This window comes from Miniopterus natalensis, chromosome 18 (assembly GCF_054644295.1).
Source record: "Miniopterus natalensis isolate mMinNat1 chromosome 18, mMinNat1.hap1, whole genome shotgun sequence".
Classification (NCBI taxonomy): domain Eukaryota; kingdom Metazoa; phylum Chordata; class Mammalia; order Chiroptera; family Miniopteridae; genus Miniopterus; species Miniopterus natalensis.
This window is the reverse complement of record NC_142098.1, coordinates 24,563,090-24,849,775: the sequence shown is the minus strand read 5'-3', so window position 1 is coordinate 24,849,775 and position 286,686 is coordinate 24,563,090. Positions and strand designations below refer to the sequence as shown.

Genomic DNA, 286,686 nt, shown 5'->3' with positions numbered 1-286,686 from the left:
CCCAGAAGGCAGTGTTTGAACAAGGGGGACTGGATGTCTTCCTCCTCGGTACTCGGTCCTCTCTGGGGGAACTGCACAGCCTCCGGCTCTGGCATGACAATTCAGGTGTCAGCCCAGCCTGGTAAGCACCTGTATCATGCTGGCTTGTGGTTTCTTCTCTGTGGGTTCAGCATTCTGGGGCTGGTTCAGCATTCTGGGGCAAGTCCAGCATGTCATCACAGTAAACAACAGCAATGCCTTGAACCAAATAGTAACAAGTTAGATTTAAATTTAAGCCGTCTATAAAGAAGAGACCCTGGAGATCAATGTGGAAAATTAACAATAGGATTTTTTTTGTGGATGGAAGAATGATAGATGTTTTTTCTTTTACTTTCATTAAATGTCATACTGTGAACAACAAATAATTACAAGGAAATATTGCCCCAAAGTACCATGAATTAAAAGTATCTCTAAATATGAAAAATATATGTAAAGAGTAAATTCAGTAAACAACTATGTCCTGAATACTGGGCATTGGGTCAAAATTAAGAGCTTAAGGAGAGATGAAAAGTGGAATCATGGTATGGAATGTGCCTAGGGAGTCAGAGAGAGGAACATTCAGTGATGAGCATATGATTCTGACAAGTGCTGGGTCCAGCTGGTTCTGCATCTCTCCTCAGCAGCACCTTGGGAATTAGGAGAGGCAGGTGGAGAAAGCAGATGATGAAATTAATTAAGGGTAGAGATTATTGGTTGGTTGGGGTTAGGAAAAAAGGGAGTGAAGTCAAAGATCCAAGGCTCAGGTACTCAGAGGCATCAGTTGCTGAATCCTGTCCACTCTGGAAAGAGTATGCTGCTGCCTAAATTAAGTCTTGCCCTACTAGGCTACGTGCACCAGCCACTAAGCCAGTAAAGCCTAATAATTTGCTTGCTGCTTCCATTCTGATCAGGTGTGTCCAAAACAGTTTGTACACCATCATCCCAGTTTTGTTTATAAAGGTGAGTAATATATAACAAGGACTTGAGAAGATGCTCAACTGCATTAGTCATCAGGAAATGCAAATTGAAACCAGTGAGATGCAAATTAAAACCACCCACCAGCATGACTAAGATTTAAAAGTCTGACAAAACCAAGTCTGGGTGAGGGTGGGGATGGCTCACAAACACTGGCAGGAGTATAAAGTGGTGCAGCCACACCGAAGAACAATTTGTCAGTTTCTTGTTCAGGTAAACATACATCTACCATATGACCCAGACATTCTGCTCCTATGCATTTACCCACAATAAGTGGGAAAAAAGTCCATTCAAGGCTTATACACATATGTGCATAGCAGTTTTATTGTTAGTCAAAAACCGGAAACAACACAAATGTCTATTAGGTGAATAAACAAATGTTAGCATATTCGTTCGATGGAGAACTACTAACTGACGAAAAGAACAGTCTGCTGATACACACAACATGGATGCATTCCCAAAAATATGCTAAGGGAAAGAAGCCAGGCACAAAAGAATACATGCTGTGTGAATCCACATACACGAAATTCCTAAAAAAGGCTAACTACTCAACAGAGACAGAATGCAGGTCAGTGGTCACCTGGGGCCAGGGGTGAGCCTCTTATTTTATAAGATAGAGGCAGATGCGATGCTTTTAGAGGTGGCAGGGCACCGTCACATGTGGAACCAGGAAGCTTGAAGAGTACATACACATGGGACTATTCATAGGTTACGGAATCTGCATTCTGGTGTTCGGTACATGAACTCCCTTAGACACTGGGAAGGGAAAATGGGATCAGCTCTTGTTTCTTTCTTTAGCTCTTGCCTTGCAATGAAACAGAATCCACTGACAGTGCAAGATTACTTTTTTTTAATTGTGTGTTTTTTTTAAGTATAATTGACATACAACATATTAGTTTCAGGTGTACAACATAACAATTCAAGACTTGTATGTTTTGCAAAATGATCACCACAATAAGTCTGGTTAACATCTGCCACCATGCATAGTTACAGATTTTATTTTCTTGTGCTGAGAAATTTTAAGATCTACCCTCTTAGCAACTTTTAAATATGCAATACAGTATTATTAACTATAGTCGCCATGCTGTACAGTATGTCCCCATGACTGACTTGTTTTATAACTAAAAGTTTGTACCTTTTGACCCCCTTTACCCATTCCCCCCCAACCCCCTATCTCTGGCAACCACAAATCTGTTCCCTGTATCTCTGAACTTGTTTTTTGGGGAAGTTGTTTTTTGTGTGTTTTTTTAAGGTTCCACATATAAGTGAAATCATATGGTCTTTGTCTTTCTGTCTGACTTATTTCACTTAGCATAATAATGCCTTCAAGGTCCATCCATGTTACAAATGGCAGTTTCATTCTTTTTTATGCTTCTGTGTGTGTGTGTGTGTACACACCACATGTTAATCCATTTATCCATCAATGGACATTTAGGTTGTTTCCATAAGATTGCTGTTTATTACAACCAAATTGTGCCCACCTCGCTAACATGATTATCTTCATTTTACTATAGGTATGTAAGCCAGGTCATTGTCAGTGATGTGGCAAGTAACAGGAAATGGCATTTCCTATGCAATTGTTGGCTGGCGGTGGACCTTGGAGACTGTGAGCGTGACCGGGTCTTCTTACCAGTCTCAAAGAAAGAGCTCTTTTCCTTTGGGTATTGTTGGAAAATGATGGTGTTTTACAGATCTCTGAAGCTCTATTCATTTTTCTTCATTCTTTATTCTTTCTGTTTTTCAGACTGTATAATTTAGATTGACCTATCTTAAAGTTTGCTGATTCTTTCTCCTGCCTCCACACTCATCTCTGATGAGTAGTTTTGCTGCTGTTTCCACCCAACCCTTCACATTTCTAGAACTAGGCCTTATTACACTACAGCATTTTGGAGCTCCTGTTCCTCAATGAAGTCAGTGTAGCTAGGGCTATTGCAGATCTTGTCATGAACCCCTGGGTCTCTCTGCTCAATTCCTAGTCTTGGGGCTGTCTTTCGCCCACCTCTCTGCCTATAAATGTGTAGCTCTATGGCAGTTTTTTGTTCTGTAGTATCCTTTCATAAATTCCAGCCTCAGCCCTGGCTTCAAGCAGTGAAGATGGCATTACTCTCCCTTTTCCCAGTCTTTGAAACGCTTTTAATTCCAGTTACCCTACAAGAGTCAACCTCCCACCCATGTCCTGCCTTCTTCTAGACCTGGAGCCCAGTAATCCTGCGGTTTCTTCCCCCCTTGTTTTCTCATTCCATTTCTCTTCCTCTGAGATATTTATTTTGTTTTTAAGCCCAGCCAATATTTTGGTTCTTCCTTTTTATATCTTATTTATAGTTGCTCCACATTTGCAGTAGAGAATGTGCTACTCAGCGGAATCACCATGTGCCTTTGTTTTTCTTTTGCTGCCCTAACTTTAGAATAACAGACTTTCTCACTGTTCTCAGTCATTAGTAAATGAAGGAGCTGTGCAAAATATGAATTTACCAAACTATCTTGAGTGGAAGCCTAATGCAGACTTCTGAGAAGTGAAAACATTTGTCAAAACCCTTAAAAGAAATAAATATATTTTGAAGAATAAAATAAAAAATGAATTTTTAGATGAAGCAAAAACAAAAAACAACTCTTAAAAAGCTAAAACAACAGTTTTTAAAATCTCACATAACGTAAATTAACTTTATCCTCAAGCACTTTTTATCCTAAAACAACAAAAGAATCATAGTATCACTCACGTGAAAGCATCTTCACAGAGGTGTGGGGTAGTGGCGGAGTTGTTGCTATGTAGCTGGTTGCCAGGGAAACCACATCTTGGTCCAGGGCACTTTCAGAACCAAACCTCATGTCTCTCCTGTTCTCATTTATCTTTTTTAGACACCTGTTCTCCTCCATGGTTGTGGAAAAGTTCACCCAGGATTATCTGTGGCTTTCAATTGCTACTCGCCATCCCTGGAACCAGTTTACGAGAGCCCAGAGGCTCTCGAGCTGCATGACCCTTCTGCTCTGCAACATGGTCATCAACCTGATGTTCTGGAAGATAAACAGCCCCACCACCCAGAGAGACGAGCAAGGTCTGGATGAGCCCTGTTGGGTTTGCTCATGGCATGTAATCCTTTTACTCTGCCCCACTCTCCTTCCTCTCAGGTTAGAAGCAGAATCAGCGGAATCACCATGTGCCTTTGTTTTTCTTTTGCTGCCCTAACTTTAGAATAACAGACTTTCTCACTGTTCTCAGTCATTAGTAAATGAAGCAGCTGTAGGAACCCATCAGGATCTCCACTGCCATGATCTTTCTTTACAGCAGTTTAAAAAATATATATATATACATATATATATACATATATATATATGTTTTTATTGATTTCATAGAGAGGAAGGGAGAGGGAGAGAGAGAGAGAAACATCAATGATGAGAGAGAGTCATTGATCGACTGCCTCCTGCACGCCCCTGCTGGAGATCGAGCCCACAACCCGGGCACGTGCCCTGACCCGGAATGGAATTGTGACCTCCTGGATCCTAGGTTGACCCTCGACCACTAAGCCACTCCGTCGGGGCTGCCACGATATTTTCTATCCTTAGATAATCATAGTTAAATTGCTAAGTAAGTACTTAAACCCGGGAGAGGAATGACTGTCAGATGGTGTCAGTGTGAGCAGGAAGGTTGATCAAGGCTTTTCTCTCAGTGGGCCCGTTTGCTGTGACCTGGTCCGAACTGCTCATCAGCATCCAGACTGCCGCCATCCTCCTCCCGGTCAGCCTCGCTGTTGGGCGGCTCTTCCCGCTGACTCAGCCCCCGGAGCCTCCGCCCCTCCTTCCACCCCGCCAGGCCCCCTGCCTCTCAGACGCTTCTTCCGAGCCTCTCTCTGCCTCAGAGGTAGTTGAGGTAAGCCTGGTGTGAAATTTTACAGGTAAACTCTCTGCTTCCGTTCCCTGTGTGGTAGAAAAAAGGTGAAAAGGATCACCTAGAAGGCTCTCGGGTCTTACTACCTTCCTAGTGTTTCCCTAATTCCTGCCCCCTGAGTTGTGATCGCCTTGCCTCCAGTCTTTCTCCTGATTATGAGATATGCTGAGGATTCGATGTGAGTGCAGAGTGTGCTGCTCTGGAGTTGGTTTAGCTTCTGATGTTTGATCAAACCATCCCTTCTTCTTTCATTCTATATTCTCTCATGAAACTAGTTTTGAAGCTACTGGGAAGTGACTTCTTTTTAAAAAGAAATGAAGGCTGAGGTTCTAAATGAAAAATTGAGGTTCTTTACACTAAGAATATGCTTCTCTGAGTAAAGACGGCTGTATTGCCACCTATTCTTGCTACCATTCCCAGGTTAATGTAAAGTGGACTGACTTTTCTTACCTTGGTTCTACATTCAGGAACTGAAGGAAACTGTGGGGTTTCTGCTCAGGAGAAAAACGTGCCTCCTCTCAGAGCATGAACAATCTTCGTGGAGTTCCTACAACGTGAACCAGCTGGTGACGCTTTTATCTAGCCTCATTCGTTCACACTTAGGGGATCCAGGCTCTCATCAACAGGCAGGACCCTGCTGGGCAAATGGTACGTTCAGTAGGTTTTCGTAACTAATCTTTCTTCTGCCTCCAGCTCCCTTGCACGTATTTTTCTTATTCATCCTTACCTGTCAGCATCACCAACAAGCACAGTGCAATCTTCTGCATATTTTAATTTCCTTAAGCTTTTAATAGACAGCTGATACTTTGATCCCTCTGATGGCTTTTGAGACAACATATCCGGTGATACAAAGTAAAGGATTAAGAGAAAACCCACAAAAGTGTTCTCTGTGTGAGATGCCCATATGTCATCTTCTTTGTTAGACTATTGAAACTTGTCATTCTTTTTCTTCTGTGAGTGGTGAGACTGCAAGCTATGGATTCTTGAATGTAGTCTGGGCCTCCTGGGCACTTACCTAGTAGAGGTCACATGTACTGCAGTTCTGGTGAAAAAGCTCAATCAGTCAGGTTCTAAAAGCCTCTAGATCAAAGCATAAAATTACACAAGTTGTTAGAAATCTACCAGCTTGCTCAGAGGACACAGTAATATTGTGGGTATTGGGTCCAGTCTCCATTGACTGGGATGTTTATTTAACCTCATCATCGATTAATGAATTGCTTTTCTCTACCGGTTATTGCTGGTTATTGAACTCCTCCACTTACTAATAAGAGTCAACCTGGAATATATTTCCAGTGGCTCCTGAAAACCACCATTTCTGCTGCTACTTGCTCAGAGTTCTGCGGAGGCTGCGATCTCACTTAAGCACGTTGGATCCCACCCAGGTGGACCAGCCTTGCGACTTCCTCGATGCAGCCAGCCAACTGCAGAAACTCCAGGGACTCTTGGAAACACATACTCTTCCCGCACAGCAAGGGCCATCCAGGTAATGCACTGCACCTGGCTTTCCTTAGCCCCTGCAACCTTCCCACACCTCTCTCTCAGCTTTTGGTTATGAGATTATTACTTTGACTTCTCTTCTTAAGGGAGGCAACCAGTTTCCCCATTCTGAGCCCAGAAGAAGGAAGGAAGTCCACCGCTAATGGTCTCTCCAGGTGGTTGACTCATATCTGCTGGCTCCTTCTGGGTGTCACTAGCCTGGCTGCAGCCTTTTTTACAGCACTTTATAGTCTGGAACTGAGCAAAGACCAAGCCATCAGCTGGGTCATTTCAATGATTTTATCGGTGCTTCAGAATGTCTTCATCATCCAGCCAGTGAAGGTATGCGAGAAACCAGCCACTCCACATGGGAGGAAGAGTTGCAGTTAGAGGGAGCTTGGGAAACAGGTCCATGGCTATTGAGCTAAGGGTACCTGAAGGCCTGACAATTTGACTGAAAACAGAAGGCCATCCTCCACAAAAAGAGAAATGGGAATTGTGAAATTTGTAAGGAATGTGTGTGAAGTAGTCCCAGAAAAACTACCAAGAACTGATAGACTAGTAGAAGTATAGCAGAAAAGACTGGGGAGTTAAGGGAGATGAGTAAAAAAATCAATTGAGAGCAAACTCCTTTAGGGGAAAAGCAACATAACACTTACTTTTTAAAAATGTCTAGTTAAAGAAAATGTCAAACCCACACAAAAGTATGTAGAGAATAATATAGTGAATGCTAAAGTTGAATTACCAAGCTTCAGCAGCTACCAGTTTACAGCCAGTCTTGTTTCCTCTATTTTTTGGGGGGGGGGGGGGGGGGGACCACCAGACCTCACATTTTATCCGTAAATATTTGTCTTTATATTTCTGAAAAATAAGGACTCTTTTTAAAACATAAATATAAAACCATTATCACACCGAAATAAATTAGCAATAATTTAATATCTGCACAACAATATGAATGTACTTAACACTACTAACCTATACACTTTGAAGAGGTTAGGATGGCAAGTTTTTTGTTACATGTATTTTACCACAATTTTTAAAGAACACAGTGTCATATTTTTCCAGTTGTCTCATAAATGTTTATTTTACTGTTTTGTTCAAATCAAGATCCAAATCTTGCTGTTAGTTGCTGTGTCTCCTAAGTGTCTCCTTTTAATACTTAATCTACAGGTTCCCCCTCCCTTTCTCTCTCTCCCTCTCTCCTTGCTGTTTTTCTCACATTGAAACCAAGTTGTTTGTCCTGTATAGTTTCCAGGATTTGGGATCTCGGTGGCAGGATTGCCTCCGCATTAAGATGGCCTGAGCTTCCCAAGCAGACCTGGGAGCTTTAAAACTCTTGATGCCTAGGCCTCACTCCAGACCAATTAAGTCGTAATTTCTAGAGCTGCGCTTCAAGACCCAATAGGGTTACAGCTTCCCAGGTGACTCTAATGTACAGCCGCGTTTGAGACCCACTGACCCTAGAAGACGGACAGAGTTCAAGGAGTAGGTAGATGTTAATTTTTAAAAAACTGCAAGTGGAGACAGGCCAAAAACTAACAGGAACTCTGAAAGGGATTCAATTACAGCAGATCCTCCAACAGTGTTGTTTCGGTCAATGTCCTTTTGTCATAACGTTGATGAGGGGGAAAATTGATTCATATCTGGGCTGCTGTCTGTAGGAGTTTGCACGATCTCCCCACGTCTGCATGGGGTTTTTCCAGGGACTCCAGTTTCCCTCACATCCCAAAGATGTGCACATGAGGTGAATTGTTGTGTCTGTACTGTCCCGGTCTGAGTGTGGTGTGGGTATGGGTGCACCCTGCGGTGGAAGGGCCTTCTGGCTGGCTGGGTCCCACCTGCCAGGTGAGGCCTCGGCCATCTGACCCTGAACTGGGTTAAGCAGGTTGGAAAATAATTATCTTACTTGTTTTAATTAATCTTTCTTGAATGTATGTAAAGCTCACATTTATTTCAATGTTTAATTTTAGAAGTACTTTGGATCTTTATTTAGAAGTTTGGTGGTGTTTTTGTGGCCAGAAATGTTTTGTGCCATAGGAACTTAAGTCGTTTCTGTAAATTAGCCTGTGGTGAAATTGGTTTTGTTATGTCTGCCTTGCTTAAAGTTAGTTTCCAAGAACCTAACGACGATGTTAAGTGAGGACTTACTATACATGTCTGACACACAGACAAGGCTTTCAGGAAATGAGAAATGTGATTTAGAAATTCTAAAGTTCAGAAGTTGAATTGAAGATGTCACTATTGAGACCCAAATTAATGACCAGGAAGATCAAATAAACCAAAAGAACACAAACGCATAAACCATATGTAAAACGTATTGAAATCATAAAGAAATAGAGACATAGGGAGTGGATCCAGGGTAACTAGCATGCAGTCAATAGTAGTGGTAATAATTAAACAGTTGAAAATTTTTTCACTGTTGCCAACCACTACTGAATTTACCTATGGAAAGACTTTAGCTAGTTTCAGGCATAATTCCTTTAAAAAGACACGCACTGAAATGGAGGGTAGCAGTTCTGGGATGGGACCCAAGACCCTGCATTCCTGATGGGTTCCCAGGCGATGCTGAGGCTGCTGGTCCATGGCTCACACTTTGAGTAGCATCGTTCTGGATGACAAATCTAGTTTCTTTGAAAAGTCAATATCATGAAAAGTATTAATGGGAGAACTATTCTAGATCTTTTGAGTAAATGAGACATTTTTAATATGGCTAAGCTATTATACTAGGAAATTATTGATAATTTCCTGAGGTGTGATGATGGTGTAAGAATGGCCTGGTTTTTAGGTGATAGCTAGAATACAGGCAGTCCTGGCTGTGCGCTGTTTCAATATGCATGAATTTCAGTTACCACGGTTTAGTTAAATAACAGTTCCCAGCAATACAGTTCAAACTTCAGTGGCGATGGTATGTTAACTGAGTGATTGCATAAAGTGCAGACTGCTTGCCAGTAGCTCTTTAGTAGGGAATTCGGTGGGACCCATGGTTGATGTACTTTCTACTACTTCCCCCAGTCTAGTCCACTCGGGGGCAACTTTAAGCCTGCAGAGCAGACACACCCAGAATTGGTGCCTCAAACCCATTCAACTCCAGAATAGAAGCAGAAAGGACCTCCAACCCTCCTCTGGACCTCAGCCTGGCTCACCTTGCCTGCCCCTGGGAACAACTCACCTGCAGGCAGGCCAGCCCAGGAAGATGGAGGGAATCACCTGCCCAGAGCCTTCCCAGCGACTGGGGGTGGTGGTGGTGGTGGTGGGTGGGTGTGTGTGTGTGTGTGTGTGTGTGTGTGCGTGCGTGCGTGGGCGCAGTGTTTTGACCTTGGTCTTCATTTTCCTGAGGCTGGAGCACTCCCCCTCCATGGGAACTTAAGGCTGTGCGAAATTCTAAGATCCTGCGACTTCTTTAGCAAAACTGGGACTTAATCCTTGGAACTTCTATTTTTTTAAATATATCTTTATTGATTTCAGAGAGAGGAAAGGAGAGGGAGAGATAGAAACATCAATGATGAGATAGTCATTGATCAGCTGCCTCCTGCAGGCCCCCGACTGGGGATTGAGCCCGCAACCCGGGCATGTGCCCTGACCAGGAATCGAACCCCAATCACCTGGATCCTAGGTCAACACTCAACCACTGAGCCACGCCCGGCCGGGCTCTTTGGAGCTTTTAAAACTGGCTTCTCCAGTCCAACTCATCACAGGCCTTCTGAAGACAGGTGTGTCTGAACGGCTTGTGCAGATCATCACAAATCAGTGGTCTAAGCTTTCCTAGCCAGTCAGGTGAAGGACTACAGGCAGAAATAGACATATTAGCTTTATTCGGACACTTGAGACACTTCAGGTCCCATGGTTATGCAAAAATAATATGGAATAATTTAATTCTCAGTTTTCTATAGATGTGTCCAAATAGTTTAATTAAAATTTATTGATAATACTCACCTTCACCTTTACACTACGATGGCACCTTCTTGGACCCTATAATGCCTGCTCATTCGTTTCCCCTGTGGTTTTCCTGTCTAGGTGATCTTCCTCTCATTGTTCTTGTCGCTGATTCTGAACAGGATGCCCTGCCTTAACAGAGAGAAGGTACAGCACACAAAGAGGATCTTGGCACTCTCGGGTAATTCAAGTAGTTCTAACTACTAATACCTAATGTGGCGACGAGCAGGTTATATCAGAACAGTGGAATTCTAGCCATCTCACTGACCCGGACAAGTTTTTCCTTTGGAGGATCTTGTCCAATCAGCTAATTGCTCCTCCTGCTCTGCCCAGGGCCATGATGAATTCCTCCCTAGACTGTCACCCTCTTCCTCAGGGCTTCACTCTCACCTATACTGTAGGCTCCTCAAAAATCTCCTTCACTCCCGAGCCCCACAGGCTATTTCCAGCTGCTCTCCATCGGCCCTGACTGCCTGCACGTGTTTCAAATTAAACATCCCCAAACAAATATTTGCCTGCTCCACAAATCCACTTTGCACTATATTTTCTCATCTCAGTTAAGAGCATTACCATTCTCTAAAAATGTCTGAGTGATCCTGAATTCCTCTCTCAGTCCTCACATTCAGTCACCAGGCCTTAGGGAGTCCTATAACTGACACGAGCTGCTCATGTCACATGGATGAACCTCAAACACAATGGGGGCAGGAAAGCAACATGCAGGAAAAATGACACATTATTTTAATCATGCAGAACAATGCATGTCTTGTTTAGAGGGTTTTCTGTCATGAAGAAATGCATGGGAATGATAACCTCCAAAATTCAGGAGAGGACTTGCCTGTCTGCAGGAAGGAAGCGATGCCACCACAGAGATGCACAATAAACTTTATGCTGGCAGTCACTGATTCCTTAGGGTGAGCAGTGGACATGCTGCTAAGGAGCAGGCACCCCCATTCCTTATGGAATTTAAGAAATGAGTGAGCTAACTACAGACTGCCTTTACAGTCCTCAGTTCATCTCTCCATGCTCCTGAACTGCTGCTCCGTCTGAAATGACTCACTCTTTTCTTGCCCTCGCCCATCTGAACAGCTCCAGCTAATACTGCAGAACAGGTATCGAATGTCACTTCCCCTGACTCCCACCCGGAGATGTTTTATCATTCTTCAGTGATCCTCCCGGCATGTGGCACATACTTGCTGCCAAGTTCCATGTCATATTCTAATTCATTCGCCCTCCCCCACTCACCCTCTCCCCCTCCTCTCCCTGGATCCTAAAATACTCAAAATTTAAAAAACACCAAAGGCATGACACCACAGTTTTTGTTGGTGGCATGGGCTGATTAGCCACTAACCCATGAGATGTCTTATTTAAGGGAAAAAAGTGAGCGATTTCAGGTGAGATGGTCCTGAAGTAAAAACCAGATGCCATTTGCAGCTCATACACAGAAATCCCCAGGATTGAGGGCCTGGGGCGAGAAGAGAGGTAGGTTTGTGGAAGGGCTACTGGTTTCTCTGGGCTTTGTGGTTAAGAACTAGTTCTAGGTTGCAGTATACATGGTGACTGGAAATGATTTGACTTAGTATGCATGATCAGTAATAACATGGACTGTGCAATATCAAGCATGTTATTGTGATATGGATATTCTGCGATAAAGTTAAATGTGTGTCCGAGAACCAGTTATATATTATGCAATATATATATTAATGTACATGCTTATATGTGTGGGGTAAATAATTAATGTACAATTATACATAATGTGTATTATATACTATATATCACTCATGTATAATATGTGTGGCATGTAGTTTAATGGGTGAATTTGTAAAATATTTCAATATTGACATAATACAAAAAGTTAATTTCACTTCACTCATATAGGTGCTTCAAGGAGTTTAAGCAGAATTTCAGCTTTGGGCGCTGATGTTGGAGCTTGAGCTTCCTCCTGAAGTCTTTGGGAGATTTGTTCCCTGTTGCTGGTCTACAAGACCAGGGTCGTAAATATACTACAAAGACTTCATTTTAAGAGGTTGTTTTCTATAATACTTGCAAGAGGCATTAATACAAAGGAGTGATAGATATATTAGACCATGAGATTGTTGATAGAACTATGAGGAATTCTTCAATTAAAATAATTGTTGGGGGTGAAACTAGATTAGTAAGACTTGCTAATGGCATCTTGCTGCTATCAGTGGAAGAATTGTTTGTAGGCCATGAGCTATAGTTTGGCTATGAATTCATTCATAATTTGAGTTTGCCAGGTGTAGCAGTACTGAGGCTGTAAGGCCATGTGTGACTAGCAGGGCAGTGGCTCCTGTATCGCTTCGCGGTGTTTGAATGAGGATGGCTACAACTACTAGTGCCATGTGGCTGATGGAAGAGTATGCGACGAGTGATTTATGTCTGTCTGGCGTAGACAGACAGAACTGGTTATAATTATGTCTCATAAGGACAGTATTAGGAAGGGTATGCTGTGAAGTTCGTTAGGAGGGTTAGCATTACTGTGACTCGTAGCATACCATAGCCGCCTAGCATAAGTATAATACAGCTGCGAGACCTATAGAGCAGAAATGGGCATGTCTCCGTGTGCTGTTGGTCACGAATGGAGGCCATACAGAGGCATTGTCACTGTAAGTGCTGTGACTATGCATGCTGGTCATGGAACATTAGATCAAGAAGTAGGCAGAGGTTGAATTCAGTATTGGATTAGTAGGAATTTAAAGAGCTTATAAGGTTTTGAGTATAGATTAGTGCAATGAGGAGAGGAAGTGACCCCACTAGTGGGTAAAACAGGAAGTCAAGTCCTGCCTTTACTTCTGTTTGACTTCTTCAGCCAGTGATAATGAGAGCTGGCACTATTATTGTTTCAAATAGAATATAAAATGGTGTTAGTTCTTTAGGAGTAACTTAAGATTGGTAACATTGGAGTGTCCTGAAATTGTCGGAAATGCAGAATATTAGGCTTCACCCAAGAATCTGCATTTAACAAAACTGCCAGGTGATTCCTATACACTTTAAAATTTGAGAAACACCCTTAGAACATGCTCCCAACATGTGCTCCACTGACTAGAACTGTTGGTTTCTAGTCTAAGATAAGTACAGGAATGGAAAAGAAGCAGCTTAGAAACTTGTGTAGCAACTGAGCAGACTTAACTTTAGGCCTGAAACTAATTTTATAGGCTGGTTATTTTATAGGCCTCTGTTCTATTTCACTTTTCTACTAATTCATTTTTATTGTACTTTACAAAAGTCTCGGTTCCTGATGGCTCAGGACTGTTTTTAAGAAGTCCTTCGTGACAGCTGGAGAATCTCTGCTCAGTGATCTTTTTTCTTTGTTTCTTCAACATTTAGCAGGAGGTACTCATAGTAGATTCTCAGAAAATGTTGATGAATAACTGCTTAATGAAATATACCAATTTTTGGCCTATATTTGAATTTTTGACAGCAAAATGTTCTCCATCATTGCCTGGTTCAAGAGATAAGAAGAACCCCATCTATGTAGCACCATCTATGAACAGTTCAGTTAAGCTCCCAGAAACAGCCTTGAAAGAGAAGCAACTCTTCAAACTGACAGGAGAGATTTTGGGTATGGAGAGGAAACGGTGGCATGTTGGTGCTGTGGCACAGTGCCCAGTGAGAACAGGGGGGACGGTTGGGAGCAGGGGATAAAATGGGAAATACGGAGGGGTAAAGGCATTTTAAGGCATTCATCTCGAAAATTTTTGGTTTCCAGTAAACAAGGTGGTGTAAGTAGGAAGACTCCTGGAGTCTTGAGATCTAATGGTGAGCTTGAGGAAGTCATTTCTCTACCTGTGGATGTAATAGCAAAACTTGATCTACATACTCACAGGGTGGAGGGAAAACGCATAGGCTTTGAAAAATGGCTGTCCTGTAAGTGCACAGTAACTTCAGCACAGCTAGTGTTGGGACTATTGGATTCCCTGACCCAAAGGCAGATTGTTTTACCAGGCCTTCCCTTCTTGTGAGCACAGATGGAGGGGAAGGAGGGAGGAGAGTTTTGGGGGTGGGGAGAGATATTAAGTTCTAAGAACTAAAATACAAAAATTGTGTGTGGAATTTTATGTATCTTAAGTAAAATTTCTAATGGCAGAGTAATTCTGGGAAGGAATATATAGATATATATTATCAGTAACAGCCAAATGCTTGGGCTTATGTTTACAATTGCCAATTTTTGCCTGTTTTTGGCCTGTAGAGTCTATTGTAGACTTAGGAAAAATGAAAAGGGTTGTAGAGACTTTCTAAGCTAAAGTCTCAATCATGATTTTTCTGTTCCACAATAGTACAAATCCTCTTCCTTGTCCTACTGATGACTGCAGTCATCTCTGCACAGAACTCCAGTAGATTTCACCTCCATCAAGCTCTACGGAAGAGCTTTTCTCAAGGCTTCTCAGAGATCAAACTTCTCAAGCATTTCTACCCCTGGGCCAGTCGCACCCTCCTTCCTAACCTGTACGGGGATTACAGAGGTAAGAACACAGTCCTGGGCCCAGCCACGCAAAGGTGGGGTGCAGTTAGTTTCCCAAACACCCCATCATGACATGTTAGAACACTGGAGAAAGGCCTGCTGGATTTCCCACATGGCTGCACCCCAGGGGGCACCCCAAGTATTCCACTCCCTGGGCCTAATCTAAGCAGGTTCAGGTTCACGTCTCTCTAGTCAAGGATGATCGGGCCCATGGAGCTGATTCTGGCTGATGAATCTCACAAGAGGCTGGTAAATAAGAGTACAAACTTATTCACTTACACATGAAAACTAACAGGAGTGATCCCTGGGACTGGCTGCCTCCTTGTGAAGGAGGGAACCACATGTAGCTGAGAAGGTTGTTCAGTGAGCACAGAACCAGGAAAACAGTGCAACCAGAAAGATCTGTTTGATACATTGCCTCATGTGCAATCTTTCCAAGTCTACAACATGTCTGTGTAACTTCCCTTGTGTGGTTATCCAGTTCAGAACACCTAGTATGCTGGGTATAATATGGTCTTTATCTTCAGAGAACCTCACCATCAAGAGGAGTTGGTATGCTTTGCCCTGGACAGTGTTGGAGAAATGCTAAAAAATTGCTTTCCTAAGGAACGCTTCTTGTTCAATATTTTTCATCAGTTACAAACACTTTGTCATATTACTACTTTATATCTTGTTCAGTAAGCTGTATTCTGGAAATTGTTGCATTCATTTATCTTAGGATTGGTGGCTTCCTATTAGAATTTGGAGCATCTCCTAGGTTCCTGAAAAAATTTAAAAGACATGCTCATCCCAGCAAACACTTATAGTCTTTTCTTAAAACTGTACTAGGCACATTTAGGAGAGTTTTTACAGATGGCAACTTCTATTCATTGCATGTTAATTCTTTCTAGTTCAGTTTTAGGTGGCGACAGTTCTAGGTTCAGGGCACATTCTATCTGTAGTCAGTAACCCTGTGCTGAATAAAATATTAACTAAAAAGTAAACTGAACCATGGGTGACTAAGGCTAATGCCATCATGATAAGCGTGGCTCTCTTCTTCACTGCTTGGTTCTGCAGTACAGGGTCATGGTCCAAAAGCACATCCTTGCTCTCCACATACTAGCAGTGTGTTCTTGGGTAAATTACTCAACCTTCTATGCCTTAGTTTTCCCTCTCTACAACGGGGAAAATCTTAGGATCTACCCTATAAGACTGATATGAAGATTAAAAGCTTGTCCTTGGTGTGACTCAGTGGTTATAGCATCAGCCCGCACACCAAGGGGTCTCGGGTTTGATTCCCGGTCAAGGACTGGGCTGCAGGTTCGATCCCAGGCCCTGGTCTGGGCATGTGCGGGAGGCAACCAATTGATGTCTGTCTCTCACATCGATGTTTTTCTTTCTCTGTCTCTCCCCCACTCCTCTCCTACTCTAAGAAATCAATGGAAAAAATATCCTCAGGTGAGCATTTAAAAAAAGCTTAGTATATCTAAGTGTTTAGAACAGTGTATTAGCACATAGTATTCACTGGATAAGTGCTAGTTATTATTATTAATTGGCATAATTGAAGCTCTCGCTAATCTAGAACCAAAATACAGGACAGCCTATTTACATGAGTTACCTGAACATACTAAGTAAGAGCAATAGCAGTCTGTAGACGTAGATAAAGAGAGAGAACTAGGTAGACATGGGTGAAGCACAGTAAAAATGGCAGTAACATTGGTTATCTCTTCAACTCCTAAAACTATTTACTTTCAGAATTGCTGTAATTCAGTCCTTAATCCAGTTGTTTTCAAGAACATTGAAGCCCAAGCCCTTCACAGCAGATAACCCATATCCTATAAACACAAACCTTTCCTAAATAGCACAGTCCAGTGTTTAATCACATATAGGGAAGGATCTTTCTCTTTGTAGGATTTAATTAAAATTTCTCTTGCTGTAATTTAAGCTTGCTTTTCTCTCTTTCTTCTGAGATAGAAAACTGGTCAAAAATTTACCATAATTGTATATATTTTTCATTTAGGAAATACAAAATGAGACCATATTTGAAGGCTCTCAACTCTTCCCTTTGTCTTCTGCAGAACTCTCAGTCCTTTAACTCTCCAGCTGTTCCCGGTAAACCTGTCCCTGCAAAATTCTCTAACATCATCTTTTTCTTTCATGTTAAAATACTTAATAATTAAAACATGAACATGGAGAAAATTCAGTGTACAACAGCGTATATCATGCCACTCTCCTTTGTTCCATAATCCCCCTTTCCTGTTTCCAAGAGGCAACTACTTTCCCAGTTTATTATATATTCTTTCAGAGGTGATCTAGGCATTTGCAAATAGATTTGATGATAAATGGTAACATACTATAAACATTGTCATGTGTTTTGCTTTTTTCCCGTAATAGTTTACCTGGAAATTGTTCCATTGATATGTATAGTATCCCATTGCACAGATGTACCATAATTTATATAACCAGCTCCCTATTGATAGACATTTAGATAGTTTCCAACCTTTTATTGTTAGCATTACCATTAATGTCATTTTACATATGTAATTTTACACGTCCAAATATATCTGTAAGATAAATACCCTGAAAAGATTTGCTAAAAACGTATATACATTTCTAATTTAGAAAGATATTGCCAAATTGTTCTCCTTAGTTATTGTACCAGTTAACACTCCCATGAGCAATGTATGAGTCTGCCCCCATCTCCAACAGCCCAGCAAAACTGGTGTTTTCAAACACCTGTAGCTCTGAGATATGAGACTTTGGGATTGCACTCATGAGAAAATACAAATTGAAACTAAAGAAAGAAACCATTTTTCACCTCATATGGGCAAACCTTGCCTCTGCCCTTACCCTTTTTCATTCCATCATCTCCATGTTTTAAAAAAACATAAACCTGTGTCACTTCATCTCCTATCCCTCCAACCCTCACTCACTCTGCTACAGCCACTAAGCTTCCAGTGAGCCACCTCCTCAGAGCAGCTTTCTCTAATCACCCTTCCTAAGCGAACAGCACTGCTTCCTCCCCACGAAACATTCTCTGTCCCTCCATCCTATGTAATTTGTCTGCACAGCACTGTCATCACCTGAATATTGTTTGGTTACTGCCTGTCTCTCCCCCTCAAGTGTGCACTCTCTGTGGACAGGGGCTCATCCACTGCTGTGCTCAGGCGCCTAGAGCAGGACCTGGAATATGTGAGCGCTCAGTGCATGCTGACTGAAAGACGAGAGTGAGCGGACGGCGCTCCGTCACCTCTGTGTGTCTTCCACTAGGCTGCTTGGTTTTGTTTGCTTTTTTTCAATCCTCACCCGAGGATGTTTTTTCCATTGCTTTTCAGAGAGTGAAGGGGGGGGGAGAGAGAGAGAGAGAGAGAGAGAGAGAGACATTGATTGGCTGCCTCCCGCACACCGGCTATCGAGCTTGCCACCGAGGTACATGTCCTTGACAGAAATCGAACCCAAGACCCTTCAGTCCAAGGGCTGACGCTCTAACCACTACGCCGAACTGGCTAGGGCCATTTGCTTGTTTTAATAGGAGCCTTTATGTATTAAGAGCTTGTTTAGTTGTAGATACAGATTTAGATATTTATATGGATACAAACTAAGAACTTAAAAAAATTAATTCCGGGCCCTAGCCGGTTTGGTTCAGTGGTTAGAGCGCCGGCCCGCGGACTGAAGGTCCTGGGTTCATTTCCAGCCAAGGGCATGTACCTCGGTTGCAGGCTAGATCCTCAGCCCCTGTAGGGGCCCATACAGGAGGCAACCAATCGATGTGTCTCTCTCACATGGATGTTGCTCTCTCTCTCTCTTCCATTCTCTCTGAAAAGCAATGGAAGAAATATCATCGGGTGAAGATTAAAAACAAACAAAAAATTAATTTCGGGAATCAGTATCTTTATAATGTTCTCTTCCTGTCTGGGAATATGATTTGCTTTTCTATTCTCATCTCATCCTCAGGAACACTCAGAATTGCTCCATATAATTCTTGCACATTTCTTTTGTGTTGCCATTGTAAATGATATCTTTTATTTCTCTATAGCGTCTAAGTAAATATTGTTTGGGTATAGAAGGACATTGAGTCTGACTGGGTGTGGCTCAGCGGTTGAGCGTAAACCTAGGATCCAGGCGATCGGGATTCGATGCCCAGTTCAGGGCACATGCCCGGGTTGCGGGCTCAATCCCCGGTCAGGGGCGTGTATGAGGCAGCTGATCAATGACTCTCTCATCATTGATGTTTCTATTTCTCTCTCTCCCTCTCCTTTCCTCTCTCTGAAATCAATAAAAATATATATATACTTTTTTTAAAAAAAGGACATTGATTTCTTTATAGTTAGTACCCAGCCACCTTGCTGAATTTTTTCTAAGTAATAGTTTTTAGGTTCTCTTTTTCCTCCCAGCTTTATTGAGGTATAATTGACAAAAATTGCACGTACTTAAGGGTACAACATGATGTTTTGATATACGACTACATTGTGAAATGATTACCACAATCAAGCTAATTAACACATTTATCTCACAAAATTCTGTTTTGTTTTTGGTGTGGTAAGTTATAGGGCTGTTTCAAGATCTTCAGTCACACTGTTTGGTGAGCTCACCTCCAGGGACTTCTGGACCATGGCTGGGAAGGGCTGGAGCTGGGTCACAGCCACTTTATGGTCCAGTCAGGACTGACATCTGCAGGACTATTATCTAAAGCACAGGCTGGGGTGACCCCTCCTGCGTCCCTTGGCATATGGTGCTGGTGGCAAGGCCAAGGTCAAATGGCACTGCAGCTAAGTCCACAGGAGGACAGCTGTTTCTAGATGTGCAGCCAGGCCCACAATTGGTGAGTCAGCCACGTGGGGAACCTGCCTTCTCAAAATGGACCTTGTTGGTCTTGGACTCCACCAGGGTTTCACGGTTGCCTACCTGAATCCCAACACTCCCACAAAGGCACTTTTGTCTGTGGATTATTGTTGAGAGATACAATCAAGGGACCTCATATCCCATCACCTTCATCTTTCTGACATCTTTCGGTTGATTCTCATGATCTATCTAGACCATTACCTACATATCATATATAGGTCATTATCTACAAATTATAATTTCACTTCCTCCATTTTTTTTAATACCTCTTGTTTCTTTTTTTTTAATCTGGTTGCATTAGCTGGAAACTCTAAAAATGTTTTTAAAAATAGTGGTAAAGCTTCATTTTTTGTTATGAAATTAATGAGGCAGTTTTTACAATGGCTTCTTGTACTCTCTCATTAGGGTTCATTACTGATGGGAACTCCTTTCTTTTGGGCAATGTTCTGCTTCATCAGATTCGCATTCTGAAGCCATCTTGCCACGATCTGGAGGATACAGAGAACTACGGGGCTAACTGGAGGCCACCTGAAACAAACGACACAGAGCCAGACAGCATTTGGCACTATCAGAATCAGGAGACACTGGGTGGCCACCCCATCCAAGGGGAATTTGCCACTTACTCAGGAGGATACGTGGTCAGACTTGGAAGAAACTCCAGTAATGCAGCCAGGTGAGTGAGCCTGAGCCCTCAACAAGAGGACCAAGATGTTCGCTTCTGTCCATTCTCAGGACAAGTAGGAGTTAGAACCCATTGAACATTTTCAAGAGCTACTGTAATGACACTTGTAGACACTTTTATTTTAGACTTTTAAGGAAATGTATCTTTTAGTTTAAAAATTCCTTGTTCAACCTCAAACGACAGGTTGGTTTTAGTGTGCCAGTTTGCCAAATCTCAGTCCTTTTCTCATCTGGGAAACACGTATCAGTTTCAATCTTAGATGCAGTTGAACTCAGTAATTCTAGCTTGGGCAAACTACTCTTCCAATATAAGAGGAAACACTGCCCTTCACCGAGGACTACGATCAATCCAAAATTCAAATGCTAAAAATAAACTGCCAGAGTTAGAATGGTTTTGTATATGAATCCTGGGAGTCTCTGTCATTATGTATGAAAAAGTCTAAATTAAAATGATTATCTCTTTAAATTTATAGCAAGAAACTAATCAAAAACAATGCCAGCCAAATGACCTTTCCACCCCTTACGCCTCTCAAAACTGAATAGTAGCTATTAGTAGAGAGTAGCATTTAACACTTCAAATAGTAGTTGACACAGCATATAAACTTCTACCTCATGCCTTAAGTGCCAAATATATTATCTTGAACATTTAACCTTGGTGTGACTACCATTTTGACAACTTGCAATTTTATAGTCTTCTAGATTTATGTTCATGTTATCAGTAGTGAAAGTTCGGGCATTAGTAATTAGAAAATACTGCCCAGATAAACTAGATTGGGAAATGTAGCCTCTCATGTGGTATGAGTAATATTGGAAATGCCAGGGCGTTTTCCTTTGCAGAGCTGAATGGAGAAAGCAGCAGCCCTGTCCTTCTCTGTCTTTCCAGAGTTCTGCAGCATCTTGAACAGAGCCACTGGCTAGACCGTCGCACCAAAAGCCTCTTTGTGGAATTTGTGGTCTTCAATGCTAATGTGAACCTGTTCTGTGTAGTCACCCTGATTTTGGAATCCAACAATGTGGGTACGAAGGCCTCTCCTCTCCTCCCTCTGACCTGGGTATTTCAGAAGTCCCAATTTCTTATACCATTAAAAGACATTATCTTAATTCAAGTTATTACACGTAATTTTAAAAGTCAAATAGTTCAAGGCAAAAACTAGTCCTCATTCCCCACCTCATTCCTAAGCCATAGAAACTGCTTTCAGCCTTTTTAAACCCATTCTTTTGCAACTTAAAAATTAACATGCTTATTAGCTATTTCATGAATCTTCAGTTTAATGACAGAGGATTTAACTTTCTTACACCCACACATGTCCCTAACATACACCCCTTTTCTTTCCTCATTTTCCCACCAAAGAGGTATATTTTATGGTTAATATTATTTCCATAATTGTGATAATATATTTTTCAAAGATGAGCCCTGTAATGTATTACAATTTCTTTTCTTTCACAACTGTTTGTTTTCCCTAGTTTATAATTCTTTTTTGATTGGTTGGTTTTGCATGCATCTGTCATTGGAGATGAATCAAACTCTTCCTAGAAGTAAAACCTTTATTCTGTTCAAAAGTATCCCATAATCTATCATTTTGTCTTTTTCTTAAGAGAGACCCTCCCTAGGGCCTCCATCCTTTCAGTGCAGTGCAGTTTGGTTATTCTCTAGGCCTGCTCTAGAGCTCTTATCCTGGACTCCCTCTTCACTGCCACCCTAGGGATTATCTTTACCTATTTCCTCCACTGGGTCCCTTCTCCTAGATCCCATGTCTTCCTTTCTTGGTTTACTTCCTCATTTTGCTGGAGCACATCCTACAGTAACTTCCTGGAAGGTGCAAAGGAAGTAAATTTTTTGAAGCCTTACATGCCCAAAAATTTTGTCATCACATTTGGTTGCTTATTTCATTGGATACAGTTGTTTTTCACAGAATTTTGGAAAGTACAGTCCATTGCCTCCTAACTTCTCAGTATGATGATGCTCCCATTCCCAAGTTTTTAGAATTGTCTCTTTGTCAACGTTATGAAAGGACCTGACTGTCCTCATAGTCCTTTAATCTGAAAATGTATGCCTAGATTTTGAGAAATTTTCTTTGCAAATTTCTCCTATTTTTTCTTTTTCTGATATTCCTAGTATTTTGAGGTAGAGGTAGGAACTCTTGGACTGATCCTCTGATTTTGTTAGGTTTTTGCTTTTATTTTCCACCTAATTTCTGAGATCACTTCAATTTCTAAACGATTTGAAATTTTCATTTTTATATTTTAATTTCCAAGACTTGTGTTTGTTCTCATATTTCTTTTGCATAGTCTCCTGTTGTTCTTTTATGGAATCAATATCCTATCGACTCTCTGAGGATACTATAGGTTCATTTTGTTTTTCTCAGCTCCTTCACTTTCTCTAATTCCTCTGAGCTTTTTATTTTTTTATTTTTTTTGTTATCTCCAATTATCAATGTTAGAGGTTTAATAATCTGGCTGTTTTTTTCATATTTGAGAGGCCATTAAAAAAAAAAGCAAATGCTAATTAGAAGCTCTGTATGCCTGGATAGAGCTTGTCAACTAGTATCTGTCTTTTCTCTTGGGCAGTCAGTTTTCAGAGAGGGACCCTCCAAACTCCTGCCTCGAGGATATAAGCCTGTTAGAGAGAAGTGAGGGAAGGAGAGTAAGGGTCTCACCCAGCAGTATGTAGACTTTCTTTTAATTCCCTTTTCTAGTTGACTCGCAATGTACCCGGTGTCTCTGAGCTCAGATTCTCTCTAGTTCAACATCACTAGCAAATAAACCTTTAGTCTTAGGCAGTGGAAGGCAGGATGGGGGGCAAATATCTGGTTGTGACAGGAAGAGAAAATCTGGGGTCTAACTGCTTATGCTCAGACTTGCAATCAGTTCCATTTTCAGTTCCACTTGACCCTCTACCTTCAGAGGTACCTGATGCCTCTAATATCCCAGCCTTTCCAGGGTTTTGTGGTAAGAATTGGCTTCCTTCTGGGTTTCCTGCACTGCTTAGGTTTCAGCTTCCTTGAATCTACTGGGTCAGCGTCATCTTATTTTCCAGCTTCCAAGTTTGTCCCTCTCGTTTGCCCTCCTCTTCTCTGTCATTTTCATACCCCTTCACTGTCATTGGAGAGGTGTTTTGTAAGGGCCTGGAGGGAAGCTGGCACACTGAACTCCCCTGCCTTTAACAGGAAATCTGTCCTAATCCTACTTCTTCTCACCTTTCTTCTCTCCCCCAGAACTTGCCCACGAGTGTCCTTCCCTTTACCACCAGGTTTTACTTCTAATCAGGAATTCCTTCTTCCCAGATCCACACAGAGTACACCACTTCTCTTATACTTCTAAGTGAAGCGTGACGGCTTCCTGAGGGTCTTCATAGGGACTTTTCATGCAGTCAGCACTTTTCTCCAATAGCTTTGCACATGTGACGTCATTTAATATTCATGACACCTCTAGAGGAAGCACAGCTTAGAAACTCAGAACATCTGAAATTGATGGTACAGGAACAGTTGAGGTTATTTCAAAGACGGAGTTTGAAGGGAAGAGAGCAAAAGTTCTAAAGACTCTTGACTAGAAATGTTATTCTCAGGTGCTTTCTTCGCTTCTGTAAGACTGGACACTTTAACTTCCCTTCAGACTTCAAAGAAGGACTCTGTCTGGTCTATCGTCTCACAAGTCATCTATTATCTGCTAGTCTGTTACTATGGCTTCGTACAGGTGAGTTGAAAATGTTAAATCTAAGAGACTCCCAAGCTTGCCGATTATTTGAGAAGCTCCACAATGAGCTATTGCTTGAATTACAGCTATGATTTTGGTCCTTTCCAGAAATCTGACTTCAGTTAAAGGCTGGCTGATTTTCCACAAAGTAGGTCTTTCAGTTTTCAAGAGTTAAAGAATTAAGTCTGTAGAAAGAAAATTACTTTTTGTACAGTTGTACTAACCCTGTGTAAAGCACTAGCAAGAGACTGAAAGTACAAACGGATTAAGCACTCAAAAATACAGGTGACGGCACCCCAAAGATAACGTACCTTAAGCCAAACACAATGTTTTCTTTATTTTCAGGCTTGATAACTAATTTAGAAACTTTTTAAATTAAGTTTAAGCAAAGAAAAATGACTGTACCCAGTGGAAGTTGTACTAGAAAAGGCCAACTATTCAGTAAGCAGCCCCTCTGAGCAACCACAGGGCAGAACAGAGACCATAACCCATTGTGTCCAGGTCAGATGATGGCAATGTTCGTAACACTTCATTAGGGGGAGACGTAGCTAATCTTTCAGGCAAGCAGCAGTGACTGTGGTGTCTGTTTAGGGTCGCCGGCTGAAACAGCAGAGATGGAGGTTCTTAACGAGGAAAAAAAACATTCTGGACATAAGCATAATCCTTACTAGCTTTGTCATCTTGGTGCTTGACATCAAGCTTATTTCTCTACATAAGAAGAACATGGCACAGTACCACTACGACCGTGACAGGTAAGAGGGAGCCGGAGCAGCCCAGGATGGATATTCCTCCTCCATGTCCAAAGTTTCCTGTTTACACACACGTATTCTTGCAAACTCCCCTTCCTCCTCCACTGCTCTACCAAATCTCTCTTTGTAGAATACCAAAGATAAACACAGAACTCAGACTAATGTCACAGCAGAGACGATGAACCAGAAGCCTATACTGCTCATCACGTTGAAAAGGTCTTCTGCCTTTCACATCAAAGGGCCTGGATTAGTCATTATTTTGCACCCTGGCCAAGGAATAAAACCTAAGACATGACAAGTGATCATCCTTCAAATAAAACCACAACACATGGTACATACTTTTAGTCCAAAGCAGTTGCTTTCTGGGTAGGGATGTTCATCCACACCAAGACATTCTGGTGCCCCTTTGGACTCTTTCTCTGGCCATTCTCATGGGGAAGAGCATCTCTGGCCCAGATCAAGTATTGCCATGCACTTTTCTAACCTTTCAGTGGTGAGCAGCCTGCACCACTGGTCTAAGACTAAGGCACTGTCCCAGGAAGGCCTTATAGTGGGTTGTTTATGCAGGGACACTGGGTCTGTGCAGTTTGAATTATGCTGGCAGCTGAGATCCAGCCTGCTGTGTGGCACCGTCTAGGTCTTAGACAATAAAAGAATTGTGATCAAGGGTCAACATGCTCATACCTATGGGGGTCTTTCCCAGTATAATTATGAATGCCTCTCTCAAATAACAAAACCTAAAAAAATAAAAAACCAACACCAAATTGGTAATTAACACCCCTTACCTCTAATCATCTTTCTACTCAGCACTGTTAAACCTATTAGAGGGTCAGGTATCTACTGCCAGAGGACAATACAGTATTAGTGTGTTACAGAAAACAGACCAGCCTAATGGCACGTGTCATTATGTTAACTCATCTTTTAAGAGGAGAGATTTAACTCAAATCAGAGCAGTAGAAGGCTGGCCTTGATTTCCAGGATGAACCTGGAGTAAAGAAATCAGAGGTCACATTTCAAGTTTTCTTCAGCACAACTCCCAACCAAACATGTGTTTCTTTTGCCAGTGCTCTCATATCCACAGGCCACACTGGAAAGCAGAGTTCTTACATCAAGCATTTCACCTAGTAGGACTCACAACTGCTGCACTTCGGCAGTGGGAACACTGGAGAAACTGACGTCACAGGAATTGGTGATGGCATATACTTCATGCTGAGTAACTGTCGGCCTTCCTTGATAAAGGTTCATCAACTTCTATGAGGCAGTAAAAGTGAACTCGGCTGTCATTCACCTCATGGGCTTCCTGGTTCTGTTGGCAACTGTTCAGCTATGGACCCTGCTGCACCATAACCCCAGGCTCCAGGTCATCGGAAGAACACTCACCAAAGCCTGGGATGAGGTGGTGGGCTTCCTGTTGGTCATCTTGATCCTGCTGACAGGCTATGCCATTGCTGTGAGCGCCCATTCAGTGTCTGTCTTTCCTAAGTGCTATAGTCTTGAATCACTTTGCTTCTCTTAGAAAAGATCACTATGTGGAAAATCAGTTCAAGTTGGCATTGAGTTTTGGAGAAAAAGTAGTGCAGTAAGAAAGCTGGTTTTAGTTACAGTGCCATAATTAGCAGGAGGACTTCAATTCATATATTTGTATCTTTAAAATTGGGATAAAATTTAGCTCACGGGAATGTGAAGGTCAAATTTATATGAAAATACTATGTAACTACAAAGGAATTTTATATATTTTTTAGGCATGGTAATCAAAATGGCCACTAAGGATTTTAATTTTCATTATGTTCGTTCTGTTGACCTCATCACTGAGTACCTCAAGACAGAAATAACTGCAATAGCCTCCACTTCTCTCCACTCCCTGACTGGTCTTTCTCCCTCTTTTCAGTTTAACCTGCTATTTGGGTGGAGCATCTCCGACTACCGAACTTTTTTCAGCTCTGCAGTGACTTTTGTTGGTCTCTTGATGGGAGTCTCTCATTACAAGGAGGTGAAAAACCCCATCCTGTTTTCCCTACAGAACTCTTTTGGTTTAATAATACAGGGTGGGGCAAAAGTAGGTTTACAGTTGTGAGTACACGAAACAATTTATTTATTAATTGTATTTCCATACAAACAACTGTAACTCTACTTTTGCCCTACCCTGTGTCTAATAAAGGGAGCAATGTTTATAAAAGCAGCCCCTACTATACGATGGCACCATTAGAAAAGGGAGATTTAGATGCTTTGTCGTTCTGGTTTCTGGTACCACCTATGTCTACAAGCTTTGGGGTGGCTATTACTTTCAGAAGCCTGTCCTTTTCTAAACACATAGTCCCACCTCTCACTTCCTGTGTCCTTAATCTTACTGCCAAGGACACAGCCTGAACCTTTGCTCTTGTACCTGGCCAGATTACATGGGGTTGCTGCTGCCTTTTCAGTGGCCCTTTGAAGTAGACAATGGAAATGACTTTTAAAAATTAGGCCCGTACAATTCCAGAAGAGCTGTGATGTTTCTGTTTATAGTTAACAATTTCAGAGAGCCTGTTATTTTCCCCCAGGAACTACCAACACAAACCCGTTTCTATTCAACCTATGAAAAATAAAGCAGGAAACCCAGGTGAGGATTTGGGTCCAAAGCACAAGCATATATAGATTTGATCAGGGAAGAAAAAAACTGCAATTCAGATCAGTGCAGGTGGCAAGATTTTCATCAAGGCTTATCATTCTGATAACCTACGTTTCAAAGGTTACTAATTAAAATGGGTAAGTTATCATGGTTTCTGATGTGGAAAACTGCTACCTCCCTAAGATAACCACTGTTTTGGGGGTACTATTTTATTGTGGTTCTAGCCCCAATCACTAGAGAGTGAAGTCCTCAGCCATGGAACACTTTAAATACTAAAGTTCTTAAAGGAAGTAATCAGAATACTACACTTTTACTAACACTTATTTTTGGACTTTTTAAAAAAACACACACTTTTCTACTCTAATCATAAATATACAATGTGAAGGGCCAATGGAGTTATACTTATTGGGAAAAGTCTTACATCATAAACTCAGAGTGTCCAAACTTGACCTAATTATGCTATTAAGTGGATGATAGGCTGCTACTAGGAAATGTTTTGACAGAGATTTCCATCCCAGTGGCATTTAGTTTAAGTATACATCCTCTAAGTTGCTTGTCTTTTTTTAAAAATGCCAGTGATGAATGAGCCAATACCAAGGGAAAATAAACCATTAGTATTGGAAAATCAACATGACTTTTTAAATATCTAAAATAAGATTGGGAAAAAGTAGGTTTACAGTTGTGAGTACGTGGAAGTTTACTCTTGTATTATTTATCATTGTATTTTTTGCATGCAAACTGTAAACCTACTTTTGCCCACCCCTGTATTTTCTGGAATTGCCAAAACTCACATGGGCTTTGAATCCTTTTAATTTTGCAACTCACCTGTTCTTATGAAAACCCCAAAGGCACAATTATTTTTACACCCTTAGGGCCATTCTTGCTCTTCTCTCCCCTCAAAAGTATTCTTTTAATAGTTTTGCTTTTCTCTCTCATTTCCACCAGACAAGTGTTTTCTTATATATCCCAAATGTTAGCACGTAACTTACATTTTTAAAGTAGAAATGAAACTGTGAGTGTTTAAACTCAGTGTTTTATTGTCTTCCCAGATTATTGCATTAGACCCAGTCCTGGGCTCCTTTCTGATCCTCACCAGTGTCATCTTGATGGTGCTTGTGATCATTAACCTTTTTGTTTCTGCCATTCTAATGTCCTTTGGTAAAGAAAGAAAGTCCCTTAAGGTAGGTAACTCTATGGCTTGGGAATTTATATACTGGTTTCCCCCACTACCCAAAAGTAGAGCGCATTCCTATGAAAACTTTTAAAAGCCAAAATGGCATAACACAAAGAAGCAATTACCATTAATTTAAATGGGAAACATTTTTAATCTTTCCCAGTCCCCCAAAATAACCTACCAAATAATACATCAAACCTAAAACAGCACTAACGTATAGTAAAAGCAGGAATATCATATACAGCTATGTAAAGCAGAAATAATGTAGTGTTATTTCAGTGTGTGCTGCCTCTGTAACAGCTTACTGCAAACACTGAACGTAGGCTACCTTCGCTTTTCATCTTTTTCATAAAAGCAAAAGTCCTCTTCGGATTTCTTTTGGTTAGTGAAAACAGGTACTAACACACATCTCCTAGCCCTAAAAGTGAAGTGGCGTAAAGTGGGGGATACCTATATAAACCGTTCCATTTTATACCACTGCAAAAGTTCAACTGTAGCTGCTCTTAAGATTACAAAAGGATGTAATGCACAATATCAGCATATTCCCTTTATTAGTATCCACAGCTCTGCCAACTATTTTCCTAGGAAACCCAATTTACCAAGACTGCATTGTGTTCTAGCCACTGTCCTATAAATAGCTGACCCTCAACTACTAAGCAGAAACACTCCAATGCCTAACAGCAAATCATTAAAGGAAGCAGTATCTTTACTATATGTTTACTTTTTTTACCTTTGATACTTTTCCCCTTCAACATTAGGAACAATTTCAATTTATTTTTCTCCTTTTCTCCTCCAACAGACTTGGAAAGAAGCTGCACTGATAGATACGCTGCTGCAGAAGCTCTCAAGTTTATTAGGAATCCAGTGCACCAGAGCACAGGTGAGTGAACAGCTGTGACAGCAACGGACACTGACACTAAGTGTTAAAAAATGAACTGTCTTAACCCTGTTATCGCCTAGCAAATACTTATTTTTGCATGGCGTAAGCTTAGAAAATTATAGCTGTTTACAGTACACTTTGTTAATTTTGTCAGTGAGGAATCAAAATCCCCTTCGCTGAAAGTCCTTATGTTTATGATCTTGGCACTGTCAGGAAAGTCTTAACACTGCAAGAGTGACATATTTAACTGGTTCTGCTGCCAGAAATGCCAGTAACACAACCCGTGTTCTAGGATGGCTGTAGGAAATACCAGTGAGTCAGATGTGAGCCCACTGCAGCTTATTAGAAATAAAGATACAAGCATGTGATCTGGCTGATGGGGAGCATTTCTAACACTGTGTTCCTTGCCCTAATTTAATTAGGTCCTGAAAGCCTCCACAAAGCCCCAGAGGAGTAACCAAGCCAACTCACAGATGCTATCTGGGCTTAAACAGAAAGACTGGAATGGGCTCCTTACTGCCGCAGACATCCACGTTACCCAGGGAGCCAAAGGTAAGGTCTGGCTTGTGCCCAGCATAGGTCACTTGCTTAAAATATTCTCCACTAAAATCCAAATTTGCAGCTCATCATCTAACCAAACCAGTGGAGAAAGCAGGGCACAGAATTTTTAACTTTATTATCAGCTACCAAGCTATGAGATACAAACCAGTCAAAAACATTAAAGAAAGGTTGCTTGAAACAGGTATGTACAGATACACAGAAGCGAGTCTTATCTTCCGATCCCAAAGCCATCCCTGTGGAAAAGAATGGCCTTAGCTAGGGGGCAAAGGAGCATGTTAGTTATAACAGTAATTAGAGTCTCATCCATCAAGGAAAGCAGCGAACAATTACAGCCACAGGGGCACTAAAATTTGAGATCAGTTTTTAAAGGTTCTCTTAATCTTCAAGTTTTCAAATGAAAACAGGGACCCCTCTTCTCCTGTAGGCTTTCCAGCTCACTATTCAAGAGACTTGAATACTTCTATTAAGGCAACTGGAAGCCCACCTTAGCCTTGAATGGTGACCAATATGCGTCCTGTCCTTCGTTAGTAATGCAACAGGCCACAGAGGGCTCCCTGTGAATCCAGTAAAAGTATGAGAGGCCATCAACTCTCCAAATAAACTTTGCAACTGGATCCAGGTGAAACACTGCCCTGCAGCAAGGAGTAGAGTATATGCCAATGAGAGGACCCAGCTTCCAAGAACTGTTACAGTGGCTTCCTGAGTCATTTTCTCTCTCCCATTCATATTAGAGCGAGAAAATACACATTTTAGCCTTGATTCTCACGCACCATAAATCCCTCTGTAGAGTGGGGTGTGTTTCTAAGTCTAGAACCTCAGCACAGAGCTGAGACACTTCATGAAGTACTCTCTTCCATAACCCAGCCATCTGTCAGCTCTCCCCACAATGCTTTTACGTTCTCACTCCCCTGTAGAGGGAAGGTGGGACAGGCGAGGAGAGAACCTGGGCTCATACTGACAGGAAACAGACAAGCACGGCTTACAGGAGTCAGCTGCTCTGGCCTCAGTGTCTCTAGTCATTCATCTCTTAGGAGCAATAAAGAACTGGATGGAAAGCACCACAATTTGGTAGAGCAGGAAGAGAGCCCAGAGGAAGAATGTGCTCGGTGATGGTTAAGAGATGAAACAGAATTTCATGGAGATTCTTTGTTAGAAGGAGAAACTGCTCAGTTTCAACTTGCAGAACTTGGATGTTGCCTGGTTTGAGATGCCTATGTTTTCTTTTTCAACTCTTCAAATCTCCGGGAAAGATCATCAAAGTCAATGTCCTCAGATGCTGAGGTGCTGGCACCGGCAGATGCAGTTGGTAGTGTATCTGGCACAGATGGCAACTCTGGTAGTACAAAGTTGTCATAGGTATCCACAGGTCTTGAAGGGGGCTTTGTAGAGGCTTCTGGCTTGGGTCCAGGACCTAATTAAATTAGGGCAAGGAGCACAGTGTTACAAATGCCAAAGAAGTGGGTCAGAGCCCAGTCCCCTTGGCAGAAACAAGTCAATCAAAATGCAGTAGAAAAACTAGTTTCCTTTTTAAATTACAATTTTTTAATTCTAAAGGTAAGTACACAGAGCACTGATTTAAAGAAACTGTCCCCTTTCATAAAGGCCTGCTCACAAACGCCTGCACCCATAAAAACAAAGTCCAAAGTCTGGAGTGGTACCAGAATTCTGTTGAGAAGAAGCTACTCTTTAAGGCTTGGGGGGGAATTTTTTTACAAGAAATGTTAATGTCAATCTTATTTGATATAAAATACAAAATGGAAGACTATAAATACAGATCAGATCCTATTACAAGTTAAAACTCACCGCCCCTCTCTATCTACTGTATGTTTCTATTTATATCTAAGTTCTAGAACAAGCAGACCTAAACTATAGCATTACAACATAAGAACAGCACTTGCCTATGGGGTGGAGCTGACTGAAAAGGAACAAAAGGGAACTTTTCTGGGATGATAGAAATATTCTGATAGAAATGTTCTATAACTTGACTGAGGTGGTGGTTACATATCCTATGTGTGTATAGACACCCCATGTAATATCAAAACTCATCAAAATATATACGTCCTCTGGGTTTCTAGGCTGCTATTTTTTAAATAGACGGCTACATGAGCATGCCTGCTTTGCAAAAAGTCACTGAGCTATTCACTTATAATTTGTGTCTATTTACCCCTCCTTTTTTAAATTTCTAGACACAATGGAAGATGAATCAGCAGGAACATAAAGAACTTGAAAAAATAAAAATGTGTGAAAAGGAAACAGGGAACTTGGGAGATTTGGGGCCAGGGAAGATATTTTTCTTTTGGAATAGAAGAGGGAAATCCTGAGTTCTGTTTTTGCCATACTGAATTTGGAGGGAGGATAGGACATGCAGGTTGAATGCTGTGGACAGGAAAACCATCTCTGAGGGAGGAACAGTAATGAGAAAATAGCAAAGGGCTCAGCACTGAGCCTTGAGGGTTTCTAACTCACCAATAATCTGTGCAGAAGAGACATTCTTATTAGCATTACTGTCATCAACCTGAAACACAAAAATTGTTACCAAAGAAAGCAATGGCATCACTGGAGAAAGTACAGATATGGTATAGGAGCCCCTGTGCTTTCCAAAAGCTAAGCTGCTCAGCAAAAGCAACAGAACCTGCCCCCCACTCCTGTCCTGATCTTCCAAACAGATAGATACCATGTTGAACTCTTAACCACGGAGCAGGGAAAGAGATTCTAACCACACAGCAACACCTCTTTAATCTGGTATCTTCAACTTCCAGGCAGAGAGAAAGCACTAAACCACTAACTTCATCTCCAAGAACCAAGTCCTCAAATACCGATGAGGATCATCTGCCTCATTCCTAGAAACAGTTGTGGGCAATGCTTCAATGCAGCAAGACCAAACATAAGAAAAACTCAGGCCCAAGATAACATCCAAAGGAAAGAACAGGAAGCAAGCTCAGGAACAGGAGAACCTCCCTAGATGAGTAATTTCCACAGCAAATGCCACACCAATTTTTTTCCTCAGTAATGCATCAGATGGAAACAGCTCTCAAAAGGCTGTGTATGCCAGCTGGGCAAATGAGGCTGGCAGAAAACAAGTAATTTAATTCTAAACCAAAGCTGCTACAACCACCTACACAGTTCAAAGCATTGTTTCCATTATAGCAAGTTTTAACTACAAGACTAAAATGTAAAATTAATGCTATAGGCTGAAATTTACTAAATGGACACTTCTGTTACGTCAAAAATCTGGTCACTATTCCTTATACAGTACTGAGAATTTATAAAACTGGTAGTATAATTATTATGATATTCTAGCTCCAAGTAATTATCTACATAGTTTAAAAAAAACAAACTGGTTAAGTGCCCTACTAGAACTTTCTAAGATCTGCAGCTCCCTCCTGATTCCTGGCTGAATTGCAGACAAAGCATTGCCACCAATGATGCTGCTGCCACCACACCCCACTTCCAGGGTTATGTTAAAGCAACACAAAAATCCAAAGCAAGAACAATGCTGGTACTAGGAGTTGATAAAAACTTTGCCTTCCCTTTGGCCATTATTTTGCTCTCTCTTCGTGGGATTCACTCTCCTGCTGCTTATAAAGAGGCTCAGGCACTTACAGATTCATATGATGGGGGAACTGCTGGTATCTGAGGTGGATGAATATTGGGAAAGGCCTGATAAGGCCCCATTGGCAATCCATTGAAATCCGACTGCAAGAAGAAAAAGGCAACATTAGAGACACTGCGCCCAAATAGCAATTTTCTCAGGTTTGTGTATGGGAAGGAAGAACTTTATATACACAGTAGGTCCTCAAATAATGTCGTTTCATTATAATGTTGAATGCCACAGGAAAGTAACTCTTGTTTCTATCAATTAGCCTATGGTAAAATTGGGTTTCATAATACATCATTTCACTTCAAGTCACAGAACTATCGACAACATTAAATGAGAACTTACTATACATGTCAATATATACAAGAGCCCCAAAAGGAAAAAAATTCAAAATAACCACGTCATCAGAAGGATTCCAGATTTTTAAAGATCTGTAGCGAAAGGCTATTCAAATTACTATATCAATTGCTTGGGGACGATTATTAGACTTTACAACAATGATCATCATCTTGTACAAAAAAGGTTTCTGTACTTGGTAATAAGTGAGTGTATTCATTTTTTGGAAAAAGCTACTAATATGCCTGGAACAGGCCCCAAATATGTTCAGTGGGAAAAAAGTTTTCCTAGCACCCTCTCCAGATTTTCCCACTGCATTACCTATAGCTGAACCAGAAGACATTCTCTAAATCCCAATATTTTTTACACAATATAATTAAGCTAACACCAAATGTTACTGCTAAATCCTCTTGACAACCTATAACTCCTGAGTATATTTACAGAGCCAACTTGTCATCTTCTGTTACACTTTCAAGAAGTTACATCACATTTATATGTATACTTACTGGTCCCTTTGGAAGTGGGTATGAGAAAGGAGTACTTGGAGTGGGCATGGGCATGGGCATAGGCATAGGCATAGGCACTGTTCCATCAGGTCCACTAACGGGTGCTGTGAACCCGCCCCCACCTCCTCCTCTTCCAGGTCCCCCCTTCTTCACGTCATCTGTGAATCCAACATCAATAAGATCTGTCTCTACTCCAGGGGGAGCTTCTGCCTGAGAAAGAGAAATCCATATCATCACCCCATATCACAGGGGAGGTTCCTAGGAAGCAGACTGAGATGGACATTAGCATGAAGGAAGTTTACTGAGGTCTCGGGATAACGACCTGTGTGAAAGTGAAGGAAACAGGGATGGGAAAAGGAAGAAGTTGGGCTGTCATGCAATCAAAGGCTTCAGCCAATTCCCCAGGGAGCTCTGGAGCTAGGTAGGATAAGTCTACAGCAGATGTCCCCAACTGTGTCAGAACGGAAGTGTCTTTAAATCCCTGCATTGACCAGTTACTGAATACAAGCTGCCCTTAGGAAAGACTTTGAGTAAGGAAACTCTCTCTTCTGAGGGCCATTGCTAAAGGGACACTCAACTTTGTGTGAGATCCCAGTGACCAATACTCTCGAGCTTCTGTTCTGAAAATGTGGGATGGGGGCTGTCTAAGCAGCATACCAAAGCATCTACTAAACCCAACTGACCTTAAATGCTGAATAATTATTACTGTATTGGCATATTTACCCTCTTTACACTGTAAGCCTCTTTAGGACAGGGATCCTGTTTTTATATATCTCTATTCTCAGCTTCCTGTGAATTTTCTGGCACATCACAGGTGCCCTATAAGCATCAGGGTTGGTACCTTTTCAAAGTGCTTTCAGGCATTCATTTCATCTGATCCTTAAATACACTGAGATATGTAGGCACAATTATTTTTACCCAAAGGGCACTAACTGGGCAAAGGTTTAAACTTTCACACACAAACTGCAGTGCAGAGAATATGGTCAAAGACAGTGGTGTCTAGAGACTCTTCCGTGTGCTCTCAAAGACACTACACTTACCATGACCACAGAGTCAGGCTCATAGGGCACATTGTAGTTCTTGGCAATTTCAATCAGGTATCTCTCCACCAGGATTTTGGGCGGAGCTTCCACACTCAATTTGTGCATTAGCTGTAATTAGAAGACCCAGGTTTAAGATGCATCTACACCAACCAGCCTAGGTCTAACCTGTCTCACTTTTACATTTTGTTCCTCTCATTTTATAGGTAAACTGAGACCAAAAAAAGGGGGTTCAGACCAGTTAAATTATTTTTTTCTAGTCACAATGTACATTACAAGCCCCATGTCTCTCACATCATTTTCTGGTTCCATATGACCCAGGTGACCCAGGTGTTGGTAAAAGACTGCACTGCCTACCAGAGGGCCTTCCTTTCACCCTCACTATGAAATGTGCAACCCTAGATTAACCCTACCATATAGTGGTAACTATTAGATCACTGCAGGCAATAAATTAACCTGTCCCACCCTGCCCACTGCTTCACAGTAAACAAGTATATTCCTCACCCTGTCATTGACAGTTCCAATCTGGTTGGTCCTACATAACTTGCCATATTCCTTGCTATACTTGGCACAGAGCTGATCAGCAACCTACAGAGAAAAAAGAACAGTAAATAAAAGTGGAAACCGTTCCTATAGTCTGCTTCAAACTTACTCCTATTAACAGTAAACAGGCTTCTAATACAGGATATCCAAAGAACTGGGGTCTATAAAACCTTAAGGGGTACAACTAATTCACTTAGTTATTAGTTCATATATCCATTCACTGAGCTGCAACTATATGCAAAACATTAGAATAAGCATTATGATATACACTATAAATAATGATGAACAAAACCAGATACTGTTCCTATTCTTAGCCTTATAGTCCCTGGGGAAAACAGTCATTATTCAATCACACAGGTAAAAGTAAAAGTGCAGCTGTGATAAGTACTACCAAGGGATAGTGCACCATACTATCAACAGCTTATGACAGTAGAATCGGATCTGATAAAAAAATTTAAGTCAGGTAACTGGGTGGTGGGCACACAATACAATATACAGATATGTATTCTTGAACTGTACACTTGAAACTCATGTTATTAACAAATGTCACTCCAATAAATTTGATCTAAAAAAATATAAGGTTCCCAGAAGAAAGTGATGCTTCATTAAGATATAAAGGATGATTAGGAGTTAACTAAAGGAGGAAAGTAAGGGCATTCCAGGAAAAGAAAACATGTGCAAAGGCCTCTGATGGAAAAGCAGGGCCATCAATCTTCAAGCCAAAATAGGATAGTGAGCCCCTAATGCAGATCCTGAGGGAGGAATGTGGTAGGAAATGAAGAAGGCAAGAGGGGGGCCAGACAATGCAGGGCCATGGAGGCCATATTAGTTTTGTTTCTACAACAAGCACAAGAGGAAGATACTAAAGGGCTTTAAAACAAGGCATAGTAACAGGATCAGATCAGCGTTTTGAACAGAACCCTCAGTTCTGATGGAATGGGGAACAAACTAAAGAAAACCAAAGCAAGTATAGGAAGAACATTCAGGAAGTTACTACAGTAGTCCAGGCAGGAGAGAGGACAGTGGCACTGGACCAGAGTGGTCCCAACACCTGGGAGCCCAGTGAAGGGGCACTCACTGTCCAATGTGTAGACTTTCAGGGATACCTGGTACTTATCAGCTTGTCATTTATCTTTTGATAATGTTCTGCTTTATATTAATGTAGCATTTTTAAATACTCGCTTATATTATTTTATCATTCTTTGTATATGGCGTTTGGGGTCTGTGGCATATTTAGGTATGAGATTATTTTCTTAATTAGCCTAGTTTTCTTCAAGTTTCTATGGTTTCATTTTTAAAAAACATGTAAATCTTTGTTTCATTTGGAATTAATCTTGATATAAAGGAGGAGTATAGGAGAAGCTAAAAATGAGGCTGAGATTAAAACTACAAGAAGCAGTTGCCGCTGACAGCTGTCAGGGGAGAGGGTTGGGCTGGGTGAGAAGGGTTTAAGCAAAGAAAAAATAAGGAAGACTCACTGACACAGACAGCAGTATGGTGACGGGGGTAGAAGAGGGTAAAGGAGAGAGAAATGGTGGTGGGAGAAGACTTGACTTGGGGTGGTAAACACAATTATAATAGATCAGAAGATGTATTATGGAATTGTATACCTGAAACCTGTATAATTTCAATAACCAATGTCACCCAATAAATTCAATTTAAATTTTAAAAGTATTTCCATTAAAAAGCAGCAGCAGCAGTTGCCTTACTCTCCCATTTCTCTACCCACAAAACTATGTTTCTTCTCCCTACTGTATCAGAATACAGGTTTACTCTCTGGGGAGGTTAAACTAAAGGGGCTCTGGACTCCAACCACAGCAGAGAGCAGAGAAACTGAATTAAGTGTAGGTCTTCTACGAGAAAAGAATGAGACCCTGGGCTTCCTTCTCTCGTGGGCTCTCAGAAATGCTGACAGCCAGCTTATACCTCCCAGGTGTAGGATTCCTCTCTGAGGAAAATGGCCAACCCCAGGAAAGAAAACTAGTTCCTGACAGTCTGGAGTTCCCTTGAGAAAGGGCTTAGTCAGATCATTCAACAATGAAGGCATCTGGCAATAAGCCCCACCCAGGCATACAAGAGGTTCCAATTTGTCTCACTCATAAATATAAACCAACAGCCCAGTCAGGCGTGGCTCAGTGGTTGAGCATTAACCTAGGATCCAGGAGATCGGGGTTTGATTCCCGGTCAGGGTACATGCGCAGGTTGTGGGCTCGGTCCCCAGTTGGGGGCGTGCAGGAGGCAGCCGATCAATGACTCTCTCATCATTGATGTTTCTCTCTCTCTCCCTCTCCCTTCCTCTCTGAAATCAATAAAGATATACTTAAAAAAATAAAATAAAATAAACCAACAGCCAAGAATCACCAAAACTTTGAGAAAAGCCCCTACTATAAAAGTCTAAATCTAAGAATTAGAAAACAAACATTAAGAAAACAAAAATTAAAAAGATACTGTAATATTCTCAGAAGACGCTGTAGCCATGAAACAGAAACAACAGACTATAAAAAAAATATTAAGAGAATTAAAAAGAGCTCTTAAAAACAGAAGAAAATCTCAAAAGATGGTAGATAAGACTAAGACAATTTTAGAGAAGACAAAGCAAATATACAAAAATGTAGAAAGAAAATGAGAGAAAATAACTCAACTGAATTGTTTTCAATTGAGTCAGTACTATACCCATGTGTGGCAGGCAGTTTTTTAGCTAATGTCTGTCTCTTCTGCTAGACTTTAAGCTACAAGTATAGGGCTGGTATCCTATTTTGCTCACCACAGTACCCTCAGTGCCCACCTAGCTTATAATATCTGTTCAATAAATATTTGTGGACTGCATGAAGCATAACATCTAAAATGCTATTTTAACTTTACTGGTTTACAGTTGTATAAGGACTTTTCTATTTGTACATACATAAACAACATTTGTCAAAAAATAAAAAAAATGGCACCACTTTAAAATGGAACCAGAGCTCCCATGCCAAGGGAACTGCTTTACATAACTTATGCCTCAAATCTTTGGAATATTAACAGGGCAAAATAACCTTTGGGCTGGGCTTAGGGCAATAATGTGTCCCAAAGAACTGTTTGCCAAGATAACAAGAAAGCAGTTATTATGACTACTGAACCGATGACTACCGAAACATTATTTAGAATTAACATCGTTATCTCCACCAATAGAAATGCCTTCCTTCTAGCGTTTCCCCCTTCCCCTTCTCATAAATACCCATTGCCTTTGTCTCCTAATCGAAACACTATTTGGACTTCTGCCTGAATCAGTGAGTCCCCAATAGCTATTCTTATTGATCTCAAATAAATGCTTATTGTCTCTTATTCTGAAAGGCCTTTTTTAAGTTAATATATTGCAATAAAAATAATTTTAGACAAAACTGAGGGTACACAAAACTTTGCTCCTTAGAAAAATTATTCAAGTTTCCAAAACACTCTTCTATTCTATGATATAAGGCCTGAAAAGGAGGAAGAAACAAATTTACAAAGCCCATGTCAAAGGCAGTATGGGAAGGGTACAAAATACCTGATCAAATAAGTAGAAATGACTTATGTTAACGAACCTTTCTAACAATATGAAAAACTACAGACATCATGAAATTGGTTGTACTCACTATTTTCAACTCGGCCACTTCTGACTGGAGTCGAGGAGCAGCCCAGATAAGTGTAGACACAGATTCAGCCAGACCAGAATCTAGCTCCCTAATTAAAGAAAAATTAATAAAATTTAACATTCTTTAAAGCAAACCAATAACCCTAACATTTGTACAATATATCCAGATAGACTCTAGAGCTATTCACAAATCTCATTAAATTTTCAATAACTAAACTTCTAGCCATTTCCATCATCCTATTTTACTTCTGGGAAAACTCAAACTAAATGACATGCCCAAGGTCACAAAGTCAGGAAATAGTCAGCCAAGACTCAAACTTAGGCCTCTTCGAATTCAGATTCTGTATTTTCAACAGTTGTCTACAATGAGATCAAACCTTCAAGTGAATAGTAAAGAAAAGGTACTTGGGTATGTCAAATAGTCCCTTAGTGCTCACCCCTGCACGTAGAAAGACCAGTATCACTCCTTTCTCAAATTCCACAGGTGATTTTATTTAGGTCTTGGATCAAAATATCTTACTTCATTAAGGTTATACAAGATAAATAAGTTCTAGAGCTCTGCTGAACAAACTGTACCTATAATTGACAATACTGTATTGTGTGCCTAAAAATTTTGTTAAGAGGGTACTTCCCATGTTGTGTTCTTACCAAAAAAGAAAGGGGTGCAGGGAATACAAGGAAACTTTTGAAGGTGATGTTATGGCCTTGATTGTGGTATTTGTGTACAGATGTGTGTATGTTTCCAAATTCATTAAACTGTATAAATTAAGTATGTGTAGTTTTTCTATATCAATTATACATCAGTCAAGAAAAAAAAAGAGACTAAAAAAACTTACTTCAGCCCAGTTGGCCATGGCTCAGCGATTGAGCATCGACCTAGGATCCAGGCGATCGGGGTTCAATTCCCGGTCAGGGCACATGCCTGGGTTGCAGGCTCGATCCCCAGTAGGGGGCGTGCAGGAGGCAGCCGATCAATGACTCTCTCAACATTGATGTTTCTATCTCTCTCTCCCTCTCCCTCTCTCTGAAATCAATAAAGATATATTTTTTAAAAAACTTACTTCATAGACTGAATGAGGCCAAACCTGGCCAGCAGCAGGTCACAATACAGCTCCAGGATCTCCATGGCCTCCACGAGGTAGTCTTCTCGTATAATGTGCTCCACTCGGATCCGAGCTCGTTCATCTTTCCCAGCAGCCAGGTAGTCAGCAATCTCTTTCCTCGCTTTTTGGGCCAGTTCGGCTAAGGCATAAATCCCACTCTAGTCACACAGCAGTAGTATACTGGGCCCAGGCCTGCAGGCAGACATCCACCCCAACAGAGACAAGTGGATGTTTGTTTCTACTATGTCCTCACTCACTCCCTTAGCAAATCTACTCTAGAATTTGCTACTCTGTCTAGGTGAGAATATTGTTTGTGTACCCAGAAATTTCAGGAGTCATGTTACCTATTCCATAGTAACAGTATGTCTCTTTCCCTGCAACAAAGTGATTCAATCTACCCAGATATATCCAAAGTTTAAAGGATATAGGATCCCTAACTTCATAGTACTTAGCCTGAAAGAGCTAATACCGAGATGCTAAGACTTAGTGATGTATTTTGGGAGAGAAAATATGGGCAATCATGCATTACTCACTTTTTTTTTTCTCCAATAGTTTAAGACGGTTTATGACTAATCTCAAATTGACTCGTAAACGCTCAGCTTTAAATCCAGAGCCCAGCATGCTGTGGTATTCTTCCTGTTAAAAGATTAAGAAGCACAATGGCCATTTTTAAGTTAAAATTAGTTCAGAAACTAACACCAGTTAGAGGATGGATTATTTGACAAACCAGAATGGTTTTCTAATACAGGCAAGTGACATGACCTGATTCACATTTTTTAAAGGTCTTTTTGGCTGTTGTGTGGAGAACTGATTGGGGAGGATAATGACGGAAGCAAGAGGACAAAGGAGAAGGCTATTACTATATTCCAGACAACAGACGGAAGAGTTTAGACGGAGGTAGTAAGCAGGTGGTGGTGGGAAAGTGATTCGACTTGAGATCTATTTTGAAGGAAGAGCTGAAAGATTTTGCTGATAGGTATCTATGTATTGGTGTAGGAGTGGAGTGATAATAAAACAAAGAAGCAGGAAGGCTGCCTATTTCTCCCAAAAACCTCACCTTAAAACTGACAGCTTTGCCTCTAAGATCAGGACAAAAAAAGAATACCCACTCTTACCACTGTTACTCAGTACTACTGGATGTCCTAGAAAGAGCAATCAGGCAAGAGAAAGAAATAAAAGGCATCCATACTGGAATAAAGAAGTAAAATTGTCACTTTTTGCAGATGACATACTATATGGAGAACATCAAAAGACTATCAGAAACAAACAAACAAAGCAAAGTTGCAGAATACAAAAATCAACGGACAAAAAAAATCCCTTGCGTTCCTATATACTAACAATGAAATACCAGAAAAAGAAATAAAAATAACTCCATTTGCAGTTGTAACAAAAAAGGATAAAATAACTCGAAATGAACCTAACAAAGCGAAGGGTTGGCACACTGAAAACTACAGACATTGCTGAAGGAAGCTGATGACACAAATAAATGGGAAGATATTCCGTGTTCATGGATTGGAAGAATCAACATAGTTAAAATGGCCACATTACCTAATGCAACACACAGATTTAATGCCACCCATCAAAATCTCAAAAGAATTTTTCAAAGAAATACAGGGTGTCCCAAAAATACGTATACACACACTTTGAATAATTATAAAGGCAGTGTTTATTAAAATACATTTCATTTTCAAACTTGAGCTATCAGCTGTTAAAGTGTGTATATATTTTGGGGGGATACCCAGTAGAACAACAACAAAAATCATCAGATTTGCACGGAACCACAAGAGAGCCCAAATAGCCAAAGCAATCCTGAGAAAAAATAACAAAGCAAGAGTTACCACATTCCCTGACGTGAAATTATAGTACAAAGCTACACTAATCAAAACAGTATGGTATTGGCAGAAAAACAGACACACAGACCAAGAGAAAAGAACTGGGAGCCCAGAAATAAACCCACACATATACGGGCAACCAATTTTCAACAAAGGAGCCAAAAACATATGCTGGAGAAAGGAAAGCCTCTTCAATGAATGGTGCTGGGAAAACTGGAAAGCCACATGCAAAAGAATGAAAGTAGACTGCTATTTGACACCATCCTCAAAAGGGATTAAAGACATATATAAGACCTAAAACAATAAAATCTCTAGAAGAAAACATAGGTACTAAATTTACAGACCCTGGTCCCAGAGAGGCTTTTGTGAACATGACCCCAAAGGCAAGGAAAGTAAAAGCAAAAATAGGGACTACATCAAACTAAAAAGCTCTGTACAGCAAAAGAAGCCATGAACAAAAACAAAAGGCAACCAACCAAATGGCAGAAGATATTTGCAAACAATACCTCCAAAAAGGGGCTAATATCCAAAATACATACAGAACTCCTACAATTCAACAAAAAGAAAAAAAAAAATCCTATTTTTTAAAATGGGCAGAGATGCCCTTGCCAGTTTGGCTCAGTGGTTACAGCATTGGCCCACAGACTGAAGCGTCCCAGGTTCGATTCGAGCCAAGGACACGTATCTCAATTGTAGGCTCAATCCCCAGCCCTGGTCAGGGTGAATGCAGAAGACAACCAGTCGATGTGTCTCTGACATCATTTCTCTCTCTCCCCTCCCCCCCTTCCACTCCCTCTGAAATGAAATGGAAAAAATATCCTCGGGTGAGGATTAAAGAAAAAAAAAAAAGCAGAGAATCTGATCAGACACTTTTCCCAAAACATACCAACAAATATACGAAAAAATGTTCAACTACACTAGCTCTAAGGGAAATGCAAATGGAAACCACAATGAGAAACTACCTCACACCTGTTAGGATGGCCATAATCAATAAGACATGAAATAACAAGTGTTGGAGAGATGTTGATAAAAGGAACCCTCATACACTGCTGGTGGGAATGTAAATTAGTGCAGCCAACTACGGAAAACAGTATAAAGGTTCCTCAAAAATTAAGAATCTTAATTTGACCCATATGACCCAGCAATTCCTCTTCTGTTAATCTACTAAAAAAAGTTAAAACATTTACTCATAAATACATATGTATCCCTATGTTCACTGCAGGATTATTCACAGTGGCCAAGACATGGAAAAAACCTTAGTGTCCTTCGATGGATGACTGGATAAAGAAAATGTGGTGCTACATATATACTATGGAATATTACTCAGCCATAAGGATAAAATACTGCCATGGATGGAGCTTGAGAGTATCATGCTCAGTGAAATAAGTCAGACGGAAAAGAACAAAAACATGTATTTCACTCATATGTGGGATATAAAACAGAAAGGAACAAACAAACATACAAAACAAACTCACAGACAACAGTATGGTGGTTACCAGAGAAGGGGGCGGGGGCAGGTTGAAGAGGGTAAAGGTGACAGGAGGAGACTACACTTTGGGTGGTGAGAGAAAAAGGCAATATATAAATGACATAATTTAGAACTGTGCATTTGACACATATAATGCTATTAACCAATGTCACCCCAATAAATTTAATTAAAATTTGAAAAATATATATTCTCATCTTATTATTCAAATCTTTCCTCTAAGTCTCAGCCTTTTAGAACAAAACTAGTGCCTACGGTCACAGAAACAGCATTAACACCTACTCTCATGCAAAGAAATAAAGGGGTAAAAAACCCAAGGAGGAAAAAAGCTGTTCTATAATATTTGACCACAGAAGGCTATTTACCATGACTTTCATTAAACAGTAGAGTTGCAATCAACGGAACCACTCCCCCCTCCACCCATGAGACTTCAGGGTGTATACTACCGTGCATTCTGTATCTAAGCAGCACAACTCCTATTTCTCTCAGTTAATTCTGAACTTGAACTTCAAAACATGTAATATCCAAACAAAAGTAAATGAACAGTAGACAAACCAAAAAGATGTCCAATATAAGGAAGAACACCAGGAACAGTATTTGTCTGCTTGTGCATACCACTGATAGAAAACATCAGATGTATTTTCCTTTTGTGAAACTGCCTCCAGAAGCTTTTAAACTACATTAATAATTTACCGAGTCCCAGGACACAATGGGACTTACATATTACAGAGTATCTGGGTATCGTTATACTGAATTATGTACAATCCAGCCACCAGTGGGCGCGAGCAGCAGCTTTGCCCGAGTATGTAAGTTTCTCCTATTGAAGCTCCGACGAACCTGAACGCGGCGAACAGAAGGCCAGCGTCAGTTTAGGCGTTTGGGGCTTTCCCCCCACCGCCCAAAATTGGTTGTTGCTGAAGCTGGATGAGGGAATTCGTTATACTCTTTACTTCTGTCTGTCTGAAAATTTCGCAATACAAAGTTTAAAATAAATACGTAAGCATAACAGAAAAATTACAACCCCCAAGAATTAAGACCAGCTCATTTTAATTTTACTACCAGAGAAAGTGAAAATGGCTCTCCCATGCCTTTCCTAGTATTTCATTATCCAACAGACGCTCTTGCCTCCCGTTCCCCGGGAAAGTCTATGCTGGTCGAGCTCAAGGACCTCACCTCCGGCCGCCGCAGCACCCCGGAAGTGGAGCGCTGACAACACAAAGAGAGGGGCAAGGACAGGACCATGGGCTCCTCACAAGGTCTGTCTCATCGGACAGGCAGGGGGCTGCGAAAAGAGGCTGCAGCCGCTGTTTGATTCAGCTACAGAAAAGGGCAATTTCCTCCAGCCAAAGAGGCCCCAACTCTGGGCCGCCCAGGACACAGTTCAGGGACCCGCCGGACTCGGAGAACAGGCCCTCGCGGACGATGGCGACAACCACGAAATCCTTCTGGGCCACAGGAAATGGGGCAGGGGTGTCGCTTCTCGGTGCGGAAAGTGCTGACCGAGCCCCTTCACCGACGGGCACCGGAGCCCAGGCAGCGGAGTTCCCACCCCAGGGAAGAGATGCCTCCGGACAGGGAGGACAACAGGAAAGTTTGGCGGCTTCAAGTATCCCGGCCCAGCGGTCCTCAAGCTGCTGGAGACCCTGTGACGCCCCCGGCCCCGAGCGGCCCGGCGCCGTAGCCTCTCCCGCCTGACCTCCGGCCTGACCCCCACACCCACTACCTTTCCCTTTCTCTTCACTTGCCACGTTAGGGTCGTTTGAACCCCGGGCTGGGGACTTCTCGATTCCAGGCGCAGCGCCAGGAGGAAAACAAAGACCCTTGACGCAGAGGATGCCACACTCACCGGACCGAAACCAGGCGTGAAAACGGCGGAGACAGACCGACTCCAGAACCCAGATTCAGCATCCAAGATGGCGGCTCCCTCGGACTGAGCACAGCGAGCTCGGGCGGAGGGATCCGCGGGCCGAGCTAACCGCTCGCTCCTTCCCAGGGATTGGCTGAGCGCCCGCCGCTCCCGGGACTCACGGCCCGGGACCTCGGCGCTCCCTCGCCCTGCTCCCTTCGGCGCCCGCGCGGCCAGGGACTACTTCCCGCGGCGGAGGCACGGGTGCGGCGCGTCCCGTCAGTCACCCGGGATCGCTACCTGAGTCACCTGCTGGGCGTGCGGAGGCTCTCGCAGGCCTCGCCCTGGGCACGGGGAAACTGGCGACGGAATTCGCGGCCGGTGCCTGGTTCCGGATTGTTCCAGTCCCTGGAAAAACCGGCTCCGGTACTGCCTTTCACCCTCCCGCAGTTCCTCCTTGAGATTTGCTCCCTTCTCTCTCTCCACTCCGCTCGCCCTGGGGGCTTTACCCCTGAGTCTCGGGTTCTTTCCCGGCGTGCAGCGGCCGAGCACGTTTCGGCTTCTCTTGACTTTTTCATCACCGCCGTGTAACCGACCCTTCCCCCTCCTCCCTAAGTCGCCCCCCGTCTCTCCATCCACGCACTGGTACCCCTGCCCCGCTTCTCAACCAAGTCTGATGGCTCTTTCAAGCAGAACCTCTACAGTCTGTATTACTTAATTCCGTAGGATGTTTCCTTAGCACCGCATTCTCTAGGAATTTACCGTATCTACGGATTGAGAGGAAAGTTCTTCGTTTATCTTTGTTTGCAACTTGAAAACCATCCTCTCGGCTTAGCCTTGGGAGGGGCTCCCGGGGCTCTCGGCTTCACCCGGAGGCAGTGCCGCCCCCTGCTGCAGAGGGTGCATCTACCCGGGACAAAATTGTGGTTGGCTGACTTGCGATGCGGTCATGTGACAGGCATGAAACTGTGTTGCCATAGTTTCATAGTGAGGTTTACATGAATTTAGAAATCAGGTGCCTTTATAACACTAGCAGTATTTCTAAATAAAACCGGGTTCCAGAACCTGAAAGTTCACGGTGTTTGGTGCCTTTTAAATGTGTTGGGGGCGGCCGGGGGGGGGGGGGGGGGATACAGTAAATGCGTGCATATATAAATTAAGCCGTAATGCAGTAAGAAAGAAAAGTGAGGGCGAACTGCTCGAGTTTAGAGATGTAGAGGCACAGCGACCAAATGTAATCTGTATGGATCTTGTTAGATATGGATTCAAACAAATTTAAAAGGCATTTTTGAGACAATTACGAAAATTAGACTGTGGACCAGATATTACATACCAACCAAAGAATTGTTTTTACATTGTTAAAGGGTTGTAAAAAGGGGAGGGGCAGGATATATGACAAAACCCTATGTTGCCCACAAAGTCTGAAATATTAACTCTCTGGCACTTTACTGAAAATGTTTGCTGACTCCTTAAATAGAAGAAAGTATTACAAATTGTGTAAGAGAGAAGGCAAAGATGATGGACAGAGAGTAATTTGCCTTGTTCTTTTTTTTTTAAATACTAAGATTTAGAAAGGGGAAAGTCTCAGAAAGCTTTTAGGCTAAAGGATATAAAATGTAATAGGAACTACTCTGGACATCTATCTTCCTAAGACCTAAGAAAAAATCAAGAGCATTTTTTACAGTATCTATGGAATGATTCTTAAGATTACTTATTAACTACGGCTATATACAAATATTAACTATCTCGCATTTTACAGTTTACGGGGTACTTAGAAGCACATTACCTCAATTTGAGGCTCATACATTCCAATGAAGCAGCTGTAAATCAGAAATGATTTTTAGTTATTATAGGAGGAAAGTGGAGCTAAGAGCTGTAAAGTGACCAATCCAGTAGTTTAAGTGCCAGCACCAAAACTTGAACCCAGATCTTGAGACTTGATTGACATCATATACGTTCCATATATCCATATTTCCATAATAATTTGCCTCCTGGTTTTCCTTTCAATTTATGCACATTGAGTTTATCAACAAATGAAAATATTTGGGTTCACATATAAGATTAAAAGAGGGTTCTCAAATCGGATTGTTTTCATGAGATTTCATCGTAATCATCTTAGAAAACTTTATTTTTTCTTAAATGAATTCAAATGAAAACTTATAACTCTAGATTTAAAATATAAGCCTGAAAGTTTAAACTATCTCCTTAAAATATGAGGTTTTTATCATCCGGTGCATGGAAAGGTCGCCAGTTCGATTCCTGGTGAAGGCACATGCCCAGGGTGTGGGTTCAGTCCTGGGTGCTTATGGAAGGCAACTGATCAGGTTTCTCTCTTGCACCGATGTTCCTTTCTCCCTCTCTAAAAAAATCAAAAGAAAAAAGGACTTAAAAACAAAAGGTTGTATGACACAAAAAACAAAACAAAACAATGCCACCCAATTAAAGGTAGCTTTTTCTGTCCAAAATCAAACAAAAATAAAATAGTCTGGCCCTGCCCAGCCAGTGTTGCTCAATGGTTGAGCATCAACCTGTGATCCAAGAAATAGAGGTTCAATTCCCAGACAGGGCCAATGCCCAGGTTACAGGCTCCATCCACAGCAGGGGGGGTGGGGGGGCAGCCAATCAATGACTCTCATCATGGATGTTTCTATCTCCTTCCTTCCTCCAAACCCAGACCCTTCAGTCCACCGGCGGACGCTCTATCCACTGAGCCAAACCGGCTAGGGCTCTCATCAGCGTTTTTCTTCCTCCCTCTCTCTCTTCCCCCCCTCCTTCCCTCCCTCTCTCTCCCCCCCTCGTTCCCTTTCTCTCTCTCTCCTCCTCCTCCCTCCCTCTCCCTTCCTCTCTAAAATCAATTTTAAAAAAAAGAGCCTACAGAATGGAAGAAAATTTTTGCAAACATCCTATAAGGATCTAGTATCCCGAATATTTAAAAAAACAACTCTTACCAGACAACGATAAAAAGACAACTCAGTTTTAAAATGGGCATAGACTTTGTATAGACATTCTCCAAAAGGTCAATAAAAAGCACGTGAGATGTTCAACATCATTAGGTACCTGGGAAATGCAAACCAAAACTAAGTGAGGTATAACTTCACACCCGCTATGATGGCTATAGTGAAAAAGACAAACAATAACAAGTGTAGCCCAGGATATGGAGAAATTGGATTCCTCATATATTGCCGGTAGGTATATAAAATGATGCAGGCACTTTGGGAAACAGTTTAGTAATTCCTTAAGTTAAACATGGACTTGCCATATGATCCAAAAATTCCACTCCTGAGAGAATTGAAAACATAGGTTCACGTGAAAATTATACACAAATGTTCATAGCAACATTATTCAGAATAGCCAGAAAGTGGAAACAACACAAATATCCATCAATTGATGGATGGAAGTAAAATGTGGTACAAGGTCATTGTAGGAGCCAATAAATATAAAACAGATTAGGAAGATATGTAAAGGGAAAGTTAATATAGTTAAATTGGCAAAATAATAGCGTAACTACAGGAGTAGGTTGGGAAAGTAGAAATAAAAAATGAAGGTGATAAAATTTCATGGTTAATGAAAAAGTCTTTTAGATACAGAACAAGTTTGGATGGAGAGCAGAGGAAAAATAAACTAATTCCTTAGTTTATAATTTTCCCTTATTTCATTATAATCCTGAATCACAACACCTGAGGCATTTCTAAAGCACAGAAAGTTTATAAAAATTGCATTATTATGATCCCATTTTATTTGCAGCTCAAGGAGATGGAACAAGTTGCCCAGCTTTACACAGTAACTTTATGAAGCCAAGAAATTTCATTGGGGGCTCTCTCCTAATGCTTTACCTGTTAGCTATTTTCATGTTGAAAATATCAACCATGCCAACTTTATAAAGTGATGTAATAAAGCCATATTTTAATTCCTTGGTCTAAACTCACCAAGAATTACTGTTAAATATAAAAGCCAATGTTTTATTCCAGCTTGCATTCTTAATGAAACTATCTAAAAACTTTCTGGTTGGATGCGAATATTCTTTTTTTGGCTTCCTAGGAATTAAAATTTAAATTAAATTAAAATGTTTCCTTAACGAAAGTTAAAGAATAATAATTCCTACCTAAATATCTCAGCCACAATGAATGAATGAATGAATGAAGCTTTTTACCCCAGAATTGTGAAGGACCTAGGTCCTTTAACATTCTCTCACATTAAACACAAGATACAGACGATATCTCATTGGAGATTTACGAGGACATTTTGCAGGAGCGCTTTATGCAAATACCAGGACTTGTTGCTTACAAGCAAGGTTCAGCATCCTCATTAGCTCTGTCTTTGTGGGATCAGTAATCATAAGGCTTATTTGCAGAATACTTTTCATATGTTCCTATTACTCAACACAACAACCTATGAGAGTAGAGACCAGGGATTATTACGTTATTATCCATTTTACATTTCAGGAAGCAGACATTCAGAATAGGGAAGTGACTTGACCAAAGTCACCAGGTTCGTGAGTGACAGAGGTGGGTGGGACTCACAGCTGGATCTTCTGATACCAGATCCACCTTCTTCCCACCGCATTCCCAGCCTCTCCAAGTGAGCTATGTTAGAGGCAGCCTCGGGAATTCTACGAGAAAAAAGAATGAGAAGGAAGGGAAGGTAGTGAGGAACCAGAGGGGGACGGTGACAGGTGTTTTATTAGGTGAGTCTAACCACTCAATTGTCCCAAATGTCCCCTTAAGTGGCAACAGTGCCAAAAGTTACCCTGCTCTAAATTAATCCTACGCCCCTAGTCTACAAGCTACTATTATTTGAGAATCACATTGGAGACTTTAATGTCAAAAAAAAAAAGACTTTTCTCCTTGGAGGTTCTTAGCCCCTTCCACAAAGGCCCTTGGGAGCTGAAGAAACCGTGAAATTGGGGGAAATGAAGGGAAGAGGGTTTCGGTCGGGGGTGGCTAAGGCTGGGCTGCGGAGAGGGGGAGCCTGCGGCGGAGCTGTGGTTGGGGGATGTGGGTTCTGTGGCTGAACTTGAAAGTAGGGTAGGAAACCAGGATGAGGGCTGACAGTCAGGGGGAGTTGACACGTCCAGGAGGGGTTAGCGGCGCTGAGGCGCCGAAGAGCCCACAGAAGGCCCGAGGGGGTGCGAGGCCGGGGGTCTCCGCGGCGGAGGATGGACGCGAGGCCCCTCTCGAACGTCCGGGATTGGACGCTCCCTTAGGCCCTGCCTCCCGGGACCCCCGGCTCCTCAAGCCCCGCCCACGGCACCGGGCGCGCGCCGGGCGGCGGGGAGAGGGGCACCCGGCGGGAGGAGGAGGGAGGGGGAGAGGAGAGGCTCGTGCACGCGCCTCACTGGCTGCGGGTGCGCGAGCAGCGCGCTCCCGCCGCCCGCGTCGCCATCTTTTCCCCCTCCGTCTGTCTGTCTGCCGTTGGCTTTGTCCATCTGCAGCGCCGCCCCTCGGCTCACCGCCATCGGCTCGGCCCTCAGCTGCCCTCCGCCTGCCGGGGCCCAGTCCCGGAGAGCCCGGGCCTGGCCGGCCCGAGCTGCAGCCCGGGGCCCATTGTCCGGCGGTCCGTCTGTCCGGAGGCGGGGCCCAGGGACCCGGAGCGCCGCGGAGCGCCGAGGCGCCGGGTAAAAAAGACCCCCGACTACTTCCCTCCGGGGCCAGGCTGAGGATGCAGGGGCTCCTCACCGCCTCCCCTCCCCGGGCCACCGGCTGTTGGTCTTTTGTCCGCATCTGGGGAGGGGACTAGGGGCTCGCAGTGGCCAGGGGCGGGGGCCGCCCAGGCTCCGACCCACCCCCTGCCCCGGTTTCCCGAGACGAGGCGGGACCCTGGTAGCTCCCCCGGGTCGTTCCTCTTAGCGCCCCTTTGGCGCGGGAGGGACGTCGGTGCAGCCGCCCGCCCCGCGCGGGCCCAGGTCGGGTTGGCCGGAGCGGCCGGGACGGCCCCGGCGTCTGACAGGCGGGAGGAGCTGGGGGAGGATGGGCGTGGGAGGGCAGACCCGGGTATCGGCGCCGCGTCGCGGTCTCGCAGAAAGGTTTCTAAATTTAGATCTCGGAGAAGACTGTGTTGTCTGAGCCGCCTCGGGAGACCACTGGCGCTCGTCCGATAACTCCTGGGACTCTACCTGGCTCGTGCTCGAAGAAGCCGAAGGCACCGTCTGGACTGAATATACATACACATGCTCCAGACCAAACAGGAGTGAGAGCGGGGTGACCAGCGAGGCGACTGCGTGACCAGCTTTCCTGTCCTCTCCTTTCTGGCAGATAAAAATCACTGGGATTCAGACGACTTTACTTTCCTCTGTGGGAACCGCACCAGAGCTGGAGGTGGGAGTGCCCCCTTTTCTTAAAGCTTGGATTTCAACCGTTTTTTTCCTTGCGAAAATCTGTGGTGTGCCCTGGAAGCTGCAACCTAACACTTGTGGGAGAGCAGGAACAGTGTTCGAGGGAGACGTTGCCGCCCCCCCCCCCCGCCCCCCAGGACTCTCCGCCTCGTTCTAAAGAGAAACAAAGCTGCCTTCCTTTTCAGATAGAACCCCATGTAGATCTGAATGTCGTCACTTTACCCTTCTTCCCATCCCGGTTTTCTTCGAGAGGTGGTGATGTTCAGGCAGCTATCCGTTTACATGTTTATGTTGGTTTCAGATTCGGGCTTGGGAACTGAGACAGTGTTAAAAGTAAAACTGAATGAGGGACCTTTAGGGCAATGTGTCCATGGGTTTTATTAGCTTTTAATGCCTACAAAACAGTTATCTAACCCCTGAGATCTTGTGTGTGGTCAAGAATGTATTTTCAGCGCGATTGATTGATTGATTGATGTATTTATGTATTTTCAAGAGTCCTCTACCCTACAGGCTTTCTTTTTTGAGAGAGGGAGAGTATTTGCTTAATTTCCCCTTAATCCCTCAGGTGTGAAGTTCCATTGGGTACCATCTGGTCAGTTTCCTACTCGGCCACTAGGAGGATTGTGAGATACAGTGGACACTGCCAATTTAAATATGAAGATGATCACCTGTTTCCGACTTGTAGCTTTAGTATTGAACTGTTGCCTCACCAAGATGATCTGAATAGAGCCTGTCTCGAATTATTTGGCCTTCCTTCAGAAGGATCTTTATTATCTTTATCTGACAGTTTCAATTTCTGATCTTGATGGAGAGAAAATTTAAAGATTCGTTAAGATTTCATATTTTCTTTATACAACAGAGGTGTGAAGCTCTGCAAATTTTAGGAAAAAAATGAAAGGCAACCTGCATTTCACTCAGCTTTCTATCTTGCCACAGACTTACAGGAAAAGCATATATATTACCCAAAGTGTAATTTACTGCTTTCATTAATAAAATAACTACTTGATTAGAAAAAAATGATCTACACAAAACTTAGAATAGAGAACACATGCCAATTAGCATCAGCACTTAGCATACTGCCCTCTACATAGGTGTACCTCGGTTTTCGAATGTAATCCATCCTGGAAGAGCGTTCAAGTTCTGAAACGTTCGAAAAACTGAGGCACCACTGTAGTTAAAACTGATTTTTATGTGTATTTGGAGGTTTTTGGGGTTTTTAAATTAAATGTCTGAAAAAGAACTGTGTTTGATGTGCAGATATGCTAGAAGACTGCCCGGAAGCTGCTTCCTTTGCCACTTCCTGTGGAGGCCTGTCTTTGCCATTTGCGGTTTCTTTCTTCTTTTGGTAAGGGGGAGGCAGGATCTGATCGCAGGTCTGAGGTCCTTTCTAGCTACATACAGGAGTTAGTTGACATAACAGGAGGTGAGTCTTCACTAACTGGAGTGCAGAGTATAGCTAGTCATAGCCTCTCATAACGCCTGTTAAGGCAGTAAACTACAATTTTATACGTGCTCATTCATTGTGAATACACTTTGAGAAGGCAGGAACTGAAAGAAAACGTAAAGGGTGACCACATCCATATTCTTGTCTTTGGTAGGGAAAATAATCTTACCTCCTTTTTTAATCTGTGTCTGTTTGTTCACTTTATCTTTCAAAGAAAATTTCACAGCTTCCAATACTAATTCATTTCAGACTCTCTAACCACACTTACTGCTGGAAAAGTCTTATAACTAACCAGGAACCTTCAGGCTTAAGTATCTGTTCCCTCCTGTTTCAGGGAAGCAGGTGCATGCCTCTGCAGCGCTTCTTGTTTGAGGAGCTTTTCTCTTTGTTTCTCCCACTGATCTCTCTGCTACATAGAGGCTGGATTGAGAAGAGGCATTACAGTTATTAATTGTGACCACTACAAAAGAGCATGCAAGCAGGGCCAGGGTGATGTTTCACATTGGAGTGCTGAATTAGTAGTACTCAACAATGTGGATGGCGTCTTGCTCTTCTGGTGAGAGCCCATCTTCAATATTGGAAGTCTGATTTGCTCTAGTGCCCTGTCATCCACAGTGCCCAGCACTGTGCGTACATTACTAGAAAGAGGCTCTGTTTCCTGTGTCATTTTGAGATGCTTCCTGTCTCAGGGATGTGGTGCCTTGTCACCTCAAGGCGAGTTAACTTCGTGAAAAACACCTGGAAGTTCCCACTGGTGTAAACTGCAGGGCTTGACTTCCAGTGGGCATGTGAGCTGCCACCTCTTTAGCTTCTTTTGCTTCCTTTTACAATTCACGGGGGGCTAATCCTTTGAGCCCACTGTACTACTAACACAGTTGCCTGAGTTATTTGCTTCCTTTTCTATCCTGTGATCTTGATCATGATCGCTTAATAGCATTCTGGATTCCACAGATAGATTTAGAGTGGAATTCTCTAAATCCTCTAAAGGAGTGAGCCCCCTCTTAAACTTCTTGGGACCATGATGTTGTGCTAGAGATTTATTCATTTCTTTCTTTACTTAGTTCAATTATTTATAACTGGTGAGTTTTATATACTTAAGAACTATTTTTAAAAATCTTTTTACCTGTTAATTTTGTATGATATCTGGGCAAAATGACATGTGCTAACAATATCCTTTTTATTGTAGGTCAGCACCCTGCAAGGAGGTAGTAACATATTCAGTCGTGAAACTGGGAAAGGCCAGAGCTCTTGGGTCAGGGAAACATGTCCCGTCGGAAACAGACAAATCCAAATAAAGTTCACTGTGAGTATTGGGCTCTGTCTTCTGGAATCTGAGAACATTGGGGGTTGGAATGGAAGAGTAATCTGAATTTAGGTTGGAGGCTCCCACTAATTTGTGAAGAAAAAAAGGGTTAAATGTGTTGAACATGATGGATTTAAAGTGTGTCTGATTGCTGGAGAAAGTGTTAGAAAACTGTCTTTGGAGTAGGTGCATTTGATTCATCCTTAGTATTCATATTAAAAACATTTATAGGATATCTACTCTATGAAAAGTCTTGTGCTAGATGCCCGGGCTGTAAAACAATATAAGGATATATAAGGCTATAATGTAGCTGTTATGTGGTAGTATATGCTAAGTACCAAATAGGAATGCTACAGACTCTGTGTAAGAGGAGGGAGAGAGCTTCGTAGACTGAGGTAGCAAAGGAACGCTTGATGGAAGAAGCCCTAGACCATGAATTTGAACTGGGCCTTAGAAGGTAGAAAGTGGATTTTTAAGAAAGAGGAAGGGAGATAAGGAAAACAATGTGAGCAAAGATGCAAGAGGGAGTACATGTGATATGTTCAGAAACAAGGAGATTTTGGATGAAGCAGAAGTTTCATTCATCCGGAAGTCACGGGACATGAGGTTGGAGATGTTTAACTCTATGTTGTAGAGGCCTAAAGGCCAGGCCAGGTTCAAACTTCATTCTGTAGACTGTAAGTTGCTACTGAAGGTTTTTAAGCAGAGAGAGTGGAGTGACATTTAGAATGCAGTGTTTTGGGATGGGTCACATGAGGGAGAGACTGGTAACAGGAAGATGAGGTATTGGCAGTATTGCCTTGCATTATTTCTCAACAGTTTTGGATATATTTTTTTGTTATGTTTTGTTTTAAATTTATCTTTATTGTTGAAAGTATTACAGGTATCCCATTTTTTCCCCCATTGACCCCCTACACCTCGCTCCCACCCCCTCCCCAGGCCATCACCCCATTATTGTCTGTTTCCATGGGTTATGCATATATGCATATAACTTCTTTGGTTAATCTCTTCCCATCCTCCACTCCCATTCCCTCTTCCCTCTGAAGTATGATCGTCTGTTGCATGCGTCAATGTCTCTGGATCAATTTAGTTTATCAGATTCTTTTGTTCATTAGCTTCTTCTTAAACAAGACCCCTCAACATTCCATGTAATACTGGTCTGGTAGTGATGAACTCCTTTAGCTTTTTCTTATCTGTGAAGCTATTTATCTGACCTTCAGTTCTAAATGATAACTTTGCTCGGTAGAGTAATCTTGGTTGTAGGTTCTTGTTTTTCATCACTTTGAATATTTCTTGCCACTCCCTTCTGGCCTGCAAAGTTTCTGTTGAGAAATCAGCTGACAGTTGTATGGGTGCTCCCTTGTAGGTAACTGATTGCTTTTCTCTTGCTGCTTTTAAGAGTCTCTCTTTGTCTTTAACTTCTGGCATTTTAATTATGATGTGTCTTGGTGTGGGCCTCTTTAGGTTCCTCTTGTTTGGGACGCTCTGTGCTTCCTGGACTTGTAAGTCTATTTCTTTCCCCAGGTAGGGGACGTTTTCTGTCATTATTTTTTCAAATAGGTTTTCGATTTTTTTTGCTCTCTTTCTTCTCCTTCGGGTTTCCCCCATAATGCAAATGTTGGGCGCTTGAAGTTGTCCCAGAGACTCCTTACACTATCTTCATATTTCTGGGTTCTTTTTTCTTTTTGCTCTTCTGGTTGGTGTTTTTTGTTTCCTCATGGTCCAAATTGCTGATTTGATGCTCAGCGTCCTTTACTTTACTGTTGATTCCCTGTAAATTATTCTTCATTTCAGTTCCTGTAGCCTTCATTTCTGATTGGTACTTTATTATGTCATTGATGATTTCACTAGTTTCCTTAATAGTCTTCCTAAGATCCCTGAGCATCCTTATAACCATTATTCTGAACTCTGTATCTAGTAGCTTTCTTGGCTCTATTTCATTTAGTTCCTTTTCTGGAGATTTCTTCTGTTCTTTCCTTTGTGACATGTTTCTTTGCTTCCACATTTTGGCTGCTTCCAGGTGTTTGTTTCTATGTATTAGGTAGAGGTGCTGTGTCTCCTGGAATTTGTAGAGTGGCTTTGTATAGTAGGTGTCCTGTAGGGCCCAGTGGCTCAGCCTCCCCAGTCACCTGAGCTGGACTCTAGATGCTCTCATGTGTAGGCTGTGTGTTCTGTGAGCCTAGGTTGCTGTTGGCATCACCTGGAGGAACTAACCCCCAGGCCAGTCAGCTGTGAGGACCAGCTGCAACTACAGCCAAAGAGGTGCTGTGCTGGAGACACTCCTATGGAGCAGGATTTACTTTAGTGGCGCGTTGGTGTTCACCAAGTGCACCCATTGATTATGTCACTTATGGATGTGGTAGTGTTGTAATCCTCCAGCATGGTCGAGTCTGACCACCAGGTGCACTGTCTCTGGGGCCTCCTGGAAGGTGCAGAGTCAACCTCTGCCTGTGCGTTGTCCAAGGCCACCCAGGATGAGCTACGCAGCAAACCGTAGTTGGCTGCCTTGTGCTGGGCTTGGCGTTGTCCAGGAGAGGCCAAGCTATGAACCAATGCAGGCTGCCACTAGTGCCAGGCCTAGCGCCACTTATCAAGACGTATGGGGCACACTGAGGCCAGCTTCTGCTTGTTTGATTTTAGGAAAGTACCAAGCATGAGGCTAGAGAGGCCACTTGCATAGAAAAGCCCCTGGAAATGGCCTGGATGAACTTGCAAGTAGGAAAGGGGTGGGGTCTCTGGGAATCACCAGCATGGAGCCAAAGGTGTGAGTCAGGTGCTGGAGATTCACATATGGCGCCTGTCTGCCGGCTCTGGGGGGGGAAAGCTCGCCAAAGGAGCAATGGCCTCTGCCAGCTCTTCTGTCTGGGAGAAAGCTGCCCCTCCAGCTGTCGTCTTGATTCCAGGCAAGTTAGTTCCTCGCTGAATGTCCCAGGTTCCTTTCAAGCTGCTGCCCAGCACTGGAGCTCAGAGGGAGCACATCTGAGTGAGTCTGCGTGCGGGCCCTTTAAGAGTTGCTGCCTGGGACTCCCGCAGCCTCCGAGACCCTCAGCCTCAATCCCCGCTGGTTTCACAGCCTGAAGTTGTGAGGACTTTTCTTCCTGGCCCTGGAGCCCTGGGCTGGGGGCCTGATGTGGGGCTGGGACCCCTCACTCCTCTGGGAAACCTCCATCCCAAGATACCCTCCCAGGTTTAACCCGGGGCACCTGGGTGTGGGCCATCAGCCTCGTCTCTGAGATTCAGCCCCGATCCACCCGCGTCTCTGCCCCTCCTACCAGTCTCGATGATTCTTCAGTTCCCTCGTTGTAGGTCTTCTGTTCAGCTAGATTTCAAGAGGTTCTGAGTGATGGCTGCTCTGTATTTTAGTTGTAATTTTGATGTGGTTGTGGGAGGCGGTGGGTACTGCAGTTACCTACACCACCATATTGTTGTCTTTCTGGATGTGTGTTTTATTTCAGTAATGTAATTGGATTGTAAACTTCTAAGAGGGCAGAGACCATGTCTCTCATATATTTTTTGCTATCCCTCTCAACTTCTAGCACTGCTCATAGAGGGTATTCAAGTACCTTAAAGTACCTTATTAAATAAACATTAATTTATCTATGTAGATCTGAGATAATTAATCAGTTTCCTATGATCTGGAGAAATAAGCATCCTCACCTAAATGTTTATAAAAGAGACAAATAGCTCCCTATTATGGAGGATTGACTAAATAAAGTACAGCAACATTTGAAGATAATTCAGTGGTATAACCTATGAAAGATTCTTTTAAAGGAGAAAAAAAAACCCCACATTTGAGAAGATAGATTAGACAAGGAGTTAAGAGGACCAAAATTTATTTTAAAACATACTGTATGCCAGACACTGTGTACCTTATCTTGTCTTATTGGGTAATTTCAAGAGTAGGAGAGAAAACAGTAGGAGCAGAGGAATTCAGAGGACTTCAGCATCTTATAGATAATGAGATTAGGGTAGCAAACCTCCATATACAATTAATTCTTTAAGTCCTGGAAAAATTTTATAAGACAGAGCAAGTTGGATTCTTCTAGGAGTGTATTCTAGGTGGATGTGGAAGTCTGCTTAATACAAAGGTGAGTGGTTTAGGAAGGATTTAGAAATTGCTAAACAGTAAAATTTAGTGGGCCTGAATGGGAAGATTGTTAAGAGAGAAAATGAAGTATCTCTAGCATAGGTAATCCAACACAGCTGTTTAGGAGGATTGCCTTCTCCTCTCTGGTTGAAGGTGAGTATTGATTGATAAAAGACACAGATTGACCCAAAGAAGACAGGGCAGGAAAGGTACTCTTAATAGAGATGATGAGTTTGCAAATAAGGCAATCACAGGAGCTGGGCATTTACCTGTACAAACATCCTGTCCAAAGAGACTGGTTAGATTTGAGGAAAGATGATAGGTAGATGATGGCATGATTGTGGCAGGGCCAGGGGGGCCAGTAAAGGCTTGTGTGGCCTATGCCTGGGTCCACGTGGCATGCATCCGTCAGCTGCATCTCCTCCCAACATAGTCAAACCAGAATGAGCTGGTATTAGAGTCGGAAGACAGATGGACAAACAGGCCATGGAGAAGGAGAGAATATCACATATCCACAGCTGCAGAAATGCACTTTCCAGAGCGAGGGAACATTATATTGTGGTGGAGTGGGGGGACTTTGCAACCTCTGTGGTGGTGACATGAAGAGGTCTGTGAACAGAAATGTTCAGCTGCCTCTAAAAAGCAGATCTAAGGGAGGGGCTATTTTCAGTGATGCATTTGAACAGGGAACTATGAGGGCTTCTCAAATAATGGACTAAGCTTGACCAGAGAAGAAAAAACAGTGAAATTTGCTGGTCTTTAAGAGACCTTCTGTTTATTTACTATTTGGGGACTGAAGCTGATTCTACATTTTTTGAAAGGTCATCTTCTCATTGCCCATGACAATAAGGGAAAGTTGAAATTGGTAATTTCAGACTTCTGACCACTCTAATCTCCTATCCCCTTGCAATAAAATGGAACCAATCAAATGTATTGAATTTAGTGCTGCTCGACTATTTAAAGTATAAAGGAATGGACTCAAGGTCTAGGAGGTAGTCAGAAGCTCTGCTTCAATATCAAAGCCAGTCGGCACTCGGGCAGAGTAATGGCTGAGCTCCATTAGATCGGCCTTCTGGGAAAAAGAAGACTGTGTGGCATGAAGCTCAAAGCCTGCCTAAAAGAATATATTAAGAATCCCACTGCTGTAGCCTGGCAGCATCCATCCGATCCACTTTAGAGGCAATGGGAAGGCTGCTTTGACATTTACTTGGCTTTCCTCAGGACTTTCTCTGTATCTCAGAAATATCCAGGCAGACTCTTGGGTTTTGCCCAATTCATTAATAGACTTTATGAGAGCTTTTGAAATAAAAGCCCAGAATTGCTAGTCAGAGAAACTGCTGATGGGCTGAAATCTGTTAGCCCTTCCCTCCCCCCTTCCTCATCTCACCTCTTCTTAGTATAGGTTTTGTCAGCTGTTTCTAGAGAGGTTGAAAATAGAGTGCCATGCACACTCTTGTTTGGCGTGTTTATACCAAGCAAACCACTAAGAGCAGGAAAACTTTTTAAGAGCTTTGTTTTCAGATTGCAAAGTACATACTAAAAACTTTCAACTTTAATTAAAAGTTTTTTAGCTTTTACAGAGAAGTAGGGGGGGAAAGCATTTATAGTCCCTTCTCCTCTAAAAAGTGCAACTTGTTTTATCTTTGTTTAGTCCATCAGTGTTCCTGTGGGGTAAATGGTTATGTTCCCAACATGCAGTAGAACCTTGAGACTGTCAGCAAGAAATGGAATCCTAAATTTCTCACTCCAAATACTAGCTGTTTTTTCTGAATTTGATATCTGCTCTGTTAGAATATGTTTCAGCTGCTATACTTAATTTTGGTCAGCCAGAAACGACATTTATGGGGTGGGCAAAAGGAGGTTCACAGTGTGAGCATGCAAAACAGTTTATTTAAAAAAAATTTTTTTAAATTTATTTTAGAGAGAGGAAAGGAGAAAAAGAGAGAAGAATATTGATTTGTTGTTCCACTTATTTATGCACTCGTTGGTTGATTCTTGTATGTGCCCTGACCAAGGATCGATCCTGCAACCCTGGTGTATTGGGATGATGCTCTAATCAACTGAGCTACTGGGCCAGGAGCAGTTTATTCTTGAATTATTATTAATTATTATATTATTTTCCATACAGACAACTGTAAATCTACTTTTGCCCACCCCTGTATTTAACTGCACCAAGGACTCAAAAAAGCGAATTGTAAAATCTTTGCCTTTTTAATAACTTTCACCTCAGGCTTCTCCTCTATTCTACAAACTTGCTTGCATGGCCTTATTTTTATCTGGCTTGAAAAATCTTAGCCAAATCAAACAGTATCTTGATTTTATACTAAAAAAAGGAGAGGTGGCACCTTGCTTTTCACTGTGGGAGCTTAGATGACTCGTTCTCAACTATTAATAGACAAATAAATACCCATGTTAAATAAGATCATTGCCCACATTAATATCTAGAGATCAGGATTTTTTTTAACCTACTCTAACAGTCTCAAGATAGAAGGAAATAATTGTGCATTAGACAAGCAGGCAATTGTATAACACTTCTTAATCACTAGTATCTCTATAAATCACATTATACTTAATTATGACATACTTCTGGCAAGTATCACTGCCTTCTTGTGAAAGGATAATTCTGGACAGCCAGATTTTAGGGATTAGGTAAATAATGACTACTGGAAGATCATTCACATATCTCTTCCTATGAGGTCTGCCAAAATCATGCCCTTTTTTATGGTTTTTATATAGTTTGCTTTGGTTGATGTTTAAAATAGGAATGGCCCTGAGGAATAAAGTTTACCCTTAGCCTTTTTTTTCAAGTCAGGAGCAGAATAAAATATAAGAGCATAGCTTTTCTCTCCAAACTGCCAAAAAGGAATGAAAAATTAATTTATTCCAACTGTCCTAGGTAAGATTGCCTAGGTGAGCAGAAAATCTTGGATAGGGAAGTTATAAGGAGCAGACTTTTCTCTGTTCTATGAAGGCCTAACTATTTAAACATCAATAAACAAAAATGAATTTTAAGCTCTAGTTGATGGAGACCAAATTGAATTACTAACTGCTATGGAAAGGTACATATACTTTTAGATGCTCTTTTACTAATCCAGTAGTGATTTCCTAATAAGAAAGGGGGGGAGGAGGGAGTATATGTTCTTAATATGCTATAAAGCTAGCTGGTTTCTGGCTAGGTTTCTTTAGAGATGAGCAGTATAACTGATGGGAATGACCTGCCCCTCGATAATTAATTATATGCTGATACGTAACTTGTTCCTAAGTGCCATATCTGCCCATCTGGGTAAATATGCATCTACCCAGAAGAATTCAGTAACTATTCCATTGGCCATGATCTTGTGGTTACAGTGGAACCAACATGGAGAAATTAAATATTTTATTTCTGCAAAGAGAGGAGAGAAGACATTATAACACAGAATTCAGTTTTTGCTTTCCCTACCAGTAATTTATATCCAGTGTGTCATCTTGGATATTATAAAAATGGACTTAAAGCAGCTGATTTTTTCTTTACTTGAGGGCTGTGTGGTTGTAGTACATTTGAACTCTAATCACTTCTACTGCCACTCACAGTATCAGTCAGAGTAGTTGTAATATTAGTTACTCTAAATGAGGCATGGTAATTACACCACATGCTATCAGAATCATCAAAATGATGGCTCCTTTTGTCATATGCTGGCCCTGAGGTTCATTATAGTGTGATTCATAGAGATACTAGCAATTATTTTGATATTTAAGTTGTGTTTATCAGTTTCTCATGATATGAAGATAACAGTAACACTAGGATCAGAGCTATTCTTCTCACAGAGACAGCATTTGTTTTTAGCAAAACCACTATGATAAAGAGCCTAACCTCCTGCTTACATCTCTACTAGAAAGCAGCTTAAAAATATGGGTATTAGAGTTGAGCAGACCTAGGTTTGAATACTTAGTTCCACCATAGACCTTAGTTTTCTCCTAAGTAAAATATGGGTAATAATACCTACCACATAGGATTTAGCAGAGAATTAAGGTAAGGTAACAACTATAAAGCACTTAACATAGAATCTGGAGCTAGGAAATGCCAAATACTAGCTATTATTAGTGTTCAGCACTTAGCATATACACTCAATGAGTATCTGCTGAATGAATGCCTAAGTAATCACATGAAGCCTACTTCACATCAATTCTTTCATTGCCTAAGGACTAGTAGTGCAGATCAACTAACCTGTTCATTTTTCCTACATTATTGTCTCCTGCCTTGGAACCTGAGCCTGTTTACTTCCCTTTCTCTCCTCAGTAAGAAAGCGCTATTGGTCTATTGTCAGACATTTCACTAGGGCTTTTTATTATTCTCTCTTGGTGGCTGGAGAATGGGGACTGTAGTTTCCATTCTGACTGAGATAATGGAAACCTTGAGAAACCCAATTCTCTTTTCTCCTTACGCCTGGCCTCTTGGAAATGAAAGAACACTTAAATGTTAACTCTTCAGTAACCACACAGATCCCAAGCAGAGTTCATCAGAAGTAAATGCATAATCAAGGATGGGTCTAGGGCTTTTGGATACTCCATACCAAAAAAAAAAAAAAGGAAAAAACCCCCAGCTGGTGTGGCTCAGTGGTTGACCATCGACCCATGCACCAAGAGGTCAGGGGTTCAATTCCTGGTCAGGGCACATGCCTGGGTTGTGGGCTCGAAACCTGTAGGGGGCATGCAGGAGGCAGCGGATGGATGTTGATGTTTCTTTCCCATGGATGTTTCTATCTCTCTCTCCTTCTCCCTTCCTCTCTCTCGAATGTAAATAAAAACATGTTAAAAAAAGACCAAACACACTGGATCATTGGACCAAGGACACCAGATGAAAATATTTGTTGCAAATTACATGGCATGTTTCAAGAAGTGTTTCCTCAGTAGAAATGAGTTCATATATTACCTGTTCTCCTTTTAATTCAACTCGTTGTTGATTTGCTTATGGCTAATTCTGATAGAAATTAGAAAGGGAGTCAAGAAAGAACTTGCAGAAAATGTCTTAGAAGGAGAGTGAATGAAAGACAGGATTATATACTGTTATCTAGATGGATTATTTGAAGCACTGCCTTCTAGTCAGAGATAGACACTGACTCAGGGCATAATGCTAGTACCTTAAGGTTCACAGATTGTGCCCATATTTGTTGCCATATCTTTATCCTACCCCTTTGCCTCTTCTTGCCTCTGTCTCCCCAATCCTGATGGAAGGTTGCAAATGGAATTGAGATTTTGAAGCCAAATTTGTGAAGTAGCAATTGATCACCTTTGAAAAGGAGTCAAGATTAGGAGGATTTAAGGGAAGCAGATGATGCTGTCTAGAGCATCTGGCTTACTGCCCAGGAAGAGTAGCTGTGCCCAGAAACAGTTGTAGGTAACAAGCTGACTTGGAGATGAATGACTCCACCATAGGGTACCTCCTTGTTCCTACCTTTGAATGGTCTGACTTTCCAACCAGCTTGCCTGGGGAATGTGCTGCCCAGCTGGTGGCCTGACTATTTTTCCTTGTGACCACCAGGGGATCAAGTATTTGCTGGGCTAGAAGAGCAAGCCCGCCAGGCGATGATGAAAACTGATTTTCCTGGAGACCTTGACAGTCAGCGACAAGCTATCCAACAACTAAGAGATCAGGACTCCAGTAGCAGTGAGTTCTGCACCTTCTGGTAATGACTCAGGGCAATGGGAGAAGAATTATCAGACTGTGTGTGCTCTGGGGCTGTGCATGGGGTTGGGAGGAAGACATGAAGGAGGAGATCTGTGGATCCTCAGTGTTCCCAAAGGTGTTCTAAAGTCTATGGGCATATGCTTATACAGAGAGAACAGGTTTGGCATTATGGTGTGTGTGTTTTTTTTAACCCAGAGACTGCAGTACTTCGCACAGTGCCATACACAGATAGGTTTGTGATGACTCTGATAGACTGGGGCATAGGAATAATTAGTGCCCAAGCAATTCCTTGGTTAGGTCAAGTGAAAAGAAAAAAATCCCTGTCTCCTTGGGTCTATTTAGTCATAATGAATAAAATTTAAGAGTGGCATTAATGGAACTTTTGCTTGAGGGCCTAGTTTTGTATCGTATAAAATGCTAACATCAAGGTCTTCCCTTCCCATACCAAGTCCTAGGTAGGTCCCTGTGGTTAAGAGATGGAAGAGAAGTGGCTGGCTGGTAGCCAGTGGAACCTTGTGGATCGCCTGTTCCATGACCTGCCTGAACAAATACAATTTGAGATGTGTTATTTTCTATTTGAGATGTGTGTGATTTCCACACTTTACTAATTTCATCTGATACTGGTTATTATTAGTGTCAATTCAGAGAGGCATTTTCAAATTTTTCTCCACATTTGGGGTTGAGGAAGAACAAAGAGGGAGAAAGTTCTCCAACCTAGGAACTACAATTTCCACTCAAAGTAATAATTTAGCAACAACAATAAAAAATATAGGAATTAATTGCTCAGGTAGAGAAAAATGAACCCAAATATTTCTAGAAAACCTGTGGGAGCCATCAGTTTGACTAAAAGGTAGGAATGGCAACATCTATAAAAATCTAAGAGGTTTCTATTCTGGAAAAATGCATCATCCCTCTGGACAGCATACTTTTTCTTTTTTTTTATCTTTCTAGTAGAGACATATTTGAATTTTCGATAAATTACAAAAATGTGTTTGATGCAATATCATCTTAGACTAAGCTTACAAGTATTCCAGATAAACTGGTGAGAAAATATGCTATGATTTAATCTGTGTCAATCCTTCATTACTGAGATGAATTCAAACTAAAGCTTTGGGCTGGGGAAGAAGGCCAAATCCAGTACACCAAGCAAGGGGAGTATCTAACAGAGACGCAAGTAATTCCTAACAGATGATTTGCTTAGGTTTTCATGGGAAGAAAGAGAATAAACTAGTTTTGCCCAGATACTGGTGGATTTAGAAATTATGCAAGGGATAGAAGAGAGAAGACAAGCACCGTTAGCTGGGAAAGCTGAGTCTCACTGCTGATGCACAGGACTGGTGAAACTCTACCCTGCATTTCTTTCTTGCTTACAGTTAGACCCAGGATCTAGGTGGGGTGGGATAGGGCTGGAGTCTGACAGCTTCCATAGGCTTGGCTTCCTCTTGTGATCTTCAAGGTACTAGCACCATTTTTTTTTTCCTTTCAGAAAGAACTCATTTTAAAGAAACATACGTTTCTTTAAAAAAAAAAAAAAGATCATGGTAGAAAATCAGCTCCCACAAACCATGAAGATCCCCTAGCCACGGGCAGACCTCCCCACAGCTACATCCTGCCCCCTAAACTAAAACACTCAATTCTTCTTTTAGTCACAATAAATGATATTTCATTCTAAAGTAAAGAATAACCTGTTCCGTCTACTTAATACATTCAGTCAGCTATCAGATAATCCAGAGAACCAACAGAAACAATGGATTTATTTAGCCTAGAATGCTGTTACTAGCAGAGTAATAAGAACACAGTGAGTCAAATACCTGAGTTTGGTTGCTGTGCTAATTTTCCCACTGTACTGAACAGCCCTTTCCCTAAAAAGTGACATCATTTTAACCTAATTTACTACTGCCTCCTTTATTGATTAGAGGAAAGAAAAACTTGTTGGTGTTTATTTGAATGTGCCTTGGGGTTTGTTGGCAGAGGACAGATTAGTGGGACTCAGAATAGAACAGTATATGTGACATCATGGAGAAATTTTGCAGTGGGAGATGGAGAAAAGTAAATTAATAGAATCAGTGAGAAGTGGTGGTAAATCAGAGGTGGTGTGTTATGGGAATGATCATGCTGTGAGGTATGTGGGAGGTGTGATTTCAAGTGTGAGATTTTTGGGAGCCATGTATATGAAGTTATTGTTTTTATGATAATGTACAGGGCCCAATAACCATTTTCCAATACACTTTTGCCTCAGATTTTCTCTTTAGTGTGTATATGGCATTATAAACAACAGCTATATCTAGTTCCACTTGACATGATTTGTACCCAACTAAGCACTGATACAAACTATATTGTGGAAGACCTGAAAATGTTTTCCATTATAGCTACAAACTCTAGGGTGGAAAGCAGCTCAAAATGTATTCATAAAAAATCAGAGCTAGTGACCAGTTTGTGTGTTCCAGGTGACAGTGAGGGTGATGAAGAGGAGACCACACAAGATGAAGTCTCTTCCCACACATCAGAGGAAGATGGAGGGGTGGTCAAGGTGGAAAAGGAGTTAGACAGCGTGGAACAGCCTGCTGGTGGGCCTGAAGTGGTAGAGCATGAGGCAAGTGATAAGTGGCTCGAGTCCGGGAACCCCCTTACCCTGTGCTCAGCCCTGAGCCTTTCATCCGCATGTAACAGTCTTGCCTCTGACAGTCTCCTGGGCCTTCACATGAAGCCTCTCTTCCGCCACAGCGCCTGTTAGCCAAACCTCAGACACACTTCCCATGGCAGCCAGCTTTCCTTTTCCACCTACGTATCTCTACGCCCACGTCCAGCTCTTCTTCCCGAAGCCCCCCACTACTTTCCAGACAGAATAGCCACCTTTGCAAAACTGTTAGCTGACTTCCTGAGGTGTTCTCTTGAATATGTTTGCAAATTTTAAGTCGAAGTGTTATCTCACTAAATTGTTCACTGACGGTTCCTGCAAGAAGCATGGCAGGAGGGAAGCTAATCCTCTTTCTACAGTTTACCTTGGGGGAAAAAAGTATCTAAGCTCACTCTGGGGTAGTCCTCTGCCCTCGTGGCAGGAAACCTTGGAGAAAATAAAGATAAGTGCAAATTAAATTCCCTTCCCTCATTAGTTTTTCCTTTGGTCCCTATGGAAACCTAAGAATAATATGTGATATCAGGTAGTGTTTTTTGTAACAGGATACCCTGTAAAAAGAAGTAGGGGCAGGGAAGAGACCGGTCAATAGTCTTAATGAACCACCTACTTGTTGAATTGCAGGTCACAGAGAATGTGAATTCTGACCCCTTACTTGGACTCTGTCAGTGTCCCCTTTGCCAACTAGACTGTGGGAGTCGGGAGCAGCTGATTGCTCACGTGTACCAGGTATGGTGTGGGGAGCTATGTGCTCTGGAACTCGAGCGCTAGCAGCTTGTTTAGCCTTTGCCTCCAGCACCCAAAGGAACCTTGGGTCCTCAGAACATTTTGGAGAATAAGTGGAATATGTTGGGTAAATATGTTTTGGGGTTCCCAGGCAGATATACTATGAAAATTAAGTACCATTTTTAAAAAAATTACTAAATGCATATTTGAAATAGTGAAATAGAAACTAACATCTGTTAATAATGAGAGCTCTGTTTTAAAAAAGAAAAAAATGAGTTAACATAAATGTTTCTGAAATCCTGGAGAAAGTTAGTGTAAATGAGGGGATGAGAATAAGACAGACTTTCTTTTAATCCTCCCCTGAGGACATGCTTGGGGTGGGGGGAGAGAGAGAGAGAGAGAGAGAGAAACATGGATCTGTTGCCTTCCGTACGCTCTCTTTACTGGGGATCAAACCCACAACCCAGGCATGTGCCCTGGCCAGGAATTGAGCTGGCAGCCCTTCAGTACACGGGACGATGCTCAGCCTACTGAGCCTCTGTGGCCGGGCAAGACAGATTTTTTTATTCTTTTTCCCCTGATCCAATCGCAGAGCACCTGTGCCTTGTGAGCTGTATTGAAAAGACATCTGCACACAAGACCGCCTGGGTTAAAGATAGATAGTTTATAAGGAGGTGCATTTCTTCAAAAGACTGTTTTTAAAAGATTGAAGGAAAGGCAGGACACTTAAATACCTTTTGGATACCAGTCTTCCAAGTTAGCTTCTAGACTGGCCTTCGTCACTCCCTTCATATGGACTTGTTACCTGTACAATGTGAGGGAAGCAGTCAGAGAGAAATCCTGAGCATGAATTCCTCTCAGGCTTTGAAGGTAGCTCTGGAGCCCCATTGTTCCTCAGTTCAGCCACATGTCCCAGACTGTAGTCAGACCTCAAACTAGTGGTCTGAATGGCCTGGCCCTTCTGAAAGCCCATTAACTCAAGAGACTTACTTTTCTGGGTGCTAAACAGAGAAAATAGCTGCAAGTCCCTTGTTCTGAGGCTAGGGAAAGGGGATGTTGCCTGCAAAGTAATTCCTAAGTAGTGGATGTAGATTGTTCTGGAGGTGGCGTGAGTTGACAGATTAAGGCTCTGTTTTACAGCACACTGCAGCAGTGGTGAGCGCCAAGAGCTATATGTGTCCTGTCTGTGGCCGGGCCCTTAGCTCCCCAGGGTCATTGGGTCGCCACCTCCTAATCCACTCGGAGGACCAGCGGTCTAACTGTGCTGTGTGTGGAGCCCGTTTCACCAGCCATGCCACGTTTAACAGGTTTGCCGTGCACCTAACCCTCTTGTGTTGGGAACAAATTACTGGGTATGGGTTCTGCTTTCCCAAGTCAAAGTAAGGGCTAGAGATAGGTAAAGCAGAGACAACTGATTCTTTGACTCTTTGGAAATACAAATAATGAGGCCAGTAAATATACCATTCCATTAGCTATCCGCAGAGGGAAATGAATTCCCATTTCTTTCCTGTCAGAATAATAATTTTCATCCAGAAAGAGGAGGTCCAAGGATATTCATGATAAAGCATGGAGAAAGAAGTTACAGGGTGCTGAGAGGACCCTAACGTGAGGATGTAATCTCTACTGTGTCCCAGGAGGACTGGAATGGTGTGCATTGTGTCCTAGTCCTATTTGCTAGTGTGCAGTGCAGAGTTGGCTAGGGCAGGAGGAGCTCGAGCCAGTGGACTGTACCTGCCCTGAAGGCAGCCTGTACCTCAAGGAGGACTGCCTCCTTCCACAGCAGGACTGCCCTGCACAGCTCCTACCAAACACCACCATTCTAGCTTGAATAAAAGGGCTCATTGTAAGAGCTCATCTGATTTCTAGTGGCTGCAGGTGGGCCTTAAAACTTGGTACACACCCTAGCCCAAAGAAGAGCAGGTGTGGAGTGGAAGAACAGGTCTCCCAAGCACTCAGACTGACCTCTAGTGGTGCGATTGGAGCAACTGGCCTAGTAGGACAACAGTACATCAGAATTGAATACCTGAGACTTGCTAGAAGGTAATACTAACATCCAAAATGTTTGCTTGCCAGTGAGAAACTTCCTGAAGTTCTTAATATGGAATCCCTACCCCCAGCCCACAGTGAGGGCCCCTCCAGTGCCGAGGGGAAGGACATTGCCTTTAGTCCTCCAGTTTACCCTGCTGGAATTCTGCTTGTGTGCAACAACTGTGCTGCCTACCGCAAGCTACTGGAAGCCCAGACCCCAAGCGTACGCAAGTGGGCCCTCCGTCGACAGAACGAGCCTTTGGAAGTACGGCTGCAGCGCCTGGAACGAGAGCGCACGGCCAAGAAGAGCCGGCGGGACAATGAGACCCCCGAGGAGCGGGAGGTAAGGCGCATGAGGGACCGTGAGGCCAAGCGCCTGCAGCGCATGCAGGAGACAGACGAGCAGCGGGCACGCCGGCTGCAGCGGGATCGGGAGGCCATGAGGCTCAAGCGGGCCAATGAAACCCCGGAGAAGCGGCAGGCTCGGCTCATCCGGGAGCGGGAGGCCAAGCGGCTCAAGAGGAGGTTGGAGAAAATGGACATGATGTTGCGAGCTCAGTTTGGCCAGGACCCTTCTGCCATGGCAGCATTAGCAGCTGAAATGAACTTCTTTCAGCTACCTGTGAGTGGGGTGGAGTTGGACAGTCAGCTCCTGGGCAAGATGGCCTTTGAGGAGCAGAATAGCAGCGCTCTGCACTGAACCACAAACACCCTCCTGCCTGCCCTCCCGCTCACTTGCCCACCCAAGCCCAAAGGGATCAGTGCTGCAGCCACCCACAGGGCCCTGTCCTTACTGCCAGAGGCAGGCCCAGTTTGTTGCAGGTGGATCTGTGCACCCCTTGCATGTCAGAGCAGGATGATGGGGTCAGGAGGAACCCAGCTCTAGGCTGGACAAGGGAGCAGGCACTCCAGAGAATTGGACTCCCCAGCCCACTGCTGCAGGGCATGCTGTAGGACTGTGGGGCCCCAGGGTGGCCCATGGAGTTGTAAGGGCAAATAAATTAATTTTATCTTATTCGCCCTTTCCTGCTTTTCTCTCAATTTCATTCTAGCAAATGAAGTGATCTGGAAGAGACTTGGGTGGAAATGGCAGTGACTTCTGATCGTTGTCCTTTTCTGAGGGAGGGTACTCCTAAACTTAGGCTCTCCAAGCAGAGATCCCTGAATATTTGGGCCTTTACAAGTTGATGAGACATTATGACATTAAAGAACCGAGGCTGACTTTGTGAGGGTCTATTCCCACAATCCTAATGAAGGTAATTCAGTCCAAAGGGCTACTAAAACCTAGCTTACCTTTTCCAGACTCAGCAGTAGATGCCTTTCTTTATAACTGGCATTTTCTTTTTTGTTTAATCCTACTGTATTTAGGGGGTTCCCCTTTCACTCCTCAATAGATTGTATGTACTTCTGATATGCTTCTTCACTCATTAGTTCATCTAGTTCTGAGGTTACTCAGTGTCATCTTGATCTGCCAACCATCTTCATAACAAGATTTGTTGACAGGTCCTGGATTTTCTGCAAGAGCTTCATTCATTTCAGTTATTTCTCCTGATAGAGAACAGAATTCACTAGCAGCTTTCACACTTTCCAAAGCAACTTGTTTGTTCAATTTTATCCCAATTTCAGGCAGACTACAGTAGACATCTCCCAAAACTTCCTGTGCAAAATTTCTGATTCCACTGTTCCAATATCATTTTCTGTTGTTATCCATTCATGTTTCTCTTGTGAATTTTTGCACAGAGAGCAGATTGGGTCTGGTGTGCAGCATTGGCCTCAGGCACCAGGCCCATGGTGGGCAGGGTGCAGAGTGTGTGTGTGTGTGTCGGGGGGGAGTTGTGGCAAAACTCTGTGGCCACCCACTAGTGGGGGGCATAACTGGCATTTTCTAAAGAGGATATGGTACTTAGACTAGGTGCTGGCTACTTTTCCCAGCAGAATTGTCAAACTTTTTTTTTAAATGTTTTTATTAATTTTTAGAGAGAGAGGAAGGGAGAGAGAGGGAAAAAAAACATCAATCCGCTGCCTCCTGCATGCCCACTATTGAGTATTGAGCCCACAACTCTGTCTTGTGTCCTGACCGGGAATCGAATTGGTGACCTCTCAGTACACAGGACAAAACGCAACCAATTGAGCCATACCAGCCACAGCCAGTTTGTCAAACTTTTAAAATTCTATCCCAGAGAGCAGACAGCTACACTTAGGAATATGTTCATAGAAACAGCTACAATATTAAGGTAGACAGCACCAAGGTACTCATGTTTGAGAGAAGAGGTAATTCATCTTTTTATTTCCACAGCCAAGGTAGGAAAATCCAGAATTAAGGTAATATGAGAGCTCAAGTCAAGGCTAGAGCAAAATGACCACTCTGGCAGTTTGTATGGTTGCCAAACCATGGAGGAGACAAGAGCTGAGGTCATTTCTAAAAAGCTTCTGTGATGGTACAGAACAAGCACAGAACTTTCCTTAGCCTGCACCAAAGGTTGTGTACAGTTTAGATAATTATAGATTTTGAAGTCCAGAAGGAAGTGCCCTAGTTAAGTTGTAGCCAGAAAAATAACTATGCCAGGAATGTGGACCTCTTCCAATATCATAACAAGGAATCTTGGACTCTTCTCTGACCTCCATAGGTTCAAGGCTATTTAATTATGTTAACTGACCTCCCACACCCAACCACCAAACTAGGGTTAATTCCTTAGGCAGGCTGAAATATTTCTGTTCTGAAAAATACAAAAATTCCAATAAACTGCTTATGAAGTACTAGACACTTAAAAGAAAGTACGTAATCGGACCAAATGCCTTTTTCTCACAGAGCTCCTTATTGAAGGCCTACTTGGGATCCCTCAAAATAGTTGTGCATTCAGTATCATCAAAGATTATTCTGAGCACTTTACGTGGATTACCTCATTTAGTTTTCAGAACTGTAAGTTAACAGACTCAGGAGTTAGATGCCTGGATTTAAAATTCTTCATTGCTATTTAAGAGCTGTGTAACTTTGGGCGAATTATTTGACTTCCGTCTTGGTTTCCCCACCCATAAAATGGAAATAATAGTACTAGCAACAAATGATTGTTAATATATAATGCACTTAGGGTAGTTTGTGGCACATAGTAAATGCTCAATAAGTGTGTCTGAGTCACTATCTTGTATCTGAGTGTTTCACCTCTATCAGTGGCAAGCTTTCTGAGTTATAAGCAGTAGGTATCATTGCAACTGACTTATTCCAGCAATTTCTGGCAGTATTCCTGAGGAAAGAAAAATGGAGACAAGGCCACCAGTGAAGACGTCTACAGGTCCTTTTGATTGACTGTGCTAGTATCTAAGTCTACAAGTAGACTTCTGGGTCTCTGAAATACACAGCAACAAAATGTACAGACCATGCTTCAGGACTAGCTCACATAATCTGCCTGGCGTCCACCACACAATCATGGGCACCACTGCCCTCTATTACAAGCTCTCCCACGAAAGGCTTCAACCCCCCACCCAATGGCCATCATCTAATGCTGGGATAGGAAAAAGGCGCAAACACCAAAAGGAAAAGCTAGTAGTTTATATAGATAGATATATAGATATATAGATATTGATATATATTGTGTTTACATAGTCCACAAGTTAAATGCAGGTATCCATAAGAAGAGCATTAACAATAAAAATACAATCTGTGTGTAGCCAAGTACAGAGACTTAAAATGGTAAAACAGCAAAAAGGATCTCACAAAAGTACAAATATACAGTACAAATTGATTTATTTAAAACAGTTACAAAAAAGCACAACAAAATAGAGATTATCCTTAGAATTATTAATGCTTTGTTAAAGATCAGGTAGGATTAGAGGGTAAGAAATGGTATGGGTGGGGGGAGCACCTGACTAGTTCTAAGGCTTTAGATACAATGCAGTTGATTACATATTAATTCAGCCATTACATACTGGGGATGGTAGTTGGGGGTCAGTAATTTATCTACAGGGAACTCCTACACCAATCAGATCCATCCAGACCTCCCCAGTGCCGACCTTCTCTATTCCTTGGGACCCTAAAGCCAATTGGGTGACATTCCCATCCTCCTTTCTCTACCCCCATTCCATATCCACATAATCTTCCCTCCCCTAAGGTGCTGTGCAAGCTGAGAGCAGTTTGCTCTCTGCAGCTGGAACATATACTGTTTTGGCTACAGGGATCCTGTATGTGACTAGGAAGGTTGTAGGGGACAGTTTTATTTTTAATACTTCAAGTTTGCCTCGAGAACAGTCAGTTTCTCCCCCAACACAAGACTCTCTCCAATGCGAGTATCAAGCAAATGAGGGGTGTACTCTGCCTTCAGCAATACCAGCAATGCACTAACCACTCACAACTACGTGCAAACTCCCCGTCCAAGGGAGTGGGTGTAAAACCACTGTGTTATCAGCTCACGCAATCTCTCTCTCTCTGATGAACCTCAGTCCCTGTGACAGTCATAAAGACAGAAATAAATGCAAGTTTGACAATAGGTAAAGGCACATGGGCTGCTGCCACACACACTGTAGACAGGAACCCAGTTTGAGGCCACCTTCACTGCTGGGCATTTGCAGTTAGAATGGCTTTGGGACCACACAGACTTTTGAGTTTGCAATCTACTGAAGGAGAATCTAGGCTTAACAGAACTAATAAAGAAACCTTAGTGTGAAAAGTGCATTTATTACTACTGTTCCTGCTGGGGAGGGTCAGCAGGACAAACCACACCACCTCTCCGCCTTCCGCCCCAGGCACTGTGCATAGTCTGCAGGTAAGGAGAGAGTGCAGTCAACACTAGCATCTTGAGGGCCAGTGCCATCCTAGGCCCAGACCAGGCTTCTGGTCCAAAGAATGATCCTAGAGTTGAAAGAACAACTGACAGCTGCAAAGACCCAGATGCTTATTTTATTATTGCATAATGTGGAAGGCCTTCCCTACTCCAGGGAAGCTTGGAGGGTGAAGGCTTCCCAGCAAAGGGCTAATAGGTTCCTGGTCAACATCCAACTTAGCACAGTTCAGCTCTTCAACTGTAGTGTACACTTTTTCCCATCTGGAAAATATTGTAGCTTCAGTGTGGTTTAGTAAACAGCCCTATGAGGACAAGAAGTCTCCCTAAAACCTGGCCTCTGCCCTATTCACTTTGCTTTTAAGACTGACTTAATTTCCCATGGCCAATTAATCAGGTTATCTTTACTCCAACGGACCAGGCCCTTTCCCAGTTAACCCATGTCCACCCTTTATCTCCAGTGTGATCACTCAACATCTCAATATGCCTGCCTGTTCTAAGTTTAAATCATACCACCAACCTGTGCATCTCCTATGATGCCCACTGGTAAAAATAAAACTAACCCCCACTGAGTGGCTATTTCAAACTTCAAACCCTTTCTCAACCTCAGACAGAATCCACATAACTAGAGCCAGATGAACCCCCTGGAATACTGGCACAGGCCCTAACCTGGTTCCCCATCATTTATTTTTAAAAACAGGATACAAGATACCACAAAGGAAAGACGTTAATACACAGAAAACATCCACTAGGAGGACCTGCTTGTTTCTCCCTCAAGACACTCAGACATTTAGAGCCACAGGGCTCCCGATAAGCACTAAAGCCACATCCCTTTGGATTCACCAGCCCACCAGCAGCAAGTCGTACTATTCCTAGTCACCTTGACTTTGCTATAAAGTAACACTTGCACAGGTGAGAATAAAAAGGGTGCCTTGATTTCACGTATACGGCCAGAGACATGGAAGGATGGGGAGCTATAAAGGGCAGCAGGCAGGACAGTGAGCAGACAGCAGCAGTGGCAAAGCAGCACAGACCAAAGCCCTTGGCGTTATGACCAACTGGGACCAAGAGTGTAGAAGGGTCAATCCAGATCTGCGGGGGCCCCTCCCCAAGGGTAATAAGTGCTCAGCTCTGAACTCCCAGGCTCTGCTTCCCCACACCACCCCCTTCCCACCCCCATGTATACTAACCTTGATAGGAATGACGACCCAAGACTTGGATGTATTATATATCCTTTACCTGGTTCTCCTACTTTCAAAGTGGAATAGTTATTTCTATTTAGTGCCAAAGTTAGCAGTCCTCCTTCCTATCCCTAAGCTCTGGAAATGGCTCTGGCCTCCTTCAATTGCCCATTCCCCCAAAAGCTGACAGCTTTCCACTAAAATGTTCACCCTCTCAAAACCACTCTTAGGTGTCTTGCAACTTATGAAATTCCTATAAGGAAGAATGGACACACCATAGGTTACTCTTACTCCTCATGCCTGGAAGAAAGGCTGAACTGGAGGGAAAAGGCCAAGGGAATGCCACAGCTCTCACCAAATTTAGAGCACAGAGCTGCATTTTCTGGGAGACTACACTTCACAAAAGACACCTCTGCATCTCAGGAAAATCAAGTATTAATACATTACATATTAATGGCACAGTGTCAGGGGAGCTGCTGGTATTGCTTTCCCAGCAAGAGACAGAAGAGGAACAGCAGCAGAAAGGTCCGGGCCCAACTTGCCAAGGTGTACAAGATTTTCTCTTTCCAGGATTCAGTGGAAGTTACCAGGCTGGGTAGTGGAGGGTTATTTGACTTAAAACTGCTTGGTGTGCATCTGGTAAGACATAGATTTGCTCCAATAAGGAGGAAGCTCAGTTGGTGTCCCTGGTGGATATTTCTTGAGTGTCTACTGTATGCACGTCACTATATTCAGTTGATGAGACTTCCTATGAGGATGTTTCTGAGAAACCCGTGCAAACACTAATCGCTAGGAATGAGTTGCTCATGGAACAGCCAGAGAGAAGACCTTCTCCAAGGGCCATCATCTGAGAAGATTCAAGACTCAGCCCCACAGGCCCCCACGGTAGGAAAGAAACCAAAGAAAGCAGCATTCAGAGAGAATGGGGGAACAGAGAAGGGAAATGGCATGATTCCAAATGAGTACAAGGTTGAGTGTTCACTGGACAGGATTGGCGTTTGGTTCTGATGTGAACCAGAGACTTAAGTACTTGCGGGCAGGCCAGCAGCTTCCTTTGGATGAGCCTCCAAAAGCTGAATGACCAGGTAACTGCTCTCAAGGAATAAAATAGTGGAGTGTAGGGCTTGTAACAAACAAGCCAGTTTCAGCCACTTTGTTCCCCCAGGAGAACAACCTTTAGCACCTGAGCACTAAGAATGACTCCATTCTCAGAACTCCCCCTCCCCCCAGGAGGTAGGTAAGATTATTTATCCCCATTTGGCAGCTGGGGAGGAAGTGAAAGAGTGAGAGGTCACAAGACTTACCTAAAGTCTTTGACAGAGCAGAGATCAGACCTCAGAGGCTTGAGACTCCTGCCTTGGCCAGTCCAAGTACATTTCTAAAGGAAATGCCAGGATCATACCCTGGGAGAAGCCTCACCAGAGAGCTAGGTGGACAATACCCTGAGTTGCTTCAGGAGTCTAAAGACCCCTGAAAAACAAACAAAAAACCCACCCACCCACCTGAAAGCTGGTGGGGGAGCCCAATTCTCAATACTCAGTAGAATCCCACAGTCTGAGCTGCTGCTAAAAGTTGTAAAACAAAAAATGTGGGCTTAAGACACAGAGGGGCAAATGCAACTAAGATCGAAAATACTCTTTGTAGAGGAATACTCCACAAAATGAAACCTAGGCGACCTCAGGTACTAAAATGTTATCAAGACTACCCCAGAACCTTAGAGCTGGCTGAGAAAGGGGACAGCTAGGAAAGGAAGTGGAATTAAGATGGGAGGAGCTGTGTAAAAACGCCAGGATGGGCACTGCCCAGCCAGGTGTATTTGTCCTGACCCAGGGCACAGTTCCCTTGTTTCTCCACCAAGCTGTTCAGCGGCAGAGGGGACATGATTCTTTCTGAGTTTTTAAAAACAGAGAATATAACTGAAGGGGAAACCAGACAGACCTCTACACACCAAAAACTAGAGGTCTTGGTCAGAGTGGACAAAACCAATTTTGCAGAAGGGAAAAGGCAGTGCAGCTACAAATTAGGCCCAGGTCAAGAAACCATGCAGAGGTTAGGGCAGCAGAAGGGTGGGAGCCACACAGGCACTTAGGCACAACACACACAGAGGAGGGGTGCAAGGCCTAGGGAGAAGGGTCCACTGGTTCTTTCAAAAGTCACCATTACCAACTAGAGATTCAGTACAATTTCATAGCAGGTCTGGCATGCTGGGTAGGAGGAGCTTTGTTAGGTCAGCTACCTTTCCAGAAGCCTTGCCTAGAGCCCGGTCAGCCTGGCCATAAGGTCTTTCCCCCATAGTCCCCTGACTGGGTCCCCGCCAAAGCAGCACTTCACTCTGAACCCTGGAGGGGCTTCTCTCTCTCCTGGTGCTAGAAGCTTATGGGAGGAACGGAAGGAGAAATGGGGAAAAGGGCTGAAGTAGGACCAACCAGTCTTGTAGATGAGTGCTCCTCCCCCACAAACCAGCCACAGACATCTGTGTAACAAAATTACCCTTTAAAGTGCACAGCTCTCAAAAGAAGAGTTCTGGGTGGGAATCCTCTTATTCCAGCCATGGGGCCTCCTACTCTCCCACCACAAAAAAGGAAAAAAAAGAAACTTTAGACAGTTGAACTGCTACTATAAGCTGTGGATCATCATTTTTGGCTCTTTCTTTGCTCCCTCCTGCCACCTGCTCCCAAAGCCTGACTTTCCTCTTACAGGAGCTAGGGATGGGGAGGAAAGAACAGGGAGGCCCTGATATTTGGAATGTTTCTTATCCTGCACGCACCCCCTTACTTCCTTGGCCCAGGCCTACTGCTCCCCATCACAGCATCCTCTGGGTTGTCCTAAAAGGATGCCACAGGGTAATGAGCAACAGACCCTGCCTTGGGAGGCTGCCTCCTCTCCCTTCCCCACCCCCGCCCCCAATCTCACTGCCAAGAGAGCCATTCCCTGCTCGACATGTGCAAATCCTCTGCCTGCTCACGGTGAGGCCCAGCTCTGGGGTAAAGGCCCAGTCTGGTCTGGGAGAGAGGTTCATTTTCCCGCATTGGAACGGCCTTCGATAGACAGTTTTACCTCCTGTGGAATGAAAGAGGGACGGAGCATTGCAGCCCGTGCCTCCTCCCCTTGCATGCTGTATCTTTGGAAGCTCGGAGCTGGCCAGCAGGCCTGAGCACCAGGCTCTGGCTGCAGGGGCTCTACCATTCGGGAGCCCTCGCCTGACGGCTGGCTCTTCCCCTCACTGTCACATTGCTCTCTGGGTCCCAAGACTGTCCTCTCAGGCCTTTCTCTGGGGGTACCCAGCTGGCCTGGGGGAGCACAGCTGGCCTGAGAAACTGAGTTACTGTTCAAGCTCTGTAAACTGATAGAGATGCAGACATCTCCCACCTGTAGCCGATGGCAGGGCAGAGAGAAGAGCTGTGCAGTCCGCCCAGGGCTGCAAGAGGACCAACCCTGACCATATACAAAAAAGGGGTGCTCGGGGGGCACTTCGATGCTCACTTTGCTCTGCTGCTCACCAACCACGAAATGCAGCATGACAAATCCAGGCCACTGGCTCTCCTGAATGTCCACGACTGTGCTAGAGTCAATCTTCAGCCCCCCGCTCACTTCGGCACTGCGCACAAAATCCTGGGTCTGGAGGTCCTCCACCCGCTTCAGCTCCCCTGTAGCCAGCTGGATGATGGCGCCTTTCATGAAATGGGAGGGCAAGTGGGAGGAGGTAATGGGGGGTGGCGTTGGCTCCTTGTCTGGGAAGATGGCTCTGGCCTGCGCGTCCAAACTTGATGCCACCAGGATCTCCGAGCCCATGGGCAGCAGGCCTGTGTCAGTTCCAGTGGGCACCAGGTTGCCATTGGCTACAACCATTGCTTTGGGTAAAGGTCTGTGTTTCACCGGTTCCTGATGGGGTTGAGGGTAGAGGCCCCGGGCCTGGCTTTTCTCGGCCATCTCTGCTGGGTTCCTGGCTGACCCTCGCCCCTCACCCTGATGGTCAGGGGTATGATGGGATAGGTTGAGAGGGCTGGGCTCATCCTTCCTCTGAGCTGCCACCACACGATAGTCCTGAGAAGCTAAAGCGCCAACCACCCGCTGGACCTCGAGGTCGGTGTCTGGGGTCCCACGGTGTGCTGGCACTGCCACCTCCACCCGTGCAGTCTGAGAACCTGAAAACAATTGTCCATCCACCACACATTCTACCACTGGTACCAGTCCCTGGCCGTTGCCCTTGCTGTTGGGGGAGTCGAGGGCTTCACTTTCCTGTCTTACTAAATTTCTCTCTCGCTGTCTCTGTCCATTGGCAGGGGCTGCTTCCAGAGCAGACTGGCCCTCCTGAGGGGTAAGAACTGGGCTGGCACCAGCTGGAGGGGTTTCATGCAAGGTGTACCCAGCAGGTAGCCTGGACATCTGATAATAAATGGGCATTCGGCCTGAAGCGAGGTCCAGTGGCTGAGTACTGGAGTGATGTGGCAACTGTCCAGGTGGGGAGGTGGCAGAGGGGGTTTTGTTGAATGAGTGAGCTGGGGATGAAGCCTGGGGGGGAGGAGTAGTTCCTTCTGCCAGGAGTGAGGCATATGGCACAAAGTGTGGAAGGTGGGAAGTGGCAAGGTTGGCAGAAGGAGAAAGGAGGGGACTCGGTAGGAAGTTAGGTGGCACAGCATAGGGAAGGCTATAAGGAGACCCAATAAACTGCAGAGAGGTGGATGGGAGCTGAGCATAGTGGATTGAGGGATAGTGGATTCCTGGATGTTGAATCAGTGAAGACGCTACATTAAATGTGGGGGGCAAAGGGCTCATGTTCACCACGGATGGGAGGCCAGTTGGGGAGAAAGTAGCAGGTGGCACAGCCACCTTATACAGCATGCCATACTGGTCCACCGTCAGACCAGTGATGGCCTCAGTTCCATCACCCCCCAGGCTGACTCTGGCTCCTGCCTGGCTCTGCCCTGCCACCACAACCCCTCGGGACCACTCAGAGGCATCACTGGAGGGTGTGTGGTTAGTTGAGCAGCTGGTAGTTCTCCCCATATCCTCGCTGGTCACGGGGAGGTCTCGTTTCTTTGGTGGAAGGCATTCCTGACTCCTCTCATGAACGGGTTTCATATTGCTTTGTGGTGTTCCTGGAGCCTGGAAGGGGTCGGCTTGCTCCTTGGGGCATCAGAAGGGGCTTCTCTGTGGCTCCCCTGAACCCTCTCTGCTGCTGGCTGGGGCGCCCACATCTGCTAGGGAACAAATCAGAGGCAAAGAAAAGTAACCTACGGGTGAACCAAGTCAAAGGAATTAGCAGGAACTGTGCCCATGCAGGAAGATGTAACAAAGAGGACTGTTGGGAAAAAAAGAGGTATGAGACAGGGGCAGATAAGAATGCTACCCTCCTTAATCATTCGGCCTAGGGTGTGAAAGAAACAGTCAAAAAACCACAGAGCTACAAGGAAAAGCATTCAACAATGAATAAATAAACCCAGAGAGACCATCAGCTTCATGATTAGTGCCTCTGGTGGGGACCTTGGTGCCTGTTCACAGCCTTCCCCCCTAAGAGGGAACTGAACGTGTGATCTTTGCTGCTGGCTCTTTCTTCCCAAGTTTCTCCTTTTGCCACCAAAGACTACGGTGCTATCTTCTTTCCTGAACATATGACCTCATCCTCGCTTCCTTTCCCCAGCCTAATTTGGGTTATGATCTCACCTACACCCAGGCCCCGCCCCATGCCTGGTTGAACTCTCCTCCTCTCTGCCTCTTATCGCCACCACCTCAAGGACCCAGGTGGCAGTGCGTCCTCAGGTCTGCTTATGGCTTGTTCTTTTCAACCTTGCTCCCTAAACCTGTTACGAACTTTAGTCTCTTCTTTGCCCCATGAAATACTACATTCAAACTTGGGCTGTGCGGGGAGAGTGGCTGTACTAGTGTTCTGCAATTTATTCGTTTCCCCTCCTCCCCAAAGAGCAACAAAACTCTTCTGATCTCACAGAGACTTCTCGCTCCCTAGCCTGGCAAGGCTTCTTTTCTTCTCATTGACCACCTTCAGTTTGCTTTCTTCATCCATTCCCTCGCCTTTTTCTTTGTCAATGGCTCCTTTTCCACTGGAGGTCTGCTCTAGGCACCACCTCCTAAAATTCTGATTCCACTCCTCCGAACATGCCTGTTTGTTACTATCTTAGGGCTGTATGATTGGTAAGAAAGTGCTTTTCTCCCCTTTCTCTTGTTGTCACCTTTCATACATGCTTTTGTCCATTGTCATAAAGTATCTTTTTGGTCTGAACACTTCAATGCATATGAACTTTGTCACCTATTTCTTCCAATCAGGCTCCCGTTCTTTGGATCTGAAAAGAGATTTCTACATTACACTCTGTTCTGTTTTCCACTGTTGAATCCCAGATTTTTTTTTTTTTAACAAGGTATCCAAAGCTCCTGTAATACCTGAGCTTCCAGTGGTGTTTCTGCGCAGCTGTAATAAGAAGCAGTGTTCTCGCCGCTGGTGTGGGAGCCTAGAAGACAGACATAGGGGAAAAGTAAGCAGGAGTCTCGCCTGACCCCTATACAGGGTCATCAAGAACAGTAATTCCAAAGCCACAAAGAACTTAAACTCCATGAATCCCTGCCTCATGCTCTTCTCTAGAGGTAACAGCACATTCATCCAGAGTGCCCAGGCAGTTAAATAGAGAAAAAGCCACCTCTTAAGCTCTAATTTGTAGGAAGGTATCGAATTTGTAAAATTTCCACGTCACATCTCATTGTTTTCCTTAAAGTTGTATTCTTCATCTTCTACCTGTACCCATTCCCCAAAGGTTAACTTTACTTCCAATCCCCATTTCAGGCAGATGCACAAATAAACGTGGAAGACTTGACGCTGCTCCCACGTGAACAATGGGAAATGGGAAAAATCAACTTCACAGATTTCGCTTTTATTCGGAGCTGATGAAAACACGGTTGTGGAGGTTATTGAAATGAGAAAAGTGGCACTAGAGAAAAAAAGAACAATTATTTATGTTTCTGGGGCAGAAAAAGAGGTCAAGGGGGAGTTACTCAAGGGGAAGCCTTATTAACAGATTTTCAGGGTTAAAAAAAAAAATCTGTGTGTGTGTGTGTGCGTAAAATTTTCTGAGTGACAACTTTGTACCAAGTGCTGAATCAGGTAGGATGGAAATGAAAAACACCTCCTTGGTCCTCATGTAGCTAACAACGGGCAAACAAACTGGCGCGAAACTGTCAGTATCTGAATCTACCCATGCCAGGAACATCAAGCACTGGAGAACGGAGCCTTCATCTCTGAAAACAGAGAAAGTGGCACTGACCAGTACTCTGAGAAACTACCCATTGTCGGGTCGGGGTCCTACAGAGCACCGCAGGCCTCCAACCAAACTGCAGGCAACGTTTGTCTCTTAAGAATGGGCGCAAGTCGTGGATCCCTTCTTTCCAGTAACTGAAAAGCAACTGTAGCTCTCTCTCCTTCGTTCCCAACAAAAACTGGGGTCACCTCCTCAACCTCAGAATGATCCTTGCTCCCTGCAAACTAAAACAGGGAAGAAAACCTGCCTCTAGGTCACTGCGGGGTCAGCCACACAGAAGCTCAGAGAAGGGCTGAAAGAGGCAAAAGGTCCGTGGGAATGACAACAAAGAGCCAAGCCTGCGTACCAGGTTCCCACAGCGCAAAACGCATTTCGGAATCGGAAACCTCGGCCTCCGGAGCGGCTCGGTGAAGGTTTCAAAAGGGGGAGACGTAGCTGCTCCCCGAACCGAGCTCACGGGGAAGGAGGGGGGGGCTGTTCCAGAGAGTTGCCAACGCTGCCAGCAGAGCCGAGGAACCGAGAGGCTGAGCCCTGCCAGAGACCAGCGTCCGCTGAGGGCGAGAGGTGCGCCCGCCAGAAAGAGAGGCGCTGGGAAGACACCAGGGGCGATGGCTTCCTGTGATCCCTGCAGTCCTTCCTCCAGAAAGGGTAGGGCCCGAAATGGGAAATTCAACGTCTAGAGAGGGGGTGGGGTGGGCTGGGGTGGGGGGTCGACCCCTCGAACCGAGGGGCAGGGGGCTGGGGCCCGCAGGTGATGCTTCCTTGTTTGGGGGCCCCTTCCCGCCCCCAAGGACTCGGACACCCCGGCCAGTGGGGACACAGCCGCGGGGTCGCTGGAGCCCGAGCCCGTCTTCTGGGCTGGGTCGGAGGGGAGCGCGCGGGGGTCGACGCGCGGCCTCTCTCGCTCCCCGGGTCCGCGCGGTTCGACCGGGCAACAGGCTCCGGGGGCCACTTCCTCCGGGGCGCCGAGCCCAGGCCCGCTCGGCCTCCGCGAGGCCGGCGCGGCGGCCCCCGCTCCCGGCCACACTCACCGGCCCATCTCACGGCGCTCTGCGGGCTCCTCCCGCTCGTCCCGGAGCCGCCGCCGCCGCGGCCGCCGCCATCCCCGGCCCCGGAGCCGCCCCACACCCAGCGCCCCCCCCCCAAAGCGGGCGCCCGGAGATGGCGTAAGGCTCGTCCCGCCCCCGGCGCGGGGAGATGGCGCCACTCCCGGGCTCGAGAGGGACGCCCAGGAGTCCCCCCCTGCGCCCCGCCCCGCCGCCCCGAGGCCAGGGGCGGGCCCCTCGCCCGGCGCCCCCCGCCCCCCGCCCCCCGGCGCCCGCTCCGGTGGGAAAAGGAAACGGTCCCCCGGGGGCTGCGTCACGCGGAGGGGGCTGGGCCGGGCCCCCTCGCCTTGACCCCGCAATGACCCCTCCGTCTCCGGGCGCTCAGGGAAGCCTCGGGGTTTCTAAGCAGAGCCCCGGGGCGCGGCCAGCAGCGCCCCTCATTGCCAGGACTTTCTGGGACTGATTCCTGAAGCCTCCTCGTGGGAACCTCGGGGAACCCCGAGGCCACCCGGGCGCGGGAGAAGAAGGAGAGCCCCGGGAGGCCCGGGGTGGCGCCGGGAGCTCTGAAGGGCAGAGAAATGTCGCCGCGGGGGGGGCGAGAGGCCCGCCGGGGTCTCGGGGGGAAGGGAAACCGCCGCGGGAGACGTGGGAGCCCCTGAGAAATGAGAGGAAGGGGCGTCGCGCGGGGGAAGCAGCCGAGCTTGAGTGGGACGCGGGCTTGGCTGCGTGGCGAGGCGTCCGGTCGCCGGTCCAGGCCCACTCGCTGCGAGTCAGCTTCGCAGTAACATCAACTTGTGATGGACTTAACCCCAAAGTGGACAGCGTTTGAATTCGTGCTTCGATTACAGTATATCTGTGTAAAAAAAAAATTTTTTTTTTAAAGTAGTTGTGCATACAGACAAAACCCAACGAAACTGAGGAAAAAATAAGTTTCCCTGTTGGAGAGATTGGATTCTGAGTGGTTTTTTTCCCCCGCTTTCAGTTTCTGCAAACTTTGTTCAGTAACTAATAATTGCTTTCCGTGTGATTTTAAAAGTACTGACTGTGCTCGGGTCCCTTACTCTGTCGCTATCCGGCCTTAGGAAAGTCATTTGACTATTTTAGACTTGGGTTTGCACTTCTGCAAAGTGAGAAGTTTAAACTAAACGAAGGGGTGGGAGTAAAATGTAGATAGAAGGGCTCTCTAAACATTTTAAATGAAAAAATAAGCAAACATGTACAGTGCGATATGTATTTAAGGTTAAAAGACATAGTATTCTAGTTGCATATATTTATGTATCTAACAGAAAAGGAATGAAAGGATGTGTAACAACTAGTTAACATTGTTTATCTTGGGAGAAAAAAGTGGAATTGGGTAGTGGCCAAAAGGAGCAAAAGGGACTTACGTTACTGTTTGGATATTTTTTATGAGAATATTACCTTAGAAATATTAAAATAAGTTAAAATACAAATAAAGTATATGACCTCTAAGATCCTTTCAAGAGAATCCTTAGATCTCAATTTTGATATTTTCTCACCTTGATGGGCACAAAGAATCGTCAAAATTATTAAACTACACACACACACACACACACACACACACACACACACGCATCTTTCACCAGTGGGTAAAACATAGTGAAGCTACTGATCCATAGCCATCTAAATGAGAGGGCTTTGCTTTATGAATATATTATCCATGATAGTGATCTCTCTGGCCAAGAAGGAAGTCCTGCGGTCACTCGGTGATTCCATTTTAGCATTGGCTGGCATCCTGGGTTCTAGGTTCATTGCTTGGCTCACTAAACTGGCATTAAAACTAAAACAAATAGACACCCTTGAACCATCCAGGTGTATTCAAGGGTAGCTCATTTCTCCCAGGTCAAGATATACACTCAGAGATCTGTTTTTCAAAGTTGAAAGAGCAGACACAGGTAGATGCAAGCAAAAAAAAAAAAAGTGTTTTGACTACCAGCCATTAACACAATTACTTGGTGCAAAGGCGTGTCTGGTTAAAAAAACAGGATGTTCCCATTGGTGGAACACAGGTGATTTCCTGGTTTGGCGCTGCAGTCCGAAAAGGGTGGGTCAGATCTCTGCTGTATCCTGTTTTAGAAATCTTTACTCTAAGCAATCCTGATTTCTTTGGTCGTACATATTGATGGTAGGAAGCTCTGTAGTGTGTTTGACAGGAATATTAGTGATAACTAACATAGTTTTTAGATTTAAGGCACTAAAATAACCAAAAGTTACTTTATTTCTCTAAAAATCTGTATTATTCTCTGGTATCTGGATAATTCTTTAAGTTATTTATATATTAAGTACACCCGGGGTCTTAAACACTGTAACTGGCTCAATAAACAGTCGTTGAATGAAATTTCACATAGCTGTGCCACTCTGGATAACTTACTTGCTAATTCCTTTGCCCCGTTTCCTCATTTGTCCTCTTAACGAGTTAACCTGTTTGCTATCTGTTTTCAAGTCCTCCGTTTTATTTCCCTGAGGTTTATTCCCCCCAACAGAGTTTTAAGAACTGATGAACTGAAAGGAGATTTTTAAAGGTATTTGGGGTATTTGGGGACTAAGGAGTTACACTTCAATGTTTTTTCCACTTCTTCTCTTTCCCTGAATTCCTGCTGGATTCCTGCGATGTGCATAGATTGAATTTGTGTGATGGGAGAGCTTGGGCTACCCTGCTGGCAGGAAAACAACAGCACAAGCCTGCCGTGCTGTTATTCCCTTCCCTAAGCAGACAGGAGTTTCACACCAGCTCTCGGCGTGTCACCTGGGTCCTCCCTGTGGTTTTTCTAAACCTGTACTACAGGCAGGGAAAGCTCAGACAACTATCCCAGCTTTTTTTTTTTTTTTTTTTTTTTTTTTGACGTTAAGGGATCAAACCAGAGAGAAGTACTTGTAACTTGGGAAACCACATGTGCCGTGACAAGGGGAGGGGGTGGCATTTTTCATACTGTCCTGTCATATCTTCCCGCTTCTATGCTTCAGCGTGTAAGGGTGTCATTTTAGGAAAGGAACTTTGTTTTTGAAAGCCAGTGGCAGAAAACAACTAACCTTGAGCCTACATTGAAATTATTGAAAAACTTAGTAGATTGAGCTTTTCCTAGGAACATGTTGGGGCCTCGCACTAGATCATTTTTTCGACAGCTTTTCTAGATGTCCAAATGTAGAAGTGTGCAATTTTTAAGCTTGTGTTTTAGCTACTTCTCTGAATTCTATGTCCTCATTTTCACATGCTTTTAATTTTATGTGATCTCTTCCAATGGGGATTTCCCTTTCAAATTCATTAATATTTTATTTAGAAGGCTGTCTTATAACTTCTCCATAAGTGACTAATCTGTCCTTTGGGGAGGGGAATCTCCCTCTGTTGTCTACTTCCTCAGACACTTGCCAAAGACTTTCACGTTTGTCAGAAACTTCCTGCAGAACTCTCAAAAGTTTCAGTCAAAACACTGACTGTTGGAATAAACTGGAGGAAACCTAACCCCTGTTTGAGTTGCAAGAGTCATATCTGGGGTATTGGTCCACAGAGAAGCAAGTTTAGCCAGGCCATTACTGAGCAGTCAGGAATTCATTACATGGGGCTTGTTGAATGAATCAAGTGGATGTTGAAAAACTGGAGTCCATGACGCTGATCGCTCTCTCTTTCTCTGGGAAACTTGCTCAGAGTTGCTGTGCCTGGTGGTGAAATCATGTTCAGCCCTGTCTTCAAAGCCGATCGCCTTCGGGTCAACTTGCAACTGGCTGTCAATCGCCTAAAACTCCTGGAAAGAAAGAAAGGTGGGTAATACTCCAGGCAGCCCAGCCAACTGTGTCTCAGATCCCCTCAACTCCCCCCTGCCCACTGCTACATCTCCTAAGGTCTTATTTACCAACTTTGGAATTTATTTATTTAGTTTCAAACTATCAGAGAAAGTTTGTTTAGAAAGTCACAGAGGTAGAAGTGAGCTGTATAGAAGAAATGGGCTCAGGAAACAAGTTACAGAGGCAAAAGAAGGACCCTTGGAGCTTAGGAGAGAGGCTAGGAAAGCGGGCCTGGGGGGAAGGTGGTGGGGAAAGGCAAGGGCGTGCTCCCTAGAGAGAGCCGCCACCAACTTTGAAACTCAAAATAACATTTATGACTGGTGGGAATGACTATTACAGTGATCAAATCATTTAAAAATTTCCAAAGACGGTTCTGTATCTTGACTATATCAATATTGATACCTTGGTTTTGCAAGATGCTGTCACTGGGGAAAACTCAGTAAAGTGTACCTTGGATCTCTCTGTATTACTTCTTATAAACTTCAAGTGACTCTACAATGATCGCAAAATAAAAAATTTAATTTTTAAAAATTTATTGTTGACAGTATTACAGAGGTTCCCTGTCCCCCCCCTTTACCCCCCTTCCCCCAGTTCCCACCTCTTCCCAGGCCTCCACCACACTATTGCGTGTGTCCATGGGTTATGCATGTATGTTCTTTGGTTAATCTCTCCCCTCCCCCTCTTCCCTTCTGAGGTCTGTCAGTCTGTTCCATGCATCCATGCCTCTGGGGAAAAGTGTAATTTTTAAAACATGTTTCCAAAGGTTTAAAATGTAAAACAATGTCCCAATTACTGGACTTCTCTCCATCAAGGCAGAGAAATTTATCTAGTCAGACCCTTTTACATGTGCAGTAGCTGTTAAGTTTGAGCTTCCAGGCACATTTTTCTTTAAAGGCTTCCTTACCCTTTTTCAGACATTAACCCCTCCTTGCCCCCAGTGCTATTTCTTCTATCAGGTGACAGCTCAAGCAGTATTTACACTCACACATAGAGGTAATATGTGTTATCTTCTTTCGTTAAGTCCAACTCATTTTCTGTTGCCTTTGCTCTCTCCTCATCCCAGTGGGTCACATGAGTGATTAACCCCTCAATAAACTGAAAAACTGATGATCTGTGATTATGAGGAGGGTTCAGGTGAAATAAGTATTGCATGTAAATGCAGTTTTCTGAGTGCTCTGTAAATAGTACTACTTACTATTGAATTACTATAATCTGTTATTGGTAGAGAGGCAGTGATTACTCAAAATTCCAAATTGATATTTGGGCATTACTTAGCCAAATCTTGGCAGAGGGTGTTTGGGCATTATTGAGATAATAGGAGCCTAGGGAAAGTACCCAAAATAAATGAAATTTGGGCAAACCCAGTGGTTCCCATTTTGTTACCATGAACAGTGAGGATGACATTGATGATGTACATAGAACTTGTGAATTTTAAAATGCATGCCCACATGTTCTTTTATTTGATCCCGATAATCCAGTGATACATATTATTATCCAGATAAATTTTATACTCTTCTTACAAATGAAGAAATTTAAACATGAAGTGCCTGAGTGATTTGAGATGCATAAAACAAATTAGCCCTGTATCAATGATTTCAGAGAGAGAAAGGGAGAGGGAGACAGAGAGAGAGAAACATCAATGATGAGAGAGTCAATGATGGGCTGCCTCCTGCATACCTCCTACTGGGAATCGAGTCTGCAAACCCGGATGTGCCCTGACCGGGAATCAAACCTTGGTTGATGCTCAACCCCTGAGCCATGGCTGGCCAGGCTTGATTCCTGTTTAAAAGGAGATAATCTTGACCTTCCAGGGTTCTATTTGTAACATAGACTATAACTTGGACACACAATAAATGTTTGTTGATATCAATGTTGGTGTAACAGCAGTTTAGCATTTATCTGAAACACATTCGTTTTTCTATATGTGCCCTTTGTGCTGCAGCCGAGCAGGCCCAGAAAGCAAGGAAGGAGGTTGCTGACCATCTGGCTGCTGGGAAGGATGAACGAGCTCGGATCCGAGTGGAGCACATTATACGAGAAGACTACCTGGTGGAGGCCATGGAGATCCTGGAGCTGTATTGTAACCTGCTCCTGGCTCGGTTTAGCTTGATCCAGACCACAAAGTGAGACCTACTGAACTTGCATTGTTGCTTAGGCTCCCTGCCACCTAGTGAGGGAGCTGGTGGGCTCTAACTTATTGGGACTGTGTCAGAGAACTTGGCCTCTGCTTGAAGGGTATGTGCCAATCCAAAGAGCCATTTTTAAAAACCAAATAGGTGTCGTCCCCCCCCCGAACTGTAAAAATATAGTATAAACTTGTAGTAGAAAAGTTGGAAAATACAGACAAAAAGAATCCATAATCACCAAATCTGGAGATAAGGATTTTGGTATATTTCCTTTCAGTTTACATACATATATTTATATGTGTCTATGCGTTTATAAACATATATATGTGTGTATATACTTTGGCACACATATATGTACATGAAAGTTTATATTCTAATTTCAGTTTATAACTTTTTATTTTAACATTATATTTTGAATATTGTCCATGGGCTACCTTTGAAGTAGGGAGAAGAGGGAAACAAAGCCCTGAGTTTCATAATTTTTGTGCTTTCCTTAGGGAACTGGATTCTGGTTTGGCTGAATGTGTGTCTACACTAATATGGGCAGCAACTCGACTCCAGTCAGAGGTGCCTGAGTTGAAAATAGTAAGTTTGATGAGTTTTAACTGCCCATGCCATGATTGTAAGTGAGGTTATCAATAATGTTGTTCGTTTAGACTTGCAGGATTACTTGAAGAACCTTTTCTTCCCTTAAAGGATAGCCAAAAAAAGTATTTTCCTCTGTTAGTCTTTAAATGAAAAGTAAATAATGTTTTTAATGACAATGGTAGGAGGAAAACCTTTCATAAAAAATTAAACTGAGTTTCTTTTGTGAGGAAGGGGTATCATGATTTATAAGGTGTTTAGAATTAGAGGGTTTAAGTTTCACATTTATTAGATGCTTAAAAATAAAGCAAAGTGCTTATTTTGTTGTTATTGCTATTTGATGCTAAAAGAACATAATTCCAATGAGGTAACATGAAACTGATTTTTGCTTTTTCGGTGGTTCTTTATCTAAAACAAATCTGCCATAACTTGATGACTTTTGCCTTTCTTTCTTTCTTGGTGATGGTTTGCTGCAGGTATCTAATCAGCTGTGTGCAAAGTACAGCCAAGAATATGGTCAACTGTGTCGAACCAATGAGACTGCAACTGTCAGCTCTCGGGTAGTACCATTTCCAGAGACACATGTTTTTCTAAACCAAGAAGTCTGGGAAAAGCTGAGCAAACTCCTAACATATAATTCTGTGCAGAATGAAAGTTGTGTAGAAGTACTTTTTTCATTGGAGGCAGAGGAACTTGGATAAAGATCTTGGATTAGGGAACTCAGATCTTTTTTAAAAAACATATTTTTATTGATTTTTAGAGAGGAAAGGAGAGGGAGAGAGAGAGAAACATCGATGAAAGAGCGAAACATGGATCAGCTGCCTTCTGCAGGCCCACCACTGGGGATTGAGCCTGGAACCTGGGCATGTGCACCAGGAATCAAACTGACAACCTTCCAGTGCATGGGAGCCAGGACAGAAACTCAGATATTTTAAAGGGGGTCAAATATATGGTGACAGATGTAAACTAGACTTTTGGTGGTCAGCAATCTAGAGTATATACAGATATCAAATGATAATATTCTACACCTGAAACTTATATATGTTATTAAACAATGTCACCTCAATTAAAAAACAAACAAAAACTAAAGTCAAGAAATCTGAGCTGATTCTTTATTAAGAAAACATACATTTTCATAGTTACATTTTCCTAAATGTAACTGGCCTAGTAATACAAACGAAGTTAATGAAACTTTGAAGTTTCAACTGGAACATCTTACCTAATTCAGGACTGACATTCAGCTGGACATAGGAATCTGGCCAAAGTAGTTGTTTCAGGCCATTGCACATTCTTATCATTCAGGGCATCTGTTCTGATTGGTTAGTGCCTTGCTGTGTTGGTTGTTGTGTATGTTGACTATCACCTCTGACATAATTCAAATACTTGTCATAAAATCAGAATTCTTGATTCAAAATATTTTTATGTTTATTTTTTCCTCTTATTCTACTTGGTTTGAGATTCCTTCACCCCAGGAAAGGGCTCTCTTATATTATAAGTGGGGCCCCTCCTTGTTGTTGCTAAGTTATATATCTTTCTTTTTTTTAAATCCTCACCCAAGGATATGTTTTTCATTGATTCTATAGAGAGAGGAAGGGAGAGAAAGAGAGAGAGACACACATCGATGTGAAAGAGAAATATCGATTGGTTGTCTCCCATATGTGTCCAACTGGGGATTAAACCCACAACCTGGGTATGTGCCCTGACTGGGAATCAAACCCAAGACCCTTTGGCGCACATGATGACGCTTTAACCAACTGAGCCACACTGGCCAGGGTGCTAAGTTATATATCTTTTTAAAATCCTACATCTTAAATAACAGTGACTAGAAAGATGAAGAGCAATGATGCAAAGGTGAAAGACCTCTTAAACTCTTTTTGTTTCTTTTTTTGTAGGGGTGTGTGTGACCAACTCTGTTATGTTCTTTATTTTGCAGCTAACGTGTAAATTAAATGTGAACACTCTACCCCAGGTTCTAGTGGAACAGTATCTGATCGAAATTGCTAAGAACTATAATGTGCCATATAAACCCAAGGCACCCATTATGGTGAGTACTTTAAAGAACAGAGAATTGATTTAAAGCTGAGATTTTTGTGCACTTGAATATTTTTTCCTACTTACAAATGTGGCTCTCATGGTAGCTCTGTCAGGACTGTAAATCAGGTGAAATTTGTACCTTTTCTCTGCCCACATACTTTTCCCAACAGATGATGGCTTCTGATAACTGTTAGATGACCCTTCTAAGTTTTTAACAATAGAATGGAAAACAAAGATGAAGGTACCTAATGTTTTATACCTAGAAGTGTGCAAAACATTTTTAGTTTTTAAGACCTCAATTTTGTCCCTGGGATATGTTGCATTTTAATAAAGAGGTGTTTATTAAAGATCTGGAATAAAGGCTACAAGATCCAAAGGCACAGGGCACTATCATTTAGTCTTGGTTAAGAGTATGAGTTCAGTAGTGAAATGACCCATATTCAGATCCTAGCTCCACCATTTATTAATCATGAAACCTCAGGCAAGTGACTTACCTTCTCAAAGACTCAGTTCTCTGGATTGTAAGAAGGGGGACAATAATAGTTAGTGGTTATTAACAAATCTCATAAGTTTGTTGATATGATTAAATGAGCTAATACATATAAGGATTTAAATGCATTGCGTGGTCCATTACAAATGTAATCACATTTTGCTTTTTATCATCATCATTATTATCATGGAAGGTGAATTAAGCTTCCAAAAGCTGGTCATAGACTGTTTTAGGGATTTCTCCCTAATGCCTCTCAAATCATCTCATATGGGGAGCGACTTATTTTAGCAACTGATAAAGTTGTCCCTGGTAACTTCTTTATAAAAGATGGCCTTGTACTCAGGTGTCAAACTTGTTTTTAGTGCAGGCATGAGGCCACCAGGGACGTCTGTTCCATCCTCTGTGTTCCCACTGTGCTGCCTTCCAGTTGATGGGCAGCATGTACCATGCTGGGTTGTAGGTAAAGGGCACACTTGTCTTTTCTGATGCTTTGCTCCTGATGGTTTCCTGATAGGGACTCTTTTCCCCATTTTTTCTCTTTCAAAAAATTATATGGTTTGTTGAAAAATGACACAACGTAAAAATTTAGATAATACCAAAAGGGACTGTGAAGAAGTTAAAGCCACATGAAATGCTACCAGAGATGTGCCCAAGGGCTCAGCCTTGGATCTCTTCTCTTTCTTCTCTACTCTCTAGGTGATTTTATCCAATGTCATGGTTTTCAATACCATTTCTATGCTGAGGACTTCTACACATATATCACTAGCCAAGGCCTCTAGGCTGATAGGAACTCCATCCTGATGTATCCACCTACCTTCTTGAAATCTTTAGTTGGATATTTCAGAGACATCTCAAACTTAACATGTCTAAAAGAGTGCTCTTACCCCTCTCAAGAACCCATTCATTCTACAGTTAATGGTAATTCTGTGCTAGGGCAGAAACCTTGATATCTTTCTTGACTCCTCCCTTGCTGTCAATCGCTAACCCCCAATCAATCTTCAGCAAGTCCTGGTTTTTCTACCTTCTAAATATACCCAGAATTCTGCTACTTCTCACCATCTCCGCGGACAGTAACCTGGTCTGACCTGCAATAATCTCTTCCCTGGATGACTGCAAGAGCCTCTTAACTGGTTTTCTTGCTTCTCTACTCTTCTTCCTCATTAATTGATGTTCAATGTAGCCTTCAGAGATCTGGTCAGCACCTAAGTCAGATCCTGTCACACCTCTGCTTTTAAGTCTCCCCCAATGGCTTTTTATTTCACTTAGAATAACAGACAACAGCTTTCCTATGACTGAAGAGACTGTCCACACCCACTCTCAGTGTGAGGCCCTAATTGGCCACCTTCTCTAAAATGTCAACATCTTCCCTCTTCTCTGCTCTATATTTTTTCTCTATCACTCCTGTCTTTATCTAACACACTGTATAGCTCATTTAGTGATCTTGTTTATTATCTGTCTCTCCCGCTGGAATATCATCAGCTCTAAGAGGACAGGGATGTTTGTCTGTTTTGTTCACTGTGGCATCCCCAGCACTGTCCCTGGTTTATATTAAGTAGTCAATGGAATTTGTCAAATGAATGAATAAATCCAGAGTTTACCACTGTTAGGATTTGCTGAACTTTCTTGTAGACATCTATATGCATATTTATGCCTCCCTCTAAATCACTGGTGTACCACAGTGTCTGACCTCATAGGTACTCAAAACATAGTCATTGAAAGAGAGAGAAAGAATTGTGTGGGCCAGAAAGCCTGGAGGTTGCTTTTAACTGTCATTGACTTACACTAGACTCTTAAGCTTCAGGGGGCAGGCACCATGTCTTTTCGCTCACTGTTTCTTCCCCAGCATTTTCCAAGAGAGTTTGGCATGTAGTAGATATGCAATAAACAAATGTGTAATAAATTAAGAACCCAATATTATTCTCACCCTCTTGCTTCAGGCTGAAGCCCCGGGAGACCTGGTTAGTGTTGGATTTACCGAGGATGTCAAGAAAGGTGCCATTGGCAGTGGAGGTGGAACTGCAGCCGGACCTGATGACCCACTTCTGGCATCGACAGTATCTACATCAGGGCCCTTACCTGTGCCATCCCCAGGCCCTGGTTTCTCATCCCTTCCTCCTGAAAGACAGGTCAGTATGGATAAGGCAATTGAATCTGAAAGGAGACTGTAAGTACCGCAAGAATATATGTCAAAATGAGCCTTTTGAATGATAAAATAATTTTTGTGAAGTCTTTAAGGCCAGGGAGTATATTTGCAATAATTTAGCTTATATTTGATGTGTTTTTATGCTGAACTCATGAGAAAATATGGCTACATACAGCCTTTCATCGACCTCTTGATAAATACCATCGGATAGACTGCAAAGAACATTTGTATGAGCTGGATAAATTTGAAAGTCTTTAATGTACAGTGATTTAGACTCAAGTTTCATATTAGATATATTCAATTTGTATGTAGTGAAAACAGTTTACTCTGATGCTGAAAACAGGGTAAAAGTCTCATAACTGTGTACATTTACAAATCTAGAGAAGTCAAATAAGTAAAAACTAAAGAGCCATGGGCATTAATTTTCTTTACTCTTTGTTCCTTCATTATAAAGTAAAAAGAAATTGTTTTATTCTTTCATTTCTGACCCCATGAAGCTCTTTTTTTGAAATTCTATATTTTAGGCATAATTTAATTCTGATTTTCCATGTTGAAATTATTTGTCTGAATTACACCTTGTTTATTGCTCAGCTTCTACTTTTGGAATGTAAGTCCTCTGATTTAAAAATTAAACAAAGACTACCTTATGGAAAATGTAAACATATTTAAAATTAGAATAATATGATGACCTTTTGTGTATCCATTCCTCATTTTTGACAGTTATCAACATTATGCTGCTCTTACTTCTTCTATTTATTTCTTCCTAACTTTTTTTTTGAGAGAAGAAATTAAAGCAAATCTCAGACATTACATAACTTCGTCCATGAGTACTTCAATATATATTTCTAACACATACCCTTTGTTTTATAATATAAAACAATGTCATTATAATACTCAACATAATGAAAAACAATTCCTTAATATCATATAATACTCAATTCTCATTAAATTTCTGATTGTCTCAAAAATGCGTTTTTTAGTTATTTCATTGAAATCAGGATCCAAAAAGATCCACTCGTTGTAATGAGTTGATAAGTCTCTTAAATCTTTTAATCTCTGACACTTCTTCCCACCTCTTCTTTTTTCTTGCCACTTATTTGTTGGAGAAAGAGTCCTCTGATTTTATTAAACTGAATCATTTTTCACAAGTAGCATCTCTAGGCTCAGAGATCAAAGATTTCCCGATTCTTGTTTGAGGCCACAGGTGACAGAAGGAGCAAAATCCAGTCATTCCTAAGGCTGACGTCCAGAAGGCATTAAAACACTTCACCTCAGGCAGGAAGGAAGATTGACTGTGATCAAGTTCACTTAAGTTAATTTTAAGAAATATTTATTGAAGGTTTACTATGAACAAAATATGTGTTTGGAACTCAAACCAGTTTCTTCCCAGTGATCTTTTTTTCTTTCAGAATGACTCCTACAAAAATGATTTGCTTCCTGTACTGGTTCCTGGTAAGTACAGAGAATGTTGGTAGTAGTTGGAATTGCTTAATATTCATTGAAGATATTCCAGTTGTTATAAGACTATTCATTCCTCCATTGGTGAGAGAAGTTTATTAGTGATTTCCTGGGAGTACAGTGTGTTCCCTTATAGTAGCTAACAGTTTTCAAAGTGGATATGGATCTCAAACAGATCTTTAACGCAGAACAAGTTTTAAAACCACTACTGTACTAAATCATCCTGTCACATGTTTTGAAAAATTGTCCCTTTTAAAAACAAATCCAGATTGCCCTTGAAGAAGATTGCCAACACAATCTAACCACTATCACCATTTCCATGTTGGGGGAATTGTCCAGTTTTCCAGCCATATTATATACTGTTCTCTCAAGAGCAATAATAGCCTACTGTCTTTGAGGCTGGGATTTCATTCTGGAGGACATATTGTTGTGACTTTTAATTACATTTATTGAAATAAACAGGTTCGGAATTCAACCCCCAAACTTCTCCAAAGCCAGCATCAAGAGCCAAGATTGGTTTTGATAACTTTATGCTGCCTGATTTGCCTGATGTAAAACCTCAAGCAAGCCTTTCCATTGACCCTTATGATTGTGAGGAGGTTGATTTTGAAGACCTTGACCGGAGACTTGAAATGCTGAAGAAAGCCACATAATTCCTTAGTCCTGGATTGAGTATTTGCCTGGGACTTGGAATCCCTGGGCACAAATTTTAATATGGCCACCGATGTGTGGGTGTGAAGTTTTCTCATTTACAATTCCTTCCATCCCTTAAATTCTATGGTTCTCTGTCTGTAATAATGTTTGTGTATGTTTCTGTTTGTGTGCATATACATGTAATCATATAATTATTCCTGTTTCTTAAAATTCTATAATTCTATAGAATTCTAAAATTCTAAACTTGTATAATTCTTTTCCTTAAAATAATGTAATTCTTAGGTGAAGATTCCTGACCTACAGAATTGTATTAATTAGCGTCAATAAACTTTTATTTTCTCCAAGATTCTTATTTCTCTCATAATTATCATTTTTTTCCAGGGAAACAGAATGGTGTGTATTTAAATCTCATCCCTGTACTTACTAGCTATAAATAAGACATTTGGCAAATGGTGCCTCCCATTAGATGTGCATGAGAGAGCTAAGGAACTAGAGGAATGTGTGTCTTTTTAAAAAGAGTATCTTAAGGAATGCGCAAACAAAAGGGTGAACATGAGAAATCAGTGGAATCCTGTATGCCTGGGCTCAAATTTAGACTCTGTCACGAACCAGAAGTAAACTTCCTTTTTCTCACCTGTAAAATGGGGAACATAATGAGGATTAAAAGAAATAATGTATGTAAAGCTTTTTAGCACTTAGTAGGTGCTCAATAAATATTTATTTTCTTTCTGGTTTCTATTACTTGCTAAGTTCTATTGGACTAAATATTAGTGATTCTATGAAACTGGATAAAGGAGAGGCTAAGAAAACAAGATGGCCAAATTAATTATATTTTTGTTTGTGTCTTGTGTAAGTAGCATTTTTTATTTGTTTTTCCTTTTTTCTTTTTTTCTTTCACTTATTGTTGACACTTAGGCTGCCCTCTCTGAGAGTTTCTACCTCTAAGTCTGATTCCAGTAAAAAAATGAGATTTTCTAAGAGGAACAAATAAATAGGAACAAACATTGAACCTCAAAAAAATTTAAAAAGCCCAGCCGGCGTGGCTTAGCTGTTGAGCATTGACCTAGAATCCAGGAGATCGAGTTTCGATTCCCACATGCCCGGGTTGCGGGCTCGATCCCCAGTCGGGGGTGTGCAGGAGGCAGCCAATCAATGACTCTCATCATTGATGTTTCTGTCTCTCTCTCCCCCTTCCTCTCTCTGAAGTCAGTAAAGATATATTTTTTAAAAGAAAAGAAAAATGCAAAATTAATTAATTTTTATTTTTTGTTAATCCTCACTTGATATTTTTTTCATTGCTTTTCAGAGAGAATGGGGGAGGGTGGGTGGGGAAAAGAAAGAGAGAAACATTGATGTGAAAGAGACACATTGACTGGTTGCCTCCCCCACATGCCCCAACCTGGAACAGAGGAGTGAACCCACAACCCAGGTACATGCCCTTGATCAGGAATCGAACTACTCCACAAAAAAGATACTAGAACATAAATATGACACAAGACATCTCAGGCGGCACTTTGGGATACCTCTTTAAAAATATCTCTAAAGCAAATCAAGCACTTGGATGAGCCTGATATCCTCTGGGTTTTGGTCTTTACTTTGAAGGAACATGTAATACATTTCCTAATGTTCTTGGTAGGAGGTCAAAGAGTGTATGGAGTGTATGGAATTTTAATTTTTACTTCACTACTGGCTTTTGTCATACCTGAAGGATTAATTCCTAAACCCTTTTCTCAGGCCAGGATAAACTGCGATTAGGCACCACGCTTAAAAGAATTGTAAAAATCCTTTTTGCAAGAGCATTACATAAACAACAGAGGGACTAATATCTTTCTGACTTTCAGGCTTATTTAGAGATTCGGGTGACTCATACCATAACAAAACAGGCCCAAGGAACTGCCTCTTTGACTCCTGTTCCCATATTTCCTACAGGGTTGTGTCCCCTCTTCACTTTCCTTTCTTGGCTGAGGTCTCTGGCACATAGAGACGTTGACCACATTTCTGCAGAGAGGTCATCTGCTGTAAAGGTCATATGGCTTCCACTGATGATACTGAGCCACTTAAGAAGCCCACTGAAGCTCTGTCAGTGTGGTTCCGCTGGTTGAGTGTTGTCCATGCACCATGAGGTCATGGGTTCCATCCCTGATCAGGGCACATGCTGGGGTTGCAGGCTTGATCCCCAGTGGGGACTGCAGGCAGCAGCAAACTGATGTTTCTGTCTCTCTCTCCCTCTCCCTTCCTTTCTCTGAAATCAATGAAAACCTTTCTTTAAAAATTCATCTTTATTGTTGAAAGTATTACAGATGTCCAATAAAAACAAATATATATAATTTTTTTTTTAAAGAACCCCACTGAAGAGAGAGGGTCTTCCTCCCACTCCCAGTACTATAAATTCCAACTGTATGTCATGTCTTCCAAGAGCCCTCTTTCATTGCTCTGGCTCCTAGCGATCTTTCACTGTTGTTTTTTTGTTTGTTTTTTTTTTGTAATTAGGATTTATCTACTAATAATAACATCACTGGTTTTTCTTTTGTATTTGAGGTTTTTAAAAAAATCTGGCTTTCCTCAATGAGATTGTTATTATCTAGAGAGTAAGGACAGTGTCTTTTAAAATGCCGATTACAGATTCTGTACACCTAGAACAGTGTGGTGTAGTGGAAAGAGTCGGGCAGCACGTTGGCTGAATGATTACTATGTGGGCCAAAAGATGTATTCAATGTTAAAAGGCCTAGATTGGAGCCTGGTCTCTGCTCTGTGTAGGTGTGACATATCATTTAATTTCTCTGAGCTTCTATTTCCTCGTGTCTAAAGTGGGGGTGATAATTTTTATCCTAAAGAGAACTAATATTTATTGAGCCCTTATGTACCAACTGCTGTCCTAAGTACTTTTAAGTGTATCAGCTTATTTAATTATCACACTAGCCTTAAGATGTCAATGCTATTATTAACTCCATTTTACAGATGGGTACACTGAGGTTCAGAAGTGCTCAGAGATTAAATAACTTGCTGTAGGTCACACAATAAAGAGAGGAAGAGCAAGAGTTTTAAACCCAGAAAACTGAGCACCAGAAACCAGCATTTTTAACTTCTATGCTATAGCGTCTGTATGTTTTACAAGCTCATGGTGTGTGGGAAGCAAATGAATCAATGTATATGAAAACACTTTTGTAAATTGTAAGACATAATGCACTACTGCTAGTTGTTGTGGGCAATCAATAAATGCTTTAGTTGAATTGTGAGGTGGCACAAAAATTTTTATACTTTAGTTTTATTCTTCCTATGTATATACAGTAGTATACACTTTTTACAAGCTCGTTTTATCATTCCATTTTATAATCGGTTTAAAAAATATGTCAGACCATGATAAAGATAGAGCTCTAGCTTCATTTTTATTGGCCGCATAGTATTCCATTCCATTGGTGTGCTGTAATTTATTTGAAGTTTATCTGAAATTAGGGATTATGTTTGAGTAGATGAGTAAGTCTTCACATACTTCAACTGCTAGCCACAGAAACCAAAGACCCCAGCATAATGATGGCCAGGCTATGTATTGGGTTAATTGCTTTTAGTTTTAATTGCATTAAAGGAGGGGCTTTGTAATTATAAAGATAAATATAAGTTAAAAAATACATGAAGAGGGTTTACAGTGTATAATGCCTGCCATTTTCTCTTCAATGATCTGCCATTTGGCATGGCAGAAAAAAGCTCCTTCCTCTTTCTTAATAAGATGGTTGAACTTTTCTTTGGTGGTTCTCAATGGTAAACATTTAAATTCTACTTCTAAGCAAATTTTTGTGACCTTGCAGATGGAATACTTTAGCTAATTGCTTTGAAACCTGCAAACTTCTTACTTTTATGGGAGCCCCAAGCTGTAGTACTTTAGCATGTGCTCATGCATAGCTATACCTCACAGGAACCCATGCCAAGACATAATTATGGTCTTCTAGTTTTACACTATTACAGTCAGCCCTTGGTATCTGTGGGGGATTGGTTCCAGGACCCCCATGGATGCCAAAATCAAAGGATGCTAAAATCCCTTATATAAAATAGCATAGTAATTGCCTATAACCTATGCATATCCTCCCATATGCTGTAAATCATCTCTAGAGTACTTATAATACCCAATACAATGTAAATGCTGTATAACTAGTTGTCATGCTGTATTGTTTAGGGAATAATCACAAAAAAAGTCTGCACGTATTTAGTACAGACTCAACCACCGTAGGCCTGACTACATAGCTCATATCAGCAACAACATGACATTTTTATTCCCTACTTTTTTCCAGTTGTGGTTGGCTGAATCTTCCTGTGAGGAACTGGGGGATCCTGAGGGCCAGCTGTACAACTGTACATATTTACTAGCCTTGTGACCCAGGGCTGCACTGTATAGTGGTGCATGGAGGGGGGTATGAGGTGACTGAATTCCATAAGCATTCTGCTCCCCCATCCACTGCCCTGGGCTGATTCCACCCTGCCTGTGGGTGTGGGTGTGGGTGGAAGTGACAAGGTATAGCAGAACCCCATGGGGGAGGGGAGAGGGAGAGTCTTCCCCTATGTCAGTTTCTCTGAGCCTTAGTCTTATTTGTAAAACTAAGTTATATATGCTTATCTAGTCTGATTCAGATTGTTGGAAGGTCAAACTAGCTTATACATATGAAAATGCTTTTATAAACAGTGTGTGACATCAATATTCAATAATAATAAATAATTACTATTATTATGCCCTTGGCCTTTTTTTTTTTTTTTTTTTGGTCTTCTTTTTTCCAGTCACTTGGCATGCCCCAGTAAGTTCAAGGACAAAATTGTACAGGTGGGCCCACTCAGTTCGCTTTTTGTAAAACCTTTTGACATTCCTGCATTGTGTGGCTGAGAAAGGTGCAACCTCCTACGACAGGTCCTAAACTCTAGGTCGGTGGTCAGTTCAGCTCACCTTGGCATCGAACAAGGTCCAGGGCTTTCTGCACTTCGGCGGACACCTGATTGCCAATATACCCGAAGGGTTTTAGTTTAGGTAGGTCACCTTTCCTTTAAATGGGCCAAGAGAGCATGGGCGTCTTCACGCTCACATGGAAAACATTCGTTATCAGGCGCTAGTAATTATTTATCAAGCCAGTAACTGTCCGGTTGGACTGTCTTTGGCTCAGGTCATTAGTTCATGGAGCCAGAAAGCCCACTCTGGAAGGATTTTAGCTGTCACTAGTCCAAGTCCCCTCTTTTTACGCCTGAGGAAACTGAGGCCTTAAGAGTTTAAATGACTTGTCCCATGCAGGTAGTTGAACTGGGCTTGGAATCCATTCTTCCGTGTCATACTCTAATTTTTTAAATAAAATATGTTGTAACGATACCATAAAACCACAGAATCCAAGACCGCCTGGAGCACGTTCCGGACTTTAACCCACAGGGAAAGCTAAGGTGTCCAAGGTGACAGGAGAGAGTTTGGGATCCTCCGGGGTCAGGACCGGCTCGGCCCGGCTCAGCCCGGCGTCCCCGCGCCGCACCTGCCGCGCCTCCAGCACGTCCTTCGCTACCTTGGAGCACCGCCCTCTCCAGGTGGCCCCGGCGCTTCCTGGTAGCCCGGCCCCTCCCCACTCAAGCGGAACCAATGTCCGTCGGCTCCAGGGTCAGCCGGATCTTTCTTGCTCAGACTCTTCGCAGCGGTGACTCGGCAGCAGCGTCTCGCGTCATCAGTGACAGCCCCGATCTTTGCTACGCTTTTGCGTCGCTCGGGCAGGAGCAGTCACCTCCTCCTTGGCAAATAGTCCTCGGCAGGGTCCGAGTTTTCTTGGATAATAGGAGAGGGGAGGCCCGAGAAGTTGCAGTCAGAGGACGCGGAATCGACAAGGAGGGGAGGATAGGGAGCGAGGTTTTTGCGATAGTGTGTGAACTTTGTTAAAAACTCCCTTCCTCCTGAGGATCCCTCCGCCTGCAGTGGCAGTGGTGTGGCCGAGGGAGCCGCCATTTTGGATGTTCGGTTCCTGCTGCCACTGCTGCCGCCGCCCCCGGAGCTGCTGGTTTCATTCGAGGTTTCGGGCCGGTGAGTGTCACTCACAGCGCTAAGAGCTTATCGCTTCTTTTGCCCCACGCCCGCCGGGAGCGCTCGGCCGGAAGCTTTTCAGGGGTCCGGTCCCAGGCTGTGGGGGGTGAGAAGAGAGGGCAGAGGCTGGTTCAGGAGGGGCCCGGAGCGCCTGGGGCTGCTCTGACTTCTTGCTGGCCGACCCTGAGGCCTCGGACCCGGAGGCTCCGCGCACGACTGCGTTCCGTGCTGTGGAGTTGCCAGGCCGGTGCCGGCCTCCTTGGACCCATTGACTTTATCAGGCAGCGACCGGTCTTTGAGGGCTCATTCAGGGAGCCACGTATCAACATTCTTGCACCCTGTACTCGGGTCAGGTCTTTCGTAGTACTCTTCAGCATTTCCAAATGCTAAGTTAATTGCTGTCTGCACCTGCAGTGCCATCCTCTCAGAAGCGGACATCGGCCTCGCCTCCTTCTAACCTTCCGACCAACTTCTTTCCCAATTTACCGCTTTTTGCTTTTTATGAAAACTCACCTTCCAGTACACTACTTACCCTTCTCTCCAACTCCTGACCCCGCGGACGTCAGTTTCTAATAATTCTCCCGGTCTTCCCGACTGCCTGAAAGGGTCGGGACCGTTGGTTATGTTCCCCTGTTAGGGTTTGGTGTAGGAGATCAGTCGAAACACTCGCTCAGAGTATACTTCAGCAGTAAATGTTTATAAAGACGATTAAATGGCTTTTGGGGGGAGGGTAGGGAGGAGGCTGTCAAGTGTTTTCTCATTTGTGGATTCCCTTCCTGTGAACACTTGGCTTTTTGGTACTTACTGACACTTATGTGTTTTTCTTGGTGTTACATATCCCTGGGCATGGAAATCTGCCTGTGAAGAAGAATCTTAATCTGATTAAGGTAGGAAGGGAAGTAACTTTTTTGGCTGATGTAGGGATTAGTTGACAGAAGAGAGGAGTGAATGAAGATTTCTTAGTAATCTTAACTTTCAGGTGTTTTGTACGGAAATGATCTTTGCTGAGTGATTCTAAAAAATACCTGGATCGACTTCGAGTGTTGGGTTTTTCTGGAGATAGCTGGATTTTAAATATTCACTCCCTCTGTACCGGTAATATTTGTCAGACTATAAACACCTTAACTTTTGGTTTAAAAATACAGACTCTCTAGGTACCCATAATCTCACCGCTTTTATTCTACTCTTAACGTATGTTTGCAGTGTAGCATACTTGAATAAAAAGCATTTCACAGGAATTCACTGATGATTTCCTACATTTCAAGTTAGGTAAGTGTGATTGAATCACCTCTATTTCATCATAGCCTGGGTTTTTACATTTTCAAAACAGAAATAACTTATTTGAGATTACAGCCTAGTGACTGCTGAAGCTAAAATTTATCACTTGAACTGGATAAAATCTTTTAATACTTCCTGTTCATGTACAAATGTATTTTTCTTATCGTCAAGTTATCTGGTAGGTAAGGTACATTCCTGTACTGGTCATATGATGTCTCAGTAGAAGACTGAATGTTTTCATTGTAAATAGCCAGTGTTCTTGTCATTTGTTTTAAGGAGACTTTTCAAAAATATATTAGTTACTATTTGTAGATTTACTCTGAAGCTATGGAGTTGTGTTTTTTTTCCCTTTTGGTTTAAAGTAACTGTCAAATACCAAACATCTGGGGAATGCTCACTCATTTACTAAATATCCCCTTATAGTTGCTACTGAAATGTTCCATCTTTGACTTACACGTGTAAAACTAGGTATTGAAAGAGCTATTAGATAAATGTTATTTAACTCAGTTCATTTGTTGACTCACCGTACTGGTATTTAAATGTCATTCAAAACTATTTACTAATGGTTTGCATTCAATTGGAGAAAGTGTCTTTTTGTCTTACAAATTTTAAGCGAAGTGCTCTTTAGTGCACTGTTGATTGATCAGAACAGACAGATTTGAATGTCTCATCTGTCTTAAATTGTTGGGATTATACTTGAAACCTTAATTCATTTTCTTTTGGGAGCAGTTCCTTGTTCTTTGGTGTTTCATTGACAGCAAGTAGTTCTAGATTCGAGCGTGAATTTTAGAGTGAAACTATAAAGTACAAAAATTGTTAGCAAAGCTTCGGTGATACTTCATTCCACTATTTATTTTTTAAAGTAGTCTTTAAATCAGTGGTGTACAGAAACAATAACCCAGGTTTTTGTGATTTATAAAAACGTATACAAATTGAAAAAGCTGAACAAGTATTTTCTAAAAGGTTATTTTTAATTTAAAAAGCTGAATTGGGAAACTGCTTACCAAAACAGGTTTTTGAAATGCTTAATTTACATTTGATGAGGATTTAAATGCTTTGTGTACACAGAGAGACTTAGTTGATATAAAAAATTTAAATTATTATTTGGATTTAGCTTCAGAAAATCTACAACAATAACTTTTCTTCAAACTCCAGCAACTTGTTTAGCTGTTTTTGGTGTTTGTGATTCAATCTTTATTTTCTTTATGAATTGTTTTCAGTTCTTGATTTTGGCTTTCATCCCTTTGTTACTTTTACTCAGTTTCTTCATGCAGGATAATATTCAAAGTAGTAAGCAATTTTAAAATTAGGAGAACATAAAGATTTATCTAAGCTCTTATATTTCTTGGCTTATAGGACTTGAAAATCATCTTTGTCAAACACTTTTAGGATATTTTCATTTGCCTTTTTGCGTAGAAAATTTTATTTTAGTAAAGACAGTCATTTCTACCTTGAAAATATGTGTAAAGTCTTTCTCTTCACTGAAGGAGTAGCACAAAACACTTAATTTGGCATGAATTCTGGTTATTTAGAAGAATTTCATCAATTTAAAAAAAATATATCTATTGATTTCAGAGAGAGGAAGAAGTGGGGGAGGGGAGAGAGAGAGAGAAACATCAATGATGAGAGAGTCATTGATAGGCTGCCTCCTGCATGAAACCAGGACATGTACCCTGACTGGGAGTTGAACCTCAATCTCCTGGATCATAGATTGATGCTCAACTGCTGAACCACACTGGCCGGGCCAATTTCATCAATGTTCGAAGGGCCCAGATTAAGTAAGTAAGTAAATAAATAAAAAATATACTTGCCAAACTTGTTGAGTCAGCATCAACTAACACTTGTGTAAAAGGGCAAGAAGGTTTAGGATAATATGATTGAAATGAGAAATGTTTTTTTTCACCTCGAGATACTTAGAAGTTTTGCTTCCCCTCCCCCCAAGCTACTGGAGAGAGAAAATTATGGTGTTATAAATGTCAGTGGAAAATAGGATTAGAAGAAAAAAATTCTTTTTTTAAAAGATAGAGAAAATATATGTGAGTTTTGTACCTTATGAATATTTAAAGACATCTTAAAGGCAAGTAGTTTTTGCCCCCTTTATCTGTTGTTATGGAGTGACAGTCACTGTGTAACCTGATAGGCAGTTTCTCTGCTCACTCCAGCTTGCTTGTAGCTGACTGTATTTGTGTTGTACCAGCATCCGAGGCTTTTCAGCTTGTCTGGCTTTGTGGTTAATGTTATGTATTCTTGGGAAGAGTAGATATGAGAAAGATATGAGCTTAAATCTTTGGAACTGTAAAATATTGGCACACCCCTTTTTACAAGTCTTTGGGTTAAAATTTAAGACTAGATGATGTACAGTATTTGGTTATAAGATCTAACTTTTGTAAATGATCACACAGTTGTACAACTCATAGTAAAAGGAATTTCATTAGTGTTTTTACAGCTCAATTTAGTGAAACTATTAAACCTCAGTATTGGAAATTGTGCAGTTTCAAGCTGAAGAAAAGGAAGGGAAGATAATTTTTCTTACTCCTTTTTAGAAGCCTGTACAACAGATTTGGTTCCCTTCCCATTTTATGAAAAATTTGAAAACATGATACTTTAAAAATGTGGCCAAAATACTGGTTTGAAGTGAATGGGGAAACTGAAAATAATTAGGCACACTGTGTAGAGTAATTGAATCTTTGTTGGTATTAGTTTTTTTGTATGATCATTGAAGGAAAACTACTGTAAGAAGAAAGAACCTTTTTTATAATGGTAGTACCTACTATATGTGGTGGTTTATAAATGTATATTTACCTCTACCAGTGAATACTTGGTCTCTGTATTTTCTTTAGAAACTTTCCAAGATGAAAGCTTAATAAATGGTGTTGATTATTTTAGACAGTGGAATGAGGAAGTAGCTTACAATTTGATTTTATTAGCATTTGGTTGTATTATTTTTATTTATACATACTGAAGTTTTTGCTGTTCCTTGAATACCCGATGTTCTTTCATTCTCCTTATATCTGTTTCCTATACCTGGAATCCTTCCTTTCTCCCTCCACCAGTGAACCTATTCTTCCTTCTCTCTCTAGCCCCAAGCAAAGAGGTGTAGTTCTTTTTTACTGCTTGTTGAATTGTCTACTTTCCCAGCTCTTCCAGAGGATAAGAACTATCTTATTTGTGGCATTTCTAGTACATAGCACAGTGCCTGACAGTAGCTACTCTGCGGAATAGATTATATGAATGAACATAATTGAAAAAAATTGTTCAGGTACTTAGTTATGTGGTAATTGGTCGATGATAAAGCCAAAAGTAGTCAGGGTCCTGAGTGAATTCTGCCATTCTACTGCTGGTCATTTACCTGTGACTGATAGAGTTGATGTCAATGAAGTTTATTTTCAGATGTAGAAACATATACAAAACCTTCTCTTCAGGTCTTTGCAAAATTATTTAGGTGTTTAATTCTGAAATTGATATTATTCTTTATTCTTTGTGATTTGCTTAGATTTTTTTCTTATGCAAAAGCTTCAAGCGCGCAACAAAGAAATCTCTTCCTGGCACTTTTTTTTTTCTTTTGAATACTTATTATATAATTTATTATGCTTAGGAAACTAATAGTAAATTGAGAACTTTAGTCTTTTCCCCCTGGATGGAACTATGATGATGGTTCAGTGATTTGTTACTGACTCTCCCCTTGTGTTTGAATAATCTACTTTTATAGTGCTGAGAGTTTTGGTTTTGTTTTTTCATCTGTCTTTTTCATTTATAAAAAAATAGGTATCTGTTGTAATAAGTGAAAAAAATTTAAAGACATAGTTTTAAGAAAGCTATTCATTTCCCTCAACCCCTTTATTATTGCTTCCTAGCCATTTTACCAGTTTATAGATATACTTCATTATTTCTCTCCATGCTTGGGTCAAGTACTGTATATACTTACATAAGTGTACATATGTAGTGCTTCTTTTTTGTTATATTCCTCTGTAACAGGCCTTCTTAACACATCATGGTCAGTAAATATAATTCCACCTTGTTCTTTTAAACATCCTTATTATGTCTCATAGTATAGATGTACCATGTATAATTTATTCAGCTATTTTTATGTGGACATTTGGGTTGTTTCTAGATTAGCTACCACAAACAGTGTTACAGTGAACATCCTTGTACCCATCACCTTATTTCCTGATGCTTTTATTTCTACAGACTAGAGCCTCCAAGGTGGGATTTGTGGGTTAAAGGAAGTATATTTAAAGTAAGTTGTTGCCAGATTACTCTCTAAGTAGGTTGTCATAATTTCCACCTCCATGAGCAGTAGGTTTTCCATATTGTCACATCATTAGATGTAATTATTTAATTTTTACTGGTCTGCTGTGATAAATGGTTTCTCAGTTTTGTTTTAATTTTGATTTCCCTGACTGTTACTGGAGCTAGCTTTTTTTTTGATATGTTTTGGCCATTTGGATTTCCTTTATTGAGAATTGTCTGTTCATGTCCTTGGTTTGTTTTTAAGTTTTTCTTCTCATCTTGTAGAAACACCTTAAGGTATGTTAATTCTTTGTCATATGACACATGTATTTATTCATCTGGAATTAACTATGTGGTGTGAAGTGATTTTCTGTCTTTTTTAAATTTTTTTGTTTTTGTTTAAAATATTACTGATTTTCGTTTGTATGGAGAACTACCTATGCCAGGACTAAATAAACCATTCTTTTTTTTTTTAAATATATCTTTATTGATTTCAGAAAGAGGAAGGGAGAGGGGGGGAGGGAGATAGAAACATCAATGATGAGAGAGTCATTGATCAGCTGCAGCCCACAACCCGGGCATGTGCCCTGACCGGGAATCGAACCCCGATCGCCTGGATCCTAGGTCGACGCTCAACCGCTGAGCCATGCCCGACTGGGCTAAATAAGCCATTCTTTCCTCAATGAATTAAATTCCACCATATCACATGTTAAATTCCCATATATATTTATTCTATTTCTGGATGTTCTGTTTTTCTCTTCCTGTAGTATTATTTTACTATTTTGAATATAACAACTTTATAGAAAGTTGCATTCCATTAAGAAAATCTCCTATCACTATACTTTTTAAATTTCTCGGCTATTCTTTCCCCCCCCCAATTAATGATTTTATTGCTTGAGTACATAGACATTTTATGCAACCAGGATGACTGTGGATGACTATTCTTAAATGTTTATTCTTATATCTATGTTGATTGAAAATAATTCCGTTGAGTTCAGAAAACCTCAAAAGGCCCACTGTTTGGAATTGCATTATATTCTTACATTCATTTTGGGAGGTCTGACATTTTTAATAATAATTTCTCTTTATGATGATGAGTTTCCATTTGTTCAGGTCCTGTTTTAGTTTTAGAACCTTCAATAAAGGTTTCATCAATTTAATAGTTTTCTTCATGTAGTTCCTATACCTTTCTTGCGAAATTCCTAGATATTTTATAGTTTCTGACACTATTGTCAATGGAACTTTTTCCCTTCATTTCTAACTAATGTCAGAAACAAGGGTTAAAAATGGTTCTTTAATTTCCCATGACCTCCTTCCCCCAACCCTTTCTTGGTATCCAGAATTAACGTGAAGAATATGCTAGGGAAAATTTATCTTAGTATTAAATCACTTATTAATAAACTTTCTAATGTCATCCTGTAGAAAAATACCCTTAGATAAGTGTGACACTGTTCTTTTAGGATGAATGCCATCTTATTATTTTGAAAGTTGACAGCTTCACTTTATCCATTCTTGTGGTTTTGTTAAAGTTTTTTGAATTTTTAAAGCAAGATTTATTGCTCATTATACATGTTAATTATTTGAAAGATATCAGAAAATATACAGAAATTAAAACGGTATCTATATTCACACTAGGTACTGATAATCTCCCTTAACATTTATTATTATTCCCTTTCAGGAATATCTTTAAAAAAAACTAAGATTTTGTTTTGAGAATTTCGTGACAGTTCTTGACAGCTGAGGTTGGGAAAGTGAAAATTTTTATTTTATTTTATTAGTGTCAAGTTAGATGTTGATCTTATTTATATATCATTGTTTTTTTGGCCTTTACTGCTTTTCATGCATCTTAATGCAGTTGAATTGTTCAGCAGGCATATTTGCATTTACGTACATCTATTTTTAAAATCTCAGGCTTGTGAATTTTGGTTATAGATAATTAAGCATATTAATTACTGTGGTATTTTAGGGTGAATTGCGCTTAAGACCTTTTAGGCAGGGGTGGAGAACCTTTTTTCTGCCAAGGACCATTTGGATATTTATAACAGCATTCGAGGGCCATACAAAATGATCAACTTAAAAATTAACTATGAAAAAAGCTCCTAGATTTGTTGAATTTTGAGTCCCGCCTACAGTTGCCTTGGCAGGACCAGACCAAATGATTTCCCCACCCCTGTTTTAGAAGGATGGCAGCTGGCTGCCTAGATAGAGTATGGTGGTATCTGAATGTGGTGGAACATTTCACAGCCTATTCCTTGGCCTTGAAGATCCAGAAATTCCATATCAGTAGTTCACCTAGGGATGATTCAGCCTAAGACTCACTGATGTGTAAAATTAGAATAACAGTGTTGTGATTCACAAGGGGCTATGCATTTCTACAGAATTACCTGTATCAACTTTCCAGGGCACCTTTTTCCTTGTGTAGAGGTACTTGGGAGGCAAGGTACTTGAGAAGCCTGTTAATAATCAGAAAGTTACATTGTGAGCCTGAAACCAGAGCATAAAAGTTGGATGGTCTTCTGTGTTTCATCATTCTAGGCCATAGTGAAACCTGATGAAAGAACTATCCCTGTCCCGCTATGGTGTTTGCCTCTTCAGTGACCAAAATACTTATCTCCAGATTTAATCTCTCTTATTCAAACAGTGATACACTAACACTGGTCTTCCCTTTTCTTTACTCTGTAGAACATTCCCCTTCTATGAACACGTTTCTTCATACACAGGAAATAGATGTGCACTACTGCTAAGTCAGATTAATGACAGCTGGTATCTATAAGATAATATTAGAAAATAAAAGTCTGATTGAAGCATAATACTATTGATTAATTTGGTTTAAGCTTTCTAACTATTAAGTGTTCTTATTATTTTGGTCATAGTATTTTGCAAGTTGTAAAGGATTAAAGGAACTCTATATATGGAATAAAAAACTCAGATATATATATGTTTGTGTATATATATACACATATATATTATGGAAGAAAAATCTGAAGTAGATATTCTATGTGGAGCATAACATGAAAATACAGTCTGTATGGAGAATGTGAGAAAGCATGGAACCTCTTTTTGAGGGTTTTGCTTAGTGTTAACTTAGGGCCCTTCAGCATTCTCAGCCATACTTAAAAAATCTGTGACTAGATGTTATACAGTAACAGTGGCAAAATTAATTGAAGTCTAATTTCTTTTCTTGAGTCTTATTGTTTAGCAAGAAAGACTTCAAGTACAGTCTTTGTGATGGATAGAAAAGGAGGTAATTTTAATATTGAAAAATTGCTTTTAATTTAGGATTCTATTTAGATTTAGAGCTCAAAATAGCTTTAGGTCTGGGGGAAGAAGGGCCACATAGCAACAGGAGCCCCAGTTTTTTGGTTATATGTCCTTGACTTATGGCTGAGTCTCTCAGCTCACAGTCAGGTCATGTGAACTCAGAAGTAGAAAGAACATTAGCTGAGCAGGGTTGAGTCCTGATACCTTTCTCATAGCTCTTGGTAAGCAGCTGATGCACCTTTATTTTGTGGGCTTTGCTCCTTCGGTGCTACGCCCTTTCTTGTTTTACTGTCCGCAGCTTTAATAGTCACCTGAACTCGTGTTGTGAAATTTTTCCTGCACAAAGCCAAGAACCCACACTCTACTTTCCAGCCCTAGGCAGCCCCTTCAAGGTGTCCTATGGGGTCCAGGGTGCAGTCTCCCTAGTCACTTGAGCTGGATGCTCCAGGTGTGTGCCTTGTGTAGGTTGTATGTGCCCTCCTGTTGTAATTGAGCCTTGATGGCTGTATGGAGGGATTGAGTCTCAGGCTGATTGGTTGTGAGGACTGGCAGTGACTACAGTGGAGGAGCTGTTGTGCAGGGCCTGACCCTATGTAACAGCATTTGCTTTAGCAGTTCTCTGGTGCCTGCTGAGTCTGCCTTTGAGTGTGTCATTTGTGGAGGTGGTCGGGTGGTACTCTGGTATGGCCTGAAGCTGGCCACCAGGGATGTTGGTTCTGGGGCCTCTCGGGAGGTGCAGACCAAGGTCAGCTGCTGCCTGTGCCTTGCCCAGGGCTACCTGGTATGATCTACAAAGTGATCTGTGAATGGTTGCCACTTATCCTTGGCTTAGAGGTGCCTGGGAGAGGCTAAGCTTCAAACTGAGGCCAGATGCTGCTTGTTTGGGGTTTGTGAACCTTTGGGAGATCTTAGGAAAGCCCACAGCATGAGCTAAGACAGGCTGTTTGTATGGAAAAGCCACTGGAAATGGCCAGGGTGGGCCTTCAAGTTGGGTGGGGTCTCAGGGAATCACCAGGGCAGGGGAAGAGTGATAGCCAGGTTGAAGGAAACTAGGATATGGTGCCAGGCTGTTCTTGCAGGGGGAGGGCTCATCAAAGGAACAATGGCTTCTGCCAGCATTTCTGTCTGGGAGAAAGTGGCCCCTCCAGCACTTGCCCTGAAGCCAGGCTATTCAGTTCCTCCCTGTTTGTCCTTGGTGCCTTTCAAGTTGCTGTCTTGGAGCTGGAGCTTAAAGCCACTGAGTGAGTCTGTCAGCACATAAGTGTGTGTATGGGCTCTTAACGGGAATGCCTGGGATTCCAGCAGCCCTCTGTTTCACCATAATATCTGCTAGTTTTCACAGCCAGAAGTTATGGGGACTTCTCTTCCCAGCCTGATGTGAGGTTGTGACACCTCGCTCCTCAGGGGGGATCTCTGAAGCCAAGAGATACCCCTCCCAATTTTTAACCACCACACATGGGTGTGGGACCAACCCAATCTGCACCTTTGCCCCTCCTACCAGTTTTATTAACACTTCATTAAATTTATTGGAGCGACAATGGTTAATATGAACATACAGGTTTCAGGTTCCTACCACTCTTTATGCAGCTTCTGTATATCTTTAGTGATAAGACTTCTTCTGTTCATGGAAACTTTGGGTGGTTCTCAGTGATGGTGGTTTTGTAGTTTCGTTGTGATTTTGAAGTGATCATGGGAAGTGTAGAGGACAGCGTTTATCTACACCTATCTTGACTGGAAGCCCCAAATTAATTTTTGTGTGTTGTGTGTATTAGGGTCCAGGGTTAATTTCCCCCCCCAAATATATAACCATCTGTGCTAGCACCATTTGTTGAAAGACTACCTTTCTCCTAATAAATAACCTTGGCCCTTTTGTTGAAAACCATCTAACATACCTATGTGGGTCTATTCTCAGACTTCCTATTTTGCTCCATTAGTCTCTAAGTCTGTCTTTATTTAAATTTAGTTCCACAGTGTCCAGATTGCTGTAGCTTTGTAGTATATCTTGGAATTAGGTAGCTCAAGTTTTCCAACTTTTTTTTTTTTGATTGTTTTGGCTATTATAGGTCCTTTTTAAAAATTATTTATTTATTTCGTATATGTTTTTATTGATTCAGAGAGAGGGAAGGGGGAGGGAGAGAGAGATAGAAACATTAATGAGAGAATCATTGATCTGCTGCCTCCTGCATGCATCCTACTGGGGATCGAGCCCACAACCAGGGCATGTGCCCTGACAGGGAATCAAACTCTGACCTCCTGGTTCATGGGCCAACATTCAGCCACTGAGCCATACTGGCTGGGCTAGGTCCTTTTTATAAAAAATCAACTCATGGCCCTGGCTGGTGTGGCTCAGTGGTTAGACTGTCGGCTTGCACACCGAAGAGTCACCGGTTTCATTCCCGGTCAAGGGCATTACCTGGGTTGTGGGTTCCCTCCTGGTGCCCTGGTCCGGATGTGTGCGGGAGGCAACCAATCGATGTGTCCCTCTCACATTGATGTTTCTCTCCTTCTCCCTTCCTCTCTATGAAAAACAGTGAAAAAATAATATCCTCTGATGAGGATTAATAAAAACAAAATACTCATGAGAATATAATACTAATAGTCTTATCTTCTGAGATTGGTTTGTTATTTTTCTCATCACATTTTCAGAGTATCCAGTGTTCTGAGAGGATTACTGTTTCTTGGAAAGGTGATTTAACCTGACAATTGGTCTTTTCTCCTAATATCTCACTTTGTTGAGTTGAGGTTTGATTATGATTATATTCAGTACTCATCTGATACTTTGTTGAACTATGTTGAGTTTAACAACAGCTGAGCAGCCTGGCCAGGCGTGGCTCAGCAGTTGAGCATCGACCTAGGATCTAGGAGATTGGGGTTCAATTCCAGGTCAGGGCACATGCCCAGGTTGTGGGGTCGGACCCCAGTGGGGGGCATGCGGGAGGCAGCTGATCCATGACTCTCTCATCATTGATGTTTCTATCCCTCTCTCCCCTCCCTTCCTCTCTCTGAAATCAATAAAGATATATTAAAAACAACAACAGCTGAGCAGAAAATATCTCTCTTCTGTAAGGTTAAGTCATAAACCTTTATTACTTTAATGATTGAGTAAAAATTTGGGTTGAGTTAGTTCCTAAGATATTTTGATATTAGTAATGGGCTTTGCATATTAGTGTATCCTATGTCTTATTTTGCTTAATTTAATACTTAACATTTTTGATTTGTATTTTTCCCATAAATTAACTGAGTTGAGGGATTTGTGTACAAAGCTTTGCTAAAGCTTTGTATCACTGGACTTAGCGAGGCTTGAATTCTTAAAAATCAGAAATTTATTTGGAAAGTTGTGTGAATATTTTTGGTAGTAAAAATATGTAAACATCTTTATTTAATGTCTTTCCATATCCAGAGGATGCCAGCCCCCATCAGATTGCGGGAGCTGATCCGGACCATCCGGACAGCTCGAACCCAAGCCGAAGAACGAGAAATGATCCAGAAAGAATGTGCTGCAATCCGGTCATCTTTTAGAGAAGAAGACAATACATACCGGTGTCGGAATGTGGCAAAATTACTATATATGCACATGCTGGGCTATCCTGCTCACTTTGGACAGGTAGGCTGGGCTGAGACCAAATCTAGCAAGGGTACTCTTGTTTGAATGACAGTAGCTCAGAGACTTTCAGTCTTTTCCTGTCAGGCAGGACAGGATACTTTTGATAGTCTTGAATTGTCATCATTGTGGAAGTAGGGTAGAATTGAGAGAGAAAATCTGCAGACCTAGAAAGGTGTGACATTGCCATCAATTGTTCTTTCCATTGGGAATCTCTCATTATGTGGATTAGAGAATATGTTTTGATGGTGGCAGCAGCTAGCTTCTTAAAAATTTACTAGGATTAACAAGTAGATTGTGATTGTTCTGTGAGAGGGCCTGGACTATAGTGAGTATTTAAGAAAAGTTTGCTAAATGTTTCCTTAGTTATTTTCTCTGTGAACCATATGATAAGGAGGAACACTCATGGCAAATGTTTTTAAGTAAAAGAAATTAGGTGGTTGCCAAATAATGGCATTAAAGATTTTGTCCTAATTATCTCATGCTTTGATTGCTGCAACCACTGTGCCTCCTGATCCTCTCTCACACACAAATACGTATTAACATAGCCAGTCTCAGCTTTAAGCATGATATTCTTGTTATAACTGCTTTCTTCTTTTCATGTTTATACATAATAAGGGGGATTGAGTCACAGAGAAGGATACAGTGGGTTGTTTTGTAATTCTTATTAATGCTATTAAATTTTAGTTCACCTAATTTAAGAATTGTATTTTATGCTAAGTAGTCTTTTTAAGGAAAAGAGTGCAAAATTAAAAGAATGTGCAGTACTAGATAGGAGAAAAATACCATCCATATTTCCATTATTCAAAGATAACTCTTGTTAATGTGTGATATATTTAATGTATTAGGAAAGATGGCCACCTGTTTATCTTCTGTTCAGCTTCATAACTTCAGTAGAAGCAGATTCCCCCACCCCTGAGTTAAAGAAGTAATGGGATTGAATTTTATTAGACTGACTTGGGTTAGTTTTATGCTCATCTTGGGGCTGGGAATGAGATCAACCTCTCTAGAAATACATGCTTGAGAGTGGAAGAGCATTAATTCAAAGGAAAATTGAGGTGTTAATAGTAGAGGAAAGGAGGACCAGATATTAGACAGGTAAAAACAACAGTAATCTATGAACAAAAATGTAATATGCTTTTAGCACATCAAAAATTGATATTCTTTCCAGTTGATTTTAAGTAGACACATTAGTTTAGATTTACAGAAATCTGATATGCTGTACTATAAAAGTCAGGTCAGGGTAAAACTCTTTTTTTTTTTTTTTTATATGTCTTTATTGACTTCAGAGGGAGGGAATGGGAGAGAGAGAGAAATATCAATGATGAGAGAGTCATTGAATGCCTGCCTCCTTGCATGTCCCCCACTGGGGATTGAGCATGCAACTCTGGGCATGTGCCCTGACTGGGAATTGAACCACGATCTCCTGGATCATAGATTGATGCTCAACCGCTGGGCCATGCCAGCTAGGCAGGGTAAAACTCTTAAGCCCTCCACTCAGAGATTACCACTGTTAACACCATGGACACAGTAGATTTACATACTTCCAAGTGAGTTCTTTGAAGGTAAACTCTTAAAATCATAAGATAGATTTAAGACTTAGGTGATATTTTACTTTGTAAAAGTATATATATTTCTAGGATTTACTTCTATAACATGCTTAAATAAAATACGCTATCCAGGTGGCATTTGGGGGTGTTTTGGAACTTAATTGTTTGATAAAGCATTTGATTCTTAGGTGGAAAGAGTTCATAATGCTCTAGGATAATTGTACTAAATTTTGGTACAAAAAATAAAGATTTTTCTGAGTGGGAATAGGAGTCATAATTTTAAATCCCTTATTCTGTTTCTTTTATTTTGAATAAATCATGGCTCTATGCATATCAGTAATTTGGTACCCCACCCATAGAAATTTCCTTTATAAAGTACCCATAAGAAGATTCCTATCTGGAGTCTCTGACTTGCATGTATGAATCACAGTGCCATTTTCATTTAATTATGTGTAAAAACAGCCACCCTTTAATTGCATTTTATTTTTTACACCTGCACTGTTTATTATACTAGCCCCTAGCTGTGTAGCCATTGGTCTTTTGAGATGTGGCTTGTTCAGTTGAGGCAAATATTAAAGGAGAATAAAATATTTTGGGGGGGTTCTTGATGCAGTTTTTGGGAAGCTTTAAAATATGTTTTAGATAACTTGAGTATGTGAACCTTCTTTATTAATTGTAAATTTTATGAAATCTAAATACAGTTCAAATATTTCTGATGGATATGTAGTGTATAAATTGAGATGTGCTATAAGTGTAAAATGCATATTGTATTTAGAAGCCTTAGTACAAAAGAAAGATGTAAAATATCTAATAATTTTTATTTTGATTATATATTGAAATAATATTTTAGAAATATTAGGTTAAATAAAATATATTATTAAAGCAAATTTAATTGTTTCTTTTTACTTTCTACTGCAGTATTTAGCATGATGCTGTCCAACAGAAATAAAATATGAGCCAATGTGTAATTAAAAGATTCCTAGTAGTCACATTTTAAAAAGTCTTATTTAAAATTTACAACAAAACCCATGAGGTAGGTAATATCCTCATATTACAGATGGGGAAACTGAAATTCAGAGTTTACATGACTTTTAAAATTTCACACAGCTAGTAAATATTAGGGAGAGGATTAGAACTTAACTTTGTATAACCCTAAACCTATTCACTCTTTGGTTTAGTTTAAATCTATAAATAGCTATTTGCATCAAGTTTATTGAGTTATTTAATTATTTTAGTCCTGCTTTGCTATAAAAGGATTTGAGACAGCATATGTTACCAGCATCTATTTAAAATAGAAAAAGAATGGTAGAAAGTAAGACTTGGGAGAAGGGAGAATGCAGAGCATAAGGCCAGTGTAGTTGCTGTTGGCAAGGCCGCTAAGGCAAGGAAGAAAACCATTCAGTTACGTGGTTGTTATTACCAGAATTTAAGAGCACAGCTGCAGGAACCAGGCTTCCTGGATGTGAGTTCTGGCTTTGTTACTTTACTGTTGGTGTTATTTTTTAGCAAGATCCTTAACTTTTCCTGTCTCAGTTGCCTCATCTGTAAAATGGGAACAATCCTAAAACTACTTTGTAGGGTTATTATGAAGATTAAGTAAATTAATGTTAAGCATTTATATTTTGCACATAAATAAAATATTACTCATTTTACCATTTCCTCAATGACAGCAAAATTTTTTGAAAAAGCACTGAATTCCAGCAGAGATTTTCTTAATGTGTGTCTTTTGTCCAAGAGTCTCTTAGAAATTGAGAGACCGTATTCTCAGCATTTTTCCAATAAAAGCAGTGATAGATTTCCTTTAGGGTTTGTAACTTTTCACGTATGGCTTAAACACAACCCAGAGATAAAGTTGAATATCTAAAGAAGTTGGTAGAAAATGACTCAGGGGCCATATTCTTTCACAAATGTATTTTGTTTGTCTTGCACAGTATTTAAGTTGTTTGAATTTGCTGCCAACATATAAAAATCAAGGAACTTCTCTTAGAAATCTGGATTTCCAGTTTCTCTTAGAAAATCAGAGGGTTTGACAATGCTGGATCCACATTTTCACATGGCAATAGTAGACTAGTGACCACCTTTTCCACACTGGGCATGCATTCTCTGTTTCTTCCCAGTTCCAACTTGGCCTGTCTACAGCAGTCTTCTATCAGTATAATATAGCACTACACTGCCTTAGGTTCTCTAAAGTTTTACATGTTCTCCGTACACATAGTTGGTGAAATTTATTCATAGGTTCCTTAGAGCTCTTGTTCCTATTGCAAATAGCATCCTTAAACATTAATTATGTTGTAGATATGTAGAAATCTAATTGATTTTTATCTACTTCACAACATTACTGAACTTGGTTGTAAGAGTCCATTGTTTCCATATAGTCAATACTTTTGTCTACAAATAATGACAATTCCCTTTTCCATCCTTAAACAGTTTCTTTTTTCTTATGTTCTTAGTGTACATACATGTAGTACACTATGGAAAAGAAGCAGTGATAATAGGCATCCTTTTCTTGAGCACCCTTAAGCCCAAAATTGTAGTCTCTAAATACCATTTTACTCTAAAAAGACTAGGGCCAATTGGAGAGATGGCTGATCCCAAATCTGGGACAGGAAATGTACAAAATAAGCTTGAACTATATTATTATGCCATAAAGCAAGAAAGACTACAGAAGTTATGTTAAAAATATTCAGTGTCCACCAGGAGAGGCTGTCATGCCTCAAAATGAGAAAATTTGAGCATTAATAAGAATAATTATTGTAAGTGAAACCAAGTAATTTTATATCAGTGAGTTCATAATAATTAATAACAACAACAACAAAACTCCACTGGTTATCTTTGGAGGATCCTAGGAAACCAACTCATTATTTTTGAAAACTGGTAAATAAAGGAAAGAAACAAACATTGATCCTGCTCTTCCTCACCAGTAGTTACTCTGAAGGAACTATTGGTAAACCAATGAATGATATATATAGAGAAGTTGCTCCTGAGAGGACTAATCCGGCAAGTAAATGAAGAAGGAATGTAAGAATCATGTTGCCATTTTGTAACCCCTGATGATCACTGCTGCTACTGTCACAAAAGAGACAACCACCAGAAATAACTAAATGCCTCCTGATGAAAGTTCATACCATCACCTATGAAGTATATTTGCTAAATCAAAACAAAAACTGAAAAACCTGAATGTGATCAAGCCTCCTTGTCAGTTTTAAGAAGAGACACTTATAAGAGTATTCGTTGTAGCATTGTTTCTAATAGAGATACATTGTGAACAATCTATATATATCCACAAAAAGAATAAGTAAGCTGTGTATTCATAAGTGGGACACTATATAGCAACGCATATGAGTGAATCAGAGCTTGTTGTCTGGATGTAATACTCAAAAATGTTGAGTGAAAAGAGCAGGAATATGATATACTTATATAAAGTTTAAAATATTCAGAAACAATTGTCTTTACATGTCTAGTAAGGACATGCAGCATGGCAAAGATGAACAGAAATTTCGGGTTTTGGTTACTCCTGAGGGTAGAGAAAAGGAAAATGGGATTGAGGCAGAGTGTACAGAGGGCTTCAGTTGAATTTGTAATACTAAAAGTTTTAAATTAAGTAAGTAGGGTAGAAAGTTTTGATAAAGCTTGTTGGTGGGTCAGTGAGTGTGATGTGATTTTTGGGTATTTTTGAGTGAAATATTTCATAATAAATTTTTTCAAGAGAAAAAAATGGTATGTGATAGTAGTATTAGTGTTTTGTCTTGTTTTGTTTTCTTTCTCCTTCTGGCACCACAGTGAAAAAACAGGCTCTGGTCTTTAAAGATTTATGTTGCCAGGCTATAGCTTGTTCTTCAGGTGTGTGTGTGTGCATATTTGTGTAAACTAGAAAATTATTTATGAGTATTCAAATGAAGTAAAGGTAACTTAACAATACCTAACCGATCAGTTGCAGATCCATTAATGTTTATAATATTTTAATTGCATCCCTTCATCAAGATGATTGTTCATGTCATAAAACCCAAATGTTACATTGGAAAGCAAATGTATATGTGCATTTTGACCTTGTGGGGAATTGTTCTAAAAGCTAACAAAATGGGTGCAGCTTTTTTCTAAAGGGTAATCAGATTAAATGTTTGATAAAAGGCAATGGTTTGTACTTTATTCAGAAAAATGGAACAAGGCCAGAAACCTGGTTAAATTCTCTTTTTAAAAAATTGCTTTGAAATTCAAAGAAAATTAGAACATTGAGTCATCTAGAATAACTTGGTAAACATTAAATTGTCAGGCTCTACCTCAGATCTGCACCTGATTATCTTTGGGGTGACTTATATTTCAAAACTCTCCCAGGTGATTTTGATCAGTTAGGTTTGGGAACCACTTCTTAAGGCACTATTTGTTCCAAAGTGGGGCGGGCTGATAACTTCAATCTCTTAGGCTTGTTGCTAATGGCTGCCTGGAATGCTTCTGAGAAAAAATCTGAGGCCACTTCAGGGATCAGCTGGCAAGAATTAGGTAGGGAGTGGAGAACTCTTCGGGCTGTGTCTTCCACAACGTGGCTTTGTTACCTTAGTGATGAAGAAACCTCAGGTTCAGGTTGTTGAAATAATTTAGCTAGAAATAGGATTAGGGAGGCACAGCCCCTAACTCAGATTGTTTTTTTCCTATTCCACTGCATGTTATGTAAAGAGAAAACCTTTCTCTGATGTTTTCTTACTGTTTCTCACCTGAATTGGGTGCCCTTCTTGACTCATTTTCACAGTAGTTTGTGCATAACTGTAACAGAATACATATCATACTTTATGATGCATATCCAACTGTTGGTCTTTTATGTGTCCTGTGTATCAGTGACAATGTCTAGTGCATTGGTTTGTGTACAACAGGAGTTTACTAAATTAAAGCAAAACCACAATGTTTCAAAACAATTGGAAAGTAAATATTAAAAAATCAGTGAACAGCAAAGAATTATTACAGTCAGACCTTTGGGATGAAAGAGGGGCTGGAGGGAGAAGGTTGCTGTGGAAAAGCAAGTATATTAAGAGTGTTGTTGAAAAGGGAGAAATTGATAGTAGGTGAAGAATACAAAATAAACTTCAGCAGGAAAAGCACAGCCATCCTGGGGATTAGGGATAAGGAATGAACATACTTCTTAAGCTCCTGTAGCATCACAGGTATAATAGAATAGGACAGTAATTGTTCATTGTGAATTTAAGTTATCTAAAAAAACCAGATTTTTTCCCTTTACTGAGTTGTATTTTTATAAGATACTGGTGTTAAATTTTCAAAGTCCTTTTCAAAAAAATTCCAAGACTCAAATGCTTTTTTGTTATTTTTGAAATATATGTTGTTCAAGTTTGGAAGGGGTACAAATGATTTCCTAAGTTTTTTTTGGTTTTTAATTATATTAATTTTTCTAACCACAAGTTAGGTATAAGTTCCCTTTATCCTGCAGTTTTGTTTTTTTTTTCCACCTAGGCCAGTTTTATTGATTTCTTTGGAATAGACAATGACAGTTCATTGATGCAAAATTTAAAAGCTACAAAAGGGTATATGATGAAAACTGCTTTCTAATCACTTAGTTTCCCTCTTTGTAGGCAACTGGTGGCATCCATTTCTTGGCTATCCTTTCAGAGATATTTTATACATCTTCAGGCAATGGATATATATGTTCCCCCGCCCTCTCCTTTAAAACACATATTGTCACATACTGTTTGCACTGTTAGTCTTGAGGATTAGCCCATGTCAATATATAAAAAGCTTTCTCATTCTTTTTCCCCAGCTTTTTTGACTTGCTTGTGTAATACAGCATAGTATTCCATTATGTATGAATCATAATTTATTAAACTGATACTTTATTAATGGACATTTATTTCTAATCTTACAGTTTAATGCCACAGTTGAATAAGCTCCATTATTTTGCACATGTGTGAATGTAAATATAGTATAAGTTCCTAAGAGTGCAATTGTTGAGTCAGAGGGTGTATGTATTTATAATTTAGGTAAGCCAGGTCTTTCTTACTACAGTTTGGGCTAGTTTATACTTCTATCATTAACATCCTTGCACTGATGTGACAGTAGGTTAAAAGTATGTCAGTATGGTTTTGATGTGCATTTCTTTTTTTGTAATAACCTCAAGGCATATTTTGTATATCATATAATTCACCTTTTTCAAGTGTACAATTCAGTGATTTTTTTCCTTTAGTAAGTTTACCTAGTTGGGTTTGCTTTTGTTTTGTGAGGAGATTGAAGTCCATTTCATATGTTTGAATTATTTTTATTTTCTTTGAATTGTCCATATTTTGTTCCATTTTTATATTGAGTTGTTGGTCCTTAAAAAAACAAACAATTTGTAGGATCCTGCTACATAGGATTTCATGACTATGAAAAGATTACAAATATTCTTTCTGAGATTGTCATTTGTCTTTTGACTTTGCTCACAGAGTTTGGGGTAAAAGCAAAACTTTTCTGGTGTGGATATAAAAGCTGGCCTGTTTACTGGGGTCTTAAAGTATTTGCTGGATTTGTGGGTTGGCAGTGTTTCAGGTGGGATTTCAAGTAGCTTTAAGTGAGGAGTAATAGTACTGGATGCATTTGAGGTTGTTAACTAGGGCGGATACATTTAATTCATTAGTACATTTCTTTTTTAACTCACACAAAATGTTGAGTTGTGTTTTAGTGATTGCTGCTCAAAAATGGATATCCTCCCTCCACATTTACCATACTCCACTGTACTGCCCTCCAACCTTTTTCTTTTTCAGCAGTTGAAAACTTTGGTAACATTCTTCAAGATGAAACATGGTACCTTCTCAGCACTATTGCTGGCTACTCCACCTAAGTGTAAAGTGTGGTCAGAGTGAATCCCTCACTGGAGGGTGTATTTCAGATGCCACTTCCAGCTATATAATCTTATGTTTCCCCTCAGATTTGTCACCTTAAAAAAATAAATGCTTATTATTAAAGCAAAGCCATGGTACTGGTGGGAATATTAAAAAGAATTAATTTAGTATTCTTTTAAATTTTAGTTTATCTTTTTGCTGTTTAGTTTTTAGGTAAGTTTTAAATGAGTATTACAAAAGCAACAAATTCTACTCCCCAGTCACTGATGACTTTTAGTGTGACTATTTTAAAATTTGGCCTGAAAAGTACAAAGTAATGTTAACGCCGAAGAGTATGTCCTCCTCATCAGTTCATCTTAGTAAAATATTTTTGGACAATTTATTTGTGTAATGCCTGGAGTTCGCTGGAAGCATGATTCAATGAGGATGATAAAAATTTCAGTGATACCTGATTCTAAAAACATTTCCTTTCACTTCTAAAATGTTTATTCATAGACTAAATGGAAAGATTTAAAAACCTTCAGTTTAAAGGGTAAGATTTTTCTAATAACATTTTAGCTTCTGATTTTTCTCATTCACTTCAGTAATTTTTCTGCTGACGTTGTAAAAATGACTTTCATCATCTTCTATTTCAGAAATTTAAAAAAATTTAACTTGAATGTATAGAAGAAATGAAAGGGTTGTTACCTAATTTTTGTCAATCTCAGAAGACGTTGTAGTTTTTGTTTTGGATCCTGGTGGTTCCTTTGGAGGCTTCTTTGACTTGCTCATGATAGTTTCTGCTACCTTTCGGTGTTTTTAATACAGGTACATTTAGAGAACAATTTTTAAACAGCTCGGGACAATTTTATTTGTAAACTCTTTCCTTAATTTTACTTCTGAACTTATGGGCAAATTCAGGTGGGAAGTAGTCTCACATGATCTTAGATTCCTTTGTACATGGATCTGCATTTGAGCCCCTTCCTTTGGGAATGTGGTGATTCTAAATGGGGGAGCATAGTTTGAAAAACTCTTCTAACTTGTGTACACCCTTTGAAAATGACTCCTGTGGAGAGTGTGTTTGACCTTTTCCATGTTAGTCAAGAGGAAATGATAGAGTACAGCATAGTGGTTGTGGCATTCAAGAAAAGCTAAGTAGAGAAACAAACTATTTAACTACAAAAAGACTCTTAAGCTCTGAAGATTTCTAATAATTATATAAAGAAAAAAGTTGTGTAAAATACTTTAGGTTAATTCCACTACTGAGTTCTCCTCTGGCTTTTTTTCTTTCTTCTGTATTTGATTTCTAAACCCTCATTTCTCCCATGGTACTTGGTTTAAGCCCTAAATGTAGCACTTCCCACATTATATTAAAGTTAGTTATTGTCTGTCTCTTCTTCAGTTGTACATTCCTGATGTTTAGGACAGTGTTTGGCACTTTGATGTATTTCCAGTTGTTGAGTTTTTTGATATTCAGAACAGGAACCAGACCTTAAATACACAAATGAGTTAAGTGCTCATTTAATGTAACCTGGGGATTAAATTAGGAGTTGGGTTTATTAATGTTTTATAATACTTTTCTACTTTGTATTTGTATGAATCTGTAGTACTAAGATACATGTCACAGATTATTTGGATGGCACATATCATAGGAGCTTGACAGAGATGATCTATTTCAGAACTTTATTGCTATCAAGATACCCAAAGATCTTAAATCTTTGTCTTTGAGGTGGCTTGATGATACAGGTTATATCCATTTACTTTAATCATTCATTGGCTCTGGGATAAAAACATTGCTTTCCTGATTGTGGCAGCAATTTCTTAATTTCATTCTTTTTTTAAATTTGCAGTTGGAGTGCCTCAAGCTTATTGCCTCTCAAAAATTCACAGACAAACGCATTGGCTATTTAGGGGCAATGCTGTTGTTAGACGAAAGACAAGATGTCCATCTTCTCATGACCAACTGTATCAAGAAGTAAGTCTTTTTTTTTAAGTTATATAATTGATTAATTTATTTGGTATTAAATATCACTTGTTTTTTTCATAGTTTATTGTCTCTTTATATATATATTTTTCTTTATTTTATTTTTTCTCCATCACCATTTATCCACACTCTACCGTCTTCTACCCACCCCCTTCCCCTACAGCCACCACACTGTTGTCCATGTCTGTGAGTAAGAAGTAAGTCTTAACCTTTCCTTCTAAGAACTACTTTGTAATTTTAGGTCTTTCCTATAATATGACATCAGTAAATCTTGACATCTTCTATTTACTGATTTTATATTTGCTGTCTAGAATATATCTGAATTGCTTTTTCATTCTGTAGCTTATATGTAAAGAGACTTAGCAAAGGATTAAAACTTCTAATTTTCTGTGGTTAATTAAATAAAAGTATTGCTATGCATCTTTAGGCATAAGACCACAATTTAGCAATGCCTTCATAGAATAGAAAAGGCATTGGTAAATCTGAGCTTTCTTATCTTATATTTCCAGGACTTTGAATACCATAAATAATGAAATGTTACATTTACTAAAGAATTACCAGTGTGTATTCTGAATAAATACCATTTAAAAGTAAAAAAAGAAATCTAGTCTGTAGTCTAATCCAAGATATCATTACGTAGAATTATACTTAGCCCTGTGAATATTTGTGTGTCTTTTTTTCCCTTTCTAATGGGTTCTTTACTGATTTACTAGTCCAGTCATGTTATGGAGAAATTAGAGGACCCAAGCAGGGAATTTAACAGTTCTTCCCAGCGTCCCTTTTATAACAAGTTTCTGTTAGAAAGGCATGGAAGTCCTGACAGCCTATTGGTTAAAGGGACTTTCTGGTTGGTTTTCATTTGGTTTTGGTTTGTCTGTTTAATCTCCTTTTTTAGATTTCTATTTCATTTGCAGTATTTGTATATTTGACAGAAAATAGAATCGGGGATATAGGTGATCAAATTTGTAGATACTGAACTCTTTTTTTTTTTAAGGTTTTTTTTGTTAATCCTCACCTGAGGATATTGGGGGAGGGAGAGAAACATCGATGTGAGAGAGACACATCAATTGGTTGACTCCCTTCCACACCTTGACCGGGGGCGGGGAGCAAACCCAAACCCCAGGTACGTGCCCTTGACTGGAATTGAACGCACCACGTGGGCTGATGCTCTGGCCACTGAGCCACACCGGCCAGGGCTAGATATTGAACTCTTATACTTCTCTGTGATAAATAATGTTCTATTTTAAAATTTCCCAATGGACAATGGAAAATTCCAAAATAAGAATTATGATTTGGTTGTAAATATTGAGTGTATCATGTAAATACATCGAGTCTGTGAACTTAATTTTGGGAGAATCTTGTTTTTTGGTCTTGAAATACATATTAATAATGAAAATACTAAGTTGATTCATTTATTCAACCAGTATTTATTATATACCTGTTGCATGCCGGGAGCTGTTATAAGCTGTGGGGATGGAGAGTGAAAAAAATGGGACAAATTCTTGGTATCATGGAGGTTACATTTTAGATGTTCAGCATGACTCTTTTATACATTTACTCTGGACTGGCCTCTGAGAATTTCTTTAATTTTTGTTCTTTCATGCTCTGTTGCCCTTATTACCCAAGCCTTCAATCACATGCTGATAATTTGGCAGTTCTGCCTAGCAGCAGGTTCATATTAGAGAGTTAATACCAAACTCCAGTATAGGTTTGTAGCTTGATAAAAGTGGAAGAATTAGGCACATAGGCAAAGAAGAAATCTTTGTGTTTAATTTTAATGAGACCCAGCCAAGCCCCAAGCGCATTTAGGAGAGAGCTACTAATAGTTGGAAATGGATCTGGCACTTTCAATCTAAGCTCTCTTAAAGGACTTTGCATCATTAGTTTGTTTTTTTTTAACCTGTTAATGAGTGGTTTTGTGTTTTTAAAAAAATATATATCTTTATTGATTTCAGAGAGGAAGGGAGAGGTAGAGAGAGAGAGAAGCATCAATGATGAGAGAGTCATTGATCGGCTGCCTCCTGCACGCCCCCTACTGGGGATCGAGCCCACAACCTGGGCATGTGCCCTGACCTGGAATTGAACCTCGATTTCCTGGATCCTAGTCAGGGCTCAACTGCTGAGCCACGCCCGGCTGGGCTGAGTGGGGTTTTTTTGTTTGCCTTTTTGTGTGTATGTGCTTTTGTTTCTTTTCTTTTTCTTTCTTTTTTTTTTTTTTTTACTTTTTGTTTGTATTATAGGACATCATAGTGTACCAGCAGTTTTTGTTTATTAATGGATGTTTACCTCATTGTTCACTGGCCTAGAAAAACTCTAAGACATTAAATCTTTAAAAATTGGATATAATTTTTAAGAGCTTGCATTATGCAAATTAATTGTTGAAAAAGGAATGAAATGTCAAGTAAATATTCTTGGGAACTGGGAGCCTAAATAGTAAAGTCATAGTTAGTACTTTCTCTTATACTATACCAAAACTCCACAAGTGGTAATTTCTTAAGGGTTAGTTACAATGTGGAATCTGAAACCATATCAATAAAGTTTGATACTTTTTATCATGCCTCAGGCATTTGGAAAAAAGTTGGTTCACCCAGTTCAAGTATTGGTAGACAGTCAAGTCAAGTTCATGGTCGCAGTACAAGTTTTCCAAAGTTGTATTGCCACCATGAACTGGACTGTCTTCCAATACCTTAACTCTGTTATTGGCAACAAATATCAATTGTTGCTCTTAAGTGATAGGCTTACTTGGCTCCTTTTTCTAGAAAAAGTCTACCAAATGTCCAAATCTTAATAATTGTAGTTGTCTGTCAGTTATTTTTCAAGTGAAAATAATGTCCATTTTAAAAGCAGCTAGTTCATAGTTTAGCTTGCAAATGAAATAAGGGCACAGGTGCTTTTATCTGAGATTGCCACAGTATGTAGCAGGAGTACTTTATGCTACTTCCCATTTTGTCACACAGAATATTAAAAAATGTGTGCTCAGGCACTGGCTGGGTTGCTCAGTTGGTTAGAGTGTCGTCCTGATGCGCCAGGGTTGCGAATTTGATCTCTGGTCAGGCAATCAATGAATGCATAAATAAGTGGAACAACAAATCAATGTTCCTCCCTCCCTCCCTCTCCCTCCCTTCCTCTCTCTCTAAAATTAAAAAAAATTTTTTTTTAATGTGTACTCAGAAGTCAAGATTTAATAAAATTAATTATTTTTAGTGCTTTGTCATAAGCAGTCTTAAGTGAAATGTAAGTAACTTCTTTCCTTCCTCCCTCCCTTCCTTCTTTCCTTCCACCACGAGTGTGTGCCAGTGAATACAGTGACCACTAGTACAGTTTGGTGCTGCTGCTCTCAGTTGTGTTAATGTCTCAGTAGTTTTTCCCACCACTGCTTTTGCACCATCAGTGCAAATGCCAATACAGTCGACAAATGAGTTAATATTGTGGAAATAGTTTGGATCTCATGGACTCCCTAAAACAGTCTTGGGGACTCCCAGAGATCTGTTAACCACACTTTGAGAACCACTGGATTAAAGGATACTAAAATGCTTTTAAAGCAGGTAGAAGTAGCATAACTCATATAATAATTCAGCTTCTGAATAGTTGAGTTGATTATAATACACGGATGAGTTTACTGGCACAGGCTTATAAATATTTCAGCTTTCTGTACGTAAAAACTGGCTGGTTTGAAAATAATTTTGCCTGTTAGAAATAGGATTTTGTGTGTCTGTATCCTCAGATACTGGGCCGCTATAAATATCTAGCTCAGTTTGTTAAAGGTGGTTTAATTAGCCAATTTTTTCAGTTACTATTTTTTCTTCTTTTGAATAAATAAAAGTGGATAGAATAATGTCACATTAAGGTTTATACCATACAAGATCAGAGGGTTTCAGTGTTTCTGTATGTTTAGATCATCTTAAATGCTTTAGCAGTAGAGATTGTGTTTTCTAATTTTTTTTTTGAAAAAGCTTTTGGTTAATGTATATTGAACTATTTTTGTTAGTAGTAGAGCATATTAAAAATCTTTTAAAGATACAGTTGTCCTTCATATGTCTACCATTACCAGTTTTTACTTCCAGTGGTTTGCTGAGTTTTCTAAAGTGGGTTGCCTTTAAAATCCAACAGATAACATCCAATTTCTGTTGCTGTGATATTTGGAAATGTCAAATTGTTAGCCTGTAGGAGGGACACTCAGTCAGGTTGTTGTATTGATAATATTTAATAAAGTTAGAATAATTAGTTTTTGCAACATACAATCCTATTATTTTCCTTATTAGAGAAATTATGAATTATTTAGAGCTACCTCATTAGATTGTGAAGCTTCTTCATGGGCACAACACATTCATTTCTCCCTCTTTCCTTTCTTTTGCAGTGATCTTAATCATAGCACGCAGTATGTACAGGGGCTAGCACTTTGTACCCTCGGCTGTATGGGCTCCTCAGAGATGTGCAGAGATCTTGCAGGAGAGGTAGAGAAACTCCTGAAAACCTCCAACTCTTACTTAAGAAAAAAGGTAACTGTTAATAAAAACAAATTTCTGCTTTTGGATTAGGGAGTATTATGGAGGTGAGAAGGCAAATTATTCATTTAAAAAAAAAAAAGTTTTTATTGATTTCAGATAGGGGAAGGGAGAGGGAGAGAGATAGTGATAGAAACACCAATGATGAGAGAGACTCATTGATCAGCTGTCTTCTGCACGCCCCCTACTGGGAATAGAGCCTTAAACCTGGGCGTGGGCCCTGACCGGAAATCGGAACTATGACCTCCTGGTTCATGGGTCAACGCTCAATTACTGAGTCACACTGGCCTGGCAAATTATTTAGTTTTGAAAGCTCTGATGTTAATATATAACATACTTTTCTCTGTGCATTAGGTGTATTTTAAAATGATTACATATGAATCAGGTGTTTATAAATCAAAATATTTTTTATACTAATTTTTGGAGGTGATTTTTTTTTGTTACTAATTAACTCTCCACTTGATAAGTGATGGTAAATACTTTGATTCTTTTAATTCCCCTTTTTCAGGGAAATGATTTATAAACAAACATTACTAGATATCCTAGATGGCATGTTTAATTACTTCCTAAATTACCTGATTCTAAACAGTATTAAAGTGATAACGAACAAATACTTACAAATTTACTTTTATCCTAATAATTAGTGCCCATGTCTTTGTATTAGTGCATTTGAGTCTCTGGAAGTGCAGTTCCATTGGGACCTAGATAATTATCAGGGAATGATAAAGAACACACTTTCTAAAATTGGTACATCTGAATGGAATAGTAATGGAAGACAATGATCTTATTCTCTTACTTGCTTTTATTTGTTGATGTAAACATTTTGTTACTTTATTGTGCTTGAACCCTAAAATGTTCGTAAACAAAGGTTATACAATGTAGAACTCTAATAAATGAACACTTGCTATTGTGTGGTTGGCATTTACTGTGCCTCTCGATATTAATGGCGTGAGGCAGAGGTATTGAAAGGGCCAAGCTGTTTTCCAGGATCATATGCTGTTAACGATGGCTGCAAACCATTGAGAAAGCCAGTCCTTTCTCTTAGAGTGTGTGAGCTGACCTTGTTCAGAAAGAACATTAAATAGAACATTCCTGCAAATGAGAAAAAAAATCTTTTTTCTCCTAGATATAACATGGGAAGAATTAGCTAAAATATTTTCTTGTTAGTGTATTTAAACTTTTATAGTATTCAACTCCCACAAATACGGTTGCTTTGGGGGGTAACCAAAATCAGTCTTTGTATGTACCTTTCTTTCCAGTGAGCACACTATGACCACCTTCTCTTCAGTAGAAACTGTCTTTCAAGTGATTTTCTTGATATCAGCAGAGTGAATTGAGGAAGGTATAGGTATTATTAAAGTAATAGCAGGCCCTAGCTGGTTTTGCTCAGTGGTTAGAGCGTTGGCCTGCGGACTAAAGGGTCCCAGGTTTGATTGCGGCCAAGGGCACACATGTACCTCGTTTGCAGGCTCGATCCCTGCTTGCAGGAGGCAAGCAGTCGATGTGTCTCTCTCACATCGATGTTTCTCTCTCTCTCTCTCTTCCCCCCCTCTCCCCCCCCCTTACTCTCTCTGAAAAGCAATGGAAAAAATATCCTTGGGTAAGGATTAAAAAACAAAGTAACAGCAGATTTCAAGCACCTGCAGCATATATCTTTCAATTGCATGGTGTTTTTATAAAATCCTTGTTTGGTCATCTTATTCAGAGGAATGATGATCACAGATGTAAGTCTTTATTTTTTACTTTGCAACTCCACATAAATTATGTTTTACTTGATAAATTCATGTTAACAGTGGTCTAGTTTAGAAACTTTTTATACACTTATTTTGTAATATATGAACAAAGGGACAGGTGAGCTAGAAGTTCTCACTGATGAAACAGTATAAATTAGAAAGCCCTAATCTGTTAATAATAAATCTGATATCTTTTTTCTTCTTCATTTTTCTAGTAGATGAACTAGTGGATAAGGTTTTTTTGATGTTGTTTATAAGATTGGTTGCCCTGACTAATTGAAATAAATTTTTTGTTTTTTTTTTAATTTTTTTTATAGGCAGCACTGTGTGCTGTTCATGTCATCAGGAAGGTTCCTGAACTTATGGAGATGTTTTTACCAGCAACAAAAAACTTATTGAATGAAAAGAACCATGGTAATGTGATTTGAGTGCACTTGGTAAAGTACTGAGGGGGAAGGGGAAAGAGGAAAAGCTTCAGGCAGTGTTGGCCTTCTGTCTCAGCGCAGTGGAGTTAGTTGCCTTTCTACTGGGCTGGACACTCTTCCAGGAAGGGCTGATCAGTCTAATCTCTCTTCCACTCTCATATTCCACTTTTATAATTGGAGATTGATTCCTTCATAGTAAATTTGTTTTTCATTTCTGGTCCTCTTTTACCATACTAAAAGTACTGTGTTAAATACTAATATTCAGTGTAATATACAAATGATCCTAGCCTCAATTTTCATGTGTAAAAATCCTTGGATTTCCTGGCTATCTTTGGTTAGAAGAAAAAATTATTTTTTTATTGCTTGTGGTAGGAGTGTAAGATTTGTGAAAATCCTTTTAGGTTACCTGTAACAGGAGTTTGTAATGAGTACTCAGCTATGTTTATATAAAAGTTGAGAGGAATTAATAAATAGAATGTGACTATACTTTTCCAAACATTTTGCTTTTATTTTGAAGTCAGTGAAACAAGTTCTGAGTAAAGAAATTGTATGTGTCCTAAAGACAAAGAGAAAAAAAATGGTAGGGTGTATTTAATTTGATTAATTCAATTCCACAACTAGAAGGCTCAACAAATACTTGTTGAACAAATGAATGTTTAGGGCACTTATTATTTAGTGGAAAATACTGTGAGCTGCTTTTCACTCATTCTGGAACAAGCAAATTCACTTCGTCATCCACATTACTGTACCTGGAAGTTTTGATACATTTTATCTGGAAATTTAACCTCTTACTGATATTTTTACATCTTGAATTGTCTATCAGAACTCAGCTGAGAGCTCAAGTATGGAGCAGATGATACGTAGCTTATATTGACTATGAGCCTGCCTTTACGGGTATTCTCAGATGAAGAGACACGTGCACTGGTTGTCATTTTTAGCAGTTATTTTGGTCATATAGTTGTTTAAAACACTCTAATTTGACTGACTTCACCAGTGTTAAAGCAGTTAAGCATCTGTTAAATACTTCCTTTGTATTCACCTCAATGCTTAGATTTTTTGGGAGATTAAACAGCAAAAGTAGCAACTATCCTTTTGGAAGTGACCTTCAGAACTCAAAAGTCCTGTTCTGCGAAGTTGACTAATACAGCCTCGTTTTTAGTTTTCATTTGCTCTTTTCTTTCAGGTGTCCTTCACACATCTGTAGTCCTCCTCACAGAAATGTGTGAGCGAAGCCCAGACATGCTTGCACATTTCAGAAAGGTAGGTGCCATTTTATATGCCTAAGCCTTTCTTGATTGAAAATGATTTTCCTGAAAAGTACGTGATTTTTCTCACTTTTAAATTTTCTTTTGAAAGGAAGCTTTGTACAGCCCTGCTGTATTGTAGGGCTGGAAGCCAGATTTAGGCACATAAGAACTGGCAATGGTACATTTTCTTCCCTTTCATAATAGAAGTCTTTTCTCATTGTTGGCAGACACACCAATTTCTCATGTGCTTTATCTGCTGTTTTCACATTAAAGTCAGGAAATGTAATCTGAGGTTAAATTATAGATTGTGTGGGGTTTTTTTAAGCAGGTAATTTTATTTTTTTTAATGTGAAAACTGCAGACTGAACTTTGACATTAACTTTTACCTACTACAGGGTCCCCCAAGTTCATTTTGGGCTGTTGACTCTGGTGATGGAAGTCTCTAGTTTTGTTAATTTGCTCCTTCCCTCCCTTTCTTACAGCATCCTGAAGTGGACATTTTTGTTTTCTCCACTTACTTTTAGAAGGCAGTAGCAAGAAGTACTCAGAAAGATAGTTCTTTGAGTTACAGGCATTTACCTTTTTTAAAAATAGGGCACTGATCACTCCATAAATGGGGCTTACTTTGTACTTTAGATCTAATGAGATTCTAATAGCAGTTCTTTTTTTGGCTTTTTCCCCCCTTAGATGTTCATGTCTTGATTAAATTATTGTAAAATAGTATGAGACCCGTATCTGTCCCTAATGCTTGCTTTGTATGTTTTGTTCCTGTTGTCTGTTTGGAATCCTGCTGTATGTTAGAATGAAAAGGTAAGAATTAACCCTCTTTTAGATGGTGCATGCTGGCATTAAACTAGGTCCTTAGTAGCTTTTGTGTATCCATCCACAAATGTGGCTTTTTAAAATATACTAATGCTGAAGTTGTGCTTAATACTGTGTTATTTGTTCTAGCATTTTTGGCTAACTCCCTAGTCCAATTTTTGTCTTGTCATTTAAACTCTTGACTCCAAAGTCAGCCTTGGATTTCAGTTGCAGCCTTTCCTGAATTGTAAGCCTCCTTCTCTACCTTTCCTTTATCTTCGCTTGAGAAACTTGGAGCAGTTTCCCAATGGTTTTGGTGATGGCAGTTCCAGATCAGTTTGGAGCCTTGACACAAACACTGCTTCTTTTTGAAGTAGATATTTTAGAACCATAAGTGGGTAACCTCGTACTTTAAAAACCTCTGTGTGTACTTCTGAGCTTTCAATTTAGACTTAGAGCTTTTATTTCCCCCTTTCCTGCACTTATCTTGCCCAGAAGTTTTGGAATATGAAAAGGATTTTGAGGGGGAGCAGGTGGGCATCAACTGATTTTCATGGCTGCAGCCTTTCCCTCTGTCATCTTATTTTGTTTGTCTTGTCATCAGTTTTAGCAACTTGTATTTTTGTCTGAATAATAAAGCTGGGCTTCAAGAATTAGTACGCTGAGCACTCAGACACTTGTGCTTTTTGTCCGAGGGTGATCTTATGTGGTGTGCTGGTCTTTTGGCAGCGAGTAAAACAAGGAAAAGGACTTCTCTAAGACATAAACCACATTAAAAAATAACCAGAGATACGTGTAATACAAAAAGCAGACCATTGGAAAGTATGCAAGGAGAGACTCTTTTTGTATAGAGTTGTTAACTAGAGAGTCCTGGTTTTATGTTAATTTAAAAATTATATTGTTTTACCTCGAATATAAATCTGCCCACAGTTGATAGATTTAATGTGGCTTCTCTCTGTGGCTTAAGATTTGTTTTAATCTTGGAGTCATCCAAATCAGATTTTTGTTTGAGTGACTTATGAATCACTTAATTCTGAAGTGTTGTGTCCAAACTTATTTAAATTTACACAGATTCTGTTCTCTTGTATTTAGAAGTGACCGTACTTAGCCTTGTGAAATGTTCTGAGTGTATACCTTGGGCATAGCTTGGCTTTTGTTTCGATCTTGTTCCCCTTTTAGAGCTGGAGTGTAGGGAGGGGACAGAGTCCAAATACAATGAGAAGAAAAAATTGAGTTGCAGCAAAGTTAGGGCTGTTCTGATTGCCTCAAAAAGAGAGGTGATTCTGTGGACACTTCTTAATTTTAGATGCTTAGAGTTGTTTATATAGCTAAATTGTGTTTTAATTGGAGACTGGAAAAGTTCCTATTGTGGCAAACATTTTGGATTAGGATTTTAACATTAAGGGATTGATCAGCAGAATGAAATGAATAGTAACATCTGAAGCATCTTTAAGTTCAGCTTGGCAGTATAATTGCTTCTACTATGTGTTATGACTAAATGAACAAAGTAATGGAAGGACAAGAAGAGAATTCTGACCATGAGGAATTAGTTTCATTACTAAGGTAAGACAAGAAAACAGGTGACAGATCAGTCTGTATAATTAGGTGCTGAAATTAAATTTTACTGAAAATTGTGTCATATGAGTTAAGAATAGGGAAAGGAAATTATTCATGGCCTTGGTATCTTCTTAAGGTGAAAGATACAGTTTTTTGTTTGTCTTTTTTCACTTGGTCAGTGTTGGAGGCTTTTGTATTCCCTGTTGTTTGTTGGAAAAAGATGTAACTAGCCCTATCTCAAGAGGAGAAAATTTTTTTTCCTCTATTTGAGATAGTATGTTTTAAAACTATAATTTTAATGCTTGTATATGTGCCGTCCAAGCGAGCACTATATCCAAGTGTTTGAACGGATAAAAACTGAATATGTTTGTGCCACCTAAGTATGCCAAGTTCTGTAGATGTAGAAATGCAATATGCTTCATAGGCATCTGTTTTACTTGGTTCCCATAGGCTTTCTGACATACTGTTATTGTATTATCTTTGCATATATAACTCTGGAGTAAAAAAGTTTATTTTTAATTCAGATAAAATACTTATTCCTTCTTGTGTTCTTGGTAACAGTACTCCTAAGTTATATTTATCAAACATCAACAATTACTAGTATATTGTATCAATAAAATTTGCTTAGACTCAGACCCTTGTACCCTTTTTCTAAGCCAAATTACCTGCCTATTCATGAGAAAGTCTTTGATGTTCACTGTTTTTTTATGTATCTTTCTTCCCTGCAGCTTGTGCCCCAATTAGTTCGTATTCTAAAGAACCTCATCATGTCCGGATATTCACCAGAACATGATGTTTCTGGTATCAGTGACCCCTTTTTGCAGGTGAGCTTGAAAGGAAACTTCGGATATGTGATATGAGTTTAATGGCCTTGAATAGACCATTTCATTCCTCTTAAGTTTGTGTTGGGTAGAAATTTGGTAGTTAACTGGTTAAACTAATTGCATTAATAAATGAATAGTGACACAAATCTGCATTTCATTAGATTAACAGAATGAAGCTATAGTTGTAATAGTCAAAATTCTGTACTACATAGAGACGTATCAGTATATTGGCATACCTTGTTTTATTGTGCAGATGTTGCTTTTCCCCCCAACAAATGGAAGGTAAGACTCTTCACAGCACAAAGGTTACCACTCGCTTTATTGCAGTGGCCTGGAACCGAACCCTCAGTGTCTCCAAGGTGTGCCTATAATATAGCTCTACAGGTGGTGATATCTTAGCAGTGGGGTGGCACAGCGTGGTTGTCTAATAACTTCATTAAGACACAGAAACACATGTAATTTCTCTAAAGATAATGCTTAAAATTCTTCTGTTTCAATTTTAACCATTTCTAATGGGATCTAAGACTTCCTTTAAGATATTTGAATATCATACAAAGCTCCTTTGTGTCAGACATAATTTGTTGACATTTCTCGTATTTTGTGCATTAGGTACGAATTTTACGGTTATTAAGAATTTTAGGACGAAATGATGATGACTCAAGTGAAGCTATGAATGATATATTAGCACAGGTGAGTAGACCAAACTTGCATTATATTAAATACTCATCTTTGGTGGCTATAGAATCAATCTCAAAATTTCTTTGTTACTTCCAGACAGTTTTTGGAAGCATTGTTTTATTGTTGTGTACTGCCCTCTGTGTCTTTTCAGGTTGCCACTAATACAGAGACTAGTAAAAATGTAGGAAATGCTATTCTTTATGAAACAGTTTTGACTATCATGGATATTAAGTCGGAGAGTGGACTGCGAGTAAGTCTTTTTAAATCTTTTCTTCTCCCTAAACATTTCATTTAGAATAATTGACTTGGACCTTTGCACTTTGGAAATGAATTCTATTTGAAAATTAACTTTAGGAAGAAAAATATCTTAAATATTTGTTTTTATTTAAGAAATAAACACATAAACTAAAACAACTCAAACAGTAAAGAAGATGTGTAGGGAAAAAAATGTCTGCCGTTAGCTTTCACCTGTAGACTCTGAATTCTTCCTGTGCAAAGTACTATTACCATGTTCTAATGTATTTCTTCAGAGATGCTTTATCCATATTTAAATGTGTATCTCTTCTCTTGCCCACTTTTTAAACCTTTTTACTTGAAATAATTTTAGACTTATAGAAAAGTTGCAAAAACAGTTAAACTTCTGTATTCTCTTCACTTATCTTCCTATACTGTTAACATCTTGCATAACTATTGTGTAATTATCAAAACTATGAAAATATTGGTATCATTCCATTAACTAAATTATAGACTTTTTTTAGATTTCCCCAATTTTCCTACTAACGTCCTTTTCCTTGGGTTCCAGGAGCCAATCCATCATTCCACCTTGCATTTCATTGTCATGTCTCCTTAGTCTCCTCCAGTCTGTGACAGTTCCTCTATCTTTCCTTGTCTTTTGTGACTTTTACACTTTTGAAGAGCACTGATCAGTTGCTTTTTAGAATGTCCCCAGTTTGGCTCTGTCTAATACTTTATCACAGTTAGATCGAGTTTATGCTTTTTTGGCCAGACTATCTTAGAAGCACGGTGCCTTTCTCAGTACCATATCAGGAGGTACATGCTATAAATATTTGTCTCACTACTGGTGATCTTAACTTTGATCATTTGGTTAGGGTGGTGTCTGCTGTGTCTCTCCACTGTAAAGTTGTTTTTCCCTTTGTAATTAAAAAGATTTTGGGGGGAGATACTTTAAGATGATGCAGATACTTTGTTCTCAGACCTTTGCCCATCAATTTCAGTATTCATGAGAAGATCTTGTCTCAACAGTTGTTAGGGTGGTGTTCTAATGATACTTTTGTGTTTCCCTCATTTTGTCCTCATTAAATGATCGGAATTCTTCTGTAAGGAAGATTTCTCCCTCATGAATTTATTCATTCTTTAAATCATTTATTAATATAAGAATAACCAGTCCATAGCCTTATAAGAAACAAATTTACTAATCGCAGTACAGTATTTGTGTATCGTTCTTTTTATCTTCAAGGTTACAGTATCCAAATAACCAAAGTAACTTGGGTTCTTTTTCTTTCCCCCCTTTCAAACAGAATGGTAACATACCATGTATATTGTTCTGCACCTTTTTTTATCTAACATTATGTTGGCGCTAGTCCTTATTCATGTATAGAGACCATACTTACTTAAAAAAAATTGTGGTAGAATACACGTAGCATAAAATTTACCATTTTAACAATTTTTAAGTTTGTAGTTAAGTGACATTAAGTACATTCACATTGTTGTAAACTAACACCATCATTTGTCTTCAGAACTTTTTTGTCTATCCAGGCCATAAAATACCAATTACCGCCTTTATATAGTTTGTACCCAACAGAGTTCAGGAAGTTTAAACAATATAAATATTTAACTTTCCTAGATTTTTAACCTATGCTATTTTTCTTTAGGTCCTAGCCATAAATATCCTGGGTCGTTTCTTATTGAACAATGACAAGAATATTAGGTAAAGCAATTGAAAAATGTCTTATATTTTGTTATTATAAACTCAGTGTTTTCATGAGTGACTTTGCTCAAGATCACACATGTATTGAGTGATGTATCTAGAATTTCAACTGAGGAAACTCAGGATTTCTATTTTTAGTCTGGTCTTAAAAGTATTTTATAAAGAATTTGAGGATTTGCCTCATGGCTTAATTTTCACGCCTCTTTATACTATAAATCAGGAGTCAGCAAACTTTTTCTCTAAAGGACCAGATGGTCAATATATTAGGCTTCTATGGACCTTTGGTCTCCGTGGCAATACTCATCTGTGCCTCTTGGCAAAAAAATAGTCATAGGCTGTATAAATGATGAATGTGGCTGTTCTGATAAAAATGTATTTACAAAACCAGACAGTAGAGGACCAGATTTTTGCAGGTAGCCTGTAGTTTGCTGACCCCTGCTCTAAATTAAGAAATAAAATACAACATTTCAGGTCGAAAATGTGAAACATGTTTTACAAATTCAGTTTGTTTTTTTAAAGATTTTTTTATTGATTTTTTGAGAGAGAAGAAGGGAGCGGGGGAGAGAGAGAGAGAAAGATCGATCAGCTGCCTCCTGCATGATCCCCTACATGGGATTAAGCCTGAAACCTGGGCATATGCCCTGATCAGGAATCAACTGGCAGTCTTTTGGTAAATGGGATGATGCCCAACCTCCTGAGCCACACTGGCCAGGGCAACAATTTAATGAAAGTAGATGAATTTATTAGTATTATCTTTCATTTTGTAGTTTATCCTGTTTGCCTTTTTTTCTCTTTTAACCAGGAGAAAAATTTTTTTATCATGTTAAGTTTGAAAAAAATGGAAATAATTATTATGGTACCCTGAATTATCTACTCCTTCCACAAGAATTTTTAAATACTTGGATATTACACTCACATTTTTGTACAAGTCTCAAAAGCAGAGAAAACACAAATGGTAAATTTGAAATAATTTCCTTTTGCATTTTGGGACTAAGACCTGAAAAGGTATATTAAATGTTTATCTTGCTGTACTGTTTAGAAGAACTTGAAATAATTGAGTCAGTCACTTTTAGAAGTTTCAGTGGACTTGACCACAAGTGCAAATAGTCTAAATGCAAGGCTTCTCCTGGTTGTCATTACTTTATAGTGTCTCCTGTGCCTTTAAAATGTTACCATTATAGTTGTCTTTCTTTTAAATGTTTAAAAATATATGCTCTCCCTTAGTTTTTAGACATTTTTTGTCATTATTTAGGCAGAAGGAAACTACCCTGAATTTTACATTTTAATTCTGTTCTTCTGCAACTTTGTTTCATCCAGATATGTAGCTCTGACATCTTTGTTGAAGACTGTGCAGACAGATCATAATGCAGTGCAGAGGCACAGGAGTACAATTGTGGACTGTCTAAAAGATTTGGATGTCTCAATAAAACGGTAACAGATTATTGATAGTTCTTTGCCTCCAGCCCACCTGATAGCTTTGTAATAGTTTTCAAAGTGAGAATGTTGACATTTATGTATTGTCATCATTTTCACATATGAATTCTCTGCAGAGTAAATCCTTTTTTAGAAAGGATTGGCAGAGAGAAGTTTAGGTCAATAAGGAATACTTACGTGCACACTGAAGTGGGCAAAACATTCCTTACCAGAGGTACTGTGCTTTGTGTGTTGGGGGATGAAAATACGGAGTGATCCATCGGCTGAGTGTTTTACCACGATGCTGAAACTCAAATTGCTGACAGCACACGCTTTATCACAGTACTTATGCCCCAAGATACCAGAGGCAGCTGTGTTTTTTAGAACAGTGTATCTAGGAATAATGTTAGGAAGCAGATAGCACTCTCAGAAGGCTTAAATTTTTTCCTCCATGGAGTAAACTATACTAGTTCTCCTCTTAGAAGAATTGTAGATGTTTGTGAAACCTAGCTATAGTTGGCCCCAGTGAACTTTTGGTTGTGGTTGTATGTTCAAATCCAGAACAAATTAGATTTGAAATGACCTCTGAAACCATTCACTTAAACGTTTATTTATATTGAGTTCCTTTTGTTTGCGGAGAATGAGTGCTAAGTGCTTGGGCAATCTAAAGATAAGACCTTGACTCAGTAATAACTTTTACATAGTGCTTTGCAAAGGATCTGTAAACACCCTCTCGGTTCTCTGAGTAAGCCAGTAAATTTCTATTCTCAATTAACAGATTAGTTAAAATACAGTCCCAAAGGAATCAAATCACTTACTCTAAACCTTACTCCTTGTACAGGGGCAGACCTGGGAATAGAAAATAGGCCTTCTGACTCCTATTTCATTTTTTTCCTATAGCTTATTAGGTCTTGCATTTCAAAAGTAAAATGTGTGCCTCCTTCTTTACAGGCTCTGTAGCAGTAAAAGCTCAAACTCTGGCGCCAGACTGCCTTATTTCAAATTCTTCTGCCCTTAATAGACGTGGTCTAAGTACTTAACCTGTTAGTGCCTCAGTTGTCCCATATGTAAAATGCAGATACAAGAGCACCCACTTTATAGGATTGTGCAGGATTAACTGGATTAATATAAATAAAGTGCTTAAGCACTATATAAGAATTTTCTATTATTGTATTTTTATAAGGATTGATTTTTATTGCTTGTAAATTCGCTAAAATGACAGTATGTACTTTCTACCTATTAAATTGATATTTTGAAAGTCAGATTATATACAGTGTTTGAAATTACTGACCAAATATGAAAAGATTCATATAGTAACCTTGTAACTTTTATATGTTAAGGGTTTCCATTTTGCTTTGGTTACCAAATTTGATAGACAGTTATAGAAACTTTTATTTGCCCTCATAGCACATGCCCTTTTTGTTCTTTTTGTGGCCCTCATTTTCTCTTCCAGTGTTTTTTCCAGCTTTATTGAGATATAATTGACATATAACATTGTGTAAGTTTAAGGTGTACAATATATGAGGTGTACAATATAAGGTGTGTATACATTGCAAAACAATTACCACCATAGCCTTAGTTAACACTTGCATCATATTACATAATTACTATATTTTTTGTGTGTGGTAAGAGCATTTAAGATCTACTTTCTTAGCAAATTTCAAGCATATAATATAGTATTATTAACTTTAATCACTAGGCTGTGCGTTAGATTGCTAGAACTTAATCATCTTATAACAGGAACTTTGAACCCTCTGACCAACATCACCCCTTCTCCCCCACCCCTCAGCCCTGGTAACCTCTATTCTAGTCTCTGTTTCTGGGTGTTTGGCTTTTTTGCTTCCACATTTAAGTGATATCCTATGGTATTTGTCTTTATCTGTCTGACTTACTGCACTTAGCATAATGCCCTCCAGGTTTGTTTGTATTCTAATTTTCCACATACCTTTTGATGTAAACTGTGTTACATTATGTTTGAATGTAATAAAAAGAGTATGATGACTTTATATATTACATTTTTAAGGAATAATGCAGAGAAATACTATCTTTGGGTAATAATTTTGTTGACTCTCTTTTTGAACCTTTTAAGTATTCTAAATTTCAGCTTTATAAAATAGATTATTGAACCCAAACTATATTTTGGTCAGTTGTGTCCCTCTTAGGGATATTTGAAGAAAGTGTTGAATGAAATTTCAAAAATAGAAAAACTAATAACTTTTGTTATCTTGTGTACAAAGATTGGGATGACAGAATTATGCAAGGACATGAACGTATCTGCCAGTGCTTGGTGTTCAGAGGAACACACCTAGGTCTTTATTTCATTCCCACAGTAAATATAACCGTTTTATTTTTCCCCTGCAAGGCGTGCAATGGAATTGAGTTTTGCCCTGGTAAATGGGAATAATATCCGAGGGATGATGAAGGAATTACTTTATTTTCTGGATTCCTGTGAACCAGAATTTAAAGCAGACTGTGCATCTGGAATCTTTCTTGCTGCAGAAAAGTAAGATTTAATTTTTACCTTTATTGATAAAAAATGCTTGGAACTTTTAAAAGCATCTTCAAAAGATGTGGAAAATGTAAACATGTTTAAAATGTGTAACGTTTATTTCAAGCTCCCAATGAGAAGTTAGCTTTGAGAAGGCCATTATAGCCAACATTTAAGTATACTAAGACCCCCCCCCAAAAAAAAATCCCACCTGGGATTTATAATCCTCCTATAATCTGTTCTTTAACCTCTCACCTATTATGCCCTTTTTATGAGGATATAAAAGAGTTTCAGCATCTGAATTGTGGTTCTGTTGAAAACTTTTAGGACAGAGTACTTCGAGATTTTGATAGTACTGCTATTTCTCCACTTTCCTCTGAATTTAAGGGAACAAGTTCCTAGTCCTAGTGTTGCCTGGGTCTGGGAACAGTCCCTTTTCTTCTTTCTTCTCTGTCCTTTCCTGCCCTGACTTTATGATTTGTGTTCTGAGACAGAGTCCCATTTCTTAGCTCAACAGCTCCTATTGCATTATGTGAACCTGAATTTGACAATGTGCCATTTTATCTCCCTGTAAAATGGGTATTGCTGCTAGATTTGAAGGTGAAATGTCTCCAAATATAATCACTTAATGACTAGGCAGGATTTTTGAAAGTCACTGAGCATAATATAATTTTCAGGTTCCAATTTTTTCACCTGGTACCATTATTTCTTAGGTATGCACCTTCCAAACGGTGGCATATAGACACAATTATGCGTGTTCTGACAACGGTAAGTAGCTTTTTTAAGTCAACATATACTAAGTGCTTGTTGTGCTGATTAAGGCAGCCCTTATTCTCATGAAGCTTATGTTCTGGTGGGGGAGATGGGAAATTCACGGGGAAATATGTACTATATACTGTTAGGGAAAATACTATGAGAAACACCAAAACAGCATGAGGGACTGTGATGATGGCAGGGGAGGATGGGATATGGGGCAGTGGGCCAAGTATTTTAGGTGGAACAGTCAGGGCAGGTCACTCAGAAGGGCTAACATCTGAATAGAGAACTTAGTGAAATTAGCCGTGCAAAGATTTGGAAAGAGTATACTAATCTGAGAGAACAGCAGATGTCGCAAAGACATTAGGTAGCAGTAAGCTTGACCTGTTTGGAGAGCAAGAAGGTAAGTGTAGGCAGAGCTTGGTGGCATTGATGCAGGGGCTAGATTATATGGGGCCTCACAGGAGTTTGGATTTTATTTTGAATATGTTAGGAAGCCATCGGAAGGTTTTGAATGGCTGTATTGTTCTGGATTTTAAATTACCATTTTATAAGTTATTTTTTCTTTGGTAGTCTTCCACAGTTTTGGAGATTTTCTACTTTTCATTCAATTAATATACAGGGATTAGAGATTTAAGAGTAAAAATGAAAGTGTAGTAGCATATAAAGAAAATATATGTGTCTAATTATGTTATCAGAAGTAGATACCATAAAGAACAGTGTTCCCATATTTGACCACATTAAAATTTAAAACTTGTATAGCAAAAGGAAAAAATCTACAGTTAAAAGGCAGCTGACAACTAGGGGAAAATCATTGTAACATATAACAGCATATTAATATTTAAATTTATAAATTATAATTAATAGGAAAAATCAAACACACTAATAGAAAAATTGGCATTTGAACAGGCAGGTCACAAAAGAAGAAGGAAATGGCTAGTTAACACTGAAAAATACCCATACTAGTAAAGAAGTAGTAAGTAAAAGAAAAGTGAGGTGTCACTTTTTACTTCTACTTTTTAATCTGATTCCTGGTATTAGTTAGAAAATAGAGAAACAGGCAGTTCTCTTCACTGTAAGTGGGTATAAAATGTTGCCATTTTCCAGAATACAGGTTGGGAGCATGTAGCAAAAGTCTTAGTTTAACCTTTCAGTACATATAATTCAATTTTTAGGACCTTATCTTGAAAAAATAAAAGGACAAGTGTACAAAAATGTATATACAAAGATGTTCATCCCAATTTTGTTTATGTAATAGGGGAAAATGAAACAGTTGGAAGTCTCCAAATGAGCATTAAGTAAATAATGGAATATCTGTAGGAAGAAATGATACCATTAAAATTATGAGATGTATATGTGTATATTTGTTGCTGTGGAATTGTATCTGTGACATACTAGTTTACCTACAATGAATTAATTTTGTTAAAGGTTAAAAAAAGTTAAACCAGCTGAAGTGGCTGAGTTGGTTGAGCATTGTCCCGTGCACCAAAGTGTTGCCAGTTCAAGTCCCAGTCAGGGCACATACCTGGGTTGCAGGTTTGATCCCCGGTTGGGAAGCATACAGAAGGCAGTGGGTCAGTGTTTCTTGCTTCGATGTTTCCCTCCTTCCCTCCCTCTCTCTCCCTCCCTCTCTCCCTCTTTCCTTCTCCCCCTTTCTTTCTCTAAGCATGTCCTTGGGTGAGGAATTTTTAAAAAAGGTTAAAAGTTAATGTACTTACTAAATGGAGAAATAGTATTCTAACAAAAGGTATGAATCGGGACACATTTTTTTAGTTTTTTAAGACTTAAAAGAAGGGACAGATTAGAGTTCCTGAAGAAAAACGTTTATCAAAATTCAAAACCTATATTCTCTTTTGATCGTATGATTTTTCTTTAGCTTGTTGATGTGCGGGATTACAATAATCAGTTTTTTTAAATAAATCCTTCCATACCTGGGATAAATCTCACAAGATTATGGTGCATAATTCTTTTTATACATTGTTGTATTTGATTTGCTAATATCTTTAAAGGATTTTTTCATCTATGTTCATGAGAGATAGTGATGTTTTTAATAATTGTTCCAATGTTTTCTTGGACTCGTGTTATTTAGTAGCTTTTCGTTTAATCTCCAACTATTTTGGGGTTTCTCAGCTATCTTTGTGTTACTGCTTTCTATTTGAATTCTGTATGATTTCTATTCTTTTAAATTTAAGGTATTTTTAATGTTAGGGTGTGGTCTGTCATGGTGAATGTTGCATGTGAGCTTGAGAAGGTGTATTCCGCTGTTGTTGTATAATCTATAAATGTCAGTTATATTTTGATGCTTTCTCTTATTTCAAACACTCTGCTTTCTCCCACAAGCATGTAAATATCTAAGGTACACCACAAATTACCTGCTTTTTAGCGTCTCACCTTTTCCTTTTCACTATTTTTCTAATCTTCACCCTCTGTCTTTGGGTTTTGTTTTTTTTTTTTTTTGGTTAATCCTCATCTGAGGATATTTTTTTCCATCGCTTTTTTAGAGAAAGCAGAAGGAGGGGAGGGTGAGAAGCATTGATGTGAGAGAGAGAGACATCAATTGTCTCCGTTGGGGTCAGGGATCGAACCTGTGACCTTTTTGTGTGTAGGACGACGCCCTAACCCCTGAGCAGTATCTGCCAGGTCTTCTTTATATTTCTTCACAGGAGTGGAGTATCTCAGTCACCTGTGACTTTTTTTCCTTTTTCCTTTCTAAAGCATACATGGTCTCAGTCTTGTAAATCATACCTGCTTTTCTGTTCAGTAGTGGGAGATTGACCAAAATGGGTTGTTGATATTAGGCACAGGTTTCACTGTGTGTATGTCCCGTGCAGCCTGGCTGTCATAATGCCCTGACAAGGCCAAGATTTAGTTCCTCATAGGTTAAATAGCTTTACTTTGTTCCATAGTTGCAAATAGTATCTCAGACTTCACTAGTCCAGAGGACATTAAAAAGTCCAAGTAATTAAAAAGGGTGGATAATAAAATACAGAATATTTCCTACTCCTGGGACTAATGGTTGGTTCTATAATATTTATAAACTCTAGTCTTTAAAGGACAGTGTGATGTTTTAAGTAAACTAAATTTTTAAAAAGTTACTCTTTATTTCTTATTTAATATGCCCTTTTGGAGCTGTTCATGTACACTTCTCTCACCATCCCCCAGAATAACATGACTACTATAGCCAGTCCATATAATTTTAACATTGGTGTTAGGGAGTTGTGGGAAGGGAGAGCTTGTTGTAACTTAGTTCCCAGTGAATGTACCTTTAAAATTTTTGAAATCTCATACAGGAGTGGGCAAAAGTAGGTTTACAGTTGTGAGTACACAAAACAGTTTATTCTTGATTATTTACTTATTAATTATTGTATTATATATTTGTATTATTTTTCTTCTTATTATTGTTATTATTTTGTATCCTTGCTTATGATTTATCTTTTAGATAATGACGCCTAATAATTTGCCCTCTTTTGCCCACCCCTGTACCTTATCTGTTTTGTGTAGAAAAGGTCTTCTTGACATTTTTTTAAGTCTTTATATTTTCATTTTACTTTGGACAAAGAGGAGATTTTATTTTTTTATAAAATTTAAAAACTTAGAATATTAAATAAGTAAGACTTTGAAGTTTGAGCTACTTACGAACCTGAGAATTGGAATCAACTTTATCTTTGAGGGTGTTTTTTAGTAGTCTCCTTTCAACAGCAACAATATTAACTAACACCATTACTGTGTGTTTCTAGGGGTAACTATCTGCATTTCCTTTTAGGCAGGAAGCTATGTTCGTGATGACGCTGTCCCCAACTTGATCCAGTTAATAACCAATAGTGTGGAGATGCATGCCTATACTGTCCAGCGCTTATACAAAGCAATTCTTGGTGATTATTCTCAAGTAAGTACTTCATTTGCCTTTTTTTCTGCTTTGGGGGAAATTACACTTTATTTTCCTTGTATGTTCTTATTATTAACAGTCTAGATGTCCCTCAGTTTTGACCTTTATGATTAGATGACCTGTGATTTGCATTAATCTTTGTAAGAGTTGAAATCCTTGACAAACAGTGACTTTCTTTTGACAGCAACCTTTGGTGCAGGTAGCTGCATGGTGTATAGGTGAATATGGAGATCTTCTCATATCTGGCCAATGTGAAGAGGAAGAGCCTATTCAGGTACCCCTTGTTACCCTTGGTCAAAGATGGGCAAAAGTAGTGTTTTTGATAGTAAGAGGGTAGTGCTTAATGAGCAGTTGAGGTTGATTACTTGAAAACCTTTTAAAGAAATAATACCAGAATTATATTGAGAAACCTGCCAGTTTTTGAGGTGGAACTTATTGAGCCATTTTGAGCCTTTAAAAACCACGGTAGGACCACTCCCCACTCTGTGAGGAGGAATTAATGGTTTCTCTTACTCTCTGGCTGATTTATACAAGAAGAAATAAGACATATAGCCATGTTTCCATTTGCTCATTAAAGGACTGGCTTTAGGAGAAATTGTGGCAATAATACTTGAACTCTGTATAACTCCTTTTCTTTTTCTACTTCTACCTCTTGAAGCTAAGTAGGGCTCTCAGCCCCCAATGGGTATTTTCTACCTTTTTTTTTAAAAAAAAACATACCTCCTACCTCCTTCTGGTTGATGGATCAGCTTGGACAGTTATCCTGGAAAAGCATAGATTGTGTTAAAGCTTTGGTAGTGACGGTAGGATTTTCTTTCTGGTGGCATCCTGTGACAATATCAGATTTAGAGAATTACTTTTATAATTCATTGTACATTGTCTTTTTTCTCTCCTTAGGTAACAGAAGATGAAGTGTTGGATATTTTAGAAAGTGTCCTAATCTCTAATATGTCCACCTCTGTGACACGAGGTTATGCCCTCACTGCCATTATGAAGCTTTCTACTCGATTCACCTGTACTGTAAAGTGAGTATAGAGAAAAAGTAGGGGGAACAGATTGTTTTGTAATTTTTAAAAACATTTTATTATGGAAAATTTCAAGCAAAGGCAAAGGTAGAGGGAATAGTAAAATGAATTGTACATACCTATTACTCCACAATAACAGTCATCATTTCATGGTTAATCCTTATTTCATCTATACTTTGCTCCCTGTCATCCCCATCATAGAATTATTTTGAGTGTAAAAAGTTGTTTTTAAAATCAGATTTCTAATGCCCATTTTCTTTTTTAAAGTTGAGAAGTTATTTCCCCATATAAGGGTTCTGGTTTATTATAATATTTTGAGATGTCTGGATTGGAAGAAAATCATGAGGGTTGTGGCTTTCAAGTGTTTAAATTCTGCTGTTTACTATTTTGAATAAAAGTCAATTTTTGGATCAATTTCCCAGCCAAACATATATAAAGCAAACTTAGACTTTCTGCTTTACTTTTTAGGTAAAGTCATGAAAAATTATATTTTTGACTTACTCTTTAAATTGTGAACTAGAATAATTTGGTGTCAGGTAATGCCCCTTTGTTGATAAAACTGATGCTATGCCCCTTTTGTTGAAAAAAAAAAAAAAAGGCTTATTTTAAAGTTACTAAAGAAGAGCATGAACACTGTACGTTTCTTTTTTTTTATAGCAAATTAATAATTGATACCTTTTCCTAGCAATTTCATTTTATTTTTTATATATTTTTATTGACTTCAGAGAGAGAAAAGAAGAGGGAGAGAGAGATAGAAACATCAATGATGAGAATCATTGATCGGCTGCCTCGTGCACACCCCTGCTGGGGATCGAGTCGGCAACCCTGGCATGTGCCCTGATCAGGAATCTAACTGCAGTCCCCTGGATCATAGGTTGCTGCTCAACTGCTGAGCCATGCCAGCTGGGCTACTAGCATGGGATATTTAACAGACAAAAATCTAGCATTGCAATTAGAATAAGTATAATGGTGAATGATGGTGTTGAGGTATATGTGTATGTGTTGGATGACTGAAGATAAAGGAAGGATGTTTTGTCGTTGAAAGATTATGTAAATTAAGAAAAGGTATTTCAAAATTTTAACCAGAAAACTGTGGTTTAAACATTATTCTGTCTGCTTGTTTATGAACTTTCTTTTGGGTATTTGAATTTGTCATTTTATCCCAAAGCCGAATAAAGAAAGTGGTTTCCATCTATGGAAGCAGCATTGATGTGGAGCTCCAGCAGAGGGCAGTAGAATATAATGCACTTTTTAAGAAATATGACCACATGAGGTAAGTGAAAGAAACTAAGCAATGCATGTGCCTCTTAGCATCCCAAACAAATTGTCATCATAATCCATAAAGGAGACTAATTCCTCATGCTTTATTAACTGGACTTCACAACCCTCTTTAGTTCTAATTGCTCGACTGCTTCTGTTTTGTTCATCTTTATTCTTCCTAGCCTCTAAAGAAAGAAGTTAACTGTTCTTTCATTTCCCTTCTCCCCTTTCTTTTGGCATAGAAAGTTAGCTTCATTTGCCATTTTATGTGGTTTAAGAAGTGAGAATTGTATTTTTTTGTAGAGAATCCCATTCAGATATCATTACTATTAACATTTTGGTGTCATCTTCCCCCCCCCCTTCTGTTATGCAGTATCTTCTTAATTGGAAACTGTTAATGTCTACTGACTTACCTTTCTTTCATTCCAATTCCTCTACCACTGAGAAATCTCAATTTCTTGGAATTAGTGTGGACAATTTGTCCATTCAAGGTTGTTTCTTGCCTGTCCTTAATCCAGCCAGGAATTTAGGTCATGTATTCTATAAACCACCTTCTATTTTAGAGTATGTGTTGGGTGGGAGGGGAAATGGCTCTTCATGTGTGGCTCCAATATAGTTACAGTGGTTGTTTTGGGTAGGGAATCTAGGTTAACTGCCTGGAATTTAACCACTTCAGATTTTTTTCAGGTCTGCCCTGCTTGAGAGAATGCCTGTCATGGAAAAAGTGACCACAAATGGTCCTACTGAGATTGTGCAGACAAATGGAGAAACAGAACCAGCTCCACTAGAGACCAAACCACCACCCTCTGGGCCACAGCCTACCAGCCAGGTAGCTTTTCATTAGCTTGTCTGGGACATTGATGCTCTTAAAGTTCCCTATAGCCCATCTCTTAGCTGATTCCCTTCGATGTTCCTAGATTGATTGATGATTCTCTCCCTTATTTTTAAGTGTTGAAAGAGCTTTTCATTAGATGTAGATTAGACAAATGATTAATAAATTGAGATATTATTTTCTTGTTTAGGCCAATGATTTATTGGATTTGTTGGGAGGAAGTGACATCACACCTGTTATTCCAACTGTACCTACCAGCAAACCAGCTTCTGCTGGTGGAGAACTTCTTGATTTGCTGGGAGACATCAACCTTACAGGTGAGGCCAGAGTGGAATTATTTAATGCCAAGATAAGGGATAAGGGCCTTGGGGAAAAACTACATTGAACATAGACTTTCTAGCACATAAATCAGTTGAAGATGGGCGAGGCTAAGTCAGAAGCAAGACTAGAATCTTCACAACATCTGGGATGTAAGCTGCCATGCTAATGCTCTAGAGAATAGGGATTCTTTAAAGTCCAGTTTTTAATTTGGGGAGAACTACTTGTAGTATTGGAAGACTTTCAGGCTGGAAAAAGAAACCATCCCAAGTCACCTTTGCTTTTAGTTAGTGTCCAAAGACATCACTTCTTCTAGGTTTCTTTCTTCTCACTGTTAGTTTTTAAGAGCTATGGTCATTTGTGGAGAGTGGAGAGATGTTAAAACACTTTGTTGATCGGTCATGAGATAACTCGTATGTGTACTTACATTAAGTAATTTTAAACACATTCCTGACTGGTCATGATGGAAAAGTAGCTGGCTGCATGGACAGGTTCTGGCTCAAAATAGCCAGTCAAAAAGGTGTTTGATTAACCTACTACCTCCCTCCCTCCCTCCTACTCTCCCTTCCACTCTCTTTCCCTTCCCTGTTATTAAAGGAGTGGAAAGAGAAAATCATCTGTAATTATAATATTCAAATACAACTTTCATTTGGGAGTATTTTTCTTATCTTTGTTTTAGTAGTAGATATTTATAGTCGGTGCACTCAGTGATGCTGTGAACCCCTAAATCTAAGAGTGTCCCTGTAGTGTATAGTTTTTGGCTTGCATGGCCTCAAGTGGAAACAGCCCTAGGATAAGGATGTTGGCTAGTCCTCTAGATTGGCTGTCTTATCTATCACAGGCTGCATGACTGTTTCTAACATAGCCTCCCAGAGCTTACAGCTTATATGTGTCTTGACAGAATTTCAGGCTGTTACTTTTCATGCACTTTTGAGTCCTTCACAAGTAGTCAGTTTCAAACCCTTAGATGCCAGATCTATTCTAGAGTCTGGAAAAGTGAAACAGTCTCATAGTCTAAACATAGTGTATAGTTGATATGGTTTATTTTTTAGTGTACTAGCATTTACTTATTAGTACATAGTCTTTACAGTTACAATTTTACATGATTGTCTAATAGTTCATCAAGGAGTTTGTACCTTTATTCCTTACTATTGTTTGCTTCTAGATTTTCCTTATAACTAATGCTTCAACAAGCAGCGTTACATCCGTTGGTCCTTATTTTGGGTTACTTTCCTTGACTAAGCTACTTAGTCTTTCCAAATCTGTTTAAAATAAGGATGATAAATACTTAACCTCAGAGGGTATTTGTGAGGAATGATGACTTATTCAGTGTATACATTACTCACAGTAGGCGCTTGGTAAATGTTATTTCCCATACCCTGCATGTATATGGCCACCAGTTTCACTGTACAGTCAAGTATTGTATATGATCATTTTTTACAAGCTCTAGCAGATGAAAGATTGGCCCTATCATTTTGTTAATTTTAATTTTTTTAATCATGGCATGTATCATGGCATGTCTGCATTATACACGAATTTCATTTTTCCACATTCCTTTTAAATCCTTAACTCATTTATCATGGGGTCTTAGTGTTTTGTACCATTTGTTTTTGTTCTTACTTTCTTGTTTTCTCAGTGTTACATGAAAAAGCAAAATGAAAAAGTGTTAAGCCTAGTTTTTCCTTTATTTACTCATAATGTGTTTTAAACACATTTTCCCATTTTTGAGTTCTAGATTCTTTAAGCCATCATTATAGTTACATCCTATTGCACAGTAATGTAAATCAGTGGGAAGTAGTAGGTAAATTTAGTATGTGTTTTTAGAGGAATTGGCAGAGTAAGTTTCTGTTGTTTCCCAAAACTTTTGTACCTTTAGAGGAGAATAAAGCTAAAATTTAAGGAACTTAGGGACCCACATGTTACCTATATATCTTGGGTAGCCTCTGATTTTCCATGGAAACATGTTTCTAAAATTGTTTTGAAAATGGTAACTGTGGGGAAATTACTAGATTAGATTTATATAAACTAAGAGAACTATATGAATATTTCTTTGTATACTTCATTGGCAGTCTGCTTGACACTATGTTCTGCAGTGTCATATTTGTTTTTCACTTCTTGTGCGTGCTTAGTCGTCTGTATTTCTACCTTCCTTGCTAATTTTTAGAATGTTGTTTTTTCCCCCCTTAGTGTACTTGGGTATTTTTTGAAAAGATATTTCACCCTTTATTTTATTCTATTTATTTTAAAAAATATATTTTTCTTGATTTCAGAGAGAGGAAAGGAGAGGGAGAGAGAGAGATAGAAACATCAATGATGAGAGAGTCATTGATCAGCTGCCTCCTGCATGCCCCCAACTGGGGATCGAGCCCGCAACCTGGGTATGTGCCCTGACTGGGACTCGAACTGTGAACTCCTAGATCCTAGGTTGATGCTTAACCACTGAGCCATGCCCGGCTGGGCTTCTTTTATTTTTTAATTTTGTTAATGCTTTTTAAAATAGTATATTTTCAGTTAATTTCATAAATAATTTGAAATTTGTTTAAATATAAAATGCATTTTCTTTATTTTGCTGAATTTTCTTATGCCTCTTCTTAGAATTCTGAGTTCTCTCAGTTCATGGTCATGTTCTATCACTTGCCCTTAATTGTATGATCCTTATTGTTCTTATTTGGAAGGATCAAATAAAAATGGTCATCTGGTAATTTCTTCTCCCCACTTCATACTACCCCTTCCCAAGGGGGGTGTGTATTAAATTTTTACTATGTAATATTTAACATCTATAAAATTCAACAAATGCCATGAGCTACTTAGTTTGTATACAGTAAAATGTTATTATGAGAGTTGACATTCCCTTTGTACTTCCCCCTCAACTCCTTCCTTCTTGGCCCCAGAGATAACTACTATCTATCCTAAAGCAGTGTTTAGCTTTGGTATTTACCATTTCTTTGTATTTCTTGATAATAGTGTGTAGTATTGTTTTGCCAACTTTTACCTTTCTAGAAATGATATCCAACTGAACATGTTCCATTGCACTTTGCTTTTTTGCTAAACATTGTATTTGTGAGAATAATCTATGAATAATTCATGTTAAGTGTACAGTTGACCCTTGAACAACATGGGTTTGAACTGCATTGGTCGGCTTATAAGGGGATTTATTTCAGTTGACCAGTGCAGCTCAGTTGACCCTTGTGTTCAAACCCGAGTTGTTCAAAGGTCAACTGCTTCGTTGGGAATCCTCATGTGTGGAGGCTTGACTGTAGTTATACAAAGATTTTCGACTGCATGGAACGGCAATGCTCCTAACCCCCACATTAATCAAGGGTCAACTCTCTTTCTAGTGCATTCACAGTTTCACTATTGTGTATGTATAATGTTTAATTTTATCAGTGTGCCACAATTTACTTACCCATTTTCTTGATGATGGACATTTGGTTGTTTCTAGTATTTCACTGTTAGAAACTATCTTGCTTTGCACACGTTTTGTACATGTTTCCCAGTGTACATATGTAAGAATTTGTCAGAAAGGCATTGGTTCTTAACTGGGGGAGATTTTGCCCACCAAGGCTTGGCAGATATTTTTGGTTGTCACAGTTGGAAGCCGCTACTATCACTTAATGTGTAGAAGCCAGGGATACTGATAAACACCCTACAATGTACAAGACAGCTTCCTGCAACAAATAATCATCTAGCTTAAAATTTCATTAGTTTTGAGGTTGAGGAACTTTAGGGGTATACTCATGTTCAACTCTACTGTTGATAAATTGTCTCTAGTTTGGTTGTGCCAGTTTATATCCCTACAATAGAGGTTAGAAGTCCCCATTCCTATATGTTCTTATTAGTATCTGGTATTATCACATGTTGAAATTTTTACCACTGTACTGGATGTGAAGTATCTCAGTGGCTTCAAATTCCATTTCCCTCATTACTGGTAGAGATTGAGCATGTTTTTTCATAAGATGCCCTTTTCATTTAGGTTCCCTCTTCTGGGAATGGCTTGTTCATATCTCTTACCACTTGTAAATTGGGCTGTTTTTTCTTATTGGTTTGTAGGACAATATTTATAGTTCTGAATACTCATACATTTGTTATTTTGTAGCAAGCATTTTCTCCTGCCTCTGGTCTCCCTTTCTATTTTTTAATAGTATTTTTAAATGAACAGACATTACTTATTTTAAAGTGTTTGAATTTAAATTCTTTCCCTTTATGCTTATGCTTTATGCATCTTATTTAAGGAATCCTTCCCTTAACCTGAGATCATAATGTTTTTCTCCTATATTTTCTAGGTGGGTTTTGTCATGCTGGGTAATACTGACTTAACATTGGACTGTTTCCTTTAGGTGCTCCAACAGCTGCTCCTGCCCCTGCCTCAGCCCCACAGATATCCCAGTCCCCCTTCTTGTTGGATGGGCTTTCATCACAACCTCTCTTCAATGACATCACTACAGGTATAATTACTGATATTTTAAAAGTTATTGAAGAAAGCAAACAGTAATTTTGTAAGTATTATGCTGACTACAATTAGACTAAGCTTCCTGTACTTTCCCAGGCATCCCCTCCATCACAGCATACAGTAAGAATGGCTTGAAGATAGAATTCACCTTTGAGCGGTCAAACACCAACCCCAGTGTCACGGTGATAACGATACAGGCCTCCAACAGCACAGAGCTGGACATGACAGACTTTGTTTTCCAGGCTGCAGTACCAAAGGTACTACATACAATGTCTTCTTTGCCTTTTTCTTTTGAATACAGATTGACTGACTTATTTTTAAAAAAACGCATTTGGTAAGGGATATATTTTAATGTTCAGAGATTAAACTACATTGGCAGATTTAGCCCAAACTAACAATAATGTGACTATTATGGTTCATTGAAGCATGTCATTTTAATACTTTTTACTTGGTCACAAATATTCTTACAGTTAGTACTGTAAGATAAAGAAAGGACATTCTAATAGTAGTGAGAACAGAATTCTTTAAAGAGGTCTGTTAATGATCGGGGCATTGAGGATAGGTTGGGGTAATAGAATGGTAAAGACCTAAAAAACACAAATTATAACAGAATTAAAGTTAATTAAGATGAGAGACTATCTATTTGGTATTCTCTTGTAGAGAATTGAAAGTTCTCATCTCTTGATATATAGGTGAGAGAAACATCCTTCCTTCATTAATATCTAATTTACTATTGATACAGTGATTGCTTGTTTTGTAAATTGAAGTTTTGTTTATACCCAATCTAAGTTTAAGGAGTATTTGTTTATCTATGAATAGTAACGCTTTTCCCTTTAATTATTATTTTTTTCAATTACAGTTGACATTCAATAATATATTAGTTTCAGATGTATAGCATAATGGTTAGACATATAATTTATGATCTCTTGGATTAAGTCTGGCATCATTCATATTTATTACAGTATTATTGACTATATTCCCTATGCTGTACTTTACACCTCCATGACTGTTTTGTAACTGCTAAGTTGTACTTAGAAAAGTTTTGAATGAAGAAAAGTTTAGAATGAGGAATGGGCAGAATTTTTCTGTAAAAGACAAGATAGTATTTTAGACTGTATGGTCTCTGTTGCAGATTCTACTCAGTTCTGCTGTTATAGTGCAAAAACAGCAACAGATAGTATGTAAATGAAGGAGTATGGCTATGCTCCAATAAAACATTATTTACAAAAATAGGTATCAGTTCATTCTTGGCCATGGGCCATAGTTTGCCAACCCCTGGTTTTAGACTAAGCTAATCTAATTTTTTCAGTGACATGTGACGTATGACATTCAGACCACAAATTTTTGGAAATTTTTTTATTTGTAGTTATTGTTGACTTTGCAGCCTTCTTTACTTGCATTTTTTAGGAGCCAGAATAGTGTAGATGTTTTAGAAGCAGTAGAGTGGTTTCAATATTAGTTGTGTGATACTAAGGTAGTTACTTAACCTCTATGTCGCAGTTTCTTCATTTGCAAAGAGGGGTGGTGGTAAGGATATCTACTTCAGGAGGAATAATTAAGTTTCATTTCCCAGACACCGTTTTAAGCACTTTTCATGTGTTCGGTGCTCAGTAAATGTTAGCTACTGCAACTTTAGGCTTTATATGAATTTGCTACTTTAGGCTGATGTTCTAGCAACACTTGATCTCTGCTCTTAAAACATTGCCATATTTTTGGTGCTGTACTGTACAATGCATGTTCGCATAACATGATGAGTCTTGAACTTCAAAAAAATGTCATATTACATAGATTCTATGATTAATCACTAGTTTTACTTTTTATTATCTCTGAGGTTGAGGTAATTTTTAAATTGATACCTTGTCATAGTTTAATTGGCAGCCTGTTTTTTCCTCTCTCAGTGGTATATAAAATAATGGTGTGAATTACAATTGATGGCATCTTACATTCAATTAAATGTATAAGTGAATAATGTTTTAGCTTACATAATTTATCTTGACAATACAATTATGAATAAGACCCAAAATAATAAACCTGTGTATTGAGATTAAATCTCTGCTCTTACAATTTTTGGCTTCAGAGAAGACTGGGTAGACTTCTTTCTCTCCTTGCCCCCTTTTTTTCTCTCTCCCCACCCCTTCTCTCTCTCTCTTCACCCCTTCTCTGTCTCTCTTTACTCCTTCTCTCTCTCTCTTTCCCTCCTTTCTCTATTTCTATCCTCTTTCCCCCTCTCTACCCTCTTCTTAATATTTTAGAAGACTGAACTTTCAGGAAAATTTTTTTAAAATCCTAATATGTAGAATAGCTACATACATACTAGATTGTGCTAGCAATGTGGTTTACCTGTGTTGCTCATAGCACTTCCACCTCTGTTTCCTGTAAACAAACAAAACTCACCAGCATGCAACAGATTATGGCTTTTGGTTTTTCCAGGCCTTTTGTTGTATAGGCTAGTTCTGCACGTAATTTTTTGGTTAGGACCTTGTGTCCCCATTGGAGAGATCCATTAGTGAGCTGGCTTTTCCAGCCTTTCCTTCACGTCTCTCATGTAGGAGTAGGCCTTGACACATTCCAATTATGCAGGCTTTAGAAAGTAAACATTCAAGTCTCCGGATCCCAGCCTGTAGTTAGTAAGTGGTATGCTGGTTTGTTATTTTTAGAAAGCTTTTCTTTTCATTTCTTTTTAGTTTTTTTTAGCCACAGGCACCTGTTTTTAACCTTTATAGTTGATCAGTTACTGTTAAGTGAGGTTGCCAGAATAAGAATTGGCCACCTTTTGAAAACTGGTAGGATAAAGTCCTTTTTGCCAGAAAGGGAAGAGTGGCTCATAGCTAGTTTTCATGATCAAAGACCTAACAGTGGGGCTTTTATAAATACCATGAAGTGATAGTCCATCCACATGCCATGAATTGCTGATTTCTGGAAAACAAATAGAAAGTAGTAGTAGGTAAATCTGGTACTTGAACCATCATCATCTGGGTGTCTTTTTTATTTGTTGCCTTCTCTGACATTGTATGAAGTGTATTATTTTTTCTGAAGATTGCCCTTTGTTCCCCCAGACATTCCAGCTGCAGCTTCTGTCTCCTAGCAGCAGCATTGTCCCAGCATTTAATACGGGGACCATCACACAAGTCATTAAAGTTCTGAACCCACAGAAGGTGAGTAGCACATTTGAAGACAATATATGAGGAAGATGTGAGCCTATTTCTTAAAATAAGATTCTGCTTTGTTCCTCTGGAATTTCTGACTCACAGTTCTAAGAAATCTGAAAATGTTTGGTTTAACCTTGTTCTCTCATAGATAATAAACAGAGCTCAGACAAATCGAATGATCTAGCGGCATCTTATTAAAATGTAGCTTTAAAAAAGTTCTCTATTTAGAGGCTTAAAGGTCTAGTTTTTGCACACGTTGCAGTCTGGGGTAAGAGCATTTGTTGTACCAAAAATTCACATTTTGTGTAATTGTTAAGGATGCATAGCAAAAGTGGAGACATTTTAATTAAGCAGCCAAATGGACAAATAGCTGTAGAAACTAAAATTAAGCAATACTTTTATTATATCTTTTCAAAGAATTAAATTGACTCCACTTAATACTAATCAATTGACTAGTTTTCTGTTTTTGGAAGTGATTCAGAGAATTTCTTCACCTTGAAAGATTTCTAGTAGTAAGTGCCAGTATGATTTCTTCCTCTGGTAACACTCGTCTTTTCTCTGCTATTCACTGTGTTCTAAGTATCTACCTGTAGCACAATTACAAATTCCTTTGACAGTCTGATACACAGAATAAAAATTTTTTTAGTGCACTAATATTTGAAATCTGCCACATAAAGTAAAAAGTACTTATAATTGAGTTCTCTTAAAACTACTGCTGTTAGCTGTAAGGTAACTCTTTTCCCCCCTTCTTTATGCCTTGGGAATGAAGCAAGTTCATGTTCACATTTACTGTAGGTTTTACAGACAAAGCATCAGTATGTCTAAATGTAGAGCCCAAAAATGAGTATATGTTTACCTCATTTTTCTAGAAACTTAGACACCAAGGTTGAATCTTTTTGGAAAGCACTCAGCAAATGTTCCCATGCAAATGTTCCCATGTGGTTCTGTGCTGTTACTGCAGTTCTAGGATTGAAGCCAGCGACGCATTCTGGAGACGCATATCCTCTGCCTGACTGCATGGTGTTGCCTCCGTGTTTGATAGCTAGAGTGCTGGGTGATTTTTGCTGTTGTTTGCCTGAGTGTCATTTTTTTAAGAGACAGCTTTGCTTTAAAATAATTTGTTTCTCTAAGATTAAAAGTGTATTTATGGACCAGAAAGATTCTAGAGATTTTATTCAGTGTGTAATTCGTGATTCTCTCTTGTCCTTACAGCAACAGCTGCGAATGCGGATTAAGCTCACCTATAATCACAAGGGCTCGGCAATGCAAGATCTAGCAGAGGTGAACAACTTCCCCCCGCAGTCCTGGCAGTGAGGGCCCGGCACCGTTTCTCATTCTTACCCCACTCAATCAAAGGAACTCTGGGAAGGAGGTTGTGATCGCTGGCAAGTCCCCCCAACTGTACCATGGGCACGAGGAGCTGAAGAGAACTGTTGAGGAGGATTTTCCTAAAGTAATTGCTGACCTTGAAGCATTGTTAAAGACTCACCTCTCCTCCACTGCCGAGGCCGGCTGCTTCTGGAGGCTAGTTTGCACTCTTCCTCCTCTTCCCTTTTTCTGCACTTCTCTACCCTCCCACATTAACAGCCAGAATCAACATTCCCTGGGCCCCTGAAGAAAAAAGCAGCTGGTCTGGAGGAGAGTACTGGAATTCATGGCAAGAAAACACTCACTCTGTCTCTGCAGCAAAGAGTTCCCCCTTCTTTCTACTGTGTTTCTCTGTGGACTGGGCAAGGTGGGGTATTTATTCCTCACTAGCTGGGTCACCATCTTCAGGCGCTTCTTACATCTGGCATTCAGAATGGAAATGTAAAAATGGACATTAGGGAGACCTGCCTTTTTCTACTGGTTCCCCAATGTTGGAAAGGTATTAGGTTCCTGGTAGCCTTTTCTGTGCATTGCTGTATACACACAGACACACACATGTATGTATGCTTGTTACCAAGAACTGGTCAGACCTTGAGAGGTTATTTGTAAACACTGGACAGATGCAGTTAAGAGCTTTTGTTGAGATTTGGCATGAAGGATATGGTGCTCTATTTGTAATAGAAACTTCCAAGGCTCCTCCAGCTCCCCTTTCTCTTCATTCTTGAGCTGTAGTGATGAATAGTCTCCATGATTTTCAAAATTGATTCTTCTTAAAGTGCAAGGTGGACAACTTCTAAAAGCTATTATTTATAAATAGTTATTAATGCCCCTATTCCCACCACAAATTTTAAAGTTTCTCTTAAGCCCGTAACTTGCCTGATAAACTGTGGTAAATGGGTGGAAAGAGGAGTTCACCACTTTTAAAGATTAGACTCCTTAACAAAAGCACCTTTGCCCATAGGAAGAGTGAGTATGAGACTCATCCTAGAGCATATTGGAGTCATCTTCCATTACTTCAAACCTCCCTTTTTATTTCCTGAGCCTGGCTTGGACCTTGGCATTCCGTTTGAATTCCTTCTTCTAACTGGAACATTTGTGTTGTATCTGTAACACTGGCACTGAAATAAAGACCACACGGTTAAAGAAATCTTTCCTATATTGTACTTTATGGTGTTGGATTGAAGCCTTGCAGCTTCCTGGTCCCCTATGTCAAAGGAATGGACACCATAGGGTAGGAATATCCTGAGTCTGAGAAATTGGTCTCTTGAGAAAGGCCAGTCTCATGAACATCTGCATCAAAGACTTGAGGTCTGGAGCTTTTTTAAAACTAGTAAGAGTGCCGAGTGCTTTTTAGAAAGGACCCTTGTGTTTTCAAACCTTAACATTGAGTTGTTGGAATAAGGTAGGGTGGCTTACCCGTGGCCCATGTTGAATGTACTGTGTATGTTCAGGTGCACAGGTGCCATGTTTGATATACTAAAGAAGAAAGGAAAAGTCAGGCCCACTTGCTCTTAAAATGTTGGTAATCATTACTGTATTGAGTACAGTATAATGACTGCCTTGGCTTCGGTCTCAAACCTGGGTACAAATATCCATTTCCCCCTCCATTTCATCAAGCCTTTACTTGAGATCTTCAGTGTCTTGTCAAATCTAGCTCTGTATCAGATGCTAGACTATTCCTAACATTTGACAAACTGGAGTTGAACTAAAGGCTCCCAAGGGGAAACTTTCTGGTCTTAACCTAATATATAAGAGCAAGATTTGCTAAAACTTAACTCCACTGGGTAAATGGTTGACTGAGTCAAGAACAGGATATTATCTTGTGCATAGTTTTCAGTAAAGTAAGTGTGGACTAGTATATATTTTACACAACTGCTCTGCTTGTGCAATGAAAAATAGCCTTTAAAGGTTTCTTTGCAGACTGATTTCATTGGATGGACACTTAATGCTGTGAAACATGATAGGATTAACACAATGTTGTTGGATTTCTTAACTAGAATTTGTCTAACATTCCTCTTTGTGGTAGAGGCTTTATTTTCTCTCTCATGTTTTTACTTAACCAGTTCAAGTTTCTTTAGTTGAACTGAGTTGAATTTCAGAAACCTGCTGAAGACTGTGCTCTAAGGCAGTGCTAGCTAATGGAGCTGGAAAGGGTCTGCTCTAGTAACAGCATCTCCTTGGTGATCATAGTTTTAAGGTACAGCGTTATATGATCAACCATAGTTTTGTTTAGGAGGAATAAAAATCATGGCCTTAACGCAAAGGGTGCTGTGTAGAATACGAAGCGATTTCAGAGAGTGAACCCAGGGCACCGCACTGAAGGACTAGAAGTCAGATTACTGCCTAGGATACTGATGGTTATGGAGACTGTTTCAAATGATCGATCTTTGAAAGCTTCAGCGTGCCTTAGATTCTAGGATCAGAATTAGTTCTCCTCTCACTTGGCCTTGCTGCTAAAAAGGAGAAATCTCTTAATTTCTATGAATACTTACACATTTCAGTAATTTCTTTCCCTAATATTACCATTCAAGGGGGGAGCAAATTTGGATAGACTTACGACTTCAGAGCCATTGTGAGGAAAGAGTGATCTCCATGGCTGTTTTAATAACTTCAGGGTGATACCAGTGAGCCTGCACACACTTACTTGGACAATTTCACATGCACTTTTACCTCATTTTTCCTTCTTCCAGAGTAGTTCGTATCCTCTCCCCTGCTCTCCCCACTTCCAACCCCACCGTACCCAGTAATCCTAAGGAAGAATTCATTTAAGTTATCTTAAAAAACTGTAAGGAGGGTGCTCTACCTGAGAAGCTTCTCCCACAACGCTCCGGTGCTGTTACCTTGAGGTGGTTTGGATAGTCATGGAATGTTTTATGCTGTGTATGGTGATCATCTGTTCATTTTAAGGTCTTTCTCATTTAAAGAAACATTCCCCAATGTAACACTTGGGAGGGATCTTTCCTCTTGCTAGGTTAAAGATGTGATTCGTACCCCTTGTTTGTCCAATTCATAGAAGAAAACAGACTTTTAAAACTGTCCAGCACTAACGGTTTGAATATTTCTATCTATATAACATGCTTTCCATTTTTACATTCTTCTAGAAGAAGTTGGCAGTTAAGGGATACTGTTTTTGAGCTCCGCATTGGAAAATATGTGGGCTGTGAGAACTAAAGAGTTTGAATGTGTATATTTTTTTCCCTAGTGAATGTATTTTATCCACATTGTCCTAAACTGAGAGAGCTAGAGAGCAAAAAGTGGAGATTCACAAACTTTGTGGTTGGTGGAGAGGTGGTACACGTCTGTGTTCTCATGAGTTTGGGAGTGGGAAGGATCACTGAAGAGAAAACTGCTCAGAATGTGCTGAGGTTTAAAACACTCTGACCAGCTTTGGCTCAGGAGGGTGGGGCTGCTTGTAGAACTGGAAGTGAATAACTCTTTTTCAAGCAATAGCAGTGAGTGGGTTCCATCTACGGGGTTCCGGGACCTGGAACACTTAAATGGAAGAAAATGCTGAAGCAGCTTGTACAGTTGCTTCACGAACTTCCGCGAGGCTGATTCTGGCTTCAAGATGGAGCATTAGCGTTTATTTGTTTTTGTTTTTGGAACCTGCTGTTGCGCTTTGTGTGTTTTGTTTTTGTTTTCTATTTGGGGGGCCTCATGGGAAAGAGCTTCTGAACTCTTTCCTCTGTTAACTCCCACTGTGTCTCCCTGTAAAGTCCCTTTTCTTTCAGAATATTGTGTTACATTTTCATTAAGCCCCATCACATCTTCTTTACTGTAAAAATATTAAAAGGCTGTTTCCAAGTGGGACAGCTAATGAAGTTCTAATTATTGCAGACATATTTTTGAGATGTAAAAGAAAATTTAAAACTAAATGATAAGCCTTAGAGGCAAGTGAGGAATAAAATGGATGTAAACATTTACATGGGATGCATTAGAATTCTGCTGTGTGTATTGTCTTTTGGTTGAAACAAATTATGAACAGTGACTAATAATAAAAAGTCAATACTCAATGATTTAAAATTTGCTTCCTCGCTTCTTGCAAGTGGATTAGAGAAGCCTTGGATGGATTCCTATTCCAGAGTTTTGAGCTAAACTAGTTGACCTGTTGATGTTCCTTTTATACAGAAATCTCACCAACAGAGGAATTTGAACAACTTTGAAAAACTTGGAGGCAGTGAAAAGTGCAAAGGCTGGGTTGTGAATTGTTCAAGTATATCTGTGACTGGGAAGAGGAAGGCTTGACTAGCTAAAATGAATTATACTTTCTGATCTATTTTATACCAACTCTTCCATAAAAGTGAGACTGGTTGGAAGTTAAAAACTTGAGCTTTTCTATTACTCAGATGATTCCTAACAGTCTGCTGATTGATAAGACAGTCCCCAAATTGAGAAGGAGAAAGATGTAGCTCTTGGCAATTATCTAGTTTATGCAGAAGGGCCCTTTGGCACTGTTTGATAAGTGACATTCCTATAATCTTTACTTCTATGTGACTTAAAATTCATCTTTATTTCTAATATTAAATTTTGTTAGCACCTTCATCTGCATGTAATTAAATGAAAATATAAAAGCCACAATAGAAAGGTTTAGCAAGTAATAGACTCCATATACTTACTTAACAATACAATGAGTAGTTTTCTGGTTTGAGCTTCAATCTAGAAGGACCAAATTAATTTTTATCACTTTTAAGGGTTTTCCGTGCTATCTCCTCCCTTAGTTCAATTGTCCCCATATTAAAAAAATATAAAAATGTCCAAGGAAGAAGAAATTCCTTCAAACGTTGAAGCCAGATAAATGCTGCCTGTTTATTTGGAACTAAAATAAGGAATATATAGCCCTGGCTGGATAGCTCAGTTGGTTAGAGAATCATCTTGATACATCATGGCTGTAGGGTCAATCCCCGGTCAGGGCACATACAAGAATCAATCAATGAGTGCATAAATAAGTGGAACAACAAATCAATATTTCTCTCAAAAAAAAATTAAAAAAAAAAAAAAAAAAAGGAATATCTAAATCTGCTTAACCTGTGATAGAATAACAAGGGAGTTAGGCCTAAAGATGACTTTGTAATCATTGAAAGAGTGGGGATGACCTATAAATAAGCCAATGTAGTAAGCTCTTATGGTTCCTCTACAAAAATCTGATAGATATGAACTTTAGATAGATATGAACTTTACTTCTTTAGACATTCTTTCCATTTTGTAGTGAGGATTAGGAAAAGCTCCTGAGATTAAAGTGTGTGTGTATGTCCAGGTGGAGAGAGGTATGCACAGCTGTTTTTATGAAGGATACAGAGAGGAAAGAGTCTAATGACTTCTGTCTCCTGGCTTGATCCAGACACTGAGTTTTGTAGAGATGAACTTGCAGTGAGGGCAGATGGATTTTTGCACCCCAAAATCCCAGAGGAATTTATTTTTAGGGTTAGTCTTGGCTGTTCACCATTTCCAGAAATTGTAGTTACATAATCCTTGGCATACATAATGCACACTGCCTTGAACTTGGAGAACATGAATATGTGACCTTTGAAACAGTATAAAACATTAATGGCCATACATGACTTGAAAACTGAGTTAACTGGTTGTCACTACTTACTGAACTGGATTTAAATCATGGAGACCATTAAAGGGAGCTGCATCATAAATTATCCCCTGCAATATCTGGGCTGGTAGCTTTTTAAATTTTTTTCCTTTGGAAAGAGGTACTACTGTTGTTAAAAAAAAGTACTAAGTACTTAACTTTAGCAATATGCTTGTATTTTGAATTGATGTTTTAGCCCACTATCCATCAATTTAAGAAAACCATATACCACTGATCTTGCCCAGCCATAACTCAAATGCTGGTCCTGAGACATCCTTCCCCTTCAGGTGGTCGGTCAATAAAGAGCTGCTGCTCATGAGATCTGGAAAAGGTAACATGTAATACATCAAGAAACAGGCTTTCGGAAACACTAATTCTGAACCACATTTTTCTTTCCACTGGTGGCCTTTGGCCAGATCCATTTGTCTCCATATTGGTACCTGGCCTTTACAAACTAGTGTTCTTGCTAGAGAAAGTTACCCACTAAACACTGAAATGGGAATCCAACTACTTTGAGTTGCTTTCTTGAAAGTAATTTCTAAGTAGAGGGAAAACTCAGGAAGTAGACAACCTAAGAGCTTTTTTCACCTTACACCAAGACACAGAAGCAAACAACTTTTCATTAAAATGAGACAAAGAAATGAAGATTACCAGAAAGTGATCTTTTGTATAAAAAAGGTAATTCATGTAAAGGGAGAAAGTAGTGACCAAACTTACAGAAGAAACAATTTGTACAGGGTCAGAATCTTTGCAAGAGTCAAATTTTGTCTTGGAATTTAAAGTATCTCCAAATGCATACCTATCATTGTAGAGAGGGGCACAGACTGCAATATTTTAGATCGCAAACTCTCTTGTTCTAAGCCTGCAGTTAAAACATAGCTGGTCTGGACTAGGCAAGCTGAAGCAATGGATAATAGGTGATACCATCTTTACCAATTATTTGAAGCTCAAATTTTTTTTGCAAGTTGCTTGAAGATTGATAACCTGTGTAAGGGGAATACCTAAAAATCCAGAAGTCTAGGTTTCCTAGGAAAATTTGGAACAATTAACAAGAATACTGTGAGGAACTGAGTGAATCTTAAATTTGGAAATTCACATTTATAATGGCTACTCTGAATCCTTACTATGTGCTAAGCACGTTGCATCATTCACAAAGTCTTCCTAATAACTGCTAGGCAGATATGACTTTCTTTTTCACAGCTTAAGAACCAAAGTCTTAGATCAAATAACTTGCACAAGGGTATAGACCTAATAAGAGGTAGAGCTGAGGCTTTGAATCAGGCTTTCTGATTCCAACATTGGCCCCCTGGCCAGCCACAAAACTACCACCAATGCAGGAACTAAAAGAAAATAAACTTTTAAAGATTTTCTAAATTATCCTAGCAAATAATTAAATGGCTCAAAGATCATACTACTGCTTGAGACACAGAACCGAATTCTGATTTTACTACATAAGGAGGAAGGGAATTAAATTGTGTCTGGGAGGTGAGTTTACGTTTTGTGCACAGGGTTGGGTCCAATTTGCTGAAGGTCGTGGGCATCTTCAACAAGGAAAAGAAAGGTCCTTGCTAGGGTGAATATTCTGAACAATTTGTTCAATTGGAAAGAGAGGAAACGCCTTGGAGAGTAAAGTTACAAGAGCCACCCTCTGCGGGGAGCAGCATTCTGTCACCATTGACACCTGCCCTTTGTCCAGCCGGTACTTCGGAGGCGGGGATAGCAGTAAATAACCCTCCTGGCGCCTCCGTCCAAACCGAGGGCCGCGGGCAGCGGCGGCCCAGCCCTGCGGCGGTGTCCGGCTCCGCCCGCGGGAACCGCGCATCCAGCTCGCCCGCTTGCCGCTCGCAGCGCCCAGGATGCATTTTGCCCGCAGCTACGCAGGTCGAACCGGGCTGCGGGAGGGCGGGGCCCGGGGCGGGGCCGGGGGCGCGGGGGGCGGGGCCGCGGGCCGCTCGGGCGCGCCGCCGAGGCTCCGCGCGCCGTCGCGCCGGCCGGGCGTCCCTGTGCTGCCTCTGCCGCCGATGGGGGAGGTGGAGCCGGGGCCCGCGGGCCCGCTCGAGCCCCCGGAGCCGGCCGAAGCGCCCGCGAGCCGCCGGCCGGGCGGGATTCGGGTCCTGAAGGTGAGGCGGGCGGGCGGCAGGGGGGACGAACGGGCTGGGGAGGGAGCGAAGGCGGGGAGCGGCCGCCCTTGCCCGGCGCGCTGCTGAGGCAGCCGGCGACCCCCGCCCCGCGTCACTCAGTCCGCTCGGCTGCTCCGCCGCCCCGGAACCCCGCTGGGGGCGCCGCGGCCCCGGCCTCCGCGCCTGGGCCCCGCTGAGGCCTCGTCCGCCTGCGTCCCCTCCGCTGCCCATCCCTGGCCGCGAGCCACGCTCCTCGCAGGCCCACGCCTCGGGTCCGGCGTCCGCCCAGCCGCCGCCGCCGCCGCCGCCGCCGCCGCCAGCCGGTTCCTTCGCGACCCGGGGGCCCGCCACTGCCTCCCTCGGGCGCTCGCGGGGCCCGGGGTCCGGTCACTGCTGGCCCGAGAGCCGGGCTGGAAGTACGCAGGGCTCTCTCCCCGGACACCTGAAGACATCACCCCAGCGGGAGGACGGCGGCGGTGATTGGCCGAGCGCTGCGCTGTGCCTGGGGCCGCGCCGGGTGGAGCGGGCCGCTCGGCCCTGGGGCTTCACCGCCCAAGTTAAGACCCGCTTCCCGCTCCGAGGCGCCAGCCTGGGGGCACGTCCTGCCCCGCCTGGAGGGAGCATCCTCCGAGGAGCCTCTTCTCTGGGAACCGCTGGGCGTGTTGCAGAAGGGTGGTGGTGGGGGGGGGGGGGGTGGACAGAAATGGGCATTCCTGCCTGCGGGAGCGGGCCTGACAACCCGGGGAGACGGTAATGGGGGAGCCGTTATGCAACAGGCAGCTTGCGGGGCTTTTTGGCAGGAATTGGGGGGAGTAGGAGGAAATGAAAGCAGATGCAGGCATGGGGGGGGGGGGAGTGGAGCCTTGAAGGTGAGGACAAGAAGTTCAAGTGCACAAGGAATGTAGGGTGGGGAGGGGACCGTGAAGATGGTTCAGAGGAGTGGTTGTGGGAGACTAAACTGGATGGAGTCCTCTTGTAGCCTTTGAAATATTTGGAAAGAATTTTTTTTTCTGTAGGTCAAATATGTAAACTAGGTGTCTCCTGGAGATGGAATGGAATTCCTTCTAGAGTTCTAGAAGAGGAGTCAGCAGGATTTAAAACTTGCCAGGGAGAAGGAAGAGAGAGAAGAAAATTTACGAGATTGTCTGTTTTAAAATAAAAAATACTTTGTAAAACAATGAAAATACATGATAAAAAATACATGAATAGCTGTACATTGGGAATGAAGCTGAGCACAATATACTTGTCATGAAGATGATTAGTAGGACATCACAAAGATGGGAAGGCTGAAAGTAATAATAGATTTGAAGTACCTGGTGAATTCATGTAACAATATAAAGTAGAGCTCTGTGAAATATTCAGGTTTTCCTGCTACCTTCCAATTTTTTTTTTAATTAAATATATCTTTATTGATTTCAGAGAGAGGAAGGGAGAGGGAGAGAGAGAGGTAGAAACATCAATGATGAGAGAGTCATTGATAGGCTGCAGCCCGAAACCCCGATCTCCTGGATCTTAGGTCAATGCTCAACTGCTGAGCCACGCCCGACTGGGCTGCTACCTTCCAATCTTGCTGCTACCTTCCAGTCTTAATCCAGTGATTTAAAGGAATAATTTTCCATAGTTTACCTCCACATCTCCATAATCCTTGTACATATTTGTTACAACTTAACCATAAGTTGCGAATATAATTACCCAAAGGCATTTGGATATTTATTTAAAACCATAAGGTCACAAAAATGTAACTTGTGAATGAACCAAAAAAAAAGTTCAGTCAGCTGGATTTATCAGCAAATGGCAGGTCTGAGAGATAGATAATGCCCTCTGGCCTAGAAGGTAAACAATTTTAGGGTGTTTTTTTTTTTTTTAATTTGTTTTGGTGAGAGAGTAATGAGAGGGAAGGAATTGAGAAATGATCCTTTTTATTGAAGGGTCCTACCTTCCTATACTTCCAGAAAGTGGTGCAACCCACCACCACTGGTTCCCTGGGGTTCCAGTCTGGGTGGCATTAGAAAGATTCTAGAAATTGGTCTTGATTATGGTGCTCAGCTGGTGGTCTGGGAGGCTGTCTAAGGCCCTTGAATCTCTTGCTTTATTGCATATGGTTAATGCTTTAAATAATCCTTGCAAGTAAATGGGATTGACTATGGAGAATTGGTGCTGTGTGTTCTACATACAGAAGTTCCCTTAAATAGCTGAGTGGTTGAATTTTGTGCCAAGTGAAACTGGAAAAGAATATATAAGTAGAAGATTCTGAATTGAGAGGAAAGTCGTAATCTCCAATATGTTATTCTCTGAAGAAGACCCTTTGGGAAAGACTTATTCTTTTTCGTAACTCTTTTATACTTAATACCAAATTATGAACATAATTATTGTCAGAAAATATAGGTCTTCATTCCCCTGGCCAGTGTGGCTCAGCCCACCCACCGAAGGGTCAGGAGTTCGTTTCCCCCATCAAGGGCACGTACCTGGGCTGCAGGTTTGATCCCCGGCCCTGGTCCAGGTTGGGGTGAATGAGGGAGGCAACCAATCGGTGTTTCTCTATCCCTCCCTCCTTCCCTGCCTGCCTCCCTGCCTGCCTCCCTGCCCCCCTCCCTCTCTCCCTCCCTCCCTCCCAGTCTCTCAAAGTCAATGGGGAAGAAAATATTCTGGGGTGAGGATTAACAACAACATCAAAAATAGATCTTCATAAAAATACTAATAGAACTAAGCCAGTGTAGTTTAGCCACGGTCTGTATGTAATATTGGAAAATTTGATTCAAATTCTGCCCCCAGATCAAATTGTTATTTAGAATGTACCCCTTTATACTTGTAGTTGGAATAGAGTGTGATATTTTAATTATTATTTTAAATTTTATCTATTGATTTTTATATTATTTTTTTTTTAGAGAGAGGGAGAGAGAAACATCTGTAGAAGATATGAAGTTACAACTAATCTAGTCAGTGAATGTGATGAGATTAGTTTTTTTTAAATAATAGTTTCAAGTTTTGGTCAAAATGGTGTGTATATGGTTTTAAAAATTCAATTAATGTAAACAAGATTTTAATGAACTGAAATATTTTTCGTCTCCCTATCTCATCTCACCCCTTCCAAAATATTTAACATGTATAGTCACAGACATGAGCCCATATATATATTTAAATATATTTTTATTGATTTCAGGGAGAGGAAGGGAGAGGGAGAGAGTGATAGAAACATCAATGATGAGAGTCATTGATCAGCTGTCTTCTGCATGTGCCCTGACCTGGAATTGAAACGTAATCTCCTGGGTCATAGGTGCTCAACTGCTGAGCCACACCGGCTGAGCAAGCCCATATTGTTTTAAAGTTTGAATGCAGGAACAAACTTATTTTCCCCTTAGGATATTTTACATTCAAATAGTGCTCACTGAATATGGAGACTTACTTTTTATGAGACCCTGCTTTTACCATTTACCTTAAGAGTTAATTGTAGATGGGCCTTTACTAGTTTATCACCTTTGAACTGATCACAGCCCTCATATATTATCTTCATGTTTAGGGAGTCAAAAGCATAAAGCTGAAGTGGGTACTTAATTCATGGCTAAATCTAAAGACTTTTGCTTTCTAGAAATAGCTTTAAATCTTAAATGTGCTCTTTATACGTTCATTTGATGTGAGAGGTGATTATAGTTGTGTTCTCTTATAGATAAGTTTGTCAACAGTTCTTACATAAGAGTAATGGAGGGAGGAAATAAAATGCTCTTAATCTGGCAATTCCTGTGGAGTAGTGATTCTAAAAATTGAACGCGTCTCAGAGGATAGTGCTAGCCTTTCCAGCAGTTATCTGATGCTTCAGGCATTAGAGAAGAAAGCACCAGGTAATTCAGCAGTGGCTAATAATAGCTAAACGTCCATCTAGGTTGTTGCTAGAAAACCTGTACTTTCTTAGTATCTAGGCCTTTTAAATGCCCATTGATATCTAAAGTTCCAACTCAGCATTTATCCAGGAGGTACATTCTTTGACCAACAACACATATGTTTCAATAATGTAAAGTTCCTTAAGGAGTTTATAATCTTAAAGGAAATATATCACATTAGAAGTGACTTAAAAATCCTCAGAGAAGAAAAATCATGGATGAACTAATACAGTACCTCCTGGGGTCTTTTTTGACTTAGAATTCTAAGACTGAGGTCTGTGGGCTATTATTGGGCCTTAAAAAGGTGGGTTTTTTAAAATATGTTTTATTGATTTCAGAGAGAGGAAGGGAGAGGGAGAGTGATAGAAACATCAGTGATGAGAGAGAATCATTGATCAGCTGCCTGCTGCACAACCCCCCATTGGGGATTGAGCCCGAAACCCAGGCATATGCCCTGACTGGGAATTGAACCATGACCTCCTGGTTTATAGGTTAACTTTCAACCACTACCCATGCTGGCTGGGCTTAAAAAAGTCTTTTTAAAGAAGCTTTTGATGCTTGTGTGGAATAGTGTCTTATTTGCTCTCTCAATAGCAGTGAGCAAAGTTTCTCTCCACTGAATGCAGAACTTCTTTGTATAAATGTGCCATATAGAATACTGTTTTCAGATTGAGCAGTAGATCTTTCCCAAAGATTAAAAAAATAAAGTAAAAAATAATATTTCAAATTAACCTGTGAATTATTCAATGGTTAAAATTATTTAGTGGTACAAATATGATGGCCCCTGTGTTTATAAAATAAGTACTTGAAAGCCCTTCATTAATTCTGAGATGTTCGGCTTTAAAAAAATCTTGATGAGAAGAAAGACCTAGTTTCCACTTGTTGCAAGGGTTTTTCCTACTTATCTAAAGTTACAATCAGTAATAATCTTCATGGTTTTGAATAGCTATACTCACATCCCTGAGATTTGCAAAATGACCTATTTGCCTGTTTTCCTAAACTTAAACAATGAAGCCATTCTCACTCATGTTTTATTTTCTTCCCACATGGCAATACCTTTTAACTTTACATTCCCCTTTCTTCATCATCTTTAGAAATTAAATTTTATGTGCTACAGTTATCCTAAAATATTAATCTCAGTAATTACAAAAATAATATTTGCTTTGCCCTGGCTGGTGTGGCTCAGTTGGTTGGAGCATTGTCCTGTACACCAAAAGGTGGTGGGTTCGATTCCTGGTCAGGGCAGATACCTAGGCTTTGGGTTCCATCCCCAATGTGCCTATGGGAGGCAACTGATTGATGTTTCTCTCTGACATCTTTCTCTCTCCCTCCATCTCCCTCCCTCTCTGTCTCCCTGCCTTTCCTTTCTCTAAAATCAATAATAATAATAAAATTGCTTTATAGGTATTTCTGTTTTCCAATGAGGAATAGTAGTAAAAGTAGTTTATTTACTTTTTGGCTGATACAGAGAAAAGATTGTAGGGTTCTCTGTAAAAATGGAGATACTTCCCTCCAAGTTTGTTTAACTTCTTGCCAGAGCTAATTGGGCTGACATGCATCACATTTCTGTGATGTCACCTGAGTTCTGCATGCATTTCTGTGCCACCCAGGTGTTATAGCACTATAATAGATTCTCAGTTGTAGAAGAAAGGAAGAAATATCAAATAAATAATTAAAACCCATTGTGATCTGCATAGTAATAGAAGTATGTTCAAGGTGAACTTCTGCTGAGTAGAGAGTAGTCATTAATTCATTCTACCAGGAAATTGATTCTACCTAGCAGGAGAGAAATGGAGATGGGAGACGGAAGGTTTCATAGAGAGTGTAGAGAGAGTGACATCTGCACAGAGTTTTGAAGAATGACTAGTCAGGTGACAGAGTGGGAGAGGACATTTCAGACAAGTCACAGAATTGTGGTTAGTTGGTGTGTTTGGGGAGCTACAAGTAGTTGGATATTACTGAAACAGTGAAAGGCTTGACACTGGAGAGGTATGCCAGTGTAGTTAGTGGAAATTTCTTTTAAAGGGAACAGAAATGACTTGTAAAAATAGAGCAGGTAAATGTTGATCTTTCGAATCTTGTTATATTGCTGTAGCAGTTGTTTTTGCCTTGAGATAACAGTGACTCCACAATGTGTATGAATTTCACATGCCTAAATTATCAAGTGCAACAGTAATTTTTTTGTAACATGATGAGAATGGAAAGAATATTTGTGCAGTATTGGGTTGATTCTGTACTTGCTTATTTGGGATATAAGGCAGAGGGTCAGTACCCTAGAGAAACTTTCAATTTTCAAAATTGTTTGTTGAAGCATTGTTTCCAACAGTGAAAAATTAGAAACAAATGCCATCAGCAGGGGAATGGATAAATTGCAGTGTATTCAAAAATGGAATATTATTCAAATGAATGAGCTGGGTGTATTAGAATGGATATATCTAAACCAACATAGAACCAAATAAAAGTATTGCAGGGCGAAACATAAGTATGCTAGGATTTAAAGTTTTAAATCATGCAGAACATTACTATATATAGTTTATAGGTATGTACATATATGGCAGACATGAAAATGCATGGAATGACAAATACCAAATCCAGTAGAGAGTTTTGGGAGAGAGGGAGGGTCATAGGATTGTGTTGGGGTACCAGGTGGCTTCAGCTGTATATGTAAGAATATATTGTATATATGTCCTTTAGAATAATGATTGGAACTAAATATGACAAAATATTAAAATTTGTGAAAGTTGGGTAGATGTTTTATTATTCTTGACACTTTTCTGAAAACACAAGAAAAAGGAAAGGTCAGAAAAGATGATGGACAGAGACATAAGCACCTATAATAATAATGAAAACTAAATTTGGCTCTGAGTGGTGTGGCTCGGTTGGAGTGTCGTCCTGTACAGCAGAAGGTGGTGGGTTCAAGTTCTGGTCAGGGTACATACCCAGGTTGTGGATTTGATACCCCAGTTGGGGCATGTGTGGGAGGCAACCAATTGATGTTTCTCTCTCAAAAAAAAAAAAAAAAACTTTTAAAAAAAGCACTTAGAAAAAGAAAACTAAGTTTACCAGGTTAAGAATGGGCATGGCCAATGCAGAAGGTTCTCTGAGAGGAGGTAATACTCAGTTGAGCAGAGTATTGGTGACTATAGAGTGGAAAGGTGGAATGGGTACTGAACATGTTTAACTCATTCTAGTGGATGATTTTTCTCTTGATTTTTTTTTTTTTTTTTTTTAGAGAAATATGAAACGCAATGGGAGCAGAAACTGTTTGAATAGGAGAAGTAGATTTGGCTCTCGAGAAAGAGACTGGCTGAGAGAAGATGTGAAGAGAGGCTGTGTTTACCTTTATGGAGCAGACACGACCACTGCCACTACAACCACCACCTCCTCTGCCTCCTCCTCCTCCGACTTACATCTTGTCCTGTGCACAGTAGAGACACCAGCATCGGAAATATGTTCTGGAGAGGGAAAGGAAAGTCTTTATTTACAGCTTCATGGAGACCTGGTCAGGTAAGATCTGAGTCTTACCACTCGAATTCTGCAGTGTACGTAATACATGTTTCTGTTGGAAGTGTGCTTTAGGATTTTAATTGTGTTGGAACTGATGTTGATTATGCAGTCACTAGGCTTGAAAACAGGTTTATCCTTAGAATGCTGATGTTATGATTCTTAAACTTAAAAACTACCAGTGAAGGAAAACGTAAAGTTATTTCATTTGGATTGCATAATAGGTTGGATATCTAAATTGAAAATAAACATTTTTTTTAATGTGTTTTTATTGATTTCAAAGAGAGGAAGGGAGAGAGAGATAGAAACATCAATGATGAGAGAGAGTCATTGATCAGCTACCTCCTGCACCCCCCCTCAACCCAGGCATATATCCTGACCGGGAATCCAACTATGACCTCCTAGTTCATGGGTCGATGCTCAACCATGAGCCACGCTGGCCAGGGTGAAAATAAACATTTAAAAAGGTTTTTTTAGCCCTGACCGAGTAGCTCAGTTGGTTAGAACACCATCCCAATAAGCCAAGGTTGCAGGTTCCATCCTGGGTCAGGGCACATACAATAAGAATCAACCAGTGAATGAATAAATAAGTGGAACAATAAAATGGATGTCTTTCTGTCTTTCTCCAAATCAACAAACAAAAATTTTTTAAAAAGTTTAAAAAGTAATACATGTAAATAGACACATACTCATGTATGAGTGTGTACTGGCTTGTGAATACAAATGACTGTCAGCAATTTTTAAATTAGAGAATCATAGTCAACATTCCAAAGACAAACCTTTTTTCAACCATGATGACTTAGATTCTTGAAAATCTGATAGAAATTTTGTTATTTTTGTCATTTTAATTTTTATTCATCTTAATGAGTGAAGTTGAGCATATTTTCATAGGTTTATAAGCCATTTATGTTTTTAAAAAATTTTTATATGAAAAAAAGTAGTCTTATAGTGGTCTTATACTGTGCATATGAACACGTTCTTTGATTCATTTTTTTAAACAAATTACTGTTCTTTGAATTAAGTGTCAAATAAGAGCTTATGCCTTATTACCAGAAAGGGGACCTGGCCCTTGATGGGTCTCCCTAGGGCTGGCCAGTAGTGTGTGGGTTCTTGACTTCATGCAAGAAAGATTTCACAACTCAAGTCCAGGTGACTATGAGGGAACGTTTATTAAAGCTGGGGCCTGTGAAACAAGGAAGAGCTTAGCATAGAAGGAGCAACAGGAGAGCCTAGGCTGGGCTGCCTAAACTCTCTGGGAAGTCAGAGAAAAGGGGGCCTTGGGGACAGGTTTAGGGGATTAGCTTGGGACAAGCTACCACTACCCATTGCTCCCCTGATTGCAAGCCTCATGGAATTCAGGAGATACGAGATACATGTCTTTGGGGGAAGAAGAGGAGGAAGAGGAAGGCGTGGGAGTGCTCTCCAGAGAGAGAGAGCTCATGGGTCCTTGGTCTTGAGGCTTTCTCTCTCTTGCCAGGTGGGAATCTTAGGGAAGGTCTCAGGAGGGTTTCAGCAGAATATTTATCAGTTTTCTAGGTGTGCTCCTTTAGGGTTGTGGTCTCCACTGATTGGTCAGCGTCAGGGCAGGGGGTGTTAGTCATTGCAGCTGGTCCTGGTGTCACTCACCTGGTTTTGCTGCTTTTCTGCATCTGGAGCTGAAATACAGCTGAGGCCTAGATGTTATCTCTAGGGAGTGACCTTCTGTATCTGCTGTAAATTGCTCAGCCAGTTCGTTCAGCTATTTGTCTCAGTTTCCCTGTTGTACTTGTCCTGGCTTACTGGCCCGTCTCAGCCTGACTGGTGATTTTCTTTCCTCCCTCTTCTCTGTAATGAATAAATATCTTGAAACAGTTCAAAGCTGTGGATTCAGTGCTATTGAAAGTGAGAAAGGAAGCTCCCACTTACCCCTAAAATGTAATAATAGTAACACCTTTAGCTGAGCTAAAAATTGATGTCATTTTAAAAGTCTAAACTAAGGTTTATTATGTGTTCCTTTTAGGACCTGGATTAATTCCTGAAAAAGTAGATTAGCATTTGAATGTTTTCCTTGTTCATCAGTTAACTACATTTCCTAAATCTGTTTGTAAAACTAAAGGATCAGACAGGGTGATCCTTAGGCTTTTCTAAATCTTAATACTGATTCCAATCTAATTTTATCGGTGGAAAGCCTTGACCTACATATGTAATCACTATAGCTGGTAGTGATTGGTGGAGCTAATGTAATTAAACATAAGACTTACTCATTTGTATACTAGTGTATATGAAGATATTAGCTAATTCAGGAAACCCCTCCTGAATTAGCTTGCTACTACTAGTTGTGTTGTTAATTAAGAATCCAAATGTGATGTAATTTACTTTTGTGAATCTAAACTACTTAAAGTGGAGAGTGTATCTCTTTTTAGCCCTGTGGCCTTGATAATTTTATAATGAAGTAGCTCTTTGAAGATATAATTGATTAGACAATAATGAAAACACTATTAAAAACTATGGTTTGAAAAAATGAATATATTTTCATTTCTGGAATAGGCGCTCTAGAAGTCATCCAGCCAAAAAATGATGATGATGGTAGGTTTTAGCTAACATTCAGTGCTTTCTTTTACTATCAGTGTGTGTGTAGTACTTTATTCACATTTTTTCATTAAATTCTCACAACTCCAAGGGAGGTCATGACATTCCTTTCAAACGAGGAAAATTGAGCTTTCTGAGAGGTCTAGCAACCTGTTCAGGGTCAGGGAGGTACTGCCAGGCAGTTGGAATGCCTAAATCATTCAAGATAGATGAGATAGATGGTGGACTTTGTTCCGAGTAAAGGCCCTCCTGGGGAGAAACTGGTAGTGTCCCTTACTCAGTTTCACTATTTAATCATACTTATTTAAAGATAATTTTCAGCTGTCTTATTCAATGGTTAATTGCTTGAGTTCAGTCTTCTGTTATCTCATCAGAGGATAGGTACTTTCTTCATAATAGCCCTTTATAGGGTAGTTGACAATTTAAGACATCTTTTTAAATAACTTTTTTTGCTGCGCACTGAAGTGTAATATGTATTCACTGCAGAAATTTTGGAAAAATGAAAAAGTACAAATAGAAGTAATTTTTAATCATTAAGCTTTTTGTAGATTACTTCATTTAATCCTCACAACAGTCTCGTGAGGTAAATATAGTTCTCATTTTATGGATGAGGAAAATGAGTCTTAAAAAGGTTATACATCTCTCTCACCTAAGGTTGCTGAGCTGTAAGCGGTAGAGCTGGAATTCGAACTGTGGCATTCTGACACCAGATCCCATATGTTGCTTCCCCATGGTAACATTTTTTTCCAGATCTTTTTCAAAGTGAGTGTGTATGTAATTTAAAAACAATTATGTATTTGGGGCGATACCATATATTCATTTTATTTACTGCTTGTTTTAATTATTTTCTTGTATTATTAAAAATTCCTTAGATACCAGGTTTTTGTTGTTTTTAAAATTTTTTAATTTATTCATTTTAGAGAGGAAGGTACGGGGAGAGAGAGACAGAGAGAAGCATTGATTTGTTGTTCCACTTTTATGCATTCATTGGTTGATTCTTGGATGAGCCCTGACTTGGGATCAAACCCACCACCTTGGCATATCGGGACAGTGCTCTAACCAACTGAGCTACCTGGCCAAGGCCTAGACACCAGTTTTAATTGCTACATAATATTCCATTTTATGGAGATATTGTATAAAAATTGAAAAATAATATGCAATAATGGTTTAGAGCTTGGATTTTGGAGAGTGTGTGGATTTAGATTCTAGTTCTGACAGTTACTATGCAAGTTACATAATGCTCTTTGCCTTAGTTAACTAATCTGTAAATTGAAGGATGATAATATTTACATTATAGAGTTTTCTTGAGGATTAATTATACATGTTATGAAGATTAAATGAATTAATACTTATAAAATAGTGTTTCTTAAACTCCTGTGTCACCTGGGGAGCTTGCTAAAATACAGATTCTGATTCAGTAGGTCTGGGATGGGGCCTGAAATTTTGAATTAAGCTCTTAAGTGATGTGCTATACTTTGAGTAGCAAGGAAGTAAAGTACTTAGAATGATGCCTGGCGTCAAATAAGTGCTCAATAAATGTTACTTGTTTGGGTTGTTTCAAATTGTTCAACTCTTAGAACTAGTGTTGTGATGACTAATCCTTTGCCCATAAATCTTTACATTATTGATTTTCCTGGGCTAGGTCCTAGAAATGGGATTACTGGGACTAAAATTTCACCATGTATTTTCCAAATCATCCACGACTTCCTTCTTTTCGTACTCTTTTTCAGTCATGAACTTGTGACTTAAATAAAACTGAAGGATTACTAATTTATAGAATTTTAGCACTTGAAGAGAGAACCCTGAGAGAGATTATAGTCTAGGGGAGTGAAGTGTACCCTATCTAACAGCCCTTCTACCCCCTATCCTTTCTATTTTGAAATAGGTTTGGGGGCAAGGTTTTCTGATTGTCACAACTACTGGGGAGAGTTACCAGCATTTAGGGGACAAGGGCCAGAGAGGCTTTACGTCATGTGGGACAATCTTACACAACAAAGACTTGTCTTGCTCAGAAGGCTGGTGATTTTCCCAAGGGGTAATCACTGAGACCATGTCCCTTCATTTTATAGACATGAAACAGAGCCCCGGAGAGGGCAGGTTGCAAACACATTCCTGCAGCCGCCTGTTGCTAGAGCTGTGGTTGGAACAGTGTCTTGTCTATCAGTCCATTGCTTTTTACATGATAATAGTTGATCAGTCTTTTTTATTGAACTGTTTAAGTGATAAATGACTCACTAGTGGAGCTTAGTGTAATCATTGCCTTCTGTCTGAAAAGTTGTAACAGGATCATATGTGATAAAACGCAGTGCCCTTTGGCTCATGGTCATATATTTGCTTTAATTCTTAGTCATCAAAATTACTAAGATTTCTGTGTTTGATAGACTATCTTTTAAGATAAGCTAAGGAGCAATAATATGTGTATCAGAAAATAATACCCTAGGGATTTGGGATCCTGAGTTCTAATTCCTTTTATGTCACTGACTTGCTGTTTCACCTCTTACAAGTTACTAAAATTTAGTTTACCATATTTTGATGTTATAAAAGTTAATGAAAAATCCTGTTCTAGGATGTTAATGTTGAACGTTAGACCTCAGTTTGGCTAAGAATTCAGAGCCAAGAACTCAACACAAGAGAAAGTTTATTTAGAAAGTCAGAGGTAGAAGAAGTGAGCCAGCTGGGCTTCGTGGACTCAGGGAACAAGTTACAGAGGCAGAAGCCCCTGGAGCTTAGGAGAAAGAGAGGAAAGCTACATGCCTGAGGGAAGAAAGGGGAAAGGTGCTGGGTGTTAGAGAGAGGGAAGAAGAGAGAGGGAGGAAAGAGGAGAGAGCACAAGAGCGCTCGGCACTGGGTTCTTCGATTTAAGGGATTTTAAAGGTATTTTTAGGGGAGTTCTCAGCGGAGTATCTCAATAGATTATTCATCAGCTTTCCAGGTGTGTCCTTTCAGGATCATGGTTTCTACTGATTGGTCAATGCCAGGGCAAAGGGTCATTAGTCAATGCACCTGGTCCTGATGTCAGCCATGGCATCACTTGTCTGGTTTTGGTGCTTTTCTGGGTCTGGAGCTGAAACACAACTGAGGCCTACATGTATTTAATGTGGATCAGAACCTTATTGTCCTGGGGGCTTAATGCTTAATGCTGTTCTGCAGCCTCCTTGTTTATTCCCCCTCTAAGGGGACTAACCCATATGACTAGCGACATGCAAGGGGAGGAAAGGATAGGGGAGGGTCAGAACTGCATGACCGGGTATATGAAAGATCAGAGGTTTAAACCACATGACCAGCGATGTGCTAGGGGAGGAAAGGTCACCCTGTGGGTGAGGGTCCCCCCTTACATTACTTGTTTTCCCAGTTGCTAGGCGTGTGGGGCTTTCCCCCTGGTGACCTTCTGTACCTAGCCTATCTTTCCTACTCTGCTCATGTCTGCCTAACTGCCTGCTATATCAAGGATACATACTGAACGGATTATCACTGAAGAAAGAAAAAGAAGATTATTTTTGTTTTGTGCTTTATATTTTTGTAGTATTTTAATATATTTTTAATTGATTTTTCAGAGAGGAAGGGAGAAGGAGAGAGATAGAAACATCAATGATTAGAGTCATTGATTGGCTGCCTCCTGCACACCCTCAACTGGGGATTGAGCCTGCAACCCGGGTATGTGCCCTAACTGGGAATCCAACCACAATCTCCTGGATCATAGGTCAATGCTTAGCCACTGAGCCAAGCCGGCCGGGCTTTTTGTACTATTTTAAAATTTAAAAGAATATGATATGCATTAATTTGTTTTATTTAAATTCTTTTTGTTTTTACATTTTAATAATGAAATCAGCTTGTGTCTTAGAGTTGTTGGTGGGTCATAATTTAATTGGCAGTGTTTTGTTTTGTTTTTAATGGTTGTTGCAATACCATCTGGTTTACTGTAATACAATTCTTTCAAGAGTGCTGCTGTGCTTGTTAGGGTCTTTGATATAATGTATTATCCCTTTGTTGGATTTCAATAATGTAAACTTTTGCCTTCCGCTATTAATTAAAATGTTTATGAAGTGATATTTGGAATGAAATTTACTCTTAACTGTGAGCACTATTTAGAATAACTGTGGGCTGCTGTTGGCTAAGAGCTTTAAACTAGTGTTGATAGCATTAGTGTATTGGCTGGTTTGGAGAGAAATAACCGTATGCATATGTATTCAGATTCACAAGGACATATTAGCTTGTAGAAGCCTTAGAAGCAAACTAAAACTATTACAGTAGTCTTACCGCCTCTCTGTAAAGCACTTACAAGTATTTCAAATGCTGAGCGTTCTGATCCTTTGCCAACCTTACTCTCTTCTACACCTGTTTTACAGTATATAATTTTCCTTTTATATGTGAGAGTTTTAACAAATAGCTAATTACCAGCCTGTTAAACATTTGTAACTTTGAAACACAAAATTGATCTGTAAGCATATTATAGCATTCCCCTCCCCCTTACTCTCTACTCTTTTAAGCAGATGAGTTTAATAAGTAAATGGAATCAGTCTCTCATTTTACTTGTTTTTGCAGTTCTTAAAATATTTCTTGTTTACCCATTTATGCTAAATTAATAAGAGCAGATATGGAAATTCTATTGATTTTTTTTTTTCTCCCACCAGGGAAAATACTTTCTTTAGGTGGAAATTGTAATATAGAGAGGTTTCAAAATCTACAGAGCCTTTTTTAAAATATATTTTTTATTGAACTTATTGGGTGACATTGGTTAATAAAATTATAGGTTTCAGGTGTACAATGCTATAATACATCAATCTACAGAGCCTTTTTAGGAAAGGAAATTTCATCATGTAAAGTATGTCAGAATTAGGATGTTTCCATTTTTCTTGGTATTCTAGAGAGAAATTGAAAAATTGAGCTAGCAAGATTTAACCTGAAAGTATTATTTCTTGGTCCTGAATATGTGATCATTATATGGAATTTTGATATTTAAATACAGTAAGCTCTGTATCCAAAAATAATAGCAGGGTTTAGGTAGAATTTGTGTTACATTAGGAAGGTATCTTGGATATGGAATAGACTCTTGAGTTCTAAAGACTCTAAAGATCATCTGGCCCAGTGTGATTCTTAAGGTGTCTCTTCTAAAATATTGGTGACAGATGGCTCTCTAGCTCTGTGAGCTATTTTGAGAGGCAGACTGTTTCATTATTGGGCAGCTCAGATATTCTTCCTCAGTTTTAACCCCCTTACCTGTGCAACAACTTCTCATTGTTCCTAGTCCTGTTCTTTAGAGCAATCCAGAGTTAGTCTAACCCTTTTTGACACTGGAAGATACAGATAGCTCTTTCTACCCTTGGTCTCCTTGTCTTCAAGTTACTCCGTCAGTCAGTCTTCATGTTACATGGCTAATTGACTTCCCCGGGAAACGGTGTATTAGAAGTCCCTCATAAAATGCATCTTTTTTCGAAGAATTCTACCATTGTATGGGGAAAATGCCTATTATTGTCATAGTCCTTTGTAAATTTTTATTTTATTTGACTAGAGATTAATTGTAACTGATGTTTTTATTCTGAAAAGATTATTTTTTGTATCTATTAAAATCAACATTTATTGGCCTTTGTAGACTTTCGGTTCTTTGGTCATTCCCCATGTAGTAGTTCTAAGTTTATAGAAGCTAAAAGTCTGAACTGAGCAGTTAGAAAGGGCCAGGTGGTGTATTTTATTTTACTTTTTGCTCATCAGTATGATTTCCACTCCTAAATTTTCATTTTGATGCCTTTGTTTACAATTACTTTTGTAGCATTCATGTTATTTTTTACTTAAATCTTATTGGCAACAGTATTTTCTAGTTCTTTAACTACAAATGTCCTTCATATGTTTTTGCCATGATGGGAGGTGCATCGTGTTGCTTCTAATTAATACAGTTCTTAAGTTTTCTAAACAGAATCCTTTCAAGACAAAGACTAATGTTCTTCAAAACCTTTTGAACGTGCATAGACTTTCCTATACTTGTGTTTTATTTTTTTCAGGTGGGGAAATATTCTATTTTTATTCTAAGTAAAATTTGGTTCCAGTCCTAAGATATTTTGCTAAGCACTTTACATACTATGTAATATCTTGTAAGTAAATAAATTTAATAACTACTGTTCTTATTCCCATCAGACTGATGAGGAATTTAAAGACAATGAGGTTAAACAACTTGTCAAGGGCATGTCGTTGATAAATAGCAGAGCTGGGAGACAATCCAAGGCAGTCTGACATTTGGAGCCTATACTCTTAGCCCTGTATTTATAAAGGTTTGCTTTCTGATAAAAGAATTGCAAAAGAGGTACCTTGCTGTTATTACTGATGTAACCCCATCTATCAAAATACATATTGCATCGTTTTGTTTTTTAAATATTTTTAAGTATTTTAAATCCGTGTGATTTAAAATATGCAGTGTCACCAGGAGCCACAAATGATTACTTAGACATTCTGATTTACTTTAGTTTTCAGTCAGGACCAGCTGGTGTAATGATTTCTGGGGAATTACTGCGCCATTTTATTCCTGATTTTTATGGAAGAATCATCTACGAAGCTAGTGGAAATCTGTAGCACCTGGGACATAGTGGGCAACCCAAATTCTGCATCTCTAATTCTGTGCGCAGCTTATGTGAGATCAGATATGACCACGTATAATCTTTATATCTCATAATTTTGCTGCTTTTAAATGTGGACCAGGCATTCTTAAAGGACCCTTTCAGGGGTCCCTGAGATTCTTTGAAGAGGTCCATGAGGTGAAAACTATTTTATATTAAAGCACTGATTTTCTTTTTTACTCCCAGTCTCTCATGCATGTACAGAGGAGTTTTCTAGAGGCTAAATAGCATGTTATCACAGCAGATTGACTTTAGAAGCAGATCTGAGAATCTAGCTGTTTTCTGTTCAACTAGCAGTTTACAAAAATGTAAGACAGTGCTATTCTTTTCTCTAAAGTTGTTTCATTTTGGAAAATATATTTTTCAAAGATTATTTATGTTAGCATCATTGGTTTATTATTGTTGCTTAAAAATGAATAAACGAATGTTTGGAAATTCTTAATTTTAGTTTCTAATTCATTAGATAACAATAAATATACCCCATGCAAACAAAAGCTCTTTGGGATCCTCAAAGACTTTAGAAGGGATCTTGAGGAAAAAACTTCGAGCACCATTTATTTAGATTAGTTGTATCATATGATATTAGAGAAAATCTTGGTATAGAAGTAAACATCTAGAGCATATTTAAAAAATTAAGTGAAGCATTTTTATCACTTACTAAATATTTTTCTTTTGAATTGTGCAAGCAGGAGACTGGAACCTACTGAACGACCTCTTCAGATTGTTTATGATTACTTATCCAGGCTGGGATATGACGATCCTGCGCGCATACAGGAGGAGGCGACAAATCCTGATCTCGGCTGTATGCTTCGATTTTATGGTGGTAAGATTTTATCAGTGGCTTTGTGAATATGTTAACTGCTTTTCAGTTGATCATATATGCCTCTGTCTGTCTGTAGCTTTTTTTTTTTCCCAAATGGGTGAATGAGCTAATTTCAAAACCATCTTACATTTAAAAAAAATATATATATATCTTTATTGATTTCAGAGAAAAGAGGGGAGAGAGAAAGAGAGATAGAAACATCAATGATGAGAGAGTTGTCATTGATCAGCTGTCTCCTGCACACCCCTGACTGGGGATTGAGCTCACAGCCCGGGCATGTGCCCTGACTGGGAATCGAACCGCGATCTCCTGAATCCTAGGTCGATGCTCAACCACTGAGCCACGCCCGGCCGGGCTGTCTGTAGCTTTTTAAAAGTATTTAATTCAAGTCTGTTTTTAAGCCAGTGAACTAATGAAGTTAAACAACAAAAACAAGGGGTGGTGGTTAATGGAAGACTTAGAGCTGTTAGCCAAAAAAAATCTTCCCTTTTTATTTCTACTCTTTTTGTCTTAGTGTTTTGATGACTTACTAGAATTATTTTAATTTTTAAATATGTCTTTATTGATTTCAGAGAGAGGAAGGGAGAGGGAGAGAGAGAGAAACATCAATGATGAGAAGGTCATTGATAGGCTGCCTCCTGCGCGCCCCTGACTGGGGATCAAGCCCGCAACCCGGCCATGTGCCCTCACTGGGAATCAAACCTCTGTCTCATGGATCCTAGGTCAATGCTCAACTGCTGAGCCACGCGGGTTGGGTTAGAATTATTTTTTACCTTTGCCAGAATCTTGATGAAAGATGCTTTAATATAATTTGAATGAGTAAATTATGTTTGGGAAAGAGGTTTTTAAAACATTTTCAAAAATAGGCAATATATGTATTTATAAAAGGTAAAAATATATCTGTAGATAAAGTGTAATTGGTTATGTAACAAATTGCCTCAAAGCTTAGTGACTTAAAATGATAATACATATTTATTATGTCACAGTTTCTGTGGATCAGAAATTTAGCTGGATGGTTCTTCTAATTGCCTCCCAAACCCATTCACTACTTAATAGATAACCACTACTATCAGTTTGGCGTATACCTGTTCAGAATTTTCTAACTTTAATTCCTATGAATATGTATTCATAGAAATATATTTTGTTTACATAAGTGGTATCATTTGGTGTTGGTCTTCGTGCTTTTTTCACCCAACAGTATGTTCTGGGGAGACTTTTCCTTAGCTGAGTTCTATATTCATTTCTTTAAGTTGCACAGTATTGAATGTTGTATGTATTATAGAAGGTTAGGTAACCATTTCCCTAGTGATGGACATTTACATTAGTTTTTGACTTATTACAACGTTGTAGTAAAATTGCCTTTTTGTGCACCTGTGTTTCTTCAAGATACATGAAGTTATTGGGTCATAAGATATTTGCAGTTAAAATATTGTTAGTACCAAAGAACAAATGTATGTGCCATCAGTATGTCAAATTGCACCTTTGCCCACAATATCTCCTTTTAATATTATTAGTATTTAATATTTTTGCTAATCCATTGGGGAAAAATGATGGTCTCAGTGTTTTAATATTTGTTTTCCCTGATTACTGGTATGGTTGGATATTGTTTCATATTTTCACTGGGTCTTAAGATTTCTCACCCTTTGACCTATTGATACTTCTGTGCACATTTCTTTTGTCTGTTTTTATATTGATCTACAGGACTTCTGTATATATTCTGACTATACATCCTTTGGATACTAGTCTGTGGCAGACTTTTTTCCCAGCCTATAACTTGTCTTTTTTTGTTTATTGTTTTTTATTATGTGAAAATTTTAGTCAGATTTAGTCAGTCTTTCCGTTATGCATTTATATTTCTTCCCCATCCTAGGTCATAAACATACTGTATTTTTCCAGTACTTTTATAGTTTTAAATATGAGGTAAAGTTCTAACTTTACTTTTTTCTCTGTGAATAGATCGCCAGCTGTCTTAACAACATTTATGGAATAGCTCACCCTTTTTCCACTGATCTGAAACATCACTTTATTATTATTCAATTCCCATACAGGCAGGGATCTATATTTGGACTCTGTCCTGTTAACGTTGATCTATTTGTCTTGTGTTAATACCAAAACTATTTTAATTAATGTACCTTTATGATATATTTTGATAGCTGATATGCAAGTTCCCTATCAGCATTCTTCTCTAAAAAATGAGAAAGATCTTTAGAATCAGAGAAGTCTTTGTGAAAGTAGTATTTAGGCTGGTTCTTTAAAAATGGACAGGATTTCAATAGGCAGAAAGGAAAAGGAAGACATGGGATGAGAGACTAAACTAAGGTATGTTCTGTGAGTCACAGATCATTTGAGTCTAGTTTTTTTTTGGCCTATGTGCAGCATCAGAGTGTAGCCTTCATTTGGCAGATGGTAGCAGGAAGTGATGGGATCCAACTGAGCCAGAGAGGGATGAATCTGGCAGTGGTGTGATGATAATTCAGGTGTGGATTAGTAGAGGCCTGAACTGGGGAATGGGAAGAAATTGTCCACATGAGAGACTTTTAAAAGGAATAATCAGTAAGAGTTGATGGTTGATTGAAAAAGGGAGTTGAAAAAAACATAAGACTTGAAGCTACCTCTTGAGGTTTTAAGCCTAGGTGACTTCAAGAGGATGACAGGACTTGGATTGGGAAAAGGAACCGGTTTGCAGGAATGGTGATGACTTGGTTTTAGCATGTTTACTTTTAAGGGGCAATAAGTATCCAGTTGGAGATGTCTGCAGGTAGTTGGAGATGTGAAACTAAAGCTGAGGAAGTATAGATCGGGCAGTTAGATATATGGGGATGTGAAAGCCGTGGAAGTTCCGATACCTTGAAAAAAACATTTATATTAGGAAAAGGAGGCGTAAGCAGAACTTTTATTATAATAACCACTGTTTGTTTTATACCCTTCTATGTGCTGAGTACTCTGTGTACTTCCTTTCATGTAATCCTTACACCCCTACAAGTAGATGTTGTTATTCCAGAGAGGTTGTAACTTGCCCCAGTCAAATAGTATAGTTAGGAAGTAAGTAAATCTGTCCGGTTCCAAATTTCATTTTTTTAACTTCTAAGATACTCCACCATTAGTTGTTGGAGAAAGAGTTTAGAGAAGTATAAGGAATCCATAAAGTGTGAGAACTCGGAAGGACTAGGGACCATCTAATCCAACTCCTTGGTCTTAAACCTGGTACACTAAGGCCTAAAGAGCTATGAAGAAGACTGGTTTGGGATTATGAGACTAGATGGTAGAATTGCTTAGGCATCAGTGCTTCTCAAAGTTTTTTGCTGAAATGCTTCAAATAGAAGTTTTTTGTGTTATATGGGGAGCCTATTGCAAATTTCAAATTGTTTTGCGGTTTCCTGTTTTATTCTTTAAATGTAAGTAAATATTTCATTTTTATCCCCAACATATCAGCCAATATATAATTATTTATCTGTTTACCTTTTTTTAAAATCCTTACCCTAAGATATTTTTTCTATTGCTTTTTTTCAGAGAGAGTGGAAAGTGGGGAAGAGAGAGAGAGAAACATCCATGTGAGAGAGACACATCAAGTGGTTGCCTCCGGCATGCTCCCCAACTGGGGCGGAGCCTGCAACCAAGGTACTTGCCATTGGCTGGAATCGAACCTGGGACCCTTCAGTCCAAGGACCAATGCTCTAACCACTGAGCCAAACTGGCTAGGGCTGTCTGTTTACCTTTTTATTTTGAGCTAGCTTTAGATTTTCAGAGCAGCTGGAAAGAGTACAGGGAGCTCCTGCACACTCTACCTTCTTGCATCCTCTTAAATTGTTCAGGTGTAAATAGTGCTTCAGTTTTTTTCTAGCTTCTTTCTAAATTTTTTCTGTCTTTAATTTTCCATGGTTTGATTATGAAATATCTGGGCTTGAATTCCTTTGGTTTTTTCCTATTTGGGGTTTACTGAACTTGAATCTGTAAGTTTATGTCTTTCACTTGGGAAGTTTCACCTATTATTTCTTCATATAATTTTTAAGCACTGTACTTTCTTCTCCCCCTCTGGCTCTGTCCCTTAGTTCAGTTTGCAGAGTTTTTGGGATGCTGGTTAGTATTACATAGACACTTGTGTATCTTAAGGGTGAGCCCAGTTCATTGACAACAAGATGGAATCTGTTTTCCAGAGCTCCTTTCTGTTCCAGTTGTCCTGGGGCTTTACCTACCATGTTGGGTACTTCCCACAAGTTCATCCACATTCCAGGGCTTAGCTACAAGAGACAGAAAATGCAACAGGTTTCAGCCCCTCAGAGTTTTAGGTACCTCTGTCCCCCACCGTTGCAGCCATTCAAGGTAATGGGACTTGAGAAAATGAACAAAAGGGGGAATAAAAAGAAAAAATGAGGAATTTCCCCCACTTTCTCTGACTGTAAGGAGACCTCTTTCCTACTCCTTAAGGCAGAACTTGAGGGTTTCTCCTAGAGCTTTCTGTCCACACCGATGCCCACTCCTGGGTTTTGGGCTTTTCTTGAGTCCTGGCTGGAGGATGCCAGAGAAAGAAAAAATGGTAAACTCACCACTGGTTAGGTGGTGTTTCAAATCCTGGCCTTCCCTAATCTGCCCACTACTGTTTAATTTTCGGGGTCCTCAGATAGCTGCTCCATGTATTTTCTGTCCATGTTTTATAGGTGTGTTCAGTGGGAGAGACAGGGTGGAGTGTGCTTTCTCTGGGTTTCTCAGAACCAAGAAGTACTTCATTTTAATATAGTATACTTTAACACTTTTTCTGTATTATTTTCTAGAAGGTATATTGTTTTACCTTTCAATTTATACTCACAGTCTATCTGTATGACTTCATTTTTTATTCTTTGTTTGTTTTGAGCATCATTATGATCTCATGGGCTTGTATATATTTTTTTCAACTCGGTACAGCCATTCTTCTTCATGCTTAGTTTGTCCCATCTCGGCTAGTGGGAGTTCTTTTCAGTTGGCTTCTATGTCCTTCCAACATGACTCCGATAGTCTTTGATAGCATTCTGGATTTTCCATTAAGTTCTTGCACAACAAAATGTCCTAAGCTGTTCTTTTTATTGTCTGACTCAGAGTAGGAATGGAACATTTTTTAAGGACTTATAGTTCATTTTAATAAAAAATAATTAGATATTATGCTGTGGGCAGTGGATATACTCATTGCTTCAGGGTTGCCCTTGATTGTCTTTTTAGAAACTTTTTTAAATTGTAAAAGCAATCCATTTTCTATTTGGAAGTATAGATATATAAGGATATTAAAATTATCCCTTATTTTCCACTTAGAATTTTGACTTTGAGACTGGAAAACTAGTTTTTAATTAGAACTATAGACATTACAAATTCTTCTTTGAACTTCCTCACTCATTTTTTTATGACTTCCAGAAGATCAGAGACTCGAGGCGTTCTGGGTATTTACAAAGCCTCCAAAATTAATAATAAAACAGTATGCTTATCAGCGATATCACTTTGTAAATTATATTAATGTCTAAGCACTATGCTGTACCCCCGACGCTAATATAAAATAATGTTGAAATCAACTGTAATTGAAAATAAAAAGGTATTAAACACCTTATTTCTAAAATATTCAAATTGATTGAATTTCATGAATTCAAACATATTGAATTTAATTAAAATAAAGCAGAATTGAATGTTCCCTTTTGAGAGTGGTGGTGGATAGATTTAGGAGTTTTCTCTGTAATAAAACATACAAAGAAATAAAGCCAAGAGAAAAAGAGACTCATAGAATTATACATCACTTGATTTAACATCTGTTTCATGTGAACTTTAAGAGACTGTTAAGCAATTTGGAAGCATGATAAACTAATGAAGTCCCATTTTTATATAATTTACAGAACTTTGTAGTAAATGATGCTGTTAACCAGGTTGGGGAATATAAAAGCAATGTCAGGTTTGGGGAAAAGAAGGAGATTAAAAAACAAGCTTTATTGAGATATAACTCACATATCATAAAATTCGTCCTTTAAAAATATACAATTCAGTGCTTTTTTATTTTAAAAAAAAATTCTTACCTGAGGATATGTTCTCATTGATTTTTAGATAGAGAGAAAGAGAGAGAGAAACACTGATTTGTTGCCCCACTTATTCCTGCATTCAGTGGTTGCTTCTTATATGTGCCCTGACCAGAGATTGAACCCGCAACCTTGGTGCATCTGGATGATACTCTAACCAACTGAGTTACCCAGCCAGGGCAGTTACTCATTTCTTTCTTCTAGAATAGACTAATCATAACCATAGCGGCTGTCATTTATTACATAGTTCTTTATACCTAAAACTATGCTTAGTACTTTATATTCATTATCTTATTTTTCATAAGAACTCCCTGATGGTAGGTAGTACTATTAAAACCCAAACTGTATAATGAGGAAAGTCAAGCTCAGTGAGATTAAGCAGTTTAAGGAACAAAGTAAATGGCAGAATCAGGATTCAACTCAGGTTTGAATGTCTGGCTCTCAAGTCCATGGTCTTAACCACTGTGCCATACTGCCTTTTATGTGTACATGGAGGTATGACTGTTGGAAGAAGAATTAACTGGTATCCAAAATAAAACCTTACTCTCTAACCCAAAATTTATAGTACTCCCATTATGTAACTTCAGTGGTGGATAAAGTTTTAGTACTGAGATTTTATTTTGTAATACTTATATTGCTTGGTTGCTTACATCTCTAAACAAGTTTGCTGAATGTTGACACATAATACTTTCTTTTTCCTTGTGAGTGTTCTTACCCTACTTAAATTGTGGCTTCTGAAGTACTGTTTTCTTTTCAGAAAAACCATGCCAGATGGATCATCTGGATCGAATCCTTCTCTCTGGCATCTATAATGTACGCAAGGGGAAGACCCAGCTGCATAAGTGGGCTGAACGCCTAGTTGTTCTCTGTGGCACCTGCCTCATCGTTTCCTCAGTGAAGGATTGTCAAACTGGAAAGATGCACATTTTGCCTCTGGTTGGAGGAAAGGTAAGACTCACAAAGATGCATTATTCTTAATTTGATCATCTTAATTTTTAAAAATCACACGCTTTTTATGCCTTTCTCCTTTTAAAAGAAGATAATAGCATTATTAATGATTACATCACAAAATTTGTCTTTTAGAGTTCTTAGGTTTAAATGAAAGAAGCTGACTCAGGCTAATTTAAGCATAAAACAGGTTTATTTACATCACAGACTTTCTGGGAGGTCTAAAGGGTATCCATGCCCCAAATTCTGCTGCAGAATCCTTTTGAAGATACTCTTGTCTCCACTGATAGGCACTGGTAACACCAAGAGTAGACAGAAGATGCTAACACTAGAAGCTGCTTTTGGAAACTGGAAGTAACTGCCATTATCCATTACCAATATAGATTCTTTCCAGTTTCTCCTTTTCCCTCCATTACACTAAAATTCAGACTCTGGGGTGATCATAAGCCCTCATCTAGCAGCCATGGAGACATGTTATTTCTTGTATCTGTAGTAGGGAATTTCCCTTTGTAGGAAATCTGAATTTAAGAGAACCTCCAGACAAAATGACTATGAATTCATGCTTTGAAACATCCAGTCTGATCCACATACACAGCAATGTAGATAAAATACATATAATGAAAAAATATATAAAAAGATACAGTTGGGCTTAAGAATATGGATTAGAAATGTAAGTGGTGAGTAGATCTGAATCTGAGGACCTACTGGGCTCTGGATCTGAAAGGTTGTGGCCACCCTGGAGTTCAGCTCCTGTAAGTATTTGGGTCTAAAAGTACTCTGCTCATGATGAGAGACCTGGCACTGTCTTATTGCTTGAAGCCAGGAGACAAGTGGTACTCTTTGCTCCTGAAAGAAAGCTGGAAAGAAAACACAACAACCAAAAAAAAACAACAAAGCCAAAAACTGCTGTGAACCACTCATTGGAACCAAGGCTGATTTCTAGCTATGGTCCCAAAGAAGTGAGAGGACCCAGTTAGTTATATGGCTTGTGATCAGGAAATGAACAACTGCCAACTGGCTTAGTGAATGAATGTGTGTAATTCCAGTATCAACCATGGGGCAGGAACTCAACACTACCAATAGGAGACCTGGTTCTGGTCTTGGAGGGGAGGGGGGGGGGCTGAAGGAATAAATGAGGAAAGTAAGTAAAATTTCTCCAAAGTGAGACAGTGAGTGAGGGGAAGGATGGGGGTTGGTGGGGAGGAAACATGAGACAGAGCAAGAAAGAGAAAAAGATGAACCTCAGTTCAAGTAATTTTTGTCTATTCTCTCTTTCCCTAATAGAAAATTTTATTTAGGGTGGCAGTAGGAGCAACATCAAAAGCTGTACCTCCCCAACCTCCCTTGCAGCTAGTGGTGGCCAGTAGATAGAAACAAAAGTTTCCAGGTGGGACTTTTGGAAAAGCCCTTTAGAATGGGGCAGACGTGTATGGCTTGACCCTTTTGCCCTACTGTGTCCTCAGCACAGTCCCTGAGTGTTGGAGGGGGAGCAGTCGTGGTGATTGGGAATGGCAAGCATACGCTGAGTGTGATCATTTGGAAAGTAGAAGGCATTTGAGTCACTGGTAGCATTATGGAGCTGCTGTACCAGTTATGGACCGACTGTTTTTTTAAGCCACTGTTTTACAGCTTAATATAATTAATTGAGGTGCTGAAGCATTTCACAGATAAAAATATAAAAGAGCCCTTAAGGGAGGTGCTGGTATACATTAATAGGAGTTCCAGAGAAGAAAGTAGAGGAGAATGGAAAAGCAATATCCGAAGAAATAATGGTTGAAATTTCTAGAAGTAAAGACAACCTTGAGTGTTTAGATAGAAAGTACACATGGTACTAAGTAGGATAAATAAAAATAAATCAACACTCAGACACATTGTAGAACATGAGGGACAAAGAGCAAATGATAAAAGCTTGCAGAGAGAAAAAGATTACCTATAAAGAATTGACAGGCTGATAACAGTCTTCTTTTCGTCCGCAGTATGTGTTAGAAGACTACAAAGTTGCCAAAAGAAAATAAATGTCAACCTATGTTTTATAGCCAGCTGAGTTATCTTATAAGAGTCAAGACAAAATAGGACATTTTCAGACAAAGACTAATGAGCTGACATTCTCCCTGAAAGAACTGAAGGATGTACTTCGGTAAAAACAACCCCCTACTGGGAAAAAAAAAAGTTAAAGAAAAAGTAGAACAACAAAGGAAAGTAAATTCAAAGGGAAGGTCTGAGATATAAGAAACAATAAATACAGACAGGAAAGGAGTTGGAAAAAAGGAGCAAAATAATTAGCATGGTTGTCACAAATTATAGTAATAGAAATCTAAATATATCAGTAATCACAGTAATTGAGATTGTTATTAAATCTTACTACTTGCTGTTTAAAAGAGACACCTAAAACTTAGAAGGCTGAACATAAAATGATGTAAAAATTACACTAGGCAAATAACAACCAGAATAAAATTGGTATGGTCATAGTAACATCATACAAAACATTTGCATGAAAGTTTATATGCAACAAAAAACTTTTATCCAAAATATATAAAGAACTTTTGCAACACAGTGATACACAAATAACGTAAAAAATAGAGCTAAAGAATAGATAGCGGTAAACACATGAAAAGATTCTCAACATCATTAGTCATTAGAGAAATGCAAATTAAAATCACAGAGACTACACTAGAATGACAGAAATCAAAAGACTGATGAATACCATTTAGCAAAGATGGGAAACAACTGGAACACTAATACATCATTGGTAGGAATGCACTAATACATCATTGGTAATTTTTTTTTTTGTAATATATCTTTATTGATTTCAGAGAGAGGAAGGGAATGGGGGAGAGAGAAATAGAAACATCAGTGATGGAAGAGTCATTGATCGGCTGCCTCCTGCACGCCCCTCTCTGAGGATCGAGCCCACAACCCGGGCATGTGCCCTGACTGGGAATCGAACCGCGATCTCCTGGATCCCAGGTCGACACTCAACCGCTGAGCCACACCTGGCCGGGCAATATCTCATGGTTTCGATTTGTATTTATCTAAAAACTAATGACATGGAACATCATTTCATGTGTTTATTGGCTGTTTCTATATCTTTGGAGAACTGTCTGTTCAGATCTTTTGTCTATTTTAAAAAATTGAATTATCATGTTGTTATTCTTCTTTGCTTTTTGACTAGGGCTATTTTTTTAATTGGTTCTGGTTTTCTTTCCTACTCTTCTTCAGGTAGAAGAAGTAAAGCGAAGGCAGTACTCCCTTGCATTCAGCTCAGCTGGAGCCCAGGCTCAGACCTACCATGTCAGTTTTGAGACTTTGGCTGAGTACCAGAGATGGCAACGGCAAGCATCCAAGGTGATAAACTGTCAAACACCATGATGTGGAGATAAGAATGTAGAAGCCTAACAGAAATGTATTTTGAAACTAAACTTATTCCCAAGAGAGTGAATTATAATTCTCACACATTTTATTGTAGGCCTTTCTGAGTATATAATGAATGAAATCAAGGAATATAACTTCTTTATATTTGCATAGTACAGATGTGCTTTCAGATGTGTCTTCAGGCTCTACCTGTATCCCATTTCTGTGTGGAGGGTAAGGCCTTGGAGTGACATTCAAATGGCTTTCCCTTAACCGCAGTAGTTGACGGTAGATGGGATCATTCCCTAACTGGGAGCCTAATTTTCTTGGTCTGTGTGTTTTAGCACAGCTTTGATGAACCACTTCAGATTTGAACTTAGAACGGAACATGAGCTGTGATCCTGTCACAAACCTTATTCCTGTATGCTGAGGATAATTAGCCTTTTGGCATAATTTCTCTTTTTCAGCCTGTAACGATCAAGTGCTCTAAAGTTATATTGCAGTTTTCAAATTCTCTTGTTCTCTTAGCTATCTTCGCAGAATTTTAACGCATTTTTCTTTGTGGACCTAAGTAGTTGCGTATAAAGGATTGTTTCAGCATAATGACCTAAAACGTGAATGACTTCTCCAGTGATATTTTGTATGCATTTTTTTGGGAGGGGCCTGTTTTTCAGAACCCATGTTTTGTTAGCATACTGTTGCAGAAATATAAGCCTCACTTTGGTTTCATTGGATTTTCTGTGCTTATATTGTGTAATAAAATCTGCTTGGAATACATCTAGTTTCAATTTTTAGAAGCTATTGCCTTCTTCTTTCCTGAGAAGTTCATCTTTTTGAGCACCTTTGAATAGTAAGCAGTGTGCTGTGTGCTTGGTTATTTAATTTTATCCTCAGTAGTGCAGATGAGGAAACTGCGCTAGTAAGTAGCATAGCCCGTGTGGCTGCAAAAGGCCCTGCCTTTCAATATCGTACTGCCCCCCAAAGTTTCACAGTTATTTTATTATTTTTTAAAATTAATTAATTAATTTTTAAAATATATCTTTATTGATTTGAGAGAGAGAGAGAAACATCAATGATGAGAGAGTCACTGATCGGATGCCTCCTGCACGCCCCTGACTGGGGATCGGGTCCGCAACCCGGGCATGTGCCCTGACCAGGAATAGAGCCACCATCTCCTGGATCCGAGGTCGACTCAACCGCTGAGCCATACCCGGCCGGGCTTCACAGTTATTTTTAATCATCTTAACTTTACTTCTTGCGTGAAATGTTACTTCTCCATCTTTATGATTTATTTTTTATCTTTTGCTTATAGACACTTTACAGCATGCTTTTGGATTTTCCTAGCAGCTTATGGTTGGGGGAAAGTAAAAATTAACTGGTTTTTATAAGTGAATAATTGGATCTCATTACCTTCTTTCTTCTCACCTTTTTAATCTGTCTTTTCTGTGTAAATGCCATTCCTTACTATGCTGGTGAGAGCGTTCAGTTACTAGCTCAGATGGCTCTTCTCTCTGACCTTATTCAGGTGGTGTCCCAGCGAATCAGTACTGTTGACCTCTCATGTTACAGCCTTGAGGAGGTTCCTGAGCATCTCTTCTACAGTCAAGATATCACCTACCTCAACTTGCGACACAACTTCATGCAATTAGAAAGACCAGGGGGCCTTGACACTCTTTACAAGTATGTGGAGAATAGGTTTTTGGACTAACTTACTAAAAATGAATCATGCCCTAGCCTGTTTTGCTCAGTGGTTAGAGCTTCAGCCCATGGACTGAGGGTCCCAGGTTCAGTTTCATCCAAGGGCACGTACTTCGGTTGCAGGCTTGATCCCCAGTCCTGGTCGGGGTGTGTGCAGGAGGCAACCCATCAATGTCTCTCTCACATCAATGTTTCTCTCTCTCTCCCCCACTCTCCCGCCCTCCTACTCTCTCTCTAAAGCAATGGAAAAAATATCCTCTGATGAGGATTTAAAAAAAAAAAAATCATAGCCAATATCTTAGTGGTTTATACTTAGGAGTGAGCATGCTTACCATTATATATATATATTCGAAAATTTCTCGTCCATTTTGAAGAAATAAAATCTTTTATTTATACAGTTTTTCCATTTACCTTTCTCCCTCTATAAAACAGAAAATAGACGCAAAATTTCTGTTATGGAGGCAACATTGAGCTGCCATTGACCTGGCTTATCTTTTTATATAAGTTGCTAACAGTGATGCATGATCTGTATTTAGGGTAAATTGAGAGATTCAGTTTATGGAAGATTTTAAATCAAAACTATCAAGCATAAGTGACTTAAAGGGAGTAGGCCTAATTTAAAGAATTCCACTCCCAGGTTAGGGCTTTTATCTTTTCTTTTGTACATGTTACTGCGAACTCTAGCCTTTTATTAGCTGTGAAATGTCTCTCTTCTGAGAAAGGAACCATTTCACTCCTAAGGAACTATACTATGACCCATATATTTTCTTTTTTTTTTTTTAAGTATTTTTCAATACTTTTGAATAATTTTTTTTTTTTAAATATGTTTTTATTGATTTCAGGGAGAGCAAGGAAGGGAGAAGGAGATGGAAACATTAATAATGAGAGAGAGTCATTGATTGGCTGTCTCCTGCACACCCCCTACTGGGGATTGAGCCCACAACTTGGTTATGTGTCCTGACCCAGGATCAAACTGTGGCCTCCTGGTTCCTAGGTTGACATTCATCCACTGAGCCACACTGACGGGGCAAGATTTTTATGGAAAAGGGAGACCTCCCATTGCACTAGACCTGCTTCCCTTGATAGCCTGGACTGAGCATTGTCATCTTAGCGTCTATGTTGTGCACAAAGTTTGGCACGTAGCAAGTGCTCAGTAAATTTGTGGAACAAATTCTGTGATGAACATTTAAAATAGATTGCTTTCTCATTCAATAATATATATATAATTTGTGCCTTTCCTTTTTAGATTTTCTCAGCTGAAAGGCCTGAACTTGTCCCATAATAAACTTGGGTTGTTTCCTGTATTGTTATGTGAGATTTCTACCCTGACTGAGCTCAATCTTTCCTGTAATGGATTTTGCGACCTGCCAAGTCAGATAGGCAATCTCCTAAAGTAAGTACCTTGACTTTTACTAGATTCTTTATTTCCCTGGTGTAGAATAAGTTACTTGTCTAACATTTGGAATGGAGGTAGTATCATGTGCTTTCACAGTGAAATACATCCTATAATTATGAACATTTAGTCAGCAACAGTTACTTGCCTACAGCAGTGACTAGTGCCTCAATTTCAACAGTAGAGGCTTTGACTAATTTTTATGCTGGAGGGACTGGGGCCATCAGTGTCAGTTACGTATAAGCCATCTTACTAATAAGTTTCTCTAGATACTTAGGACATTTTATCATTTATGGGATTCATAAAAATTAGTGACATAAGCTAGAATCCATAATTCTAGTTCTATCCATTCCAATTAAAACTTTTCATAAAGTAGACCTGTTTTGTTTTCTTCCACAGTCTTCAAACTCTCTGCCTTGATGGCAACTTTCTGAATACTTTGCCTGAAGAATTGGGAAATCTGCAACAGCTTTCCTCCCTTGGAATTTCTTTCAACAACTTTAGTCAAATTCCTGAGGTGTATGAGAAACTCACTATGTTAGATAAAGTGGTTATGGCAGGAAATCGACTGGAGGTCCTAAACCTAGGGGTGCTGAACAGGATGAGCCATATCAAACACGTAGATTTAAGGTAAGGTCACTCGTTACCATGTCTTCTTTAGATGGACCTCTGGTGGACCTTTAGTTTTCTCTTTATAAAGCCTTCTTTAAAACATTAGTCTTTTAAAGTTGTATTTTCAAAGAGGTAATTAAGCTTCATCTTTCAGTCAGTAGCAGAGAGATTATTAATGAGGTATTGGTGTTCCACGTGATAAGGACTTCAAATGGCCTGTGACAAAGCTGGTTCTAACTTACCCTCCCAGCAGCATTTTATGAGAATCCCCATTTCCTCACAGATTTACCAGTGCTGGATTTTAGCAGTCTTTTTCCTTATTGTCAGTGCAGTAGGTAGAAATAGTATTTCTTTGTTTTAATCAGTTTATATGAGTGAGGTTGATCATCTTATATGATTGGTAGTTTGTGTTTTTCTATTAACTTGACCATTTTTCTGTTGAATCATTTGATTTCTTCTTGATATTCATTTTATTATTAAAATGTTAAAGGTTTTACTAATAATTTTATAAGAGTTTTTTTTAGTTATCTTTTCATAAAGGAAGCTGGTAAAAGACGCATACTAGATGTTCTGTCATTTACACTAAGCCGTTGATATCCTTATAAAGACATAGTAACAGAAACATGTATTGAAATACAACAAAATGAGAACAGGCCTATGTGCCTTAAATCATATACTTGTATAGAAGAGAACCAAGAAGCCATTTTCTATGATTTGCCCTTGAATTGTTCCATATAGATACTGATTAATTAATTAATTGATTAATGTAATGTGAATGTTAACACTAGAGAGAGCAGCAGAGCAGCGAGAGGGAGTCTGGATGCTTCCTTTTGCTTTTGTGGTGGTCATCCAGGCCTGCTTTGCTACTCACTGACTCAGAAGGTTATGTTCATTTTCTCGTTCCTTTGTCCTACTTCTTCATCCCTGCCTAACTTTATTAGGTATTTGGATGGAAGTGTTTTAACTAACTTTGTGGGATAATGGTCCCTTTTTCCTTTCTCTTTATTTAATTTGTTATGTATTTGCCAGTCTGGATTGTCTAACTTAGTTTATAAACAAAGAACTTAAGGTACAGCTATCTGCAAGATACTTTGAGCTTCACTAAGTTTTTACTAAATAAAATATTTAGCCCTTTGCCAGTTTCTAATCTGAAACCTTGTGCCGCCTCAGTTCTAGAATCAGAAGAACTTCTCTTTTGACTGCCTTCAATCATGGTACAGAAACTTAACTTAGTACCTTGCAAAATGAGGCAATGGTGAAATTCTTAAGTTGTTTAGGAAAGAGAGAAAGAGATCATACCTCTCCTGCTTTTCTTTTGATTAGCACATTTAGTAGATTTTATTTCTAATGATTTCCTTATTTTTGAATATTAAGGATGAACCATTTGAAAACCATGGTTATTGAAAATCTGGAGGGAAATAAATATATCACCCACATGGATCTGCGGGACAATCAACTGACTGACTTAGATCTTAGCTCCTTATGTAGCTTGGAGCAGCTGCATTGTGAACGGAACCAGCTGAGGGAGCTGACACTCAGTGGCTTCTCCCTTCGAACTCTCTACGCCAATTCCAACAGTGAGTTCTCTATCCCGTCTCCTGTTTTTTCTCTGATAGCTCTCATCAGAGCTTTCTAAGAGCAATCTGTGGTGTTCCTTAGCTTCTCTGCAAAGTAGAGTTTGAGTTTCATTGAGATCATCTTTTAAGTTTGCTGTCAACACTTAAGTGATTGAGATATGCATAAAAAAGATAAAAGATACTCTGAGCTTCACTAAGTGACAGTATTTACTATATATTTAGCCTTTTGCCTTGTGCTGCCTTAGTTCTAGAATGAGAAGTCCCTCATTTTGATAGTTAGTGATTTGATCCAGGAATATTTTTAAGGCCTCTTATTTGTTGAGGCTATTCTTTTTATGCAGAGTTCTTCTTTACCAAAGAGGTTATAATTTTTCTGTGTTTAAAGAAGGAAAGGAAAAGATGTTTCACTAAGTGTCAGAGAAATGCAAATTTAGATAATACCATTTTATACTCATCAAATGAAAAAAAAGAGTGCAAAGTGCTATTGAAGCTTATACACTGCCAGTGAGAGGGGCTGTTGGTACAACCACCTGGAGAGCAGTATGATGGTGTTAGAGAAGTTGAAGGTTCACATAGCCCATGTTCTAGCAGTTCCTTTGCTTGGAGTATCTGCCAAGGACACTCACATGTGCAGAAGGAGATGTGTACTAGAATGTTTATCACAGCATTATTTGTTACAGTGAAAAATATAAAAAATATGACTGTTAATAGGAGAACTAAGCTGTGTTATATTTGTATAATGGAATATTGCACAGCAGTGGAAATCAATGTACTAAAGCTTTGTGTATTAATATGGATAAATCTCAGAAACACTTTTGAGTAATAAAAGAAAGTATATAATTATATGTATCCTATGATAGTTATTATCAAATTTTAAAACACACAAAAATGTTTTCTCAGCTATAAGTATGCTGTAACCCCTGAAAGAATCCGTGAGAATGATAAAAATCATATTCAGGATGATGTTTACCTCTTGGTATGTGCAGTGTTTTCTTATTAAAAAAGTCTGAAGCATGTAAGGCAGAATGTGAAAATTTGTTAAAAGTTAGATGATGGGTGACAGAGTGTTCATTGTTTTATTGTCTTAACTTTTCTGTATCTCTAAAATACGTTATTAGGATAAAAGATAGTTAAGGACTCCTTTTAATGCCTTGAATCATGTTACAGAAGCTTCAGATCGTGGCTTAGATTAATTGCTTACATCAGAATAGTGTCACAGCTGATGAGTGTTGTGCTGTCTATAGATATTGCGAGATGGTAGTAGGTCTTTTGCCATGGAAATATTTATTGTCATGCCCATTTTCTATTAATTATCTAAAGAATCTGAATGTCTGGTTCTACTGGAAAAAACCTTATTGGCATAGATGCAGTCCTTCTTAGTAACCAAGATTCTATCACAGTACTGTCGTAAGTGGGCCTCGTTCGAAGTTAGCTATTCTGTTTACAGAATCCTTAAATACAACAAGCTGGAAGAATTCACACTTTCAGTTTTATGCCTCAAGAGTAAAGAACATGATCAGTTACTATAAGAAAAGGCACTCAACTTCACTAGCCATCAGGGATGTACAAATTGAAATCCCAGTGTGACACCCACCAGTGCACACCTACCTGAGGAATTAGAATGAAAAAGACTGAAAATACCAGTGTCGGCTGTTGGGAGTGTAAATTGGTACAACCACTCTGGAAGGAAAACTGTTCAGTATATCTTCCAAAGCTGAACATATGCACCCCCCGTACTCAGCAGTTCTCTCCTAAGCTTATACTCAACATAATACCTTATATTAGTCCACAAAAGACGGAAAAATGTTCATAGAAGCACTATTTGTAGTAACCCCAACTGGAAAAGACATAAGTGCCCCAACTCTAAAATGGATAAATAAATTGCGGCACATTCACATAAAAAGTCTTACACCATTAGGAGAATGAATGAACTACAACCACATGCAGTAATATGAACAGATCTCACAAGGGCAATGTGGAGTGAACAAAGCCAGATAAAAAACTTTATATACTGTATGTGTATATTTATGTAAATGGGCAAAAGTAGTCTGTGGTATAGGGAGTCAGGACTGTGGGGCAGTGACTGGAAGGGCAGATGAGAGGAAGCTTCTGGAGAGCCAGTAATGTTTCTTGATCTGGGCACTGGTTACACTAGTGTATTCTGTTTGTAAAAAAATTATTGATCTGTACACTTAAGATTGTCCTTTTCTATATTTATGTTGTGCTTTAGTTAAAAGTTAAAAGATTGCCATTTAACAGCTGTCTGATCTGATGTGAATCCAGTGCAATACACAAGATCCTTCATTAGTTGTATTTGGTCTTCAGATTGGGACCAAGCAGTTAATGTGAATTACCCAGTGGTTTTTTGTCTTTAGTTCATGTCAGTAGGCGGCATCAATTTTCTTTCAGATGATTTCACTAAGCCACTTTTCCCTTGTTTACTCTCAGTTATCTTTTTCTCTAGACAGTGTTACTAACACCTATTTGTTTTTTATTAGGGCTGACAGCAGTGAATGTCTATCCAGTACCTAGTCTTCTCACTTCTCTAGAACTTTCCAGGTGAGTGTGTCTCATGAGGGTGGTGCTTGTTGGATTCCTAATATTTAAGACATGTATGTGAATAATTTGGTAGTTTTGAGGTACAAGGAATCTAAATATATTGAAATGTTTGGATAACCTGGAGAAGAACAGAAGGATGAGTGGAGAAGGAAGTTTAATGGTCATACTAAAGGAAGGGTCCTCTCTCTGTCGTCTATCTATCCATACATCCTCTATCTGTCTATCTATATATATGCTTACTTATTTTATTGATCTTAGCAAGAGGAAGGGGGGTAGAGAGAGAAACATTAATGTGAGAGGCAAACATTAGTTGCCTCCCACATGTGCCCCAACTGGGGATTGAACCAGCAATGTCGGTATTGAACCCACCACATTTTGGTGTATGGAACGACGCTTCAATCAACTGAGCCACACCAAAACAGAAATGTGCCTATGAATTTCTTGTTCTTAAAGTCTGTGGATTTATAATGAGGTGAATCAGTGAATTCCTTTTTGTCAATTGGAATGAGATAATTCTTAGTTTTTAGATAATAGTTTATTTTGAAATTTTTCTTACTTTTTTGATACTCTTGTGACCCATGTTGGTCTGATTTTCAGAGAGATATTAATTATATTTAGGATTTTATTAACTTCTCGTGGTGCTCAAGAGTAAATGTATATGAAGTTTGTTTTCTTTTCTTCATTCATTTTTAACATGTTAGGCATTCAGCATCTAGTGGTTGAATTTTACAGTCTGTTGGAACAAGCAGTTATATTGCAGCATCGTAAGTGCTGTGAGTAGAGTGCTAGAAGCAGGGACACAGGGCAGTGGACAGAGTCCTATATGGGCAGGCTTATTGCAAAGATTAAATGAGATAATAAATGCAAAATATGTAGCATAGTGCCTGGCATAAAATAGTCTCTCAAGAAGTATTAGTTTTTATAGCTAGTTTTCTTTTTGTTGTTACTTTATTATCATTATTATTAAGCTATTGCTCTAGATTCCCTTCCATGCATTTCTTTCTGCCGTATCTTCCTGGCAAAACCCCAATATGGATCAGAATTAAAGTTTACCTTCTCCACTGAGCTTGACCCTTGCTGAAGAACATCATGTGGACACCGCTATAAACTCACGATTTCTGCCCTCATCTGGAGCTCACCGGTCTTTTCTCTGATTAGCTCTTCCTGGTGTCCTGAGCATCTGTTCCACATTGCTCAGCTTCCCTACCTGTACCCCCCTCCCCTCCTCCACTCCACAGCTTAGCTTCCTACCTGACTGAGAACATAGAGGCTGTCTTGGGTGCTGTTCCTCAGCTTCCTCCACCTCGCTTACATTCACATAGATGCATATCTATTCTCAGCTTCTTTCCTCTCTGTTCAGTCCAACCCAACCCTCTATGCCTTTGATCCTGTCCACTCCCCTCCCACTGCTGTTAGTCAGCTGCCTTCTCCCCTCTCAGTGTCTTCCTGATGCACAATCTTATTTCCTCTGCCTTAACAAAGTTCTCTTTTTCTCACACCTCCTCTAGTTACCATCTAATCTTTTTCATCACCTTTTTGCCTAAATTTCTCAATTATTTGCATTTGTTGGCTCAATTTCCTCATTCACTTTTGTTTTTCCCACTGCAACTTGCCGTAGACTTTCTCTTATTCTATACTGACACTGTTAATCTTGCTCTCTTTTCTTTAAAAGTGCTGTTTCCTCATCTGGCTAATACAGTCTGATTTGTTTCAGGTCACCTTGACCATTCCCTACACCTCTTCCTCAGCTAGCCCTTTAAAGGTTGCTTAGTCCAGGGTCTGTCCTTGGCCCACCATACTTCTTATTTTCATTTACTCTGATGATTTCAGCTACACTTCAGTGTCGGCATCACCCAGATCACCAGCCTAGACCCTCTTCTTTCAGCCTCAGACCCATGTGCCCAATTTCATACTAAGACATTTCTACCTGCACATCTCTAAGTACCTTAAATATGTACAAAACTAAATTCGTCCACCCCCACACCCTTATTTTAATTTGTCTTCTATTTCAGCTTTTGGAGTTATCATAAGACAGTCATATTCAGATGGACACCACGACCAAATTTGCAGCTCTTTTGTTCTTTCTCTGTGTATGGTGTTCTCCCTGATCATCTAGGCCAGAAACCTGAGTCATTTTTGATTTTCTCTGCTCTACTCCCATGTCTAATCTGTCTCCAAGTAGTTTTGCTTTTGCCTCCTAAATACTTCTGGAATCCCTCCCCTCCCTTGCATGTGTATCACCACTCATTTAGGCCTGTATCATCTCTCGTCTGGAATTCTCTAACAGCTTTCTTTTTTTTTGTTAATTCTCACCCAAGGATATTTTTTTCCATTGATTTTTTTAGAGAGAGTAAAAGGGAGGGAGTGGGAGGAGGGGAGAGAGAAACATCGATTCGTTCCTGTTGCACATGCCCCAACTGGGACCAGGGACCAACCTGCAACCCAGGTACATGCCCTTGACCAGAAATCGAACCCACAATGCTCTACCTCCAAGCCACACTGGCCAGGGCTATCAGCTTTCTGATTATTCTTTCTTTTCTTTTTTTTTAAGAGTGCTCATTCTTTTTTTTCTTTTTTTAAATATATCTTTATTGATTTCAGAGAGAGGAAGGGAGAGGGAGAGAGAGAGATAGAAACATCAATGAAGACTCATTATCGGCTGCAGCCTGCAACCCGGGCATGTGCCCTGACCGGGGATCGAACCCTGATGGCCTGGATCCTAGGTCGATGCTCAACTGCTGAGCCACGCCTGGCCGGGCTGATTATTCTTTCTTTTACTAATATCACCTCAACCAGACCTTCATGTAGCCACAGAGTGACCTATTTAAAGTACAAACTGACATTGTCTCCCCGCTACTTACCAACCCTTCCGTGGTCCCCCTATACCTGCAGGATAAAGCCACAACCTTCTAGACATGATTTAGGTCTCTCCAGCCTGTTTCTTATCACTCTCTGCTCCATATCCCCAAACTGCTTATTATTATTCCCACATATGCATGCCATTTATTTTCTTGCCTTTTTTTTCTCATGTTGTCACCTCTTCCCTGGAATGTCTTCCTCTTCGGGTCATTGTAAAGTATTCTTCAAATTCTAACCCAGATGTCCTGTTTCTTAGGGACCTTGCCTTGATCCATTCCAGACAAAGGGCTTTCTTCACTAAGCCACTGTAGCAACATCTGCATTTCTCTTACAGCCCTTATTTCATTCTCCCTTATCATCTCAAATCAATCGATGAATAGATACTTTGAGGCCTAGAGAGGCTAAGTAACATCTGAAAACAATTTTTTTTACTAGGTGTCTGCCCTGTGCTCTCCTAATTATTTGAATTCATACTCTAAATGACTTGATGCTCCCCCCACCACTAGTTATCTTGTGGCCCTACTTTCCCACTTTTACTCATTTTCCCCAGAACTTGCTTTTCTTCTTCCCCAGTTATTACCTCTGGAAACCCTACTCATCTTCAAAGGTTTGTTTAAAATGCCACTTCTTCTGTTAAGTTTTTCCTCATCTCTCCCTCAACCATCCCACCGCATGTATGCTTTCCTACTGCTGAAAGCCTTTGTATTTTCTTTGAGCATGAAGCATAATTGATCAGTTTTACACATGTTTGTGTACTTGTCTCTGTCCAGCTTTCTGTCAGTGACATTTATTGAGCACCTAGTGTATCCTGGGTGGTGGACCAAGAATGTCTTGGGGATAGTGCTCCTGCCCTCAAGGGGCTCACGGGCCAGTTAACAGATGTATTACAGACTAAGGAAGTGAGTTCCACTCATCATCGTAAATGATGACGTGTTGATTTATTTTCTATAGAAACCTGCTGGAGTGTGTCCCTGACTGGGCCTGTGAAGCAAAGAAGATAGAAATACTAGATGTGAGCTATAATCTTCTAACAGAGGTTCCTGTGAGGTAAGCATGTGTTAATGTATGTATTATGTATGTATATATTGACATATATGTTAGTATGCATGTATTTAATTTTCCTATATTTGGGTTACCCTGCATACGAACTTTTCATTCATTTGTTCAATAACTGTAAGTACCTGCTGAGTGCAGGGCAGTGTGAAGTGCTGTGAGGGTACAGTAACAGCTAATGCATGGTCTTGGCCTGCAAGAAACTTAGTAAGCAGGCTGTTGAGGGAACTTGTGCACAGATAACTAATAAAATGTAATAAGGGTTGCTGGCATAGGTCGGTGATATGATTCTAATAATAGATAATTTTTATTGGGTGAGTTATTGTGAGCTGAGCAATGTTCGAAGAACTTATCTTTTATCTTATTTAATCCTTTGACAGCCTTATTATATAGGTGCTGCTATCAAACTAAGGCTTGGAATGGCTAGGTAACTTGCCCAAGGTCACACTTAACTAGGAAGTGATGAGAGCTGACATTTGAATGTTGTCATTCTTGCCTTCACTTTTCATCAGTGCACTGTATAAGTAAAATGTTTTAGAAATTCAGAACTTTGAATAATCAGAGAATGCTTCATGGAGAATGCATATATTTGAGTTGATCTTTACAAGATGGTGATATTTCTGTATGTGGAGGGGGAAAGAGAGGTGCTTGGGGAAGGTGGTAAATGATATATTCAGAAGCATTGAATATGCCATTTATATAAGGTGTAAAATATGTGGTTATCACCTAGTGGAGTCTTTAAAATTAAGGTAGAGGCTTTTGCAGCATAGTAGGTTAAACGCAACCTTTGGAGTTGGACTTTAGTTCATATCCTGACTGTGCCATTTATTACATTCAATGTGAGATCTTTGGCAAATTAGTCACTATTTTTTCTGAACTTCATAGTTAAGTGGCCTAGTACATTTTAAACACATAATAGAGGCTCTATAAATTTTGTTAGTTATTATAGTTGACTATATTAATATTAATAGATTTACTGAATTTTTGGTGCTGTCTAGACTTAAATCTCAGTTGATTTATTGTAGAAACTGGTTGTTTAGAACTCTTCTGTGTGGTTTGCTTTCATTAACTCACCTTTTCTCAGAATGACCTTAATGACTTCCTGGTGGGCGGTAGATAAACATATGGCCATAGCTGCTTTCTTGGCTCAGGCACTTGTCAGGGATTATACTGTCTAGAAGAGTATGTTTCTATTCATTTACTGATGTCACTTAAATAGTAAAGAGCAGACTCAGAAAGAAAGATTTAAATAAGTTTTTTGTTTCTTTGTACTCTCCCCTCCCTCCAGAATTCTGAGTAGCTTGAGTCTTAGAAAACTGATGGTGGGACACAATCATGTGCAAAACCTCCCAGTGTTAGTGGAGCACATCCCTCTCGAGGTGTTGGATATTCAACATAATCTACTCACCAGGCTTCCGGATACCCTCTTCTCCAAGGCCTTAAAGTAAGTACCGTAGATTTTCTTTAGAAGAGCAGAATCCTTGGCTAAACAAACTGCACTGACTTGTCATTGTGGTGACCTTTGGAACTAGATTTATAGTTTACCTCATAGTCCAGCTGAGGGTGGAGACATTTGCATTTTCTATGAAATAAAATATGACACTGTTTTATGAGATGGTAATCTTCAACTCTAAAGTTGAAATAACCATCAAATACTTAAGAAGTTTTGGTGGTGTAAACAGTTTCAAACAGGTGGGGAAGTTTCAGGCTTTCATTTCAGAAAATGAATACAGTTATGACCTTTAAAAGAAATTACAGCTTCCTCGGCAGTTTTCAGCGTTTTCATTAGGAGAAAAGGACATACCACAGGTTCATTCAGCTTTTGCTTCTAGCTTTACCAAGCTATTATGAAGTTTCATTCTCTATTTGCAGCACTTTTTTACTTTGAAAACTGTGCATTTAAAGGTAACGTTTCAGAAGGTGTTATTTGCTTTCTCATTGTAAATTAACAATAAATAATATGCCTTCTTATTTTAACACCCATAATCAGATTTATCTAATGTGTATGTCACCCATCAGTGAAAATTAGCTTTTAATTATAGCTTTCTGCAATATGGAGAGGTAATACTGTCTTCAACTTAAAAATGGAGAAAACAGAGATAAGCAGTAGTTATTTAACATAAGGCTGCAGCAACAGTTTTCAACTGGTGTGCTATAAGAATTTTTAAAACATGCTATACCTGACTATTTAGTCAGGGACACTGACCTTTTTTAGACCCTTAGATTGTCAAATAAAAAAATGACAACAGCCAACACAACAAGCCATCCAGTGTGAATAAATCAAAATTATACCTTTTTTTTTTTGGTCAGATTGGCAAAAAATATATTTTTTGGTGTGCACAGAATTTTGGAAATTAGTTTATGTGTGCCATGAGATAGAAAGATTGAAAACTGCTGGGCTACAGGAAACATACAAAAAGTATTTAGGCCTGGCCGGCGTGACTCAGCCATTGAGCATCGACCTATGATCCAGGAGGTCGCAGTTTGATTCCAGGTCAGGGCACATGCCCGGGTTGCAAGCTTGGTCTCCAGCAGGGGGTATGCAGGAAGCAGCCGATCAGTGACTCTCATTACTGATGTTTGTATCTCTCTCTCCCTTTCTAGGGCTTCCTCTCTCTGAAATCAATAAAAATATATAATAAAAAAAAAAAAGACATTTAGCCCGCAGGTGTCTGGCCTGTTCTTTGTGTGACAGCTTATACATCTCAGTACACTTGGTTGGACTTTCCAAAAAATAGTCTTTGGAAATTCTAAAAAATGTTTGTATATATAATACATATTATAAGTATAATTTGATATTATCCTTTTTGGAGCTCAGTTTGGCGATATATATGAAAATTGTAAAGAACCTTGTATCCCTTGATCCCAACAAATTTTGCTTCTGGGAATGCAGCCTGAAGAAGTAATTGGATAAGGGTACAGAGGTGCTCATTACAATGTCTGTGATAGCAAACAGCTGGAAACAGCCTGTGTGCCCCTTATTTGGGGATTACAGGACATTTGGCTAGATAAATATGATGATGTTGAAATCAGACAAATTTTTCTGAAGGCTGTCTTCACAGTTCAGATATCTATGACCTTGATACTCAACAGCACTCTTTTGGGGGACATGCAGACAGTAAAAGATGAAGTTAGGATAGATTTCAAGCCACTACAGAAGCTTGGGACCACAACCAAGCCTGTGTTATTTCCTTCCTATTTGGTTTGCATGAGTTCAGTAGAAGGAACTTTGGTTGTTTAAAACCAATTAGAGAAAACTACCTGGAGGAATTACTTTAAAAAAAAATCTTTATTGATTTCAGAGAGAGAGATAGAAACATCAATGATGAGAGAGTCATTGATCAGCTGCCTCTTGCACGCCCCCGACTGGGGATCAAGCCGTCAACCCAGGCATGTGCCCTGACCAGGAATCGAACCGCAATCTCCTGGATCCTAGGTCAATGCTCAACTGCTGAGCCACTCCCAGCTGGCATGGAGGAATTACTTTTGCCATGAGTTTTGGAGCATGTAATGGCAGTGTTCCCTACCCAAGCTGCCATGATGTTTTCTACATAAGGCAACAAATAAGCATGCAGAAAATGATGACTGGGTGTGTTCTGTCAGCCTCAGATACTTGAATGCATCCGCAAATAGTCTGGAGTCTTTGCCCTCTGCTTGTGCTGGGGAGGAGAGTCTGAGTGCTCTGCAGCTGCTCTATCTGACCAACAACCTCCTGACAGATCAGTGTGTGCCCGCCCTGGTGGGGCACCCGCACCTGCGAATCTTGCATCTTGCAAACAACCAGCTACAAACTTTTCCTGCAAGGTAAATGAATGCAAACTTTGGTCATTTCAGACAAATAACATGAATTCTGCATTTGTCAGAGTACATTGCTGCTATTTTACTAGGTGCTCTGGCTTTATGTTGAGTGACTTACTGATGCTGTGATTCCACTAGTTGAATGGGAAAGTGTTTGTACCCAGTTGTTAAGTTTGCAACCAGAGAAGTTGTGTTTAAAGTGTGTTTAATTCTTAGCTGTAGTTACCTAATAATGAATGGCCTGAGAATTTTCAACCTAGAAAAGTACAGGTTTATGAAATAAATTAAAAAATTCTGGAGACAGTTCTTCTTTTCTTGTAAAACAGCACTGTTTTATAAAAGTACTGTTGAGTCCATTAATTTATTCATTATATACAGTCGATCCTTGAACAATGTGAGGGTTAGAGGGAGCTGACCCCCATGCAATCGATAATGCTCATATAACTTTTGACTCTACAGTTGGTCCTTTGCATATGTGGATTCAACCAATTATGGATGGAAAACAGAGTGTTTGATCTGCAGTTGGGAAACTGTGGTTGGGAATGTGAAAATGCTGTTTGCTATCCACAGTTGGTTGAATCCATGGATGGGAAACCTGTGGACATGCATGGTCAGCTGTATTTATTGAAAAAATATCAGTGTTTAAGTGGATGAACACAATTCAAACCCATTTTGTTCAAGGGTCAGCTGTATATATTGAATGCCTACTGTATGTCAGGTACTGTATAAGTACTTGGGAAGTAGTGGTGATTAACTTACAGTCTCTGTCCTCAAGTTACTTACAGTCATATTGGGGAAATAGACAAGTATATAGGCAGTTGCAATGCAATGTAATAAATGCAGGATGTTAAAGATGTATGCAGGTAGCTAGGTGCACTACACAGAGCCTGGGATGGGACTGGCCTTCCTGGAGGAAGAGATGAATAGTACTTGTGCTCCACCTATAAGAAGACATAAGAAAGACAAGTTTTAAACAGTGTCAGTAGAAAAATAAGTATCTTCCAAAATACATTTGATAAAATTTGATACCAGAAAAGTCCATCTATACCATGAAAGTAATATTAAAACTCATGTTTTGAAAAACTAAAAAAATAGGGAAATGATGTTTGATATAATTTGAATGAAATTATATATATCATAAAATTATCATGCTTGATATAATTTGGATGAAAACAATAAAACTATATATTTTGATTCTAGTTTTATTTTATACATTTTCTTAGAAATGTAATAAACCTAGAAAAACTGACAGGGATTGTAACTTTTGTGGATATTTATGAAATAAGATATTTAGAGCTCATAAAAGACAAGCAGGATAAACTTGATTGCTTCCTTGAAAGAATTCGAACAGTGGCTTTTAAAGTGAATGCAGAATCTTAATTTCAGGATGTGATAGATCTCTTGAAATCCTATGAGATGAATTCAGTTGCCCCACATACAGTCATATAAAGTGAAAATGACAGACCACTGACAAGTTCTATTAGTTCATGAAGCTGTTGGTGGATACCAGGTGAATACTCTGAAACTCATGAATTCCACCTAATTTGATGACACTCATATTGTTGGAGGGGTCAAAAGCAGGCCGATATAGAACGTAAAACACATTAAAAATACTAAAATAAGAAGTTAGAAGTAAAAACAGGAATAAGCAGGAGATCATACAAAATTAGAGTACTCTGAATACAGATAATAAAACTAAATGGGATTTAGAAGCAGTACATTAAAGAAAATTTATGTTCTATGCTGGGTAGTAAATCCACTGTCAGGTCATCTCTGAAACAGTGTTATAATTGCACAGGCATAATCCAAATCTTTTATTTCTTTTGCACTATTTTCAGAATCTAGCTCAGTCCTGGGCACTCGTAAGGGACTGATTGAGATAGAGACACTGTGTCTATTTGCAAGTCAGAAAGATCCAAGCAGGGAGTTGTATGGGAAAATAGCATGAGATTTGGACATGGAACACTTTAAAAATATATTATTAAGTAAAAAACCACCAAGTGATAAAACACATAATGTAGCATCATTTTTTAATTTAAAAAATATAGTCTCATGCAGTATAAAGGACATGAATACTCTCCACTGGAGTATCATCAGAGATCTCTGGTAGTGTGATTAAAAGGTTCTTTTTTCCCGTTTGTCCCTTTTTTCAGTGAATATATATATATTACTGTTGTAATAAAAAAAAGTTTTAATTTACTGAGCTTAGTTATTAAAAAGTATGGCTTTTCTAGCAATAGAAATGATTTATGATATGTTATATGAAAAGGGCAGGATATAAATTTTATGTAAAACAAGTATGCATATGAAAAGTTTGGTAGGAAATTCAGCAAAATAAGAATAATAATTCATTCTCATTGGTGGTATTGTTGATTTATTTTCTTTATTTTCTAAATGTTCTCTCCATGTTACAGCAGTTTTATTCTATAATTTAAAATATATATATATCTTTATTGATTTCAGAGAGAGGAAGGAAGAGGGGGAGAGAGAGAGAGACATCAATGATGAGTCATTGGTTGGCTGCCTCCTGCACGCCCCCTACTGAGCTGAGGATCGAGCCCGTAACCCTGGCCTGTGCCTTGACTGGGAATCAAACCCTGATCTCCTGGATCATAGGTAGATGCTCAACTCTTGAGTTGTGCTGGCCAGGCTCTACAATTTTTTAAATCACTAAATAAAAAGAAATCAGAGCAACTTGTAATAATCTAGGTAAAGGTGGTGTTGGGCCATCTTAAGATATTTTGCTTATTGTGGAGAAAGCTTTGCTCAATCCAGTGGAGCAGTATGAATCACTTGCGTTAAAGTCCTAGCACAGTGCTGTATGTATAATGAACACTCAATAAAATGTTTAGTGGAGATGGATTATGTTATGAATAGATGATGGTAGAAATGTAAAACCACAAGGACTCTTAGTGATTTAGTACAGCTTCTTTTATAGCTGAGGATATTGATAGAAACTGACGTTAACTTATGCAGTATTTTGCAACTAGTTAGTGGCAAAGCAAGTATCACAACTAATCTACCAACCCTAGGCTGATGCTGATTCAGCCACTTCCTGTAAGTCACATAATAAGAAGCTGTTTATATCCAAAAAATCCAACAGCTATAAGAGAAGCAAGGGAAGCTTCAGCCCCTGAAAAATGCACAGAGAGGCAGATCAGGCTGAGGTTTAGCAGGAGCAGTCACCTTGGGGAGCCCTTCACTTTCTGGTATCTCTGATCATTTCATTGTGACCAGTCATCTGGAAGTGGACCAGGTCGTCTCTGTACTCTGGCTGCTATAAAACTTGCTTGGCAGCTCATTTTGGGTGCATTGTGGTATATTGTTGTTTCTTTTTCAGCAAACTAAATAAATTGGAACAATTGGAGGAACTGAACCTAAGTGGCAACAAGCTTAAAACCATTCCCACGACCATAGCGAACTGCAAAAGGCTGCACACCCTTGTTGCACACTCCAACAACATCAGCATTTTCCCAGAAATACTGCAGTTGCCTCAAATCCAGGTACTTTCATGTGCTGGAATGCTGTCCCTCTGGGGGAAATGGCAGGAGCGTGAATGAGGTTGATCTCATAAGGAAAAAGGAAGGGCAGTTAGGGATCACAGTAAATTTAGTGGATTCCTGGGAAGAAATTAAGTTCCTTTGGATGATACAGTAGTACACTGAGTGTTAGGGAGTTAAGAATTAACTATGATGTATTTTCTTTTGATTTCTCCATTTTCCCCCTCAGTTTGTAGACCTAAGTTGCAATGACTTGACAGAAATTCTGATTCCGGAGGCTCTGCCTGCTACCTTACAAGACCTTGACCTGACTGGAAATACAAATCTGGTTCTGGAACACAAGACGCTGGACACATTTAGGTAAGAAAAATTTTGAAAACAAATCCCTGGTCCTTGAGAAGATCCAGCCATGTGTGGATTTCTCAAGGACTGTGGCGATTTTGATTATTTAAAGGAATAGAATGGGTGAAGCCATAAAGCCCTTCGGTTCTCTACTTTGGTTCAGTTTTGGACAGCTGTTCTATCCATCTGAGTAAATGTTCTAGCCCATTTATATTAGAACTCGGCATCATGGCTACTGCTCAGCCACACACTGACTATCTCTGCATGGCAGGCATAGACATTTTAGGTCACACTACATTACAACATGTAAAAGACAATGCAAGCTCATTTGTTGTACCATTCTTTTTTTTCTTTTTTTTTTAAACAAAATTCACATTTTATTTACGTTGAAATAAACTATACAAAATTCACTTTCTTCAAAAATAACAGCAATTATTTTCTGTATTATTCCTAGATAACGACAAAACACATTTTTGTAGGTTTTCCAGGTTTTGCTTATAAGTCAAGACGAGGCAGTAGATATAGTCATGGAAAAAGACAGTAAAACAGATAAATCAGTTGTCAGTATCCATGGCCTCTGATCCTGTCTTGACCATGAAACAAAAGTGTTCAACATATACCTGCTAAAAAGCTTATGAAGACATAGGCTCAACAAAGGAATGTAAACAGCAACGTCCAGATGTGGAACAACAATGGCAGGTTCTTCTATTCGATCTTTAACTGTAACTTGCCTGTTTCAGAGCACTGAGTAAAGACAGAATCTACACTGGAATCCTTGTTTGGCAAGCTCACATTTCTTTCACTGCCTACTAATTCCATTAACTGTCCATTACAGATTTTTAACAGCATACTTAAAACTCCTGCTCTTCAAAGGTGTACCATTCTTAATTGTGTCAAAATACTTAAAATAAGTAGACAGTTGGCTGAAATTTTGAAATCTTTGTTGTGCTTAGTTTTCATAGAAGTGAACATCATGAGTTGTAACAGTGTTTGGCCCCCGTTTCTTCCTCCTCTCCTTTTCCTTTCTCCTCCCTTGCCAGTGGGTCAGCACACTACTTTTAGTCAGTGTCTCTGGAGATGAATCTTAGTCCGTCAACAGACAATTTTATAAAAATATGTATTATTGTTGGGGTAGTTTTTGTAAAATACAGAAGCGTATGTGGTTTAATCTTCCCCTCCTCCACTTCCCACAGCCATATCACAACCCTGAAAATTGATCAGAAACCTTTGCCAACCACTGATTCTACAGTTACGTCAACTTTCTGGAGCCATGGACTGGCTGAGATGGCAGGGCAGAGAAATAAGTGAGTATCTTGACCATAGACACTGAGAAGGAAAAAAGGCAGCCCCTGACATCTGGGAACTGATCTGATGCTAAAAGTCAGGCCATGTTCTTATGTTGGATGTAAACAAATCACAGAATGTCAACATCAGATAAGATCGTTTGAGACCATGGTCCAGTGAGACAAAAACAAGATGAATGCGCCCGCTACAAAATACCAGAGGCCCTCTCTCATCACTAGAATGATGACTGCTACTTTCTGTACCAGTTACAGCTTTGTCCTTGTGCTAATCTTTTCCTGTAGATAAGATTTATTGAGATAACCAAACACAGAATGGCCCCACTTTCCTTCACCCAGTCTAGTATCATTACCCCTTCATTAGACCTTCTCCAAAGTGGCCCAACCAAAGCCCAAATCCTGTACTAGGTTTTGCAGCACCCTCTTACCCCTACACCCCATGGTGTGCATTCTTCCTTGCTGAAGGCATAATAAACTCAACTTGTTCAACCATAGGTGTGCTCCTGGGAGTCTCTGGCTGAAGGGCATTGACAATACTAGTCCTTAATCACTACTAAGAGAAACATTTAATCTTTCTAGCCTTTGGCAGCATTACAAAACTGATATGTACTGCCTATGAATGTGGCTGAATTCCCCCATTTCTTATGACATCAACTCTTTTAAATGCTGCTTAAGTATGTAACACTTTTTCCTATTTCTCTCCACCCTCAGTTAATACTTAATTTTTTAAAGAAGGCTCCCCGCAGAGTAATCCTTTTACCAACAACTCTCTTGGATGTTTGTCTTTCTTATATTCCTGTGATAGGCTGTGTGTATCTTCACTAGCTGTGGATAACTTTGCGGAGGGGGTGGGAGCTGTGTATGGCATGTTTGATGGGGACCGAAATGAGGAGCTCCCTCGCCTACTGCAGTGTACCATGGCAGATGTGCTTTTGGAAGAGGTGCAGCAGTCAACCAATGACACAGTTTTCATGGCTAACACCTTCTTGGTATCTCACAGGTAAGCAGGTGGGTTGAATAATCCCTAACTCAGTTCTACTTTTGGAAAATAAAATCTCACTAAGCCAGAAGGTCAGGGTCTAAATTATAGGTACAGGATCAAGATGAGATCTGGCTCCTTCTGCCCTGACTGTTCTTTCTATATCGGTGTGGAATGTGAGGATTTTGGTTCTTTAAAGAGCCAGTGGAACCATCTGTGTTTTCCCTGTTGAATCCAAAGGCTGCTGAGGATCTGGAAAGCCCAGAAATCGTTTATAAAAGGTTGTGTGTGTATATATGCATTTGTACATTTGGGGGGAAAGAGGATGGTAAGCTTTTTAAAGATTTTCCAGAGAGCCAGTGACCTACAGAAGATTAAGCACTGATCAGATTCCTGTGTTTAGAATATTTTTGGGCATTTGCCAACTAATCTAAGCCACTTAAGGGTAAAAACCCTAATATAACCAAACTGTTGAAAATTTCTTAGTAGCTAATGGAGCATCTTACCCATCAGGTGGGCTGCATAAAGGACATGCACAACTGAGAGGTTATCTTGTATAATCAATGTTGAAATGGAGCGGCTTGGACCTCAAGCTGATGTTATCTCTCATTATAACACAAAGCAATGAGGTTAGGAAAGGAGTCTGTTTTTCAATAATAGAATTGAGGTAGGAACTTGGCAAAATAAAGGGTTTGGGAAAGAACTCTGTTTATGAAGTACTTCCCAAGAGCTGGGCACTATACCAAGTATTTCTCATGTCATATCTTTAATTTTCAAAATAAGCCAAAGAGGTGGGTATTTTATTGAAAATTTTCTCAGAGAAATAACTGGCTGAGGATCTACAGCCAGTAACTGGCAAAGCTGGAGTTTGAAGCCAGATCTTTTTGATAGTACCTGCTCTGTGCTTAGCATTGTGTACCAGGTGCTGGGAGATGGATGCCATGTGTATGGGGGAAATACAAGGAGAGTTATGGTCCTTCCTTCAAGGAACTTACAACGTAAATGAGTGGTTCTCAATGTGTTGCTCTAAGACAACAGCCTCAGCAGCTTCAACATCACTGGAAACTTATTAGAAATGCAGATTATTGGGCTAGCCTCTTATCTACTGAATCAGAAATTCTGGGGGTGGGCCCAGCAATCTATGTTTTTACAAACCTTCTAGGTGATTTAGATGCTGTAAAGTTGAAACCACTGAATTAGGCCATTGTGTTCTATGATCAGCACAAGTAAAAGGAGCAGAGAAAGATGTACCTTCACTGTTTCCTCTAATCTTAACCTTTGTGTAAAATTCCTTTTCTCAGTGAGCTAAGAATGAAAGGCAGAACTCTTCACCATCATCACCTCTAGCAAGAGACTGCCTTCAGGTGGATAAGGGTGAGGCTGGTTCAGCCATATGGCAGGAAAACAGGGAAATCGTGGACATGAAGGATTGCCACTTTCTTCTAAAACTAGCAACCATGTCTTCATTTTCTCTCTGAACAGGAAATTAGGGATGGCTGGTCAGAAGCTGGGCTCCTCTGCTCTTCTTTGTTACATCCGCCCTGATACTGCTGATCCAACAAGTAGTTTTAGCTTGACAGTGGCCAACGTTGGCACGTGCCAAGCAGTGCTGTGCCGAGGTGGGAAACCAGTGCCCCTCTCCAAAATCTTCAGCCTGGAACAGGATGCGGAGGAAGCCCAAAGGGTGAAGGACCAAAAAGCCATCATCACAGAGGTGAGTCTCGCTCTCCACCAGTCACTTCTGTTCCCCAAACCTAGTGAATGCTGGTTTGCATGATGGCAGTAGAGGACCACTTTCCAAGTCAGATCATAGTGCTAGAAGAAAATCTAATGAACAGCTAATGACTAGCAAAAAGGAAAAGCAAATTAATTAGGAGGAAAATCTGGATTTGATCCTTTAGATCAGCCATTTTCAACCTCTTCCATCTCATGGCACACATAAACCAACTACTAAAATTCTGCAGCACACCAAAAAATGTATTTTTTGCCAACCTGACAAAAAAATAGGTATAATTTTGATTCATTCACACCAGGTGGTTATTGTTGTGTTAGCTGTTGTCATTTTTTTTATTTGAGAGTCTAAGGGAAAAAGAGGTCAGTGCCCCGACTTAAATGGTTGGGTGGGTACTGCATGTTTTAAAAATTCTGGCAGCACACCGGTTGAAAACCCCTGCTATAGATGCAGTAGTGAGCATGTAAAATGAATGGAAATGTCGCCCTTGGTTAATTTCCAAACAGAATAGAGGAACTGGTACAGTTTGACATCCTATTCCAAGATGTAAAGCTTCAAAATAGTTTTCTGTTTCTGCTGTACTTGTCTTATATGCTCTCGTGGTGTGGGTGTATACATATATATATATATATATATTTTTTTTTTTTTTAATAATGAAGCATTAGTATCTCTACTATTTTACAGCTTTTCTTCTGTTTTAGAAATTAGCATAGCATTTTTGCTTTCAAAGAGACTTTAGCAATTACATGTGAACAGTGTTTACTGCAAAGCAGAATTCTGTTCAGATCTTTTGCCCATTTTTAATTGAATTGTTTGTTTCTTTATGGTTGAGTTTTAAGAGTTCTTCGTGAGTTTTGGGTACAAGTCCTTATCAGATATGCGTTTTGCAAATATTTCCTCCCAGTCTGTGGCTTGTCTTCTCATTCTTTTAATCAGTGGCTTTTGTAGAGAAGCTTTTAGTTTTAATGAAGTCCCACTTATTTTTCTTTCATGGGTCGTGTTTTTGGTGGTGTATCTAAAAACTTGTCGCCAAGTCCGGGGTCACCTGGATTTCTTTCTGTGTTATCTTTAGAAGTTTCGTGTGTTACATTTAGTAAGTCTGATCGGCTTCAAATTAATTTTTGTGAGAGGAGTAAGCTCCGTGTCTAGATTCTTTTTCTTTTTTGCATGTGAATGTCCAGTTGTTCCAGCAGCATTTGTTGAATAGACTCTCCTTTCTCCATTGAATTGCCTTTGCTCCTTTGTCAAAGATCAGTGGACTGTGTTTATGTGGGTCCATTTCTGGGTTGTCTGTTCTGTCAGAACTCTGTATAAGGACTGTCCATGTTAGATTTCACCCAAGGAAGCACAAAACCAAAAAAAGTACCATTATAATGTAGTTGATACTATGAAGATTCTGGAACTCTGAGGCATTAGCCTTCGGAAGGTCTTTCAGTCAAAACAAGTGAAAGATAAAAGGACTTTTTGTTTGATTAGTCTATTTTTACAGAATTTAGTAATGTTGTTTTGATTTTGACAGGGGATTGGGGGGGTCCTAGACAAGTAGGAAATATTTTAACCGCATACATGTATTGCATGCTTATTATTTGCTAAGCACTGTGCTTTCATTATTTTGTGTAATCTTCACAATAACCTCCATGAAAGAAGTGCTTTTATTTCCATTTTACAGTTGAGGAAAATAAAATTTAGTGTTTGTGACAAATTCTGGTAAATGAGAGATCTAGGATTTTGACCCAGAGAATGACTGCAACTAGGAAATAGATATATTGATGGCTTTAGAGGTTTTGTTTGGTTTTACCTTGAAAAGAAATAAGTATAAAGTATCTGGCAGAGGAACATTCCCAACCTATGCTAAGTTTGGAATTATATCAGTGGTGGCCTGATCTGCTGCTTATTTTACAGTCCTTGCAGAGTAGGTAAAGTTGCTACAGATTTCAGACTTTCCTTTTCTAGGCTAAATAACTAGAGATTATTTAATGCTTTAGCTACAAAGATTGTCTTAGCCCTTTAACACCTTCCCAAATCTTTTCAGTCCTTACTGTGTCTTTGAATGAGAAACCATTTTTAGTGACCCATCTGAGTTTTGGCCTCTCTGAGAATACTAGTGATGGAGAATTAATGACAGTTCTGCTCCTTGTTTTTCTAACAGATGTTTCTCTATTTAAGGACATGCTGAGGTCTTTACTTCTTATTGGAGGAAATATCTTTTGAGATTGAGGTGCCTTTTAGCCACTTAATTTTAACTGATTTGAACTTCAGTCCTATGAACTATTCAGTATAATAACCATATGATATTTTGTCCTTTTAGAATTTTATACATTTATTTTTGTAAGTCCATTTGAAATTATACAGATCCTAGGAAAAACCATATAATGTGGCAATTCTGTCTTATTGTAGAGCTCTAAGCATTGTGACATAGAAAGATATTAATTGTATGTCATTGTTGCTTGTTCTGCAATATCTGCCTTCTGCTGTCTCTAGGATAACAAAGTGAATGGGGTAACCTGCTGTACCCGGATGCTGGGCTGTACATACCTCTACCCTTGGATCCTCCCCAAGCCCCACATCTCTTCCACCACACTTACCATTCAAGATGAGTTGCTGATTCTGGGAAACAAAGCATTATGGGAACACTTGTCATATACAGAAGCCGTCAGTGCGGTACGTCATGTACAAGACCCACTAGCAGCTGCCAAGAAGCTGTGCACGTTAGCTCAGAGTTATGGTTGTCAGGACAATGTGGGGGCGATGGTGGTTTATTTGAACATGGGTGAGGAAGGCTGCACTTGTGAGATGAATGGGCTCAGTCTCCCAGGTCCCGTGGGGTTTGCTTCAACTACCACCATCAAGGACCCTCTCAAGCCAACCACTCCTTCCTCCAGTAGTGGCATCGCCTCTGAGTTCAGCAGCGAGATGTCCACATCTGAGGTGAGCAGTGAGGTCGGATCCACTGCTTCTGATGAGCATAATGCTGTTGGCCTGGACGCCGGCTTGCTCCCAAGGCCAGAGAGGCGCTGCAGCCTCCATCCAACACCCACCTCTGCTGTGTTCCAGCGCCAGCCTTCTTGTGCGACTTTCTCGAGTAACCAGTCTGACAATGGCCTGGACAGTGATGATGACCAGCCCGTTGAAGGGGTCATAACAAATGGCAGCAAGGTAGAAGTGGAAGTAGATATCCACTGCTGCAGGGGAAGGGAGAACTCGCCGGCTCTCACAGAGAATTCTCCTGCCCCGTGTCCTGAGGAACACGGCAGGGGATTGTTTTTTGGGATCCGAAGACAGAACAGTGTGAATAGTGGTATACTTCTGCCGGTGAGCAGGGACAGGATGGAGTTACAGAAGTCTCCCTCCACTTCCTGTCTCTATGGAAAGAAACTCTCCAACGGCTCGATTGTGCCCCTAGAAGATAGCCTGAACCTCATCGAGGTGGCCACAGAAGCACCCAAGAAGAAAACGGGCTATTTTGCTGCCCCCACTCAGCTGGAGCCAGAGGATCAGTTTGTGGTCCCCCGTGACCTAGAAGAAGAAGTGAAGGAGCAAATGAGGCAACGCCAGGAAAGCAGGCCCGAGCCTGAGCCTACGGAAGAGGATCGGACCGAGCTCCCGGAGGAGTTTGACACAGCACTGTAATCCTCCCCCAGCAGCCCCAGCGTAGGGAAGGCTGCGGGGCATCGGGGCGGGGGACCCTTCCAGAGGCACTTTGCCTCTGTTTCTAAACCATAGATGAGGGGGGTAGAACTTGAAGCCAAAAATGGTGAGAGCTATCAGGGTCTCGCTCTGGATAAGCTAGTAAACACCATCAGTGTTAAGTTTCACATTTAACCCGCATTGGAATTCCCAGAGTTACTGGGAAAAAAGCAGATGTTGCTCTGTATCAGTCCTACCACCTGCCATTAACCCTTTCTCTCCTAGGATAATTTTGAGAATTTGCCTGCCTGGGCAGGAAAGGGACTATTTCTGTGGAGGAAAATAACTGAAGATGATTCCCTTTACCGGTTGCTGCTGATGGATCTCTGTGACAGGAATCACCTTATATCTCAGCCTAACTGATGGGATGTGATGTGACTAGTCACATGGCTTTTCATTCTTCTCTACGAGAATACAGCCTATCGAAATGACGTTTATTGGAAATGTAGAACCAATCAAACATAATTTATGTATGTAATGTAATGAGAGCACTTTTCATTGACTGTGAACTTTTTATTTTAGAATCTGCACTCGAGCCAATCTTCTTAGAGGCAGCCCAGCACCTTTGTCCATAGGTAGAATGATCCTTGGCTGTTGGAGCTTTCTGTGAGGGAACTAGGAAAGGCCCTAGGAAATCAGTTTAATTGTTGGATGTCAGACTGAAAGCTCCTGAGAAACTTGGAGGGGGAATAGGGTCTTCTTTGGGGGATGAAGACGGGAAAGGAGTGAAGACTAAGACTACTTCCCCCAAATCACAAAAAAGAGAAAAGTTCCTTGACAAACGTGACACCTGCTAGGAATTTCCCAGCAGGTCACGAGAGAGGCATTTAGGGATTGGCCTCTTTTCATAACACGTGATGGAGCTGGCAGTCAGCCTCCTAGTAGGTAGGGCTGAGGCTGATGCCGTTCACATCCAAGTAACCTTAAGTTACAGCAGATGACCCTGAACAGACTGAGGCTGAATGAGAACAGAAGGCTGGATGGAGCTCAGGGGTTACACAGGTTCCTTCTCTTACTCTAGGGCTTAGGGATGGTTTTCTAAAATGTTGCAAGTGAGTTGAGAGTTCACCTCTTTAATGTTCAACAGACTACTCTTCTGGAAACTGTTTATCCATGTCACATGGTTTGAGAATACTGGGCTCAATTACTAATATAAGAATTTAAAAAGCCCTAAGCATACAGAAAACCTGGTTTATTATATTTTTTGCACATTCCATGTAACCCTAGCAAAATGCAGTTCCTTCCTCTGTTCTGTTGCCTTTTCCATTAGAAGATTTAATTAGGAAAATGAATTTCTATTTATTCCTACAAAAATTTGACACTGCTTAATTTTACCCAATGGGGAATATGCTTTGAATTTCTAGAATACTTTCACAATTAAAAAGAAAGATTGGAACCATTTTTAATTTGTTTCATGAGAAATAATGTTAAAGATAGGGTTGATATATATACACATACATATATATATACACATATATATGTGTGTGTATATATATGTATATATATATATATATGTTTATAAATATATATATAGGTTTGGGTTTTTTTGGAAGTTTTTGTTAAAGCAATAGAAAACCAGATGACCTGTCCACAAATGGTTGGTCATCATGTATCTTCATCTTTTCAGAGGCCCCATACCCATGTCCGTATTTTGGTGGGGTACACTCTTGGGGGGGCTCCATAGCACTACAATGACTGTCTAAATTCAACCCCTCAAGAATTTGAATTTGTGTCCCCAAATTGTCAGGAACACTTGACTTCCCTGTGTCAAACTACTGGTCAGCTACTGCAGGATTGTAGAACTCAGGTCTTGATATGAAGTGGGGAACACAGTGGTTCATACAGAGTTTTGGGTGCTGTTATAAAGATGGGAACAATAGTGTGTTGCTGCCTTATTTTTATATAGGAAAGTGAAAAAGAAAAAAAGTGAAGGAAACACCCTTAGAACCTCTGAGTTAGAGGATAGTGATGTCTAGAAAAGAAAGTTGTTTGGGGAACATACCACTTTAATAGTATAGTCTCTTTAAAATTGTCCTTTATCTGTGAACCCTCTTCTTGTCTTCTCTGTTACCCACCCTACTTAATGGAAACACCATAAAACCCAGTTCTGAAATGACTTTACCAGAAGTAAATGTATTTACTTTTTAGTCAGGAGAACTCTGAAATTCCAGATGTTCTATGTGGTAGTTTGTATTGGAAACCTTTAATGTAGACTATACCAAAACTAATCATTCTTTTTTAGTAACTTCCTTTAACCCATTTTCCTCTGTAATTGCTCTGTATTAAAACAGAGGTTAAAAAGGCCATAGCCTATTACCAAAAATACACAGAATCTTTTGACCTGTGAGGCCATTTATAGTCATTGTGTGAAGCGATTAGACTGTCAGGTAGTGAAAGTAAGTAATCTGTCTCCAGGTGAATGTAACCTACTTCCTAGGACTTTACCCAGAGGATGTGTTCCCCAGGTGGGCAGAGTACCATTGATCTCTAGCCCAGAGATCCTGGCCTCTGCATGATTCTCAGGTCTCTGTGTGTACCTCCCATTTAATAGAAAAGTTAGAGAATTTCTGAAAGAACATCATTCCTGCTTATGGGAGCAGTTCAGCAGTCTTATGGAAGAAAGAAAAATACACAAGTCTTGGCAGCCATGGTATTCTTACTTTTTATCCAGATGAACTGGGAATATATTTGAACATTTGAATGTTGGTATATCATGAAGCTACCGTGCTACCATAGAGTCATTGAACTACCACTCCTAATACAAGTGAAGGCTTTATTATACTACTGTGAGCGTGTGTGTGCAATAAGTTTATGAGTTCCTTTCCTGGTGTATAGAAAAGCCAACATGAGCAGCTTGGTAATCATTGGGTGCTATAATAATTGTTTGTAGTGAGTGCTATTTTTCAGGAGATGGAGCCAGTTAGTTAGGTTTGGCTGATCTACTGAATATCAAGTGAAGCTCTTCTTTCCATGTAGACCTTCAGCAAAAGCAGGTACTTGGAAGCCACAGGCTCACCTTCTCTATCTACTCAATAATTATTAATGAAGAGACCTCCATAAGGGAGCACTTGGCTGTTATCGATACATGTATCAATTATTAAAGTCTCCAAGCCATTCAGTGATGTCTGCAGCATCACTACAGAACTGTCTTGTGTCACTTTTTACTCTCCTCTGGGCGGGGCCTTTCAGACTCCCCAATCATGGAGGCAAGTTCATCTTTCTCTCCAGTTAGTGACTTTTGCCCCACAGCTGGGTAAGCACTTCCTAGATTGAGAAAAGCAGCTACAGTAAATCCTGCTCTGTTTCCCTCATTTGGTGATCATTCAGTCACACATAAGCTCCTTGTATTCTAAATTTCATGCACTTCTCCCAGATGCTATAGGGTTTTCTCTCACTGTTGCCAATGGATGTCATCCAAACAGTGAGTTCATATCTTATTTTGTGCAATCATTGTCGTATTCTAGTCCTAAGACTCATTATAGTGTATTTTTGATATTTTTGAAATGTGTTAAATTTTTTAATTCAATAATATGAGCCAGAGCATGTTGCAGCAAATCTATTGTTTGTAAAAAATAACAATAACAATAACAATAAATAAAATAAAATGGAATATCTTTTTCATGGCTTTGTTTTAAAATGGAATACCTGTTATTTTATAAATACTTTATTTTAGCATGAATCTGTAATCTTCACTAACTTGTATGTAGAATTAATTTCTTAACCAAAAACACCATTAGAATTTTTCTGCTTTTTCTTGCTTTAGGGGAAGATGACAAGTGAAACCACATTCCATAATACTCTATGAAGCTATGAGTTAAGGGCAGAATAAATATTTTTGATCACCTTTTAAGCTAAAATAGCAATAAAGATTTTTTTTTTTTTATGTTAAGAAACATTATATTCTGACTTGGTTTATATGTTTTTAAAAAAATCCCAGACAGGAAACATAGTGACTAGAGGAAACTCAATTGTAAACATTCTACAGCTCCTCTTAAACAAATAGAGCTGCTGATGATAGAGGCACCAAGTGAATAATCTGGCCACCGTGTGTGGTGTAATAATGGCTTTGGTATTAGAACTTCAGACACTGGTGAATTTTGGCATATCAAATACTTATAGTCTAGGTAAGCCTCTAAGTTGCTCCTCTCTTCTCCCTCCATTGATTGTCTCCAAATCCTTGGACTTCAGTTAGCTGCCTCTCATTCCAGATGAAGTCCAAGTTGAAGTCATTCTTCAGGTTCCTTCTCATTAACAGAACAAACATTTTGAAAAGTTGGTTCACCAACTGATCATTGAGCACTTTCAATGCACTGGGCTCAACACCATCACCATCATCTATTTCAATATCTCAGTTCCAAGAGACACATACCTATTCCAGAGGGCCAGAAGTGGAATCTTCTGAGTGCGTTCTCTGCCTTTCGTGATATCAGTCCCCTGGCACACAAAAGGCCGCAAGAGTATCTGTCACAACATATTGCAGTGTGCGATTCATTGGTCCAGAGTTTCACCTCTGCCCCTCAGGTTTGAATTTAGGCAGTTAACCTCTCCAAGGCTCCCCCCACCCCCCTTGACTGTTAAATGGAAATAATAGTATCTCTCAAGTTGTGAGCTTAAATGAGATGAAAGATGCAAAATGCTTCCTTAGCTTGGTTGTGGATCTGGCACATAGTGATTAGTCAGCGAAATGTCAGCTGTTGGGTAAACCACTTAACCTTCTTGAACCTTTGTCTCCTCATCTGTAAAATGTGAATGATGAATCTTGACCTGCCTTCTCAAGTGGTAGGAAATAAGATGTGATTGGGAACTGCAGACATGGGGCAATGTGATTACAGTGACTCATGGGCTTCAGTCACTGGAGAGGAGCTGAATCTTGGGAGCAGTGTTATAGCTGGGCCTGGGCACAACATTGGGGTTAGACAGGCCAAAGCCCTCATTTTATCAAGCATGACCTAGACACAGGATGTGTTTCAGGGAATTTGGGAATAAATTCTAGGGGGGGGGGGGGGTGTTTGTGTGTGTGTGTGTGTGTGTGTGTGTGTGTGTGTGTGTGTGTGTGTTTTGAGAGGGGGGGTGTTTTTTTAGGGGGTGGGTAGGGATTGGGCTGTTAGATTTTTCCTGTGGTTAAACTGTTTGTGTACCACTTAGTGAACCTGTGGGGCTAAGAGTGATAGAGTGGAAGTGTCTTTATGTGGCTCAAATGTTTGTATTTTAACCTAGCAATGTAGATTTCTAGTTGATTGTTTCCCTCCAAGCTTTACTTTTTGTAAAAGTATAATTTAGGTAATCTCCCATTTCTCCATGAGATTCTGTTTGGATCCTTCACTTGGAAGGTTCCGTAAGAATTAACTATAGATGACAGGGAGGAGAGGAGTTGAGGGGTGGGGTGGGGGAGAGGGAGGAGAGTCAGACACGCAGGGGTAAAAACAGCCAACGTGTTTTGGCATGTGTTGAAAGAGGATTATGTTCGCTGGTTTCTTACTGTATAGATTAGAGAATGTGAGACTTATGTCAAAATTGCTATTCTTAGAAATTTCTAAAAATCTGGTTTGAATATATATAATACTTTACATTATATATTATGTAATATATATTATATAAACATATAGGGTGTCCCAAAAAATGTATACACACACTTTGAATAATTATAAAGGCAGTGTTTACTAAAATACATTTCATTTTCAAAATTGAGCTGTCATCTGTTAAAGCGTGTGCACATTTTTGTGGGGACACCCTCTATTTATATAATAGTTTAATCTTGTTTATAATATGAACATAAAACAATGATTTAGAAAAAGAATTAGCTATTGAAACGCAAGAGGAAAATTCGTAAAAAACCCTATACTTTAAATATAATGTGTATATTTGCAGTTGCATCTGACATGAACTAAAAATCTGAGACCAGTTGTAAAGTATAAGGACAGCTATAAGACTTTGGATTAAAATTATGAAAACTTTATTTTTCAGATTCAGTGTTCATGATCTGTTACATTATGAAAGTACATCAGGATCATGAGAGATTACAACCTACCTTTGAAGGCTTACTCTATAGAACACCGTCGGGGAACACAGCAATGAGGAGGCCTCCTGTAGGCCTTTATAGTCTAGTAAAATGAACTGCTTTATCTTAGAAACAGTTCAATAACACATTTAAGAAGTTTATGATTTTCATTTCTCACTATAGGAGGCCTCATATTTAAGAAACATATTCTGGGAAAGTTGAATTCCAGTTAAATGCCTTGCAAGAAAAAAGAAACTAACTTGGAATGCTGGCAAAAACCCCAAAACAAAACATTTTCTCTCCACCCTAATGTAGGAATCTTGAGGAAAGTGCATGCTAAAAGCATCTATCTTCATGTGTGGGCAGTCCGGCCTCTTATCTCTAATGGGCAGAACAGTTTCCCTCTAGGAGAGGGTCAGAATGTAATTACTCATTTAGAATTCAGTCACAAAGCTGCTTTAAAATCGTTCCCCTGGGACCAAGTATGAGGGGAAGTGGCTTATTTCTTTTGGTGACTTCCTGGGGCCTGCTACCCCTGGTGTGTAGTTCTCAACTTGCAGAATTTCTCTGGCGCTCATTATCATTACTACCTTACTATTTGGTGCGGGAGCCATACCATACGGGCACACCCAACCTTCTGATGTTCTTTGTAGCAAAAGTGGAAATAGTTTTTTCAAGCTTTGAGCTTGAAAAGCTTATTGATAGAAAAGTGAAATGACCATCTAGCTTTGCATTGGTACCGCAGAGAACATTTATAAAATTGCATAGGTGAAAACACCAGTTGTCCAATGTGTGGTTTTAAAGGACCCATCTTTTTGAGAGAGACCAGGGAGGTGGGTTGACATTTAGGTTCCAAGAGATCTCAGAGTGTTCCTGACCACAGATACTCCGGTGCTTCGCTGTAATTTCTGTGCTGTTCCCGGCTGTCTTTGTAGTGCTTCTGTTCTCGGTAGCTCCGTAGGGCCAGCACCACACTGACTCCGTACATTATCACCAGAAGACAGGCAAAGGTGGCAGCCGCTCCGTCAGTGCCTGACAGCTGGCAGTTCATCCAGGTGAGACCTTTGCGTGCGTAGAGCCTTTCTCTTCTCTTGCAAGTGTCTGTAGCATTGATCCGCAAGGCGACGTGGAGGTAAACCCCGATGCCTGTGCAGTAGCCCACTGCTGCCAGGACGCTGAAGGCGGCCTCCAGGAGGAGCCAGTTCCTGGGCAGTTTGGTTAGACTCTTGGCTCCTTGGAGTAAAACACCCATGGTGAGGACACCCAGCCCCAGAGAAACAGCCACGCCACCGTATATCAGGGGTGCCCGGAGGATTGTGTACTGCTGGTCCAGCTGCCGAACCTCCTCCAGCTCAGTGCCTTCAAACGGTGAGTAATAGTTGCTTCCAAAGCCGCCGCCACTGGCAAAGCTGGCGCTGAATCCAGCAAGGACAAAGTAGGAAGCCACGATACACATGAGAACCATCCCATTCAGTATCACCTCCACTATCTGTACCACACCTAGGAGGAGAAAGATTTAGGATATAACAAGAGCATCACGTATCCAGGAGACCTTTCCAGGTCAGACTAGAGAAATACTGCTGCCCTGATTTTAAGGACATGGTCAGACTCAACATTAACAGCCTTGATTTATTTTTCAATGTTCATATGTTTGAAAAATCGGAATGTCACCCTGGAAAATTTTTTAACAGTTTTTTAAATAAAAGCAAAACATACCACTTACCATGTGACCCTGCACCTGTACTCCTGAGCTCTTACCCTAAAGAAATGCAAACTTCGGTCTACACAAAAACACTTACACAAATGTTCACAGTAGCTGTATTTGTAATCGCCAAATACCAGAAACAACCCAGATGTCTCAAAGGGCAGATGGTTAAACAATCCGGAACACCCATACCAAGGAATATTCTACTCAACAATAAGAAGAAACAAACTGTTCATACAGGCAACAGCTGTGGTTGTTGGGGGATGGGTGTGACTAGATGGGGGAGCACAAGGGATGATGAAATAGCTCTATACTCGATTATGATGGTGGTCACACTAATCTACATGTGATAAAACTATGTGGAACCACACACAGAGACACGAGTGCATTTAACTGGTGACATCTGAACTTTGCAGAGTTGTGGTATTAATACTATAGTAATGTAAGGTGTCACCATAGGAGAAAATTGGGTGTAGGGTACACAGGATCTCTACTATTTTTGGCAATGTTTTATGAATCTTTAGTTCACATTTTAAAGTTTTTAAAAAATCAAAATGATGTAAAAAGGTATAAACAGAAAAATCACTCGTGTTCCTGTCCACCCTGTTCTCTATGCCACTTTCATGATTTTCTAATATAACTGTGTTCCCTTGTGCAAATAAGAGCACATTCAAATCTGCCTTCCATCCCCCTTTCCTGCCTTTTTCACAAGGAAGCACAGCATGTATACTATTCTTCACCTTGCTTTTCTCATTTATTCTTCCTAGAGATGTTTTCAGGTTAGCTGTCCACATTCTTCGTTGCATGGCCTCCAACTCCATTGGGTGGATGTACCAGTCTATTCAGGGTCCTATTGGCTGTCTCCTTGGGCATTTCTTACAAGTTTAAGGAACCTACAAGTGCCATGAGGCAGTGGGAGCCAACAGGTGAATGTCTTCTGTCCAAGGACAGCTCTCATTTGTAACTGGCAGAGTCCCCGCTCTTTGAGACTTACTTCTGGGAGGTCTCCTGCCATTCCCTCAGGGTTCAGACATGGAACTAAGAGGAAAGCATGTGAACCTAGGGTGGGAACGCCAGGTTCACGTCCCTGCTCTTTACTGCCTGTGACCTTGGCCCAGGTCACTGTCCAAAATCCTCAGACACTTCACTTGACAAATGAAGATAATGCCTACCTGTCTTATCCCACAGATCCGTGGCAAGGCCCAAATGAAAGCAAGTATAGGAAAATATTTGGAAAAACCATAAAATGTTAAACAAGTGGCTGGTGATGCTACCCAATAATGTTTATAAAATGGAAGGGGCTGAGTGAGAGATTTAGGAATAGGAAGAACTTATGAGAAGTGTGGCTTCTCAGAAATCAGGAAAACCCTCTATCTAATACACTAGGCATACCACATTTATCAACTGGGTGGCTAAAGACCAGTATCTCCATCTAATGTACTTAGGCAACAGCTACTGGGCCTGCTGATCCTATCTGCCGCTAGGAGGTCCATGGGACACAGCAGTCAAAGGCTCTGACAGTTGAGAAGCTACATTCCTCTAAATCTGAAAATAACATCAGATCAGAGCTGCCCACTCTCCACCCTGGCACTGAAGCCACTGGCTACTCTCTCCCTACAGCAGAGCGAGTGAACTGACCCAGACATCGTTCTAATTCACAGGGAGTGAGTTCCCCCTACCCAACACTTTTCTCTGCCTTGGTTTTCCTCTTGTACACATGTTAATATCTCACCCCCTGTCGAGAAACAGGAATATTGTCCTACTACGAGATGTGGAAACTTGAACGTTTCTTTCTGGCACAGAATCTGTTAAAACAATGGAGTCATAATCCATGCAGCAGCTATCTGCTGGGCTGAAATGGAATAAATCTAGATCTTATCAACCAACCCACTGACTGCAGCAATCGAGAGGAATAATGGCCTGTTGATGGAATATGGCCACAGTACCGGCCAGCCTGACCTAACTTAGACATCACCATCAGATAGGCTCAGGTATTTCCAAGCATGCTGTTAGTACGGAAGGAGTCACAGACAGCAGGAGGAAAGAAGCAGGCTGACCAGAGCTGGCAGTTTCCCTCTGGTGAGATGGAACAAATCGCTGGAAAGACAGTAGAGGGCTCTATGGAGGGAAATAGACACTCTGAAAGTGAGATTTTTGTTGTAAATAGTGTCTTTCTCAGGGAGGCTGCTTCCATGGCTGACCATTTAATACACTGCTTAATTACACATCTACTTCTGCCTTTGCACTGCAAATGTGACAAATTGGAGTGAGCAGGTCAAATTTTTATTTATCTAAAATAAAATGAAAATACGGGCAGTCAAGCCGTGCATTAAATGAAAAATTTTTTTTTTAAAAAATATGTCTTCATTGATTTCAGAGAAAGGAAGGGAGAGGGAGAGAGAGAGTTGAAACATGAATGATCAGAGAGTTGTCATTGATCGGCTGCCTCCTGCATGCTCTGGACTGGGGATCGAGCCCGCAACCTGGGCATGTGCCCTGACCGGGAATCGAACCGCAATCTCCTGGATCCTAGGTCGATGCTCAACAGCTCAGCCACCCCTGGCCAGGCTAAATGAAAATTTTTTTTAAATCTCCCTGCACTGGCCGGTTTGGCTCAGTGGTTAGAGCGTTGGCCTGTGGACAGAAGGGTACTGGGTTCGATTCCAGCTAATGGCAAGTACCTCAGTTGCAGGCTCAGTCCCTGTCGGGATGCGTGCGGGAGGCAACCAATTGATGTCTCTCTCCGAAATCGGTTTCATTCTCTCCCCCTTCCACTCTCTGTCTGAAAAGGTGATGGAAAAAATATCCTTGGGTGAGGATTTAAAAAAAAAAAATCTCTTCTCCAGAAGCAAATACTGTTAATGCTTTCTTGTGTATTCTTCAAGAATTTTCTAATCACAGACAAGCATATTATAATTTCCTTTTCTAAACCCAAATGGAACTCACCTTTTAAATGTGATGTTGCCTGTATTTAAGGGAATAATATTGTGTTATAAATGTATTGTAAAGAGAACCATCACCTCTAAATTAAAATTTTCTTTGGATTTTTATTAGATTCACATAAAGCAAAGGACACATTCACTTGTACCAAGAATATACCATAATGTACTGTAAGTCGTAATTTAACATGTAATAAGAACCCATGAAGTTGTCTGGCCAAAAGCAGCATTCTTCTGTCAGGAAAGAGTTTACATTCTTTATTCTGGGTGGATCCTGAATTCCTGATGTCCAGCTTTATTCCTCATACAATGGTACACTTGTAAGAGGTACAAAACACTTATTGAGCTTTCACAGCCGTGGTAAGGGGCTCGTAAGAATAGCTTCTTTGCAACCCAGCAAATTAATCTGATTCCTGTTTCCTCAGCCCACACCTACCTCCAACTTCAATTTTACAGGAACCTCCCCAGCATCCCACCCCTGCATCCAGAGCATGAAGGAAGTGGAGGCCATTGGAGTTTAGTGTGGAAAAAATTCGGGGCTAATCTGCTTAAGACGACTGTGCTCAGAAAAGTTCAGGCTGAAATGTCTCATGTCTTTGTGGCTTTTCTTGAACTCTGAAGATAAGGTTCTTTAAATTCGCTTGGTTATCTCCCTGCATTTATTCAACAAGGACACTCTGCTGCAGCACAGGCCTTTTCCTTGGGGGTCTTAGGCTCCAGTTTTTGTTTTAAAAATAATTTTGGTGTGTCCCTCACCACCAGAAGACTCCAGAACCAGGCTTATTATGTCAGACAACAACAGTCCATGCAACCCAGAGCTGCACCCGGGATACCAAAATTGGCCTGTTAGTTTTCAAGCCTTGGCAAGTTCCACAACATATTCCAAGAAAGACCGTGATTTAGAGTAACTTATACCACTTCCGTTTGGCAGGACGTTTTAAAAAGCCTAAAACACTAACATTTCTGTAGGCTTCTCTTTGAGCTTCCTGACCTTTTGGTAACCCCTGATGGCCAGCACGGCCCCCACGGCAAAGGCCCCAATGCCCAGGGCAGCAAAGATGCCAGCTCCTATATCTCCCCCGTGGAAAGTGCAGCTGAAGCCGCTGTAGCCTTTGCTCTGGTACAGGGCCTCCCTCTCCTGACACACGGGAGAGGCGTAGGCGGCCGAGAGCGAGTGGAAGTAAAAGTACAGAGCTGGCACGTAGGCCCCGGCGATGAGCACGTCCAGCAGGCCTTCGACCAGCAGCCACACGGGGCAATGCCACGGGACCCGCAGGACGCCCATGGCGATGAGGAGGCAGCAGAAGGCCATGAGGGCTCCACCGTAGGCCATTGCCGCTGTGACTGTGGGCAGCTTTAGCTGGTAGAACTGGATGTCCAGCTGCTGCGCTTTCTCCCCATCAGCACCATGGAAACCACTGTAAGCCCCTCCAAACTGGTAATAGTAAATGCCCCCCAGGCTGGTGATGCCCGTGTAGCCCCCTGTGGAATTGTAAGATACAGAGCTGCAGACCACGATCAGCAAGTTCAGGAGAACCTCCAGCATTTGGCAGCAGGCTGCAAAAGAAGGGTGCATTACCGTTTTGAGAGAAGCGATTTTGCACTTGGAGACATCCACCTTGAGGCTGTCTTCCCAGTGGCAGCTCAAACCACAGCTGGCTATTTTGCCCTCTGGGAGGCCCGAACAGCCAAAGCTGCAGTAGATGGTAGCTGGGAACTGTGGTCTCCAGAAGTGATGTCAGAGATACTTTGGACTGAAAAGAGTAACTCTCAAAAAGGGCCAAGCAGCCTGCCCAGGTGGGGTGCAGGACGACGGTGGGAGAAAGCAGGCCAGCGAGCAGAGAGAAAGGCATTCTGTATGGAAGGCAAGAACTTTCTTCGCCCCAGCCCTTCTCTGCCAGGAAGACTGAAAAATAGTTGTCTCCCATTTAGATTTGCTTTGTGGCTATCTTCTGTTTGAAAGAGGTGACGTATCCAAGTTGGAAGAAAATTAGAAGTTAAAAACATAATAGTTAGAAAAAAGTATGGAAGATATGCATCAAAATGTTAACCGTGGTTCACAGGTGTTAGAATAGGAGCAATTAAGTTAATTAAACCTGTCAGGCTTATGGAATTAAAGAAACAAGTATGTTTTAATTATTTACTTATTTATTTTAATCCTCACCTGCGGATATTTTTTCCATTGCTTTTCAGAGAGAGTGGAAGGGAGAGAGAAACATCAATGGGAGAGAGACATTGATTGGTTGCCTCCCGAAAGGGCCCCGACCTGGGCCAGGGATTGAGCCTGCAACCAGGGTACTGAGCCTGCAACTGAGGTGCATGTCCTTGACCAGAATTGAACCTGGGATCCTTCAGTCTAGAGGCCAACGCTCTAACCACTGAGCCAAACTGGCTAGGGCTCAGTAAGTGTGTTTTAAAGTGTAACTTTGTTTTCCTAAAGAGCAGAGCTGGATTCTTTCAGGGCCCCTAGCTTCTTTATCGTGGACAAGGAAAGAGCCCCAGCTCTTCCACCAAAGCTGGCTGCTCTCCTTAAAATCAGCTTTTTTGAGATATAACTCATACTCAACAAAATGGCCCAGGTTAAACACACAGCTTGGGTTTTGGCATGTAATCGATCATGTAATCATCATCAAGACACAGACCGTTTCATCTGCCAGAAAGTTCCCTGGAAATTTGACCTTTGCCATCAATCCCTCGCTTTCCCCCTCAGCCAACCACTGATATGCTTGCTGCCATTAGGAATAGGTTTGCCTTTTCTAGAAATTCAGGTACTATAGATGGAATCATAGTGATGTACTCTCTAGTGTATCTCAGCATAATATGAAGCTGGGTGCTTCTGAGCTTGGGGACTGTGCCTGCTGGAAGGTGTCTGGTGGGTCAGCGGACTCTGATGTCAGGTTGTCAGCATCCGCCTGGCATTTAGAGAACCGGATTTTATGCCCGGGCCCATTTGGTCTGTATATGAAGCTGTGTTACATCTACACACTCTCTAATCGAAATGATGAACTCTCAAATATTATCTTTACACTCTGTAATTTCCCCCTAAAATTCAAATAGCATTACTGTTTTCTTTAACTATAAAAGTAACATATACTTACCAAAAAATGTAGATAAAACAGAAATATATAATGTAAAAATTACCTAAATTCCAACCGATAATTTTTAAAAAGCACAGTTTTTCTTCTGGACTTTTCCGCCATGTACCCATAATTTTTGCCACTGTTTATTTGCTTGTTTAGGTAAGAACAGAGTCCTACTCTATCTACTGCTTATATAGCCTATTTTTTCACTTAAGAATAATATGGTGTGAACATTTTTTCTATCGCAGCAAAAGTAAATGTACTTAATAATGTTAAGGGATGTTGCCCGGCTGGCATGGCTCAGTGGTTGACCGTCGACCCATGAACCAGGAAGTCATGGTTCGGATTCCCAGTCAGGGCACAAGCCCGTGCTATGGGCTCAATCCCCAGTAGGGGGCGTGCAGGAGGCAGCTGGTCGATGGCTGTCTCTCATCATTGATGTTTCTCTCTCTCCCTCTCTCTGAAATCAATAAAAACATATTTTTTTAAAAAAAGAATGTTAAGGGATGCAAAGAATACCACAATGATTTTAAATAATTCCAGTGTAAAGGACATTTAGGCTTTTCCCAGTGTTTTGCTAACGGGAGGAAAAATATGCTATATATTTCTTATTGGACTGTGCGGAGGGCTCGAGCTCCCATGAGCCCCTTATTCCTGTTTTAGGTTTAATAGAACCAGAAAAGAATCACCTGGGCTGGGAGGGATGTCCAGGGGGTATCCGTTTTTAAAAATCAAGGCTCACAGGCTCTCCAGGGCTTCCTCGCCCCATGAAGGAATCTGGCTCTCTGCTAAGCCCCCTTCTCTTTCCAAAGAGGCAATAGTTCATTTGCGGTCATTCCTTCCTCTGACCTGGGCTCAATCTTTCAGATCTGTTCATGAGTTAACACTCTTAAAGTCCAAGGTGGTTTGAAATCTTGGCCTAAGCTCAGTCCAGATAAGTACTGGGGTAGGGTATTAAATAAGTACCTAAGCCTGGCAGGAGGGCTCAGTGGTTGAACACCGACCCATGAACCAGGAGGTTACTGTTCGATTCCCGGTCAGAGTACATGCCCGGGTTGCTCGATCCCCAGTAGCGGGCATGCAGGACGCAGCTGATCAATGACTCTCTTATCATTGATGTTTCTATATCTCCTTCCCTCCCTCTCTCTGAAATCAAGGAAAACATATTAAAAATAAGCAAGTACCTAAAAGGGGGGACTGAGAATATTAATTAGGGGAGGAGCCCCACAACTGTCCCCCCTGAATCTTTCCAATGTGATCACAAGTCAGTGCATTGGCTGTGGGAAGCCATATCAAAACCTCAATCTCTAGGCTCTGAGTGAGAGACACGCACCACTGACTCTAGGGATTACAACTTTCTTGGGAGAAAATTAAACTTTTAAAGATGCTTTGCAAGTAAGTCTATAAACTGAATGCAAACATCATCATGTGTTTTTTTAAAATTATTATTATTTTTTTATTTTTCAACAACTTCTTTGTTACGCTGGCCTAGCTCTCCAGTGATTTTCTCCATGATGATTTGAGCACTAAGGGTCTAAAGGGAGAGGGAATGAACAAAAGGGAAAGGAGAAGCTACTCCAAATGCAAACTGGAGGAGCCAAGAAATGTACTTTCTTCCCAGGGAACATGTAACTCCTCACCGGTCCCTCTAAATCATGAATGAGCACAACCTTCACACGGACAGGAGTCCTGGTGATCTGATATCCACATGTGACACCTGCACTTGCTTTTTATCTCATCTTTATCCTCAGCACCTAAAGATTTTAGTCTCTGCCTGTAAAAGTGGACTGGGGGCCTCTCTCTTTCCTGTCAGTGTTCTCAGCATAACCACTGAAAGTCCTGTTAGAGCGACTCAGAGCCCAAACTTCAGGGTCTCCCCTGGAAGCTGGAGAGGGCCACAGCCTCCCAGTTTTGCCAGTTTGCTGGAGGAAGGAGGGCATGATTTCACCGATAAGGAAAAGAAATCATAAAAGATGAACGCTGAGACCGCGACCTTTATCCATGCGTGCATTTCCTGCTTGAGAGCAGTTCCTGGTGTTTAATGGCCATTTCTCTCAACACAACACCGTACTGTGTACTTATATGGGTCTCTGCGCGCACAGAGATCTTTATAAGCCCTCATTTGTTAGCTTCTGGCTGCTGAGCCATCCTTTCACTATCATGACTGAGAAACTCAATCTCTACGCCTAAAGCCAGCCACAAGCAATCAAAGGTAAATCAGGATGTGTTTTGGTCAGGAGCCTTAAGCTCTGCCCTCCCGGTAAATCAACACAGAGGAAAACTTACCCCTATAGAGAAACCTGTTAACCAGCCTGGCTTATTCCTATTATTTATATCATCAAGAAAAGAAGAAAGATCCAGCAAGTAAACCATTTCAGGCCTTAGAGTCAGGCTCTAAGTTTCAATCCCAGCTCTTTCATTTAACAGCTGTGTAACTTTGGGCAACTTACTGCATCTCTCTGAGCCTCAGGAGTTGCTGAGAGAATGAAAAGCGATGAGGTTGTGTCAACATATGTAAAATGAAGTGGATTCTTGTACCAGAACTGCCTAGAGCTCTTCAATGAAAGTTCCATATAATCCTATAATCATGTACATCATTGTAATCATCCTAAAATACATTTTCAGGTATAAGTTCCATGACGCCTCTCCCTTAGGCTGAGAAGTTTTCCCCCCTTACTCATGCAGCCTAGGAAAATTTCTCACCCAATCATGTGAGCCATCAGGGATCGCCCTGACAAACCAGATTTTCTTCATTGCTGGCCAGGCCAGGACTGCTGCCGGCATGGGAACTCTGGGAAACCACATCTGGGGCTAGCACATGATAGTAAGTGTTTTTTCAAACTCTGGGTGCTAATAAGTGTGGCTTTTTTTTTTTAATGAAATAGGATAGAATAGAAATTACCCATGCACTTGGTATTGTAATAGGATATTATTTCAAGACATATTTGTGTGTGTGTGTGTGTGTGTGTGTGTGTGTGTGTGTGTGTGTGAACTTGGCCTGAATGTAAAATACATTTCTTACTGTGGGTCTTGGCCAACAAAGTTTCAGAGCCATGACGGGCCCTGCCAGCGGGGCTCAGCAGTTGAGCATCAACCTATGATCCAGGAGATCGTGGTTCGATTCCCGATCAGGGCACATGCCCTGGTTGAGGGCTCAATCCCCAGCGGGAGTCGTGCGGGAGGCAGATGATCAGTGACTCCCTCTCATCACTGATGTTTTTCCCTCTTTCTCTCCCTCACTCTCTGAAATCAATAAAAATATTTAAAAATAAATAAATAAAAGCCATGATGGAATGTTTGGGCACCAGATCTCTTGTGAACTGCAACCCAGCTGCTCCCTCCAGGTGACTTCTCTACCTCAGCTCCCTGACAGCTGGCAGCTCAGAGCTGACTCTACCTTCAGTCCACCTGGAGCTTAAAAACTTCAAACATGGCTGCACCTTTTGGACATTTCTACCCTTTTTTTTTTTTTTTTTTTAAAGAAAATGAGAACCTTATGCATGCATGAAAACGAAAAATGCTAGGAACTCAATTCTGCTTGAACTTTTGCTTCACCAGTTCAGGCCCCTTCCAGTACCACCAGTGACAGTAAATGGCCAAACTGCCTCCAAAATAGCTCACCTCTCCCAGTGCACAAGTATTTGCATTTGTGGCATTCCAGGAGTCCTTCAGCCTCTGACTGGTAGTATTCCACGTCCTCTTGTCCAGGCCTGGGGTTCGAGGGCAGATACCTCCCCGAAGTGGGTTCACTATAACTAAAAATAAACATGGCCATTAGGGGGCCTCAATTTCAAAAGCTTGTTCAGTATTAGAACTCTGGACACCCCATGCTGGGTGCAGACATCAAACAATGGGCAGAGCAGAAACAAAATTTACCCGTAGTATTTCACATTCCAGGGAATTCTCTCATTTAGAGACCCCAGAGGATATCCACACACTTGGCCCAACTCCGCTAACTACCCCCTTCACGCTGGTTTGTCAGCTTGGGGACTTCATCTAACCAAGTAGCTGGGAGCCACCTTCATGAGCTTCCCAGCTCAGCACGGATGAGGCCACTTCTAAACTAGTTTGCCTGGGCAAGACTCTGATGCCCAGGCTGGGGACTAGGACACTGATTTTTATGCCAAGCTCAACTGTAGCTCTGTATTTTCCTACGTCACACAGTTTGCAGTGCCGTGGGGCTTTAATCAGGGAAATCAGAGCTGGACCCTGTGGCTCTATCTGGGCACACCTTTTGTCATAGTTTGTTTAGTTGGTTTTAGATAATGTAATATAAACTCAAGATAGTAGTTTTCCCACTGTGTAGACACAACCGGGAGAGAGACTGGGCTTAAGCCCACAAGTCCCACAGCAGAGAGGAGCCTGACTCCTCAGAGAAGAGAGCAGGTGTCAAAAGCCAGAAGGAAGCCATCAGTCCAGGTCCTGCCTGTCTCCTTGCTGGACCGGCACACAATCTGGGCGTTCCGTAATGTTTGTGGAGGTGGGTGGGATGTTCGGTGGGGCCTAGGACCACTCCTGCCCTCCCTCGCACGCCCACCCTCTCCCCGCTCAGTCTCCCAGCACACCACCACGCTGTCACCTCGCAGGCTTCATGGGGACTGCGCTCTACCAGGGAGGGACGGCAAAAGTTTGCTCAGACAGAAGGAAGGGCGCGGGGTCTGAAACAGTCATGGGACCTGAACGAGGCTTCCCCAAAAGACCTCGCTGGCAAGGGCAAGACTTCTCTGCCTTTCAATGGGCAGTTTTGGGGTAGATTTAGTTCTGTGGTTAAAGTGTAGCTTCTTCCGGCTGTTTTTGAAATACGGATACCCCTGGAAGGGGTTACACAGTAAAACTATTAACGTGACACTGGACTGACTTTATTAAGACCTGTCCTCCAAGAAACCGGGACTTTGAGGAAGGCTGGGCCTGGAACCCAGTTAAAGGGTCTGCAGCCCTAAGGGACAGTCCTGTGGCCAAGCGGTGGGGGGTCAGGGAGGAACCTAAGCTCCTTCCCAGCGCCTCCCGTCCTGCCTGAAGTCCTGTCTGGCTCCTCACCTGGTCCCCCGGCTCTGCCGCTGCCAACAGGTGCGGTTTCTACTTTACTAATCGGGTTCGGGTCAAGAACTGCGGGGCACCGTAAGGTTTTCCTTCCCTTTCTAGTCACCTCAAAGAACGCAAAGGGATGGCACTGTCTTCCTTGCAACCGGCTCCCTACGACAAGTGGCCCGGGGGCCCAGAGCGGCGCAGGCTGGCCCGGGAACCCCGGCGCCCCGGTCGCAGGGCCCCCCGCAGCCCCGCCTCACCTGTCCCGCCCGCGGCGCCCGGTGCCCTCCTTCCTGCGGGGCGGTGACTCCGGGGTTTCCCAAGGCGCGGGCCAGGGGGGCGGGGCCGCGTCCCAGGTGGGCCGCCGGGGTCCGTCCCGCGTCCGGCTTTGGCGGGGTGTCCCCCCGCCTCTTTGTTCACCAGGGCGGTGCTCCCCGACCCTGTGTCTGTCCAGGCGGGGGTCTCGGTCCCGCCCCCGGTCTCGGTCCCGGTTCCGGTCCCGATCCCCGTCGCTCCGCTCGCCCCCGTTTCTTTCCCTGCGCCGGTCCCCGGCTCGGTCCCGCTGTCGCTCGGGGTGGCGGTCTCGGTCCGCGCGGGGGTGCCGGCCTGGGTCTCGCTCTCTCGGCCGGGTCCGGGGCTCGCGAGCCCCCGACGTCTCTTCCATGGCTCGGTGCCGTGCCCCGCCCCGGAGCGACCCAAGGGCAACAATCACCAGTTTTCCCGGCAGGTGGCCAAGCCCGGGGGCGGGGCGCGCGCGGCGGGGCGGCCGCTCACCTGCGCGCACTCGCACTGGCTGCGCCGCGGGCCCGCCGAGCGCTCCCCGGGCCGGCAGGGGGCGCTGCGGTGCGCAGCGGGCGGCCAACCTGAGGGCCCTCCCGCGGTGCACGCGGGGGAGCCGGCGACAGCCACTCGCCGCGCCCCTCTGCGCGGAAGGAGCGCCTCTGTGACCCCACAAGGTGAGCGGCCCAGGGCAGCGCGCTCTGAGCGCGCCGGGCACCGGGGGCTTACTTTCCCCGAGGGTCTCCACCCACCCGTTCGCTCGAGATCCACGGACCCGCCCCCCCCCCCCGCGCAGCCGGCGCCGCGCCCCTCCCGTCTCCCCCGCCACCCCGAGAACAGCCGTGTTGTAGGGGGGCCTTGCGGCCGGTGCAGCAGTGCAACAGTCCCCGACGAGCCACACAGAATTGGCAGCTTTTTCTTTTGCCAACGGAGGACGTTGAAAACACGTAAAATCGCCATCTGGTAAATGAAGGCTTTCAACAAACCCCTGAGCACGTCGCCTAGAGAAGGATTTCAAGCCGGGAGAGTGACTCGCTCTGGTTTATGTTTGCCAAGATTCCTCTGGCTTCTGTGAATAGGATGGACCTCAGGGGGCCCAGGGCAGAGGCGAGAGAGGAGTTCAGGGAGCTACTGGGGCGACCCAGGTGAGGGGTGGTGGCGACCAAGGTGATGCTGAGAAGCGGACAGGCTCAGGTTATAACCTGCAGGAAGAACTGACAGGATGGGTTGGACGTGGGGACGGGAGGGGCAGTAAGAAGGACCCTTTTTCAAATAGGAAGGATTTCAAGATGGTGATAGGAGGGCATCTCAGACCCTCATCGGCAAGGTCCGAGATGCCTGGCTTCTGTGTCTACATCCCAGCCAACAGAAAGGGAAAAAAAAAAAAAAATTGGGGCACCAGGAATGGCTCTTGTCATTCCTTTAAGAGTGAGACCCACAAGTTGCAGGCATCACTTCTGCTCACATTATGTTGGCCAGGAGATAGTCGCATGACCGTAGGTAACTACATAGGAAGCTGGGAAGGGTAACCATGTACCCAGCTAAAAATTGGGGGGAGGGAGGGTTGTGCTATGAGAGTGAGGGAGAGAGGGGATGATGGCGGACAGTCAGAAGTCTTTGTCACAGCGCTTATTCATTCAGTTTCTGCTCTGCTTTGATGATGTCCCGAAGTGATCCCCTGGACTCTTCATTTCACTGGAGACTTTGGTGCCTCATTCCATCCCAAGGCCTGCCATCGTCAGCATTGAGGTGAACAACTAGCCTTGCTGGATTCCAAGGAACCACACCTCCTCTCCCCTTCAGCCATCCCATGGCCTTAACAACGTAGCACATTATCATCACACAGAACTTTCTGAAATCTTAAACCCAATATCCCCTGTTTCCTTGGTGTCAGTACTCTCTCCACGTCCAATTTCAAGTGACCAGTGGGTTAACAACAGGCTCACAAAATTCCTGAAAATTTAAATATTGCTCTTGAGGTAGGAACCACCGCCATTTTAGGAGGATTCCCCATTTCAGGTATCAGATTACCTGCCTGAATGTATATGTAACCTTATCTGACCTCTGTAACCCCGCCCACTATTTTCGAGCCAAAAGCAGGCCCTACCTATGACCCTATAAAGCTGACCCAAGCCCTTTGTTCGGGGCCCAGAATTTGGAGACTGCCTCCTCTGGGACCGCATAAAGGTCTCTTAATAAAGGTCTCTTTTCGCCTCCTCCGGTGTACGGCCTGAGTCTTTTCCGCTACACTCTGTAAGCTGGCTCCTAACATCACTGCCTTCACTCCGCTCATATCTGTTCTTTGACATCACTAGGACTCTGTGGGCCTTAAGTTTTTGTTTTTTGCCCCCTTCTAACAGAACTTACTGGCCTTCCAGGTATTTCTCCTCACTCTGAACCCCTCGATGAACCATCTGAACTGCCTTCTCATCAATGCCCTTGATAACCTCATGGCCCTCTCCTTTCAGCCCAGCTGCTCAGCAAAAAACTGGATCCGTGCATCAATCTACCTTCCTAACTTCTAGGCCCAGCCAATGGATGGCTGGGGAAACACAGCCTAGCAGAGAGGGCCTACTCCCAATTGACCAGTCCCAAGGTCCACAGAGCCCTCAGAGCTGCCCACAGAACTTCTTATGTATTCTTGGTCAGGCCTCTGGTCACCTGGACAAAGAGAATTAGGGCTGGCTACGTAACTTGCAAGGCCTGATTCAAAATAAAAATGTGGGGCCCCTTTTTCAAACATGAAGAATTTCAAGATGATGATAGGAGTGTACTGAACCAAGCATGGGGCTGTTTTAAGGATGGGGCCCTGTGTGACTGCACAAGTCAACATACCTGTGAAGCTGGGACACTGAATGACTTCTGGTGTTTGTCATTGAGTCATCCCTATCAGGGAGATGGTCCTTCAGGTGTGTGGATCAAGGGGCAATGCCTGCATATCCCCCACTGATCTTCTGACTCTCTTGTGTTTGTTGTCAGACCCCAGACTCAAGTCAGGTGGCAGAGGGGACTTCTGACCCCGTTAAGCCTGCAGCAAGGGCAGAGCTTGCCAGTAGGGGGCAGTGTAGGCTCAGGCTGGGGTGACACACAAAGCCTCTGTTCCTCTGAAATATGATCGTCTGTTGCATGCGACAATGTCTCTGAGTCTATTTAGTTCGTCAGATTCTTTTGTTCATTAGCTTCTTCTTAAAGAAGACCCTTCAACTTTTCCTGTAGTGCTGGTCTGGTGGTGGTGAACTCCTTTAGCTTTTTCTTATCTGTGAAGCTCTTTACCTGACCTTCAGTTCTAAATGATAGCTTTGCTGGGTAGAGTAATCTTGGTTGTAGTTCCATGTTTTTCATCACTTTAAATATTTCTTGCCAGTCCCTTCTGGCCTGCAAGGTTTCTGTTGAGAAATCAGCTGACAGTCGTATGGGTGCTCCCTTGTAGATAACTAATTGCTTTTCTCTTGCTGCTTTTAAGAGTCTCTCTTTGTCTTTAACCTTTGGGACTTTAATTACGATGTGTCTTGCTGTGGGTCTCTTTGGGTTCCTCTTGTTTGGGACCCTCTGTGCTTCCTGGACTTGTAAGTCTATTTCTTTCCCCAGGTAGGGGAAGTTTTCTGTCATTATTTTTTCAAATAGGTTTTTAATTTCTTGATATCTTTCTTTCCCTTCTAGTACCCCAACAATACGAATGTTGGGCCTCTTAAGTTGTCCCAGAGACTCCTTACACTATCTTCATATTTCTGGGTTCTTTTTTCTTTTTGCTCTTCTGGTTGGGTGTTTTTTGTTTCCTCATGTTCCAGTTTTCTGATTTGATTCTCATTGTCCTCTACTCTGCTGTTGATTCCCTGTAAATTATTCTTCATTTCAGTTTGTGTAGCCTTCATTTCTGATTGGTACTTTATTATGTTATCGATTTTCTCAGTTATTTCCCTAATAGTCTGCTTAAACATCCTTATAAACAAAATTCTGAACTCTGTGTCTGTTAGCTTGCTTGGATCTATTTCATTTAGTTCCTCTTCTAGAGAGTTCTTCTGTTCTTTCCTTTGTGATATGTTTCTTTGCCTCCACTTTTAGCTGCTTCCAGGTGTTTGTTTCTATGTATTAGGTAGAGCTGCTGTGTCTCCTGGAATTTGTAGAGTGGCTTTGTGTAGTAGGTGTCCTGTAGGGTCCAGTGGCTCAGCCTCCCCAGTCACCTGAGCTGGGCCTTCTAGGTGCTCTGCTGTGTGGGCTGAGTGCACTGTCCTGTTGGAGTTGAGCCTTGGTTGCTGTTGGCGTCCCTGAGAGGAATTGACCCCCAGGCCAATCAGCTGTGAGGACCAGCTGCAACTACAGCCAAAGAGCTGCTGTGCTGGAAACATCCCTATGGAGCAGGATTTACTTCAGTGGAGCTTTGGTGTTCACCAAGTGCACCCCTTGAGTGTGTCACTTGTGGATGTGGTAGGGTTGTAATCCAGCGTGGTCGAGTCTGACCACCAGGTGCACTGCCTCTAGGGCCTTCCGGGAGGTGTAGAGTCAGCCTGTGCCAGTGCCTTGCCCAGGGCCACCCAGCATGAGCTACACAGCAACCGTAGTTGGCTGCTACTTGTGCTGGGCTTGGAGGTGCCCAGGAGAGGCCAAGCTATGAGCCAATGCAGCTGCCACTAGTGCCAGGCCTGGGGCCGCTTATCAAGCTGTATGGGGCCCGCTGCTGCTTGTTTGAGAGATTTTAGGAAAGTCCTAAGCATGAGGCTCGAGAGGCCACTTGCACAGAAAAGCCCCTGGAAATGGCCTGGATGAGCTGCAGGTGGGGAGGGGCGGGGCCTCCGGGAATCACGGGGCGGGGCCTAAGGTGTGCGTCAGGTGCTGGCGACTCAAACATGGCGCCTGCCTGCTGGCTGTGTGCAGGGAGGACTCGCCACAGGAGCCATGGCCTCCGCCAGCCCTTCTGCCTGGGAGGAAGCCGCCCTCCACCTCTCGCCCCGACTCCAGGCAGGTTAGTTCCTCCCCGAGTGTCCCAGGTCCTTTCAGGCTGCTGCCCGGCGCTGGGCTCAGAGGGAGCGTCCGAGTGAGCCCCTGCGCCGCCCTTTGAGAGGAAAGCTGGGGACTCCCGCAGTCTCTGCGACCCTTAGCGACAGTCTCTGCTGGTTTCACAACCCGGAGTTGTGGGGATGTCTCTTCCCAGCCCTGGAGCCCTGGGTAGGGGCCTGCTGTGGGGCTGGGACCCCTCCCTCCTCTGGGAAACCCCCACCGCCGAGATTCCCTCCTGAGTTTAACCCCCAGCACCGAGTGTGGGCCCGCGGCCCAGTCTCCGGGATTCAGCCCGGATCCGCCCGCGTCTCTGCCCCTCCTACCGCTCTCGATGCTCCTTCAGCTCCCTGGTTGTGGGGCTTCTGTTCAGCCAGATTTCAGGAGGTTCTGAGTGATGGTGGTTCTGTATTTTAGTTGTAATTTTGATGTGGTTGCGGGAGGCGGTGGGTACAGCTGTTACCTACGCCGCCTTCTTGTTTCCCTCTATGACTGTGTCCTTATGAAAGGGGGACATTTGGACACAGAGATAGACATGTACAGAGGAAGGCAATGTGAGGAGACACGGAGAAGATGGCCAAGGAGAAAGGCCTAGAACAGATGCTTCCCTCACAGCCCTAAGAAGTAAGCAACCCTGCTGACACCTTGTTCTCAGACTTCTGGCCTCCAGAACTGTGAGACAATACATTTTTGTTGTTTAAACCACCCAGTTTGTGATACTTTGTTATAGCAGCCCTAGAAAACTGATACAAATGCTTTCCTGTGGTGGCATACATACCATTATAATTATAATAAATAGTATTACGTGTACTTCTTCTATGAATTGATGTTATCACAATTTATTTAGCTTGTTCCCTAATCATAGGCATTTAGAATGTTTGTAATTCTTCAATATGATGGCCAACACAGAAATAAATTACTTCTTTAGGATAAATTCTCAGGAGTGCAATACCTGGGGTCCAAGAATATGGATCTTTTTGTGTTTAGATGTGTCTCACCACTTTGTTGTTGTTTTTTAAAATATATCTTTATTGATTTCAGAGAGAGGAAGGGAGAAAGAGAGAGAAACATCAGTGATGAGAGTCACTGATCAGCTGCCTCCTGCACGTCCCCTGCTGGGGGATCCAGCCTGCAACCCGGGCATGTGCCCTGACCGGGAATCGAACCTCGATCTCCTGGATCCTAGGTTGATGCTCAACAGCTGAGCCATGCCTGGCCAGGTGCCACTTTGTTTTCTCAAAGGGCCATGCTGGTGGTCCATGTCTGAAACGTAGCCCTGGCAAATCAAAGTCCTGTTAGTTACTTGTCTCTATTCCAGGCCTCTCCAGGGCTTTATGCATTTCGAAGTGCCCAGCGAAGAAGTCACAAAGTGCCAGTGAAAACTAGCGGTTCTATAAATCTTAGGATGTCAGTGATGACACATGTACAATAATAAAACACAGGTTCCTCTGTCCTTTTCATCTCAGTAAAGGCCTAGCATGTTGCCTGGAAAGGTGACTCAGAGAGAACCTGCTGTCACCCCTTGAATTGGCACCTGCATCAGTGGCACCTGTACCATGTGGCTATCCTCACACTAGTGTCAGCAGTATGCCCTGTCCTGTTCTCAGCTCCATGTTGACCAGTGCCCAACTGTGGGGTTATTCCCAAGTCGGGTTTCATAATGTCCCAGGGAGGGTGGTTGAGTATAGGAGGTGGCCTTTGACCAGAGAGGGTGGAGCTCTGACTCGAACAGCCAGCTTCCAGTAAACTCTAAACATGGATGAAGCATGCTGCTCACTACTTCAAGCCTCTCTATTCCACATGGTTTCCCATTTTGGGACACATGTTGCCCTCAGCAGGCCGCAGTCTCTCCTTCCATATCACCTACCCCTAAAATCTGCTCAAAGTCAACTTTTACACAGAGGGACAAATGATCTGTGCCTAATAACATTCCCATTCCCCACAGTGGAACCTCAATGGGAGCTGTTGTTTTACTGTTTAAGACAGTGCCTGGCATGTAGTAAGTGCTCAATAAACATGTGTCGAATAGAGGAATAAACTTCTTCATCTTTCAAGATTATTGTTATTATTTTGGACTGTGAGCATTGCTTACTTATAGTAGAAATATTTGAAAATAGAAAAAAGTGTAGAGAAGAAATTAAAATCACCCATAAATCTACCACCCCTTATTCCAAATAGCATTAATGTTTTATCTCTCCCCACCACCACCACCACCACCACCCCGGTAACTTTGCCATCCAATCCTGCCGGAGCCTGCCGGCAGTCGAGCAGTAACCTGATTGAGGGGGTGAGGATTGGAAAAGAAAGACAAGAGACAGGATGGGATCGGGAGGGCTGCAGTACGTGACTGAGCCCCGAGTTTATTTTTCAGCTTGTAATTATAGCACACTTAATGCGGAAGCACATAAACTTAGTGACCCTTGTCCCAATTCCTTCTCTCCATTGTCCCAATTCCTTCTCTCCACCCTGTTCCTTGTTCTTGTACATACATCATTGGTAGCTGGGACATGCTGCACTTCTTACCCAGCCACGGTTCCTGGACCAAGGTACTTCCTCATACAAGCATTGTTAATATTGGCCCCATGCTGAGCTACTCCTCATACAAGCATTTAATATTACACTAAGCTAAGCCCTTCAGGAGGGGGAGCGGGGGGAGCAGGGCGAGTGCTCGCATCGCTGCCCACCACTCGGGTCAATGCCTCAGAGATTTCTCTCTCGATGACACTAGGGCAAGCGGGCCTCTCGGGTTATTTTCCCAGGGCAGCACCTCGCCCGGCGGGTCCTCCCCGGGGGGAGTCCCGCCGGCTCCCCACATCTCCCCCTTTTTTAACTTTTAAACATAAGGTTTCGGCTCAAGCGGGGTAGGGCGAGTGCGCAGTTGCAATGCGTGTAGTCCAACTTTGAGAATTTGTATATCTTTCAGTAAGGTTCTAAGAATGTATGGGGTAAGCAGAAAACCTAACAGGACGATGGTAGCCAGACCAGTCATTCCCAATATATCCTGTCTCCAGTCACTGGCTGAGGGAAATTCTTTCCTCAACCCTTCCACCCAAGACTGAGCCAACTCAGCTGTGGAGGTATTTATCTTTGGGGTTTCTCTTAGAGTGAGAATCTCCTGATGTAGCTGCATTAAGTCTAAGGAGACATTTTCATCATGCCATATCCCCTCCAAATGCCTCTGCACTCGTTCCCAGGGGTAACTAGACTCATTGTATCTCTTGCGGGTGACATATATGTATTTATAATCTGTATGGTAATCAAGATCTAATCGCAGCTTCAAACTCTGTACCTCTCTTTCTAAAATTGAGATTGTATCATACAGGGCATTCAGTCTTTCCTCTACCTTTAAGTCAATGGCCTCTTGTGTCCCTAAAGCTTGTGTGATGTTAGTGCTAAGCTGATTGACATGGTGAGCAGTTTGAATACTTTGAGAGAGGGATACGGCCGCAGTAACGCTGGCTGCTATTACTGAAATAAGGGTAGCTATGCCAGCGATAAGTAGTCCAATAAATTTCTTTTCTCTTAGCATAATCTCAGTGACCTGCCGGATTACTTGCAAGCCTCGGTTATTGTACCATTCCCCTGAGACTTTGACAGGGATCATTACAAATGAGGGCTGATACAGGATTAGGAGTTGCTTATTCTGAGATATGTTATATACACAAGTGCTAAGGGTATAGTTATGGCATGCAATAGTCCACCAGGATCCACTCCGTGAAATATTAAGTGACCCCACAAGAAGAGCATAAGGCTTGGGAACGCAGGCCTGCACTTTTCGGTAGACTTGTGTGGTGCCCATTTGTACAGCTGCATTGCCCCGTTCCTCATTCACCATGATGTCCCCTCCCATTGCTGCCGTAAGCCTCCATAGCTGAGATTGCACTGGCCCTTTCTGTACTGACCAAAAGGACTTGGCCAGCGCCTTCCATTTTGGGCCTTTAGCTGACCAGTCCTGTAGCGGGTATCCCTTTGTTACATTAATCAATATACTATTTTTCCCCCGGCAGCTCAACCAATGCGGCTGTTGGGTATGGTTGACAATGTCAGCCTCACATATGGAGATCTCCCCGGGGGGGGCTTCAGAAAGATGGCCTGTGGCATTCCCAGTAGGGTACCAGATGTCCACGTACCACCGCGTTCAGTTCCGAGCTGATTGAACTCAGGTCTTCGCCGTCCCATTGACATAAAAAACCCCTGTCACAGTTGGCAGGAGCGACTCAGTCTTAGTAGTTTTAAGCAGAAAACAACCGGCTATCTGGTCAATTCGTGAGAAACAAATAGGCTGGTCACTAGCGTGTCCAGAATAAGAAAAGTCCGGAGCCCTGGCCGAGTGCAGGTGCCTACTGGAGTGTCCCCCCATCGTCTAGGTGTTATTAGTGTATACAGGTACCTCTCCATGCTGTCATGTGACAGGTTGCAGCAACGGCGGGTTAGGCAAATAAGTTCAGTGGGTCTCTGCCCTTGCTCCAGTCGCCGTAGCGAGCAACGCCAGGATCGCGAGGAACAGCCTCTCAGGTGTAATTGCCATGCTTTGGCCGTGGATTAGCTGTTCTGCCCGCGTCACCAGCCGAGCCCTCCTTCTTCTGGCCCTTCTAGACAGACGATCAGGGGATATTGTTAGCCTCCGCATTTGTTCCTCGAGTGTCAGGGGCCGCGTGTCGTACCAGCCTCTCCGGGAGCCACCTCGGCGCCTTGGCATCCTGCGGGAAAACATAAACACGCCCTCTTCCCCAGATTAACACCGGATTTGGTCCGTGTCACGTACCCTCAAGGGGGTCCTTCCACCTGACCATGGCTTTGTCCTGGGGAACAGCCTGCTGCCAAAACCTTTGCGCAGCAGAATGACCTTTCTCGTCCAAAATTAAGAAATTAAGAATAAATAAAGCATGGTTAAGTTGATTTTGCGGGACTAAGGGGTACAGCTCCCCCTTTTTAATTTTTTGCAATTGATTTTTTAGCGTGCCATGGGTTCGTTCAACTATACCCTGTCTTTGAGGGTTATAAGGAATGCCTGTCTTACTCTGAATGCCTAATTGCATACAAAAGGCTTGAAACTTTTTGCCTGTGTAGCCCGGGCCATTATTTGTTTTGATAACTTGGGGTTGTCCTAGGATAGACATGCTGCGCAAGCAATGGGTAATGACGTGGGAACTGGATTCCCCAGTGAGGGTAGAGGCAACAAGAAAACCTGAGTAGGTGTCAATAGTAACGTGAACATATTGTTGTTTTCCAAAACTAGGGATATGAGTAATGTTCATCTGCCAGATATGGTTAGGCAGGAGCCCTCGAGGATTGACTCCATAGCTAGGCATGCTGGTTAAAGTAGGACATGTGTGATATTCTTTTATGATCTGTCTTGTGGTTTCTCGGGGGATTTTAAATTGTAACCGAAGCGTCTGAGCATTCTGATGGTGGAGAGCGTGTGAGGCCCGTGCGGCAGGCACTCCAATTAAATATGCTCTCGTGGCTAGGTCTGCCTGGTTATTTCCTTGAGATAAAGGTCCGGGCAGATTAGTGTGAGCTCTAATATGTCCGAAGTAGTAATGATGATTTTTATTTTGGATGGCTGTTTGAATGGCCATAAAAAGTTGCTGGACAGTAGAATTGATCGTGCCAATAAAAGGGACAGTCTCGATGACCGAGAGGCTCCGAACTACATATTGACTGTCGGAAAAAATATTTAAAGGTTTATTAGCAAAATTTGAAAGTACCCGGTGGATGGCCGCCAACTCCACCTCTTGGGTGGAGGAATATGGGGTCTCCCACCGGGTAGCCTGGCCCTGATAGACATAGGCCGCAAGGCCAGTGGATGACCCATCAGTGAATACAGTAGTGGCCCCGGGCAGTGGAGTAAAAGATACCATCCTAGGAAAGATAACCGAATGTTTCAGAAAGAATTGCAGAAATTTGTCTTGGGGATAATGATTATCAATGTTCCCAGGAAAGCCAGCCAAGGCTATTCCCCAGGGATTACAAGTTTGGAATAACCAGTTGACCTGTTTTCGTGTATATGGCACCAGAATGCCTGCGGGGTCTCTGCCAAAGTAGCGGTGGGATTCTTCCCGAGCCTGTTGAATAAGGACAGCAATAAGTTCATAATAAGGGGCAAGGACCCGGGCAGGGGAAGCAGGGAGGTGCACCCACCGTAGTGGCCGGTCTTGCCATAAAACAGCAGTAGGGGAATGGCCCGTGGCCAAAATGCAGGCCTGCTAAGGTGTATTATAGTCACAAAATGTTGTCTGCTGCCTGCGGATAGCTTGCTCCACCCTCCCAATGGTTTCACGTCCCTCCGGGGTCAGCTGTCTAGCGGATGCAGGATCTGCATCCCCCTTGAGAATGTCAAACAATGGTTTGAGCTCCCCTGTAGTTAACCCCAGATAAGGTCTAATCTAGTTGATATCCCCCAGTAACTTTTGAAAATTATTTAAGGTCTGGAGCTTGTCTAGCCGAAGGTGAACTTTCTGACAGAAAAATCGGTCAGGCTCCAGATGAAAACCAAGATAAGAAAACGGGGGCTGCCTCTGGACCTTTTCTGGGGCTACGACTAGGCCTTGATTTTGCAAGTCAGATTCCATTTTCGTAAATGCCCGGAGGAGTAGTCCCTCATGGTGAGCGGCAATGAGGATGTCATTCATGTTGTGACAGACGTACACTGCTGGGTACTCATGCCTTACCTGAGCTAAGGCCGTTGCCATAAATTTTTGACATAGGGTCGGGCTATTGGCCATTCCCTGAGGCAGTACTGCATAGGCTCCTGAAAATTTACTGATGGTACGCTAAAGGCAAACCGTGGACAGTCCCGGGGATCAAGGGGAATGGTATAAAAACAATCTTTTAAATCAATAATGATTTTGTATGTATTCCGTGGGATGGCAGTGGGGGTGGGCAGCCCTGGTTGAAGGGCCCCCATAAGTTCCATAGTTTCATTTACCTTCCTAAGATTCTGGAGTAATCTCCATTTCCCTAATTTCTTCTTGATTACAAATATAGGTGAATTCCAGGGAGAATTAGACGGCTCAATGTGGTCTTGTTGGAGCTGCTCCTGCACCAGCTCCTGGGCAGCCTTTATTTTTTCAGTAGTCAGGGGCCATTGATCTACCCATACAGGAAGATCTGATTTCCAGGTAATTTTATCGGCATGGGTAGTAGGAGAATCAAAGGCCCCTCCTAAAAATACCCCAGGCCAGCGCGGCCCGGTCGGGGTAGAGGTTGTAAAGGCTCAGTGATGCCTTGCCCTTCCTTTCCTAATCCTTGAGCGGGGAGGAGTCCCTGGTCGAGTAGCTGCTGCGTAACTGTCGGACTCGAGTTGTGTATATACATTTTTATGTGCTCCATGACATCCCTACCCCACAAGTTTATAGGTAAATCCATTAGCATATAAGGTTGAAACTTCCCCTGATGCCCTTTATTATCTCTCCATGCTAGGACGGCCGAGTTAATTTGAGGAGTTTTACTTTGGCCTATGCGCTGCTCCTGTGAACTCTCAGTGTCCTTTCCCTTCACTGATTTATGCAAATCCTGCACTTGGCTCATTAAGGCTTGTATTTGTTTCTGTAGCCCTTCAATGGTTAAATTAGGGGGTAAGGGGTTGTGCTTATTTGTATATTCCTGCGAGAGGAATATCAGTTTCCTATATCGTTCCCTCTTATAAGTTGCCGCAGTCTTATTTAAGTTTTGTTTTTTCTTGGGACTTAATTTGTCTGACCGGACACTGAGCAGCTCCATCGGGGGCGCGGAAGCCTCGCCCCCCAGTTGCGAACCCTTCATAGGCTCGACTGGTGCCTCTGTAGGGGGTGGCTCCATGCGCATCCCTTCATGCCGGGGATTAAGGCAATCTCGGACCAAGGTCCAGAGTGAAAAAGCCTCTATAGGCATCTTCTGAGGGCCGTGTGCCTGGAAAAAATTCTGTATACGCTCTCCCACTTTATTTCAAGTTTCTAGATTAATAGTGCCCTCCTCAGGAAACCAAGGGTATACTTCCTCCACAAATTGCAAGAAGGTCCGTAGTTGTGTAGTGCTAATCTTAGCGTCCCTAGAACGGAGTATAGTTTTCAAAACCTGTGCGAAAAGTACTTTGTTGTTCTCCTGGCCTATGATTTTTTACTCCTGATATATTGACCGCTCCCTCCGGCTATTACTTAATTTATCTGATAGCTTCACGCGCGTCCCCGAGTGGTGTCCTCTATTTTGTTTTCAGGTTTTTAGGTCCCTGTTCGGGCGCCACTTGCCGGAGCCTGCCGGCAGTCGAGCAGTAACCTGATTGAGGGGGTGAGGATTGGAAAAGAAAGACAAGAGACAGGATGGGATCGGGAGGGCTGCAGTACGTGACTGAGCCCCGAGTTTATTTTTCAGCTTGTAATTATAGCACACTTAATGCGGAAGCACATAAACTTAGTGACCCTTGTCCCAATTCCTTCTCTCCACCCTGTTCCTTGTTCTTGTACATACATCATTGGTAGCTGGGACATGCTGCACTTCTTACCCAGCCACGGTTCCTGGACCAAGGTACTTCCTCATACAAGCATTGTTAATATTGGCCCCATGCTGAGCTACTCCTCATACAAGCATTTAATATTACACTAAGCTAAGCCCTTCAGGAGGGGGAGCGGGGGGAGCAGGGCGAGTGCTCGCATCGCTGCCCACCACTCGGGTCAATGCCTCAGAGATTTCTCTCTCGATGACACTAGGGCAAGCGGGCCTCTCGGGTTATTTTCCCAGGGCAGCACCTCGCCCGGCGGGTCCTCCCTGGGGGGAGTCCCGCCGGCTCCCCACACAATCCTATATACTTACTATTGTGAAAGTGCTTTAAAATAGTATAAGGTAGTATTAAAAATCATAATTTATGATTGTCTGAAAACTGTTCTTTGGGTGGTCCCAAGTATTTTCTCCTCCAACCATTCCTGTGCCCTGTGGCTATCTTCTTTTGTTCACAACCTAGACAGAAGGGATAGGGTTATCTTAGGGTGTGATGAAATTTGCAAGATCTAATTAATTTTTAAAAGTAAGTCCATGTTTGGCAGTTCGTCTGTGCTGGGGCTTCGGGAGAGGGAGGCTGCAGGGAGGTGGAGGGTAATGCCTAGTGTCACAAAATCAAATAAACAACCACAACATGTTGGGTGTTGCGACTCCACAAAGGTTGGGAGTGACCAGGGCCCCAAGGCAATGGTCCTGTGACTCTATATGTGGAATGGTAACCCTGTAGCAAGCCAGCCCCAGGGCCCCTGCGCCTTCTGTGCTGGGCCTCTTCATACTGCAGTTCTCTCCAAAGGTCTCTCTTTTCAGTTGATGGCTTGTTTAAAACTCAAAATTGAACTTAAAACTTTTTTAAGTCTTCTCATGGTGGTGCTATTTTAAGACTAACAGGGCTGGGAGTGAACCTTTGGTATCTGTAGGAACCCTCTTGTTTCGCCAATGAGGAAACAGCCCCGGTTTGCTCAAGGTCAGCAACACGTTGTCAACAGGCTAAGACTGGCACCCACATACCTTTACATCTTTTTATTTTGTCACATCAATACTGCTGTTTGCTCCTTGTTAGGGGTTGAATTATGTCCCCTCAAAAGTTCATATGTTGAAGTCCTAACCCTCCCCCAATACCACAGAATGTGACTTTGTTTGAAAATAGTCATTGCAGGTGTAATTAGTTAAGTCACCGAAGCAGAGTAGGTCTCTGATCCAGTGTGATTTGTGTCCTTATTAAAAGGGGAAATTTAGACACTGACATGCACTCAAGGAGAGTGACATGTGAAGATGGACACAGAGGCCAAGATGATGCTCCTATAAGCCAAGGAATGACCAAGGTTGCCAGCCAAGTACTGGAAGCTCGGGGAGAGGGCATGAGACAGATTCTCCCCCACAGCCTCCAGAAGGAGCCAACTCTCTGGACACCTTGATCTCCAACTCCTAGTGAGATAACAAATTTCTGTTGTTTAAGCCATCCCGTTTTGTGTGCTATGTACTACAGCTCTAGGAAACTAGCACACTCCCCTCTCTATGACCTTAAGAAGTCTTAGACTCTTGGGCAATTAACGACCTCCTTAGTGTTTGGAGTCTCTTTGGTCATTCTAGCTTTCCCCCTCACATGCTATAGTTTTCCAAGCATATGTCAACACTGGGAATTATTAAAGTCATGAATATGCAGGTTAAGGTGAAATATGAAAATGTGTGATTAAAAAAAACACCTTGGTAAATAGAGCATACCATCAAATTATATCCATGCAAATAATCTGAATATTCAAGGGACCTTACACAAGTTATGTCACACACAAAGATTGTATTTATGCTTATGTACAAAGAAAAAGATTAGGAATATAATGAACATCTAGTAACTGCTTTATCCAACAACAGCAGAGTACATACTCCACTCAAACTCACGTGGAACATTCACCAAGATAGACCACATTTTGGTTACATAGAATACACCTTAAGAAATTTAAAGAATAAAAGTCACACAGCATCTGCTCTCAGATGATAATGGAATTAAACTAGATATTAATAACAGAAATATAGCTGGAAAGTATGAAACTACTTGGAAATTAAACAAAACACTTATAAATAACACAGGAGTTAGAGGAGAAATCTCAAGAGAAACTTAGCAATATTTTGAACTAAATTTAAATAAAGGCACAACTTGTCAAAATTTGTACATGCAGTGAAAACAGTACTTAGAGGGAAATTTATAGCAGTGAATGCATATATTAGAAAAGAAGAAAGATCTAAAATAAATTACTTAAGCTTCCACCCAAGAAAACTAGAAAAAAGGAGAGCAAATTACATCTAAAGTAACTAGAAGAAAATGAATAAAAATTAGAGCATAAATTGATGAATTTTAAAACAGGCAATCAATCGGGAAAACCTACAAAACCCAAAGCTGGTTCTTTGAAAAGATATGTCTAATTGATCTAATTCTAGCTGGGATAACTAAGAAAAAAAGGGAGAGAACACATATGACTACTATGAGAAATTAAAGAGGGGTATCACTACAGAGTCCATGGACATTAAAAGGATAATAAAATAATACTGTGAACAACTCTATGCCCACAAATTTAATGACCAAGGTGTAACGGACCAATTCCTTAGAACACGCAATCTGCCAAAACTCTCATAAGAAGAGATATACCATCTGAACAGACCTACATCTACTAAAGAAATCAACTTAACATTCAATAACCTTCCAAAAAGGCAACTACCAAGCCCAGATGAGTTCACTTGTGAGTTCTACCGAACATTTAAGGAATGAAACGATTCCAGTTCTCTCCGATCTCTTTTAGAGGCTAGAAGCAGAAAGAATATGCCCTTACTTGTCCCCCCCGTGAGGACAGCATTACCCTGGTACCAAAACCTGACAATGATATTACAAGAAAAGAAAACTACAGGCCAATATATCTCATGAACACAGATGCAAAAATTCTCAACAAAACATTAGCAAATCAAATCCAACAACATATAAAAAGAATTATACACCACGACCAAGTAGGATTTATACCAGTTATGCAAGGCCAGCTCGACATTTGAAAAGAAATTCATGTAATTCATCACATCAACAGGCTAAAGAGGAAGAAAATCACACGATCATATAAATAGATGAAGGAAAAACATTTGATAAATTCCAGCACACATTCATGATAAAAACTCCCAGTAAGCTAGGAATAGAGATGAACTCCCTCAACTTGATAAAGAGAATCTACAAAAAAGCCCCTATAGCTTATTTCATATATAATGGTGAGAATCTCAAAGCTTTCCCACTAAAATTAGGAACAATTCAAGAATGTCCCCTCTCACCACTGCTTTTCAACATTACACTGGAAATTCTAGCTAATGCAATGAGAAGGGAAGGAAATAGAAGATATACAGATAGGGAAGGAAGAAATGAAAATGTCTTTTTTCATAGACGACATGATAATTTATGTAGAAAATCCAAAAGAATCAACCAGAAAACTCCTGGAACTAATAAGCAATGGCAGCAAGGTTGCTCGCTCTCTATTAAAAAAATAAAAATTAAAAAATATATTTTGGAATTTTTAATGCTGTTTTCTTTTTCAGTCTGTGGTTTTGCTGTGGCATTTAAGACATTTGAGAGGTTACTGTACCACTTACTAAGCACCCAGGTCAAAACCCCCCTATAACAGTAAAGGTGACTGGCAAGTCCTTGAGAGAGTTCTTCCTGGTCATATATTTGTGGTTAAGGTAGATCTAAGAGACAGACTATCTGGGTTTGAATCCCAGATCCACTGCCTGATATATTTGTGAACTTGAACAAGATAGTTAATCTTTCTGGACCTAAGTTTCCTTCAATGAAATGAAGTTTTCCTCCATTGAAAATGAGTGTAATAGAACCGACCTCATAGGGTGGTTGTAAGAATTAAATGACTTAAGGTATGTAAAACACCTAGAATTGGACTGACATTATAATAAGTTCTATGTAAGTGTTAGCTATCATTTTAATTTTCTCTTGTATCACTTTACCCTTGGACCCTCCCATATTTTACACAGGAGCATGAAAAAAAAAAACACACCCTATTTTTATTTAAAAGAGGGGGAAATTCTGATAGACACGACTTGGGGATGCATGGAGAAGGGCATTTGGAAGAGGCTCTCTACTGCTGTGCTGGAATTTTCTTCCAGCTTTGCCTACCTCAGACCCAGTTGAGAATTGTCACTTAGTGCTGAAAAGACAAAATACATGAGCTTGCCCAAATTGTCATTTTGATTAGTTAGAGTGTATTTTTGGTCTGATTTATTTGACACTTGTAAATCACCTTTGTTTTATGAATTTTAAAAAATTGAGATGTGTAGCCCTAGCTGGTTTGCTCAGTGGTTAGAGCACTGGCCTGTGGACTGAAGGTTCCTGGGTTCGATTCCCAGACAAGGGCATGATGTACCTTGGTTTCAGGCTCGATCTCCAGTCCTGGTCAGTGCACAAGCGGGAGGCAACCAAACAGTGTGTCTCTTTCACATCGATGTTTCTCTCTCTCTCTGTCTCTCCCCCCCCCACTCTCTCTGAAAAGCAATGGAAAAAATATCTTTGGGTAAAGATTTTTAAAATAAAATAAAATAAAAAGTAAATAAAAATTGAGATGTGAAAATGAGGGCAATGAATCTTTTTAGCCTCGTGTCTGGAGGGCAGGAGGTTTGCAGGGCAGTTAAGTCCAGTCGTCCTTTGCCCAAATTTTAAACTCCTCTTGGAGATAAACACCCACCTCTTGATGACATTGGATTGTTTATATATGCCCTTGTGCGTGGAACTAACGCTGTGTAAAATCAGTTAAACAAATATGGCCCCTGCCCTCAGGCATGCACAAATATGAAAAGTAGCAGAGATACATACACTCTCCCAGGGGCCACACTTCGGCAAATCACAAACCAGGAACACATTGATCAAATATTTATAAGGCACAAAAGCATGACAGTTAATAATTTTCATGTTAGGGCTCCCTGACATCTAAGTGGGAACTTAGTGGTAGTTGAAAAATCAATAGTAAAAATTAGTAAGTTTTTATAAGCAAATGTGTTGCACACTTTGATAGATTGATTATATATATGGAATCTCTTGAGAAAACACTGATATAAGTACCTGTATGTATAGTTATAACTATTACTTGGCTATTTTTTTTTTTTAGATAAAAGAGACAGGGGTTCCTGGGAGACGCCAAAACAGCTGGTATTCACCTGCCTTGTAGTTACTGATTATTGGTCTGACGTCAGGCAATGTTCTGTCACCGTCTCCACGTGCCCTGTGCCCTTGTATACAGGAAACTTTGCAGGCCTCCACCTGAGAGAGGTGTGTGTCCCATGGCCCCTTCTCAAACACTACAGACCCGCCGTGTTTCATCATTGTTTTGCCCTGCGCCTTGAGAGAACTTGATGTTCCTGGATTTGGTTAGTTCACTGTGGTTTGGCCCTCCAGAGATGGTTCTCTCCCTTCCATGAGCCTGGATAAAGTTTGCAGAGTTACATCACCTCTGGCACTTGCTTCCAGGCAGAATATTGAAGGGGTGGCCTTGAGGCCTCATTGGGGGATGGCAGCAGCAAACCCTCTAACCTTTGGAACATATGATGATTCTTGGCTGAGAGAATTCTCAGCAGACCCATGGAGATCTGCAGACCCGTGGAGATCTACCCAGCACTTTCTACAGCACAGAAGCCAGGCTCAGCACCTGCCTCGTCTGGAAGGAAGACCCTGTATTACCCACTAAGGCGCAGGGCAGGGGATGCTTAAGCCTGTGCTGTGCTACCAGGAGATGCTTTTCTGCATAGAAAGTCCTGTCTTGTGGCTCAGAGCTCTCACTGCAGAGGAAAATGTAGGCCTGAGAAAAATGCTAAAGGCTCGGTCTCCTAAGCTCAGGGGTCCCAAAAAAGTCAGGGAGAGAAAGGTTACGTAATGCATGCCATTATTGAAACTATCCCTTTAGTTGACTGCTCAGAGAGCGGACTTGGTGGGAAGAGAATCTGACCCTCTTTCTCTTTTTATATCTGCGCGATGTCTATACCTATATACCCTTTTCTTTCCAGAACTAGCCAGACCTTTACGAGAGACTCTTGATTTCCGTTTTGGGCACCACCACCTGTAATGTCTTTCCGAGAAGGACAGGGAAGTTACAAGAAACCAATTTGCTTGGCTTAGGAAGTAAAAAAGAGATGCTTTGTTGAGCATATGAATGAGTCACTGTGCAGCAGGATGACTTGTTCTGCTACATCTGTTCTACTTTTTTTAAAAAAAATCAGCACAGAGGTCTTTTCTTTATTGCCTTTTACACTCATCCTGCCATGAATTCTTAAGGAATGGGCTCCAGCAGCTCAGGCTCCCTTCCCCGGGTTCTCCCGAAGTGAGCTGCTCCGGGTGGAGCAGGCTGGCTCTTCGGGTGATTGGCTTCCTTCTTTTTCTGACCATTTTCCTTCACACATGTCAGGAAGCTATCTCGGCTCTTAGAGTGCTTAATATGCTCAATACGTACATTAATTCTCTTGGCGAGACTCTTGCTCTTGTTTACAACAGTGCCTGTCGCATGCTGGGTGACATTCCAGTCTTGCCATGGGAATGTCTGCGGGCCATTCCTTTTTGAACAGTGTCTACAACATCACCGTTCTTGTAGATTTGCATGTATGTGGCCAAAGGAACAGCTGCATGTTTTCTAAAAGGCCTAGTGAACGTATAGGGGGTGACTCTCCTCTTTCCCTTTATGTTGGTCATTTTGGCGAGTTACTGGAAGATGGCACGTCCAGCCCCCCAAAAGTGCTACATCTGTTCTTGAAAGTGGCTTGTGAAAAGTGCTGAAACATGTGACTGAGTGCTGTGTTTAAAGTAAGATAGATAGAGACCCATATGTGCAGGGTGACTTCAAACTGATGGTTTCCAGGATTATTCCAATCTCCACCACGCACAGGATTCTGTCATCCAGGTTATGCATTAGAGTGGGATTGTTATTGCCAGACACTTTCGGTTGACCTATGGGGTTCCAGCAGGAAACAGATGGTGTGTACAAACTAGGCAATTCAAAGTTTAATGAAGGAAACAGAAGTGTTCTGTGTTGGATCTCTTGTGGTTCTGAGAGTTGACTGGGAATAGTTGGGTGGATCTTGCTTGTGATTTCTCATGCAGTCATAGTCATCTTGGTGGAGTGTAATTTAAAGGCTCAGATGGGCTAAACATCCCAGATGGCTCCTTACCTACCTACCGGGCACCTCAGTGCTTCCCTGGGTTCTTCTCTCTCCAGCAGAGTAAACTGGGTGTCTTACACGGAGGCTCAGGGTCCCAAGAGCAGGAAACAGAAGCTGGTAGATCAGTTAAGGACTAGATCCAGAACTGGCATCCTGCATTTCCCCCAACTTCCATTGGTCAAAGTAGTCACAGGGTGTGCCCAGATTTAAGAGGGTGGAGAAATAGACTCCACCTCTCAATGGAGAAATGGCAAAGCCACATTGATGAAGAGCATATGGAGTGGTAGTATTGTTGCAGTCATTTGGGGGCACTTAAGGTGTGAGTAGGGAGTGAAGAAATCAGCAGGGGAGCTGTCCCCACTGAGGCCTGAAGGGACAAGGGGAAGAAACAATAACAAGAACCTAGAGAGAATCGTTGTGTGGAGATGGCCTCCTGATAGTAGCTGTGGTCTTCAGAAATGCAACCCAGCCAGAAGGGAGCCAGAGGATTAATTACTCAACCTGTGCACATCCCTCCCCCCACTTCAAATTTTCTGCCGGTAACCTACAGTGACCGAGAGATCCTATTGATGGGTGTCGATGCAGGTCAGCCTGCTGGGGCACAGCAAAGGATGGGGAAGGGCAAAGAATGGGTCTGAAGAGGCAAAGGGAAGATATTGCCAGTGGACAAGAAAATATCTAGGCTATGTTACCTGTGGGCAAGAACAAGGTTCAGGACCAGAGTTGCTCCTCGTGGGACAGGAAGGAAAACTGCCTAATTTTGAGCAGCTTGAAGGATTTCTAAATGCCCTGGTGCATTGGAAAATAGTTTAAGCCTACCATTTTTGGCAAGAAGATGCTGCCACAGTTACTGATCACCTTATCAATAAGCATAATTTGGCCAGACCCCTCTGCCCTTCTCTAGCCTCATCATCTATTCCCCTTATTCATAGTGTCCCATCACTTTCTCTCAAGCCCCTAGCCCATCAAGGCTTTCAACATGCTATTGTCACAGCTTGAACTCTCTCCCTCCCTTCTTCTGGACAAATCTTTATCTTTGCAACTCAACTTAAATGCATCTTCTTCAGGGAAGTCTCCTTCAACATCTATCCTGGGCTATTCTTTCTGCCCTTCTCCTCTGTGGCATTTATCCTAATAGCAATTTAAATATCTATTTGTGTAATGATTTGCTTAGTGCTAATAGGTACAGGGTTTCTTTTTAGAATGATGAAAATGTTGTGGAGTTAGATAGTGGTGATGATTGTACAACCATGTGAATATAGTAAAAACCAGTGCATGGTATACTTGGAAAAGATGACGTTTATGGCGTATGAATTATATCTCAATCTTAAAATCACAGTCAACATATATTATTATACAAATAACGGGAAATTCTGATCTAGAGATAGACTGGGAGATGAGAGCATGGTTTAGATCATTCTGGACATCAGAATGGCAAGAACGCAGAATTATTTCCCAAGAATCTAGGTTTATTTGTTTGATGGCTCCCACAGTAAGTACAAATGACACTCGTTCTTGATGAGTGTGGGGTTGGAGTGGGATTGAGATCTCAGCCATCCACAAATGAAGGAACACCAAGTTCTGACCAGAGGAAAATGACTCAGTTAATAGGGCATGGTTTCAATGGTTATGCAAAGCACAAAACAAACAGGATGGGTGTTCTTTGCCAGACTTCATGAGAGAAGTGGCCAGCAGGCACTTCAGTCAACAAATAGATGGAAGTTTTATTTCTGTTTTAACCTGTAGAGCTCTTATGTGAAGCGAGTGGCCAGTACATTAATAGCTTAACTGGTCCTGTCTTCTAACCATGAGAAAAACCTCAGATGAACACACGTTTTGCATCAAAACTGCCAAGGTCATGAAAAATAAGGAAAGTCTGAGACACTGTCATAGATCAGAGGAGACTATCTAAGCTAAGATTAGATTCAGGACACATGACCACTAAACGTAACGTGTATTTGGATAGGATCCTGGAACAGAAAAAAGGATATTAGTGGAAAAATTAGTGAAGTCCAAATAAAATGTGGAATTTCGTTAATATTAATGGACCAATGTTTATTTTTTAGTTGCGACAAAAATGTACCACAGTAACATAGATGTGAAAAATAGGGGAAAGCTGGGTGAGGGGTATGTGATAACTCTGCACTATTTTTGCAACTTTTCTGTAAATCTAAAACTATTCTAAAATAAAAAGTTCAGTTAAAAAAATAAAAGCGCAAATGGGTTCACCTCTCTGTTCTGGCAGACTTCTCTCTGTCTAGCTCACAGGTTTGTGGGGTTTTTGTTTTTTGTTTGTTTGTTTTTGTAAAAATTACATGAGTAGTTTCATGAGTAAATTACATGAATGTGGGAACAGACCACAAAGCTCTATGAATTAAGGTGGCATTATAAGTGATCGAAGTCCAATCTAGCCTCCCAATCCCTCCTAAATGCCTTACCCCACCTTCTCTAACTCTGCAAAGGCTTTGGTTTCCCCTCATCTATCACTCTGTCTGCCATTTCTATCCCTCTGATTTACACACTCTTTGTTCCCAGCTGGTGAGCAAGTATTGAACACGGCCCATCTACTCTCCATGACAGAGGATGTGGAGAAGTACAGGATACTGGATGCTCCCCTTGCACTTCCTCAGGGAATTTATGGTCCTCTGGGGAAATTAAAACACCTGTGCCCAACTGATGAATGATCATTGGTAATGGTTCAGGATGAGAAGACCCGAAGTAACTGTCAAGGAAATAAGCAGTAAAAGGCAGGTGAATAGTCCATGCTTAACCCACATAGTTAATTCATTATTTTCTTAAAGTTATCTCCAGCTGGCTGTCTCTTCATGTTTTCTATTTATTTATTTACTTATTTGCTATTTATTGAAGAAAGAACTATACTTTTCAACTTACTTTGTTCTCTAAAGAGAGGTGGACTTGGGTAGTGAGATCTGGGGCCAGATGGCAAGACTGGAGCTCCAGCTCACCACTCGCTGCCTGTGTGACCTGTGAAGTGGGCATGGCCCAGGCCCTGCTCCTGGGATGGGCGTGATGGTGATGAGCTGATTCGGGCAGAGTGTGTCAAACAGTGCTAGGTATGGGATAGTTGCCCAGCGAGTGGGGGCTGTTATGCCACTGTGCGTTGGTAGAGAAAAAGGAAGGGTATGGAAAACAGGTCTATAAAGATGAAGAGCCCAGGGTTTTTTAAGTCATCATTAAAAAGTTTACAAAAATTTTATAGTCGTAGAAACATGTTTATAATGTCATGTAAAACGAGACTCACAGAACAGAAATTTCCTATACATAAAACCTATGGCTGTACACCTAGAAAAAATATATTTCAAAATGTTAACTTTTGGGAAAATGGTTAACAGTGGTTGTTTTTGGGCCATGGCACTATTTAAAAAGTAGTTCCTGCCCAGCCGGGCATGGCTCAGTGGTTGAGCGTCGACCTAGGATCCAGGTGATCGGGGTTCGATTCCCGTTCAGGGCACATGCCCGGGTTGCGGGCTTGATCAATGACTCTCTCATCGTTGATGTTTCTATCTCTCTCTCCCTCTCCTTTCCTCTCTCCGAAATCAATAAAGATATATTAAAAAAAAAAAAAAGTTAAAAAGCAGTTCCCTATCAAAAAGCAGGAAGGTTGAAAGTAGAAATGTGATTGCCAAGGGTTGGGAAGGGGATGGAGGGAGAATTATTGTTTCATGGGTATAGACTTTCAGTTTTGTGATATGAAAAGTTCTAGAGATCTGTTGCACAGCAATGTGAATATACTTAACACTACTTACTGTACTGTACACTTAAAAATGATTAAGATGATAAATTTAATGTTATAAGGTGTGTGTGTTTTTACCATGATTAAAAAAAATACTTTTCTATGACAATCACAGTAGTTTTATATTTAAGAAAAAAAAAATCAATGAAAGGTGTTCTTTGATTTTTAAATGAGAGTCTTAACTATGCCTGGTTGGTTTAGATTTTGTGAGTATTTCTACAGTGTATTGGGCCCTGGCTGCCCAGTGGAGTGTACTTGGTGGCACTAAGACTTCCTAAGTAGAGCAGGGGGTCCTCTAATTTGTTCACTACCGCCACCCCCCCCAGCACAGCTTTCTATTGAGAGAAAACACGGGCTAAGAAGAGGGGTATTACCAAAACTGTTTGCTTTGTCTGTTTTTCCTTCTGGCCTAGGTTCAGTTGTCAGCTACTGAATGAGGGCGGGCACAGCAGTCCCTGCCCCCTTAACCCACCCTGGGCCCTGCAGAATCTGCGTCAGCTGCTCTGTTTGCAGACCACCCTTTACAGTCTCGTGCTGCTGACTGTTCTTTGATCTGTAAACCCCGGAGTCTGAGCCAGACTAGTTGAGACAGGGGAGGCTGGGCTGATGATCTCAGAGCAGCTGTTGCGTTGCCCTGCGGTGCCTTCACAGGCCCAGGTCTGACCTAAGAAAAACATGGGTCCCCCTGCAAGACAGGTGAGGGATGTGAACAGATAATTCACAAATCATGAAAAGCTAATAAATATTTGAAAAGTGACCCCCTCACTAAAATAAAAAGAACAGAAATAACAGCAACACTTTAGTACCCTTTCCTCTGTCAATCAATATGGCAAAGATTTTTTGAGAAAATCATTCCCAGGGTTTGCACACAATTACTGATAGGTAGGAAGGAGCCCTTCTGAAAGCAAGCTGGCAAATATGTATCAACAACTGTAAAACCATTCATTCTAGGATAGAATATTCCATAAAAGTTCCAGGAAGACTCAGGAATTCAGTGTAAGGTAAAGGTGACATTTCAAATGAACAAGGAAAGAGACTTCCATTTCCGACAATATTCAGCTCAAGATGACCTGAAAAAATCTTTAATTGCAAAAATATTTAGAAAACTGGGCTGGTACTGAGGCTGCCCTGGATCATTTGAACAATCTAAGGCTCCTGTTTTAAGGTCCAACTGGGGACAGGACACCAAGGCTTTAGGCTGTGTGGGTGTGTGGGAGGGGGAGTTGAACCTGAGTCTCATGAGTAGCTGGGATCCTTGAAAGTCCAAACCTTGAGTAGGTTCTAACTTCAAGAAAATCCCATCCTTGCTTGACTTGACTTTTGCTAAGGCCGTATCAAGAAGAGTCTTAGCCTCTGAGATTCTGTCCACCTAGAGAACACTCAGTTGATTCCCTGTGTTACCCTTCAAGCTGGAGATGTTGTCCTGACAGGCAGTCTAAGCTCCAAGAAGTTGTTAAAATAGGACATTAAGAAGAAGAAACACACAAATATGTCTTATCTATTGATCAGTTTGGCAGGTCTATCAGTATTTGAAATATGATTCTATTTCCAGGAAACTATCCCACAAATTACAAGATACTTATAAAAATTCCTGATCATAAATAACAATTGTGTTCAATATGCTTTATCTGTAATAGAAAAAAAAAAAAGGGAAGGTGCCCATGTCCAAAAGGACGGAATGGTTAAACACTATAAGAAGGAGTGAAGTTGATCTCAATGCACGAAAATGGAAAGAATATCCACACAACATATTGTTAAGATGTTTTCAAAAGTAAGCTAAAGAACAGCATTGTCTGACAGAAACAGAATGCAAATGCATAGTCATTTCAAATTTTCTAGTAGAAATATTTTAAAACTTAAAAATAGGTGAAATTAATTTTAATAATGTACTTTATTTCACCCAGTATATCCAGCATACTATTTAAGCATGTAATCAACAAAATAATTAATGAGATATTTTACATTCTTTTTATATGTCTTTGAAACCTGATGTGTATTTTACACCAGCAATACATCTCAACTCAGACAAAACACATTACGAGTACTCAATAGCCACTTATGACTAGTGGCAGCTAGAGAACAAATTATAGAGAACAAATTTTATACATATATATATAAACTCCAAGACCAGCTATATAAGTATTGTATAGACATAGGAAACACTTGGAAAGATACATAAGAAATGGCTAAAGTGGCATCTTTCTGGAGTGGGATTGTGGGGAAAGGTGTCAGAGTTTAGTTTATAAAATCTATATTTGAATTTATTATATGAGGATATATTATACTTTAATAACTAAAAAAACTAAAAGTAAATGTTTATTTTCTTCAATGCAGTAAATCAATATACAGAAAAACTTATCTTAAGGAAATAATAAATGTACAAACTACCATTTATACTTATAATATATGAACTAGCATTACTTATAATGATAAAAACTAGACTCCACATCATGTCCAACAATAGGAAAATTATTTAATAAATTCTGATACTTTATGATAGAATGTTTTGCATAACATGGGAAAAATTCATGATATAATTTTAAAATTCATAAAGCAAAAACTATCCAAGTGACTTGGAATATATATATGTTGACACAAGAATTTGTATACAAGTGTTAATAGTAGCATAATTCATAGTAGCCAAAAAATGTAAACAAGCCGGTGTCCACCAGTTGGTGAATGGAATAACAAATGTGGTATATCCATGCAATGGAATATTATTCAGCCATGAAAAGGAATGGAGTACCGATACAAGCACGACATGGATGAACCTTAAAAACATTTGCCAACTGACAGAAGTTAGACACAAAAGGCCACATGTGGCATGAATCCATTTATATGAAATGTCAGAAATAGGCAAACCCATAGAGACAGAAAGTAGATTCATGGTTGCCAGGGGCTGGGATGCAGAGTGGCTTTTTAATGAAAGTGTTTTGGAATTTGGTGGTGGTAGTGGTTGCACAACATTGTGAGTGTACTACAAACCACTGAATCTTCCACTTTGAAATGGCTAAAATGGTGAATTTTTCATGTGAATTTATCTCACTTTGAAAAATATGTATATAGAACAAGATCCCAACTGTATGGGAGTAAAATAAGAATGTTGGTGGGGTTATAAATGCTTTTAGCTTTTTTTCTGATTTTCTTCAGTACAAATGCATTATATTTTAAATGGAGGGCAGTGGAATAAAAACATTTAGAAAAGAATGGGCTTCTCTCTAGACGAAATCTGTGTGCTTTGGAATCAATACCATGTTCTCACTGTATTGGCTACTACAAAAGGCCAGCCCTGTCTAGCCTGTGAAGTATGCTCCTGTATATACGTTTAACTGAATTTACGACGACAAACAAGCCATCGGGTGTCCAATAGCAGAGTTGACTCAAGACTCTCCTTTTCCGTATCTTTGGACATTATGGAGACAGGGTTATGTATTCACCTTTTGAAACAGAGCCGCCTCTTATCTAGCTTAGGGCTGGGGGCTCCAGCTTCAGAGCTTGAATTCTGTTTGCCCAGGTGGCTTCCTGCCCTTGCCTGGGGCTCCTGCCACTCTGCTGGTGACATGACGGGCCAACGCAGGAGCGGGAGAGAATGCATTAGACAAGCTCTTCACAGCCTTAACAAATGCAAGGGCCAACAAACAAAAGGTTATTCAACCCGCCTGGAGACTGGTCACCGTCACCGAAAAGTAGATGGAGGAGAAAGAACTAGATAATGGCTCTTCATCTCCCAATAAACAAACAGACAGAATCTGAGCCACGGGGTCACTGGGGTTTCTCTTAACCCTTGAATGGGTTGCATTTTTCACAGGCTCACAGGAATGCTGAGATCTCTGCTGTGCTTGCTTAGCAACCTTGTTTTGTTTAGATCTCACCTGACACCTTATTCTTCCAGTAACCCCATAGCAGGTGAATGAAAGAAATTCCCAGTATAAGAATAAAATTGCGCAGGCTTCGGTTGCCTGGAAGACCCCATGCTTTTAAGATATTTGTTAGGGGGGCCTTGATTTACTTCAGCTGCCCAGTTTGTTCTGACTGGCATAGAACTTTGTAGACTGACGGGGAAAAGAGCCCCAGAGGTAGGAAGTAAACAAATATGTTGTGGAAGAAGTTGTAGAGCATGATCCCATCTGTGCTTTGAAAATCTGTATGTATCTATGTATCTATCATCTCCCTCCCTCCCTCCCTCCCTCCCTCCCTCCCTCCCTCCCTCCCTCCCTCCCTCCCTCCCTCCCTCCCTCCCTCCCTCCCTCCCTCCCATCATTGCTCCTTCTTGGTGAATTGGTAGAAAAGGCCATATTGTTACCACTGCTTGCCCCCGAGAATGATAGCAAAGTGCAAGGAAGGCCTCTCACTTTTTACTCTGCACATTTCTGTACTGTTAAAATGTTAGGTTAGGGTTTTTTGTTTTGTTATTTATTTATTTACTTACAATTTTAACACTTCATTAAAGTTATTGGGGTGATGATGGTCAATATGAACATACAGGCTTCAGGTATGGTTAACAGATTGTTTTGTAACAAAAAAATTTAATAAAAATTACGTTATAGCCACAGCTACCCCTCTGACAGTCTTCTCCAGCATCTCACCAACTGCCTAGAAAGAGTTAACAGAGAATTCCAGGTGTTTCATGAGGACAAATCCCGCCCCCCCCCCCCCCCCCCCCCCCCCCCCCCCCCCCCCCCGATTTGGTCTGTGGGGGGTGGGAGTAGAGTTAGAGGTGAGAAGCAACAAAAAGTGAAAAGGGGAGGAAAGAAGAGGGCTGGCTGCCCAGGTCTCAATCTGACCAATAGCAGAAAAGTTTCAGGCCCAACGCCCATTTGTGGAGAGTATTTCAGGAGTCAGGAATTGCATCTGAGTTCACTGTCACTTGTCAAAGAAGAATTAAGACAGCTTTCCGGTTTGGCTACTTGGAGGCTGCTTGCTTCTCCTTGACTTGAAAGGTAAAATTTCAGGCCTCAGCTAATCTGGTGGTGGGGGTTGGGTGTATGCTTTTTCCTTTGTGGTGTATTGACTTCTTTTTCCACAGGAAAGGTGCTTATAGGATAGTGCTTTATTTTTACCACCGACAATATTAACACTAAATTTCTTGGTTCTTGTTTGCAGAAGGCAAGATACAGTCTGTTGATGTGTTAGGGACACATTTTTCTTGGACAGGCACTGCATAGGAAAGAGGAAACACATATTCTTTGGTTGTGTAAGAGTTTTCATGTCATTTGTCCTCAGTTTCACTGATATCATAGTTAAGCTTTTATGAGGACTAGGGTTGCACGTCGCGAATCCCGCCGTTATCAACAGAAGGCTCTCTGCCAACGTTATAGGATGGGTTCTTGCTTTAGTTTCCATCTGAGCAAAAGGTCTTAAAACTCCCCTCATTCATAACACAGCTACTCTTCATGAGAAAGCAGCGAAACAAAGAAAAAAGTTTGGAAAGAGATGTCCAATGAGGTCACCCCTATGTTTAGGTCCAAATATAGCCACCCAAGCTGGTGCCCTGTGCTTAGTGTCGCTGCGACCTCCTTTTGTCTCCACAGACTTTGCTAGTGATGGATCCATACGTGATTCAGATGAATGGCAGCGGCAACCTCCCCTCCGTTGTGGATGTGCATGTCAACATCGGGGGGAGAAGCTCCATGCCGGGAAAAGCGAAAGGCAGGAAGGCCAGGTGGTCCGTGAAGCCCTCGGACATGTCCAACAAAACTTTCAATCCCATCCGGGCCATCGTGGACAGCATGAAGGTGAAGCCAAACCCAGACAAAACCGTGATTTCTCTGTCGATTGGTGAGTTGGGGCACTCGACTAAGGGGTGGTCATTGTTCCTCTCACCCCCGTCCTCCTGGGCTGATGGGAGAAGATGGGAGTGGAGGGTGAGTCTGAGCACTGGGCATGGAAGAGTAACCTCTTGGTGGCTTTTTTTTCTCCCATGAAAAGGGGACCCTACTGTGTTTGGAAACCTGCCTACAGACCCAGAAGTTACCCAGGCAATGAAGGATGCCCTGGACTCGGGGAAGTATAACGGCTACGCCCCCTCCATTGGTAAGCTTCTCCCGAGACTCTAAGTGGTGGCTTCCAAGTCTTTACTGCTCTTCCAATAGGAATGAATTTCTAGCATTCTCCTTGCTTTCCCAATGCATAGTTCCTAAGGAGAGGCCAAGATAAACCGGCCATCTGGATTTGGGGAAAGGGGTCTTAGGATATTTAAACATGAGCTTCAAGGTCCAACTTCTTTCCTGGCTTTCTTTGACATACTGGCATCTCCCCTCTAGGCTCCCATCACATACTTATTTCTCAAATAATGCTCCTATCCTGTCATTGCTAATTCTCAAATGAAGGCCTTGAACTTGGGTGTAGCTGCTTGCTCACTGAGCCCTCTAGGTCCTAAGTTAAGCTGCTTGGCTATATTTCTCCTTCTCTGTGTAGTCAATGCTTGTTTTAATTATGGTCCTGATCTCACTCCCAATAAAGTTGTAGTTGTTTCATATTAAAGAGAAATAAACAACAAAGAATAGACTATCCTATTGAAGAATAGAAGGTTGCTTCTGACAGAATTATTCTTATTTAGGTTTAACTCTCTCCATCTATGAGACATTTACATGCTAAACATTTTGGTAAAATAAGTGATTCCTTGACTTTGTTTCAGTGTCACACATTTTCCTCCCGTGTTTATGTGCACACAGAAACGTATTCTTAAGGCAGAATAACAATTCAGTTTCATGCTAAAACAGAATTTTAAAAACACTTCAAAGAGGTCTCAGGGACATGATTTTTAGGTAGATTATTTACATTTTATAAAGTCTCATACAACAAAAATCAAAACAAAATAAGACCAAAAGTTAGGCTATAAAAAAAGCTTGTAGTGACTTTTATAATCAAAGCATTAGAGAATTGATTCAACCTGAAAAACCAAAGCCAACTCTCTTAAATATTCAAAGGATCTGAACACTCGAACCAAAAAACACACAAAATAATAATATAAACTATATCTTGGAAAAATGCTCTTCTTTATTAGTAATCAAAGAAGTGCTGATCTCTATAACTTCAAGAGATCCATCTCTACCTGCTAAATTAACAAACACTATAAAATATTGCTTCTCGCCTTGCTAACCAGAGACGATCTTTTTGAAGAGCAGTTTTGCAAAACATGATCATTTGCATGCAACTGTCTATCCTTCAAGATTGTAAGCCAGCATTTCAAAATAATGTATAAGACTATGTTTTAAAAGAAAAAAGTTGTACAGAAACACAAATAGGGATATAATTTAAAAAACTTAAAATGGACCCACTGTATCACACTCTTATATTACAACTGTTCATAGTTTGGGGAGCTCTTTCTTGTTATTATTTATATATTTGTGCTTATTTTAAAAATTTCGAATATAAAGTTAATCTCCTTTATCTACAACGGCCGAGAGCTAAACTGAGTAGTATGCACTCTGAGCAGGGACAAAAGGAGGCCCTGAAGCTCTGTGACTCTAGGCTATAGCTGTCAGTTGTGGGGTGAGAACTTCCAGCTTCCTCCTGTGCTCCTTTCCTTCAGGTTACCTGTCCAGTCGGGAGGAGATTGCTTCTTACTACCACTGCCCCGAGGCGCCCCTGGAAGCTAAGGTGAGCCTTAGACAAGGAACCAGCTCTGAAGCAATATTGGGCAAACTATATATCCTTTTCATTATTTCTGTTCCACAAATAAGGGTATCAGGGGAACAAAGGCTGGAGATGGTTTCCCTTTAACAATCGGAGGACTTCCTATGTAATGGGGACACTAATCAGTATTTAATGTCATTCCAGTATGATAATGACATTGCATACAGCTTATGTGGTGTCTGTCTCAAGGAGGCTCAAAGGACTCCCAGGTCACTCTGTGTTTGAGTCTCTGCAAAAGATCATTGAAAACCAGTAATTCACAAACGCCAGAGAAAATTTAAAAATTTTTTTATTTTTACCAATAGGTTCTTTTTAAAATTTGTAGCTTCCCTCATCCACTTTAGGAAGACTGATCTACCACAACATACTGAATTGATGGCAATGCCAAGTATAAATGCCACCCTCACCTCTTGTTTACTGTGTGGAGTCAACATTTCTTAACATAAAAGGTGCCCTTCATCTACATTTCAGAGAAGAGCCAGGCTCCAACTCTCTGGTCAAAAGTAAATAAATAACCAGGCGAAAAGACCCAAGGTCATAATGATCTGTCATGGAAGTTGGCTGAGTCACAGCTGACCTATCCTTTTTTAAGTGGTTTATTTCTTTTAAGTGGCCAACATGTTCAACCACCTTTAGATAGGGACATATATAAGCATGTTAATTTCTTTCATTTTTGGCTTAGTACAGTCCCTACTACTTTACTTAGAACTTGCAAAAGTAAGCTTATCTTTGTTCCCCACACACCCATCTGACAATTTCCTTTCTCCTGTTGCAGTTGGTACCACTAACAAAATGAACCTTTTATTTTTTTTCTTTACAGGATGTCATTCTGACAAGTGGCTGCAGTCAGGCTATTGAACTGTGTTTAGCTGTGTTGGCCAACCCAGGGCAAAACATCCTAGTTCCGAGACCCGGTTTCTCTCTCTACAGGACTTTGGCTGAATCTATGGGGATTGAGGTCAAGCTCTACAATTTATTGGTAAATGACTTTAATTTTAGACACAAGTGCTCGAGTACTACTTTGTAAAAATATATGAGCATTATCTTAGCAGAAAAAGATCTGGAAGTGGGTGGCCCAGACTGCAGATACATTTTATTATTTATATTACACCATTGAGTTAAATGAGTAGTCCCCCTAAATTTTTCAGAATCATCTTAGTCTCACCCTTTCTTCCTCCCCAGCCAGAGAAGTCTTGGGAAACTGACCTGAAACAACTGGAATCTCTGATTGATGAAAAGACAGCTTGTCTCATTGTCAATAATCCATCAAACCCCTGTGGGTCAGTGTTCAGTAGGAGTCATCTCCAGAAGATTCTGGCTGGTGAGTCCAGCACACTTTACTTGACAGGGGAGGAGATGGGGATGTAGCCCTTCGGCCATTTCTTAGAATGAGAAGGAGCCCGCCAGTAAGCCCCAAGCCTGGGGTGGAGGTCAGGGAGCTCCGCTGGGGTCTCTAGTGAATAGTGTGACCTTGGAATGGTAGGACTTGCCTAAAAGAAGGAGAAAAAGAGGAAATACTTGCCACTCTACCACTCCCATGATGTAGAAGAGAGGGCCTGAACTATCTAGTTAATTAAATGGCAAATTTAGGCCTTGTACCCCAGAAGAGTGTAATAAGAACTTACAGTTCTTAAAGAGGAAGACGAAGCACAAAAACATGAAAGGCAGAGTATGATAAGCCCAGGTCAATAATAAGTGCAAAGTCGATAGGCAATGCACGTTAACAATTTCCATGTTTCTTTTCTTTTCAGTGGCTGCAAGGCAGTGTGTCCCCATCTTAGCTGATGAGATCTATGGAGACATGGTGAGTCTTGGGCAGGAAATCTCATGGCAATAACCTCCATTCCAAATTATTTCGTGGGACCTTTCGAGGTGGCATCTAAAATAATCAGAAGCAACTCCTAATCATTTCAACACAGCAAATCAATATCCCTGCACAAATACGTAGATCTACGACTCCTCAGCAGGTTGTCTGAAATCCAGAAAGCTATGAAAAAAGTCCCAAGATTTTTGGAATTCATTTGGTGGCAAAACCTGACTTGGCTGATATAAAGAATTTGTAGATTTCTATTTTTCTCACTTACGGATCTGTATAAGAGTGTAGGGGAAAGGGCAGAAATTTAATATTCTTGATTACGAGTGCCATCCCAGAGTGCTCTGGGGTGTTACATAACAGATGGTACATGTGCTATATAACCTTTCTAAAATCCAAATAATTCTGCAACATATTTGGGCCCATGTGACAGGAATGACCGTGGACCCATATGATATTTTTAAATCTGGAACTCTAACAGCCATTCATTCTCTAGAACTGGCTTTAAGGGGTTGTCCATATTACAGGGGTAGGGTCAGTTTCCTCATTTTAGGCTTCCTTTAATCGAGACCATGCATCAGGTTCAATGTTGAAGCCTCTTGGGAGCCCAATCATGCTTCAGTGTAGGGATGAGTGAGCCCCCGAATCCGGGGCCTTGCCCCTGATGATATAAGGAAAAGTGAAGGAGGCATGGGATTTGGAGGAGAGCAAGAAGACAACTACAACAGGCTCTTCTCCTCCTCAGGTGTTTTCGGATTCCAAATTTGAGCCTCTGGCCACCCTCAGCAGCAATGTCCCCATCCTGTCCTGTGGAGGGCTGGCCAAGCGTTGGCTGGTTCCTGGCTGGAGGTTGGGCTGGATCCTCATTCATGACCGAAAAGACATTTTTGGCAATGAGGTGAGAGCAATGTGGTATGTCTCACTGGGATGTATATTTACTTTGTGTGCATAGTGGGTAGGAGGCGGGTGTTTTGTGTTTTTCTCTTTCTTCCCAGCCCTGTAGTTCTGGATGCCTGGAGAGGTGTCAGGTAAAGATGGTGCTGCGTCCTCTCCAGGTTGTTTTTCTGCACCTGGCTCTGTGAAGAAGTTGCATCTGTCTCCAATTTTTGGACCAGAAAAAAGGAAAGAATAGCAGTAATACACCTAATATTGTTTGTAGGTGTACAAAGTGCCAGTACTTTATATATGTTATTATTATGTTTTAAAAAATATACCTTTATTGATTTCAGAGAGAGGAAAGGAGAGGGAGAGAGAGAGAGAGAGAGAAACATCAATGATGAGAGAGTCATCGATCGGCTGCGTTCTGCACGTCCCCGACTAGGGATCGAGCCCGCAACCCAGGCATGTGCCCTGATTGGGAATCGAACTGTGATCTCCTGGATCCTAGGTCGATGTTCAACTCCTGAGCCATGCCCGGCAGGGCTAGATATATATTATTTTAATTTAATCCTCCCAACAACCCTATGAGGCCAGTATTCGTATTATCTCCATTTTATAGATAGTTGAGAAAAATGAGGCACAGAGACGTTGTATAATTTTCCCAGAGTCACACAGCAGGTGCATAGCAGAGCTGGACTACAAACGCAGGTGGTCTGATCTAAGAACGACACTAGGCACCATCACTTCTTCAGAGATATAAAAACTGATAGAAAGAATTGTCATAACCAGAGTTCCCAAAGCCAAGATGCTTAAGAAAGGCTAAATAATGTGTTTGCTGGGGGGCTTTTAGATCCGAGACGGGCTGGTGAAGCTGAGTCAGCGGATCCTGGGACCCTGCACTATTGTCCAGGGAGCTTTGAAAAGCATCCTGCGTCGCACCACTCAAGAGTTCTACCAGGATACTCTAAGCTTCCTCAAGGTAAGGGCATCCTGTGGCCTTTCACTTTGGGGGTCAGGGAAGGCCATCAGTGGAATTAGGAATAATGGGTCCTCATTTCTGGAGCAATGTTCCCTGCTGGTGCTTCCAAAGCAGGAAGTGGCATCAGTGCAGGTGTCCACCCATACATTTCTGACTTCCGGCAATTCCTCTGCTCCTGGTCCAAAGTTTCATGTGGCAGGTTTTTTTCTTGTTGACTCCTTATGCCAGTAGGGCAAACTTAGGTTCCTTGACCTTGATGTGGGCTCTCCTTTTAATGACTTGTTTTCCCTTTTACTTAACTTTTAATCTGCTTTCTCTTGTAGTCCAATGCTGACCTGTGCTATGGGGCGTTGGCTGCCATCCCTGGACTCCGGCCAGTCCGCCCTTCTGGGGCCATGTACCTCATGGTAAGAATGTGGGTGGCAGTCACTTCTGGTAAGGCAAAGGAAAGCCGGTCTGCAGGGCTCACAAAGAGTGAGGCTCCTGAGCCAGTCAGTCTAGGAATTACCTTGCTCTGAATTGTTCTCCTGACATGATCTAAGCTCAGTGTTTAAAACCAAACCAAACAAAACCCTCTTAAAATGAATTAATTCCTTAATATACTCACTTGATATGTACACAGGGGGAAGAAATAAGACATAAATAAGAGGCTTTCTACACCACTGTAGTTCTCAACTGGGAATGATAGGTCCCCAAGGAGTGTTTGGGAATGTACGGGAATTTTGTTTGTTTTCAGAATGACCAGGGGGTGCTGTTGGCATTTTGTGGGCTAGGCATGCTAAATATCTTGCAATGGGTGGAAAAGTTCCCTGTAATCAAGAATTGCCTGGCCCATGAGACTAATCATTTCTTTTTTGAGAAATACTGGCATTCTATTTTCAGCTTTCATTTATCAGCATACAGGAAGGAACCCTTCAATAAACTGTTAATATAAACATATTCTCTTTTCATTGTGAAAAATTCCATGAGCTTAAAAGTGCTAGAACTTATTCATCAAATTAGTTATCAGTTGTAGAGTTCCAAGATACTTTTTAGAGCAGTCCCTACCTTAATTTCTGGCATAGGCAGTTGGCCTATTTTCCCTCCTGATAAGTTTCTCTCTCCTTGTTACTGGTATAGGTTGAAATTGAGATGGAACATTTCCCAGAATTTGAGAATGACGTGGAGTTCACGGAGCGGTTAGTTGCTGAACAATCTGTCCATTGCCTCCCTGCAACGGTGAGTGCTTATACATCTCTCAAGACATTCTCAACAGCTTCTGGAGCCTCTGGAGCTCTCCCTGAGCTTCTCTTTAGCCTGACCTTTCCTCCCCCAACAAAATGTATTCTCATTTGATAAGATTCAAACTGACGTGTCTCATGGCCTCTACTTAAAATTTGGTTCTCTCCATCGTTATCCCATCCGTACTGGGAAGAAAAGGTGTGGTGGGACATTCCAGATGAAATCAAGCTTGTCCCAAATGAGTCCCTTTTAAGATGAATTAACTCAGTTACTGACTTAGTGTCCCAATGATGGGAACTGAGTGGATTGATAGCCTTGAGTAAATGGGGCTGCTTCTTGCTGATGAGGGCCCTGGCCATTTTAGGGTGGTCCAGTACCAGATTCAATTGCTCTGAGAATAACAGACTCTTATTTTTGCAGTGCTTTGAGTACCCGAACTTCTTCCGAGTGGTAATCACAGTCCCTGAAGTGATGATGCTGGAGGCCTGTAGCCGGATCCAGGAGTTCTGTGAGCAGCACTACCACAGTGCTGAAGGGAGCCATGAGGAGTGTGACAAATAGGCCTGAGTCCATGCTCCTGAGTATGTCCCATCCAGAGAGGGCAGGACTGGGCCCTGCTGTTCCTCAGGTTGTCAGGTGCCTCTACTGGGAGAGAGGCCTCAAAAACACATCGATAGCTCAGAATTGCCCCTGCTTTACCCTAGCTGTACATATGCACACTCTGAATCCCAGATTCTTCTCTCACTCTCCTCTGCTGGAGTGACTAATTCATTAATCTGCCCCTTCCACAATGACTTCCTCCTTTTTTTCTGAGTGTATCAGGTGAACAAAATTTACCAGCAAGCAGTAGAGGCAAAAAAAAAAAAAAAAAAAAAAGAGAGCTCAGGATGAGAGAAACAACAGTGAGAGAACTTGGGCCCCCAACCATTTCCTCATACTATAAGAAAATACTCCCTCTAGTCAGATCTGAAACTCAACTCTGTTACTGCCTAACTTCAGGTATACCTCACTTTATGCAATAGTTTTAATGAAATAAGTTGGGGACATATGTATTTGGTTAATTATATTCTAAATGCATTAGGAAACATTGCTAATTCGAAGAATCCCTTACAGAAACACTTTTGTTGGTTTTTGGTAAAGAATTGTTTTGTGATGGAAATAAATATCCTTTAATTGATTGACTTTCTAAATTTAGGTATGTATCAAGCTTTCTTAAAATGGAGACATATTTGTACTAAAAAAAAGGAGGAATCATAGGACCTTCCAGAAACACTGCTCTGTAAGGGCCACAAATATCCCTACTTGTCATTGTTATAGAATCATTACTACTTTGCCTGTAATGTTAATATTGATTTATTGATATATATATTATATTATCTTTTCGTATGTTTTCTAAGAAACATTTATATGGACAAGATCCTTTATTTTGGCAAAGGCATAAATTATTGTTTTTCTTTTTTTAAAAAAAATAAAATAAAATTTACTAAGTATGCTTTCCTGTTATTTTTATTTTTTCCTTCTGTGGGGAATTTCTATCCCTAGGTGCTGCTCACTGCTCAGTCTGATTGATGCCTTACCACCAGGTTTCATTTATTTCTTTGAAGATGTACTGACATTTGGAGTCACTTAAGAAACACTATTCCTAAAACACTTTATTTGGGAGCTCAATTTCTGGCTTCCTACTTACAAAGAAGGCAAACTAAAAAGCAACATTATTAACTTCTGGCCTTAGACGTCACACTTTCAACTTTTTGGATCCCCAATCTCTGGTCCCAATTTCCTACAACTGGTCTAGATCCACTAACCACTCCCTGGGGAATGAAGGTGAACTGGTTCAGTTAACCCAGGGAATGAGAGGTGCCCAGCCAGAGTCTTTTTTCACTATGAGCTTTTCTTGTGCAATTCCTCTTAGGCACAGCTGCCTAACTTCTTCCTCACCATTTCCTTTAGAGGAGAGCGTCTGAAGTTACCTTGCAAGGCTGGGGGCAGAAATATACCATCATCTGTCCGGAGATTCCTCACTAAGGGAAGTTTTCCTTATCTTAAAGAGGAACTTCAGGGCTCAACACTGCCAGTCAACACCCAATTAATTTCCTTTACAAAAATAAACACCCATGTCCCTGTTCAGCGAGCTCACACTAAAACTTACCTTTCCATTTTCTTCAGCAAATCCAAAAGGAATAGACAGTGATTGAGATGATAAAGACTTGTTTCCTGTATAGGGCCACTGCTGATAATTTTCCGAAAATGCCTGGCTCCTCTTTTCCTGTATCCTGCTGCTTCCCCAGCCCCAAAGATCTCCGTCCGGACATAAACAGGAAGACTTGGCGGTTTATACAAGACCTTGTTTCTTCAAACGCACATAGGTTATCAAACATTACTGAATTCTACTCAGACTTCTTAAATTTCTGAATTTCCTTGATGTCTACATTTTGACATCAAGCATTTATAAAATAATACATGCACACTGGACAAACGTCAAACAATGCAACCCGCCCCATCCCTCCCCAAAAAACCCCACTCTTCAGGCCTGTCCTCCAGCCGCCCAGTCTCTTCTCCCCTGAGGTAATCACAGTTGCTGGTTCATTCTTCCACGTTATTCTATGTCTTTGTTGTATATGTAAATGTGTGTGTGTGTGGGGGTGTGTGTGTGTGTAGTTTTCCTTTTTTCTTTCCTTTCTTCAAAGTATCAGTCAACTTCATAACTCAGTTTCCTACTGAAATTCAAGGAGGAGTGACGTTTCCGCGGCGTCCATCATGTCCTGGATGTTTCTAAGAACAGTCTTTGTTTTTACAAGGAAAGGCCCATATATTTATTTTTTTTAATCCTCACCAGAGGACACTTTTCCCGTTGCTTTTCAGAGAGAGTGGAAGGAAGAGGGAGAGAGCGAAACGCGGGGGTTTGTTGTTCCACTTATTTATGAATTCATGGGTTATTTCATATGCCCTGCCGGGGGATGACCCCAGAACCCTGGCTTATCAGGACGGCGCTCTGACCAACTGAGCTACCTGGCCAGGGCCATCCTGGATGTTTCCAGATAAAGGAAGGACCCCCCACGCCGGGGCTGCTTCCAAACTAACTTAAAATTCCCGGAGGCAACTTCCAGCTGCTTCGCAGATAAAGGAGAGAAAATAAGAGGAGAGAGCCCGTTGTGTGAGCGGCCCAGGTTAAGGATGGAAACACGGACCCTGACCGGCGAATTCCCCTTTCCTACCCGCCCCGAGCACCGCCTACCGGGAAGCTACCGCCCACGTGGTGCTGCGAAGCATCCTCCTCCGGCCCGCGGCAGCCATCAACGGCCATCAACTGCTGGACCCCGCGCGGGGGCCGGGCCGGGGCCGGAAACCCACCGCTGCGCAAGCGCGGAGGGAGCGAGGGCGCCGAGCGGCGCGTGGCGCAAGCGTTGTTGCGAGGCAACGAGGCGCCGCTCAGTGCGCAGGCGCAGAAGCTGAGAGGCCGGTGAGGCTCAGTCCCTCCGAACCGGTGCCCGCTTTCCTCAGCAATGAGCTTGGGTGTTATTTCCCTTCCGGCGTGTCCCCAGGACTCGCGCCCTGTTGAGCGAGTCTGTTCCTCCTTCGTGTCCTGCTTGGGCCACAGCCAGCAGGAGGCTTCCAGGAAGTCAACAAATAGCACCTAGGTATTTTAACTCTCTGCTAACCTTTCCCCAGCTCTGGGCCAGGCCCAGCAAGGGCGATGATTTGTGAAACAGAAGCAGAAATCCCTCCCCAGTAGCGGTTGTTAAGTTTCCAAAAGTATGGTCCCTGGAACTTTCCCCCCGAAGAATCGGGGGCGTCACGGTCCCAGGTGCCTGGCGTATATGTTCCAATCTTAATCCGAAGAATCCACTGCTGGGCTCCACACACTCGCCCATGACTCTGCGCGAGAGGCTATATTTTAAGTACCGTAAAGGTTGAATTATTGAATCCGTTGCAGAAGAACCGAATTCCCACTTTATTCACACTCTTATTTATTTTAAGCGATTTGGATGTATTTACAAACAAGTTTCCTACGGGCTCATGGCACCGGCCAATCTGGATGCTCCCTATGGGTCCAATCGTTGCACGGCACCTTCCAAAGAAGCAGCCACTCTCCAACATTCAGCTGAGGTATGTTATATAGGAGGTGATGCCAGTTCTGCAGAGAAAACAATCAGAAGTACCAAGGGTGTCTTAATTTTTGTTAATGTTCCAAGCATGGGGGAAAAAAAAAAGCGTTCCTTGAGACATTTACTCATTGATAACTGAAATTCAAAGTGCATTATAAAATTCATTATGCCCCATTAAAAAATAAAGCCACTGAGAGTTTTTGCTTTGGCAGCACATATACTAAAATAGAAACAATGTAGAGAAGTTGAGCATGGCACTAGCAATCTGAATTCAACAGCACATTAAAAGGATTCTATACATCATGACTAAGTGGGTTTTATTCCTGGGATGCAAGGATTTTTCAACATATGAAAAATCAGTGTGGTACACCACAATAATAGAATGAATGACAAAAACATGGCCATCTCTAGAAAAAAAAGCTTTAAAAAAAATCTGTATTAGATAATGGATATTAACTTAATGTGGTAATCATTTCACAATATACATAAGTAAATCAAGTCAGTATGCCGTACACTTTAAACTTATACAGTTTGTATGTCAAATATATCTCAATAAAACTGGAAACAAATTAAGCCATGAAAATGTAAGTTTTATGAGGGCAAGGATTATTTGGTCTGTTTTATTTTCTTCTATATGCTTAGTAAGCAGAACAGCCTCTGGTGCCATGCCAACAGTGAATAGTGCTTCTTTACCATCTTTAGCCACTACCATTCCCTTGGACACACTGCAGACTACAGCCCCATCTCTGACTTTCTGGGGCTGCTTCCAAGGAGGAAGAAGCATCCACCAGCCAAGAGCTCCTGCTCTGGAGGCAGGGAGACATGGGTCCACTTTGGTGCTACCATTTACTAGCTGTGGATCCTTGGGCAAGACCCCCTGTCTCTCTGAACCTCAATTTCCCAGTATTAAATGTATTGGCCACACCCAATACATTTAATATTTTTTCAAAAATATATAGCACACTGTTCATTTTCCGAGTTTCTAATTGTACCCACAATGGCTTTTTCCAGCCTTTCTTTTTTGAATCTAGTTCCAATCAGAGTTCACCCATTGCATTTAGGTGTCATATCTCTTTAGTCTTTAATTTAAAGCAGTATGCCTGATTTAATTTTTTTTTTTTTTTTTTCTTTTCATGATAGTGACAGTTTTGAAGAGTTCAGGCTCATTGTCTGGTAGAATGTCTCAAGTTCAGCATTTGACTGCTGCCTCATGATTAGGTTCAGGTTAAACATTTTCAGCAATGATGTGTTCTTCCCCATACATTCCACCAGGTGGCACACAATACCAGTTTATCCCATGATTGGTGATGCTAAATTCAATCACTTGGTTAGGGTGCCCTTAACCTCACAGAGCTATGATGGGGAACGGAGGGGTGTGTTAAATGAAGGAATGTATCCAAGGGGTCCAGTCCATAAACCTTACTTCTTGCCTATTTCCCTTCAGCCTTCACTTTGGGGCAAATACACAACATTCCTTACTACACTTTCCTATCACATGTGCCTCTTGGTGGGACTGATAGTTGTCACTAACCTGAGACGACTTTAAAAAATGTTTTTATTATGAATGTTTCAAACATATACAAAAGTAGAGAGAGTAGTATAATGAATCTCAATGTATTCATCACTCAGTTCCAAAAATTATCACCATTTCACCAATTTGTTTCTTTCCCTCACACTTTTTCTGGTGCATTTTAAAGCAAATTCGAGATAGCATATGAATTTATATGCTATCTTTTCTTCCTTCTTTCCTTCCTCCCTCCCTCCCTTCCTTCTTTCTTTCCAACACCATGAAAACTAACAAAATTAAAGATAATGTCTTAATGTTATCTAAAAAGCAAACCATATACAAAGCTTTGGAATTGCTTTTGAGTTTTATCTTTTGGGCCTCTTTTCTTTTTCCTAACACACAGGTCCACGAATTCTACAGGGACCATTTGGGAAAACAGTTTACTTACGAATTCTCCTCATTCTGTTGATCCAGTTTGGCAGGTAAGCGCTAATGGTAGATGCACATTTTTGGAGATAGTAGGCACTGGTTCAGTATGTCCGGAGATTGCTATGGTGCTTCTCAAACTGTTATGATATCCCCCCACCAGATTAGTCTTTCCTGTTCTGGAACTGTATGTAAAATAAATCATACAGTATAAACTCTTTCCTGTAAAACTTTTATATACCCTAATGCTTTCGAGAGGCATCCATGTTGGAGGAATTGGTTCATTCCTTTTTATTGCTGAATAGTATTGCATGGTATGAATTTACCAGTTTGTCTATCCATTCTCCAATTTACAGTCACCTGGGCTATGTTCTGGAGGACTCTAGGCAGAGAATTGACATCTAATTTACCCTTTAGATAGGTCATTGTGGTTAGAAAATGGAAGGTGAACTATGAGGGCAGGGCAAGAAGAGAAAAGAGATCAATTAAGAGGTTCAGGTGATATTTGGGGTTGGTTGGATGCCCATTGTAGCATTGGAGATGGTGAGAGGTGGTCTGATTCACGGTATATTTTGGAAGTCAAGCTGACGGGATGTGCTGATGGATAGGATGTAGAAAGTGAAAGAAAAGAGAGAATCAAAGATGACTATTCCCCCAAGCCATTCCTTTAACCATACTGTGCCAACATGATGGTGGAGAGGCAATAAAAAAACAAACTGGAAGCTCTCTGCTTAGAGATTTGGCTAAAAATCAATTGGAAGGCAATCAGTAAGCAAATATTTGCCAAGTGCTTCCAGGTGGCATTTAATTAGTTCATATGCTGTACCCTATGAACACATGAGACTCCTCAGAAATCCAGCATAATTTGCAGTTTCTCTTGCCATGGTAATATCACTATTAGAAATACAAGTCACCTTAATTTTGAGTCTCTGCTTTATCCCCCCCTTCCCACCTGCCACCCCACTCGACCGAGCACTTCTGAGCTGTTGGCTTTAAGATTCAATTTCCCTTCTTTCTCTCAAACAGGAAACTTTTAAATGTCAGTTCTTTCTTATTTGAGTCTTTAAACATGTCACTGTGTTTCTCATAATAGAAGATTCTTTGGTTGACCTTTTATCTAAGTGTTACATAAAGAATGAACCCTTTACAAATAATACAGATGAGATCAAGTTTCATTCCTTAAACAAGTATTTACTGAGTGCCTA

At 40.9% G+C, this 286,686-nt stretch overlaps 9 protein-coding genes and 1 non-coding gene across 24 annotated transcripts in view; 7 read left to right on the top strand and 3 right to left on the bottom strand.

Moving 5' to 3' along the window:
- Positions 1-30,421, top strand: part of PKD1L3 (polycystin 1 like 3, transient receptor potential channel interacting) — a 41,477-nt gene extending 11,056 nt beyond the window's left edge. Inside the window, exons 11-30 of the mRNA XM_087827410.1 lie at positions 1-121; positions 2,508-2,654; positions 3,850-4,046; positions 4,659-4,858; positions 5,344-5,524; positions 6,170-6,359; positions 6,460-6,694; positions 10,367-10,466; positions 13,725-13,865; positions 14,581-14,766; positions 19,992-20,259; positions 21,151-21,284; positions 23,833-23,960; positions 24,552-24,712; positions 25,949-26,159; positions 26,598-26,699; positions 28,367-28,498; positions 29,291-29,371; positions 29,794-29,923; positions 30,357-30,421. The exon at positions 1-121 is cut by the window's left edge and continues 58 nt beyond it. Coding sequence (XP_087683536.1) covers positions 1-121; positions 2,508-2,654; positions 3,850-4,046; positions 4,659-4,858; positions 5,344-5,524; positions 6,170-6,359; positions 6,460-6,694; positions 10,367-10,466; positions 13,725-13,865; positions 14,581-14,766; positions 19,992-20,259; positions 21,151-21,284; positions 23,833-23,960; positions 24,552-24,712; positions 25,949-26,159; positions 26,598-26,699; positions 28,367-28,498; positions 29,291-29,371; positions 29,794-29,923; positions 30,357-30,421 — 3,110 coding nt within the window. The remainder of the gene's footprint in view (positions 122-2,507; positions 2,655-3,849; positions 4,047-4,658; positions 4,859-5,343; positions 5,525-6,169; positions 6,360-6,459; positions 6,695-10,366; positions 10,467-13,724; positions 13,866-14,580; positions 14,767-19,991; positions 20,260-21,150; positions 21,285-23,832; positions 23,961-24,551; positions 24,713-25,948; positions 26,160-26,597; positions 26,700-28,366; positions 28,499-29,290; positions 29,372-29,793; positions 29,924-30,356) is intronic.
- IST1 (IST1 factor associated with ESCRT-III) lies at positions 30,031-45,930 on the bottom strand. The gene is made up of 10 exons (XM_016196004.2): positions 45,833-45,930; positions 41,202-41,304; positions 40,627-40,807; positions 39,567-39,654; positions 35,917-36,000; positions 35,413-35,523; positions 34,373-34,582; positions 33,536-33,628; positions 32,399-32,447; positions 30,031-31,343 (listed from the first exon to the last, which is right to left on the bottom strand). Exons 2-10 carry the CDS (start codon positions 41,287-41,289, stop codon positions 31,144-31,146), a joined length of 1,104 nt encoding a protein of 367 aa, XP_016051490.1. The 5' UTR covers positions 41,290-41,304; positions 45,833-45,930; the 3' UTR covers positions 30,031-31,143.
- A 5,214-nt stretch (positions 45,931-51,144) lies between these two features.
- On the top strand, positions 51,145-71,462 carry ZNF821 (zinc finger protein 821). 6 transcript variants are annotated; one of them, XM_016196073.2, is made up of 9 exons: positions 51,145-51,446; positions 52,084-52,146; positions 53,421-53,508; positions 54,794-54,910; positions 64,516-64,641; positions 67,110-67,255; positions 67,922-68,026; positions 69,164-69,330; positions 70,097-71,462. In XM_016196073.2, the coding sequence occupies exons 4-9, from the start codon at positions 54,871-54,873 to the stop codon at positions 70,749-70,751; spliced, it is 1,239 nt and encodes a 412-aa protein (XP_016051559.1). In that variant the 5' UTR covers positions 51,145-51,446; positions 52,084-52,146; positions 53,421-53,508; positions 54,794-54,870; the 3' UTR covers positions 70,752-71,462. The 6 variants fall into 6 exon arrangements, with proteins under 6 accessions (XP_016051559.1, XP_016051539.1, XP_016051578.1 ...); XM_016196053.2 differs by having other exon boundaries at positions 51,869-52,146; XM_016196092.2 differs by lacking the exon at positions 53,421-53,508.
- A 2,121-nt stretch (positions 71,463-73,583) lies between these two features.
- ATXN1L (ataxin 1 like) lies at positions 73,584-84,359 on the bottom strand. Of its 6 annotated transcripts, none has more exons than XM_087827403.1 (3): positions 84,301-84,359; positions 82,193-82,468; positions 73,584-81,202 (listed from the first exon to the last, which is right to left on the bottom strand). In XM_087827403.1, exon 3 carries the CDS (start codon positions 81,084-81,086, stop codon positions 79,020-79,022), a length of 2,067 nt encoding a protein of 688 aa, XP_087683529.1. In that variant the 5' UTR covers positions 81,087-81,202; positions 82,193-82,468; positions 84,301-84,359; the 3' UTR covers positions 73,584-79,019. The 6 variants fall into 6 exon arrangements, with proteins under 6 accessions (XP_087683529.1, XP_087683532.1, XP_087683531.1 ...); XM_087827406.1 differs by having other exon boundaries at positions 73,584-81,205; positions 82,401-82,468; XM_087827405.1 differs by having other exon boundaries at positions 82,401-82,468.
- A 2,808-nt stretch (positions 84,360-87,167) lies between these two features.
- Positions 87,168-97,900, top strand: LOC107524275 (IST1 homolog). Its single transcript, XM_016196132.2, has 8 exons — positions 87,168-88,089; positions 90,056-90,236; positions 90,737-90,824; positions 91,301-91,384; positions 92,758-92,868; positions 95,286-95,474; positions 96,901-96,943; positions 97,412-97,900. The coding sequence occupies exons 1-8, from the start codon at positions 88,002-88,004 to the stop codon at positions 97,600-97,602; spliced, it is 975 nt and encodes a 324-aa protein (XP_016051618.2). The 5' UTR covers positions 87,168-88,001; the 3' UTR covers positions 97,603-97,900.
- A 5,490-nt stretch (positions 97,901-103,390) lies between these two features.
- On the top strand, positions 103,391-164,938 carry AP1G1 (adaptor related protein complex 1 subunit gamma 1). Of its 2 annotated transcripts, XM_016196160.2 has the most exons (23): positions 103,391-103,634; positions 115,804-116,007; positions 126,202-126,326; positions 130,693-130,834; positions 132,891-132,987; positions 134,182-134,258; positions 137,332-137,427; positions 138,037-138,117; positions 138,257-138,355; positions 139,998-140,053; positions 141,371-141,484; positions 143,829-143,969; positions 144,668-144,722; positions 148,474-148,596; positions 148,781-148,870; positions 149,494-149,621; positions 150,790-150,894; positions 151,569-151,710; positions 151,904-152,030; positions 156,369-156,476; positions 156,578-156,738; positions 159,538-159,636; positions 160,843-164,938. In XM_016196160.2, the coding sequence occupies exons 2-23, from the start codon at positions 115,807-115,809 to the stop codon at positions 160,942-160,944; spliced, it is 2,469 nt and encodes an 822-aa protein (XP_016051646.1). In that variant the 5' UTR covers positions 103,391-103,634; positions 115,804-115,806; the 3' UTR covers positions 160,945-164,938. The 2 variants fall into 2 exon arrangements, with proteins under 2 accessions (XP_016051646.1, XP_087683525.1); XM_087827399.1 differs by lacking the exon at positions 103,391-103,634 and having other exon boundaries at positions 115,771-116,007.
- LOC148091036 (small nucleolar RNA SNORD71) lies at positions 141,713-141,798 on the top strand. Its single transcript, XR_015716089.1, has one exon. It is a non-coding gene; the product is annotated as a small nucleolar RNA SNORD71 (small nucleolar RNA).
- Positions 164,939-168,597: 3,659 nt separating the features above from the next.
- On the top strand, positions 168,598-224,945 carry PHLPP2 (PH domain and leucine rich repeat protein phosphatase 2). Its single transcript, XM_087827397.1, has 19 exons — positions 168,598-168,696; positions 175,804-176,078; positions 185,938-186,071; positions 192,855-193,045; positions 196,265-196,390; positions 197,922-198,076; positions 199,341-199,487; positions 199,887-200,117; positions 201,474-201,676; positions 204,175-204,235; positions 208,046-208,141; positions 209,436-209,591; positions 211,751-211,951; positions 215,286-215,448; positions 215,675-215,805; positions 216,981-217,091; positions 217,894-218,088; positions 219,550-219,781; positions 222,281-224,945. Exons 1-19 carry the CDS (start codon positions 168,598-168,600, stop codon positions 223,427-223,429), a joined length of 4,056 nt encoding a protein of 1,351 aa, XP_087683523.1. The 3' UTR covers positions 223,430-224,945.
- Positions 224,946-230,163: 5,218 nt separating this feature from the next.
- Positions 230,164-242,897, bottom strand: MARVELD3 (MARVEL domain containing 3). 4 transcript variants are annotated; one of them, XM_087827160.1, is made up of 3 exons: positions 242,494-242,897; positions 240,830-240,963; positions 230,164-230,984 (listed from the first exon to the last, which is right to left on the bottom strand). In XM_087827160.1, exons 1-3 carry the CDS (start codon positions 242,895-242,897, stop codon positions 230,347-230,349), a joined length of 1,176 nt encoding a protein of 391 aa, XP_087683286.1. In that variant the 3' UTR covers positions 230,164-230,346. The 4 variants fall into 4 exon arrangements, 3 of the variants coding, with proteins under 3 accessions (XP_087683286.1, XP_087683287.1, XP_087683288.1); XM_087827161.1 differs by having other exon boundaries at positions 240,830-240,957; XM_087827162.1 differs by lacking the exon at positions 230,164-230,984 and adding an exon at positions 234,217-235,685 and having other exon boundaries at positions 240,830-240,957.
- Positions 242,898-271,794: 28,897 nt separating this feature from the next.
- TAT (tyrosine aminotransferase) lies at positions 271,795-280,873 on the top strand. The gene is made up of 12 exons (XM_016197724.2): positions 271,795-271,852; positions 272,444-272,690; positions 272,841-272,945; positions 274,447-274,514; positions 275,371-275,529; positions 275,733-275,871; positions 276,302-276,354; positions 277,109-277,261; positions 278,093-278,221; positions 278,545-278,628; positions 279,341-279,439; positions 279,863-280,873. Exons 2-12 carry the CDS (start codon positions 272,456-272,458, stop codon positions 280,001-280,003), a joined length of 1,365 nt encoding a protein of 454 aa, XP_016053210.2. The 5' UTR covers positions 271,795-271,852; positions 272,444-272,455; the 3' UTR covers positions 280,004-280,873.
- Positions 280,874-286,686: the final 5,813 nt, after the last annotated feature.

What these genes read in the sequence shown, in the direction of transcription:
- IST1 (XM_016196004.2), bottom strand. Translation starts at nt 41,289, where the DNA reads ATGCTGGGCTCTGGATTTAAAGCTGAGCGTTTACGAGTCAATTTGAGA. An exon ending in GGCCTCATTCAGTCTATGAA is followed by an intron (nt 39,655 to 40,626) that starts GTAAGTTTTTTA and finishes TTCTTTAATTAG; the next exon opens with GGAGCTAGATTCTGGTCTGG. An exon ending in ACCCACTTCCAAAGGGACCA is followed by an intron (nt 33,629 to 34,372) that starts GTAAGTATACAT and finishes TTCTTCTTGCAG; the next exon opens with TCGGATTTCAATGGATTGCC.
- ZNF821 (XM_016196092.2), top strand. Translation starts at nt 54,871, where the DNA reads ATGTCCCGTCGGAAACAGACAAATCCAAATAAAGTTCACT. An exon ending in CTGAAGTGGTAGAGCATGAG is followed by an intron (nt 67,256 to 67,921) that starts GCAAGTGATAAG and finishes GTTGAATTGCAG; the next exon opens with GTCACAGAGAATGTGAATTC. An exon ending in TGATTGCTCACGTGTACCAG is followed by an intron (nt 68,027 to 69,163) that starts GTATGGTGTGGG and finishes TCTGTTTTACAG; the next exon opens with CACACTGCAGCAGTGGTGAG.
- ATXN1L (XM_087827403.1), bottom strand. Translation starts at nt 81,086, where the DNA reads ATGAAACCCGTTCATGAGAGGAGTCAGGAATGCCTTCCACCAAAGAAA.
- LOC107524275 (XM_016196132.2), top strand. Translation starts at nt 88,002, where the DNA reads ATGTTCAGCCCTGTCTTCAAAGCCGATCGCCTTCGGGTCAACTTGCAA. An exon ending in AACCCAAGGCACCCATTATG is followed by an intron (nt 92,869 to 95,285) that starts GTGAGTACTTTA and finishes CTCTTGCTTCAG; the next exon opens with GCTGAAGCCCCGGGAGACCT. An exon ending in CCCTTCCTCCTGAAAGACAG is followed by an intron (nt 95,475 to 96,900) that starts GTCAGTATGGAT and finishes TTTTTCTTTCAG; the next exon opens with AATGACTCCTACAAAAATGA.
- AP1G1 (XM_087827399.1), top strand. Translation starts at nt 115,786, where the DNA reads ATGTCTTTCCATATCCAGAGGATGCCAGCCCCCATCAGATTGCGGGAG. An exon ending in TCAGTGACCCCTTTTTGCAG is followed by an intron (nt 137,428 to 138,036) that starts GTGAGCTTGAAA and finishes TTTGTGCATTAG; the next exon opens with GTACGAATTTTACGGTTATT. An exon ending in GGGAGACATCAACCTTACAG is followed by an intron (nt 152,031 to 156,368) that starts GTGAGGCCAGAG and finishes TGTTTCCTTTAG; the next exon opens with GTGCTCCAACAGCTGCTCCT.
- PHLPP2 (XM_087827397.1), top strand. Translation starts at nt 168,598, where the DNA reads ATGGGGGAGGTGGAGCCGGGGCCCGCGGGCCCGCTCGAGCCCCCGGAG. An exon ending in CAGATAGGCAATCTCCTAAA is followed by an intron (nt 199,488 to 199,886) that starts GTAAGTACCTTG and finishes TTTCTTCCACAG; the next exon opens with TCTTCAAACTCTCTGCCTTG. An exon ending in TGCAGTTGCCTCAAATCCAG is followed by an intron (nt 215,449 to 215,674) that starts GTACTTTCATGT and finishes TTTCCCCCTCAG; the next exon opens with TTTGTAGACCTAAGTTGCAA.
- MARVELD3 (XM_087827160.1), bottom strand. Translation starts at nt 242,897, where the DNA reads ATGGAAGAGACGTCGGGGGCTCGCGAGCCCCGGACCCGGCCGAGAGAG. An exon ending in GGGCGCCGCGGGCGGGACAG is followed by an intron (nt 240,964 to 242,493) that starts GTGAGGCGGGGC and finishes GTTTATTTTTAG; the next exon opens with TTATAGTGAACCCACTTCGG. An exon ending in ATACTTGTGCACTGGGAGAG is followed by an intron (nt 230,985 to 240,829) that starts GTGAGCTATTTT and finishes TTCTCCTCCTAG; the next exon opens with GTGTGGTACAGATAGTGGAG.
- TAT (XM_016197724.2), top strand. Translation starts at nt 272,456, where the DNA reads ATGGATCCATACGTGATTCAGATGAATGGCAGCGGCAACCTCCCCTCC. An exon ending in AGGCGCCCCTGGAAGCTAAG is followed by an intron (nt 274,515 to 275,370) that starts GTGAGCCTTAGA and finishes TTTTCTTTACAG; the next exon opens with GATGTCATTCTGACAAGTGG. An exon ending in ATGAGATCTATGGAGACATG is followed by an intron (nt 276,355 to 277,108) that starts GTGAGTCTTGGG and finishes TCTCCTCCTCAG; the next exon opens with GTGTTTTCGGATTCCAAATT.